Raw genomic sequence first — 262,013 nt, 5'->3', positions numbered from 1 at the left:
GTCGGTTATTACTCGGAATAAATTTTTTTCATTATAATGAATTATAACACAATTCATATACTCGTTTTATGTTTAGTAATTCGGATGAAAAAACCCGCAATTTCCATTTCTTTGAATGAACTCAGTAGTGGTCATGTAGTTAACAAAGCCATCCAAAGAGTTGAGAAAGTTCTTGGATGTTCCCTATGAGAGAGATGGGAGTAAGATCGATGTAGTTTTGTAGAAAGTTCTTGAAACTAGGGTTAACCTTTCATGCATCAAGAGACTAAAATTGGTCTGAAGAACGATTTATTCCATTAAGAATTCTTAATTATTTAAATGGGTTATTTGAGAGAGAATAAACTTAAATAAAAAATATATAATAAAACTTCAAGTTTATAATTAATAATTCAAATATTGAGTTTTAAGTTATAATAAAAATATATTAATTATATATCCATTAGACAGAAACTTGATTAAAAAATTTAATATTTTTGGTATCTACTGTATTATACAACTTACAAGGGAAGAAACGCGTTTACTTGAGTTATTGAGAGTATTTTTTTATTTTTTTAAAACGGGTAATTAATTTGAGTGTAATTGACACTAACTGAATATTCTTCAGATATAAATGGGCTATAACATAATTGGGCCTCTCAATCATATTAGAATATATTTTCTTGTTTAATTATAATAATCCATCTTCTTTTCCATGATTATCAACATTTAAAAATATTTTATTTAAATTAGATTATAAAGATAAAAATATATTTAGCAATAAATATTTATCAAATTCTTTCAATTAAAATAATTATTTATTCAACTGCTCAATTTTATTTACAAGAAGATGAAGAAAATGCAAAATTTTACACAGAAATTGAATGGGATCAATAATTATAGTTATATGTTGTTTGTTCAAGAATCTAATTAAAATAAGTAATTATATTAACAATTGGAATTTGTATGGATAATTAAAACAAGTCTATGCATAGAGTCTTAATTAAGAGGGTAAAGTTTTCAACTTTCATTCTATTTAACAACACCCTAACCCTAAGTTGGAATACGAGATCATACTTTAATTTTTAAAGTTAAAAAAAAAATTATATATATATATTTAATTTGAATCCAATCAAATTAAGTAAGAATAAATAAAATCAAACAAATCTCTCAATTATTATTATTTTTTTGTTTAAAACATATAAATTGAATTATATTATAATTCAATATAACAAATTCTTAATATCAATGGTACATATTTTATAGTATATAACCTAAGAGATTAGGTAGGTGTTGATTATAATTTCTCTTTGCCACATAATTACTATATCTACATCTCTTGTTTATCTGCTCCACTAATTTTAATTGACTTTTAGTGTATGGACACATCACTTTAATTAATTGTCATTAGCAATTAGTTAAACCATCAATTTCACATTATATGTAATTTGTAATTTTTATTTGTTAGAATAATCGGGAATGACAGACATAAATTATTACGCAGTTAGGTTAACGAGTCTTCATAATTTATAATTTTCATTATTTATAACTTTTAATATTATTTTGTGTCGCTGCTTTTGGGAGCAAGACAATGGCTAACATCCATACACCGCATCGCCTGCGACCATAACAATCATGATGCATTATGACAAAAGAAAATCGAACAAACTATAAGGCGAAGGGCCCTCTTTACTTTCGTCAACCGGAATGGGAACATATATACAATGTATTTGTATTATTTATATCTTCAAACTTGCTTATAATGTAACAGATAGATATTGCATATAATGTTTGTATATATATACAATCCATGATCAAGTACTATGAACTTATACACTGTGACAAATGCCAATGATTTATCTTGTCTACAAAAAAAACAAAATATGAAATCTGGCTGGGATCTTGTTGTGGTCAGAGATGTATATATATCCACCAGTAACCCAAGAAAATAAAATAAAATAAAATATATATAAAAACGAAAAAAGAAAGAGAGAACATTTCTTCACCAATATTATTAATTGATAAGAAAATATTGCCCAAAAGCTAGCATATGACTTCCTCTCACATGATTCCTGAATATAATAACACAAATATCTCACTTTTTCCCCAAGTTTTCCTATATATATTAATTAATGTGACGAATATGATATAGTTGTGATTGTGACAGTCTTATTCTATTTTTTATTTTCTTTGAATTTTAAAAATTGTTACTACACATAGAGATACTCCAATATTTTAAATTTGGGTGTTTTATTGGAAATTTTGAAACATTTACTTTATTAAACAATTTTATTTTTTTCGTTTGGGATATGATATATGTATTGGATGTTGTGTGATTTTTAGTGGACGTCTATTGAATTTGAGTGCAACTATATTTGAGGGCAGCGGTATAATCTTTAAGAACAAATCATGTTTAACTCATTTAGTATTTATTCAATCCTAAAGGGCTTGTCCCAAATTGGTAGATTTTTATGATTTTTTAAAATTTCATCTTAAAAAACTTTGTTCGATGAAAAAGTAAGTTATTTAAGTTTTTAATTTGTTAAATTACTATAATTCTTTCTTGTATTTAAAATTTAAATTTTTTAAAGATAAAATAAGAATATTTTAGTTGATGAAACAAGTGATTTGGTAGTTATAATAATAATAATAATAATAATAATAATAATAATATGATAGAGAGAATTTTTAAAAAACTGAATAAAATCGAAAAAAAAAATCTTTAAAAAACAACATCAAACTTCTGTTGGCGAAAATTCGATCCGATATATCTTCCCAACTTCTAAATTCTTTTTGGTAAGACATAAAAGAAATCTAAAAAAAAAATATATTATGATTGTGTATAATCTTTGTGTTTATATGGATTAATTGAAATTATCTACTTAAAAAAAGATTTATAAAAGAGATTTATGTAATTTATAAAATAAATTAAAAATTAAGTCACAATTAACAAATATTAATCAAATGAATGATGCTGTTAATAATTAAAATAATATTAAAAAAAAACTATGATCAGTAAACAAATTTTCTTATAATTTTGTACTACAATTTTTTTTTCATCTTGTCTTTATAAAATTTGGAATATGTAAACTTCATTTGTATCAAAATTTTTTAAACTAAATATTTTTTTGCAAAGAGATTAAAAATGTACAATTATTAAATTAAAACTTGAAACAAACTACTAATTTGTTGAATATTTAGATTAAATTGGGTATCAATTATTCAAAAATATTATATGACTAACTTTAATTTAGTTTAGTTTTTAGTAACTTTTTCAGTTTTATATGAAAAATATAATTAGTTTTTCTTTTTAATTTTAGTAAGATGGTAAAACAAACAGTTTAATCTTTGTCCTCTAATATAAGTCTTTTGTTACCTGACCTATTTCAATGTGTTAATACTAGTTTTGATTTATAATGTTTATAATATTTATTTATTTTTAATAAAATGTTATTATTTAAATAAAAAAACTAAACACTAAACTTTAAAATAATAATAATGAAGATTGAAATTTTCTTAGCATGCATGAGTGGGCGGCGGTCTCCTTTAGACCCACTTTCAAGATCTCCAAGCAAATTCACTTTTCATATATATAATTATTATTGCTTTTTGACCCATTTCTTTAATTTGTCGACTTTTAAATATTAATTAATTAATTAATTGAGAAACTTAGAATCAGGATAAAAATACAGCTCTAATTTATTTATTTATTTATTTTCTGTGAAGAGTGGAAAATAGAGGTCTAATTCAACTTTCCATTTATTAGATCAGCCATGCCCCTCCCTTGACCAACCCTCAATACTATTGGCCCTCCTTCAATTTTGTTTTTCCTTTAAAAATATAAAAGAAAACATTGTGGATGAAAATATTTTAGAAACTATATATATATATATACAAATTTTCATTTTTGGGTCTTTCAACATTTATATTTGGTTAAGCTTCTATTAATTTAAATTTGACATACTTAATAAAATTATGTGAGCTTATTTATAAATCCATGCACTATCACAATTACATACATTTGTAAATAAATATTTAGTTTATAAATTAAGAATATTAAAAATATGATAAATAGGTGGATTTTCCTATTTTCAAATGATGCATTATTAGATATGTCTTGGCCCACATTCTTTGCTGTCATATTTGTGAATAGCAATAGTCAATGTTGAATAGTCTAAGGCTCCCACCAAAACTGCATGGCCTCTTGTTTGAAATACAATTTTGGTCGGAATACCATTAAATTCTAATTTCATTTTTATTTTTAATTTTTATTAAACCCCATTTTTATCCTAGTTTGGTAGAAACAATTGAAATCGCACTCTTTGATTATAAACATATATTTACAAGAATATGAAAGACTTTCTCTTCGTAATATTGTTACCTAGCACCATAAAAACGACAAAACGAAATTACCAGCAACATATAGATTTCCAAGAACAAAAACAAGAAAATCAACAATAAAACACTAACATTATCGGTTAACTTTCTCCTTTTTTTTAATTAAGGAGAATTGACTCCGCTTCAACTCAAAGCACTTTCAGATGTAATTGAACCTTTGACTTTTTTATCTCTTAAACTGACTCTTACCATGCACATATCGTAGTACACAAATCGTGAATATAGGCATAATCCATGCTAACAAAAATAACATAAAATATGATGATAAAACAAGCACACATTGACCACAAAGATACTCTTGATCATATGTTTGCCCGATGGTTAACATACAACCATAAATTGCGCGAAACAAAAAGAAGACGTTATTTTGGACTTAAGGGCGTACCAAATACACACCAAACATACATCTCCTTGTACACTAAATCGTAACTAAAATAATTAATGTCACTCAAAGCATAGTATATATATGATGATCAGACATCAACCAAACTATAAGTTTATAATGGATAATTTGGTTCCATGAGCATGAATCAATGCTAGCCACAATAAAATTGAATGGAGTGTCAATAATGAAAGAGGGTGCAAAAAGACATCTTTTTTTCTCACATGCAATGGTTGTGCAATCAAGGATTGTTGGTACTTCTTTTTAAGGGCAGTTTATTTAGCATCCTTCACATGGGGTTGTCATCTTCTTCTTCTTTTTTTATGAGTTAAACGGACCCTACCTCCCAAGGTGGGCATCCATTCTTTCCCTCTTCATACTAGTACCGTCTCAAATTAAAATATAAACAAATCACCTTTTTTACCCTATTCAAACTTAATTAATCTTCTTCTTCGATCAGTCAGTCCTCAATTGATGATCCAATTGTAATGACCCCTATTTTTAAGGGTTCTTTTGTTTTTGTCGGATTTTTTTGTGCATTTATTTTGTTTGAAAGAAATTAACATGATTGACTTGTAGTCATTTAAATTTAAAAATAGATTAATTTATTTTTATGGTTGGAAGCTAGCATGATTCCACAAAATTCGGTAACATGAAGTTTTTAATATTTTTGTGAATTAACTACTTAATCAATTAATAAATCTAATTTGATCAACTATTTAAAATGTTATTAATAAAAACTAATAGTAATTTTAGTTAAGTGGTTGACAGGGACGGATCTAAAAATTCGAGTTGTGGTGGACTTAAAAAAATTGAGATGATTAAAAAATATATCGAGAAAATTATTAATAATCTGAGAATGGATAAAGTTAAATTGTTTTTTTTTTTTTTTTAAAAGATTAAAAAATAGTGTATTAATTTTTTTTTAAAAAAATTAGAGAGGAAGGTTACATTTGTACGATAAAAAATATATATACATAAAAAAATTTTCGAGGTAGATTTCAGCACACCCGAGCTCTTAAATAGATCTGTCATTGTGGTTGAGGAGTTAATTGTATTTGTCGAGAATTTACGATAATTTGTTGTAGGACATTTTTGTATTTTTGTTCTTATTTTTATATTTTTCAACTTTATTTTTGTTTGGTTTTCTATCCCCTATCATGCGTAGATGTATTTTTAACTATTATTATCATTTTTCATTATATGTATCATTTTAACAAAATTAAAATATTATAAAATAAAATTGAATTTTATTATTTTGAAAAAGTTAGTATTACTTAAATCATAGTGTTTTTATTAAAGAAAATACTTATATAATAGGCAATTTCACTGTTAAAGACAAGTTACTAATAACTAAATAAGAAAGAATCGAATCATAAATAAAAAATTGAATTTGGTTAAAAAAAGCATTGAGTAATGATCAAATATTAAAGGCTATAATTATTTTTATTATCTATTGCCTTTAACCCACGTGACCTTTATTTTAAATCAAAATTATATTCAAACTTATACTTTCAATAATAATAATACTATATTTAAAATTTGTCAGTTCTATTTCAATATATATAAGAGTATGATCTAAACATAAGAATCGGTTTGTATTAATGAATGCTTAAGATTAAGACAGGTTATGAAATATGATTTTTTTTTTAAGACCCTTTATTACTAACAAGTTCAATTTGGTTAACTTATTATATACTTAATATTTATAAATAAATAAAAAATTAATATAGAAAGAGGTAACCATCATGAATGAACAAATCAACATCTTCCCCCACGGAGTTCCACGGAGTGATTTTAACTTCCGAATTTTAACTAAGTATAAGTTTTGGGTTGAAATTCGACAGTTAAATTAGTGATATAAATATTTTATTTATTAATTAATAAATTGTTAAATTAAGATTCTAATTAATGAATTGTTAAATTAAGTTTCGTTATTTATGACTAATTGAAATTTCGAATCTAATGTTTAAAATTTTAATTTGAGTCTCCTTATTTTTTAAATTATAAAAAACAAGATTTTATGTTACAGTCATTATAATTAAATAACCGAAAATTTCAGCTAATAAAATTTATTTCATTTGCTTAGAGAATTAATGCCGGAAATTGTATGTTAGCTGTCAAATTCTGGTACATAATAAAGCGTCCTATTTCATCATCTTCTTCAACGATCCAATCTCAAATTAAACCTCCATTCTTAAGCTTTACCCATCCTGCAATTAATTAGCCACGCACTAATTACTCTCCCTCTCTCCATCTTCCTTTCTCTCTCCCTCTCTTCATCTCTCTTTCTCTCTCTCTCTCTTTCCATCTAATTTCCAGAGGAGAGATTCTGAAGCTGGAAGAAGAAGAAGAAGAAAGCAACGGTGAAAAGGGCGGGGATCACATTCCATTCGGAAGGGGGAGACAAAATTCATTTATTACTCTCTTCTCCTCTGTCTCTCTAATAATATCCATTACAGACGGGGGAGATAGAGATAGAGAGAGAAATTCTGGAATTCAGAGAAACATTCCATCTCTGCTGCCTTCTTCAAGGTATTATTATTATTATTATTATTATTATTTAACCTATTTGCTTTCATTTTTCATCAATGGAGAAAAAAGAAATGAAAACAATTCATTTTCCTTTGTCCTCCTCTGAATCATGTGTTTGACAGTCTGTTCAATGGGACCAACGCCATTAAAAACTATAGACAAAAACGTCAACAAATCTTAATTATTATTGTTAAGGCTTATTAACTCATGATTAAAACTTGATTATTGCAGACCATGATTGAGGATTCAGAGTATGGTTGGTTGGACCTGTTTTCTTTATATAAAACATGAACAAATGCCACATAAAGATGTTGTAACAGAGGAGGAAGAAGATAACTCATCTGTCTTCTCTCTATGATTGCCTGATTGATTTCTTCACATTATTTCCCACCCTCTCCCGACGACCACGACTAAATGGGGGTCAGCGAGGCAGGGGAACAACAACTGCCGCGGGTGGTGGTTACCGGCACAGGCGGTGGTGGTGGTGATGAAGAGAGGATCCTTGTATCTGTCAGACTTAGGCCTTTGAACGACAATGAGATTGCAGCAAGAGATGTTTCAGATTGGGAATGTATTAATGACAACACTGTCATTTACAAGAATGGAAACCTTCCATTGCCTGAGCGATCAATGTACCCCACCTCCTACACTTTTGGTATGAATTTTGGCTTCTCCATTCCATTTTTTACATCTTACAGTTGATGATCTTATCTTGTAAATTGTCTTTTTTCATCCCTAGACAGGGTATTTCGGAGTGATTGTTCTACTAAGCAGGTCTATCAATCAGGAGCTAAAGAAGTTGCTCTCTCTGTTATTAATGGCATTAACTGTGAGTGAAAACTCTTCTTCATCTTCTTCCCCGTTCAGTATTATCGTGTTTAATAACTGATATGAGAGATTGCTATAGCTACGGTCTTTGCGTATGGGCAAACAAGCAGTGGAAAGACACACACCATGAGTGGTATTACCGAGTACACAATAGCAGATATTTACAATTACATTGAAAAGGTACCCGAGATTCTAATATATATGTATATTTTCATGTTATACAATCAATAAACGGCTCATATTGTTTATAGCATATGGAAAGGGAGTTCATCTTGAAGTTCTCTGCCATGGAGATTTACAATGAATCTGTTAAGGACCTTCTCACCACGGATAACACTCCACTTAGACTTCTTGATGATCCAGAGGTCAATTTTTTTACTTTTGTTGGCGAATCTACCGAAAAAAACAATTCATTTGATTTTCTATTCGTATGGATTCAATTTGCAGAGAGGAACTGTTGTGGAGAAACTCACAGAGGAGCCTTTGAGGGATTGGAATCATGTAATGGAGCTTCTTTCGATTTGCGAAGGTAAAGAAATACATATTCTGTGGTTGGAGTAGCAGCCTTATAGTTTCTTTAACTAAATTTTATAAAGCCCTTCCTGCATTTCTTTTGCAGCTCAGAGACAAGTGGGGGAGACCTTATTGAATGAAGTCAGTTCTAGATCTCATCAAATCATCAGGCTTGTAAGATTCTTTATAGTTGTATCCAAGTGTTTCATCAATCTGATCAGAATATTAATGCATCTACATTCTTCTGTTTTTTTTCTTTTTGTAGACAATTGATAGTTGCCCTCGTGAATTCGTAGGGAGGGAAAACTCCAATGCCTTCTCAGCTGCAGTGGTTTGTATCTTCCTGTTAACTGGAGTTAATAGTGATGTAACTTTGAACATTTTCCTTATCTTTCCTTCTTCTTTTTCTGGTAGAATTTTGTTGATCTAGCTGGAAGTGAGCGAGCATCTGCAACATTGTCTGCTGGCACAAGATTAAAGGAAGGTTCTCACATCAATCGTAGTTTGCTGTCCCTAGGAACTGTGATTCGGAAGCTAAGGTATGTCAAATTTGTTGTAATTTGTAACGTACATAGTTCAATATTCATTTGATGTAATTTGTGGTTGTTAACACAGCAAAGGGAGAAATGGACATATTCCTTTTAGAGATTCCAAGTTAACCCGAATACTGCAATCTTCATTGGGAGGCAATGCCAGGACTGCCATTATCTGCACTATGAGTCCAGCAAGATGCCATGTCGAGCAATCGAGAAACACCCTTTTGTTCGCGAGTTGTGCTAAAGAAGTAGCCACGAATGCCCACATAAATGTAGTTATGTCAGATAAAGCACTGGTGAAACAACTGCAAAGAGAGTTGGCTAGATTGGAGACTGAATTAAGAAGTCCTAGATCAACAACAACCACTGTTCTTACACCAAACTTTTCAGCATTAGTGCACGAGAAGGACTTTCAGATTGAAAGGGTAATGACTAATGAATCAAATTAGCTGTTTGATGTTTCCAACTTTTGAAAACTAATATATTGTTAATCTTGTTCAGCTGGAAAAGGAAGTGATAAATCTGACATTACAAAGAGATGTTGCTCGATCTCAAGTCCATGAGTTGCTACAGCAGCTACGTGAAGAAAGAGATTCAAGGGTATATTTATAGTACTGCATGCTTTTGTATTAACTGAACTATAATTTTATTTACATGATATCTGTTTCTTCATACAGGCAGAGATGAACACCTACCCTCATATTCGCGTGCGAAGATCACCCGAATACGATGGAATCCCTGTACTGAATGCTTCTGTTTTAGCTTCCGTGCCATCATATGGAATTCGCACCAGAATGTCTGAGACATCACAAGATTACGATGGAAACAGCGATAGCGATTCAGAACTTAACTATGAACAGTCTGAACACGACGGTATATCTTCAAAGCTGTTCGTCAATACATCAAATTTGGAGCAGTGCAATTACAGTCAGGACTGGGAAGATATTGACGGACAAAGTGATGGAATATCAGAAGAATTATGCAAGGAGGTTCGATGCATTGAGACAGAGAACGCCAGTTTATACATGTATTCCGAGATGAGCGCATCATCTCCTGATAGACAAGAGGAGGAGATCTCTGAGCTGAAAATGTTCGAAAATGAAAACGAAAACAATGGAGGGTTGGAATTTGTCTCATCACCAACCATTGGTCCAACCTCCACAGCACACGGTTCTCCCTTTAACGTTCCTTCGCAGGAACAGTCTCCATGGACTATGACAAGAGATGTGTCTTTTCGTGGAAAGCTGCAGTTAAATAAAAGTAGAAGTTGCAAAGCGAGTTTCGTGACAGATCCACAATCAAATTTCTTCGAGGAACTACATGGTAATGAAAGTACACCTCCAAATGGGTTTGAGAAAGAATTCTCTGGAAGACCCGAGGGAATCCAGAGAAAGCATTGGGTACTAAACTATGAATCTGATGCTAAAGAGGCGTCCGAGCCAATTGTTGATATTAATGACCGTGAAGAAGAATGTGATGAAACTCCATGCGATATGAACATGAAGGATGTCACAACATGTTTCGAACCAAAGGAGGAAATGACGGCTGAGCTACGAGATGAGAAGCAAATTACCGATGCTCATGTAAGTTTCATTGCTCGACTCAAACTAAGGATGTGTTGGATAAAACTGAAAAAACAAGTGTTTAATGATCACTACTGTTTTTTTTAAGTGTTACCAACAGTTTGTATTTTTTGTTATGTGTTATCTGATAGGTTGATAAGCCTGAAGCAATGAAGAATGTGAGAAACATCGGTTTGGACCCAATGGAAGATGATGATGATGACGATAATTCAAGTAGCTTTATAAAAGGTATGAGTTCAGAAGAAGTGAAGAAGGAAGTAAAGGATGTTGGTTTGGATCCAATATTAGAAGATGATTCAAAAAGCATTTCAAACTGGGACTCTGAATTCAAAAGGCTGCAAAGAGAAATTATTGAACTTTGGCATATATGCAACGCTTCACTTGTGCATAGAGCCTACTTCTTCTTGTTATTTAAGGGTGATCCATCAGACTCCATATATATGGAGGTCGAGCTCAGAAGGCTCTCCTTCCTTAAGGAGACATTTGCAAATGGTGGGAAGATTGATGAAAATGGCAACACCCTCTCAAACCAATCAAGGTAAAGCTATTAAATTTGTAAAGATTTCATAAAGCAGATTTGAATTGTAATTCATTCACTGAATGGACAGCAGCTTAAAAGCCCTTCGACGCGAGAGGGAGATGCTGACGAAGCAAATGGAGAGGCGGTTGTCAGTTGAAGAAAGGGAGTGTCTGTTCCTGAAATGGGGTATAAAGCTCAATTCCAAGTACAGGAGGCTGCAGCTGGCGTCCATGTTGTGGAGCAAAACGGATGACATGGAACACATTTCTGAATGTGCTTATATTATAACAAAGCTAGTGGGTTCTTCCGAACCAAAGCAGGCCGCCAAGGAGATGTTTGCTCTCAATTTTGCACCCCACACTCCACAAAGGAGATCCTACTCCATAAAGCGTAGCGTCATATCCATCTTGTGAGTTGCGAATGTAAAAAATTATGTTCATATCCATCCATCCCCTCCTTTTCCCAACTAATTTCCACTTTAAGTTATCTTCATGCTGATTGTAGTAAGACATGTAAAAATGGAAAAACAATGATGTGTACATGAAAACTTTGTCATTCATAATGTCTTGATGTTGTGTCAGGCTTATTATTAATGTAATTTGTGGCAGATATGACCATGATTTACCGAACATAGGAGGGCGAATGTATTATTAAGGCTATAAGTCAATTCGCTCGTGAGTTGCTCGCGAGCCGCTCGGTCAAAGCTCGATTTGAGCTTGACTTTGATAGAGTTCGAGCCGACTCGTTTACATAAGAGGGCGAATGTATTGTTAAGGCTATAAATGAGTCAATCCGCTCGTGAGTTGCTCGCGAGCCGCTTGGTCAAAGCTCGATTTGAGCTTGACTTTGATAGAGTTCGAGCCGACTCGTTTAATATTCGAGTCGAGCTCAAAGCTATAATGATAGATTTGTCGAGTTTTTTCGAGCCTTATAATATATAATATTTTATTTATTTATTTAATATTAATACTTAAAATTAAAACAATATTTTTTTTTTCTCTTATTAAAGCTCATATAAAAGTCCCACACGATCTATATTTTTATATTATATTATCCTAAATCAAATTCTAATTTCTATTCTATCAGTTTTATGTCTCTTTATCTCCTTTTCATTTCTTCTTTCTTCACCATTCTTCTTCTTCCGTCTTCACCATTCTTTACTATTTTTTTCCTTAATTCATAACATCATTTCTTTTACTCATTTATAATAGGTTGATTCATTTTTTATGTTATCTCTCATATACATTATTTCTCTCATTCATTCACAAGAGACTTACGGATAAATTAAAATCTTTTTCATTTCTACTATAATTATTGCTTAGATAACTTTAACTTCTTTTTGTATGATGAGAAATTTATACTTATATAGATAGTTTTATATAGATAGTTCATTGACGAATATAGAAAAAAAACTATTATATATATTCATTAACTAGCCAAGAACAAAATAGCGTCAAGATAATTATATAAAAACAATATTATATATAATGATTTTTAATTTATATTAGAGTTGGATTGATAATAGAAAAAAAAAAAAGCTTAAACAATATTATGGATATAATAATTAATATATTATATTATATATTAAAAGACATAAAAAAAAATTAATATATTACCTATAATAAAAATATATTATATATAATATGGAAAGAAATAAAAAAAAGTAAATATATTGTATATAATAAAAGACATAGACAAATATTAGTATATATTTTATATGAGAAATGATTAGGTGAGGGAATTTGGTGAGGGAATTTGATGAGGGAATGACGTGGCATAATCTTATTCGCTGAAAAAATCAAATAATTTCTCTCTTTTCTCTCTTTCCTCTCACTTTTACATTTTCCAACCAATGACAATGAATGTGATGCCACGTCATTCCCTCACCAAATTCCCTCACTAAATTCCCTCACTCTATCACTCCTCATTTTATATATAATATGAAGAGATAAAAAAAAGTTAGTATATATATATATATTATATATAATATGTTGAGAGAAAAAATGAATTTACAAGATTAATAATATATTATAATATATAAAAAAATTAATAAATTTTTGCTATAAATAAGTTAATAGATTCTGGTTAATTCAAATATATATAATAATATTTAATAGAAAATAGGTTGAATTTTTTTTGTCAATATCTAGCTCTCTTAAATTAAGTTAAATTTTAGTTATTTGTTTTAACATTTATTTTTATATTAATTATTTTTAAGCTTAAATATTTTATATTATTGAATGCAGGTAGTTGTATGTGTGCTATGCTTGAAGAACCTGACTTAAAAAAGATTAATATATTTAATGTTCAAAAAATTTATATAATTTTGTACTTTGATTTTAGAATTTTATGTTTTAGAATTTTAATTAGTAATGGTGGTTTAATATTTTTAAACTATCATGTTTGTAAAATTTTATATTTTATTTTGAAATATCATGTTTTAAATGTTGAATATGTATGAAAGATTGATATTTTCATTTTGAAAATAGATTTTCGTTTGAGTTTGAAAATTTAATTTTAGTTCAAACTTTTCGAGTCGTGCCGAGGTTATAGATAAATAGTCGAGTTGAGTTCGAGCTCAAATTTATAAACTCGTTCGAGCTCGAGTTCAAGTTGAACTAATAAAAATTAAATCGAGTCGAGCTCGAGCTCAAGCTGGTTCGAACTCGACTCGACTCATTTGCAGCCCTAGTATTATTATATCATTGAGTTTGTTTGTATGTTCTTAGAATTGAATGAAATTTTGAGAAGTTAAAATAAATGGATAAAATCAATATGTTTTAACTCTTATTGATTCATATTAATATTCAAATAATTATATTAATTAATACGAATTAGATTGTATTTTTCTTTAAATGCACGTCAATCTTAATGGTTAAAACCCATTATATAAATAAATAAAGTCAAACATTGACTAAGGAAGAAAATACAGCCAATAAGATTTAGAGGGCACATGGCAAGCAAAGCAGCTAAGTTAGACTTAATTGTTTGGATACCTTTTTCTCTAGAGGCTGATTTTACAATTTATTTGTCAAAGGAAGGACCACTCTATTGCTTAGCCTTTTTATTTTGGGGGTTCACCAACACCAAAATAAATTTCTCATGTCAATAATGTTAATATTAATGAAGACTCATTTAAGAGAGGGGTCTTTTATTACACTTTTTTTATAACTATTTAAAAGATAATAATGTTAAGTTTATGAGTAAAACTAAAATTAAAATTAGAAATTTCACTAGTAAAAAGTTAATGTCTCATGATAGATTCCCAATAAGTATGTTTTAATTTGGTTTCACAAATCACAACTATAATGTCCGGTTTGGATAAGGATTTTTTTTAAAAAACTCGGGTTATTTAAAAAATAATAACTGACAATGATTTTGAGGAGGTGAGATATTTTTAGGTAAAAAGATTTAAAAAATATTTATATATAATAATAAAAAAATAAAATTTAAAATATATAATATTTTAATGAATAAAATAAGTGATATAATATAAGGCAGGAGAGCAAAATTTTATTTTGAATTTGGGTTATTTTTGTCATGTTAGTTATCTCCACATATTAAATTCTAGTCACAAAAAAAAATCTAACTAAAGTAAAAAAAAGGAGTTTATCACAATAATTTGTTGTTAACATCACTTTTCAAACCAAACAAGTACTTATGAGTTATTGGGTTGTTGAAAAAAGGTACAGCTAGCAGAGATTCCATTTAACTAATAAAACAAAAAAGTATAAATATTCCAAAAGCCATGTAACTATTTCTACTTCAAACTAAACCCACAAAGTTATAATTGTGCTTTCTATCTTTCCCCATCCAGAATTTGACAATTTGTTTGATTTTGGATTTCATTAAAAAAAGAAGAAAAAAAAAAAGTTATTTAAATTTTAATTAGTTTAATTATTCAAAGATCTTTTAGTATTTAAAATTTAAATTAATAAAAATAAAGTAAATATATAGAATGATTTGATAATTAAAATTATAGTAATATGGCATCTAACTTTTAACCAAAACAAATCGCACATGGCCTGTTTTATTTACCATACATTTATGTAGATTCAAACTCTCGTAACTTATTTTGAAAAATAAAACAAAATAAAATACCTCTTAATTTGGCTTGCAAAATTGAATTCAAATGTGTCATCAATCCACATGCTTCCAACGGCTAGTCACTATCCAATCATCACTCCCAAGCATCCTCATTTATTTTAAAAGTTGATATTAATTTAATTTCCTTTCATACAACTTTATTTTAATATATATATTTTTTTTTGTTAAAATTTATTCTACCGATAATGTTACGACGATTATCTATTTAACTTAAATTATTTTAAGTAAGTATTGAATATAAAATATTTAATTTTTGAAACAAAATTCTTCTTACTTAAATTAAAATAATTATTTTTAAATTTTTTTTTTTATTTCAAAGTAAATCCTAATCATTATTTAATATTATTCTGGGTCTTATTTTTTTTTAAATAAATTCTTTTTATCAATCCATATTTGTGTAAAGCGAATCAATTATGGTAGAAATCCAAGTAAAAATAGGACATTACAAGCTATAATGATATAAAATAATGATATAAAAGAGTGTTGATTTTTGAAATGATAAAACATATATATTAATAGAACTGTGGTTAAAGGCTACTTTTAATAATTATGGATATATTCACCTTTCTTTTTATTTTACTTTAACCGATTTTCATGCAAAAATATAAAAATATAAAGAAAATATGTTCACAAATCATTTGGTTTATTTTCTCTTAGATACTGGGTTTGATATTGAATCAATTTCAAAAGTATATTGTTTTTTTAATTTATTAGAATATTTTAAATGATAAAAATAGTGTCTAAAAAACAAAAATTATTAGTTTAATTCTAATTTAAAATATTTTAAATTAAAGTCCGTAACTAGCCATAATTTGATGTGTGCTACATTCCTAAATTAAATAAATGTACGATTTTATGTACATCCATCATTCAAATATAACTTTATTGTACCATTGTCACTATAAAAAATTATAACTTATTTGGACGTGACGTGACATGACAAGAGTTGAAGTCTACCTCGAAAAAAAATGAAATTACTCTATATATATTTTTTTAATTCAATATAATTTACTGTTTTGTTTATCTAATTATTAAAAAAATTATAAAATTTACATTTATTCACTTATTTTATCTAAAATTTTATCGTTATTTATTTAAGCTCACCTTAATTATTTTCAAAACTAACCCCTCTTCTAAATTCTGGTACCGTCTCTAATTCCATCCCAGCTTTATTTGAGGTTTGAAGGTTTTTAAAATTACATAAAACATATATGCTTGTGATCTGAATAACTCTAGACAACACTTTAAAAAGAGTTTTTTCAAACCCCAAATCCCAAATATATATATATATAACTGATTTCAGTCATTTTCATTTTATCAAGTGGTCCATATTGCTTGTCAATTTTCTCTCTATTTTTTCTTCATTTTTTTCTTATATATATATATATATATATATATATATATTTGTAAAATATATTGATCATATATAAAAAAAAGTTTTAGTGAAATTATGGTCATGCTAGTCACAGAACAAACAAATCAATTCAAATATTTAAAATATATATTATCTTCTTCTTACTAATTACTTTAGTTTAATGATATAATCTTGGTACATAAAATAAAAAAAAAATAAAAATAAAAAAGAAGAAGAAAGTGATTTTCACTTTTTCTAGTTATGATTAGTCACCCCACTTAAGACTCATACCACATAATTGAGTTATTTTAGTATGCTTTCTACCCTTTTATTTAAGTTTGTTGCGCTCATTCAATGTTTCTCAACTATTTAAAAACTATCATTAACTTAATACTCTTGGTAGTGATTCTTAAAAATAGGATAAAATGTTTTGATTGTGGACTATTTATGTTAAATTGTAAATAATAAAAGGGTATCAGTTTATTTAAATTAAATTTAAAGTTGATTAATGAAGATTTCAAGTATTTATTTATATATATATATATATATATATATATATATATATATATATATATATATATTTAGGATAAATGATTTACGTGGTACTCTAATTATTCTATTTTAACCTTCCAAATATTTTTTTAAAATAAATCACCGTTCAAACTTTTAGAATTGATCACCAATTATTATTTTGTCAAAAAAATCCGCTAAGCATGTAAATCCTATTTTTTTTTTTTTAAGTTGATATTTTAGTACTTTTAGGGTGATAAAATTACCGATATTATAGGTATATCGAAAATACCTTACCGTAATGTATCGAAAATATTGATTTTTAAGGTATACCAAAAAAATGTAAGATATGGTACCGTATCGAAATTATTGTAATGAGATTTTCAAAATTTTAGTGTATCGCGATATACCAAAATAGTATTTATAAATTAATATATATATATATATATATAATATAATATAATATAATATAATATAATATAATATAATAACGAAGAAAATAAATAAATTTAATATTAATATAATTATAAAAACATAATTTTAAAAAATTAAAATATAATCATACGTTTATATTTTATTGAATATTGATAAGACCATACAATTAAAAAAAATACCAAATATTTAATCTCTTATAGAGGTAAAAATGAGTACCCAAATTTTCAATTATTTTTAAAGATATTTTTGTAATCTCATATTTAACTGTTGTTAATAGGTCTGCTTTTAGTTTAAGTAAAAGGAAAGTTGGTTTTTTTATGAGCATTTTGAGTCTTAAAATAGTGTAGGCATTAATGTGTACAAATAATTGGCTAAAAAGAGATAAATTCAACTTAGAAAAAGATCCTACATATGATGAACTTGAATTATGGAATAAGATGAACATATTAAAAAGAGAGATATTTTTATTAATTAAGTCTAAATTAAGTAATATTTATTATTATTATTAATTTATAATAAAAATAGCTGATACAATTGTGATATGACCGTTTTGAATCTTCCATCTCGTATTCACTTTAATTTAACTTAAAAACTATTTATGTTTATTCTTATATTTGAGTAACTGTATTAAAATTTTAATTTTTTTCAAGTTATTATATTTTTAAGTATGAAATGTATAACACAAATATCGTACCGAAATTAAATTTTATCAAGATTAAGGTAAGATAAATGTATGAATTTTTCTATACTAAAATTTTCGGTAAGGTATAAGATATAGATAAAAAAAAATTAAGATATACCGTGTCGAGTGTCGACTCATTAGGGATGACAATGAGGCGGTTTGGGGCGGAGAATGCATTTACCATTCCCGCCCCGTTTTAATTTCGGGAATTTTTTTAGTATCATCCCCGCCCTGTTCGTTTTTTTTGGATTTCGGAGAATCCTGCGGGGCACCGGGAATATTTTTTTAAAAAAATAAATAAAAACTATACAATAAAATTATATAAACGATTTTTTTTAATATAATATATATTGCAATGTATTAAAATTTTATACTATTATAAAAAATAACTTTACTACTTTTATAAAATATAATGGATAAATAAATATATTAGTGATTTAATATATTTAATTATATTTATGGTGTTCGGGGCAGAATCGGGGTGGATTGGGGCGAGGGACACAAATATCATCCCGTTTCATCCATATTCGGTTTCGGGAAAAAACCGTCCCAAACGGGATAATTCGGTTCGGTTTTCGCGGGACGGTTTCAAATTGTCATCTAATTACTCATCTCTAAATATTAATTGAATTATATAATTGAATAAAATAATGTTAATTTAGGATTGGATAAAAAAATACAACCGAACAAGCTCTTAACACTTTCGATAATATCCATAAATATTACAGTGGTCTGGGTCTGGGCTTACTTCAATGATTCATTAACCTATTTTCCTTCTTTTTCAGTGACCATCATCAGGGTTTAGGAAACTAAACTCACTACTCTATCCATGGCGGCCGGAATCGCTCTTCTCTCTCTTCTTATTGTTTTGACAAACCCTTTACTAAAGTGGGTTGCTGCCGCGGACGGACCCAATGCCGAGATTGAAGCCTTATTGGCCTTCAAGTTAAATCTTTATGATCCACTAGGAGCCCTCAGCGGTTGGGATTCGTCTACGGCCACCGCACCTTGCGACTGGCGAGGCGTCAGTTGCTCTTACGGTCGTGTCAGCGAGTTACGCTTACCCGGCCTCTATCTTTCCGGGCCCCTCACCGATCAAATTGCTAACTTACGTATGCTGCGGAAGTTTAGTATTCGTTCTAATTCATTCAATGGTACTATTCCTTCTGCCCTCTCTCAGTGCACTTTATTACAGTCTCTTTTGTTACAAGACAACTTGTTTTCCGGTCCCCTTCCGCCGGAGATCTTCAATCTCACAAATCTCGAGATACTCAGTTTGGCTGGCAACCAGTTTTCCGGTGAAGTACCAGATGATCTCCCTCGAAATCTCCGCTACATTGACATTTCATCTAATTCATTCTCTGGAGAAATACCCAGAAATATTTATGGGTTATCTCAGCTTCAGGTTATTAATTTCTCTAGCAATCAGTTTTCCGGCGGGATACCGGCGAGATTTGGGCAGCTTCAACTGCTTCAGTATCTATTGCTTGACAACAATCTTCTTGAAGGAACACTACCATCTGCACTTGCTAACTGTACATCGCTTATCCACTTGAGTGCAGACCGGAATCATCTCGGCGGCGTGATTCCGGCTGCAATTGGAGCACTCCCATATTTACAAGTGGTTTCGTTATCTCAAAACAATCTCTCTGGTTTGGTTCCTTCTTCAATGTTCTGCAGCGTGTCTTCATCTCCTCCATCATTGCGGATCGTGCAGCTGGGATCGAATGAGTTGACGGATATTGTCTCGCCTGAGACGACGAAGTGCTTAAGTGTTCTTCAAGTACTGGATCTCCATAATAATCAGATTCACGGCACGTTTCCTCTTTGGTTGTTTTCAAATGTATCGAATTTAACCAGTTTGGATGTATCCGGCAATTATCTTTCGGGTTCAATTCCTGGAGTGATCGGAAACTTGCTGAAATTGGAAGAGCTAAAGATGGCGAACAACTCACTTGACGGAGTTGTTCCTGCTGAGATTACAAAATGTCATTCTCTTCGAGTTCTTGATCTTGAAGGAAATCGATTTACGGGGGAGTTTCCTGAATTCTTAGGACATATCACTGGTTTAAAGTTTCTCTCTTTAGGAGGAAATCAGTTCACAGGGTCGATTCCAACCAGTTTCAACAACCTCACTCAGCTCGAATCCTTGAATTTAAGAGACAACAGATTGGAAGGATCATTCCCGGAGGAACTCATAATCTTAACCAATTTGACAGAATTGAATATCGGTGGAAACAAGTTCATCGGCGAGATTCCAGCCAACATCGGGAACTTGAAACAACTGTCGACTCTTAATATTAGTTCCAATGCCTTTTCCGGCACAATCCCGACTACTATTGGAAGGCTCTACAAGCTAACAACGCTCGACTTCAGCAAGCAAAACCTCTCCGGCGAGCTGCCATTTGATCTCACCGGATTACCCAATCTTCAAATGATTTTCCTTCAAGAGAACATGTTCTCCGGCGATGTACCGGAAGGTTTCAGTAGCTTGATGGGTCTCCGATATTTAAACCTCTCATCAAACTCGTTTTCAGGTCAGATTCCTTCTACATTTGGCTTCCTTAAATCATTAATCTCTCTTTCACTCTCAAACAACCACATCTCCGGCTCAATTCCTCCGGAACTGGGGAACTGCTCTGCTCTTGAAATATTGAATCTCCGGTCAAATTCTCTATCCAGCCAAATCCCGCCTGATCTATCTCGTCTCTCCCGTTTAAAAGAGCTTGATTTAGGTAAAAACAATTTAACAGGTGAAATACCACAAGATATCTCCAAATCCCAATCTCTAAATTCGCTCTTTCTAGACTCCAATCTTCTTTCCGGCACCATCCCATATGCCCTCTCTACCTTATCAAACCTCACAGCTCTCGATATCTCAGCAAACAACATAACCGGAGAAATCCCAACAAACTTCACACAAATCCCCAGCCTAGTTTACTTTAATGTTTCCTACAACAACCTTAACGGGAAAATCCCAGCAAAACTCGGTTCAAGATTCAACGACCCATCTGAATTTTCCGGTAACGGAAATCTCTGTGGCCGGCCGTTGGAAGCCAAATGCAATGATATCGATTCAGGCGGCAGTAGAAAAAGGCTGATTTTTTTGATTGTAGTGGTTGTCATCGGAGCTTGCTTGTTATTCTCCTGCTGCTGTTTCTACATATATAGCCTGTTAAAATGGAGAAAGAAGCTAAAAGAAAAAGCAAACGGAGAGAAGAAACCTAGCCCGGGCAGGACAAGCGGCAGCCGGACCAGCAGCGAGAACGGAGTGCCGAAACTGATCATGTTCAACAACAAGATTACCTTAGCCGAAACAATCGAAGCCACGAGACAATTCGACGAGGAAAACGTACTAAGCCGATCCAAATACGGGTTAGTCTTCAAATCGATTTACAACGACGGAATGGTGCTCGCTATCCGTCGCTTACCGAATGGATTACCCGACGAGAACATGTTCAGGAAAGAAACAGAGTCTCTCGGGAATGTCCGTCACCGGAATTTAACTGTTCTCCGAGGTTACTATGTAGGACCGCCCGACGTTCGTTTACTGATCTACGACTACATGCCAAACGGAAACCTAGCCACGCTTCTCCAAGAAGCTTCTCATCAAGATGGGCATGTTTTAAATTGGCCGATGAGACATTTAATCGCTCTAGGGATCGCTAGAGGATTATCGTTTCTCCATTCATCTGGGATTGTTCACTGCGACGTGAAACCGCAGAATGTTCTCTTTGACGCCGATTTCGAAGCCCATTTGTCTGATTTCGGTCTCGACAAGCTCACCGTCGCCACAGCGGACGAGCCGTCGAGTTCGAAGGCGACGGTGGGTACTGTCGGGTACGTTTCGCCGGAGGCGGTGATGGAGGGATTGTCGACGAAAGAATCCGACGTCTATAGCTTTGGAATTGTAATGTTGGAATTGCTGACGGGAAAAAGGCCGGCTATGTTTACTGAAGATGAGGATATTGTGAAATGGGTCAAGAAGCAATTGCAAAGAGGGCAGATTTCGGAGCTTTTGGAACCGGGTTTGTTGGAACTTGACCCGGAGTCTTCTGAATGGGAGGAGTTTTTGCTTGGAGTGAAGGTGGGATTGTTGTGTACTGCTCCGGATCCGATGGATCGACCCACTATGCCTGATATTGTGTTTATGCTTGAGGGATGTCGGGTTGGACCCGAGATTCCTTCGTCTGCGGATCCAACTTGTGAGGCTTCGCCCGTGTGAGAGCTCCTATTCAGTTTGTATTGGGTCAAGTAATTTTTAGTTTTTTTATTGAATGGATTTTGGTTGGTTATTTCTTATTTTGCTTAGAGCAGACAAAACTAATTAGTTTTCTCATTTCCTTTTCTTTCTTTTTTTCGGTTTTAATTTTGGGATATTAGCAAGATTATCTTAATTATTCTTTCTGATAATCAAATTTAAGACATTTTATCTTCATTATTTGCCTTATTTAGTGATTTGATTATTTGAATTAATATGAATGTTGTTTCTAATATGTACTAGTAATTAATTTTAATTGCATATTAAAAATGAGTTTTAATACTAATAGTGTCCACATAAATATTTATGTTAAAGAAGAGTTTGAAACAAAATTACTAACTAAAATATAAATATAAAAAATGTATTATAAGTCAATTTTTTACGTTTAATTATTAATTTATATTTTATAATACAAAATTAATATAAAAATAATATTTAAAATTATTTTATAAAAAATATCAAATCAATTAAAGTAATAATAATATTTATATGATTGAATAAAGTTCTAAATTCCATTTTATATTTTAAATATTTTGACGTAAAAAAAAATAGACATTCAAATCGGATAACGGGGTAATGGGTGAGTTCATCGAAGGAATGGGGTAGTCAAAGATGCTGAACTGACAGGCTCAGTAGGTAGCCAGTAATTAATTAGTCAGAGTGTGGGGTCCACTCATCTTTTCCTTCACTCACGTGAACACAATCTAAACGTATGAGCCGTTGATGCTTTGCTGGCATTCATACTTTAATAAATCTTTATTTTATACACCAAACTAAATATTAATATAGTCCTTTAATTCTCCAATAAAATAGATTCAATGTTACACTCTATAATAAATTATAAAATATATGTAATCTAGAACTTGTTTGATGGTCAAGTTTTTTTTTTTTTTGGGTTTTAATGAATAACAAATTATTACAAATTTAATTTATTTTTTGAAAAAGGTACATGTATAGTAAAAATGATGAAAATCGTTTAAGCACCAAAACAAAAACACGATATTAAGAGAGAAAAAAACCGTTACTAAATAGATTATCGAGCTCGTAAATTATCGAGAAGAACTATTAACTTCCCGACGGACTCTACCGGCTTTCCAAAATGAATCTTAAAAATCATTAGAATAATAGCATTATAAATAACACGCATCGGACGACTACGATCAGTGAAAGTTTAACGATTTCTCTTTAACCAGATAGTTCACCAAAAAATAATTGGGATGTTAACCCAATTGTGTAGGTATGTCATATTAGCCACATCAATCCAAATTTTCTAACAATTACCCAAAGACTCATGCATCACTCAATGAATTCTAGTGATACTTCGCAAAAAACTTCAGATATTAGTCATCCCTCGACAATACAAAAGTAAGTGAGTTGTCGATTGAACATCCTCGTTACACATACGACTAACAATAATACAACTTTTTTCATGCACATATCATCTGTAAGAATTCCATTGTGAATAACGCTCTATCTAAATAACGAGATTTTGGATGAAATCTTTGACTTCCAAAGTTTCTCTCATAAAAAATTACATGAACTCATCTTAAAGAACAACTTGTAGCAATGATGCCCCCACATGGAAACTATTTGTCTTGCCAACACATAATGTCTTGTTCAAATGAGATCATTTGTTTGCGTTTTACTAATTAAAATAACTCTATTATAGGCAAATTGTCCATAATGTTTAATCTTCTTCTATATCTATTTCGGTTAGCAAAACCAATAAGTCGAGTATAAAAAATGTCATTAACTTTGATATTTTTATATATAATAATGTAAGCAACTTCATAATATGTTGTAAGTAGAATTTTGATAATACACCAAATGTCGTGCAAAAAATTTATCGAAGAATAATTTCACAATGAATCTAGATTGTTCACGAAAACTTTTCCACATAGAATAATTTTTTTTCTCTAAATATTAGACTCTCCTTAATAATTAGACATTTTTGTAAAACAACGAGACCAATTCTAAAAATATTAAATTACTATAAAATATATTTTTTAATATTAAACATGTAAATTCGAAGTTATTATTGATATAAAAAAAAAAAATTGAGACCGATTATAAATAAATATAAAGAAGACCCATCAAAATATATTTCAGTCTCATCTTTTTTGAATTTTTAGGGGTAGGGGAGAGATTTGTGATGCAACTTCTTTTTTATTGTCATCTCCCTAAACAGTGGGTCCATGAGGAAACTGCTTCTTTTGTCGTCTCATTCAGCACTTAATTTTACTGTTGTGTCACTATCATCTTTTCTCCAGCATTTTTTTTTATTTGTCTGATTAAATATTAAAAGAAAAATAAATATGTATATTTTGAATGACAATTTAGATAAATAAAATGATTAATAATAAACCATTCTAAAGTTTTGGAACAAATCAAAAATATTTGAAACAAACCATGATATAGTTAAAATGTGAAAAGGAGAAACAAGTTAAACTTAGATATAAGATTCTGTGAAGCATACAATGATATTTTATTTTGCTTAATATTTTGTGAGAAATGATAAGGGACAAGAATGATGGTTCCTTTAATGGATTGATTTTTTTTTTGAAAAAATCTCTCATGTTAGATTTTTAATTCAATCAAGGTTTAAACTGATTTCTTGTCAAACTATTTGCGGAGTTTGTTCTGTATCACTAGAAAAATGGTGAAATTTAAGTTATTTTAGAGGAGAAATCTAATATATATATATATTCCAACTTTTAAAAATTAAAAATTATATTAATTGTCTAGGTGGTCAATTTGACAAATTTATATAAAAAAAATTGTAAACACACTCCAAATTATGTTTTGGAGCTCACTATATCTCTAATTATTGGATTCTTCCTATTTTTTTTTTTCAAAAATTTCATTTTTTAAATGAAGTGTCCTACACTGAGAGATCTTGACGGATAATAGATAAATGAAAAAATAGTATAGTATGGTTAGCCGCTACAAAATGTATTTCGAGAAAGTGGAGACGACATCTCACTTGTTTTTAGGAGCCTATTTGGGAACATGATTGGTATTGAGCGAGACATGCCGGAGTCCATCGTTAGTGGATAAAAATTGCGAGTTCGGTTGGATTGAGTCGATTACTCTCCAGAACCGGTCCCGAGATTTGGGTTGCCCCAGTCCCACATAGAAAAAATAATGATTTTTTTTGTTGCCTTAGGTCTAGTTTAAAAATTGATAATTTAAAAAAAAAAAAATTTGACATTTGAACCCATATCTAGTTCATATCTTAAACTATTGGGATACAACATATTAGGTATAAAAAAAAAGTTATAAAGTTTAACTAAATATTTTATATATTTAGCAAATGGGCTGCCTTAGTCCGAAGGATTACCGGGCTTATCCCAGGGCCGGACCTGTGTCTCTATCCTAGTTATTTTATGATGGATCATTTGGTTCAAAAGGAACCTTATAACATTCAATAATCATGTTCGATTGATGTGTGTCTCTATCCTAGTTATTTTCTGATGGATCATTTGGTTCAAAAGGAATCTTATAACATTCAATAATCATGTTCGATTGATTGATGTGTTTATTCTACCATAATAAAGTAGAATTTCTCAATATAACTAGTAGAGTCAGTTGGTTAGTGAAAGTGTTAAATTTTTTTTAGATTTCTAAATTTTTTAACACTAGTACTTTTATATGTTTTTTTAAAAAAATTAATTTTATATTTTCATTGTTATTTTTCAATTGATTAAATCTAGTTGTGTGTGTTTGGTGACATAATTGTTTTATAAGTTATGCTTTAAGTGACACTAGTTAATATTGTTTGACTTTATTTTAAAATAAACAATCCGTCTTAAATTGAATTGGATTAATGATGGTAGGGTTAAACAAACTAAAAACTTAAATATCAGAATAATTAAAAAGGAGCTTAGCCAACTGGATCAATTTGTTTTATTGCTAGACAACGTGGAGTATATTGTGCTAATTAATAATGTACTGGTCAAATCTGAAATAGTGACCGTTGTAAGAATCCTTTATTAAATAATGAGGACAAAATTCTCCATTGAATATTTTAAACTAATAATGTTTATTATATGTTTTCAATGAAAAAATAACCTTATCCTTTTAAAAAAAAATGTTCAAGTGTTTTCTATACAACACTGACCACACATGTTGTCTACAGGAATGATTTTGTCTTCTTAATTTAATTTCACCTGAAAATGGATATACGGATGGGGTCACAATAATAATTGAATATTCAATCACTACATTTCATGAGATATGTTTTTAATAGCAAATTATTGAACGAAATTAATAAAATAGAGATCCCCAAATATCAATGTTTAATTAAATTATGAAACTCAAATACGGTTACATATGAAAAGTGAGCAGCATTACAAAGCTTTATTATATTAGTTCGATCTCTAAGCTAATTAAGACAGTTTTTAGAACATTACAATCTCAGTAGTAATAGAGGAACACAAAAAATATCTCCTTATTCTGCTCTTGATTGTCCAGCTCGTGAAGATAGAATGATCCCGACAATGAGCCCATAAAGAGCCAATGCCTCCGCAAATATGAGAATCAAAATCATTCCAACAAAAAGTTTCGGCTGTTGTGCGTTCGCCCTGTAAATAATTTCAAATCAAAATTGTTTAAAAAAAAACACAGATTTAACGTAGTTCGTCAAGATAAAATTTGATTACGTCTATCCTTTAGATGAGAATATCAGAATATAGATAATCACAAAATAAACTAGAATTATAACACAAATTTATATAACACCCGGTTTCTGAAATCCTACCCCATAAAAAAACACTCAAATATACAATTCTATAACACAATTTTATATAACACCCAATTTCTGAAATCACAACCCATAAAAAAAACTCAAATATACCAGTCTATAACGTATAACACCCGAATTCTGAAATTCTATCCTATAAAAAAACACTCAAATATACAAGTCTATTCAAAACATACATGAAGAAGTGTATATATAATAGCATGCATGCACCAACTTAATTTCGACTCGAACTCATTATTGCATATTTATCCGAGAATGTTTTCGCAAATATAATTTATCTCGATTTATCGACATAAATAATTAGAATTGGAGAATATAAAAATAAATATTTTTACTTAAAAGCATTGAAGGTATATACATACCTAACGCCAGAATCGCCGACTATGCCTATAGCCATTCCAGCCGCAAGTCCGGCAAGACCACAAGCTAGACCGGAGGAGAGATGAGCATAACCGTCAAAAAGATAGTAGGACTTAGCCTTAGGGTTAATTCCTGTACTGATAATGACAGCTATGATCAAGCCGTAAATTCCCAAAACACCGGCCATGACCACCGGCACTATCGACTTCATCACCAGCTCCGGTCTCATCACTCCCATTGACGCCACCCCGACCCCACTCTTGGCTGTTCCATAAGCAGCTCCCATACCTGCAATCAATCAGTCAAACAGAAATGGATGGCTGAAGAAGAATCTCGAATATGGGTTAATCGATCAGGATCGAGATTTCTCTTACAGGAGAAAATAAGGGCGGATGCGGCTCCCAGAAAGCCGAAGAATGGAGCGAGCTCATCCCCGGCAAAAGTGGACGACGACGACATTTCTTAACTAGTTGCAGGTTTGTTTATGAGTGTTGGTTTAGTTCTAGACAACTCTGAGAGACGTGATCAATTTGATCATAACAGCTAGCCAGAGGAGGGGGAAAGAGAGAAAAATCTCAGGAACCTTCGTTTGAATTCACCGTACATGATCATCTTTGTTCGATAGCAAGTTCTATACTTTTTTTGTTTTTTTATCTTAATTATTCATCATCTACTGAAGCACAATATAGACAGACTCCCATTAGGGCCAAGCAATTATAAGCACAGAAAGCTTTGAAATTAATGTTGTGTTCCAAGCAAGAAGATTGATTCGACAGAGATTAATCTTTTTGCAAACATATGCAGAGAAACATCACAAAACATCAGATGTGAAAGTGAAACAAAAACAAAATAGACTTCAATATTTGGTTTTTTTATTGGGCCGATCCAATTTTATATTGGTTTGAATTTTGTATGTGTTGAAAATTATTTAAAAGGGCAAAATTCTATTAGCATATTATCAATTAGGGTTTCAGGTGATTCAATTTTATATAAACTCATTTCATAACTCTAAACTCTTATGTTATCGTTATATATGTTATGATTTTGTCAATAATATAATTTTTTTTTGGACATAGTCAAATTTTATTTTAGTGAAGTATCAAGCACGTTAAATATGTGTTTTATTTTATTGTTTACGCCATCTTTCGGAATTTGTTGTAACAAGATGAATGAAAACTCCACGTGAGGTTAAACTAAAACAAAATAAATATATATATTTTTCTTTAGGAGATTGAACTTTTTATTAAACATGCTACTAAGAAATCTCCACTTTGTGAAACAAAGTAAATTAAATGTTCAAAATCAAATGGTTGAATAAACATAAATATTTGGACTTTACCAACTTTTTTACATATTAGTTATAATTTCAGGGTACTTAATATAATAATCTCGTGTCATAACTCTATAACTCTAAAATATTATGGTATAATCTATGTTATTATCTACTTAATAATAATAATAATCTCTTTACAATACCAAAATAACAAGTTTATTTCTTTTGCGAATCGAGAAAAAATTATGTCTTTTTTTATTATTTTTTTATTATCATTTTTCACAATCAGATATGGCACTGATGTTAAAGTTACTTGGATTAACCTAAAGTTATACTATTTAAAAAAATGATGAACTTCTCAACTATGGTCTTGTTATGATGCCTTGTTTGTATTTATTTCCACTTTTTATGTTTTGACATTCTATGTTCTTTTTTTGCCTTGTTAGTATATTTAATTTATGATATTAATTTAATGTCACCTTGAATTGTTGGAATAACAATAAAAAAATTGTCACAAATAAAAAATAATTTTTTTTTTGATTTGTGAATGTATTTCTGGCCTTATAATTGTCCTCATCACAACTAATTTGTGGGTGTATAACATCAATATGGACAATAAGCGAGTGGAAGAAGAAAAAGAGGTCCGTCAGACATGCCGTCAAAATATAAGACAGTCACACTTTGTTCATTCTATATATCAAAATTATATATAAATAAATATATGCATTGATTAATTATAAAAAAATATTGTTACTAATTAATTTAAAGCTTCCTTTTTTCCCCGCCCACTTATTCTTTTTCTATTTGAAGAAACGCGTGCAAGTTCTACCTTTTTCTGACCATTCAATTCCTCTTGTCTTGATGACTCTCCTTTTCAAGTTTCAACCCATATGTATAAATATGTATATATATGCTTTCTAATTTTTATTTAAAATATGAAAAAAGAATGTGATATGTATAAATATGTTGAAGCATTCATTTTCACCATTCCCCATCACAAGACAACATCATTATAAACACCTTTACTTGTCTCCCTTTCGTACATGTTGTTTCAGAGAGAGAAACACTTTAGGGTACCCTAGAGACCTAGTGGTTCCTCCACAACTTTTTTTAAAATCATTTATAATAAATATTTTTTTATTAATCATATCACTTAAAATATTAAAATAGATGGGTTTAAAAAAAATTAGGATAAAATTAAAAAAATAATGACAAAATTATGGATAAAGCGAGAATAAATAAATGTAAGTTTTTTTTTTTAATTAGATAAAAAATGTAGTGTATTGAATTAAAAAATTTAAGAAATTATGGGGTAATATCAAATTTGTACCGTAAAATAATAATAAAAAATTCGAGGTGAGTTTCAGCCTATCCGAACCCCTACATAGATCCACCTCTGATTATAAGTTGGACTTTTAGTGTTTGCGTAATAATCTCTTACAATAGTTTTATGTAACAAATTAACGCAAAAAATTATAATCAAACACATTTTGCGTTTAAACGTAATTTTCTTTTTACCACCCTCTAACTGAATAAACTGTAGGGAATAATGTGAGTATATAAGTTGGATCCTATCAAACATATATAAGAAAAATAATAATACCTTCTCAAAATTAAAACCGTTCAATATTATTCAAATAAATCGAGTTTATTATAATAAATTCAAACCAAACAAGCTCCAAAGTGGGCTTATCATTACATTTGCAAAGATGATCTAAATAAAAAATGGGATTATTCATTTTTCTCCTTTGTCTTGTTAATTCATCTAAAACACCCATTCCTTTTTTTTCTTTTTAATATTCACCAAGTTTTCAAATCACAATATGCAAAACAAGTAATTTAATTCCCTTTTTGTAATTCTTTAAAAAAACAACAATTTTTTTCTATTAATTTGGCATGACATCAAGAAACCTTTTTCCTATTTAAACCTTTTTTTAGCCCATTCCTTTCTCCCCAAGCCAGTCCCCCCCTTCTCTCCTTTTTGTATTATTTGCAATTCATATATATGATATATGGTTATGATTTAAAGATGATGATAAGGGTTAATAAGAAGGCGATGACTTTGATGCAGTTGTAGCAGCAACAAGAAATTAACAGTAGAGAGAGAAAATAAAGATCATCAAAAAAAAAAAATATTGAACATGAATTCTGATGCATGCATTCCACCAGGATTCAGATTCCATCCAACAGATGAAGAACTCGTTGGATACTATCTAAAGAAGAAGATCGAATCTCAAAAGATACATCTTGATGTTATTCGCGACATTGATCTTTATAGGATCGAACCTTGGGATCTTCAAGGTAATACATGATTTGATCAACCTTAATTATAATCAATTGGTGATTCACTTATAATTAATGTATTTATATATGTTTGGTTTGCAGATAGATGTTGGATTGGGTACGAGGAACAGAATGAATGGTATTTCTTTAGCCATAAAGATAAGAAATATCCTACGGGAACCAGGACGAATAGAGCTACAATGGCAGGGTTTTGGAAGGCGACAGGAAGAGACAAGGCGGTGTATGATAAGTCTAGGATTGTAATTATTGGTATGAGAAAAACCCTAGTCTTCTACAAAGGTCGAGCTCCCAACGGTCAGAAAACTGACTGGATCATGCACGAGTACTACAGACTCGAGGATTCCCATGATCAAAATATTGCTACTCTTACACAGGCAAATTATATATCTTCCTTTCCTTTTTAAATTACTTATTTTCAAGAACTATTTTTTTTAATTGTTGTGGAGACCATTTTTCAAATAGTGCTCATTGGGTTTTACAATTTTCATGCATGCATGAAAAACATCATCACTTTGTGGCTCTTGATGTCGTCAAATTTAGTTATGTATCGAAAATATCTTGTTTATGCATACAAATTTGAGAAAATGTGTCAAATTTATTAAGTTAATCGAAAAATAATAATATGGGTAAATTTTGGATAAACAGCAGCAGACAGAAAGCAAGTTCAGGTTTCAAGCCACTAAACGAATTACACAATCTTGTTATAACTTAATTATTTTACTATTTTTTACATAAATTTGACACATTTTTTAAGTTTGTATACATAAACAAAATAGTTCTTGTATATAAGTGAATTTAACGAAATGAACTAAATTTGTAGATAAATATGATATTTTCCAAACAAAAATTATTATTATTAAAAATTTCCTCTAGATTTGATCACTTGCAGAAAAGAGAGCTGATCAGGTTCTTTCCTCCGTCCTTTTTTCTTTCTTTACCAAATTGTGTACTGCCATTAGTGAACTCAACTCATGTATTTTATATATTATCATGACCTAGCCTTTTTTAAGGTAGGATTTTGAACCTTCCTTAAATATATTATGTTGTCAGCTTCAATATTTATGTCTTTAGCCTGTAGAACAAGAGAATGTGCAATAGTACTAGTACTGCTTTTTGCAGACGCAACCTCCATCCCCTTTCATCAATGAACTCATTTGATAATAATGTGTTTGCTAGCTAACATGAAGAAACTTACTCTTGTAGGAAGAAGGATGGGTGGTTTGTCGAGCATTCAAGAAAAGAACAAATGGGCTAGCCAAGACAAGTGTTGATCGTTGGGACTCGCCCTACTTCTATGATGAATTACCTAGTGGCATGAGGAGGCAATCCTCTTCGAGTAATATCTTACCCTATAACAAGAATCTCTTGTGCAAGGAAGAAATAGAAGTTGTTAAACTCCCTCAACTTGAGAGCCCCTCCCTTCCATTACCAAAGAGTCTAGCAACCGCATCGATAATTCATAATTATGAGGAAGATAATCAAAGCAAAGGATTCATCAATGTCGACAACTATGTGAATGTGAAGAATAAAGTAACAGATTGGAGGGCACTCGACAAGTTTGTTGCTTCCCAACTAAGCCAGGAAGATAAACATGACTCGAGATTGAGGGAAAATAATCTTGATGATAATAGCTACAACAACAATATTGGTTGCGATGATTCAGATATTACATCATTGCTTTTGTTGCAGAGTGGAAGACGAGAAGAAGTTAAGAGATTTAGTGGCTTTCTTAACTCGGGCGCATATGGTGATATTGGAATTTGTATATTTGATCCTACACATTAATAATATGGAGATAGACTTCACAATTGGTGTCAAAACCAACTTGTAATTACTAATATTTCCATAATGTGTAGTACTACTCTAAGATTGCATACATCTTTTGATGAGTAATGTTGTGTAAAATAATGTTCTATGCCTAATTCTATGAGTGCAAATATCTTTCTCTTCTTATTTCTTTCATTGAAAGATAAGAGGATTGACAATATGTTTGATTATATATAATGCAGTTACTAACTCACTATATCTAGTAGGAAAAACCAATAACAATGGGATAGACCAGATCGTCAATATTGATCAAATACCATGCGAACTCACCTTAATTTATCAATTGCGCGTTATAATATATAGTCAACTTATGATACAAGTATTTGGTTCGTAATTAGTTCGTATTTTGTTTTGTTTTCATTATAATTTTGATCTTTATAAAAGACTCACTTTTTCAAAAATATACAATAGCCTTTGTATTTGTTTTCTTGTTAAACTAAAGTGATTTTATTTATGTATTTAATTTTTAATTGATAGCTAGAGACTCATAGCTCTGTAGTAAAGTGTAAAAAGTTGTGTTTTTAAGATATTGAGTTCAAAAAAGTTTTAATAAATATGCACATTTTGATAAAGATATGGATCAAATAAATATCTTCTTTTTAATAATAACTCACCAAAAGAAACATTCTAATAAAAGTACTAAAGCTAGAAAAGCATTGTGGGGTCAATAATGGAGTAAGTAGGAAAACTAACTCTTTCACACACACAAAAAAAATCTAAACTAAAACATCTTAAATTAACAAGGTTTATGTTACTTTGATATTCAGCCGATTTTGTTCATGTTTTATTGGATGTCCATGATAGTTAATTACCTGGTTTATGTTCTTTTCTTTCCTTTATGAGTAAATTGGTTGTTCAAGTAATTCATTAGCCCATTTATTGGTAGTTGATTTGTTCTTCGTTTTGGAGATTGTTTCTTTAATTTATGGATAACGTCGTGGATTTGACCTTTTTTTTTTAGAATTAGATAAACAATAATAAATTAAATTGAAAAAATTAGGAAATGAGAGAGTATATCACATTTTTAGCATAAAAAACAAAAAAAATACCTCAATCCTACAAGTTCTTTTGTGATTTTGGACCAATGATTTATTTTTACAAATAACCTCATGGGTATGATTTGTAAAGACCGAAAAACGAAATAACAAACAAATTCAAAATATCGCTTTTCAAGGTATAAATTATTGTAAAACCTCTAGTTGATTTGAAGCTTAAACTTGTGATCAGTAGATGTGCGTATCCATATATCATGTCATAATTTTTATTTATAAATATTGTGTATATATGATCAGCCAAGAATTTGACAAACTCAATTAATAACAAAACGAACAAGGCCTTAGAGGGGTCCAGCCAGTGGACCAATGGTTTGTCTAGCATGCGTTGTGCAACGTGGCTCCTCTTAGCATGCTTGTCTCTTGGGGCACCAAATTTCCCTTTTTTATTATCTCTATGTCTCTCTTTCAACCTTATAAGTGCATAGTATAATTCGCAATTTGCTAAATTAATTTGTGCAATAAGTAGAAACAAACATGTCTCATTAACCCCTTTTTTTTTTCTCAATTTATACTATTAAGAGTAATGAACGAAAAAGTTACAATAAATTTAATCAAAATTGATCTTTTATCGATAATGATAATCGTTTAACTTATAGTAGGTAGTACTAAAACGCAAAGTTGTTGTTAACATTTAAAATGAAAAAGACATTAATAATCAGATGATCTAATAATAAGAATTGAAAACCAAAAAGGATGGTATGGTTTTGAATATGGCTTTTGAGTGAGTGACAGACAGAAGACAGAGTACAGTTAAACAAACAAACAAGCAATAGCAGCTAGCAGACAAAACTACCAATTAAAGGCTTTTTGGACCATTTTTTTATATATATTTATCTTTTATTGGGACTTAATAACCCACTTAATTAAACTCTTTTTGGAATGTGAAAAGAATCGATAATGAAGCTGACAGCAGGCCCCCGCATGAAAGACATCAGATTTATATATATATATATATATATATATATATATATATATATTGAATGAGAGCTGTAAAACTAAAAAGTGATAATCTTTTGAATACTTAATTTGAAAATCTATCTTCATGCAACTCTTAGGGTTAGTTTTATTCTTAAACTAATTATATGTATAATTAAGTGCTTAAAACAGTTTAAGATTCAACTTATAAACTATTTTTCTTCTTTCATGTTTTTTTGAAGGAAGGTGATACTAAATAGAGGAAGATGCATAAAAATGCTATTAAATCCTATATAATATTTGTCTATATATATGGTTTTTAATTTTCCAAGAAACTCTATCAATCTTTCATTTCTCAAGAACACTCTCAATCTCCCATTTTCTCTTTAAGAATAAAAAAAACTCAATTAGGATTTGTATCATTGGTAATCAAAGCTTCTTCTCTGATCAAGAAGATATTCAGAGATATTAAAAAAAGTCCAAATTCTCCTAGATCAAGTTCCACAAATTTGATGGTGAAGCATTAAAGAAAGAAGATAGTTTGCATCTTAAGTAGAAACACACACAAAAGTACCCAAATTGAGAAACATAGAACATTTATAAGAAATCTTTATAGGCCCAAGTTTGTTTTTAAGTGAAAACATGTCATCTCAATTTTGATAAAAGGGTTCGCAACTGTATTTGAATCAATAGTAACTTTTTTTTTTTTATATGAAGAGTACTATAAAATGATTAAGTTGAATTCTCATTTCATGGAGGAGATATGTTACAAATTCAATGATTTAAAGTCTTAGTAGCTACTAATGAACATATATATATATATATATATATATATATATATATTCTGACAAGTGGTTTTTAAAGTGATTATATGACAATATTAGTTGCTAGTATAATTAACAGCTTGTTTGATTTTGGATTTTTGAATTATTTTAAGAAATTTTACATAAAATCTAACACCACTTCATCAATTTAATCACTAATTTACTTTATTAAAATATCAAAATTACTCTTTATTAACCTAAAAAGAAGAAAGAGAAAATATAAGGATATTTTGATATTTTAACCCTAAAAAATTACTTTTTTTTTTTATTTATCAAAAAATGTTTTTTCTTAAAAAAAAACTTCCTCAACCAAGCTCTAGTGTCAATAATAGTAACTTTATTTTTTATATGATGAGTCAATTGTTGTTATATGAGATTTTACAGAAATAAAATTAGATTCTAATACAATTTTAAGTATTGTTATTAGTGGTCTTATTCTATATTATAATAAGATTGACAAAACTATGAATGTTATTTATCTCACAAATGGACCAAATATTTGGAAAGTTGATATAAATGTAAGAATTTAAAAATCTAAAATTATAATAATGCACCTGGATATATATTAATAATTAAGTTGTTAATTTCTTCAAATTATAGAGAAAAATTATTCAACTTAAACTATTTTTTATTGACAATATATTTCAATTTTATGGTTCTTAAAGGGAGTTTTTTTAAGGCAAAGAATATCTCTATGATTTGTGTTTGAAAAAACATTAACAAACTATAACACTTGAGTCGAGTCTTTGTATAAAAAAAATTAAAAAAATATATAGTACTTTAAAATAAAATATTAACACTTTAAAAATGTTAATTAACTAGTTTTGTTTATATTTAAGGATTGTGACGGCCGATAATATCTGGCCAAGCACGTTGTGCCAATTGAGATCTTGTGTCGTGATCAAATAATCTAAGCCTTACTAATTATATCGCTTGACACTAAATTATGACCTATAAATAGAAACACTACCTAAACAAATTTTGAAAATTCATATAATTTTATCTGAAATTTTAACTTTTTTTCACTTGAAATATGTCACTTTTGCATTGACTATTTTTTGCTTGTCTTTATAAATGATCTCCTCTGGTTTAAGGTTAATTAATAGCTTTTTTGTGTTTCCAAATCAAATATGTTCTCAATTTTTATTAATATATTTTTTTTAAAATCAGCTTCAGTTTCATGTACCACAATTGATACAAATTCGGCCAGTTTTGGAAATAGATTCTATGAATAGTAGTGACAATACAGGAATCAATCCTAAATTCTAATGGCAATCGGTTATATTGGTTATATTGGGTTGGTTGATCTTCTATGCCTCTGGTTATATCATTATGTATTTAAATATCAAATATTAATAATATGTATAAAAAAAAAATCAAAATTATGATTTATGTATAAAAATAATGTTAACATCTAATTTTGTTTACATACTAAAATTCTAATTTCTCTTATAAATTTAACTTTATTTTATATTTTATCGTATAATTATATACAGTGCGTTGTGTCGTGTTTTGTGCTAGATAATATATCTTACCACCAAACTCTAATTTTGTTGAATTAATTGAGTTTCTTATGTTTTTATTTATTTGATAAATATTGCATCGTGTGTGTTGAGATCGTACAGACCCAGAATCTAATTTTGTTGAATTAGTTTAGTTTATAATGTTTTTATTTATTTGATAAATGTTGCATCGTGTCTGTGTTGAGATAGTAAAGACACATACTCTAATTTTGTTGAATTAATTTAGTTTATAATGTTTTTATTTATTTGATAAATGTAATTATTTATATTTATTTAAATATATATTTTATTAATAAAAAATTTATTTACTTATAAAAAATTTATTATTACATCCCAAATTTTTCAAAAATATTTTGGAAAGAGTCAAATGGTCAAATTCTAAAGCCCAAGTGAGTGTAATATAAATTGAAATCAAGAAAAACATAGAGACCGAAGCTTTTGCCCTGCTACAGTAAAGTGGATAGGGGCTTCATTTCATAAACCGGCAGACGGAACAGTTCAATTCCATTGCACCTTTTCGATTGACGCCTCCTCTTCTGAATATATACCCTAGTGGGCATATCGAACTCTCTATTCTTCGATCCCATCGTTCCCGCAAATGTGAAAAGGAAAAGGTTTTCTTCTCTACGTTTCGACAGCTGACCTGAGAAGATACATCGGGAGGTAAAAAAAGTATATTCTTTACAGTAAGAATCGATAATTATACAAATCTGTTTTTGGGTTTTTCTTAGTAAGCATTTTTCTTCTCTTTGGAAGCCAATTCTCAATGAGATTTGTTCATGTGCCCCATATTTTGGTTTCACGTCTTTAGTTCAAATTTGTGATCGATTGCAGTATTTCATTTATATAAAACCTATCTTTTGATTTTGGATGTCTACACTGTAAACTTGCGTATCCGTGTAGTTAATAAGGTGTTGATTCTTTGGATTTTGTTTCCATTAAATTAAATTCAAGATTTCCTTTCAACCAAGGTAAATTTGTGGACTTGCATAATCTTCTCTATCATTTATGTTAGAAATTTGTTGGATCCTGATAATGTATTTTAAAGACACCTTGTCATGGTTGATGAATGTCATTTTTGTTCGATATCACTTTGTTGACCTAAACATATCTTTGGAAAGAAGATGCAGAGCTGCTTAAGCAAATTGGCAAAGCAATTACTGCCCTATAACGTATGTTTTTTATTTCAGACTTTCTAGTATATTAAGTTTTTCTTAGGAATCCCCTTACCAATCAATTTCTTATTAGATGTTTGTGCACTTGAAAGTAGGGTTTTTACAGTTAATATGTCATTTCTGCCATGATCACCTGCAGTGTAAACTTCAACTATCTCTAAAAGATTCAAAACTCAATTGAACCTTTTAGCATGCCCATCTTAGTTTGCAATGAGCCGTTTAAGACTTACTTATTGGGCACCCGCCTGAAATCTAATTGTTTCCTTATTCTCAAACAAGTTTAGGGATTTTTTATTGCTATTTTTGGAAGGGGAACGGGTTCTTGCATAAACTGGCTTGTCACTAAATTGCAAGTTAACAGTGTTCTAAATTAGGCTTTCTCTTTTTAGCTAAGATTGCTACATATGGACTTGATAAGCTTGCGTGGTTAAAGATATTTCTCTAAAATTTCAGTTCTCTGTTGCGACACATCCCTGATTATAGTGTCTTCATCTTAAAAAGAGTTAGTGTGTTGTGCTTTTAGGGTTTAATCTTTGTCTTTATTCTGCTTTCATTGAACAAATGGACTCTGCTATCTGGATGGGATTCTATGGTGTTCCATTCCCACTCCGAATCCCACTATATAAGACTATCTTTATTGCATTCTTTTCTGTAGCTGTTTCCAGATGAGAAATCTTCAATATTTTTTCTAATACAGACTAGATTCAGTTTCCCAATGTGATTTCATCTGGATCCACATCTGGATGAGAAATGTGAAAGATTAGGTGTTTCCAAATAAAACTATTTCTATGATTGAATCAACATTAAAGATGATTTTGATTAAGCATTTGGAAGTTATTTCATAAATAACTCTTGATATTTTCTGTGGCAACAGTTTAAAGGCCTCATCATTGTGGAAGCAGGCTTGATCCAATTTACATGGCAATGGTATTGAACCTCTTACTAAGTTGAAACAATGTTTAGCAATTGTAGCATGATGTAAAGCTTTATTTATCTGTCTCATTTTTTTTATACGTATTTGAAGGAACAAAACTTGACATTGAAAACCTACATGGCTATCATGGCTGAGAGGGACGCTGCTATTAGAGAAAAGAATATGGCACTTGACGAAAGGAGAAAGCTATTTGCTGAGAGAGACATGGCAATGCTGCAGAGAGACGCAGCTATCTCCGAAAAAGATTCTGCCATAGAAGAACGGGACAAAGCTATTTCTGCCCTTCAAATTCGCGAGAGTTCCATGAATGAGAAAAATCTTTCTGGAGAAGGAACAAATGACATTTACCACTACCCACAACAGATGCAGGACGTACCATGGCTAGCTGAAGCTGCATATCATCCAATCCAAGACGAGCCCATCCATATGTCTTCTGATAATAATAGTGCCAAACCAAAGAAAGGTAAGCAAAACAAAGAAGCTGGTGCAGGTTCATCAAGAAGGCTGCCTAATACTAAACTTTTTGAAAAGGGTAACATGGAAAACACCGAGGAAGGATCGCACGACTGGGAAAATGAGCTGGACTTTGGTAGTGAAGAAGATCATGATAATAATGATAATGATAATGATGAGGATGAGGATGAGCTTGAAGAGCGTCATGCTCTGTGGAGGGAGAATTCGGGGCTGAACCAGATTATGTTTGATGAGACAGTAATGCCATCTCCGATTTGCACTTGCACTGGCGTGCCACAAGCTTGCTACAAGTGGGGGGACGGAGGATGGCAATCTATCTGCTGCTGTGACATTTCTCAATCGCAGACTCCTGGCAAGCGTCAGGCCAGAATGGAAGGAAGGAAGATGAATGGAAGTGTCTTTACACAAGTGCTGAATCAATTAGCCTCAGAAGGCCATGACCTGTCTACTCCAGTTGATCTCGCCAACTATTGGGAGAATTAGCATACAAACAATCAAAAAAGGCAATTGAGAATCAATTTGCAGAACAAAGAAGGGTAATATGATGTATGTATACCAGCAGACAGATAGTCGAAGGACTAACAAAAAATTACTTCTTTTTTTTAAAAAAAAATGGTCGTGAAATCTCGAACCCAAGACTCTTCCAGTTGAATTCTGCTTTTTTTCAAAGACCTTTCTATAGTGATTTGGGTCTTTTCAAATATTGACTGCATTGCTCTGGGGTCTCCTTTTGTTTCTCTCATGAAATTTCTCTCTTTGGTTATCCTCCTGATCAGGCATCTTTTCTTTTTCTTGGGTATAATATTTTAAACTATCTTCATCATGTTATTGCAATAACTGTCGGTTAATGAAATGAAATGTATTTAATAATTCAAATACTCATAAATCCAAAAATATTTCCATTTTCCATGATGGCCCTCAATTAAAGCACATTTACATTATGGTTTGTTCTCAACTATTCATCAAGTGTGATATCTTAGTAAGGCTGCTAACATATCTCAACTGAGGAATTTGATTATAGTGTTCTCTTTGGACTATGTTGATTCACTTTCAAAATGATAATAGATTTGCCAATAAAATCGCTTTCTTTTGTTAAAACAGACTGCCTTAATAGTTGTGTAACCTCAAAGTGGAAATTTGATGAAATGGCCTTAAATATGGCTTTATTTGATTTTTTACTAACGCATAAAATTAAATGCGTTGGTGACACCTTTATATTTTTTTGACGAAATTGTCCCTATCGCGAGATGCAACTACCGATTGCGTCTGGCATGTGAAAAGTCGACAATGCCTTGCAATTTTTTAAAAAAATATATAAAAAATTAAAAAATATATAAAAAATAAATGTCGGTTGCGCTCGCGATTATAAACTTTTCGCAACGGGAACATTTTCGTCCAAAAAAAAAAATTTGTCACCAACATATTTAATCTTTGAGGAATCAAAGGACATGGCTGATTAGACTATTCATGAATTATATGTTTTCTTGAAAATAAAAGCTCACTCTCCATTGGAAAAAAGAAAGTGATAATTCTTTGTAAGAAAAGACTGAGGGGTTCTTATATCTTCAGCCCTACACAAACTTCTAATTATAAATCAATTATCTCATTTTATTTATCATATAATTATACATGTAACATCAATCTATATATTATTTTTTCTTCTTTTTTTAAAATAAAAAGATTTAGTAGTGTCGGGCATTTCCATTGAAAATTGAATTTGAAAACTTAAATTGTTACATTTATTAATTGAATAAATCATAATTTGATGAGTCATTAAATTGTTACATAGATACATTATTTGAATAATTTATAAACAATTACTTTTAGCATCCAACAACCAGATAAAGTTTAGAACTTAATTCTAGAGTATTGGAATAATCAATGGGGGCAATAAGAGTATGATTGAGTTTTTCGGGTTATAATACTTGTTTTATAATGTTGCAGTTTTGTAAAACAATCTCAACATGTTCTTAACAATAATGTTGAAGAATTCCATAAACTGATATATCAACAACACTTCAAGCTGTCGGCCAAAGCTGTTGACACTGCAAGCTTCTCTCCTGGGACTAGTTTGGAAGGAAAACAATACATGCATTTGTCTTTTATCCACACATAAATACAATCTTATCCAAATGTACAAATCTATATATAATCTGATGCATGAGATTGACCCTTTATTTTCACAGGTTAGCAGCATTTGAGGGCATGAAACTACCGTAAATATTCTTAAAACACCTACCCACAACTCAAGTATTGTAGATTTTGTATCACAAGGATAACAAATCAAATCAATAAATGACTAATAAATTAAAACTCGCAGAATTCCATTCTTTTCTCAATGAACAATGACAGCATTCAAGCATCCTAATGGCTGGCTCATGCATATATGTATTCTAGAAAAACCTACCAGCATAAACCTTACTGACTCTTACAGATAGTAATCAACTCATTAATAACATTGAATTGCCACTTATACAACAATATATGTAGTAACCAACTCAAATATGTCAATTTTAAAATAAGAGCCAAACATTGTTTTGTCATCCTAAACCTTGAAAAATAATAACCAACATCTGTAGTCCAATCCCAAAACCACAAGCAACAGGGAGATTTCTAATAGCCTGTCATGGCTACTTAACTTAAAAAACCTAATATAGTTATCCTCAAAGTTATTCTTATCTATATGAACTTTGGGTATTGCCTAACCCCCGAATCTTTGGGTATTACCTAACCCCAGAATCTTTTGGAACTTGATGTCTTAGGAAGATTGGGCGGCAACATATGTAATAAGGGATGGAGTAAGACAAACGAGTAGGAAGGGTTTGAAGCATGATATTGAAATATGTAAATGAAAAAGGTGCAAGTAAATGAAGATTAGAAAATTTCAGCTTTCCCTTCTCAGCAATACATGGTTCATAATATAAGTCATCTCGCAAATCAACCTGAACGAGAATAATACAGTAAATGTCAAGCACTAACAACAAAACTAAGTTGAACCATATATTGTAAGTCAAGAACTTGCAATCAATTACCGGTTCCTCTGAGCACTAATAGTAATAATTTCTGCCTCCATATGGTCGACCCCCTTCTCCAAAAGGAGGCCGAGGATTAACATAAGGTGGCCGAAAGTCCCCACGTTGTGGCCGAACCTCTCCTCCATAAGGCGGTTGGACCTCTCCTCCATAAGGCGGTTGGACCTCTCCTCCATAAGGTGGCCGGACCTCTCCTCCATAAGGTTGCCGGACCTCTCCACCATAAGGTGGTCGGTATGCACCTTGACCATACTGCAACATATACCAACCAAGTAAAACTCCAAAACAAAAAATATCTAGATTCGACAAAGAAAAAGATTACTAGTCTAATGGAGCTTACATTAGAATTATTATAATAATCCTGTGAAGAGCGACTGCCACTGGCCCCAAAAGTATCTAAGCCCAAAAATATCAATAGAGTAAGGTGTGTTGTCAACATCATCTTGAAGATATTAAATGAAAATGTGGTCAAACCAACAAAGTATTAAAAAAGGCATACCTCTCTGATTAGTCCCTTGAAATGGAACTACTGACGGAGCTGAATAATCAAATCTAGGACGGATTCTGTTAGGTTCCATATAATCAGGCTCCTGGTCCCCAAAATCGTAATTAGAAAGTTTGTCATGTTTTCATATTTCATTAAGTAGATGAACTACGAAAGAATTTTAAAAAGTCAAGCTTACTGTCATGAAATGAGGCCTTTTCATCCCATGTGCATTGTCTTCATAAAAGCGGGGTTCTTCAAAAGGTCTTCTATAGGGTGTAGGATACCCGCCTTCTGAAGAAAATGGTGGTCGCCTATCTAAAGTATGTTCGCGACCTCTATTAGTGGCATTGTGTGTCAACCCTTCAAAGCTAGGGCGTATAGTACCACCTCCACCAGAGATGTGGGAAGGAGCCCTCCATCCACCACCTGTTACATGACATAAATTATTTAGCGCTGAGAATTTTTGAGAATCTGGGAAAGTGGTCAAGAAATTAGCCTTAAAATAATAGAAACCGGTTACATGACCAGAAACAGGGTCACTTTTATCATCCACACCAGTTACCAAATATTTACTTCAGATTGGGGTAAAGCTTTAATTCACCAATTCACAATTCTTCTTTTCTCCATCTAAGAGCAAGTATTTGTTAATTATTTTACTAGATCACTCATGTAACTTCATTTGGAAACACTGTTTCTGTCAGATTTCTATTCCAGGTGTGGATCTAGATGCAACAACATTTGGAAACAAGACGTAAATAAACTTAGTCAGACCCAAATTCATTTGTGGTTTCTCTGCTAGATCCGGATCCAAATTCAGAAACAAAATGTTTCCAAATAGGCAAAGGAAATGGTTTCATTAATAGCATTGAAAAAGGAAATAGATACAAAAAAACACAAAATTAATGGTGAATAATTAATGTTTGAACAACTGTATGTAAATGCAAACAGAAAAGAACGTGACAAGATGATTCATGATGGAATTTCACAATCACAAAATGAAATAAATCATTTATACCAGGTAGTTGAAAATCCATTTATACCTAACTTCCTCTTATTATACCCGTCATTTATTGACAAACAAAACAACTCTTGAAGAAGTGTAATGGCTATATGCATCCTTCTGTTTAACTATTTATATATACTTAATTATTTACCTCGGCCAAACATTTGCCTTCCATGGAAAGGAGGACGCTGGCCACCAATGCCATGTTGTTGAGCAGCAAAACCTGTTCTCCCGAACTGTCCTCTGCCACGTGGATTGAATCCCCTCCCACGTTGGAAACTTGATCTATTGGACGATCCGCCTCGTCCAAATCCTCTTCCTATACGCAAGACATTCAAGAATCAATAACCTAAATTAATCTAGGAAACCTATGGTAGGCCTAACCAAGGGAGTTTGATAGATTACCACCAGCCTTGGAAGAACTTCCGGTACCAGGACGATCAATTTTGAACCCTCCACTCATTCCACCCTTCACAGCCTGAGTTTTTGGCATGGGATTTGAAAGGCTAACCTTGACTTTGGTCTAGCATCATATTATAATAGAAAAGACTGGGTGTTATAGAAATTAAGCAATTGTATAGAAATAATAACTATATAATTAAGCAAGCTTGCAATTCTTAGAGGGGCTTGTATAGGATGAGAAATTTCCGATCTTATTGGCATTTAAAATTCTTACATTATTTTCTTATTTATTGTTTTGTATTTTTCCTTCCTTTTTGTAACGTTTGAACGCATCTTTTTAATAAAAGTTGACCTCTTTAAAAAAAAAATTAAGCAAGCTTGCAGGTCGCAGCAATTCTTAGAAAATAGCAATCATCATAATACTGCATTACAGGTAGTTGACTTTCTTTTTTATACCACAAACTCAAAAGTCTAAACATTACTGGAAGATATACCTTCATATCACCCAATTCCTTGTTATTGATGTCATCAACACAAGCAACTGCAGCCTCGTGAGAACTGTAATCAACAAATCCAAAATCTTTCCTTTTGGCAGTGGAGATATTCTTTGATAGTGTAATGCGAATAACTTCTCCGTAGCTTTTAAAATGCTCACGCACCTTTTCCTCATCCCAATCTGGCGGAACCCCATCCAAGAAAACTGATTTAACCTGGGCCAATACCTCTGGGTCAGGCTCACGTAAAGGCTCTGCAAAAGCTACTTTCGCAGTCCTCTCAGCATGACCAAACACAACATCCGATTTTTGAAGTCTTTTATATGCTAATAAAGCTTCAGCATGGCAAGGAAACTCGAGGAAAGCAAAACCACGACTAAGACCTTCACGTCGAGGATCAGATACAAGTGTTATGTTCATAACACTTTCAATTCCGTACTCTTTCATCTTTAGAATAATCTGTAAAACCATCACAAATTACAATATATAAAAATGTTTGCAATAATATCAGAACAATATCTACTGGAGATAGAAAATCTTACAGCTTCCTTGGTCCATGTGTTGCAAATATTTCCCAAGAACAGAGTGTCATTGTCTTTGCATGGTGCAGTCTCGCACTTTTTCCCACATATCTGAGATAAAACAAAATTTTAGATGATTCCCACTTATCTGAGAAATAATAAAATTTTAAGGAACACTGCATACGCCAAATGAAGAAACCAAGAAACATATATGCATAAATGTAATCAGAAGAGAGGATTCATACAAGAGGGTTTTTCAGTTCTGATAAAGCTCGACTAGCTTGTTCCTTGGTGGCAAACCTAACAAATGCATAACCCCTACTCTTATCGGTTGAAGTGTCTTTTTTATGCAATCGTACATCAACTACCTCTCCTAACTGCTCAAAAACTTTTTTCACATCATCCTCATGTGCTTCACAGTCCAAACCACCCACAAATATCTCCAGTTCTTTCCTAATTTTTCTCTCTTCAGCCACGGCGGTTAACTGCATACACTCCTCAGCTTCTTCAGCATGGTCTGTCAAATCATCTCCTGCTGGTGTATCTATATTTTTTGCATCAGGATCCTCTTGATTCTTTCCTAACATATCCTCACCAGGACAATCCTTTGCAAGATCTTCAACATAGTCACCTTCCATCTCCTTGGAATCGTCCACCATACTGATTGATTCATTTTTGTTGAATATTTTATTTTCACTAGTTTGTTCTTCCTCTAACTTTTCCTTTTCTTCCACTTCCTGCATATGAGAATCAGGTTCTTCATCTTTGGATGAGTTTAGAGGATCTAACTCAACTGTCGATTTCTCCTCACCTGCCATCACCTGATCATTGCAACTTTGGTCAACGTCCATTGCGTCGTGATGTTCACCTTCTGCAAGTTCAGGGTTTCCTATAGCAGCTTCTTCATTTATGTTGACATTTTTAACAAAGATTTCCTTCTCTTCAATAGATTCATGGACATTTTCAGCAACAACTTCCTCCTCTTCAATAGATTCATGAACATTTTCAACAACAAATTCCTCCTCTGTAATAGATTCATGGATGTTTTCCACAACTACCTCCTTTTCAATAGATTCATGGACATTTTCAAAAACTTCCTCCTCTTCAACAGATTCATGGACATTTTTAGGAACATCTTCCTGCTCATCAGTAGATTCATGAATATTTTCATTTTCAGCAACAACTTCCTCCTCTTCAATAGATACGTGGACATTTTCAGCAACAACTTCCTCCCCTTCAATAGACTCGTGAACATTTTCAGCAACAATATTCTCCTCTTCAATAGTTTCATGGACATTTCCAGCAACAACTTCCTCCACTTCAATAGATTCATGGACATTTTCAACAACAACTTCTTCCACTTCAATAGATACATGGACATTTTCAACAACAACTTCCTGCACTTCAATAGATTCATAGACATTTTCAACAACAACTTCCTGCACTTCAATAGATTCTTGGACATTTTCAGCAACAACTTCTTCCACTACAATAGATTCATGGACATTTACATCAGATGTTTCACCCTTGTTTGGAGATATCACATCTTTTGGACACTCTTCAATCTCTTTATCCACAATTTTTTCCTCAAGTGATCTGTCTACAGTTTCTGTAGTTTCAACCCTAACATCCCCTATCTTCATCTCCTCAGCCGGTATCTCCAAAGCGTCAATGTCATTCTTTTGACATTCTACAGTCTTAGTATCTTCTATTTCCGTCTCTGGTGAGAATTTTGCAGTTTCTACCACTTCAAGAATCATTGCATCTTTCGGTTCCACGGCTTCCTCTTTCTCTTCCATCTCCACATTTTCATCCTCCTGCTGCTCTATAAGTTCTTCATCTTCAACCTTAGACACCTCTGGCTCTGCTACCTTTTGGCCCCTCTTTCCTCCCCTTGAAGCAGGAGTCTTCCTCGCCGATGCTCTCTTTGCCACGGTTTTGGTTGTTTTACCTCCAGTGGAAACTTTTGCTTCAGGTGTTTCTAGGACAGCTGGAGAAATGAACAATAATTGTGACCATGTTTAGAAAAGAGGCGTACATATATTTCTAAAATTCTAAAGACAAATAGCATGTGCTTCTGAACATATATTCATAAATATGTAGAAGAGAGTGTGAGATCTCATATCATTAAACACAGTGTTTTGTTAGTATTGTTGCTGGGCAGTTCTAGACCAGCCTTGCAAACTTACACTTTTGTTAGCATTATGCAATACATTGCACATATCCTTGAAGATTTATATATGCATATGAAAATAAGTAACCTATATCCTTTCAACACATTAAAACAAGGGGAAAACATCTTGAGCAAAGGGCATAAATTCATTGTGAACAATCGAATTCATACTAAATTTGACAGTAGACAAACTTATTAAGAAAGACAAAAAATCAAAGCTTTCCTTGCTTAACGAGCATTTGACATTCAACTAGAATAGTGTTTTACCTGGGGTGTTGGGGGCAGGAGTAGGTGTAGTCTCCTCAGTCTTCTTTTGCTTCCCTCTGGAGGTTGAGCCACGCTTGGTCTCAGCAGGTGATTCAACCACCGTTGATGGCGCAGGAGGCGGAGTTTGATTCTTAGCGGCGGATTTCCTAGTCGGGGGAGTCTTCTTCGCCGGCGCCGGTTTTGGGGTGCCGCCATTCCGGGTCCTCATGGTTTGATGCTCTAAAGAAACAAACTTTCCTTATAATCAAAGAGAGAGATACATCCAAACCCTAAATTAAGCTCTCTTTCTCCTTCCCTACCTGCGCCTTGTTGTGTATTTAGGAGTAAAATTTCAATCCTCAGACCTGAAGAGAATAGGGTTCAGTAAATTTTGCAGATTGAATTCGTGTATGCAAATTGAAAATCTCCTTCCAATTTATACGACCGAAACGGACGAAGAAGGATTAGATGCTATTAAACATCGTTGTACTGCTGCTACGTATTGGGGAAAATACCTATCTAAAATTGTATTTAGAAATTATAACTTTCTATGAATAAAATTTATATATATATTTTTTAAATGTTACTAAACAAATCAAACATTGTACCAACTATGTTTTTTTGGAGTAAATGTTTTTTTTAAAATGAATTTTTTTGTTAGAAGAATATAAAAGAACTATGAATATTCTCGTGGTGCGGTGCGATGTTTACGAATAAAAATATAAACAAAATAAATTATTAAAAAATTTATAATAATATATATTTCAATATTTAAAATTCTTAATAAATCACGAATCATATATTAAAATAAAACACTCTCATTTACCTACCCACCAATTTCATCGTAAATTTGAACCAATATCATTTACATAATATAACCCGACATTTTTTATCCTAAATTCGGCTAATAATCCATCTAATTCCACATTTATCCACCCAATAATTGACCTTTCATATTTGACCTTACACTTTCATTTCGGTCAAATTAACCATCTTCAATATCACCAATCTCTTTTACTCTTCAACAATATATAACCTGATTTTTTTATCCTCATTTCGGATAACTAACCATCTCATTCCACATTTATCCATAGTCCGTAATTAACATCTCATATTATGTGACCTTACACAATTTCATTTCGATCAAATCAACCACATCTTTAACGTTACCAATCTATTTTACCATCACTTTCACCATAAATCCCCAAATTGACCTCTCATAATGTGACCTTACTTAATTCGATTAACCAAAACAATCTCATTCCACATTTTTATCCGACTAATCTAAATCGACCTCTCATCTCGAGACTTTACTTTCATTTCGGTCAAACAAATTTACTTATCTTCACTTTGACTAACATCCCATCTCACAATCTCATTCCACATTTTTATCCGACTAATCTAAATCGACCTCTCATCTCGAGACTTTACTTTCATTTCGGTCAAACAAATTTACTTATCTTCACTTTGACTAACATCCCATCTCACAATCTCATTCCACATTTTTATCCCACTAATCTCAATCGACCTCTCATCTCAAGACTTTACTTTCATTTCGGTCAAACAAACTTACTTATTCACCCTAAACTTTCACTTTAGTATAACTTTTACCCTCACTTTGACCCATCAATCCTCAATCGACCTTTTATCAATTTCATCGCAAATTTTAACCAATATCATTTGTATCCAACTATCTCCTCATTTCGATAAACCAACATTTTTATTTCACATATTAATCATCAATGGTTTTTTAATAGTTTAAAAAATGTGTCTAATAGGATTTGAACCATGGTCTCTATTATGTAACATTGACACTTCAACCAGATCCCTTAAGATTAAGATTATTAATTTATAATTATAATTTTGTTTATGCATATATAATTTATATGACTAACAATTAAAAAATACTTAAATATATATATAATATTTGTATTTTTGTAAATATTTAATAAATATTTATTATTTTAATATTTTTAAATTAAATTTTTATTTTTAAAATTTATTAAGGTTTATTATATATAAATATTTATATATATGAATGAATTATTATTATAATATTAATGTTGATTTTTTATTATTATTTTAAATAAATTTTGAATTTTGAATTTTATTTGTTTAAATTTATTATGAAAAAAAAAATAGTGAAATGTGTTAGTTTTTTTCATAGTTAACTAAACTATATATATATATGTGAATGAATTAAAGAGTTTGTTAAAAAGTTGTATTTGTTTTTGTTTTGTTGCAAGTTCGAAACATATCTATAACATATTTAACCGTTTTAAGTTTATGGGCGGGTCAACTCACAATCCGACATAAGTATTCATTTATTCTCACGTATATATTCAAATTAACCACAACTCTCGACCCGATAATCATAACACTTTGAAATAATGTATTATTAGATATATAGATTAATTAGTTAAAAAGTTAAACTTATATTGTTAAGAGTGTTTCACGTTCATAAAATTTTGAGTTAAAATTAAAATATAAAGTCTTATTAGCCTAGTTGGTTAAATGATTGTACTTGTTTACCTATAGCATTTTTTATTTTATTTTTAACCATTTAAAGTTTATGGGCGGGTGAACCCACAATCCGACCCAAATATCCATATAATCTCATATATATCCAAATTAACCGCAGTCTTCAACCCGACAATCCAGACACTTTTAAATTAAGCATTAATATATATATATATATATATATAAAGTTGAACTTATATTATTAAGAATGTGTCGCGTTATCAAATTTGGTGTTAAATTTAAAATATGGTTTTATTAGTCTAATTGGTTAAATGGTTGTACTTATTTTGATAGGTTGCAAGTTTGAAAATGTATATAACATTTTTAATTTTATTTTTAACCGTTTTAAGTTTATGAACGGGTGAACCCGCAATCCAACCCAAATATTCATTTACTTTTACATATGTATCAAAATTAACCGCAACTCTCGATCTTATAATCCGAACACTTTGAAATTAAACATTATTAATATATAATATAGATAAGGGAATATATATATATATATATATATATATATATATATATATAACAACTCACCTATGTAATTAATGAGACTTTTGCACATTGGATAAATGAAAAACTTCACTTTTGCACATCGGCTAAATGAAAAACTTATATCTTTAAATAAACGAAACAATAATAAAACAAAAAAGTACACTTTAAGATTTATTAATTTAACAATTAAATATATAGACTTTATTATATATATAAACTCGATGACATTAATAAACAACATTTTAGAATATTTTATTTAATATAGAATGAGAATCATCCCATATTAGAAAAGGTAAATGCATGCTGAAATAGTAATATTTGTGACCATTATAAGGTAGTGATAATAGTTGATAAAAATGGGTAACAAAAGGTTTGCTAGTTACTTGCCATCGACATACCCTGCATCAACCAAAACTTTCTCTCTTTTAGCAAGTGTCAAGTCATTGTCCACCATCATTGCCACCAACTCCTTGAATCCAACCCTAGGTGTCCAGCTCAGCAACTTCTTGGTCTTGCTGGCATCCCCTTTCAAATTGTCCACCTCAGCTGGCCTGAAATATCTCGGGTCGATCTCCACGTGGTCCTCCCAATTCAACCCCACGTAACCGAAAGCAGCCTCCAAGAACTCCTCCACGGTATGAGACTCCTCCGTGGCAACCACATAGTCATCTGGTGTCTCCTGTTGAAGCATCATCCACATGGCCTCCACGTAATCTCCAGCAAAGCCCCAATCTCGAGATGCCTTCAGATTCCCCAGGAATAACTTTTCCTGGAGCCCCATCTTGATACGACCCACTGCTCGGGTTATCTTTCGGGTCACAAAATTCTCGCCCCTACGAGGAGACTCGTGGTTGAAGAGAATCCCGTTGCACGCGAACATCCCATAGGCTTCCCGATAGTTCACCGTGTACCTATATACATTATTAAATTAAGTCCGGATTAATTAATTAACCCACTTAAAATTAACATGAAAATACGATAGAACTGAATACGAAAAAATTAAGTTAATAATGTAATTTTGAATTCTGGTCGTTTAACCTCATTAATAAACATGTTAAAATCAGAAAGACTTAAAATAACCCCAACAAGCACATGGTGTAAGAAAAACCAACATGACTACAACCCATTCATCCAAAACATAATGAGTAAACTTAATAGGCAAAGTCAACCCAATTAGTAAAAACAATTTTTTTAAATTTATTATTTATAAGAATTCAATCATTTATAAATACAAAAGTGTAATTTATATTATTAAGGGCTACCACTTTCCAAAATAGATTATGCCTATGATGTTAGGGTTAATGATTTTTTTTTGTAAGAATTTTGTAAATGGTTTATGATTTAACTTTATTATTTTGATGTCATTTTAAGACTCATATAAAGAAATATAATATTAATTACATCATGTTAAATCGAGTTGAGTCAGTTCAATTAGTTAATTCTAACTCAATTGGACACTACTTAAAATGAAATTAAGATGTACTTAATTAATTACCAATGGGCTGCGCATTTGGATGCAGCATAGGGAGATCTAGGATGGAATGGAGTATCCTCAGATTGTGGGGGCGGAGTGGATCCATACATTTCCGAGGAACCAGCCTGATAGTAGCGAATAACTCGGCCAGTGTCGTCAATATGGGACCGGACAGCCTCCAGCAAACGGAGTGCCCCAGAGGCAACAACATCAGCCGTATAGTCCGGGATCTCATAGGAGACAGCAACATGGGACTGAGCAGCCAGATTGTAAACCTCGTCAGGCAGGATAGTGTCAATCCAACGACGAAGAGAAGAGGCATCAGTTAGGTCACCATAATGGAGCTTCATTTGAGCCTTGTTGGTGTTATGGGGATCGACATAGATGTGATTGATCCGTTGGGTGTTGAAATTGGAAGAGCGACGGATGAGACCGTGGACTTCATAACCCTTAGTGAGGAGTAATTCAGTTAGATAAGATCCATCCTGACCCGTAATTCCGGTTATAAGAGCCACTTTGCGCTTGTCGGAGTTGTCCACATTTTTTGTGCAAGCCATTTCAAATAAATTGATGGGTCTAGTGTTGTTGTGTGGTGTGGTGTGGCTCCTGTTTAATGTGTACATTTATATTTATATTGTTGTGTAAATAATTAATTAATATATAATTTGCTTAATTGTGGGACAAGGGACTGTCTGACTTTTGGATACATATTTAAATGAACAAAATGGATCAAGTTTCATAAAGCATGCAATTGAGCTTCTTCTTACGAAATAGGAGTTACTTTTTTAGTTTCACAAGTTATTCATTTGACTAAATTCATTACCTAGTTAGCCAACACATGTTTTCTTGCATAACACTTATATTTATATTCTTTTTCAATATATACAATAAATACATATATTATTAAATAAAAATATCAAAATTAAAATGTTGAATGAAAAAAGTATTTAAAAAAAAATAAAATAATAAATATTTAATTAAATGTGTAAATGTTTTAATAAGAGATTGTTTAAGAGTTATTTATTAATAGAAAAAGTAGAACTAGACATTATATTAGATCTTAAAAGAATGCAAAAGAAAATAAAATGAAAATCTAATTCTACCAAGTCTTTAAAATTTTGCCTTCTGCCAAACTTATTTAATTGAGAGACCACCTAGATCATTCATAGATCCATTAGTAGCGGCTAAGAAGAAGGTTTGGTACTATGTTATAATTTTATTTAATCATTTCTTGTATTTTTATTAGAAAGAAAATTAGACATATAAATAATAAAATTATTCAAAATTTAGTATTTTATCATTATAATCATTACACTCGTATTTAAAAATTATCAAAAATTAAAAAAATATATTAGTTTTATTTTTTTTAATATACACAATCAATTTGAATTTTTGACAAAATTAAAATTAAAAATTTATAATTAGTCTAATTAATTAAAAAAAAATTATTCATAATTGGTTCTACTTTATCTATCGAATCACCAAATTCATTAATAAAAATAATAATAATCTTTTATTTTTTAATAGTTATATATTAATACATTTTAAATAATTTAAAAAAAAAAACACATCTCAAAATTATTCATCATCAACATTTTTTAAATAATTTAAAACAAACTCTTGTTTAGGTGATTAAATTCAAACTTAAAAAAATATATTTTATTTTAAATTTATATATTATTATATATATAATTATTCATTATCTCCTAAGATTGTTTTTATCTATATATTATTTCCTAATGGTAAAACTATATTATTTTTAAGAGAAATTTTACAATAAATTTTATTATTATTTAAAAAATATTATAATTAATTTAAATAAAGGTCACATATGAAAAAATAATTATAATTATAAAATAATGTAATTCGACAAATTTAAATAAAAAAAGATTTAAGTCCTAAATTTTATTTGATCATAATATTAGTGACACTTAAAATAGATATATAACATTATTATTTACAAAATCAAAAGGTTATAATAGATCAGCAAGATGATCGAACTTAAAGAGCTTAATATTTATTTTGAATATTACACATAAGTTTGAGTATCAAATTGAATTTACGAAGGGGCAAATCAGTAAAAGTGGATGAATTTGAAATCAGAGAGTGACGTGTCATCACTTTTTTCCGACGAGTGACCCCACCAGTGTGACCAGGCCGAGTCCCCGCTCCTCTCGGCCCCACCACCAGAAAACGCTCCTCCATATTCCAGTTGTTTCTTCTCCGGCGAATTAACAGAGTATTTAGTATCATCTTTTCCCCTATCTATTCGTCATCGCCATTCCGAAATCTCCATTTCTCTCTCTCTCTCTCTCTCTCTCCGACGACCGACGACGACTGGAGCTCTGGACATCTGTTCATCTGTTCATTGTTATCTGTTAAGTTTGTTTTAACTCAATCTCACGTAATATGATGTATATCTGTTTGCATTTTGTCATACACGTCCATTAGTTGGAAGGAAATGACATTGATTATTGTGTTTATTCTATAGCTGGATTTGAAGTGTTGGAATGTATATGAAAGTGTTTCTCCGTTAACGTTTAGGCTATACATTTGAATTTCTGTCATCATGCTTTCCATTTCTAGATATATATAATCTTCTTCTGAAATTTATCATGTTGTTATACCAGGTCCATAGCTTGAGATGGATAAACGTAACTGGCCGTGGAAGAAAAAGTCATCAAGTAATAGTATCACTGAGAAGTTACCAGATGCAGCAGATACAACAGATCATTTGATTTTTCATGATAATTCTCTACAAGATCAGGTATGTTTAAGTGTAATGATTAGTTTTCAATGTTACTGTTCTTGAGATCATTCCTTCTTGAAATTGGCAGTTATGGAAACATATATTCCAAAAATTTCATAATTATTCAATGGCTTTCTGTTTCTAGACATTGTACGTTAATGGACATTATAAACTCAATGAATATGTTTCATTTTGCTGATCTTCTAATTCTTTCTCCTTGAGGCATTAAAACTCATTTCTGTACCTTGTTCTATATCTATAGGGAAAACACAAAAATGTCACTTATATTCAAGTATCTGTTGATTCATATAAACATCTGACTGGCCTTGAGGAACAAGTTTGCACATTGAAAAATGAAGTCAAAGAATTGCAGAATCAGTTGAAGGATTCTCATGAGAAACTGTATGCAGCTAACCTAGAGTTGGTTGCCAAAGAAGACTTGGCGAACAAGCATGCAAAAGTTGCTGAAGAAGCTGTTTCTGGTAGGAGAAATATATTGGTATTCATGCAAATGTAGAATTTATTTTTTCATTTTCTCCTTCTTTCTTGGCTAACATTGTATCATTCACTTGTTTCAATTCTAGGATGGGAGAAGGCTGATGCTGAAGCCACTGAACTGAAATGCCAGCTTGAATCAATCACACTAATGAAGCTAACTGCTGAAGAACAAGCATCTCGTTTGGAGGATGCCTTAAAAGAGTGCATGAAGCAATTGAGAACGGTAAAGGAAGATGAAGAGAGCATTCGGGAGATGTTTGTTATGAAAACCAAGCAGTGGGATTCATTGAGGCTTGAGCTTGAAGCAAATGTGTCTATTTTGGACCAAAGGCTTCTCAGGTCAGCTGCTGAAAATGCATCAATCTCCAGATCATTACAAGTAAAATCTAGCATGCTTGCGAATATCAATGAAGTAAAAACCGAAGCAGAGTTACAGAATGAACTTCTCAAGCAGAGCATCCAATCATGTGAAAAGGAGAATAGTTCTTTGAAGTATGAGCTTAATGTTCTCTCCAAAGAGCTTGATATTAGAAACGAGGAAAATAATATGAGTATAAGATCAGCTGATGCTGCAAACAAGCAACGTCTAGAGGATGTGAAAAAGATTGCGAAGCTGGAAGCAGAGTGCCAGAGATTACGTGGCCTCATTCGGAAGAAGTTGCCAGGACCTGCTGCAATGGCACAAATGAAACAAGAAGCTGAGAGCTGGGATAGTGATTCAGGAGAATCTAGAAAAGGTCCACACAGATCCATTGTCAAGAACAATAAACAAGAAATTTCTATTGCCAACTCAAAGGCTGATAACAAAGAGATAGAGCTTCTTACTAACCGTTTGTCAACAATGGAAGAAGATACAAAGATATTGAAAGAAGCTTTGGCAGCTCGAAACAGTGAGCTGCAATCTTTAAGGGACAATAATGCTAAAATGAAAGCACGTTTACAGTTTATGAAAGCAGACTCTGATAATGATTCCACCAGCCTGAAAATTGATAAAAGCCGTGAAAAAATTATACATCCTACCAATGCTGATCCTTCTGAGCTAATGGATGACTTCTTGGAGATGGAGAAGATGGCATACATGGAAAAGAATGAGATCTTTTGGAATCCAAAAGGGGAAGAAGATGACAGCATGCAGAAGATTAACAATCAACAAATAATGACTGCTGTTTCTCATATTCACCAATTTGTTCTAGCCCTGAAGAAAAAAGGTGCACAAATCCTTGGATCATCTGCATTTGCGAACGCACTGATTAAAGATTGCGAAAGCTTCTCTGAGACTGTGGATAAGGTTCTAACGAATAAGATTGACCTACATTTATTTATGTTTGATCTTTCTAACATTTTGATCCAAGCAAATGATCTGGTTTTTAGTGTTTCTAACTATGGGGCCTATGAAGGGGAAAACACTAATTCTGATTACATAGACAAGGTCCTGTTAGTTGAGAATGAGGCAGTGAAACAGTTTTCTGATGAAATAAATGGAGACTCAGAGAAAGTCTTTTCCCCGAATTTTCCATCGTGTACCTTTGTACTTGAATTGGAGCAGACTAAAGCTTTAGAGTCGACGAAGATGCAGCTGGAGGAAGCACAACTGCTATTATCAGATCTCAAATCAGAACTAGCTTCCTGCAAAAAGTTAAACAGCTTGGCAGATACACAGGTGAAATGCATGGCGGAGTCTTACAAGTCGCTTGAAGTGCGTCTACAAGAATCACAAGCGAACGTGACAAAATTTCAAGCAAAATCTGAGGATTTGGATAATTTACTTCAGCAAGAAAAGCGCCATCACCAAGATGCTTTGGTCAAATGCAAGGACCTTGAGCAGAAACTGAACAGGTACTTGTTAGAATGTTTTCTTATCTCTGATATCATTATCTTAAGCACATTCATCTTCATAAGGATTCCTACTGAATCCCAAATATTGATGGAACCAGTTTCTCATTGTTCTAGTAATCTGGTGCTACAATTTCAATAGGCAAATAATTTTAACTATATTCAATTTCCTTACTTGCATATCCTCATATTGGACTTATTATAAGCTTCAAAAATAAATTAAATTAATTTCTTCCACAAGTCTATTGGGCTTGAGGAAAATGTTAAGTGGCATTTTCCCTCCCTATCTGGGAATTTCATCTCAATCTGGAATGTTTTTTTTTGGGATTGGTATATTTAATAAGATAGAAGATTTTATCTTGAGTAAAATGTTTTCATAGAGAAATATAAGTAACTTCAATAATATTCTTTGCATATGTCAATAGGAGGTGGAGCTGCCCCATGTGTTCATTGTCTCCAAATACAGATGAAATGAAGAACAAACAGGTGAAAGTCACTTCTGAAATTTTTTTATGAACTTTTTTCTTCCTTGTTTTGATAACTTAATCTCTATCTTGATAGTGTATTAAATGAGAAACTGTTGAGAGAAGTTGTAAGTAACTGATAGATCTGGATTGTTTTCCTTAAATGTTGATGATAGGAAAGGGAGATAGCTGCAAAACTGGACGAGTGTCAGGAGACTATCAATCTCCTTGGCAAGCAATTGAAATCATTACAGCCGCCTCAGTCAATTAACACGAGACAGAACGAAAGCCCTGACAAACATAATCCTCCAAATCAGTAAATCCAATCAGGCCACGACGAGAAAGATCGATCGATCTTCATCCCACTTTCCGGGTGAGTCCAAAGCCAGTCATCTGTAGATAGACTACTTTCAACATGCATTATTTTGTTACCTTAGAATTGCATGCCTTCTCGGCAAAAACAATTTGTAGCCATGTTTTCAAGTGGATGCTCCAGTTTATGTTTCTGCTTCCACTGATGAGAAACAAACAAGTCTAAGATGTCATTGTGTTTAGCTTAGCCAAAAGAATAGGTGTTGTAATGGTTATTAGGATATTCAATGGAAATATTTGAGCTATAAATGAAGGCTATATTTTGTGAATTATACTTGATTTTAGAACTCTAACTATATACATATCTAATTAAATTTAAATTAGAATAATTTATGAATTTATTAGATATCTTAATCCCTAGTCATATAATATTTTTTGAAACAACAAGAAAACTTTGTATAAAATACAAATTATTGATTCAAACATGAGTTATTGTGCTCTATCAGTGAAGTATTTGTTTCAGTTGTTATTTGAATAGAACAATATATAAGCCTCCAAAATGCATTATTGTTAATGATACAAATTGAATTCATAATCTCTGGAGACAAAAGATTTCTAGCTAATTAACTAGCTAGCTGTTCTAGTTAACAATTGATCTATCCGATGATAGAATTAATGAGTGACTGAAAATGTACAACTTCACAAGGAATGATAAGACAGTTATGATCATGGCTAAAACCAAACTCTTCTTCAGCTCTTTGGAGTAGGCTTTGAAAGTGTGGATGATCCAAACATGATATAGGGACTATGTATCTGATTCTGGTTTTCTCCCCCACATAGACTGCGAAATGACCTTTGGGCACGTCGTCTGGAAGCCCGTTGTTATTAATCTTCTTCCCAAAACTCGAGCATTTCTTGATTATTTTCTTGAGAGCCATTAATAGAGAGATAGAGAGGCCACCAAATTGCTGTGGGAATTATGATTTATTGATATGGGAAGTAATTAGGAAGGAGATGAAGGTGTTTTTATAATATACATATGGTTATGGGGATCAGAAATTAACGTATAATTAGATGTGTTTTGTATATATGTGGGGAAAGAGACATAGACAGAAACAGAGACAAGAGCATGTGATTGGTGAGAATTTTTTGGGGGCTGCCTTAATTTGCATGTTTTTCGTCACTAGACAAAATATATGGACACACTTGATCATCACTTCTCTTCTTCAATAGATATTATGGTTATGGACCCTCTTGTCTTGTTCTTCTAATGAAGAACAATTTAAGTTCATTTATATTAAAGATTGCATATTTTACAATAGGCAAAGGTTTAATTTCATGGAGGGTTTATACTTTATATTTCCAATCACAATATCCTTATCGAGCCAATATGGGAGTGTGGTTCCAAGTCAAGATGCAAAATGTTAGAATCCATAGGTTCTAGATTAAATTTTGTTTAGTTGTAAATTGGTATTACAAAAATAAGGTGGAATTGTCAAAATAGACTTCTTATTGGGTCAATTGAAATTTTAGACTCTTTCTTTCAAATTTCATAATTTGAGACTCAATATTAAAGTTATACAAAAACGAGTTTAATAGTTTCAAACGCCGTTACATTATTATCTACGTGTCATGTCACTAATTTAACTACCAAATTTTAAATAATTGAGATTTTAACTACGGATTTCTCAATTGGCCTCAATAATCAAAATGAAACCTAATAACACTGTTTCGTTATCAATACATTAAAACAAAAATAAAACCGACGTGCATCCGAAAACAACTCGTCGTCTTGAACATAAAAGACATGTCAAGGACAAACAACTAGAAAACATCAAGGACCACATCCCTCACCACCGAAAATTATCCATCACAACATTATTTCCATATGCAATTAATTAAATCAACCTCGAGATGGATCAGTATGGCATCCTCATGATGAGAAGAAATCTTGTCCCTATGTGGTCCATCTTCAACATTTTTATTTTTTTTAGCAAAAATAAATAAAAAAGAGTTAATCAATCAAAATAAAGACATCAAAGAAAAGCTTTAAGAAAGATCTTATACTCATATATAGTTTCTTGCCCACGAGCGATGGATATCAAAATCATCGATCGATCATTGGGATTCTCCACATCGAGCCACCCTTTTCAAAGACATGAATATATGTAGTCAAGATGCTGATGAGGGTAAGGTGATTTATCAGGTACCTAATGAGTTTGTTTTTGAGGTATCCTAGTCCAAAGATGGTGTTGTCCTTTGGTTAGCATCCCATAGACGTGTGTATGCATGGCATCACCCTCTATGCCATAATAACTTCTATCAAAAACCAAACATTCCAACTTTGTCTCTTTGTTTGAACATTGAATATAATAATAAGTTGTCTCTTTCAATATTAATAATATATTCTAAATAAAAAAATAATAATAATTTATTGTCTATAAATGAGCGATGCAAGTGCCACCACCGTAGGGACGTGTGGTACAAGACTAGTACACAATACTACAATAATTCGGGTTGATCATGTATATATTGAGTTCCCACTATTTATTTATATTAATAATTGAGTTGATATTATTATTATTATTAGGTTGAATGTATACCATGAGTTTGATTACACAATGGCCAGAAAATCTAAACCCTAACCACAAGTATGTCGGAATCCAACATAAGAATTAATAATATATATATATCCAATTGACACATAACTATCTATCTATCTGAAAGTGACAATTATAATATCCAATATAATATGGCTGCTGAACAATCAAAGGAGATGGCTAAGTTAGCCTAGCTAGCTACATCCTCCTAGCTAGCTAGCTAGCCAGCACAACACGGCTAAGGACCACTGTACAGACCGGATCTTGACGTTAGCCCACTTTATGTACATTGCATGGGACTGTGGACTGGAACACAAACCCACTTGACAGAGACCCACCCTTTCCCTTGTCCAAGAATAACCCACCACTCATTTCCTATAATAATTATTTTTCGAATGTGCCAGAAATAGATATTCAATGAATTAGTCACTCACAATGTCATATAGGCAGGCACTCATCATTTGTTAGCATTGGCAAATGTTAAATATTTGCAGCAACTTCTTGTCAGTATATCTAATTAATGATTTTGATTTGAATCTAAACATATTGAAGTTATATAGTTAGGTCTTCTGATCTTGATTAAAATCTGAATATATATGTGATGAAGAGAACCCACTAATGACTGTCTAAATTATGAACTTTACTAAGTTTAAATGCTACTACTCATTTTAAAGGTTAGTCCATCCATCTAAATGAAAATTTCGACAAGGTCAAAAGTGTTACTTACAAGAAATTTGACAAAATTAGATGGACTGTAGAGATGATGATGACGACGACGACGACACAAACCAACAATCCCAGAATAATGAGGCAACAGTCTAACATAATCATAGTATACCACAAAATATTAGTAATCACCCATGTTCTAAGGCCAATAAACTCTTCATGCTATGATATTTCCCATTTCCCCCTTTCTACTTTTATCTAGACATCAAGGCCCCACTTTGACCAAGCTTTACATGACATGATCATCATATACTAATCCAAATCTTATCATCACACACAAAGTTGGTTGATCTTCTCGGCTTTTAACTATATACGACTTCTTGAATTGATGATGTCTAGATCAATATCTTTGTTTACTAATAAAAGTTTAACCTTTTAAAAATAGCTTTACCTCAAATTCAAATCTAAAGTCAGTAACAAAAGCACAATTTGATTGCTTCTGAATATATAATGGTCATCCTGTTAGACATGTGAGGCCATGTTACCTTAATTTGCCTTCAACCCACCATCACCATGTTCATCTTACAGTTATCTGTTTTGGTCATTTTTACTGTTCATGAAGAATATCTTCATCCCAATCTATCTGGTAAAGAGGGTCATGACAATATTAACATGACATACCAGACTTTACTGTTCTTCAAAACAAATGAGCCAAACAACAGTACCATTACAGGATAAAGGACAAAGGACAAAGGACAAAGGGCTCAAATGAAATATAGAAGTAGAATATTTCTTTCGAATTTGGACAAAGTTGCCTTTCAGAATATGATACAAAGAAGAAGAAGCCTGCAAGTAATCTTCACACTTATAAATACAATTTTAGAGCTTCCTATAAAAAAAAGGTTCAAATTTGAAGATACGATCGATCAGTAATATTTGTGCAAGACGAGAAGAACACAAACAATTGGGTCGTAACAAATCAGATGCCTGATGAGTTCAACGCCATCACCTTGCACTGTTCATTCATGGCTAGAAGTTGGGCCTCTTTCTTGTCGAGCAATGCACTCAACCTAACATTCTCTTCCATCAATTTCTGAACTTCCACTTCTTTCTGCTTTTTTTCATTTTCTAATTGAGCGGTCTTGACAACTAACCTGCTCCAAACAAAACAACAAAAACATAAGCTTAAGTCATTGTGTGTCTCCTAAAACTGAAAATTAAGTGCTTAATGTTGAATATTGAACTGTAAGTGTCCAAGAAATAAATGTTAGAACAAACCAAAATGTGGAACTAATTCGGGAAAGTATTTAAAAACTATTTTATCCTTATAGTGGCGTAATTTGATTAGTTTTCAAGGGTTAAAGTTGACTTTTGAACGCTATTCCAAAATTTACCCAATTAAGTCATTTATCCATAACTTACCGAATTAAGTCAGATATTTTAGCTTAATCTATTTAGCTTAGCTGAATCTAAATAATTAAATAATTTTAAATAACTACTATCAAATAAACATAATTTAACAAATACCTAATCATAAGATTAATAAGTTGTGTTATCAAATATTGCGTAATACATTTGGTAGCTCTGAAGTTTTCCGAGAAAATTTCAAAATATGACCTATAGGCTTCTCATGAATTTCTATTTCTACTCTCATTTTGATTCCTTGGTCTTCTTGTTTCTAAAGATGAAAATAAAATCTTCATATGCATAAAACAAATGTAAAATTATAGAAACAAGCCTAGCATACTTTTCTACTAAATCATATATGCTTGAACAATAAATCAACATCTAGTACTACTACTTGTAAGAAGAAGCTTAAATAGTCTAATGAATTTGCACAAAATTTCATATTGACTCTCACAGCTATCACGTCTCCCTCTAAAAGAACTTTCAATTCCAATCTCAGCTATCTACATATTTGCAAGACCTGTCCATCTCCACCTAATTTCTCCCTCTCTCTGAAATCTGTAGTTTGTAACATCAACCTTTTCTCCATTGACACTAAAACACTTCGGAGAAGATACAATCATGTAACATGACAATTCCTCCACCAAGCACAAAGTACTGAGCCAAGAGGTCTGGTCCAGAAATCTGAACTAGACCTGATCCAATATCTCATCTACAACTACATTTCCTTACCCTTTCAATACCACTGGAAACCTGCTACTAGTACAATTTTTAGACTTCTTAGGGGAAGGCAATTGGAGAGGAAGATGGCAATGATGAGAGGCTAAGGGTTGAAGACAAATTTGTAGTTCAATGTGGTAGGTATGCGTTAGGAGTTCATGCCTAAGGGGATGACTGGTCTAATGATTGTCAAGTCAAGGAATGTGAAGGGAAGAAGTTAGAGAATTTAACACTGTTGAAAATTTTAAATAGTCACAGTGGTGACCCATAAAAGGAATTTAGAGGGCAAATTTTTATCTAATTTAAGATCAGTGAACAATTGCAAGTTTGGTGGGCTTTTGAGCTTTATTCTAATTACCTATATTAGAAACATGATAGTTAGTCCAAGGTGATTAGCATACTATGTTCTTGTTTGTCATATTCAGTACTACCACACCCTAGATCAATGAAGTAAATTTCATCATTTTCTTAAACTTCTCCGGTTGAAGGTCTATTTGAGAAAAGAAAAGAAGAAGGCCTAGGATTCTAGCAGGAGATACACCAATCCTTCCAAAATCAATCACTTAATTGTCATTACAAGATTATATTCAATTTCTCCAAATCATCATTGTATGCCTAAATTAGATATCAGAACAAAAATAAAAAAGAGAAATTGTAGTCCAATTCGCTCGTCACACTATACAAAGTAACGAATATTTTTTTTAAGATAAACAAAGGCATGGAGGAAGATACATAAACGCAATAACTAATGCCAATATACCCCTGATTTTTTCTTTAGATTGAAATTTTCCCCCCTAAATTTAAATTGTGAGTTTCTCCCTCCAACTATTTGATTTTAGAAAAGATAATACCCCACATCAATTTCAAATAAAAATGGAGTTCTTTATGATGTGGCCTAAAATACCATGATGTGAAAATCCAAGTCACATGAACTTGAAACTTGTCTCTGAACTCTTATCAAAAACATAGTTTTATCTTTCAACTCAAAGCTACATGAACTCTATCTATTTTATTCATTTATTTTTGGAATGAATTATTGTAATTTTAGTTGAAGGTAAGATACTGATTGTTATAAAATTCAAGGGAATTGTTCAAATAAGCAAATAATGATATTTATAAAAGTGTGAGCCAATTATTGTTTTTTTACACCATTTAAATTAGAAGTTTACAATTGACTTATTTCCAAACATAAAAGAGGTCAAGGATGGAATTAAGACAATTTAAAGTTGAGGACCATCGCTCTAATTCAGAAAAAGTTCAGGGACATATTTGAAAATTATCCCTAAAATCAATCTACTCTTGGAGATAATGACAACAAGATTATGAAATATGACAATAAATAGGGAATAATCTAAGCAGATTCTCTTAAGCAACCAAAAACAGATAAACCAGATTTTCATACTCAGCAAGGATAAGTAAAAGACAGACTGACCTCTCAAAGAGCTTCTCTATTGTTTGGAATTGCTTCTCAGATGATACAAGTGTTTCTCGCACATTGATAAGAGTGCTAACATAGGATTTCAAGGATTCAAAATCTTGTTTCACTCGACAAAGCTCTTGTTCATTGTCTGCTGCTCTCTGCCTCTGTGTAGAGGTTTCATTAATCAGGTCTTCAACTTTCTGTTTCATGTCATTTAATATACAATTTGTGCCCAGCGCAAATTTTTCCATTTCCTCTAGTTTCACAGACATGTCATCAATTTGCATCACTTTCTTTCTGATCTCTTCCTGTCCTAGTGTTACCTTCTCTTTCTCAATGAAAGTTTCAGATTCTGCCATAATGATCCTTTTTACTAGCATTTCCATTACACCAGTGACCATTTCTACAATTTTTAGAACTTCACCAATAAAAGTTCCATGTTTATCAATAGACCCGTGTTGACTACTAATTCTAATCCATGCATCATCATCTAGATTATCAAAGAAAGAGAGATCAACAACACCTGACCAGTTAGATTGTGGCACTCCATTTTTGTCAACAAGCCCCACACCATCTAATTGTTTGATTCCACAAGACGTGTGGGCTAAACGGGGAATAGCCATCATTCTAGCCTTTGTTTTTAAGTAAGTCAACATTGTTCCTGTAGTTTTAATTATCCGCCAGAGAACCTCCAACTCCTTTCTTGTGTCCTCCCCCTCTTCAGACCCTTGTACACATGCATTTACCTCCATCAGATTTGATTGTAACGCCTCCACTTGAGAGTTATTTTCTTCTGCATCGTGTTTCGAAATCGCCTGCCTTTCGCTTAGTTGAGACTTCAAACTTGACACGTCAATATCTTCCTTAGAAGCCATCACCTTGAGGCCAAAGAGAATAAGTGCAAAAATTTATAGATTCTTGTCCTACACCATACATAAATTGTTCAGTTGTATGCTCCCTTTGTTGTATAAATTCATAATAGCTTCTTAGCACTAATGACTGGATAAATAAAATGTGATTCTCGCTGCTTGAGTAAGCCAAATTACATGTTTCTTATATGCTTAGTTTGTTGAAATGCTTCAAGTCTCCACATTATTGAAATGTCTTAGTTTTATATTACATTGATTCATCCCTTGTTTTACTCTAGATGCTCCCTAAAACCTTAACACTTTGATACCAACAATAAAAGGATATGTAAATCTTAGTACTATTATGAAAGGTCAAAGGTCAAAAGGAGACATGACAATCATAGTACAGCATGATCTTTCAAACTGAAGCTTCCAAAAGACGAACCAATCTGACGCTAACCACAAAGACTAAAAACTAAGCTAGATGATATGTGGGTTCAACCCAAAATAGAACAGACAAATAAGAAATCTAAAAGAAATCAGTAACTTTTAAGCAAGGTTCCGACTTTAGATACCTGTGACAATATTATGAACCAAACAAAATCAATGCAGAATGGTTGAAAATTGAAATCAAAGATTAGCCCAATTGAATAGACCAAGTCAAATTCGGACTAGATAATCGATCTAATTAGCATATTGTGGTAATACCTAACCTAGGTTAGTCTCAGATCATGAATAGACTAATTTATTTAATATCGAAAGACAATAAACACGTGAAATCAATTATCCGTCATCGAATTGCAACAGGAAATAAAGATCGGGAAGAACAGTCGAGAAATATACAACAGATCGAGACAATCACATAACAGAGGTCACCTTCTGAATCGATGAATCTTCAGAAGCTTCCAAACAAGGATTTGAATCTCCGAGATAGAGATCGTATGTGTTGGATTGGAAGATCAATCAATTCGAATGTTCCCCAAACCAACACGATTTCAAGATTTCCCTGTTCTTTTTTTCTTATATCCCAAATTATTATTATTATTATTATTATTATTTTAAACTATGTTTTATTATTACTAGATTTACATCTTTATATGAGTTATTTAAAAAGAATTTTTTTATAAAATGAACGTATTTTGATAAATAACTCAGGCCTAATAATATTTGTAAAAATAACTTTTTGGTACGTACAAAATCCAAAATATCTTTCGCATGATGCCCAGAGATAGTCGTATAATGTTTACAAAAAGGACTTCGCGGTTATGTTGCGTAACGCGAAAGGTACTGTCGTGAAACGTGAGGGATTTTGCGTAACTTGAAGGGGCTTCGTAATGCAAAGAGTATTTTCGTCCAAAAGAGTTATTTTTGCAAATTTTATCAGATATGAGTTGTTTCGTCAAATTTCTCTTTAAAACTACTATCTTTTAACTGATTTTTTTAAAAAATAGATAAATAAAATAAAAAATAAATTGACAAACATACTCCAATTGAAAATTAAATATTTAGATAGAAATTACAAATTTAAAGTTCTGTATGAATAATTAAAGTCTTTAATTTTCATATCTTATTGCCAAACATATTCCTCCTTATCCAATTTCCTTAACAAGGCCCGTTGATCCTTGGATTGTGCGAAAAGCTGCAATTCAAATGAAAAAATATTTAATTAATTAATTTTCTTTCACGAAAACAAATGGACAAAAAAATTGATTATTAATATTATTTAATGCTCAAAGTTGAAGAATCATACTCTACTGATGTCTTATCGGAATTAAAAGGAGGAACTTGACCACAAAGGTCATTAGTACTTGCATTACTGCAATAAATTAAGCACAATTATTAATTTCTTAGTCATCATATGCAAAAATACTCAAATTGATCACTTACAAAACTGCTAGAGTTGGAATAAGAGCAAGCTGGTTCGGAATTGATCCTTGTAATTCGTTATCGTTGAGATACCTTTAACACGTTAATAAAATAGAAACGTCGTTACATTATCACCGTGGTTTCGAAAAGTTTAATAAATAAAATTTGTGTACATACATGAATATTAGATTAGATAAGTTCCCTAGAGAAGGAGGAATGGCCCCATCAATGAAATTGCCGGATAAATCCAAGCTCTTCAGGTTCCCAAATTTACCAAGCTCTTGGGGAATTGTACCAGTAAACTGGTTATTTCTAAGCTCTCTATTATGAACAAATAAAATTATATACAATTAATTCTACAATATAAAACAATTTTTTTCTATATTTATAAAAGATAATATACTCACAAGTATTGCAAGCTATCAATATTCCCAAGTTCAGGAGCAAGAGAACCTGATAAGTTATAGTTTGATGCATCTCTAGACATAGTTATGAAAGTTAGTAACAACAATTGAAATATTATCTTAAGATTACCAAAATTATTTAAAAGAAAAGAGAGTTTTTAGTACATGCGCATGACACGGTTACTATCGTCACATGTGATGTGTAACCATGTACAAGGATTAACTAGACTTGTATCCCAACTACTAAATGCATTTTGTGGATCAGTTATTCTTTGTCGAAAGGCTGATAACGCATCTATATCACTAGCTTCCACTGTGATAGAAAATATCACGATAATAGAAACCAAAAACAAAGTAAAGTTGGAAATGGTACCCATAAATAAGATTAAGATTAGAAACTCAAAAAATGGTATGATATGAAATTAAAATCTTATAAGTTGAATCTTGTATATATATGGGTAGGATTTAGGAGGATCCTAATTTATCAGATATTTTTCTTATCTCTATCTGAATGGATAACAATCTATTCATAACAATTGATAAATTTTATATGAAGATTGTTCCTCATTAATGAGTAGATATACATAAATTATTATTTTTTAAATAAATAAGAAAATATTTTAGATTAATATTTAAATAGATCAAAAGATAATAATTATTTTATTTTCAATTATAAAATAATTGACTCCAAAATTAAAAAATATATATATATATAGATTGACTTAATAAATAATTACCATTTGGTCATAATATATATTATTTTAGCAACCACTAAAATAAGTAAACAATAGACTATACAGTCAAGCAAATCTAAACCAGATTGAAGAATATAGCCAAAGAAATTCAAATATAATAATATGATTTAATTAGAAAATCTTACAAAATCTCAAATTTATTCACAAAATCTGAGTCTTATTATTTAAAATCAAACACATAGGATCAAATGCATTTTTTAAATATTAAAATAAATCTTGAAAATAGTTAAATTTATAATATATTAAATTGTGTAAAGTGTTAAAGTTGAAATCTTAATTCCAATTTATTCCCAATATTCTTTTATATATATTAACTGAAATACTATAATATTATTCATTTACTTTTTTTTTTTTAACTAATAATCCAACTTGTCAATATAGTTGAATGAATGAATATCTTTGATTGGTTCCTAAAAAATGCAATGCTAACAATTTTGTAACAAAATGTAAATGAGGATTATCACATTAGTTGGATGAATCAAATGCACCATTTCACAGAAATCAAAGTTCTTATATGTTTCTTGATTCCAATTTCGATTCGCCCAATATACAGACAGACAGAGATCGAGAGACAGAGTTTGGCAAAATATATGTAAGATCGATCAATCAATCAAATTTATCCTTGGTACATAAATTTGATTCTTTCTTCTTGTTCTTGTTCATGTTCTTGGTACATATTAAAGAAATGAAAAACGAAACAACGATTGATTATCAAACAAACTATTCATCTTCTTCATCCTCCAGTGGGAATCGAACATGTTTCCCTTGTGGAGTAGGCAGACCCTTCAACTTCAGTATACCTTCTTCTTCTTCATCCTCCACTTGTTCTTCCTTCACCAGTTCATCTTCACTATCGTACACAAATCTGGTGTGCTTTCCCACAACATTCATCTTCTTCATCACTTCACAAAGCTCATCAACTTCTCCTTCTTCAATTTCTTCTTCTTCTTCTTCTTCCTCTTTCTCATCCCTGCTGCTTGCGTTCACTTGAATTGACCAAACAGAAGAATTGTCATCCTCCTCTGTCGATACTGACGACGAATTCTCACTCTTGCCTCCTCCTAATTTACCCGACAGTTCAGAAAGCAAAGACCTGCTAATCATTACATCAGAACCCTCCTGCAATACAAAAACAGACATCAATAATTGAATAAGGAGACAAAGAAATAATCAAGAAACTGTCTTTCTTAAGAACCCAGATCAGACCTGAGAGATCTTGACATTTTCTTGAACTACAGAATCATTAAAGCAAACATATTCAAATGATTCCTGGTTGAAAAGGCATGGAGTTTGAAGGGTATAAGTAATATCTGCATTCTTGGTAATTTCTGCTTCTTCTTCCACTTTCTGTAGAAGGTTCTTGACTTGACCTCTCAATATAGACTCCCCTGACCCGAGAGTTTTCATTTTAGAAATCCCAGAAGAAGGAGTTTTCAAGCTTCCGGTTTCAAGACCAACGATGGGAGAATCATTTGATATGTCAATAAGGGCAGATCGATCTTGTGGGATTATATAAGAAAAGAAGAGGAATAGAGTTAGTGGAGATCAAAGGGAAAACAAGAACCGATTCAAGAATTTCAAATGTAATCATTACTTACTTGAATTAGTCAATAGGTTGGTGTTGCTTGCTGTAGATGATGGGACGGTTGATGATGGAGTATCCATGGCAACTGTTGAAAGGAAATTGCTAGAAGAAAGGAATTACAAAAACTGCACAGTAAGAAAGAATGATCGGAAGATTAGAGAAATGGATTGATTTATTGACAAAGTACAAATGCCAAGGATTAATTTATAGGGGGGCGAGAGGAGAATTCAAATTATAATTTTACCGTTTTAGAGTTCTCGAACGGCGGTGAAAAACTAGCCGTTGCTAGTTTAAAAGTTTAAACTTTAAACACCATCAGGGTTAACTTGTGGCATCATCTTGGTAAGTTGGCCCAAGATCTATCTATCGGCCCATTATAGCCCAAAAAACTGATACCGAAAGGCCCCCAAACCCATACATATTATAATATATATATATAAGCAATTTTCAATAGAATTTACTATTTAGGGTATTTTGTGAAATATAAGAGCATATTTCTATTGATCCTAAAGACAATATTTATTGATAGGATAATAATATATAAAAATATTTGTAAATAATACTCAGAATTTAGAGGTCATTTGTTCGAATTTATACACAATTAGGAACCATTCTAACTGTTTTGGACCTCAACTGATTCGACTCGTAATCGGTTCGATTAACTACAGTTCGGTTTGATTTGATACGACCGAACAGTTTGCTTACCGGCCCAGTTTTAATGCTCTATCACTACGACGAGTCTCCATTGTAATAATATTTAAATTCATTTTACAAAATAAAGATAGCAAAAATAATTAGAAGTTTCAATCTATATTAAATAAATAAAAAAATCATGAAATAACATTCTATAATATATATTTTCTTTTATTAATATATATTAAATATTAAAATTTATATTAATAGAGTTATTATGAATATCAAATATATTTTTACTTCAATTCAATTGAACACGTTTTTAATAAAAGCATATTATAAACTCTAAACTACATTTTTCCTTTTTCTTTGTATAATAATGGATTAATTTATAAACATCATAAAATAAAATTAATTTTACATTTTAATCTCTCTCCCCGCCCTTCACAATTGGATGACTAATATTAGTTAGTTAATGTGAGAAAAATGAAAAAGTTAATTAAGGCGGATATTACAACCATCTTAATTTACTAGTTTTAGCTCTATATAACATTTTGTCATATAATTAACGGATGAGATCAACTTTAAAATCTTTAGTTTTCGGTTTCTTCCTTTTTCACCCTTATATCTTATTTGTCAATAATTAATTTACATAATCTTCTTTTTTCTAATGACACAATACATATATACTTCTTAGTGATGTGAAATAACAAAATAAAAATGTCTTGAGCCAAATGAACTTTATTCAATTTAGAGAATATTTATTCAAACCAACTTTTATTCAATTTGAGAAATGAGTTGTTGATTCAACTTAAACTCATAATATTTAAGTATGGCAATAGAGCGGAAGTAACCAGAATGAAAACGGTGATATGGTAATTTATATCGATGAATTAAGGGCACTTTCGAGCTCCGCCATGAGTGGTCATGTTGAAATAGCAAGGGCAGAATTCATAGTTGCCGGAAGTACCCGGAGGAACGCAATTGCACCGCGCGCAACAAGTTCCGCATATCCTTCTGCATAGATTCGGCCTCGATGACATTTGACATCTCACACCACAAGCCGATCCGCAATCTAAACCATTTTCATTATTCATAACAGTCCAATTTAAATTATGTATAATGTTTTTATTTATTTAATTAATTACCTATGTCCATGGATGAAGAAGTTTGAGGAGCAAAAACAGGGCTACTAGCAGGTTCTTCCAAATCTTCAATCTGCTTAAACACACATGATCATGATCATGATAAATATATATGTTTATAATTAAGTTAATTAATTACCTGCATTATTATATTGGCTTGGCTTTGATGATCGTGGATAAGCACAAGATAGAGAAACACATATATGATAATATTCATGAATACATAAGTTGATGATGATGAAGCCATGGAGATAATTCTTACTATGGGTTTTCCACACAAAGATCATATATATATATATATATATATATATATATAAAGGGCATTAAATAATTAATGTAGATCATTAATTTCTTTTTATGATTTTGGAAATCAGCTAACTAATCAACCAACCACATTTTAAATTTTAAATGGGTAAAAAGTGGAGAAATGTAATCTGATCATCCAGATTTTTAAGTGTTGCCAACACCACCAGTTTTAAATTAAAGTATATATTTATATATTATGGATTTTGAAACAAGTGTCACTTTTATTTATAAAAATATATTTTTTTAATTTAAAAAAATCAATAAAATATAATATTAACGAGAGTTGTTTAAATTTACCGAAAAAAATATAAATGTTTAAAGTGGAACAAAACACACTCTAAATATATATAACAGAATTAATCATATTAGGGATTTAATAATAAAATATAAGAAAAAATGTTCACTACCAAATAACAAAATTAATTTATTTTATATTAAAATTGAAAAGGGCAAGTTTTGAGTAATTTTAGAGGAGTGTTGTACACAAGTAACAACAACATTGTTAATTAGCTGGACTCTAATTATATATGTACCATTAATTATAAATATTGTGGTTGTTAAATTATTAATGTTATCAGTTTTATTTATTTTGAATTGTTTGTTACAAGATATATAATTACAAGTTTACAATGCTACAAAATTCTTCTTCTTTTTGCATTTTTTTATTATATATATTATTATTTATTTATTTTTTTTAGAAAGGAAAGAGAGGAATAGGAAGCTTTTCAATATATAACACAATTTTTAATATTTTTTATTTTTTTAGAAAAAAATTACTCTACTTACACTAAAAATGTTTAAAAAAAATATATGATAGTTAGGAAAATCAAATATTATCACAATATAATTGAAATTTTCAAACAATATTAAATATAGTTAGGAAAGATTCGTTTAGCTCAACAATGATGGAGCATAAAAACTCATGTCCCAAAATTATGATTCAAATTTTCATGATCAAACTATTTAAATTATATTTTTTATATCATCAAACAAACCAAGAGAATGAAAAACAAATATTTAATCTCTAACTGAATTGGTGGCATTAATCTTCCAATATTAATTTTCAGTTACAAAATAAGTTGTTGAAGCTTTTAAATATACAACCACCCATTATAGTTATGATGACAAGAATTTAAACAAAAATATGGAGAATACAATGGGGCCATATTTGCTTATAAGATTCAAATATATATCTATTTGCACAATTAGACATGCCTAATGATATTTGACATTAGAAAAACTAGCATGAATTCCGTACATTTGCACGAGTAATAATATAAAAAAACCGTGAAAAAAATATTACGGTAAAATTTTTATGGACGGGTCAACCCAAAATTCGACCCCAAGTATCCATTTACTCTCACATATATCCAAATTAACCACATCTCTCGACCCGGCAATCTGGATACTTTAAAAATTAAGCATCATTATATATATATATATATATATATATATATTAGTTAGTTAAAAAATTGAACTTATATGGTTAAAATGTCACGCGTTTATCAAATTTTAGGTTGAATTTAAAATATAAAGTGTTATTAGCCTATGTGGTTAAAAAGTTGTATTTGTTTTGTTATGTTGCAAGTTCGAACCATACCTATAGCATTTTTAAATTTATTTTTAACCGTTTTAAGTTTATGGGCGGGTCAACCCACAATCCGACCTAAGTATCCATTTACTCTCACATATATATCCAAATTAACTACAGCTCTCGACCCGACAATCCGGACACTTTAAAAATTAAGCATCATTTTATATATATATATATATATATAGATATTATACAAATTTGACCAAAGTTTGGGATATAAAAACACCCATGTAAGTTAAAGTTGACCTCGTTTGGACAAAATAAAATTTATGAATTTATTTGAAACTTTTATTTTATTTTTATATTTTAAGTTTTGAAAAAATGTAAAAATTTATATTATAAATTAATTAACAAAAGTTACATAATTTGTAAACTATTATAATATTAACCAGCAATGCATTTGCACGGATGAGAATATATATATATATAATATTATTTATTTATAAATATTTTAGATAAAATTAAGTTTCATTTTAAACTTAACATTAACTTATATTTTATCCTTTCGACACCCACTTAACCCCTCAATTAACCTTCATCTTGTGACTCATATTTTTTTATATGTAATTTTTATTCTTTCGGCAAATAACCCACCAATATTAGTCAACCTCAATCGTTGACACACCTCTTATATATTGTCAAACTCAACCACTAACCATCCAATTGACCTTCATCTTGTGACTCACACTTTTTCATATGACTCTTTATTCCTTCGACAAACCATCCATTGACCCTAATCTTGTGACTCACACTTTTTTATATGACTCTATCACTCGACAAACCACTCACCAATCTTAGTCAACATTTTTTTACTTCCACTTCAACAAATCAACAACCAATCCCCCAATTGATCACAGACTTCTTATTCAACATCAAACCAACCACTATCTAACATTCATCTCGTGACCTCACACTTTCAAATGCTCGTCAAACCAACCATTAATTTCAACCTCACACTCGACAAACCACCCACCACCCGATCTCTACCTCGTGACCTCACACTTTCAAATGCTCGTCAAACTCAACCACTAACCCTCCAATTGACCCTCATCTTGTGACTCACACTTTTTAATATACTTCTTTATCTCTCGGCAAATCACCCACTAAACATAATCTTGTGACTCACACTTTTTCATATGCCTCTATACCTCAACAAACCATTCACCAATCTTAGTCAGCCTCTCTTTTACTCTCACTTCAACAAATCAACAACCAATCCCCAAATTGATCACAAACCTCTTATCCAACGTCAAACCAACCATTAACCACCATCTGACATTCATCTCGTGACCTCACACTTTCAAATGTTCATCAAACCAATCATTAATTCCAACCTCACACTCGACAAACTATCCACCACCCGACCTCTATCTCGTGACCTCACACATTCAAATGCTCACCACACCAACCACTAATTCCGACCTCACACTCGACAAACCACCCACCACCCGACCTCCATCTCGTGACCTCAAACTTTCAAATGCTCGCCAAACCAACCACTAATTCCGACCTCACACTCGATAAACCACCCACCACCCGACCTCCATCTCGTGACTTCACACTTTCAAATGCTCGTCAAACCAACCACTAATTCCAATCTCACGCTCGACAAACCAGTCAAGAATACATCGTTAAAAATATAAATTTGCATGTTTTGGGATTCGAATCATGGCCTTCCACATGAAATGTGAATACTTAAACCGCTAGATTACTTATGATTATTGAAATAATTTTATTATTTTGTGTATGCATATATATTTTGTATTTAATATTTATTAACAATTAGTTAACCACCACCCGACCTCCATCTCGTGATCTCACACTTTCAAATGCTCTCGACAAACCACCCACCACCCGACCTTCATCTCGTGACCTCACACTTTCAAATGCTCGCCAACCCAACCACTAATTTCGACATCACACTCGACAAACCACCCATCACCCGACCTCTATCTTGTGACCTCACACTTTCAAATTCTCTTCAAACTAACCATTAATTCCAACCTCACACTCGACAAACCACTCACCACCCGACCTCCATCTCGTGACCTCACACTTTCAAATGTTTTCCAAACCAGCCATTAATTCCAACCTCTCACTCGACAAGCCACCCACCACCCGACCTCCATTTCGTGACCTCACAATTTCAAATGCTCGTCATACCAACCACTAATTCCGATATAATACTCGACAAACCACCGACCACCCAACCTCCATCTCGTGACCTCAAACATTTAAATGCTCGTCAAACCAACCACTAATTCAAACATCACACTTTTAAATGCCTATGATTTGTTTAAAATTTTACATGTTTTGGAATTTCTGGTCTTCCGCATGAAATGTAAACACTTAAACCGCTGGACAACTTATGATTGTTGAAATAATTTTATTATTTTGTGTATGCATATATATTTTGTATTTAATATTTCTTATCAATTAGTTAGTTTTTATATTAACATAAAAATTATTTATACTCATAAAAAAAATATTATATATATATATATATATATAATGAGTGAAAAAATGTATGATAAAAGATAAAATGTATTTATATAAAATTAATGATGAAAACTAATATAATATATATATATAAGGTAACCAATAAATATAAAATTATGAAGGTAAGTGCATTTATAAAAATAGAAAAAGTTTGTTTATATTTATATATAAATAAAATAAATATAAAAATTATGAAGTTTAGAGTTCTTGAACGGCGGTGAAAAACTAGCAACGGCTAGTTTAAAAGTTTAAACTTTAAACACCATTTGGGTTAACTTGTGGCATCATCTTGGTAAGTTGGCCCAAGATCTATCTATCGGCCCATTATAGCCCAAAATACTGATGCATCAGTCAACACTCTTGCTATTGATCGGATTAACTATTTCGTATAAGCATTCTTCTTATACGAAATAGTTAATAGAAGCAGTTTTCGATAGAATTTAGGGTATTTTGTGAAATATAAAAGGAGCAGATTTCTATTGATCCTAAAGACAATATTTATTGATAGGATAATAATAATAATATATAAAAATATTTGTAAATAATACTCAGAATTTATTGGTTATTTTTTTGAATTTATACACAATTAGGAACCATTTTAGCTGTTTTGGACCTCAACCGATTCGACTCGTAATCGGTTCGGTAAACTACAGTTCGGTTTGATTTGATACGACTGAACAGTTTGCTTACCGGCCCAGTTTTAATGGTCTATCACTACGACGACTCTCCATTATAATAATATTTAAATTCATTTTACAAAATAAAGATAGCAAAAATAATTAGAAGTTTCAATATACATTAAATAAATAAATAAATCATGAAATAACATTCTATAATATATATTAAATATTAAAATTTATATTAATAGAGTTATTATGAATATGAAATATATTTTTACTTCAATTCAATTGAACACGTTTTTAATAAAAACATATTATAAACTTTAAACTACATTTTTTCCTTTTTCTTTGTATAATAATGGATTAATTTATAATCATCATAAAATAAAATTGATTTTACATTTTAATCTCTCTCCCGCCCATTTACAATTGGATGACTAATATTAGTTAGTTAATGTGGAAAAATGAAAAAGTTAAGGCGGATATTACAAACATCTTAATTTACTAGTTTTAGCTCTATATAACCTTTTGTCATATAATTAACGGATGCAATCAAGTTTAAAATCTTTAATTTTTGTTTTCTTCTTTTTCCACTCTTATATCTTATTTGTCAATAATTAATTTACATGATCTTTTTTTTCTAATGACACATTATACATATATACTTCTTAGTGACGTGAGATAAGAAAAGAAAAATGTCTAGAGCCAAATGAACTTTATTCAATTTGAGAGAATATTTATTCAAACTAACTTTTATTCAATTTGAGAAATGACTTGTTGATTCAACTTAAACTCATAATATTTATTTATGGCAATAGAGCGGAAGTAACCAGAATGAAGGTGATATGTTAATTTATATTGATGAATTAAGGGCACTTTCGAGCTCCTCCATGAGTGGTCATGTTGAAATAGCAAGGGCAGAATTCATAGTTGCCGGAAGTGCCCGGAGGAACGCAATTGCACCGCGCACAACAAGTCCCGCATATCCTTGTGCATAGATTCGGCCTTGATGACATTTGACATCTCACAACACAAGCCGATCCACAATCTAAACCATTTTCATTATTCATAATGCAGTCCAATTTAAATTATGTATAATGTTTTTATTTATTTAATTAATTACCTATGTCCATGGATGAAGAAGTTGGAGGAGCAAAAACAGGGCTACTAGCAGATTCTCCCAAATCTTCAATCTGCTTAAACACACATGATCATGATCATGATAAATATAGATATATGTTTATAATTAAGTTAATTAATTACCTGCATTATTATATTGGCTTGGCTTTGATGATCATGGATAAGCACAAGATAGAGAAACACATATATGATAATATTCATGAATACATAAGCTGATGATGATGAAGCCATGGAGATAATTCTTACTATGGGTTTTCCACACAAAGATCATATATATATATATATATATAAAGGGCATTAATTAATTAATGTAGATCATTAATTTCTTTTTATGATTTTAGAAATCAGCTAACTAACCAACCAACCACATTTTAAATTTTAAATGGGTCAAAAGTGGAGAAATGTAATCTGATCATTCAGATTTTTAAGTGTTGCTCCCCAACACCATCAGTTTTAAATTAAAGTATATATTTATATATTATGGATTTTGAAACAAGTCACTTTTATTTATAAAAAAATATTTTTTTAATTTAAAAAAATCAATAAAATATAATATTAATGAGAATTGTTTAAATTTAAGGGAAAAAAATATAAGTGTTTAAAGTGGAATAAAACACACTCGATCTAAATATATATATAACATAATTAATCAAATTACATATATTAAAATTGAAAAGGGCAAGTTTTGAGTAATTTTAGAGGAGTGTTGTACACAAGTAACAACAACATTGTTAATTAGCTGGACTCTAATTATATTTGTACCATTAATTATAAATAGTGTGGTTGTTAAATTATTAATGTTATCAGTTTTATTTAATTTGAATTGTTTGTTACAAGATATATAATTACAAGTTTACAACTGCTACAAAATTCTTCTTCTTTTTGCATTTTTTTATTATATTTTTCTTTTGAGAGAGGAATAGGAAGCTTGTCAATATATAACACAATTTGTAATATTTTTTATTTATTTAGAAAAAAAATTACTCTACTTTCACTAAAAATATTTTTAAAACAATGATGATAGTTAGAAAAATCAAATATTATCTCAATATAATGAAAATTTTCAAACAAAATTAAATATCATTAGAAAGACTCGTTTAGCTCAACATTGAATGAGCTTAAAAACTCATGTCCCAAAATTATAATTCAAATTGTCATGATCGAACTATTTAAATTGTATTTTTATATTTTTTTTATATCATCAAACAAACAAAGAGAATGAAAAACAAATATTTAATCTCTAACTGAATTGGTGGCATTAATCTTCAAATATTAATTTTCAGTTACAAATTAATAAGTTGTTGAAGCTTTTAAATATACCACCACCCATTAATTATGATGACAAGAATTTAAACAAAAATATTGAGAATACAATGGGCCATATCTGCTTATAAGATTCAAACATATATCTATTTGCCAATTAAACAGGCCTAATGATATTTGACTTTAGAAAAATATTATACAAAGTTGACAAAAGTTTGGGATATGAAAATACCCATGTAAGTTAGAGTTGACCTCGTTTGGACAAAATAAATTTTTATGAATTTATTAGGAACTTTTATTTTATTTTTATATTTTAAGTTTCGAACAAATATAATAATTCATATTATAAATTAATTAAAAGTTACATAATTTGTAAACTATTATATTAATGTGTTTTGTGGTCCTAATTAAATATCATATATATATTTTTAATGATTAGTGGTGGGAATTTGAAAGATAAAAATAGGAAAGAAAATGACTAACGAAATCTGATTAGTTGAAAAAATTTTAAAAATTAATTCTTTTATCTTATCTCACATTTTTTTCAGTTAATAACTTAATGTCACATTATTCTTTCTCTAATTTAAAAGTATCTTAGTTCGATTTTACCTTTAAGGACACTAAGTTTATCCATCTAACCCCAACTAAATATATATATATATATATATATATATATATAATTCAACAAATAAAAAGGACAACGCTTCATTATATAAGTGTAATAGTGGAATACAAATAGTATGAACGGGCATGATCAAATAACCGAAGTGGGACCGTCATCCCATCAGTTGGGTGAAGGTTATTTGAATCCAAAAAATTATATAGCATTTGTTTATTATTTATTCAATCAATTAATTATTTTATTCATTAAATTATTTTTTAAATAAATATTAATACTATATAAATTTGTTGTATAATGTAATTTTTTATAACTTTTTACCAAATAATATTATTTAAATAACTCAGTTTCGAACAACTTTATACCTACATAACTTTATAAGAAAAAAAAAAAGGGGATGAATTCAAGATTTGAAGCTTTATAAAATTTGAGTGGTCTTAATTTTGTATGGAAAATTTATGAATGTAATGGATATATTATGTTAGGGTCTTTTATCTATTTTTGAGAATTAGAAAAATAAATTATCTAAATTAAAATATAATAATAAAAAAGTTGGGAGTTATGTCGCGTTTTGAAGGTAAATAAAAGAAATTTTGGGGCGGGCTTGAACCCACCTTCAGCCTAACATAAACCCGAAGACAAATAGTTCTTTTCATCTTCTAAGTTGTTGTCACCCACCTTACAATTGGTTCTTGAGGGGAGTTTGTGAAGAGCAAAGAAAAACAGTAATCATAACATGTTCAAGATGAATGAAATGCATGCATAATTAACATGCAATTCAATTTAAATGAATGTAAATTAATTAATTAAAAAGGATGCTTGGAATAAGATACATGCAAGAGTTAGCTAGTAGTTACATTTGTTAATTCCAATCTTGATATATATGATGGATGACATTAAACATTAACCTGTTTTGAGTCCCACCATAGCTAGAAGAAAAAAAGCCCTTTTGCACCTCTGGAGTAGAGGCAGGGTTGGGGAGCTCTTGGAGAGGAGACCTCATGCCTAACCGTTAGGGCCCATCCTAATATAGTCCTTCGTTATGTATCTTTCTTATTCCCCACTGTCTTTGCTTGTCTAGAAAGAGTGAAGTATTTTTCCTTCAGATCGTAAATCTTATACGTCGGATATGTCTCTTCTCTTTAGGTTCCGATCGAGTTGTTTTTGGAGCTTTTAAGTTTAAAATTACTAAGCTAGGCAATCAACTGTATAGCTGCTTTACTTTAATATGGATCCATCCAGGGGCGGAGCCACACAGGGGTTAGGGTGGGCTCCAGCCCCACCTAAATTAAAAAATTAAAAAACAATATGTTATATAAATGTTTAACATGTAACTGATAGCTCAGTTGGCAATTGGCAATCTAATTAATCTTTGAACTTCAGGTGATCAAACCCTGGCCTCATCTTTTTTTATGTGTTTTATATTTCTTAATTTTAAACTATTTCAAAATTTTATAAAAAATATAAATTAATATTAATAAACAAGTTAAAATAGTTACATTGATTTGGTTCGGTATTTAAATAAAAAAATTAATATCCCTGCTCAAGAACTTAACAAATCTCCTAAATTTGATGTTGATGTAAGTTCTCTTAAATTGATCCAGCGTTATGTATTCCGATATGGAAATATCATTTTAATCAAATGGATGAAATTAGACGAGCTTATATCAAGATGAGATCATATCAACCTATTAAGGATGAGTACCCGCCGACCAAATTTGGAAATCAAAATCGACGGTTCCAAAGTCATTGGCTTAAGAAATTTACTTGGTTAGAATACTCTCCTTTGAAAGATGCTGTTTTTTGTTTCTCATGTTTCTTGTTTGAACATAAGCAACCCCAAAAACCTACATTTACAATAGATGAATTCAAATATTGAAAACGAGTTAATGATGAGGATAAATGCTCTTTTGTTATGCATATAGGATGTAATATTTCACCACATAATAGGGCAGTTGAATATCTTGATAATTTAATGAATATTATTGTCATATTGTCAAATTACTAAATGCACAGTCTTCAGATGAAAAATAAAATAACAGATTCCGCTTACAACAACTATTAAAAGTACTCGATGGCTCACTTTGCAAGCGTGTGCATTGAGAGGGCATGATGAGTCTCCATCTTCTATTAATCGTGAAAATTTTATTGAAAAAAAAACGAAGCATAGAAAGTTAAATCTGAGATGCAAGTTGGAGTCAGCCCCAGATAATTTTTCATCCTGGCTCCGCCCCTGGATCCATCAAAACATTAAACAAACAAAATTAGGGTGTCGGCCTTAAGTTTGGGCTGGCTTAGACCTATTTTTTGTCTTCTTCGGAACAAAGCAACAAACCAATTCTCTTTTAAACAATTCTCTTTATTTTCTACTTAATAGATTTAAATAAGACAATAGAATATGAATTAAAAAGATAACAGTCTAAAAATAACAGATTGTGCAACTTCTTGAATAAGAAAACTGAGAGAATGAACAAAAAAGAGAATAACTTTTATGTAGATTTCACTAAAAATTGAGAACTATAATATTAAACTAGTCAATTGATTTGTTGGACTTATCCTAGGAATTAAATCTAAGATAGACTATGTATATAATGGTATATATGGTTTATAAAATTTTATGTCTCACTATCAAACATGTTAAGCGGAAATAGTCGATTTAAGAAACTACAAAATATTACGGGTTCAATTCATCGAAAATATTTTAAATGAAAGCGGGTGGGTCATAACCGTGATATGTATCTCTATTATTATTCTTGTTGTAGACGGGAAAGATTGCAACTTGACAACATGCATGGGGTGGGGACAAAGATAAACAATGACCTTATTGGGTGGCGCTGAGAGGACTTAATCGGGCGTCTGTGTTTTCATGTGCATGAATCAAACAATTAAACATTAATTATTAATTATTATTATTGACGAGGACAGCCAATAATTCCCCCACCTTATTTATTTTCTCAAAATATATACCAAACCATCAAAACCACAATATATAATTGAATTTTAAACTAATTAATCTTGACCTATTATTATTATTATTATTATTTACTGTGATTTTAATTTATTGAATTAACACCACAATTTTAAAATAACTAAATACTTTACTTATTCTGAAAAGGAATAAATAGCTAGAAAACAGACAGATCCATTGACCATTTTAAATTAATATATATTTATGAAGAGGGGTCGTTTTCAAGTCTGACCCTTTCTATAAATTATAATTTTTTCTTAATTTATTTTTTTCATAATTAATCATATGAAACCATTTGCATTATTCCGGTTTTTTGGGTAGGACAACTTATGTGGCTTTTGGAAAGAGTAAAAAGCTTATCCAACTGCATGACACCAATTTTTCTAATCAACTTATAACTTTATTCTATAAATTATATTATTTTAGTCTTCAATTTAATTTATTATAAAATTCATTAGTATTACTATCTAATTACTACTTCCTAATAATTTATAAATTATAGAATATTTTTATCAGACAAAGACAATTGAGTACTATCATTTTAAGAAATAGACACTTTATTTTTTGTGTTCAAAAAATTACATGTGTCTATCTTGTACCTTCTGTCAAACTTTTGGTAGTTGCTGAAAATATTTTCAAGTTAGCGCATCTCTCAACAATATTGAACAAACAAATTCGTCAAATCAAAGAAAAATCTATGTTAATTAGGATAGATAGGGATATATACTAATTGTCGGAATGAGTCTCATCGATTCGAATGATTATGAAAGGATAACTGGGCTCTAACTTGTGAAGATCGAAATCGTTGCCAACTCAAAAAGGAAGTGACTTTATTGAAGCGGCGATGACGATGGTTGTCTGCCTCTCGGTTTCTAAGGCGGGGAGAAAAATATTAACGGTTGTCATTGGTGAGAGATGCGCTGATTTACAATTGGGCTAAATGTCTCCCCGAAGTCAAGGCCTGGGATGATAGCCTTTGGCAATAAGGCGAGCTTTGTGAGAAAGTATGAGCAACTAATGACCAAGTGTCATTAAGAAAAAAGGCAGCAGTGCGCCAACGTGGGTCTTTGTTGACCTGAGTGAAGCAAGTGAGATGAAAATATTTTCAGCGCCGGAAATAAACAAAAATATTTTTTAAACACAAAATAAAATATATATTTCATAAAAACATATACTAATTTATGTACATTAATAATATTCTAATATTATAAAATAGATTAATATTTTAATATCTCTAAAATGTTGTTATTGAGTGTAAATGATACTGTTGGAACTTTTCAAAATTAATAATATTATAATTAAATAGATTAATAATTTAATTAGTTCTATCTAATTTAATGAGACAATTTTATTTTATATGACCTATATCTTATCTAATTTAATTTAATCTAATCCAATCTAATTTGAAACGAGGAACACTAAACAGGATAAGCACGTGAAACGGTTTAATTAGAGATAAACCTTAAAAATTAGCATTTAATTATTTAATATTTTTTCCATTAATTGAGATCCCCGTCCGTAATTTAACCTAACCATGGTTAAGTTAAATCCCCTCATCTATATATAAAATGATCTCCTCTAGTCAAATTACAGTACTACATACACATTCAATTATGGTATCCACTTCGTCTTCTTCATTCCTTGGATCATCATCATCTTCTTCAACTGCTCACTTACGGATCTCCGTGAAGAAACTATCTCCTCCTCCTCGGCCTTCATCCGTCAGATTCCGGTCGTCGTCATACGAGTCGACTTGCCTTAGCCATCCGAAATTGGCATCGAATCGCACATCGTTCTACGAGGTTTTAAGGATCCCTGTCGGCGCCACAGGTACGGAGATCAAGGCGGCGTATAGGAAACTGGCGAGGATCTTTCATCCTGACGTTGTTTCGGATGTTGATCGGAGGGATTCATGTGCCAATGAGTTTATTAAGATTCATAACGCTTACTCGATTCTGTCGGATCCAGATAAAAGAGCTGATTATGACAACAGGAATATTCATGTTTTCCCTAACTCTAATATAATTAATCCATCTATAATTAGGTCTTACAATTCTCCTCCTCCTCCGGTGAGATCGAGTTATTCTGGATATAATCCACGGCGTAATTGGGATAAGGATCAGTGCTGGTGAATCGATTGATTGATTGATTGGAGAATAGAGAAGCATATATATTATGGATAGTTTTTAGTAAAAGTGTAGGTTGTATATATAAATTGGCAATTTTAAGTTTTAGTAAGCTAGGGTTCTTCTATGGTTAGCAAAAAGATCAAATATATGAAATGATTAATAATGATAAGAAGAACAAGAAGATACCCTATATATTATATTGTGATTTTAAGTATAATATGATTTAGAAAATAATTGTATATGATGAAAAAAAGAGGTACTATTTTTCAATTTTAACTTTAGTAAGCTTAAATGAGCTTGTGATAAAGTTTGAAAGATATTGTTAATTAAATATTTGAAGTATAAATTTACATAGACCAATACAAAATGACTCATATGTAAAAAGTTATTTGTTTTTCGGAAATTTTGAGACAATCTTATAGTGTTATTATTTATTTTATAGAGTTTATTATGAAATATGATTGAGATTCATTATGTGATATTCGAATTCTTGGATAGTTGCTGAAAATTTTGGATTAAGACCGCTCAAATGACATACATATATATTTGGGTTATCATTCCGAATTTGGGTACAAACTTTTTTTTATTAGAAATCGTTGAACATACCATGTAATTGTGGCGTATCATTTATAACACTATTCTTATAACGTTTATTAAAAACAAAATTAGCAGAGTTTTTCTAAAAAATTTACCAACTCGATAATATATTGGAAAATGAGTTTATATTCATTTCATATTTATTTTTATTTTATTTCTTATGTTATGTAATTGTGATTCTTATATTTTTAATATGATTTTTTTTAGAAAATAGAATAGAGGAAAAGTTAGTCCATATGTGAAATCCATTCAAGAACTGATTCAAAAACAAGTATTGTCACTTGCGAGGCCCAATAGGTTGTCCATTTTTTTTTAGTTTTCTTTAGTGCTAGTCTTCTACTTAATAACTTAAATGGTTAGTAATGATAATTAAAATTAACATTTTTTTTTTATGTAATACTTTTTACAGTTGATTTGAAATTAATGTATAAATACTCAAAATAAGTAAATGGTATATAATGATATACTATAAGAATTTAGAAAGATAATGAACAATGACTGTTTTTTTTTGAAAAATAAGAACATTCAATAGAAAATACATCACTTGTAACAACAATATAAATATTTTCACGCAAGCTTTATCCTGGTCATGGATAAATCACCCAGGTTCGGGTCCATAAGCAGTAAGAGGCTCGAACAAAGTGTTAAGAACCTTTTCTTTCGAGTGAAGAACGAAACGACTAAAATATGAAGGTACTGAATAGAGGAGTCTCTCAGAAAAGATCATCCTTAAAAAACAATCTCATTTGCCGGAGCTTGTTGAATCATTACCAAATAACCATTGTATTTAGATTCAATACATTCTTGTATCCTGCTGTAACTTTCTAATCACAAAATGACTAATACTCCTATTTTGATTACCGTAAAATAATTTAAAATAGCTGAAACAAAACAAACCTTTAAAACAAACAACAAAGGCTATAGGGATGAAGTATTAAGCCTACACTTAAAACATAAGTAATTAAACTAGAGAAGGATAGAGATTGAGGAGTTTATAAGGACATCATCATGATCAATGAATGGAAAAGGGAGGTACAAATTACAAAAACGATGTTTCTTCGAAAATGATTTTTCTTAACCAACGGACAATATTTGTCTTCACCCCTACCCCGTCCGTACCTATCACTTTCTTATTATCAATTATATTTTCTTTCTTTCTTTATATAATTCACCTCTTATCAATTCTTTATTTAAATTATGTCACACTATTCATTTTATATTTGCTATTCAAACATTAATTAAAATTATACAATTTTAAATAAACCATTTGGTCTAAAGTAAACATAGTTGGAAGGTTTCCTAACTACTGAGTTTGAAACTTAAAACACGAACTAATTAAAATTAATTACTTGCAAGTGTGTACAACATCTTAATACACAAGTCAACCATAAAACCCCTTAAACTTAAAAATATTTTATTAAAGAAATAATATATATACTAGCGTCAGTAAGACCACCCAAAAAAATCATATAAATATATGTGGAATGTCGGTCTTTTTTTTTTTACCGTTTCTTTGTAAATTTGTGGTTACATGTTAATTTTTATAACTTTCTTAATATTTTTGAACATATATCTAATGTGACATGTGACCTAGGAGAAAAAAAAAAAAAGTTTGTGTGTGTTTCTCGGTCGTAAAAAGTTGGAATCCGTAAAAGTCAGATCAGGTCTTCTTATTTGTGTGGACTCTTCCAATTCCAAACAAGACTGTTTCTTTCCTTTTCTCTCTCTCTATATACGAACCAAATGTACAGTAAAGACTAGAAACTAAACTGAAGGACCCAAATCAGTTCGATCGAGTCTTCACCTTTTCTTTCCTTTCTCCCTCCCTCCCTCCCTCTTCCACCATCTCTTTTGGGTGGATTTGCTTCTCTTCCACCCAAATCCGATCTTGACTAGGGACCAAGATTTGCAGCCGCGGCCATGGGGGATGTAGTCAAACAGATCCTAGTCAAGCCGATCCAGATGGCGGATATGGTCGTCAAGGCCACGGACGAAGCAACCTCCTTCAAGACCGAGTGTGCCGAGCTCAAGTCCAAGGCTGAAAAACTTGTAGCCCTTCTTCGACAAGCCGCCAGGGCAAGCAACGACCTTTACGAGCGACCCACTCGCCGGATTATCGAAGACACCGACCAGGTACTCGAAAAGGCACTGCTTCTCGTTCAGAAATGTCGTTCCAATGGATTAGTCAAGAGGGTTTTCACCATGAAGTTGACGGCTGCCTTCCGCAAAATGACGTCTCAGCTCGAGAATTCAATCGGAGATGTTTCTTGGTTACTCCGCGTATCTGCCCCTGCTGAGGATCGAGATGATGGATACCTTGGTCTTCCTCCGATTGCGGCTAATGAACCCATCCTTTGTTTAATTTGGGAACAGATCGCGATTCTACACACCGGATCCCTAGAGAATCGATCGGACGCTGCTAACTCTCTCGTTTCTCTTGCCCGCGATAACGATCGGTACGGGAAACTCATCATCGAGGAGGGTGGTATCGTACCGTTGCTTCGATTGGTTAAGGAAGGCAAACCAGAAGGTCAAGAGAATGCCGCAAGGGCGATTGGGCTTCTAGGTCGTGACGAGGAAAGCGTCCAACGTATGATTCAGGCAAGTGTGGTTACAGTTTTCGCTAAAGTTCTGAAAGAAGGACCCATGAAAGTTCAGTCCGTCGTCGCCTGGGCGGTATCGGAGCTCGCCGATCACTACCCAGAGTGCCAAGATCTCTTCGCCCAGAACAACGTTGTAATTCGCCTCCTCGTCAGCCATCTAGCGTTCGAGACAGTACAAGAACACAGCAAGTACACCATTTCCAACAACAAGTCCCTCCTCGCTGTTGTGGTCGCCAGTAACAATCCCGACACAGTTCACAAGTCCAGTTTAATCGACGTAGACGATCTCCACAATACCACCAGCAAAATCCAGTTCCCTGCAGGTAATAATAAGCAAGATACAAGCCGAATGCATCAAATTGTAACCAATACAATGGCTATGAAAGCTCAATCCCAACCCCAATCACAATCCCAACCCCAAAGACCGTCAGGTAGCGGTGGTGGTGCAGCAGCAATTCAAACTAATCAAGCCACCCATCATATCCAAAACCATTCCCTCTCCGGGTTATCTCATTCCAAAGGAAGAGAACTAGAAGACCCTGCTACAAAAAACTACATGAAAGCAATGGCCGCCAGAGCCCTCTGGAAGCTCTCTAAAGGTAACTCAACCGTCTGTCGCAGCATAACCGAGTCAATAGCTCTCCTCTGCTTCGCAGTCTTACTGGAGAAAGGAACAGAAGAGGTTAGACACCACTCGGCCATGGCTCTAATGGAAATCACATCCGTAGCAGAAATAGACCCCGAGTTGAGAAGATCAGCATTCAAACCCAGCTCCCCTGCTTGCAAATCAGTAGTGGATCAAATGCTGAAAATCATTGAGAAGGCTGATCCGGAGCTCCTAATCCCGTGCATTAGAGCAATTGGGAACCTGGCAAGAACATTCCGAGCCACAGAGACAAGAATGATAAGCCCGCTGGTGAAGCTACTTGACGATACAGAAGTGGACGTGATGAAGGAAGCGGCGGAATCCCTAGCCAAATTTGCCAGCAGTGACAATTACCTGCACGTGGATCACTCGAAGGCCATTATAAATGCTGGTGGCGCAAAACATCTAATCCAACTGGCTTATTTTGGGGAACAGATCGTTCAGAGCCCAGCTGTTGTTCTATTGTGTTACATAGCTATGCACGTACCAGATAGCGAGGAGCTAGCAAAGGCGAAGGTGTTGAATGTTCTTGAATGGGCATCAAAACAAGGACAATTGGTGCAGGGTGAGACATTGGAGAGGTTGTTAGTTGAAGCAAGAAGCAAGCTGGAGCTGTACCAGAGCAGAGGATCAAGAGCATTCCATTGAAGTTCTGTTGGTTGGTTGGTTGTTTCTTCACTCCTTGTTATTGGATTCTTATGGTGATGATGTCTTGAGTGTAGATAGAAAGAAAGAAAGAAATAATGCTCTTTTCTTTTCTCTTCTCTTCTCTTCTCTTCTGTTCATTGTTTGATGATGATTATTAATCAAGTTAGTCAGTCAGGTCTCCTCATGTGTTGTCTGCCTTTTTTTTCTCAATTGAAATGATCTACTTTTGCATATCCCATTATTGTTGTTTGTTATATATACTAGGATGATGAATTTTGTAGCAACACATGAATCTCAATAAAATATCATTGTTCATTGCTTGTTGTGTCTGTCTTGTTTCTCTGTGTGTGTGCTGTGATCAAGAATATTCAAATGGGTTGTAATCTACCCGGTCTGGCCCCGGTCCATCTTCTTATTACTCCTTTTGGATGGTTTGGTGTACCCTTATTTTCTCAACCACAGGTACTTTCGATCAAAGAAGAAGCCAATTATTGTATTTGTCTTTTACCCCCAAAATACACAACTTTATGGATTAATTAGAAAGTGATCCAACTATGTAAATGTTAAGGCTGTGCTGCCCCTAATTGAAGTTGAAATTGAGATACTTTCTTCTTTTATCTTAATATTTATCATAGAGCCAGCCTACTATTATGGAAATCAACAATCACTTGTGTTTGTTTGGTTGTTCATATGTTGGAGGGTGACTCAAAATATGAAATCATGTGGGATGACAAAAAGCAAATAACAAACAGATGCAACTGATGAAAAGGAGGGGAAAGTGGTGGTTGAAAGTGTGTTTTTTGCTTTCATTGAAATCTTCAATGGTGAATAAGATGACAAGATTTACACAATCACTCAATATGATGAAGTAGTAGTAATGGTAGTTAAGATTTGGCTCAAACTTAATATATGAAAAATAATTTAAATCAGAATTAGGGTTTGAACTTAGTATAAGAAAAGATTTTTAAAAAATAATATATATTTGGTAGAATTAAACAGATGGCAAAGTAAATAGTTTGTCATATTAACAAGTATACCATTAATAACATGCTATTATTATTATTTTGAATAGATTGGGATAAATACAGATTTGATAAATAAAGAAAATTTAATCCTAAGTAGATCCAGCTCACATTTTGTTTGAAGGGTTTGTGCAAATGGGTATGACAGCTATTTCTGGTGACCAATCAAACTGTCCACAGAAAAAAAGTGAAGAAATTTTCTTAATCATAGCTCATGAGTTGGCCAAATTTGTCCACTAATATTTGGAGTTTTAGGTTCATAACTAAATGGGCTTAATATAAATGGGTTATTATGTTTTAGGCTTTAGAATTAGACATTAGGATATAATAAGCATAGGTTTAGGTTTGGCCTTAATTAAAAAAAAATGGCCTGCTATTAAAGATAATAATAGAAAAAGAGATGGTATGAAAAATTTATTAGTACATTATCTTTTTCAAGTTTTATGAACGGGTTAATCCATAAATTAATAACTTCATCAGTTTATTTAAACAAAATAAAAATAAAATTAGTACATTGTTGTGCGAGAACTTAATTATTTGAGAAAATTGTATTTTATTTATTTATTAATATATATATATATATATATATATAATTCACTTAAATTTAAAGTATTTTTACTAAAAAAAAACAAATATTTTGTATTTTAATCACTTAAATTATTATACTGATTACTATGAAATTATTATTATCCCTATTGATTAATTAAATATATTAAGATGGAGACAATAAAAAAAATAACTTTTTAAGGCAAAAATATATTATTATGGAATTACTTAGATAGATTGTATATTTAGTTTTTTTTTAGTTTGTTCATTGTAAGGACACTTTTAAAAAATAAATAAATTAATACACAACTGATTAACCAAAAAGGTGACAATTGAAACAAACAAAAGATGACTCAAATTAATATGATAATAATAAAATTAAATATGGGTTTTGGATGCTTTAGAGGATAATATTCACTTGTTTAAATGGAAACTGAGTCACTCACATTTGTCACCAGACTTACACATCTGATTGTGAACAACATCCCATTATCAACATATATATATATGGATGATGATTAAGCTTCCTAACCTAATATTTAAAAAAAAAATTAATCTTTTCTAATAAACTACTAAACTATTTCATAGTTTTTATATATGACCCCTTAATTTTGAAAATCACCCTTAGTTTTTAATCATTCATCCATCAACTATTTAACAACAATACTTTCATTCCATAAATGAGGGTGATTTTATAAAAAAATCAAAGCTTTAAGGGCCAAAATAATAATAGAAATGTTTAGGGACATAGCATATGGGTTTATAATTTAGAAATTTTCTTTATTTAGAAGTACAAATGAACAAACATATAAGATCATTTTTGGGTTATAATTACTATGTTAATATAATTGGAATATTGGCATTTGTTTGTGAGTTAATATTCATAACACTTACTTTTTAAAGTAATATATATAATAATAAAAAAGTATGTACCTAACTGAGTCAATAACAACCATGGAAACCAATTACATTATTGAGACAAGAAAGTAAGGTCATTTACATAAATGCACTTATGTCCAAATATTAAACCAGTCCTTATTTTTATATTGTTGTCCCACCCAACACTTCTCATGACCTACAACTTCTAATCAACTAATTTTACTGCAATGTTTATTTATTTTGTTTAAAATTGAACTTTTATCTTAAAAAGGGATGAGAATCGTTTAAACATAACGAGGAAACGTGATGATATTTTTTTAAAAACATACCATAATATTATCCAATAGGTTATCGAGTTCGTAAGAAATAACAATTAACTTTTCGAAACAAATTTAAAAAAAACTCATAAAAATAACACTATAAATTATAGGATGTAGATGATTAAACGTGATTAAATATTTGACTACTTTTATAATATTTTTATTGTTACATTTTAGGTTATATAATTTAATAAAAAAATATTAGTTGATCAAGATTACCATAATAACTACAATTATGTAATTTGATAAATTATTAAAAATGTTATTTTAATAATAACATAATGATTATGATAATGTTCTAATACATTTAAAATATCTTTAATGGTTACTTTTTTAGGTTATATAACTTAAATATTAATTTAATTTTTTTTAAATATTATATTATCAAAATTACCATCATAACTATAACTAGCATATATCCCGTGCATTTGCACGAGTAATAATATAAAAAATCGTGAAAAATATAGTATGGTAAAAATGTGACAACATTTTTAATTTTATTTTTAACCGTTCTAAATTTATAGGCGGGTCAACCCATAATTCGACTCAAATATCCATTTACTCTCACATTGCAGAACGATCTCTAAAATAATTGATACAGGTTGATTCATCAACTCAATTAGTTTGACCTCTAAAGTCACTTTTTCCCTATACTACGAGTGAAATGGAAAATGTAAAGACTACCATTAAAGTAGCTCATGCGACACTTACTATATCCATATGAATTATGTCCCCTATCTCTATAAATATGACGGAATTCTTCCATTATTGCTCACTAATAATAGTGAAATTTATAGCGCATAGTCAAAAGAGAATTATAACCGATTAAGAACTATTAATGAACTACAGCGTTCATCAAATTTGATGTTGAATTTAAAATATAAAGTTTTATTAACTTAGTTGGTTAAAGGGTTGTACTTGTTTTATTAGGTTGCAAGTTCGAACCATACATATAACCATACATATAGTATTTTTAATTTCATTTTTAACCGTTTTAAGTTTATGAGCGGGTCAACCCACAATCCGACTCATATTCATTTACTCTCACATATATCAAAATTAACCACAGCTCTCGACCCGGCAATCCGGACACTTAAAAAATTAAGCATCATTATATATATATATATATATATATATATATATATATATATATATATATATATATATAGATTACCTTTTATAAATTATTAAAAATGATTTATTTTTTTACATTTAATACAGCAGGTGTAATTGATATGAGATGCATGCAATTTTTTAAGTAAAAAGTAAATACAAAAAGTAATTTTTATAAATTTATAGATCATGCCTCACCAAATGAATTCAATATTTTTTTTTATTTTTTTTATTTTTTGTCATTTTGATAAAAATAAGAGCAAATGATATTAAAATGATCTTGTAAAAGTTGAGGTACTTATTTAATCTTCAATTACAAGTTCAAGGGTCTATTTGATCTTCTTCTCAAAAAAGGTAAAATGTCTCTAATAGTTCAGATATTATTTATTTATACACTCTGCCTCTCATTTCATCCATTCCATTTTACAATCCCAACTAATATTTCTCTCTTTCCCATCTTCATGGAATCAAAATCAAAGTATGTTTATATAATTATCATCTTCATTATGAATCAACCCTTTTAGTTTTTCATCACAATTAATTAACCAGTAACCATGATTTTGCAGCTCAGGTGTAGAAATAGTGACAGTTGATGTTCATGAAGCCAAAGCACTTGTAGACTCCGGCTACCGTTATCTTGATGTCAGGTGGATAAAGGGTGTTCTTAATTTAACCTAAAATTGACTATTTGAAGAAAAAGATTTGAACTTTAATTGATTTTTTTATATGTTATAATAATAATAGGACAGAAGAAGAGTTCATGATAGGCCGTGTTGATCTAGAAGATTCTCTGAATATTCCTTACATGTTCGTCACTCCTGAAGGTTCCATTGTCCTTCAAGTTTAATTTCTTATTCTTAAAGTTGCCACTGTTATTTGTTATTGACTTTAATTTGTTAATTAGGGCGTGTGAAGAACCCTAATTTCTTGGAGCAGGTTTTGGCAGCTTACAGCAAAGATGATCGTATAGTTGTGGTAATTAACTTATAATAAGTTCATGGGTTGTTTTATGTTATGAATGATTAAATTTAATTAATTGATTGATAAATTAAGGGGTGTCAAAGTGGAGTGAGATCAGCTTATGCAACATCTGATCTTGTTAAGGCTGTAAGTGAAGTAATTAAGAATTGTGATTAATGGGTAATTAATTATGAAGATTATGAAATAATTGAAGTTTTTATGAAGCAGGGATTGAAGGAGGTTTATAATATGGGAGGGGGATATGCTTCATGGGTTAACAAGGGTTTAGCTGTGAAGATATCTGCTGATTAATTTGGTTAATTAAGTGATTAATTAAGAAGAATGAATGTATTAACATTTCATTTCTATCTATCTTATCATTGATATGAATAATTTATGTACTTTCATTATCTATATTAATAAAAGTAAACTTATATGAAATTTGTGTTATTAAATAGGAACTTAATTATGCTGTAAACAAATTGAAAGTCTTGGTTTTTAAGTAAGAAGTAAAAGTGAGGAACTTATAATATTAAAATATCAAATTTATTAGTTATAAGAATTAGTCAATGTGAACAAAATTGAGATAATAGACATGGACCTTTATAATAAAGATAGTCACAATCACATTTAATTTTGATAATCACTTAAATAAAAAATATTATTTTTTATTTATATTTAATCTATTTTTTTTTTAAAAAATAAATTAAAAAAAGTTAACAGTTAAGTGAGATTTGATAAGAAATATTTAATTGAAATAGATAAAACTATTTAGATAAGAAGGAGATTAAAAAAAATTACAAAAATTTGTAGATAATAGTAAAATATATCTGTTAAATATTTTTCTACCAAAAAATAAATTGCCCTATTAGAAATGATCAGATATGGGTTTGAGAAAAAAGAAATATTAAAAAATAATTAATATTTTTTTTATATATTATTGTGATATTAATTTAAATAAAATAATGTCATGAAATATATTTTAATTAGGTATATATTAACAAATTTATTCAAATTTAATTCTACTTTATTTTTTTTTTTTACTTATTTTAACATTTTTTTAAAATTAAAAGATTCATATTAGAATAATAATACATTTACATGTAAAAAAATATAATCTCAAAGGCAATGCTTTCAAAACAACCTTTGGGAGTTGGATGTTAATTATTTAAATAACTTAATTAAACAAAATTGACTCAACTTAATTAAACAAAATTTAATCGTTACATTATATTAGGTTATTTAATTTATTAATTAAAATATTAAAAAATATATTTATTTTAAATTATAATTTTTTATTTTATCATTCTATTATTTTTATAATAAAAATTATGTGAAATTAATTAAATTATTTTAAAAAATCATATCAGAAATATAATAGATATTGTATAAATTAATAAATATAATATATTATAACAAATATTTGAATTTAAATAATAAAATAAAATAATAATTAAATATAAAATATATCACTATAATTTCTATTCAATCAACATAATTTAATTAAATAAAAATATTAAAAAATATTTTTTTATGAGAAACATAAAATTTATCTTACAATTACATGATTCAATTTTAATATTTTCTTATGCACAAAATAGATTGCATTTTGTACCTAACCATCATAAATTATAATTCTCTCACTCTCTAAATTCCCGACATTTTATACCAAAAGACTGTTTACCACACAAAAAACCTTTAACTATTAAATCATAATATGATTAATTTATAATTATAATTAACTAATATAATTATGTCCCCTTAAATATTATATTATTTATATATATGCCAAAAAAATTAAATTTACTATTAAATTTTTTTAATATCATATTAATTTAGATGAAATAATATTGTGAAATAGAATTTAATTATGTATATATTAATAAATTAAATAATATTTTTTATTTTAACTTATTCCAATTCTAACTGTTAGAAAGAAACATGCCCATTATATATATATAAATAATTTTAAAAACTTACTTTATTATTTTATTTTACTAAATTAGGAAAAAGTGGAAGAAATTATAAGTCATGTGTGGATTGTGTTAGCTAGTGAACACTACTATTGCATTTGGGTCCCTATTAATCATCAAAGAGGCCGTAATTTTCAAGTTTAATCTCAAAAGATATTTGTAGGCCACAAAGGAGAAAGTGGAAGAAAAACAAATAAAGAAATTAATAACATCCACTAAACTAATAATGACCAAATATTTGAAGAAGATATCATAAGTCTATTTCATACATTATTAATCAATTTTGTATGCTATAATTATACAATGGCCAATAAGTGTTATCTATATATATATATATATAATGTGCCTGTTACTGTCTACTATCTTACATGTGTACCACATTTTTATTAACATGTTAATTATATATATATGTAAGTGGTCCGGACCTATTTGAATTTATGAAACTAGCATAATTTTCTAATGTAACTCCACTTTTAGATCAATCAAACCCAATAAAGTGATTTAAATAAAAAAGATAGATGGGTGGATTTTTAAATAGGATTGTTAGGTTTATGTACAATAGAATCCATTGTCTGACGTGATATATATATAAAAGTGGAGAAGACAAAAAACAGGCGTCACTAAATCTGGATAAAATATAATTCCATACTTATCTAAATCAATACCTTTAATTGTAATTCTAGAACCCAAATCTGTAAATTGAATTTTAACCAATTATAAGTAGATTATATGTCTCAATTTATAATTATATTATTTGTAGTTTTGTACCTCCCTCTTTCAACAACCCGTTCCATTAGGAGAAAGTGTCTAGTTGAGGTGGAATCACTCATCTTCTTTTTAGACCTTTAATAATAAACTAAACCATGTCCTAACTTTTTTTCCGATATAAACTATAGGATCGAAAATGATCGCATTGAAAAAACACATGAATTGAATTGAACCGATAGAGTTATGTTCGAGCAAAAATCGCGGGCATAAGAACATTGTGTTAAGAAAGTAAATGGTTTAGGGTTCATGGAAGAAAGAATTTAGAGGAAGTGTGATCTCCATGGGAATCACAATCTTGTTGTCTTGTCTGAGTGGTCACAAGGAAGCAGATTATGATTCTTATTTGGTTACTTTTTTAGCACAACTGGTTGTTAATTAATTATCAATAGTAAATTAGAATCATCCTATTTATTATTATATTAATCTGACCTTTTTGTGGTGGCCTGATGGGTTGGTGACACAGCTTCATAATAATCTGAATAAATAGATTGATGGATTATTCAGTGTTCAAATAAGATTCATGCAGTTGGAAAGTAATAAGAAAGCTGAATGAAGAAGAAGAAGATAACTGAACACCACTGTAAATTGCAAGAATAAAATGAGCTTTCAATCCTTTCCATCAATCCCAACAATGGGATCTTCTTCGTTCATCAAAAGTCTCTACAGCAAAGTTTCCGGGTTTGCGAATTCCAGAGAAATAAACAGAGTCCCTTGTGGCAGTATAAGAAGAAGAAGAAGGCCCTTCCATGGTGATGTCGAACAAGACGAGTTCCAATGTGCCACCAGCCATTGTCTCACGTCTTATTACAGTGTTTTTGTCGTTCGTCTGGCTATCATGGTTTGTCTGTCTCAGAATTAATGAACAGCCCATTTCAACACTTGATTATATTATCAATTTCAATTGATTCACTAATGCAGGCGATGCTGGCGATTTTGATTGGATTGTTGACTCTCCTTACTTGGCATTTCACTCGAGTCTACACAACGAGATCATTGGAGAGTTTGGCTTATGGGCTTCGTTTTGAGCTTCTTCAACGACCCATTTTACGTATGTGGAACATCTTCAACTCGACAGTCGAGATAGCCACAGCTCAGGTTAAGCTCTCAGAGTATGTCATCAGGCGATACAGTAAGCCCGCCAATCAAGCCGAGCAAGTTGAGGTTAGTTATTCTGTACTTACTTCCAAAAATGAAAGACACTGGTTCATGTTTTCTTCTTTCTTCTATACCAGCTTTATGAAGTAATGAGAGACGTAACATGGGCTATGTTCGCCAGTCAAAAGGCGCTCAATTCTATCACCATCAGCTACAGAAACGGTTTCGTCCAGGCTTTCCACAGGGATCATCGAAGCAACAACACTTTCTACATATACTCTGATCTCGTCAACTATTCCATCACCACCGGATCATACAAGACCGAGAAGAATCTCTCCTCGTCGTGCCAAGGCTGGAACGATCAGTCGATACAAGGCAACGTTTCGGCTATTTGGTATCGAGAGCCCTTGGATCCAATAACCGGCGTCAAGATTGGAAAGCAGAGACCCATTCCTCCAGACGACTTGATAAACATAGCCGGTCTATCTCAAGTACCCGACAGAACAGCTTCATGGCACGTGGTGGTTAGCAAATACAACGATTCTCCTCTACTTTCGGCTGCTCTTCCGGTTTGGGACCCTTCGAATGAAAGCATAGTGGCTGTCGTCGGAGTTACTACGCCACTTTACAGCGTCGGACAGTTGATGAAAGAGCTAGTCGAGTTCCACAGTGGACATATATATTTGACTTCACAAGAGGGCTGGCTGCTCGCTACTTCCGCAAACGAACCCCTCTTGAAGAACACCACAAACGGGCCCAAACTTATGATGGCGGTTGATTCCAAGGATCGTGCCATAAGGATGGGAGCGTTGTGGTTGCAGAGAACCTATGGAAACAAGTTCCCTCCAACTCACGGTCATGAAATTCACGTGAAAAATGCAAAGCTTGACGACGAACTATATTACATTGATTCGTTTTTCCTAAACTTAAAGAGGCTTCCCATGGTAGTAACAAATTCAAATAATCCGACAGAATTTCCTTTCCGAGGATGATCTCTATTTTTTATTGTTTCAGGTTGGCGTCATCATAATCCCAAGGAAGTACATAATGGGAAAAGTGGATGGAAGGGCTTTCAAAACATTGATTATATTGATATTAGCATCAGTTTGCATATTGTTCATTGGGTGCATTTGCATCTTCATATTGACAAATGGAGTTTCAAAGGAGATGAATCTAAGGGCAGAGTTAATAAGCCATTTGGATGCAAGAAGAAAGGCAGAAGCATCAAGCAACTACAAGAGCCAGTTTTTAGCAAATATGAGGTATACAGAAAAAAATTGATTTAAGAGATTTTCTTTACCTGTCGGTTAATGTTGATTTGTTGTTGGTGTGGCAGCCATGAATTACGAACACCGATGGCTGCAGTGATTGGATTACTCGATATTCTTATCAGTGACGTCGATTCACTCAATAATGAGCAATTTGCAAACATTACCCAGATTCGTAAATGTTCAACTGCTTTACTCCGGCTTCTGAACAACATTCTGGACCTCAGTAAGGTGAAAATCACATGAGAATCGTCTTAATAGCTTTGAAAGGTAAAATAAAAGTGGACTGCGTACTAACTAACATAACCGTCGTTGAAAATATTGATAGGTTGAATCAGGTAAATTGGTCCTGGAAGAAGCAGAGTTTGATCTGGGAAGAGAACTTGAAGGTCTTGTTGATATGTTCTCAGTCCAGTGCATCAATCACAATGTTGAAACTGTCCTTGATCTATCTGGTATGATGAATAACCGTCATTTCTGTTCAAAAATTTTTATTTTATTTTTCTGGTAAGAATCCCTTCATATTTCTCTTCTGACAGATGACATGCCAAGATATGTTCAAGGTGACTCTGCCAGAGTGGTCCAAATATTCGCAAACTTGATCAGCAATTCAATCAAGTTTACATCATGTAAGTGTGCATGTCCTGTCAATTTGAAGCAAAACGAAAGAATTAGGAATTTGATTTATGAGTGGCTTTTACACAGCCGGCTATATTATTCTCCGAGGATGGTGCGAGGATCCAAACGACACTTCAAGAAACAGTTGGAAGTTCGACTCGATTCCTAAATCCAAGCTGAGGCAGCATATTAACCACAAAAATAGCAGGTCCACTAAAAATGATAATAAAGTGGTTCTTTGGTTTGAAGTTGACGACACAGGCTGTGGTATGAACGCTGCATCTGGTTTTAACCAAACACATGCCAATCAATAAACTCATAAAATCTATCATCTTTCAGGAATAGATTCAAGCAAATGGGAATCTGTTTTCGAAAGCTTTGAACAAGCTGATCCTTCAACAACTCGTCTGTAAGCAGATTACATTTGAATTTTATTAATACAGTCTCCTATAATCATTCAATTGCAAAATGACAATAGTCTTTCCAAATTCTCAGGCATGGTGGCACTGGTCTTGGGCTATGCATTGTGAGAACATTGGTGAGCATATTTTTGTTCAGCTCGACTAACTACATCATGCAATATACACAAAGTTTAAGAAAACTAATGTGAAAACAGGTAAACAAAATGGGCGGTGAAATCGAAGTTGTAAAGAAGGAAGGGCCAGGAACAGTAATGAGGTTATGTTTACGCCTTAACACACCAGTGGATGGCAATGGAGAAGTTTTCCAAGTCAATAACTTCAAGGAACATAAAATTATGGTTTGTCTCTTTTCAGTATCTTAATCATCTATCGGTATCATTCAATTACTGACCTTGAAGTTTGATTGCAGGTCTTGCTTGCACTTAGCGGAAGAATGGGTAGGTCGATTATGTTACATTGGTTACAGAAAAATGGAGTGCTAACATGGGAAGCATCTGAGTGGAATGGCTTGACACAAGTTCTTCATGAAAACTTTCCAACTGAGACCTGCGATGGAGAACCACATATACAAGGATCGAAGAGTTCAATCTTCGTCATAATTGTCGACATTGGCCTACTTGACTTAATAAACACAAATATATGGAGAGAACAGCTAAATTTCCTGGATAAATACTGTAAGTCAGCAAAATTCGCGTGGATACTAAACCACGACACCTCAAACAGTGTTAAGATGGAGCTTCGCAGCAAAGGGCATCTGATAATGGTCAACAAACCGTTATACAAGGCAAAAATGACCCAAATATTGGAGGCTGCAATAAAGGAGAGAATTACAGAGGTGGAAAAGGAGACAACTGATAAAACCAAAGAGAATGGCTTGCATGAATGTCTCGAAACTGATCAAATTCAGTATTATGGAGCAGCTACCTCTGATGATTCTGATAGGTCTAGAATCGGAAGTCCAGGACAAGGTGAGTATGGGATCGTTCAGGACTGCTTGATCGATATTAACCAAGTGAACTCAGAAGAACAAGAAGAATTTGGCAATATTGGGGAGAATAGAGCAAGTAATGAAAACTTTGAAGACTTATTAAGTAAAACAGCAAGTCCAACGAAATCTCTCGAAGGATTACACATATTACTAGCAGAAGATACGCCTGTACTCCAACGAGTAGCGACGATAATGCTGGAGAAAATAGGTGCTTCTGTCATGGCAGTTGGTGATGGAGTTCAGGCAGTGCATGCATTGAGAGCTACACTCACTGAAGAAGTATGTCGTAGTGATATGGAATCTTCCTTGGAAGAAGATCAAAAGAAAAGCAGCAAGAATAATCAGCCTTTCGACTTGATTCTAATGGATTGCCAGGTAAATAAATATTAAGGTCATGTTTAACTTCTACCAAGTAAAATCATGAAATAATTTTTGCATTTTCTATGTTACATGTACAAATTAGATGCCAAAGATGGATGGGTATGAAGCAACGAAGGCTATAAGACAATCAGAAACAGGAACAAATTCTCACATTCCCATTGTTGCCTTAACAGCACATGCAATGTCATCAGATGAAGCAAAGTGTCTGGAAGTGGGTATGGATGCTTACCTAACAAAACCTATTAATTGTAAGCTCATGGTTGCAACCATCCTTGAATTGACTAAGAGACACACCTGATCAGTTCCACAAAAGCAAAATAACGGAGTTTTAGATTCAATCAATCGAAAATAACATAAATTGTAAGAATCTAATTATGACGGCTCATTTCTGCTGATCGTTTGAACCCTAACGAAGAATACGGAAGTGAGTAATTATAAGAGATGGAAAGAAATCACCTTTTGTTAGGCATTACATCGAGCAGCTGGTGTGCAATGTTTATTACAGTACTCCCTCTTTTCTAATTTCTCTGATATGAATGATGAGAAACTGCATATTAAGGTCTAATCTTAAATCTTAATGTAACAAATTAATTAACAAATAAATATATGTTAAAAGTTTTAATTGGTATTAATATTTAATATAAATTATATTTTTTATAAAATAAAATACAGTATATTTTAATTAATAAATTAATTCATTTGATTTAATTAAAAATAGTGTTTTTTTTATTAATTTAAATAGTGAGTATATATTATATTAATTTGTAAATATACAAAATAACATTAAAAAAATAAAAACAATTAAATTCGAATATATATTAAATAATATGACAAAATTTGTAAAAAAATCAAAATTCAACGAAAAAGATCTAACAAATTTAAAATTTCTTGAGTGTGAATACGGACTCTGAATTTCATACCGATGAGTGAAAAAATAGAAAGCGAACAAATGTGGTATAAAAAAAAGCTCTATCAAATATTATGAGCGACAATGAATTTGTATTTACCCGTAAATAAGTTGAAAAAGTTCTGCCAAATAATAACGGAACATTTACGTATCAAAATAAAAAATTAAAAAAAAATCATACAAAAAGCTCTAGGATAGTTGAGCTAGAAATTTCAAACTCATTAGCTTACTTTCAATAAGGCACAAGATCATTACCAAATGTTTGGCTTAGATCACAAAAATGTTATTGATAGTCATCTCTGAAAATCAAATGAGACAAATTTATGATCCAACTCTTATCGCAAACAAGTGTTTGAACTCGACCATTAGGAACAAGGATAATAACAGATTCATTAAACTTTACATTGAAAAGACATATAATCGTGTCAATTGAATTTTCTTCTTGACGTAATGTCTCAAATAAGCATGGCATTAGGTGGATTACGTGGATTAAGTTTTGTATTTTAACGGCTAAGTTATTGTTGAGTTATGAAGCATATACTTATATTAAACTCTACAATAATTAATTTGAGTGTATTGAGTTTGTATTTGAGTTTTGACTTGAGTTTGATCAAGAATTATTTAGGTTTTATTACCGGAATGTTTACCTTATAGATATGTTATTATTAAGAGTTTACATTGGTAAGAAAAACAGAATTCTATAGAGATAAAGTGTTAGGAAAATACTTTGTATTCCTTCTTTTACATAGTGAAATCTGATGGTGGCTGAGTGAATCACTATAAATCGGTGTTTCTTATACTCTTCTTTTTTTGCGTTTTTATAGATCGTTTCAAGCAGGTCAGATTTGGGATATCCAAAATCCTAACAACTGATATTAGAGTTGTTAGGCTAGATTAGAGCATTGAAAACGATGACAAACAAAAGCAATACATGTAATGAGATTAGAAGATTTGATTGGACCAATTTATGAATTCTGAAAGATGCAGATTGATGATTATCTCTATAGAAAAAAAAATAATGTTCTTTTGAGTGAGAAACTATAGAAGATGGATGAAGTTGAATGGAAAATCCAAGATATATAGATTTTGAGAGTTGTCCGATTGACGCTAGTCAAGACTAACAAATGAGAAGACCACCATTAATCTGATGAAAACTTTTTCTTATATGTATGAGAAATCATATGCTAACAACAATGTACATTTAATGAAAATGCTCTTCAATTTAATAATGGTTGATGATAACTTTGTTACTATTTATTTGAACGAATTTAATACAATTGTAATCAATTGAGATTGATTTTGGGGACAAGTTTTAGTACCCGTATTTTGTTAGAATCTTTACCAAATAGTTGGGAACCTGTGAGGACATCAATTAGTAACTCTGTTGGAAATTATGAATTGAAATTTATTGAAATTAAAGATCGAATTCTTACTGAAGAGTTTCGTAAAATTAATTCTGGTGAAACGTTCATAAGTTCTGCTCTGAATGTTGAAAACATGGGCAGAGATAACGATAAAAATTTCAACCGAGGTAAGAGTAGATTTATGTCGAGGAACAAGAGAAGTCAGTTCAAGTCTAGGCGGACATTTGTTTGCTTAAATTTTGGTAAGGTCACATTAAACAAAACACCCAAAAGAAATAGTGATGATAAAAATAATTCAGTCAACGTAGTTATAGAAAATGACACTAATGTGTTGTTTCTGTCAGTTGATAGCCCGATAGATTCATGAGTTTTGAACTTAGAAGCATTTTTCACACCACTGCCCACAAAACTTAATGGAGAATTATGTGACTGAAAACTGTGGGAAAATTTATCTCGCAAATAGTGAGCCACTGAATATTATAGACATGGGGGACATCAAATTGAATATGTCAAACTGTTCTGTTTGAAGATTAATAAGGTAATACACATTCCAGGTTTATTGCGCAATCTGATTTTTGTTACGCAACTTGATGATGAAGGTTACAGTTTCAATTGTGGAAACGGTGCGTGAAAAGTGACTAAATGAGCAATAGTTGTTGCTCGAGGTCACTAAACTAGAATATTATACACGACTTCAACATATAGAGACACATTTGTTGTTATTGTTGATGACTTAAAAACAGTCAACTATGACATTGCACGTTAGGTCATATGAGCGAAAAATAAATGATTTTTTTTTGAAGAATTGTCCGATTCCATAAATGAAGTATGTTGAGCATCAATTATGTAAAAATTGCATTTTTGATAAACAGAAACGTGTGAGTTTCTTAAAATTGAGAAATAACTCAAAAAGAAATGCTAGAGTTGGCACACAGTAATGTGTGAGGACTTGCACATGTTTATTCTATTGGCGAATCACACTACTACATGACGTTTATAGATGATTTGACAAGAAAGTATGAGTTTATTTTATGAAGCACAAGTCTGAAGTATTTGTTATTTTCAAGAAGTGAGAGATTTTGATTGAAAATGAAACAAATCAGAAAATGAAATGTTTGAGATCCAACAACGAAGATGAATACATCAGTTCAGATCAGAGAGTATTATGATGTGAATGAGATCGGTATGGTGAAGACTGTTCACCGAACGCCTCAAAAATTGGAGTAGCTGAACGGATGAATTAAACATTGAACGAGCGTGTTAAAATCATGAGATTGCATAATGAGCTGCCTAAAACCTTCAAGGAAAATTTTATCAATATTGTTGCCTAATTGATAAATAGAGGACTCTTTGTTCCTCTTGAATTCAGAATGTGAAAAATTGTTGAGTTATTAAGACTACATTTATAATAAACTCAACAATAATTAATTAGAGTTTATCGTGTTTATATTTGGGTTTGAGTTTGTGTCTGACCAATAGGTATTTAAGTTTTATTACCTGGATGTTTACCTTATAAATATATTATTATTAAAAATTTACATTGATAAAAAACATAATTCTATAGAGAGAAATTGTGAGGCAATTGCTTTGTAATCTTTTTCTTCATAGTGAAATCTAGTGTCGACTGAAGTGAGCAACAAATTTGTGTCTTCTTTTGTTTTTTTTATATCATTATAGATCAATTCAAATAAGTCAGATTTGGGAGATTCAATTCCTAAATTTCTAACAATTCTCAGTCATTATTAATGAGAATCTACTAGATTTTTTGGAAACTCAAGAGGTTTAAGGCGGAGAGATCCATTACCTCTTTCCTCTTTGTCATTGTGATGGATGCACTTTCGAGAGATGGTCAAATTAAGGGATTTAGATGTGGAAGGTCAGAGGTTGTAACTACTCATCTTTTGTTTTCTAATGATACCCTTAAATCTTGAAGGCTACTAAAGAAAATTTCCAAAACCTGAAAAATTATTTTGAACAAATTTGAAGTTTGCTCTTGAAAATGATAAGTCTGAAATTATGTTCACTAGTCATAATGCGCAAGTTTTCTTAGTTAATATTTTGGGCTTCATGATTGAATCAATATCGACAACCTACATTGAATTACCTTTGGGGGCTCATGCTAAAACCCAATAAATTTGGATCTCTTATCAATAAAATTGAAATCAGGTTAAAAATGTGAAAAGGAAAAATTCTCTCTAAAGGAGGGAAGTTGGTTTTATAAAAAAATGTCTCGTCTCTCCCAATGTGTATGATGTTTATCTTCCCATGGGGATCGATCGATTCTAACACCACCCATTTAGTTAGATTCCCACCGAAAATGGGTGTCTTGGAATTAGGGACATGTTTTATTTTAACAAATCTTTGATGTTTAGGTGGCGTTGAAGGTATGCAGGTGAAAAAAAGAGACTTTAGGTGAAGTTTATCCAAAGTAAATACAGAGATGATTGGTCTGGTTGGTTCACTAAGAAGGTTAACGCTACAAATGGACGTGGGTTGTGAAAAATGATTAACAATAAATAGAGAAAATTTGAAATTGTGAAAAATGATTAACAATAAATAGAGAAAATTTGAAATTTGTTATAGGCAAAGGTAATTCTATCAGTGTTTGGCATGATAACTAGTGCGGGAATATGAGTATGGCAAAAGAGTATGGGCAACAATTTGCATTCAAAATAATGTCAAAGACATGTTTGTTCAGGATGTCAACAGTTATAATGTTAATATTAAATCAAAGGGACGAGATTAAACCATACCTTTGATGATAAAATGGTGTAGAAAATTTCAGATATTTTAGCGTGAGTAAATATTATGAATCATCAAACTAATTAGAGGTGAATAATTACCCATAGAAGATGGTTTGACACAATAATACACCCTCCAAAATTTATTTTTTGGATGGTGCGTCCTTTGTGGTATCCTTACGGACAATAAACTTCAGTCTAAAGCGACGTGAGTATGTGTCAATTATTTAGGGAGGTGGAAGAGACTACTTCACACATTTCTTTTGTATTGTTCTTATGTTGAACCCCTTTTAGAGTTTATTGTGGAGCATTCACAAAGTTAATTGGGTTATGCAATGGACCATCAACGATTTTTGGTCCAAACGGGTGGATCAATGCAAAATCGCTGGGTTTGAAAAGAAGTGAATTCATATTCCACTAATCATTTGGTGGACTATATGGCTAAAAAGAAATAAGAAGATCTTTGACAACATAAGTAAACCCAACATAATTTTTAAAAGCCTTCTTTTGACCACTCTCGCGGAGATCAAGATGAACACCGTCGTTTCTGCTGAATGCATCGTGGATCTTCTAAACGAGATTATAAGGAAGTAAAATTTTGAGGTTACATTTGGCTGCCCTTTTGAGGTTGCATATTGAACTGGTTTGTTCAGTTCACTAGATAACTTGTTGTTTGGCCTCCTTTATATTTTGTTTTTTTGACATCATTGAGGATTGACTGATCAATCAAGTCTTTTTGGCGCTTTTTGAAATTGTGTCTCAATTGACACGACGACCGACAAACAGTTCTTTGACCGACACTATGTTCTCATTTCCTCGATTTCGTGGGACAACGTTGATTTTGTCTTTACTATTGCCGATTTGTTTTGAAATATCATTCTTTTGGTGGACATCAATTTAGTTGGGTGTGAGACTTGAGTCACTTGACCATAATTTTTTTATATTATTCTTTATTCTTTTTATAAAATGAATTTTATTAAAAATAAAATAATTATGACATAAGAGAAAAAAAAATAAAAACACAAACATATTGTCTAACAAATCTTCTCGAATATGTATAGCTCATTTTATAATTTTAGCCCTAAAAGGACTTTGGTTGGTCTATTGGGTTGGCTATCTTGTCATCCAAGAATACGAAAGAAACCAAGTTTAGAAGTCATTAGTAGGTGTAAAAGTATCAAACAAACAGACCGCGAAGAGAGAGAGAGCAAATCCCAATCAACCCTGAATTCACATAACCCACAGTCGCAGAAGCACCCAGCAGCAGCTAGAGGAGAGAAATGGCGAGATACGACAGAGCCATCACGGTGTTTTCCCCCGATGGACATCTTTTCCAGGTCGAATACGCCCTTGAAGCTGTTCGCAAGGGAAACGCCGCCGTCGGCGTTAGGGGAACCGACATCGTCGTCCTTGGCGTGGAGAAGAAGTCCACGGCCAAGCTACAAGATTCCAGGTCCTCTCTCTCTTTCCTTTTCTTAGGGTTTCGATTACCCGATTCTTATTACCTTAGAATGTTATGGAAATTAGGTTTTACTGTATTGATCTGCACTCGAAGCTGTTGAAATGTGTAACGGGATCATGTTTTTATCACATGGATTTGCATGATTCAATCTTTTTCCATCCGATCCATTTCCTCGATTAAATCAATTTTTAGCTTCTTTGAGCTATTGATTACTCTTACATCCGTTTATTTATATTGGTTCACAAAGGTAGCATCTGTGATTGATTGCTTGTCGTGTTAGATAACTATTAGTATACTGGTCTTTTATCCAAGTATCTTTGAGGTTCAATTATGCAGGAATGATCCAGCAAAATCTCATTGAATCCAATAATAAACTTGATCTTTGCCAGTCCCAAATCATGTTTACTGTGATTTAAACATGGATGCAATTCAAAGCCATCTTATCTGAAGATCATAAACAAACAGTTACACACTTCTTCTTTTGTTGTTTCATTTTTGCATTTTTGTGCTGCAGATCAGTAAGGAAGATTGTAAACCTGGATAACCACATTGCATTAGCCTGTGCTGGGCTTAAAGCAGATGCCCGTGTCCTTATTAACAGGGCTCGGATTGAGTGTCAAAGCCATAGGCTTACTGTTGAGGATCCTGTAACTGTTGAGTACATTACTCGTTACATAGCTGGTCTCCAGCAGAAGTATACACAAAGTGGTGGTGTGAGGCCATTTGGACTTTCAACTTTGATTGTGGGATTTGACCCTTATACGAATATACCATCACTGTATCAAACAGACCCATCTGGCACATTCTCTGCCTGGAAGGCAAATGCAACTGGAAGAAACTCAAACTCAATGAGAGAGTTTTTGGAAAAGAACTATAAGGAAACATCTGGACAAGAAACTGTCAAACTTACAATTCGTGCTTTGCTTGAGGTTAGTCTTATTATTTTGCCATTAGTTTTTCTTTCTTTGATTTCATTGTAGAACTTCATTGAGACCATGGTTGTTGTATTTGGAAACCTATACGCATTAGGTTGTTGAGAGTGGAGGAAAGAATATTGAAGTTGCTGTGATGACAAAGGAGGGGTTGCGTCAACTTGAAGAAGCTGAAATTGATGCTGTTGTTGCTGAAATTGAGAAGGAGAAAGCTGATGCTGAAGCTGCAAAGAAAGGTCCTCCCAAGGAAACATAATTTGACTTATTTTATCATCCTTTCCTTATCTTTCTGTTCTTGCTTAGGACATCTGGATTTCAGTGTGCTTGTTATCTGAGAAGTTGTTTCTATTTGTCTTGATTGGAAATGGTGTTAAAGGACATATTGCAGTAATAGTTTTATGCTTTTTTTTCTTACTGAAAGTTCACAGCCAAGTTTCATTTTCGCTCTTTTTGGAGAACTGTTATATGAATCCAATTGTCATGTATCCAGGAAGATGGCTAAGCGTTCACAAACAGATTCATTCTAATCAATAATACCAACAAAACAAGAATGATTGTTGTTTTTCTTAAATGGTCGTGAAACACAATTCTAACTTTGTAGTTATGAGCTATGTGTTCTAACAAACTTAAAATGCCGCCCTATCATGATTCGAAACTACTACATAAGATGACTAAGTTTTCACAAACAGGTTCATTTTAATCAATAATACCCAACAAAACAAGAATGATTGTTGTTTTTGTCTTTGTTTTTTCTTAAATGGTGGTGAAACTTGTATCTAACTTTGTAGTTATGAGCTATGTGTTCTAATAACCAATTTAAATGAATCCTCTTTGTCATGTATCCAGGAAGATGGCTAAGCATTCACAAACAGATTCAATTCTAATCAATAGTACCAACTAAACAAGAACGGTTGTTTTTCTTAAATGACCGTGAAACTTGAATCTAACTTTGTAGTTATGAGCTATGTGTTCTAACATCGACTTAAATGTCCTATCATGATCCGAATCTACAACATAAGATGACTAAGCTTTCACAAACAGATTCATTCTAATCAATAATACCAACAAAACAAGAATGATTGTTGTTTTTGTCTTTTGTTTTTCTTAAATGCTTGTATCTAACTTTGTAGTTATGAGCTATGTGTACTGACAATCGAATGAAATGTCCTATAACAATCTAAATCTACTACTATTTAGTTATTAATAATGTGTTATACCAACTGACCTACATGTTTTGTACCCGCATCTAAGACTTCATAGTTATGAGCCATCCAAGTCTAACTATTTGAAAAAATATGTTAAATGGTGGTGAAACTTGTATCTAACTTTATAGTTATAAGCTGTGTTCTAACAACCGACTTACATGTCCTATCACGAACCGAATCTACTGCTTTCAAAAGCTAGCTGGCTAACCCTTTGAAAGACCCGATCAGAAATAACTCAAGAGGAACCCGAATTTAGGAAAAAATAAATAAAAAAGATGGCCTATGCAGGTCTCGAACCTGCGACCTTCGCGTTATTAGCACGACGCTCTAACCAACTGAGCTAATAGGCCATTTGTTTATCAAATTAATAAATATTAAAGTTATCATTTGTTATACTAATAATTACATACAAAGAAACCTTCTTTTTGAGTGTGATTCTTTCCTTTTATTTTGGGTCGTGGGTTTGTAAGAAGAAGAAGATGGAAGATTACGAGGTAAACCTCAATTTCTTCCTTTACGCCGCCACCTCAAATTTACGAATTAGTGTTTTGTTTTGTAACGCCCGCCCGTTGTCTGATCCGTTAACTCACTCGTCTTAATATAGTCGTCAGATTTTGAAACCTAATTTCTTCAATTTCCAGGCACATGAATACTTTTTATTTGTCTCTCTCTATCTATCTATGGTTAGTAGTAAACGCATAAATCTTTATTCTTGGAGATGAACTTGCACTTTTAGATTGATATGGTTTTGATGAACACCAGCAGTTTGTCCTTCCCCTTCACCATAAACCCTTGTTTTTTGTTATTGTTGTCTTGAGACTTGAAACCACAGATTTGAAGTACAACCCTAAGAAATACTTGTTCAAAGGATTGATGTAAAATCAGTAAAATCTTGATTTGTTGCTTTGATTTTTCTGTCTTTTTCATGTAACCCTGAAGAAATTAGATGCATCTGATTATAAACATACATGTTCCTTGTTGTTGGTGTTCTTGTTTGAAAAGCATTCATTTTGTTCCTACCAAATGCAGACTGAAGAAAAGAAACAAGCTGCTGCTGATGTTCTGTTCAACTATTCTAAATTTGTACTGGCATGTATAGGGAATAAGGTTCGACCATGTGACATGCGGTATCATCTAATGAAGGTTAATTATAATAATACATTGTCTTCTTACTTAGTGACTCTTTTTCATGTCTATTGAAAAAACATGACATAATTGGTCTTTCAGGAGGTTTCTGGACATCCAACATCATTGAAAAGGGGGGAACCGCAGGTTGCTATTTCATCTGATGTAATGGGATCATCCAGTTCTAGCACTGCCAAACTCGACAAATCAGATAGTTTTCAAGCCTCATGATCATCATCATCACTTTTATAAACTTCGTTTTTGACAATCTTTATATTTGAATCTTGATTTTATTATATAAATGTTTATTATGTATGTCATCAACTAAACTCTGTTATGTGTGATCAAAATGTGTAATCCATCAAAAATGAAAATATAAGATATATGGAAACAGCACATTTAATTGATATAATAATTTATTACTGGTGCTAGTAGAGTAGATATTAAAAAAAAATTAATGGGCATACAGAACCCAAGATCCGATTCTAAGCCCATAAAAAAAAATACCTAAAAGAGTTTTCAACGGCTAGTTTGTATAACGGTCGGATTTCAAAACTCCGTTTATATATTGGACTTTTCATGCCCTTTCTTGTTCTCTCTCTCTCTCGCTCTCTCTAAAACTCCATAGTTCCTTCGTCTGTTTCCCGTTTCGACATTTTTTCACTTCTTTCTCTAGGCATCATTCCACATATCACTGAAACGATCAAATCCCAAACAATTGAATCGAAGATGATGCAAGATATGTGGAATGCTCCTCAGGGCTTCAGATTCACGAAATCAGCCCCTTCTTCTCCGGCGAAGGCTCATGGAGTCTCGGAGTCCTTTCACGTCACCCACAAAGTTCCTGTTGGGGACACTCCTTATGTTAGAGCAAAGCACGTTCAGGTATAATAATAATAAGAAACCTTACAATTTCCAAAAAGATGTGTTCTTGATTCTTGGGTTGTTTTCTGATTGTCTTATTATTATTATTATTAGTGTAATTGCTTTGTAGCTGTTTGATTTACATGCTTTGTTTTCTGGGTTTGATCAGTTAGTGGAAAAAGATCCAGAAAGATCAATTCCCCTTTTCTGGGCGGCTATTAATTCGGGAGACAGAGTTGATAGTGCTCTTAAAGACATGGCAATCGTGATGAAGCAACTGAATCGAGCAGAGGAAGCCATAGAAGCGATCAAATCGTTGAGAAATCGATGCTCTGATCAAGCCCAAGAGGCTCTTGATAACATCTTATTGGATCTTTACAAAAGATGTGGGAGGTTGGATGATCAGACTAGATTGTTGAAACACAAATTGTTCATGATTGAACGAGGTATGGCTTTCAATGGAAAACGAACCAAGACCGCCCGTTCACAGGGAAAGAAATTCCAAGTCTCCGTTCAACAAGAAGCAACCCGATTACTGGTAAGTTGTTGTTACCATTTTCATTTTTATACAAAAAAAAAAAAATTGTAGAATTATTCTGAAAATGTGTTTTTCATTGTTGGTTGGATTCAGGGGAATCTAGGATGGGCACTTATGCAACAGAATAATTACATTGAAGCAGAAGATGCTTACCGTAAGGCATTACTGATATCACTTGACAACAACAAGATGTGCAATTTGGGTATCTGTTTGATGAAACAAGGAAGAATTAGGGAGGCTAAGGATACTTTAAAAAGGGTGAATCCAGCAGTTTCAGACGGGCCAAGAGGAATAGAATCTCATTTAAAAGCATACGAAAGAGCCCAACAAATGCTGAGAGATCTTGAATCAGATTCTATGAACAAGACCATGGATCGAGTAGAACAGAGCAAGCTGTTTGATTCCTTCTTCGGTTCTTCCTCCCTTTGGCAGCCACAGCCTTGCTGCAATTCATCCAAAAACAGAGATATTGAATCATTTGGTGGTGACGAAAACATCAGTTCCTCCATTAACATAATCAAGCAGCAGCCAATGAATAATTCGTTGAACATTGATGCACAGCCTTTCCATTATGATGATCCATTTGGTTGCCAGATTCCTCCTCATCCTCTTAAGAGGACAAGATCAGCCTCTGAAGTGGAGAAAAAGTGGGAAAATCTTCTTCCCGATAATAAGGACTTTGAAGATGCCATTGTTGCAGCAATGCTAGGAACTGAGAAGACGAAGAAGAGGCTCAAAGTTTTTCAAGACATAACATTGTGCCTGAGTCCAAGGAGCAGCAAGGCCTAATCTTATTATTAATTTGACTAATTACTTAATTAATTAATGATGATTGTTTTAGTCAATAATCATTTGAATAATTCTTTCTTTATCTTTACTAATTGCTAGCTAGCTTAAGGAGGAGGATGATGGAGATTAACTTTTTCTCCAGTAGAGAGGAGATTAGAGAAGAGAAATTGTAATTTTCTAATTCTATCAGATTATGTAATTTTCTTATTTTTTGAAGTAATCTTATTAAATTGAATGGTATATTTATTTTGGAAACAATGTCAAATTAGTGTAGGTATATTAGTGGAAAATGAAAAAGTATGTTATTTTAGTTATTAAAAAGGCTTATTGGGAAATGAAAAAGTATTTTATTTATTATAATATATTTTGTATTTAAAAAGTATGATATCACCAAAATATATATTATTAAATTATAACAAAACTCTTTTTATAAAAATAAAATTATAATTTCAACCAATTAAATAAATAAATTAACAAGGTTTGAAATATTTATTTAATTAACAAAAACTTAATTTAACATGTTCACACTTCTTATATCTTGTTTGTATTATTAATAATAGCAATAAAAAACTATTTTAGTAATAAAAAGTTATTAATTTGGTATTTTGTTAATCAATTAAATGTATCTATTCACACAATTTGTTTATTTTGGATTAATTTTTTTAAGATTTAATCAATCGTGGATGGACCAAAATAGGATGATGATAATATTTGTGTTATTATTAGTCACTCTAAATATTGATAAAAATGTAAATAAATATATAATCATCAAAATATTTATCTATATATTATATTTTATATTTTAATAATATTCTAATCCTCAATCCAAATCTAAATCTGAATCCAAATCCAATGTCATCCCGAATTAAACTCATTTATTAACAATTTCCCAATAATTCAATACATAATTATCCCTAAACTCCCTCATCCCACTAATTAATGTTATTAAGTGGTACTCATATTTTTAGAAATAAAAAATTTTGACTTTCAAATGTTAAATTTTTTTCTTCCAACTAAATTTATTATTTGATTACACTTTACAATCTTTACACTATATTTTTAAATATTTTAAATAGAAAAATGACCAAATTCATTTAGTCAAATTTAACAAAATTGGACTTAAAAATAGAAAAAAAAAAATCTGATGACAGATTTCAACAATGTAGCAAATTTGTTAGTTAGATTTAGCCATTGAAAAGATGTGGGTAATATTTTAGGTTTTTCAAAAACTTTCTATAGACAAATTAGGCATGAAATCTTTTAAATTACCAGAAAAATTAAAATCCATTTTTTTTAAGAAAATAACCGATATACATTAACAGCTTGATCATTAATTGAATAAAAAGTTACCGTTGTGCCTATTCTATTACCAATTGCAATAATGTAGAGTAAGTATTTACATATTTACATGAATATATTTACATGAATCTGGTTAATTCAAAATTCAAAATTCAAAATTACACAATAAGATCAGAATTAATGAATTATTTTTAGGGTAAGTTAGATTCAACTTATTTTTTATAATTTATTTAGTTAGAAGAAGTAGAGAAAAAATTGAGTTTAAACACACAATTAATATAAAGAAAACCAAACAGGACTTAATATAGATTGATGGAATGAAACATTCTAATGCTGACAAAGGGTAGTACAAGTGTCTCTCTTTAAATTGTTTAAACCATGAAAGCAATTTTTGCATGGCCGTTAAATTATTAAATCCCCAAATTACCCCGCCGGACTTCCGGTGCTACTTTCTCCGTACGACTTTCAATAACCCCTTCGTGTTGTTTGACTCAGAGTCAAAAGAACTCACCTTTATTGCAATTTTAGATACAATGAGGGGTATTTTAGTCATCTCAGTTCCATTATAAAAGTTCTGTCTCTCTGCCCAACGTTGGTCTCCACTGTCCCAAAGCGTGCTCTGTCGTTCGTCTTCTTCACTCCGCTACTACAGTGAAATAATATAGAGAGAGAAACAGAGAGATTTGTCATTCTGAGAAACCAAGAAGTGTTATTTTATTTTATTTGTCTCTCTGTCTGTCCTCCATTGATGATTGAAGCTTGAGAAATCAAGGAAAGTGAAAAAAACCCATTTTGGTTTGATCTGATCTGTGATTGATTTTGTGAAATGGGGAGCTGTAATTCAAGAATAAGGAGAGAGGAAATGGTGTCGAGATGCAAAGCAAGAAAAAGGTATATGAAACAGCTAGTGGAAGCAAGACAAGCTTTTTCTGCTTCTCATTCAATCTACATTCGTTCTCTCCGAAATACAGGTTCTGCCTTGCTTCAATTTGCCACCACCGAAATCAACCATATTGAAACAAACCACCACCACCATCTTCCGCCTCTTCCCCCACCCACTCCCCCGCCAAATCTTCATCCTCCTCCGCCGCCGCCGCCGCCGCCGCAGCCGATGAGTCCAACTCCAACTACAACAACATGGACAACTTCCACCACCGCTTCCACCGCTCTCCCACCGCCTCCACCTCCGCCAGCAGTTTCTGGATGGGATTTCTGGGACCCATTTATACCTTCATCATCTAGGTCGGGTACTGAAGAAGAATGGGAGGGAGCGTCGACAACGATAACTGGGTCAGAGGTTGCCGTTAACCACGCCGTCGCTGCGCCTCCTTCGGTTGTAACCACTACGACGACGAGCGAGCTGGCCATGGTTGTGTCGTGTAAATCGAAGGACCTGTTTGAAATAATCAAAGAGTTGGATGAGTATTTCATCAATGCTGCCAATGCTGGGGGATCTCTTTCGTCTCTGTTGGAAATACCCTCTTGTTCATTCCAGGATCCATCTTCATCAGGTATTCGAATTCGATGTATGAAACTTAAATGTATGATTTTTTCTTATTAAATTTTGTTGCAGGTAAGATTTATGGGTATGGAAAAGGTTTGAGTCCAATGTTATGGTCATGGGGATCTTGTAGAAAAACAGATTCTTTTAAAGTGGGCGAGTTTTTGACAGAAAGAAATCAAGGTGATACCTTGGTTGGTAGTCACTCATCCACGGTGGAGAAGCTGTATGCTTGGGAGAAGAAATTGTACTCAGAAGTCAAGAATGCTGAGACATTGAAATTGGAGCATGAGAAGAGAAGTTCACAGCTTAGGAAACTGGAGATAAAGAGAGCTGATTACATGAAAACAGAGAAAATGAAGAAGGAGGTTGAGAAATTGGAGTCAAGAATGATGGTTTCTTCCCAGACCATTCAAACTACATCTTCTGAAATCATCAAACTGAGGGAATCTGATCTCTACCCACAGCTCGTGGAGCTTGTTAAAAGGTCGGTTACCTTCTTCATACGTTTTGAATTCTAATAGGATTATGAATTTTTTGTTTTTGTGGAACAGATTGACGGGGATGTGGAGAAGTATGTACGAGTGTCATCAAGTTCAGACACACATAGTTAAACAGCTAAAGTATCTGAATGTGACTCCATCAACAGACCCAACCACTGAAATCCACAGACAATCGACTCTCCAGCTTGAACTCCAACTCCAACAATGGCATCTTGGATTCTGCAACTTGGTGAAGGCCCAACGTGACTACATTCAAGCTCTAGCCGGTTGGCTTAGGCTCAGCCTGTTCCAATTTGGGGAAAACCCTTTGTCAAAAACATGTCAAGACTCAGCAATCTACTTACTTTGCGAGGAATGGCTTCTCGCAATCAACAGGGTCCCGGATAAAGTGGCTTCAGAAGGGATCAAGAGCTTGTTAACTGTAATCCATGTTATTGTTGTTCAACAGGGAGAAGAGCAGAAGCAAAAGAAGAGATCTGAATTGGCGTTTAAACATTTGGAGAAGAAAGTGTCACAGCTTAGGGCATTGGAGGGAAAGTATGGACCTTCGTTTTCAATGCAGCCGGAATCGTCGAGTGGTAGAATTAGGACAGACCCGATATCGATAAAACGGGCAAAGGCAGGATCTTTGAGGGGGAAAGCAGAAGAGGAGAAAATTAGACATGAGAAGTCAGTTGGGATGACTAGGGCAATGACCTTGAATAACCTACAGATGGGTTTGCCTCAGGTGTTTGAGGCAATCACAGGTTTCTCCAATGTATGCATCCATGCTTATGAATCAGTATGTAATAGGGCAACATCCATTTCTCAAGATGCCCATGAAGTAAAGAGGTTACTCACTTGAAAGAAACACAGATGAAGATTGTTCATCATTATTTTCACTAATCAACTAAGTTTAGGATCATGTAAGTAGTAGTAGTTTGTTTGACTGTCCTAATTTAAGTGGGAAGCTTCAAATTTTCTTTAATTATTGTATGAAGCAAACTTCATTTCATCCAAAGCAGAGTGATTTCTTCAAAACGAAAATTAATTTGTCATAAAAGTTGATATGTTTAAAAGAATCGTCCAATTATATAGAAATGTTGGTGGAGATAGATGATAATGGATTTCCCACTAAAACTATATTTTACAGGATTTACAAATACAAAAAAGGCTTGCTATTTTATTGAACAGTTAAAATATAAACTACCAATCTTCAATTTCATCTTCTGAGCTAGAACTATTCTCCTTTAATCTTGAGCTGTTGTTTGGCTTCTCGTCTTCTGATGTGTCGGATTCTATATAAGAAGCATTTGAATCTCTAGATTGAAGCCATTTAAGGGCAGGTCTCCACTCGGTTGCAAGAACAGACATATTACATGACCTCCACCCATTATAGGCCATATGATGCCTCTGGCTCGCTATCTCCAACTGAGAGAAGACCAAATTGTATAATGAAGGAAACAAACCTTACTCTCAAAATAACCCCACATCAAACAATGACAAGAAAATCAAACCTTGTTACGCGAGCAAGATTGATCCACCTGCCAAGACTTTGGACGTCGAATGGCATGCCACCTAATAGTTTCAGAGTAATTAAAATTCTGATAGATAATCCAGGTCAGAATGAATGTGTAAATAAATGAACCTGGAACTCAATGGATGAGAATTTCCAAACAGCACCCCTCGAACAGCAACAGATGCTGCTGCAGACTCTACAATGTTCTCAATCTTATAGTTTTGTCTTGTTAGCATGCCACCACCATTCTGTGCAACAAGGATATCAGCATCACTCAAATACGAGGATATAACCCATGCATCATCTATTGCTTCCTCACCTAGAAAATCCAGAACTGCAATCAAATAGTTCCCCACATTAATTTTAGTCTCGGTAAACTTTTGATTGAAGAGAAATGTTTGTGATCCATAGTGGCGTTCAATTAGTAAAAAACAAGCTGAAAGAGAAAGAGTACATAATCAGAGAAGAAAAAACACAAAGAACAGAGATTGTTAGATTCCAATAAGATCGATTAGAGTAGCTCCGCAAAATGGTCATCATTAGCTGATGCCCACCCATTAGAGATTCTAGTCCTTGAAGTCGCCCATCTTTTTGTATCTCGCATGAGGTTTTTGAGTTCAAAACACTAAGAGACTAGCATCTAAGATGCTGAAATGATTGGTTCTCGGTTTTCTTGATCCTTTCTCAGTGCAGGAGATGGCGCCTAGTCTTGTGTGGCCTTTGAGTACAATCATCTTGGTTCTGTAGAGGCAGGGATGCCTCCGTAGTCCTGTTGGAGAATCTGTCAGAAGTTCAGAACGTCCCTATATGAGCTGTGGTTGAGGGGTGGCGAGGGGGTCAAGGGATTTAAGAGGTAAGTAGTGGTGGGGGTGATCGAAGCTAAGGGTTGCATTCTGTCTCATTTTTTATCATCTGCTAAAATTTAGTCCCTGTTTTATCTAGCTGAACAAATGGAGAAAAAGCAAGCAATACCAGTTTATGTTTCACCTTTATCTTATCACAATTCTTATTTATGGGGTTAACTGGATCAACTGTTAAATGCACCTTACAACAACTAATAAGTAAGACTTGAAAGGACATTACGATAATATATTACCATTTTCATGTAGGAAATCAGCAACGGGCCTTGCTTGTCCATGCGCTTGGCAAAGGATTGTTTCTGGAGCATCCATTTTGAGTGGAAGTCTTGCTAGTTTGTCCTTCACCCTGAATGCATTTGATTCTGCAAAGATAAAAAAAAAATTATATGAGTTTGTAAAGTCTCAAAAGCAAGGCCATAAAGATATCAAACATTCATAAAACTCAATGATTTGATAAAGCTCTTATTTAATTGATAACGTCCCACCACCTGGTGTAAATAAAAGCTTATACTGACCAAAAAAGAGGTTATTCTTCATTATCAATTCCTTAGCACCAAAAACCTATGTAAGGGAGTATCCTATTGACCAGCATAATCAATTATTGTTAATTATGTTATGAATTTTCTTCTCAATCACAAATAGGTTTGTTTAGACAGTAAGGATTTACATACCCATACACGCAACAGCTCCTGTCTCTCTTTTGTTGTGCAGAAATTTTCCCAACGCATGGAAAAGAAAGAGAGTTTCATCTTTGCCAAGTGGTACAACAAATCCTTCTTCAAGCGAATTATTCGCATTGGATCCCTTATCAGGGAAAGTTTTAGCAATTCCTGCACGTGGTTTCAAGCAGAAGTATTGCAATGATGTGACCGCATTTCTGATATCACCTCCACTGGATTTTGCTAGAAAATCAATCTGCTCAGCACTCAACAAGCGGTGCTCTTCTTTGCATATCTTATTAAGGGTCTTCTTGATGGAATTTACTGTAATGGGATTGAAAGCTACCTGTGAATCAGAATAGTCTCAAATGAGCACAAGTTAAATAAACTGACCAGCACAAAGTAAACAAACAGAACTTTTATTCTTTTTGAGATAACTCCTTTTATTTTTTTTAACAAACAGAACTTCACATTGAGAACATGGAATATGCTACCTTACAAGCTCCAGCATTTTGAAGTGACAATTGAAGCTCGTCCATATTCTGTCGGTTGTTGTCAGAAGAGTCTGATTTATCATACTCAGTGATCAATATGATGGTTGGGGTGCGAGCAAATTGCACTAGAAGATGCAAGCACCTGAGAAGCCTTGCATATGCACTTCTTCCATTTGTCATCGGAAGATCATCAATTACAAGTATGGTTGAGGACCGTGCTTCTCCAGAAGTTGAATGGGACGTGGAGATCACTCCATATTTCCTTATTTTCTCCACAAAAGTTTCAAACTCCTCCAGTTTTGATGTGTAGCATACACCTAAAATGTCAATGTCAGGACATTCTATGAATATGTTTTATCAATGACCACAAATTATAACATGGACCATTTCAATCTTGATTCTAATTTGAACCTTAAAAATATGTTGCATGTATCTCTTACTTCAATTGAATAAGTCAAATTCTACAATAGCCTTAACATCTAACCAAGAATGAAAACGATTTCTCCAAAATGTTTCATACGGAAAAAAAATTATACATAAAAAGGAATGAGAGAGTGGATACACATTGGAAGAGATAGAGGAAGTTTGAAGGAGTGAGAAAAATATCCAAACCCAATAAATCATAACACATCTAGATAAACATTATGTTTCATTATATATCAGCAAAAATGAATTGAACACCCATCCTTAGTTCCTCTTTGAATTGCTCAGAAAAAAACTGGAACAAGTAAGCTTGTTATTCATCACAAGAGACATGCCTCTACAATCACATGGAGAAGAGAAATAAGTGTTTAGAGGACCTGAACTAGAAGTATGGACATATTCTTGCCAGTTTGTAGGAGTTGGTGCATTCCACTCACACAAAGTAGCTCCAAGGTGAGATGCAACCACATGGACAGTTGCCTGCAACCATTGGTCATACAAACAACTAAACTTAATGCAGTGAATAACAAAATAAAAAAAATCAAGGTTCATCAGCATATGGTACATATTATGGAGGCAAAAAAAAACATCACCATACAGATTTTCCGACTCCAGCAGCACCAGTGATGATAAGGACATTATGAGAAGTTTCCCCCTGCAATTAGAGAATTAAAAGGTTACAAGTTTACAGAGTGTACCAAATATCAGGCAATGGCAGTTAACAGTATCGGCTATTTCATTCATAGGTACACTCTACATTTCAAGCCATCATAAAACAGTTTTGAATCAGTGTTACAGCATGTTATGAATTCCAGTGATGGACCACAAATAATAAATAAAAATGAATTTTATGGAGCAAGAGTTTTCAGATTTCACTCAGTTCATGAGCTCACATCATTACTTTATTTGACTAAGACTACTACAATTTTAGGAGTATTCTAATGGAAACAGAAACATGAAACTGGAAAAGGAAAAGGAAAAATCAATCAGGACAAGTTGTCCAGTGGTATTAGGGGTGAGTATCTCTATTACCTGCTGATTTCTCAATCGCTCAGAAAACCAGGTCTTGACTTCATCAACCTTCAAATAGGAAAACCAGAGGTGTCATCAAAAGTTTAGAATAACTAAATCTAAGCACTAGATTCACCTTCTTTTTATGAACAGCAAGCTCGTCCAAGGAACAAGGTTTGTACTTCTCAACCCATAGATTCTTCTTGAAGCTTCTGCAGTACTCTAATTATCATTGAATACGTGTCAGACTTTAAGCAGGAATATGTGGGTCAAAAAATATAAACTATAAGAATTTTCATTTCAAAAACTAGGCCAAAATAACACATTAAAAATTAAAATTTTGCAATATATTCAAATTGAAACTTTAGGTTTAAGTTGTACAGTAAATTCCCTTAAAGTTGAACGAGATATTGTGTTGATATAATCATATTAGGTTAAAATTAATGATAATTAAGTGTTCAAATACTTAAATAGTGCAACTATGAATTTATTGTTAAAAGGCTAAAGTTTTGAAAATAAACATTCAAATTCAAGACAGTAAAGCTTATTTGTATCCAAATGAGGATCAAGCTTTTAGCAAAAATAAATAAAAAAAAGTGGGATCAAGAAAGATTATTGAAATATTAAAATAATCTCAAATTGATTAATACTTCAACTCGAAGTCCAAATATGAATATCTTACTAAACTTAAAAGTCTCAATTTGGATTTCATCTTTTCATTTCAACCTAGTTAGAATTTTCGTGAAAAATTACTTGATTATTATTCAAATCTCATTTTACAATTGAAGTGCATAACTCCAACATATATCCCCTAAAAAGAAAAAGAGAATTAACATCTTGTCAATATCTTGAATAAAATGATATGCAGGTACTTGAACAAGTATAAACCACATTTTTAGAAATTGCATAAGATAAGAGCAACAAAGATGACGAATAATATGAATTGAAGGCAAAAGACCAAAGATTAGCACAAAGAATTTTGTGAAAGATGTATGCACATCAAAAGACATTTTTTTATAGCAGCATACCAGTAGATTCCCTGAATCCTTCGTCAAAATCTTGACACAATAGCTTAATCTGCATGAAGCAAAACAATTTTCCATTATCTTAATCACTCAAAAACAAGAACATCAAGGTACATATATACATAATCGAGTTAAAGACTTCAGCAAAAAGCAAGTTTTCTCGAGACTCCAATAGTTTGAAACTGACTTTGCAGGAGAATTTCAGACTAGATAAAGTGTGCCAATCTTTGATTACATAACCTGTCTATCTATGAAACTAATTGTTTAACATGCTAAATTCCTAAAGTTTCAAAATGAACCTTAATAAGAAGTTGGCACTGAACAATGAAAAAACACATTTTAGATGTTAATTTACTAACTCAAGTGAAAAAACATTGACAACAACAATAGCATCAAGCTAGAACTAACGCAACCATGACAAAGAAAATAAAACATGAACAGTAACAATGTATGTTACTAACTCTCCTAAAACATTAGGAGATAAGGCCAACAATATAATCAACCTAAAACTGGAGATATACAATTGGAGAGCATAAACTGATAGCATACCTCGTTGAACCCTGCCGAAGAGCATACGGGAGAAGAATCCGAGATGCGAGTTTTCTTAGCTCTTCTTCTGGTATTTAGACGAGGAACTGTAGCATGTACAGAACCAGACTTTGAACCGACTGTATAGTATTTCTCTTCTTCTTCGTCTGATGACAAGAGAACAACCGTATTCCTTTTCCCCATTACAATAATAAAAAGTAAACTATCTCCAGAGGTTTAGAGTAGTCGATGTCTCCTCCTCCATTGTTGAGATAAAACGAAACGAAGGATTACGCTGCCCTAGAAAACTACTCGCATCGAAGACGATGGAAACAAGGAAAGCGAGACCAAGGGCATAAACTAGTGATTGAGAGGTTTGAGAAAAGGCGCGTATCGTTGGAAAACTCGAATGGCGTACCCGAGAAGATGAAAAGAGAGGACCTTCCCCCGCGCGCTCTAGCCAACATTTATTTCTTGGGCCATAAATCAATAATTATTTTTCATTATTTATGCAAGGAAATATAATAAATAAATATCATTGAGTTAGCTAATTAGTAAATAAATTATGAAATAATTGACTTACCAAATCTATATAAACTATTATATAAATAAATTCTACATACAATGATTTTTTTTTTTTTTCAAATACATGCAATAAAGTTCACTAACTCATCTTTTTCAACAATTTTTTTTTTAAAAGATAAGATTAATAATTAAAATGTATATAGTTTGTTAATATTTAATTAAATGGTTCAGTAATTATCCCAAACATAATAAGTTACATGTGCATTACAATAATACCTAAAATGGAATACCCTCCTCCATCTAGGAGAATCTGCTAACCTTTTTTTTACAACAATAAACATAATTGAATGATGACATTAAAAAAATCCAAAACTCAAAACAAAGAAAAACAGAATACAATGTTTGCCACCATTACAGAATTCATACCCTAATTGCTTCATATCTATCGCCTATAGTGCCTCCCTTTTGCTTCTGGAATTGAATGTAGCTTAATGTGCTGGTAAAGAAAGCATCGGCAGCCGGATCTGGGTTGAAGTTCTCACTTTGCATCTCCGTCTTAATCGCCTCAACAAGCCCTTGAATTGCATCTACTGTGATAGAAGAGTTTCCCTTCTCAAAGAAATAGAGATATCTAGCACAAAGAGAACATATATAAATTGATAGTTTTGTATAGGGACTAGGGGAGAGGACAATAATATTAGTTCGAAATCCAATAATGGTGAGATACAATACTTATTCAATATTTCAATGTAAAGAGCGATGAATCCACTGCTATCACGTGTCTGTTGAACTGCATTAGCAATTCTCTGAGCTCGCTTCAAACATAGCAATACCCTGGACCGTACCATAAAAGATTAGGTCCATAATCCCAAATCATTAACTAAAATACCCAAATAATCCACATTTTCAAAAAACTAATGCACCTTTCTCCATCCTTGAGGCTGACTTGATCATCAACCCAGAAAAGATGAGAGCATGCATAAATAGCTCTGCATTGATCTGGCTTCTTCAGAAGCTTTGCCGAGTACTGAGTCAACAGGAGGAATGGAACGGAAATTTAATGAAATTACAAGGAAAATATAATATTGATAATATTAAATCATTATGTAATTTACCCCAGTGGCCTTATGGGTTAAGGTATCCCTGTTCTCAACACCAAAGACATGCATCCTCTGCAGAGTACCTATAATTAGATGTAGAGCAGTCACCTGTGCTCTAGAATCCTATCACGACAAACATTATCCAATAAAAATCAAGAAAATAAGAAAAAATGTCAACTATCCCCAGCAAAATTAGCACAAACAAATAATCTATTACCGAAATCTCTTCTTCGTAGAGGATGTATGCTTGTGTGAAAAATTCATAAGCAACAGGTTCTAAATCACAGTCATTTGCAGCCTGAGTGAGAAGAAGGATAAGACAACTTTAGATATTAATAAACTTTAGTCACCCAGCATTGGGGTTGATTGAGGAAATCAATAGTTTCACATACCTCAGCACATTGTAAATATAACCTCAATGCCATTTCAGGTGCTGGAACGACTGACAAAGTCTCAATCACCTGGAATCAAACAACAAATTGGTAATACAAATCTTTAGATGAGACGGAAGTTTCTGATAAGACTGGCAGTGCATAACTAGTTGATGATATGCACACAAAATGAAAGGCAAGCCAATGAAAATCCTGACAACCTCAAGTAGGAAAGGAAAACAAACCTATTTCAAAACTGTTATTTTGTCTCAATCTTTGTAACAGTTACGATCCCATTGAAAAATCATTAAAGTTTAAACTAAAAGTGTTTTTCTTTTAAGATTTTTTCTCTATCATTATCTAGATTATAGTGTGTTTTTAACTTTGTTGATATAAAGATTACTTTTTGGATCATGATCCAGATTTTCTTTGACATTGTGATTTTTGGAAACATAACCAATATCGATATTTTCGGATCACACAAATGTCCTATTTTTACAAGGTAAAAATTCTAAGTGGTATTTTAGACATAAAATGACAATTATTATTGATTACTTCAGTGACGAGTTAGCAATAACCATGCAAACCTGTTTTGGCAAGGCATAATACAACTCCAACATGATTTACCTGATTCAAAAGTTGAAAGATTTTCTCGGGAGTTGCAGATGCTTCTTCTCCAGATACACTTTCCTCATTTCCTTGCAATTTTCTGACCAACTGCTCAAGGAGAAATGATTTCAGGTTTTTTGCTGATGCTAATTACACTTTTAAGAAATGTGATGCACAAGAAGACAGAGCCAAACCTTAAGAGAACTAAAAATCAGAGGTGGGAGAGTAAATGGTAGTCGTTTTGGACCTCCAGTTTGTATATGCTTCCTCACAGTGTTTATGATCTGGTAAAGAGGAATATTTCATGGTAAAGTATCAATAATCACGCAGCAGTTGTAAGCCCACTGAAAAGTAGTTATTAATGGTTCTTAAAAGAAGAAGATATAAGGATAGTTGCCAGTACTAAAATAAAATTAATGAGATGGTTTTCCTTTAGTGGATCGTTTTCAATTTAACAGGAATTAGCCTGAAATGTTATATATCCCTTCAGCCGCAAGATAAAAGACATGAATCAAATAAATCAATTTCCTCTTTGTATTTAAGAAATGTAAATTCCTCCATACTTGAAAAAAAAATAAACTGGACCTCATTTCCAAATATCAAATACCAGACAGGCATCTGTGCATTTCCAAAGTAAGTAAACATATATTGTAGTAGATGCATTATTACCTTAAACATCTCTTCTGGGTCTTCGTTGTACAGCATTTGAATTAAACGTGAAACTGAATTCTGCTCCTCATTGAAGTCCTCCTCATCAAGCTGAAAAGGAAACACATAAATGAAAGCCACTGAAGTTATTTAAATGAGAAGTTTTTGTAGACAAGACAACTACTATAATAGATTTAAAATCCAAGAAAAACTTAGCCAACATTTAGCAAACATATTAAATTCTGACACAACTCTTTGCACCATATTTGTAACCACAAATGTGACATAAGAATTGAAAATCACCTCATCATGAAGATTGTCAGCTGAATCGCTGATTAGCCCTTTTATCAATTGAAACAGAGCCTCCACCTACATATGTCAGAACAGTAATCCATCATTCAAAAAGAATATTCTGCAAGAAATATATATATTTTTTAGAGATTATACCTTGTCAGCTGTAGATATACATGTCCTGTTCTTCATTATACTCTGGATGATAACACCAGCCATTACTTTAGTCTTTGCATCATCAAGATGCTCCATCACTCGAGGATAGTTAGAAAGTTTTAGTGCAGTCTCAATACTATTGTATTTCTCAAGAGGGCCACTAAGAAGTGCAACAATCTGTTCTGTTGCCTTGCTATCATCAAGCTTGCCTTTTCCAGAAAACTTCTTAACACATGCTCCCTGAAGCAGACCGAAAAAGTCATTTTCCATAATTTACAGCCCTTGATAACTTAGAGTTAAAATAAATATGATCTTTTTTACTAAAGGATTAGAAAATTAATTTTCAATTGATTCTGATAATGAGATCAAAAAAATAAATATATCAAAAGGCATCTCCCATACAAACTGTACTAACATTAATTGTGAGCCTCCATATGAAGAGATCTTATCACTCACCGGATTTGCACATTGTTACTCTAAATTCAGTAGGGAATTACGAATGCCAGAAGCCATTGATCAAATTTAATAACATTCTTTTCCATAAGTTATCAGATAACACGGGAAAGGAGTTGGGACAATTTGAGATGACGCACCAGTATTTGATCCACATAATCAAGTCGATCAGGATGCACATGCAAAGTGAATGTTAGAAGAGATGAGTATAAAGCCACAACTCCAGCATCGGGCATGTCAACCTGTGCTTCAATCACCTATATTAAAACAACATTTTCAGTTAACAGAAAGAGTTGGATGAATGTCATAATCGCCCAAAAGAACTGACTGAATCAGAACCTCTAGTTTCAAAGAGAGGTAAACAGGTTATTATGTTTACGAAGAAACAGAAGTTGAGCAATGGTAATTCAAAATATTCCATGAGGGATTCTTTGGTTATTCCAATCAGTCTATAATATGGATATTTTATAGAAAGGGATAACCTGCATCTACTACCACTAACAAATAAACTTTGCAAAGCTTTCTACTAGACACCCGTAGAGAGAAAAAATAAAGGAAGAAACAGATAATACAAGCCAAGAAATTGATAAGATCTAAAACCAGATATTACAACATATCATTCTCAACATAATTGGCATCTGAGCTGAAAGCATTCCAGTTTCCACCCTAAAACTTTGGATGTACAGAAGAAAAGAAACTGAAAAACATATTTATGTAACCCACAAGATGTATCAGTTCGAAAGACCAAGATCTTATATGCTAAGGAATATTACAAACTAATGATGCAAGATTTACCTTTCCAATAGCATTGCTCAGTTTTTTAAAAGCTTCCACTTGCAAGAATTCAGGTAAAACCTGTCATACAGGAAAAAGAAAGAATTTATAATTATACCTGGAACAAGATCAAGGAAGTAATAGGAATTACTCACTTCTGTGCTTGATGCAGCATAGTTTGACAGCCTTTCCATTAGACGTGAAAGCACCGTTTTAATGTCAACTAATGGCTGTGATGTATGAGGGACAATAAACACGTAAGAAAGAGAATTTGTGTAATTCAAAATACACTGTGTTTCATGTAAGAGAAAAGAAAACATCAGTAAACCATGTATTGGGAACTGGAGGGTTATAACATGACGCTACTTTGACATAATGATGCCAGTGTCAGTTGACTATATATACAAAAAATACTTGCCAGTAAAAATAGAAAAGGTCAGTACATGAAGGTTTTGGAGTATTTATTGCGAAAAATGTTTCAGTGATACAAAGTAGCTCGAGTTTATAGTGAAACATAGATGATATGATGTAAATCTGTGTTCTAATAACATCAAATGTAGCTGATCAATGTCCCTTTCATACATGAAAACAAAACTTAACTTTAATATTTTCACCAGCATCCCATATATATATATATATTGTAAAAGGTTGTCTAAAATAAATTACACGTCATCAATGAAGTGCTTAAAGAGCACATAGAACTACAAACAACAAGACTCCTAAAAGGTAAGAAGTATGACATATAATGTGAGACAGAGGAAGTGCTCCTAGAGGTTCATCTCATGGTTTTAGTATAAGAAGATCGCTGAGTATGACACAATATAAACTTCTAGATTCTTTTCAGACAAATTGAGGGGTGAACATGATAGTGTGAATACACAGAATCCTGGTTCAGAGAATGGTCTCACAAGGACACATGTAAAAATAGCAACATATCAAACAAAGAAATCAAACAAAGAACCCTGAAAGAAGTGCACATCAATCATGCCATGGGATAAATGTGTAATGTTTAAGGAACATAATGAACAACGGAACCACCTGAAGTTGAGGACATGCACCCAAGAGTGTCTCAAGAGTCTGTAAGTGATACTCATCGGGAAATACTTGAATTATACAATCCATCAAATAGTACTGTGCAAGATCATCTTTACAATTAACAACCTGCAAAGACATGTCGAGAATTTATAAACATTAATCATTTTGGACAAAAAGGAAATAATACTTCGCCAATCAAATAAACTATAACTAAAACAAGTCAGACCTGCTCCAAGACTTTGGGAAGCACAATATCTCTGTACATCTCAAGATCGATGCCTTCAATCTGACTTAAAACATGTAGATTCTTCCCAACCTATCAAACAGGTATAATGAAGCATAACACTCAGCAGTGAAGTTACAGCTACTACATGGCTTATTTAGAAATTCAGTAAAATTATATTACAAGGTCACGAAGCTCGCTTCTTTCTTTCTCTCGTTTCTCCTTTTCCCGAGCAGGTCCCTGCAGAGCAGAAAGCCCCAGTGCAATCCTCAACTCAAGATCAGCAAATAGTATGAATGATGCACAACCACTATGAAACCTGCATGACCAAAATCATGCCCTTACGATTTTTACTTTTATTGTTTTTTACCTTTGCTGCACACCTGCCTAATCACTATTTCCCCCCCTCCTTTCTAGTTTCTACACTGATGACTAAGCACAAGCATACTGATTACTGCAAAAATTAAAATTTAGCACCAAACTGACCTGATGCTGCATCCGCACCCAAAGTTTATTCATTTCTGTAAAGTTTTGGAGAACAAAATCAACCGCATCTGTGACAGTGTCAGCATCCCTGGACAAGCAAAAAAATGCTCTTATAATTAAATAGTTGTTCAGGTTGACTACCAACAGTGGTTAAACCGCTTGAATCGATGAAAGCACTAGGAAAGTACAACTTGAGAAATGCTAGCAACTTATCAAGAACAATTAATAAAGCCAGAAATGATCATTATTCAAGACTTTTTCACTTTCTCCAATAAGCAAATTGAAGATAGTTATAATATATAGTATTAATACTAGTCAATGAAGGTCCTTACTTATGGACGAGGTTTGTGATATTTTGAGATTCACTTTTAATGGAAGCCTAGGTCAAGGTAAGAGTTATGCAAAATTGGAATTCTGAGGAACCATAATGTGAAAGCCTCAAATAAGAAAAGTAAATATAAGTCATAGAACACCCTCAAAAGACTAATGTGACAATAACCTAAGATAATCAAGGGAAAATTTGTGATCTCTTCCATGGCATAGTTTGGATTAGATGAGTTATTCTGCTTAGTGAAATTATTGGGGCTCAAATGGAAGGTGCATTTCAGTTGGGGCATTGAGGTAGTATCTTTACTCTGTTTATGGGATCACTATGAGATTTTTTATAGAATTTGCGGAACTTTGTGTTAATTTTTCATTCATATTCCAATAGTTGTTGGTTTTCTTTGTGCCTAATTGTATCACACTCTTCATCCTTGAAGGTCATTTGGTTGTTTGAGGTCTTTCTCTTTTTTTACCCTAATCTTTTTCCCATTTATCCCTTTTCTATACTTTGGAGAGTTGTTTTTATGTCTGTATTTTGGGACAATCTTCTATATGGAAGCTTTAGCTTAAAAAAGTAGCAGTATAAGTTGAATCTTGGGACTAGCAATTATTCAATTTACTATGCTTAATCATGGGATTCTGCAAACTGAGGCTTGTTTCCTTACCCTTCATACTCAGAACCAATATCTGGCAACTTATTTCTACTAACTTGGCAAAGATAGCTCCTCAAGAAGAGCCCACGGACAGGATGCTGTATGCCACGGCACATTTCAACTAGATCTTTGAGTATATCTTTCGCAGGTGCTTCTTTTGACTCGATATAGACAGATCCAACTGTGCAAAGAAGATACCTGATAAAGCAAAAAAAAAAAAACAGGAAGAGGGATTACAGTAAGTCAGGGGAATGAAGGAGTTATCCCTAATAGAAACAGAAATTACCCAAACTACGATAGGAACCATTGGAAAATTGAAACTTTTTAATTCCAGAAACATGTTTAGTGTTTTTTTTTTTGTGAAAAGGAATATCCTAGTATTAATAATGAGAAAGATTTACAGATTAGTCATGTTTAGCTTTAAGTCTATCTCATAACTGTATCTCATAAAAAGGCTTTAGCCGCCTTCTTAAGTAATTCCAAAGAATATTGTATTCCCGTGTGTCATATCTTCTCGCGTCTTCAGTCCTCTGATTTCAGAATGTCTTGGATTCAGATCTTGTCATCTAATAGTTTTGCCAGCTTTCAGTATGCTTTTCTGCTTAATGGTTAAATCATTTTCTCTCTAAGAAAAAACTCCTTTTATATTTTTTCAGTTTTCTTATAATTCTTTGTTGTTGATTTTATGTTTCCTAAATTTCCGGACTGCCAAATGTAAGATGATGACTAAGAATCTTAACAGTCTTGGCAAATGTCACTTCATTTTTTTACATAGTCCTCATTATGGTCCTACCTTACTCCTAACTCTAGAAAAATTTTTACTAACAATTGTGATTCCTTTCTTATCTTATGTACGTCAACTAGGAACAAGATGATAGACCTTTCCCAAGTTCATGAAATCCATTTGTAATCTTGATGCTTACCAGTATCTATAACTACTGCTACACTCAAAATCCTTCCACTATAAACCAACTTGATATACTCCTAATTTACATTTCTCATTATACCCAATCATAGAAATTTCATAGTGTAAATAACAACAGTAGTCTTTTGCTTAGAGCCCTTTTGGAATGGCTATCGAGAATAAATATTAGGTTGTGAACTAATTTTAGCTGCATTGCTTCTTATTTTTCTCTAAATGTCTAAAAAACTTGCAACCAGCTCTAAACCTACACTTGATATCAAATCTCCAAAATAGAAAGAAAACTAGTACATTCACAATCTTTCTAGAGGATGCAATAACATTATAAAGATGATACGATCAGAATTAAACAAATACTATACTAGAAAAATCTCACTTACAGCCTGGGCAATATGTTGCCAGCATGCTGCACAAGTTCATAAAGATCAATGATAGAGCAGCCACGTCTAGTCTCCTCCTTAAAAAACATCTCCAGCTTCCTCAATTCATCAAAGGCTCGCATGTCTTGAGGAATCAGAATCAGAATCAGCCATAGAACAAAGAATTAAACAACTGATCTCAACGTCTAAGTGACCAATAGCGAGATCAAGTCTAATGTAGAACAGTAGTAGATGAAAACTAACATAGTTCATAGTATTTGTGAGGCGGTAACCGTGAAGTCCGTAACTCGGACAACATCTGCGCAGAGTACTTCAGAGCGTCTCTTAGATTGTTCGAGTCCTGAAGAGAATCAACACGAATTAGGTTATAAAAATGAATCGATGATCCAGCTACAGATGAAATACACTAAAGAATTAGTTAGTACCAGAGAACGATGCATGAGCGAGGCATTCTGCTGAAGGCCGGTGATACCTGAAGCCAGCCATTTCTCTTCGTCTCCAACTCCTCCGCCGCCCTGGATCATTCTCTCTAAACTTGCCCTGCACTCTCCCTCTTCTCTACAGAGTTGCGTTTGACTTGTGACCTTCTCTCTCTTCCTTTCCAACCCCAACTGCCTGTCAATCTTTCCGCGGAATAAAATCGGGGCGGTTCGAACGGAGGAGATCTGGTTCAATTCAAGTTCTTCGAATTAAAATAATTAAATATATATTCGAAATCATTCCGAATAAATATCAGATTAACTCTTAGAATTGTGTAATATATTCAAAAATAATCCAAAACTTTACCCTATGTATTCTTATTTAAATTTGAGTAAGACGTATACCTTATTTTTTTTTATTCATACTTTATTTCCTATCGAAATTTTCGATACCAAAAATTCATCCATTCAATCTTAATTTCGATATACTTTAATTTCGGTACGGTATCAATATTATATGATACCTTTAATACCTAAAAAAATGAAATATTTTATAATAAAATAAAATAAATGTCTAGAAATTAAATGTATAGAGATTATATATATTATATAATATAATTAAATTTTTATTTATTTTTAAAAATTATATTTTTATAATTAAATTTATTTTTATAAAAAACGGTTAAATTTAGAAAAACAAAATAGATACCTTAAAAAGTTAAGCTTCAAATATGTTAAAAAAATAAATTTATTAAAATTGGTTTATTAATGAGAGTTTGATATTGCTGTGTAATGTGAATTTATTTTCTGAAATGAAAATTAAAACATAAATATTTACAATTTCATTCGTCATTATTTATTTTTTTATAATTATTAAATATATATATATATATTTAATTTATAAATATTATTTTGGTATTTCGGTATATATCGACCGGAATTTTAAAAATATCATAATACATTGATTGTACAAGTATTTTGGTATCGGTACCACCTTGTCTTATTTTGAGTATACCCAAAAATCAATATTTTTGATATTTTGCGATACGTTCGATATACCGATAATATCGGTAGTTTTCTCACCCTTATTCTTATTTGTTTATGAGAATTATATTTTGATTGAAAGTATTTGACTTTATGTATTGAATCATGCATTAACATGTTGAGATTTTAATAACAAATGTGAAGCTTTTGGTATAAATTGAAATGTTATGAGTTTGGAGGATCAATATAGATTTTCATGAGTATGATTATTTGGTTTGGTTAATTGATAACATATCGTAATGTGTACTGTAAAATAATGGATGAATATGGATGAAGCCACATTATTTGGTCATGGGAAAGAGGAGGATCAATAATTTAACTATTTAATATCATTGTTAGTAAGGGATTTTATTATTATTAATATTTAACTTTGCATGAGACTAAATAACTTAACAATATTAATTATCAATCTAATTTAATTTTATTTAGTATGATAATAGAAAACTATCATATTAATTTAATTATTTAATAACAATGTTTTTGAAAAAAAAAATTAAAATGAGTTTTTTTTTTAATATAAATAAGCTATATTACGGTGTGATTAGTAAACTTGAAATTGAAATTAATCGGTGTAATTCCAATTTGTTTGAATTGTTATATTATTATTGAAAATTAAGAAATGAAATTGAAATTAATTTTGTAATTTTCAATTTCACTATTTTTAGCTTGTAATTGTAGTTTCAATGTTTGTTTTTTTAAATCGATATTTTTTTTTCTTAATTTAGAAGGTTAACATGTCAAATCATTATTGTTTATTATGGATGAAAATTGAATTATAGACAAAAAAAAAACTCTTATCACTTGAACTACTAATATTAGGTTACGTCAAGATTTTATAAAAGATAAAATTGAATTATAATTTTATAATTTTTGTCATATACAGATAACAAGAATTAAATTAAAATTAAATATTAATTCTTATAAAATTAAATTTAAAATTCAAACGTCTATTATAATTCTCGTCATCCTAACGCCATTATCCAACGATTTTACGGGATCCTTCTGTTCTTCTCAAATGGAGCGACAAAACAGTCAAAAACATTTATTTTAAATGACTGTTTTGCCGCTCCCAAATAACAGTCGAAAATCGAGTATCTTTGTGATCAAAAGTCTACCAAAATCTTATCTCGACTCTCAAATAGGGGCGGACCTAGCAAGCCAAAAGATAGGGCATGGGCAACCCAAAGATATTTAATTAAATAAAAATATGTATTATCCCTCTCCCTTTCTTAATAGTTAAAATAACAAATAATAATTTATTTATTTTTTTGACTGGGCATCCCAATCTTCCGGCCGACACCCCCAAAATCTTAAAAAAAAAAGAAAAAACTCTAGCAAGAACCTGTGCTCGAAACATATTAAAAAAACAATTCAACTATGTATCTCTAGAATTGTAAGTGTATAAGTGAGTGCAGTTTCTTTAAATTAATTTATTTGTATTTAATATGTTAGATCATATATAATTATATTAAGAAATTTATAATTAATTTTTATATTAATATAGGGGATAAATAATGACATAAGCCAAATTAATATCCTCAATTAACTCGAATATCAAAATTGTTTTTACAAAATAATAACAATATTAATTTTCTCTTTTAAGTTATACTATAAAAGTAACTATAGGACAATTGATTGTTGCTTCTTATTTGGCGTATACGTACAACTTAAGCTTATTAAATAATTTATTGAAAACTAGCTTAATTATTTGCTATCCATAACAGGAGAAATATCATTTTAGAGTGCACAAGTAACTTATAAGTTGGTACCTTAATTAATTTTCTCTTTATATATCTTGGACACCACTTCCCACCTTCATGACTCATGAGACATCTTCTTCTCTCTTATTGTTACGTTTGACAAATGTTAAAAACGGACATTGTGACAACTCACAATATAAGGGTCGGTAATTAATTTAAATGGATAACTTCTACTACAATATATATCATCTTTATCGTATACCATAATATTAAAAGAAAAATATATAGTTAATTCAATTAAAGTATAAATTAAAAAAAAAATCATTTAACGTATATATATTATAAAAAATTACTCTATATATTTATTAATTAAATATTCATTTTTTTTTTTATTCATTAATTAATCAATTTCTCTTTCTACTTTTTATTTTATTAATTAATTAATTTACTCTATCTATCTATTTTATTTATTTTTTCATTCGTTCATATGTTAGTATTTATTTTAATTTTATTTTTTTTTTACTAATTTTGTGTTATTCCTATATCAATATAGATTATTTTAAAATTACTTGATCTCTTTAAAGAATTATTACATAAATGTTATAATGACCGGTTCATTTAACAATAAAATGCCATTGAATTTGAATAATAATATATATTAATTCCTCCAAAACTAAAAGAGTAATAATTAAGATTATAAAAAAATTAAAAAATAAATAATAATAATAATGTGAATTTGACCCACATGGAGAAAGTTTTCTTTGTATACTAAAAAAGAGTTCTAGAATATTCATATAGAATGAAGTGCTATTTATAAAAATAAAATAGTAACTCAATAATTTAGTTTATTATTATTATAAACTTAAATAGAAAAATTGTTAATTTTATTTTTATTATATTAAAGAAAAAAATTATAAAATATTACAAAGAAAAAGAGATAAAAGGAAATATATTAATTAATAAATAAATAAGTAAACAATAAAGAAAGATTGAATAATTAATTAATAAAATAAAAGAAAGAGAACATAAATATTTAATTAATAAATATATAGATTTAAAAAAATTACTATGTTTACTAATATATATAGGTTAAATTATAATTTTTTTAATTTATAATACATACATTTAAATGAATTTTATTAATTTATACACTTAATTGAGCTAGTTGTACAATATAAATCTAAATAAGTTTTTTTTCTTCTTATTATAAAATGTGTTTTAAGTCTTATACAAAGAAAACAAAAATAAGAGCGTCTATTTCAAATATGAATATAGAATACTAAGTTTATTTATACTTTTAATCTCATTAAAATAGTTCAAGTTGCTAAAGTAGTTCATAAATAATCAAAAGTCACTTATTTAATTTCACCTATAAAACCTTAAATGAAAATGAAAGTTAGAAGGGTGAAATATCATTTTAATTTTCTATATTCAAACCAAACAAAAATCTTAGTTACACATATTAAGTAATTGAAAATCTAATATGAACAATGTTTTAATTCACTTAAAACATGACATATCATTAGTTCATTATAATTTGTTTTAAATAAATTAAGCTTTACTATATATACTTTTTTAATAATAGTTTATGTATATTGAAAATTAATTAGTCTTTTTAAAATTTAAAAAGCCATAAAATATTAAAATAAAAACACATCGTCCGAAAATTTATCGAATTCAAAAATCCTAAAAATTAGGATTAACTCACACACTAATTCATTAATTTTTTCAAAAGAATATAAAAAATATCATAATAATAATACTGTAAACTATATAAGATGCAAATTTTATTTTCAGGTAAATAGTAAAAATAAAAAAAATAATAATAATAATTATAATTGATGACTTGTTAATCTTAATTTGTATTTTTATCTCATATAACTCTAGTAGGAAGAAAAATTGTATCACAAACATATTTGGCTTAACTAGATACTAATTAATACAATCAAATGATCATCTTTTGCTTCAATTCTAAATAAACAAATTAATGATTGGTGTTATTGAATAAATGATCATGGTAACATGAACAAAACACTTTAACCATGATTACATGACATTTGACATTTATTACTTAACTCAGTAAAAATAGTTAAACCCTAATTTCGTTAATTAACCCTGAAATAAAATAATGAATAAAATATTAGCACCATTAAAGGCTTTAAAGCCCGTGAAGGGGTGTTTTGGTCATAAGAAAGGAAATCAAAGGGCCCATCGGTCAGCTAAATTTCCTCCTTCTTCTTTGTCTTGGTATGGTAATAATCTGAAGCGGCAGGAGAGAGGACATTAGGCACAAAACGGAGGCAAAATTACAGCGAAGCTGAGAAAGAGAGAGAGAGAGAAATGGAACTGTGTTTTTGATTCCCAAAGCAAAAATCCAAAATCTGATCAGAGGTATTATAAGGCATTTCGCGCAAAGCAATGTTGCTGATTCCAGGATTCTATGCAATCTCGTGATATAACGGACATACAGGAACTTGCCGCCGGAGATCGTTGTTTTCGTCTTCTTCAACTGTACGATTTTTATATATTCATTCACATGCACCTTTACCAAAACTCTTATTTAGTTTACAGTTGGAATTACGGCAAAGGACGGCGATCGAGCTGACGGTTACAGTCATTTTCAGGTAATAGTTCTGTCGAATTTTGTCTTATTTTGTGTCGGAACTCGGAAGAGTTCAAGCTTCTCGTTCAAGTGTGAAGAAAACATTACCTTTTGCTTTATTTTCTTTTTACCACCATGGAGAGTGGATTTGATTGATAAAGATGATTGCTTGTTTCATAATCAATGCAGCTGGTCATGAATTAAGTATCTAAAAGATTCGATCCGGCATTCCTTTTGACCAGCTGCTTTAAACAGGGAATGATCAATGAATTTGCTCATTTTTTCCGACAGAACTTGATTTGATAGGGTTAATAGAAGGGTGGAAGATGGGATCTACTTGGGATCATTTCGGTGAGATAGCTACAGTTGCTCAGCTGACAGGACTCGATGCAGTGAAGCTAATTGGACTGATAGTGAAAGCTGCAAGTACGGCTCGAATGCACAAGAAGAACTGCACGCAATTCGCATTGCATTTGAAACTGATTGGGAATCTGCTTGAGCAGCTCAAGATCTCAGAGCTGAAGAAGTATCCAGAAACACGGGAGCCTTTGGAGGAGCTGGAAAATGCACTTAGACGGTCTTACATCTTGGTTAACAGTTGTCAGGATAGAAGCTATTTCTACTTGCTAGCAATGGGATGGAACATAGTTTATCAGTTCAGAAAGGCACAGAATGAGATTGATAGATATCTGAAGATTATACCTCTCATTACTCTTGTCGATAATGCTCGAGTCAGGGTACTCTTTTCTTTTTGTTTTTTGTTCTCTTTAGATCTTCAAAACCTAGTTAGTTAGTTAGTTAGTTAGTTCACACTTTTCTTACATTTGCAGGAGAGATTGGAATATATTGAAAGAGATCAACGTGAGTACACATTGGATGATGATGACAGAAGGGTGCAAGATGTGATTATGAAGCCTGATCCTTGTGGTTATGATACTATGGTTTTAAAGAAATCGCTCTCGTGTTCCTACCCAAACTTGCCTCTCAATAAAGCGATACAGAAAGAGAACGAGAAGCTTCAGTTGGAAATGCAAAGATCACAAGCTAATTATGACATAACTCAATGCCAAATGATTCAGCATCTTCTGGATGTTACGGAAGTTGTTAGTTCAAATTGCGTTCCAGAAAAAGGTTCACCAAAAAAGTCAAACTCCAAAGATTCAGCAACCAAGTCCGTTAAAGAGCATACTCATGATGAAAGCTATATCCAGAAGACCGAGACTACACAAAAAACTTCAAGGTTCATCTCGCTAGCTGATTCTTTTCATTCCAATTTAACATTGCCATTTCCTTGATGACTGTTGTATGTTGTCCTTATGCGTGCAGTAGAACCATATCTTCGGTTTCATCAGGACATGATCTGATCTCTACCAAACATTCTTATCATCAGCATGGTGATGAATGGAGTTCAGATTTGCTTGGTTGTTGTTCAGAACCTCTTTTGTGTACGCCTCCTCCCTATTGGGTTAATTTTTTGAAGCTGATTGACATTTCCAGATTGTGGGTTTGTGAGTAACCCACTTGTTATAATTGATTATCAGGTATGAAAACTATCTTTTGTCCTTGTGCTACATTTTCAAGGATTGCGGGTGTGGCCACAAACAGGCCTGTTTGTAAGTGACATTCTTCGAGAGTTCTTATTATTAGCTACAACACAATTAGTTTTCATCTCTAACTGTATGTTTCTTCCGTGCCTGTGATTGGCCGGCAGCTGCTGCAGAGGCGTGCAATGATTTAGTAGCTTATTCGTTGATTCTATCGTGCTGTTGCTATACTTGTTGCATTAGAAGGAAACTGAGAAAGATGCTGAATATCAGGGTCAGTATTTTCCATCTAGATGTTTCATTCTTTCTTGTTGGAGGATGAATGAATGAGTTTAATAATATTATGTATTCTTCTTCTTCTCCCAATGGGCAGGGAGGGTTAGTGGACGATTTCCTCTCCCATTTCATGTGTTGCTGTTGTGCTCTCGTGCAAGAATGGCGAGAGGTGGAGATACGAGGTGTTTATGGTACGAGACTGCCCCCTTGTTCATAATCCTCTTGTTATTAGTGAAGTGTGATTTTGATATGATCTCTTTTGGCAGGACCTGAGAAGACGGAAACAAGTGCACCAAAGTCGCAGTACATGGAGTCATGAAGTGGAGAGAAAAGAGTGAAAAAAATGTATGAAATTCATGAAAAAATGTCATTGGATTGAGTGAGATCATAAGGTACATAATTATCTCAATACATACTAAATCCTGAAACCCATGTTTAGACTTGGTTGGATATGATGATGCATGTACATGTAAAGAAGAAGAAGAAGAAACTCAAGACTTATGTTATCTTCTCCTTTTCTTATTTTCTTTCTTTCTTTCCAGAATGAGTTTGGCTTTCTACTTGGAAAGAAATGACATCTTTGTTAATGTATTTTGCTTAGAAGAGGTTTTCAATCTATATTAATAGGGACCTTGTCTTATATTTTACTCACAAGACTAAAATTCGCGAAAAAGTATCATATTTGATTATCATTAAAAGTGGGGAAATTAAAATATGTAATCAAAATAGTTGGGGACTAGGGAGAGGTTTAAAATAAATTATTCTATATAACTTTTGTCAATGTGTTAAATTTATTTGAAAATATTATCTATTAGCCTCTTAACTCAAAAATCTTGTTTTAGAAATTAAATAATCCAAATTTTAAATGAAACAAAAAGAAATGATATTTTAATTTTGAAGAATAAAATTGATTAGGACTTACTAATAAACAATATTAAAAAAGAAAGAAAGAGAGAAAGTCGTACTATAAAAAGGTAAAAAATTAGGATCGCGAAGCAGGCTCGGGCGTAGATTTAGGTTTGGAGTAGTCGTCAAGTTCTAGGTCAAAGCAGAAATTGAAAGGAGATACGAAATAGTGATAGTAATGGTGAGATTGAGCAAAGTACTGTTGAAAGATGGAGGAAGAGTTATCGGAATCAGCAAGACGCTTTCAGAGATGCTCGTCTGTCCAATTTCTAAGCAATCCTTGAGGTTATCAGACTTTATTTCCCCAATCTCTCTTCGTGATGATGATAACCTAACCTAATCTAATCTAATCTCCAGTATTGGCTTCTCCTCATTTGCAGATACTGTGAGGAATCGAATTCTCTCATCAGCGACACCATAGGCGTTTCTTTCCCTGTATGTTTCCTGCTTCCTTAGGCAAGCAACATCATAGATCTATCTAGTTACTGATTCTCTTCTCTTTGACAGATAATGGATGGCATACCTTGCCTTGTTCCCATGGATGCCAAGATCATCCAAGTTGGTGATTCACCAGACACCACGATGAAGAAGAAGATAGAAAATTAGTGAGATTTTGAATAATAATTGTCTTTCATTCTTCTCTTATTTAGAGATTCTTGTGTATTTCAAATAAATAACTGTTTTAGGTGCAACTCTACTGACTGTGGTTGAGCAATCTCCCTCAATCCAACTAACCAAAAAGATTCGATAGTAAACAAACAAGTCTTAATCTTGCTGATTGGTGGTTTGGTTTGGTAATCCATTGTAACTTATACTTTAGCCTAGCTAGGTAGCTGATCTCTATCTATGCTCAGATCAGATTATATATATCTTCAATGAATGAAAATTGCAGAGAAGAATAAGAATGATTATAAAAAAGTTGGTGTCTGTCATCTACAACTTCAAGATCAATGATATTCCATCGCCTTGGGAATTATTGGGTAAAGGGTCCAACAACGGTGGTGGCGTCGGAGAGATGTGTTGTGTTTGCTTGTGTGGTATGGAGGAAGGAGAAGAGAGACGGGTGCTGACATGCAGACATGAGTTTCACGGGCAATGCATCGGCAGATGGTTCGATGGCCGAAGAATTACGTGCCCCATCTGCCGTCGAGGCGATCATCATACAGAGATGATGATGATGAATGACAAACAGTTCTTGACCGAGGAAATGCTTGTCTGGTTTTCTTCTTTTCATGTTGCTGGCTTTTGATCTCAACATACACAATACTATTTTACACATTTTCATCCAAATCTTAATGGTGTTGGGTTCTTGCCCAACACTTGAATGCTTGCATTTGGAAAGGTAAAAGGAGCATATGATGTTGTTATAAGTCATTTTAAAACGACAAACAACTAAGTGCAAATTTATCATAATCTCAAAATCTTAGCTACCAATAGTAATAATAATAATAAAACTAAAACTAAATTTAATTACGATATTAATAAAACTTAAGTAGGCATTATCTGTTTATGAAATAAGTACTCATCACCAACTCCATCATAATTGAAAACTTAAAAAGCTAAATCTAAAATAAAAATATTGATCCCAAAATTAAAATTAATTTATTTGTTAGACATTGCCATTGCTATCACATCACCATAGGTCATTTTTATAATAGTCGGGTTCTCATCGAGGTCCAACACTTCAACGCCAGCTGATTTGTAATATGTGAAATAAAGAATCAATTGCATGACACCAAACAAAGTTCCCAAACCATTTGGAATCTGTAACAACAAAATCAAATGTTTAATATTTATAATATTAATATATATAAAAAAGAAATTTCACTTCTTAAAAAAAATATGTTTACCGTAACATATAGATCAAATTTAAGGAGAGCATACGCCAACCAAATGACCGCGTTAATGGAACTCACGAATGAAACCCAGAAGGGCATATATTTCACGCTCTTGGTCCTTATCACTTGTTTCTATATAAATATTAATATTATTAGATTAATAAAAATTAACCATTATTATTATTAAAAAAAATATTAATATGCTTACCATGACGGTTAATGGAGATGCATACATGATAGCGTTCAATACAACGCACACAATTCCAACCAGCATGGACCTACCCTTGGTGGTTTCAAATGCGTACATGGTTACCGCGACTATGATGCCAACAAAAATGCATCCAACTCCAAACATTACTAATATCTTCTTCTGATAAATTGCAAGAGAAATACAAATTAATGGTTGTTATAAATTTTATAAGTATAACAAATAATTAACTATGGTACAATGGAAACATATAACATACACGCTTTTTTTGATCGGAGAAGAAGAAATAAAAGAAAACGTAGATGAGTTCGATGAACAATCCTATGCCATTGATGGTGCCAACTAGAGTGCTGCCCGGATGAACCATGGGCAACGCGTAGAATACCCACATGACGCAATTGAGTAGAGTTGCAAGATAAGGATCCGGCCTAAACTCTTCAACTGATCTCGCCTTCCATATATTCAAGAATGTCGGTCTACAATAATAATAATAATTAAACTTATATGTACAAAGTGTTACAAGAACATAAAATTAATATCTAGATTCATATGTAAAAATGTCAAAATAAAAAGAGAGATTACTTACAATGGAGACAGAAAAAGGAAGAAAGATATAACATTCCCTATATGAAGATTGAAAAAACAATAGTAATTAAGAAGAAATTAAATTAAAGTTTGTATCTAGAAGAAATTCATTAATGAATTAAAGAAGATGATTACCAATTATTCCTATAATGTTGCGGATGGCTTCTCTACTCATGACCATCTACAATTGTAATAGTAAAAAATATGAGATAAAGATCACATTAATCATCATCCTCCTCCTCATGAGTAAAATCAATAGAGAATTATGATATTGAGCATTGAGGTTTAGAGAAATTATCTTACCTTGTTGCAATCTTTAGTAAAATATTTGTTTTGTGAGAAAATATAAAGTATGATTTGAAAGCTTTTTAGAGGATTCTCTAGAGAATGTGGAAAATATTGAATAGGATGTGAAGAGTTTTTATAGAGGATGATTAGGGTTTTTGAGAATTAAGGTTGACTAGAATCTAACCCTAATTTGAATTAAGATTCAATTTTAGTTTTACAAAAATACTTTACAAAGAGGTTTGTTACGAATGTGTTGGAGAAAAAAAAGGGAAATTGGATTATAAATTAAATATATTTTTTTGAATATATATAATAATAATAATTCATTTTTAAAAGATTTCATTTTATTACTAATAAATAATATATATATAATAAATTAATAATTTGTAAAAAAATATAACAGAAAATTTATGTATAGAGACATAAATGTGGACATAAAGGAAATTTCATTTTTTTAATTATGTTATATATTTTTAATATTTAAAATTGAAAATTATTTGAATTTATCATTATTTAAATAAAAGATATCATCGTAGAAATCAACCATAACTATTTTTGGTTATTATTTTTAATGTTATATATTTTTAAAAATTGAAAAAAAAATAGAATGGATATTATCATATAATCAACAATAACTATTACTTGCTGTTATTTGGAGATTATTATTAATATTAAATATTGAAAATTATTTGAATTATTATTATTTTTAAAAAAAGTTATTGTCAACCATAACTATTGCGGCTGTTATTTAGGATTATGTAATGTTATATATTTTTTTATATTAAAAATTGAAAATTAATTTTATCACTATTTAAAAAAAAATATAAAGTATGTATTAATTTCTTTTAAAGGTTGAAAAAAAAGTAAATTGATTTACAGATTATTTTTAATATTAAATATTGAAAATTATTTGAATTTGTTATTATTGAAAAAGAAGGTATTATAAACAATAACCGTTGCTTATTTTAGGATTATGTTTAATGTTATAAATATTTTATATCAAAATAAATTTTTAATCATTATTTTTTAAAATTTAAGTATATATATATTTTTTTAAATCATGAAAAAATGGTAGATATTTTTGATAGAAATCAACAATATTATTTATTTGCTGTTATTTTCAGATTATTTTTAATATTAAAAATTATTTGAATTTATTATTATTATTTAAAATTAAAATATCTCCATCTCCCATTAAAATATGGAATCCACCAATTCCTCGTATGATACATGGTGAATGAAAACTCACATTTGACCAACATTCTTTTTTTACCTAATCAATAGTTTTTGTTCGGACAACAATTTCGAAAAAAAATAAAGGTTGATGCCTTCAACTTTTGATAATCTATCATCTGCTCGCACTCTCCTTTTTCGACATTCAGTGTGGCATCAAAACTCAAGGGTTATAAAGATGGGTACTTGATCTCAGCCTAAAAAAATATGTTGACTCATTTAATCTCCTCAATCTGCACAACATACCTTCCCATATTAAATCTTTCTAAATTTGTCATATCAACAAATAGACTTTCATTATCCGCAAAGCTAGTCATACGAATCCGATCAACATAAAATGAGATTATCATTAACTCTCTAGTTTTCTGAAACAAAATCAATGACTCCAACATAGGTGAATTCGATGTGTTTGTTCCCGATGAAGGAAACATGTCAATAAGACGTTGATCACATGCTATCACCTTATACATATGTGTTCCGTTATCAAAATAGATGGATTTCGGGTAACGAATATGTGAATAGGAGTGATTCACTCTAACCCAATCGGTCTCCTACAATAATTAAGTGTTCTCATCGAGTTCAATAAATCCTCCAAGATCATTATCGACTCGACTAAGAAGATCATGATTCTATGTATACATTGGCATTCAAAAAAATTGAATCCAAGTAGTACCCTCCATATCTACGCGAAGTCTTATGATGTGTTCAGACACAACAACTTGTGGATTCTCAATATTAACTGACCGACCATTAATGAGTTTTCAGATTCTTTCCTCGACTAACAGTCCAATACACTTATCGATTGACATTAATAAATGTTGTTTTAAATTCGTTCTATAGAGAAACATATATTCTCAAGAATTGAAGACATATCAAAAGACACCATAATTAGGTCCGGCCCGAGACGCCTTTGATTCTAAGTTGACGTCTAAATAGTCTGGCGTAATAGCTTTAATTGGATCAAGTTTGTCTCAATCACTTTTGTTTTCGTTCTTTATTTATGAGATAACTACAACTCCGAGATGCGCCTCCAACGTTTGAAATTCAAAAATTTGAGTCCAACATGATCCTCTTTCGTTTAGTCTACCTAAATAGTTTGCCTCTAGATGCCTACCACTATTGCAATAGTCTGAGCTTTCTCCACACAAAGTTTTGGTTGCACCACTTTGGGTCGTGTTTGTTGCCTAAGTTGTGTGTCAATGGGAGACCTCTCCTTCCTTTGGTTGTGGAAACAAAGTCTAATTGAGAACCAACCCCTTTCTCGAGCCCTCCTCTACCACAAATAAACTTTAGAGTCCCCGAACCTGGACTTATGAGGCACCCTTAGACGGTGTTGAGAAAGTCGACTAAAGACCAATGACCAATGTGACATTTCGATTCCTCTCGTCTCTCTCACGATGTTATGCATTGTTTTACCCCAAAACTCACATGAGGTTGTCCACCAATCAGACTATATGACCCCATCTACCCAAAAAAACTAGCATTCCCAAGAGTATTAGACGCATCAGATATATGTCTCTAAATAACTATTTTGAGGATGTGACCTTATAACGCACATCCTCACACTTATCTCTATGTGCAAATTTTTTAATTTTAGAAGAAAATCCAAGTCTTAGTTAGTTAAATTATTATTATGTTTTTTTTTGCTATATTGTAAAAATAGTTATGATATTTAAATTAATTAATTCAAAGGTTAAAAACTAATAAATATAGTAATAATTTTTTTAATAAAAAAAAATAAGTTGAGAGAATAGGAAATAATATCACTAGAGCTTGTTTAGAGTCATTTGATCTTTCAAGTTTTTTATAAAAAAATAGAAAATTTAATTGGATAAAAAATAAATTATTTTAGATTTGTTTAGAATGAATTATTAAAAATATTTATATTAAAAATTTAATAAAAATAATATTATTTTAATATTTAATTGATAAATTAATAATTTAATACTTATAATATATAGACATAGACATGATCGAAGAATTTTAGCGTTATTCACGGTGAAATTCTTACGGATGATATGTACATAAAAAAAAGTTGTATTATGCCTAATCATATGTGTCACGAAAATGTTAAATTGTCGATGAGCGACTAGTAGGTGGAGTATTGCCGAGATTCATTGGATAATGTTCGAATCTTTGGGTAGTTGCTAGAGAATTTGGATTGATACAACTCATATGACAGACTTACATATTTTGGTAGTCATTCCAATTATTTTTTAGTGAACTATCTAATTTGAAAGAAATCGTCGAAAGATATTTAAATATAAAACTAGAAAACAAATAATAATACAAATATTTAAATATATACTTGTATTAATTTCTAAAGATATTAAAAAAATTATTATCTACCTTAAAAAAAGCAACATTAAATTTAAAATATATATATATATATATATTCCTTTTAAAAACTTTAATATCAAACTAGCTAGGACAAAGAAATGAGAATAAATCAGAATAGAAAAATATCAACGGTGTCATATTATTACTCAAGTAGAAAAAAGAAACTTTATTTTATTATTTGATAACATTATTGATAAGATTTTATTGGTGAAATCTTATAAATCTTAATTAATACATAAAGGTGGTGTGATAAGTTGAATTATGATACATCATCATCATCACCTTTAGAAGAAGACTATTTTTCTTCTTTCTAATAGCTAACATAACATAGAATCTCCTCCTTGTTCTCAAGTTATTAGTTACTAATGAATTTTTTTCAAATCGGTTGGTTTGTATATCGAAATGTAAAATTAAACGAAGATTTCATCCCAAAACTATTTAATTTAAACCAATTAAACCCAAATTAGAAGGCATATATATATATATATATATTTGGGTAATGATAAAATAATTGTTTTTGTTTTATCCAACACCATGTAAAGGAGAGTTGTTTTTTTGTCCGAACAAATAAAGATACATAGGTGATGTTAAATCGATAACAGAGAATATAGTTTCAATAAAATTGGGGGACCCAACCAACCAAAGGTGAATGTGCTGTCACCAGCCTGGCCTGGCCTGGTGAAAGCAACATTTACAATTCTATCAAAATTATTCATTCATTTTCTTTATTTAATTATAAGCACATATATTAATTAGTTTTTATTTTTTCAAATAAATCATAAAAATACCATTATTTCTACATTATTATTATTATTATTATTATAATAATACAAAAACAAATTAGGATAGTGTATATCAGGGGTAAAAAAATAACAAGCAAATTAATCAATTATGTGTTTGATTTGAATTATTTGAATAACTAAAATTTTAAAAAAAAATTATTTTATTTCTTTCTTTATTACATTCAATTTATTAATCAAAATACTAAAATACCTTATATTTAAATTATTATTTTTTATTTTATTTTTATATATTAATACACTTTAAATATTTTTATCAAAAAAAATTCAATCCATAAAATTAACAACAATCCTCGAATTTTTTATAATTTTTTCAATATTCAATCATGTATATCTAATAATTTACATTCCATATACATTTATAAATTAAGTTTAATCAACTTTCTTATTAATAAAACAAGATTAACTAAAACATATCAACATCAAGGTTAAAATCAGTTCATAAATCCACCGACAAGGGGTTCCATATTCTTAAGAAAGCACAAAAAGAAATATAATTAGATATATATAGATAAAGAGAAAGAAAAAGCAGTACATCTTTTAATTTCACGATCCCTTATCTTCATCTTTCTTTCCAATCGAATCATCATCATCATCATCATGATAACGTGGGGTGGTCTCACAAACATTCCACAAAACATTTGATCTCTAAATTTAAGTTCAAAATGGTGCTGTTGACGTTCGTTGAAGAGTGTTCTTTTTCGGTGCTTCAGCGCCCGCTAATTCTATACATAACTACGACCCAACAAAAACATACATAATGTTTAAACGATTTTTATCATTTTTAAACAATTAAATAAATTAGTTACCTGTAATTTGAGCATGGCGTTTTCTTTGGTGAGATTGGCTATTTCCTGCTCAAGCTCATTCGTGTAAGCCTGCATGCATATTAATTATAAGATTCATGAAATTATTAAATGAAACAAACAAAATTGTTAAAAAGACATTCCTGTTTTCTGGCCCTGGATCTGGCTGCTGATTCTCTGTTCTTGATCATTCTCTTATGCCGACGATCATCGGTTGGATTACCATCATTTTGATCCGGGAATCTCTTCTTCCCCATTAGCGTGGCCGCCGCCGACGGCGGCGGCCGGGGCAAAGTGGTGGAAGAAGGCAATAAGTGATCGTCGTCGAGGGAAGAAACGACATGATTGAGGGTAGTCGGCGGACAGAAGGGGCGGCCGAGGAAGTCTTGGAAGGTAAAGGAGTTGGCGGCGACGTGAGATTCTTCTTTAGAAGAAGAAGAGAGAGTGGTCATGTCTTTCCAGACTTCCTCCATGGTGTTTAATTTAATTTGGTTGGAGAAGATGTCAAAGAAAACAAACAAGAGGAGGTGATGATCAAGACGGACCAGGACACTTCTTTTTGGGACCCAAGTGGAACTAGACTGTTTTTATATACAATATGTTTCCTTTCCTTTGACCCATAATTAACAACTAAACCTTAAACCCTAACTTGGTCCCTGTTGGGTGTTGAGTGTCGGGTTATATGTCCAAGTCCCCAAAGGTTGGATATTTATGGACTATGTAACTTTTATTTCTTTTAAATATATATAGTCTTTGTTTTTATGACTCTCTTGAAAAATAAAAGAATCAAACAATAAAAAATAAATTAAGAGAGAAGTGATGAGAATAGTCATAAGTCTGAAAATAGATGATTGATTATTAATTTTTTTTTGGGTATGTTAGGGCAGATAATTGAATTTTAAATTATTGATTTTATTATATAAGTTGAAAAAGAACATAGCATTCGTCGTATTTGGGTCCACCTATGTTGGAATAGATAGATATGCTTGCCACAAATAATTTCTTATAAATCTTTACCCACTAATTATTGTTGGATACTTTTTTGTATGTTGAAAATGTCTTTATATTAAATTGTAATTTAAGCTTGTAACATTTTATAAAAAATTTGTAAACAAAAACTTAAAATTATATTATTAAATTAAAATAAAATGATTTTCATAACAATTTTTTTCACATTTTTTTTTCCTTTATAGACAACCTTAACAATTATATCCCCACATAAACTTAAAATACTACTAAAATAAATGGGATTATTCAAAATTTTAATATTCACTCACATCACAAAATAGAATTCAAAATCAAAAATACTATGATAAAATCCCCCAAATGAAGATTTAAGAAGAGTTTCGAAACAGTATCATAAACAAAAACAAAACAAAACAAAACAAAAATAGAAAGAATCCATCACACAACCATCATCATCTATCAAAAACCAATAACAAACTCATCAAAAACTCTCTTTGTTTATCTTTTTCTCTAGCGGTTCCTCTTCCAACATGAAAAACAAAAGCGAAAACAAAATGGGACCTGTTGTTGTTTTCGACCAGCAGCAATAGAAGAACATGATACTAGAATCCCCTGTTGAGGACAGACGTCCTGACATTCATGAGTTCAGCCATTGATTCAGTCATCTTCTTCTCCTCCTGTCGAAAATTATGCATATTATCATGACTAAAACCTCCAGCAGGTAACTGAACTGATGCTTGTTGCATAGTCCATTTCCACCAATCATCACGCTTTCTTACTTTATCGCCCTACAATGAATTTCATCAATGAAACAATTAGGGTTATCCAAAAACAACAACGATTACAGGGTTTCAAACTAATTCATAAATCTGAAGGCAGACAGACAAACAGACAGACTACACTAAAACATGTTGTACTAAAATTTCATTACTGCAATTGAAATTAAACCTGCACTTCCACCACACTTGATGAACGCAAAACACTCAATATCAATTGGATATTGTAATTGATATTGATATTGATATTGATATTGATACTTTCCATCAAAATCCTGACCTGTTAAACAAGTAAAGAATATGATTGTCACAATATCAAGGGGACAAAAGAATTCATTAACATTGATATTAGAAATTGAATACTTTTAAAATAAAACATACCTTTTTGAAGTTTGCAATTAAATTAATAGGAACCCAACCTTGTTCATCCATGTTCTGTCGCAAGAACGTATCCTTAACTAAGTTATCAGAACTGCATCAAAACAGAAAGAGATAAAAACACCATTTAGTTCTAGTCAATGAAACAGGGAGTTAAATCTGAATTGCAGTTCCAAATTGCATAAATAATTAACCTGAAATAATAATCTATCTGGTTTACAATCTTCGAGTGCAGCATTGGATCGGGGGCAGGGAAAAACATTAGAGGAGGTCCCATGGGGTAAACAACAGGAGCTGGAACATAAATTAATAAAATTACAGGCCAAAGGGAAAACAAATATTATCAAAACAATAAGCAATAACAAAAAAAATGATATATTTTACCTTGATAAACCATAGGGTGGTTACCGTAGGGTGGTCTTAAAGGCCCTTGGGGAGGTGGAATAAAAGGAGCATCATGTGGTGGTGGTGGTGGTGGTGGTGCTCTTACATAACCCCGGGAATCTCTACCATTGAAACTCCTATTACGATTCCAATCGCGATTTCCACGCTCCTGATCTCGCCTTCCAGCATGATTATGATGGTAAGAACCACCATCACTACGATGATGATGATGATGATTCAACCCACCGTTGCTCCTCCTAAATGAACCACGGTGTTGCTGTTGTTGTTCACCATGAGATTGCGATCCAACCCCTACCCTTTGTCCACTACTCTCCTTCTGAGTGCTTTCCTTTGAAAATGAAGCCTCAACAACAGGTGATCCAAGTTTTCCAGCATTTGGAGATACTTCAACAACCAATCCCTGTTGTGGCTGGACAAAGCTATCATTATCGATAACTGGACTTGAAATAGCATTAGCATTGTCTGTCACAATCTGCTTTTGCAAAGGGGAAGATGTAGTTCCAGTTACCTGTAAACAATGATTCAGCATTCCCGCAAACATCAAATCAAATGCATAGAATGGAAACAAATAAGGATTCATACCTGAAACTTAGGAACAAGTCCATCAGAAACTGCTTTCAATGAATCAGAAGAACCAGATTTTGACAGAGTCTTAGTAGACTCAGAAAGAGCAGGCCAAGATACAGCATCCATAACAGGTCCATCCTCAACAGCACCACTAGAAAGAGGCTTGTTCCATGCAGGCTTCTTATCGGCTTTGTTACCGCCGCTACGAATGTCAGACGACCTATCTGACAGAGCCTCCATTGAATGAGACGAATCAGAAGAGAGAGGGCATAATGGGTCGGATTCAGATCCCCGAACCATCTGTGTCCATGGAGACGAAACGATTCGAGCGGCGGCTGTCGAATCTTTCGATTGATCACCGGTAAGAAAAAACCCGTCGCTTGAAATCTGAGGCAAGTGGCTGATTGTGGCGGACTTAGTAGCCGTCTCCATAAAAAGATTAGGTTTTCAGAAAGAAAGAAAGAAAAAAACTTAAGATCAGGGTTTAGAGAAGAGCACTTCAAATTAGCCCCTCAAATCCCTAAAACTATGTATATTCCTGATTTCTCGATCGATATAAGTATTCCGATTACTCGATCGATCGACTAATGAAATGAAAGTTGAAAGAAAGAAGAAAAAGATAAAAGAAGTAAAGCTTAGCGATCAGTCGGAAACTGAAAACTGTGTTCCAAATATTACTTGAAGGATCATCGGAGTTTATCTGATCGCCGGCGAGATCTCTCTCTCTTCCTTCTTTACTTCTTCTCCTCTCCCTCTCCTTCTTCTCACTTTCCCTCTTTCCTTCTCTCTCTTCTCTTTCTATATACCTTCTTCGAAAATAAACTTATTTAATTCCCACATTAAACCTAATATATTTTATAAATATATTCTATTAATAACAAAATAATCTACCATTTAAACAATTAATTATATCATAGAAAATGGGAAAATGGGGGAGGTAGATTTTTTTTTTAATTAAAAAAATTATCTTTTAATTTTATTTTGAAAAGTAACACGAAACTTTTTAACCCGTTTATAAATTAGGATAAAATTGTATTTAATTGAAAAAGATAATTAATTTTTTTAATTAAATATTAAATTTATTTCAGATGATTTTGAATTTTATATAAATTATAAAAAAAAAAATCACGTCTATACAAATTATAATTTTAAAATAATTAATTTATATAAATTATTAAATAATATATTTAATATTTTAAAAAAAATATAATTAAATTATTACCGGTTTATATCGAAGTTATCGATTTTTCGATTTTTTTCCTCATGATGACAATTATATTCCGCTTCGCTCTATTCTTTTCAAATTGTCTGGTTTGGACGATTTTTTTTGGGTTTCACTTATAGTTCACTAATTTTATCATGATTATAACCTAACATAATTAAATATGTTATATTTATTTATTATTAGATATATATAAGAATTCTAAGTTTATTTCTTTATAATAATAATATAAATTTTCAATTATATATATATTATTATTATTATTTTTAGATTATAGTATAAACTGTGCCCGCAAGATTCTCATAACGGTAATGGTAATTAAAAAAATCTTTGTAGTAGAACGTCCGAATACCCGAAAATCTATTCTCAAATAATATTTTTATATTTATCACAAAGTTTAAGCTTTATCATCTCTAACACATTCACTCAAACTTGAGACAAATGAAATATATATATATAATAATGTTTAATTTCAAAAGTGTTCGAATTGTCGGGTCGAGAGATGTTGTTAATTTGGATATATATGTGAGAGTAAATTGATACTTGGGTCGGATTGTGGGTTGACCCGCCCATAAACTTAAAACGGTTAAAAATGCTATAAGTATATTTCGAATTTAAAACCTAACAAAACAAGTACAACTCATTAATCAACTATATATATATATATATATATATATAATGATGTTTAATTTAAAAAATATTCGGATTGCCGGGTCGAGATGTGTGGTTAATTTGGATATATATGTGAGAGTAAATATATACTTGGATCGAATTGTGGTTGACCCGTCCATAAACTTAAAACGGTTAAAAATAAAATAAAAAATGCTATAAGTATGTTTCGAATTTACAACATAATAAAACAAGTACAACCTTTAACCAACTAAGGCTAATAAGACATTATATTTTAAAATTAAATCAAATTTGATAAACGTGTGACATTTTAACAATATAAATTTAACTTTTTAATAAAATAATATATATATAATAATGCTTAATTTCAAAAGTATCAAGATTATCAAGTCGAGAATATAATAATAAGTAATATTAAACATTTTATTCAAAATCTAACTTACAAAATATATATATACACAAAATTTTAAAATTATTTCAATAATAATAAGTGGTCTAGCGGTTAAAGTGTTAAAGAATTTATTTTAGCTTGAGTAATGCAAACATTCGTGAAAAAACTTTTGTTTATGCCTAAATGTGTAATCGAATGTTTAAAAATAGATTCTCGAATTAATTAGTTAGATAATTTTTTTAATATTCTTAATTTTTTTTCAAAGAAGTATATAATAATAATAATAATAATAATAATAAGTAATGTTAAACAATAAAATTTTATATTTGATTGATAATTTTATACAAAATTGCATGTTTGAAGATTTTTGTTTTTATCGAAATTACTTTTATTTTCACGTAAAGAAAATTTTCAATTTATATAATTTTAGGTAAGTTTAAAAAATAACAAAATAATTTTAAATAAAACAAGTGAATAAAAGTAAATTTTGTTATATTTTTTAATAATTAGATAACAGAATATTAAATTAAATTATAAAGTTATATTTTTAATTTTTTTTTTTTTGTTTTATATCATTACTTGTGCATTGCATAGAAGAGGACTACTAGTTAAATTTGTAACATTCATTATTAACTTAAATTATCTTCAAATAACATAATAAAAATATTCAAATTCTTATGGAGATATGTTCATTATTATTTTTGACAAATTTGTTCATAAATTTATATTGATCATGCTTTATTTGTTTTTATTGTATATATATTTTTTAATTTATAATTATTGCAAATTTATATTATCTCGCATTAATTTAAGAGAACTAATTTTTATTTTATTTTTATTTTTTGTCATAATTCAACTATTGTACAAAATTGTCTAAAATATTATATATCTCCAGTTAAATTATTACTAAGAGAAATTAGTTCTTATAGTAATTTAAATTGTAATTGATATTTATTTCTCATGTTTTTCTGTCATATGTTTCTTGGTGAATGAAAAATAAATTCATCATTCTTAAATAAAAAAAACAATCATTTTCAGGCATTTCATAAGTTTCATTAGAATAATTAATCACTTTAATTATAAAAACATGAATAAAGATGTTCCACGGCTTGTCTACCTTAATGCGGCAAGTCATTTTGGTTGTATGCTCCTTGTTATCTTTTTAGTTGTAACCTTTGCTTTAAACAATTATTTTAGTAAATATGTATATGTTAAATTGTATTTTACTAGAGAAACATAAATTTATATTGGAATGTTTAATTAAAATAATTCCATTATTTTTCAACATATTTGAATAAAAATTAGGACTTATAAATTAAAATATTCTAAATGCATATTTAAATCTAAATTTAAAAAACACATTTAATTTTTAGATGAAGAAGCATTCATCTAATTTTTGTGAACAATCATAGCTTAGTTGGAGAGTTCAAAAATTCAATTATTTTGGGTATTTATATAAAATAAGTCATTTAATTTTAATTTTCATTTAAGACTGAAATTGAATATTTTTTTTTATAAAATAACATTCAAACTATAATAATTTTAATTATTTTTTTTTTTCAATTACAAATTTATGTCTTCTCACTATATTTTTTTTTCTAATTAATCTTTTATCACAATAATAATAAAAATAAAGATAGTTTCTTTCTTTTATTTTTTTAATTACTCTCGTACATTACATAATTTTTAACATTCTAATAGCATCCAACAATTTTGAACACATACATTTCAACAAAATACTCAATTTTAAACACAATTATGTCTAAATTTGTAAATCGTACTCAAAATTATATCGTTTCGAAGTGATGTGAAAAATAAATACAAAATCTACCTCTTTAAGAATTGTTTTTTATTATAATAAAAACGAATATGGAGACAACATAAGTTGAGATATCTAGATTGTAGTCTTTGTTTATTTTAATCTGTGTTTTGTAATGTGATTTGACTGTCATCATTCAAAAACTTTTGAGTCTTTTGTTTGTCATCTTACAATCAAAATTAGAGTTTGTCTAGTTTTGATTATTGACCCCTCCCACGTTTGAGTTTTTTAATGAAATGATTTTAAACCGTTTTTCTAAAAAAAAAAAGAATTACTTTTAAATTTATCATCAAATTACACATTTTTTACAAACCCAAACTAACCTTCGAAAAAAGATATTACATAAATTTCAAAAAAAATATTCACTTTTTAAAAAATACATAAAAAATGTATGTAAATATCATTTTATTTATAAAATTTTGATAGTTTAATCTAAACTTAACACAATTCATAATTAGAGCTCTATTGGATGAAAAATAAATCCAAATTCAAATTTTTGTTATTATAATTAGATTTCAGTGGGATTTTTGTTATCCAGTCAAATTGGGATCATATCTATATGGCGTGGATAAATGTTTCTATTAAACTATTCTCTAACTATTGAAAAACAAGATATTTTTATTATTTCTTTCATAAAATAAAATATCACAGAGTGACTTATATTTATTTTTTATCACTCAGATTTGAGTTGGTGTTACATTTTGTTTAATTCGGCACTCTATTTAGTCGGATCAAAATTTTCGTCCCAAATTTTTATAATTCAAATAATACTCTTAACTTTTGGTGATTCGTTTGCTATCGGATCAAATTTTTCGTCCCAAATTTTTATAATTCAAATAATACTCTTAACTTTTGGTGATTCTCGTTAATTGTCTGGATGATATTTATTTTAGTATGTAAACCTCTGTTCTTTTTTTATAGCATTAACAAAAAAAAAATTATTTATTTTTTATAAAGAGTTATTGAAATTAATATTTTATTCGTTTTTAGAGTAATTTTAAAAAAATTAATTTTCTACACTCAAATTTTAATTTTCATAAATTTGTATTAATATTTATTATTTAAATTCTCTTTTAGTTGTTTTAATTTTTAAATATTATTTATAAATTAAAATAAATCTTTATTTAAATTAATGAGAATTAATTATTTATAAAAAATTAGAAAAATTACAAGCATTACTTTTCTCTCTTTTTTTAAGTATGTGTTTAGGAGGAAACCAAACCCCTATACAATTCAATCAAAGCTGATCAGATTTCTTTAGTCAAAGACTCTTTCCGAAACCCATTTACACTTCAATCAAAAGCTGAGAGCTTTAAGTCAAAGACTCTTTACACTCCAGCAAGTAATGAACTGAATGTCAAGACCTTTTCAAATCACCCCAAATATAAAGATAATCTAGCCCAAACTCAAAGCTGATATTGGGTAGTTTGGAAAGAAATGTAAATATTGTTTAGAACAAAAGAGGTCCTTCTACAATGGCAAAAGTAGAACAGGGCAAGGAATAAACTCAGCCAGAAGATTGGCATCAACATGCTTCGAATGGATCGCTTCCATGCTTAATACAACCAAGTCCAAGTTCAGATCATCCGCCACCTCTCCAATGATAGCCGTAGGCTTACTTCCTTCCCCAAGTTTCTCGAGTACCTTGAATTCTTGATACCCACCTGTCAATTCCAATTACAACTCCAATTCAATTTCAAAGATCAAGTCCAGATTGATTACATATATACATACCTTCAGAAAGATGCCAGCGAATGCTAGAAAGTTGAGTATCATGTCCAGGCAATAACTCTTTCAGCTTCTCATCAATAACTACACCCATAATTATAAACATCTATATCATAATACTACATTCCCATCTTTCCAAATTCAAAATCAAACAAGGGACTGTTATATACCCACAACAGTGATGTCAGCTCCATATTTTTTTGCCAAAGCAGCTGTAGTTGCTGCTGCCTGTTGTTATTTGTTTACCAAACAAAAGAGTCCGTTTCAAATTGACAACTTTTAACCAAAAAAACACACTAAAACATCATCATGCAACAGTAATAAATCATAGTTCTTCAAATCCCACAGAAAACTAAACAAACAATAAAGCAAAGAATGACAGTAATCGATGAAAACAGAGAACAAACCAAAGAGATAATACATATATATACCTGTCTTGTTCCCTCAGAAAGATAAGGATTCCTGTCTGTAATTGGCAAAAGAAGATGCTTGAAATGGGTAAACGCATCAACAGCCGAAGTGGACTCTAAATCTTGTGGATTAACCTTAACTGTATATGTGTATCACAGAGGATGAATGAAACCCATTAGAACAAAATTCATTAACTAAATTACACATAAATCAGAGGATCAAATTATATATGATCATATGGGCTATATACTTTAAAGCAGATAGTTTTCTTTTGGCAAAATAACAAAGAAAACAGAATTGGGTTCTTCTACCTCTGTCTCCATTACTGCGGAGCTTGGATTTGGGGGAGTGAGGGTCTAATATACAAGATTTTGTCGTGGTCGACTTGACAGTATTAGGAAGAAAAGAACCGGCAGAGGAATTAGAAAACGAAGTTAAGACAGAACATCTGGAATGGTCCAGATTATGATTATTTAGAGGAATAGGTAATAGGGAGCGAATGGAAGCCATTGTTGCAACTTAGAGATCGATAAACGCTTCACACAGTATCGGCGAACACTGATTGAAATTGAAAGGGGGATTCTAGAAGAGGCAAGAAAGTGATTTTCATCCGTCCGATGAGTTTGATGATTCATCATGATTTGATCTGGGAGACTGGGACCCATCTCATCCATCTTTATCTTGTTTTGTTTTTTGGGGATGCTCAATTAATTATCATAATACAATATTATTAAGTTCCTTTAATCTTTATTTATAAATTGGCACCACTAATTAAATTAGTAAATAGGTTGAAAATAAAACTTTAATAGATCCAGACAAGACAATGAGAATGCTTTGTAAGGTTTTTCATTTTTAATTTGTAACTAAGTCTAAGTCAAGTCTAAAGAAACAAAATTAGTCATGAGGAGGATGATTTTAAAATATAAACTATCTTAATATTATAATTAATAAGTTGAGTGATGTGATTAAGGATGATAATTATAAACCGTATGTGGTTTTGCAATTCAAATTGTTCTGTTTGGAATAATTTTTTCTTAATTTTAAGGGTAGTAGATAAAAGAAAGACGAGAATTAGAATGAGATGAAATAATAATATTTTAATCTAAGTTAAGAAAGTTAATATTTATTTTTCTTAATAGTTAAATTGATTTGAGAATTAAACAATGAGAAATATTTGAAAAATTAAATAATAATAGTAAAACTAAATCAGTCATTTTTCATTTTATAAATGAAATATGTCCTAAAAATACAAAGTATTATATGCACTATTTTTATCATTATTATGGTTATTATTTTGTAAGACAGATTTATGGTATTATTATATTATTTAGTAATGATTCTGGATAAACAAATACAATTAATTGAATTGATTTTTGAAATAATCAAATCGAATTGATTAATTAACAGAAATCGACTCTTTGATATTTTTAAAATTTACAGTCAATAGTTTAGTTATATCTCAATATACAAATTTATCGAAATGAACCGTTTGTAATTTTAAGTCAAACTTATACTATTTCTATTTTGATTCAGCTTATTCAAATTAAGTTTATTTCCTTAACGATAGCTTAAGCATGATTTACATTCTGACTTATGAGTGTGTTTAATATAATTAATTATTTCAAAATTTTAAGTTAATTTATTTTACTTTACTTTAATTATTATTTCGAGTGTGTTCATGTATATTTGATTTTATTTATTAGCAAACATTATTTTATTTGTTTAAACTACTATAACAGTTTACTAAGCAACTTATTTGATCTTGTAATTTTGTGAAACTTTATAAAATTTTAAAATATATATATTTAATAAAAAAAAATTATCAATTATTAAAATGTTTGTTTTTTTATTCAAAATTTAATAAAAATAAAATAAAATATTTCATTTGATTAATTTAATAATATGGGATAAATATGATTCATAAATAAAAAAGACTTTGACAAGTCACACAGCCATCACGAATCATGATCATTAATAACAACAACAACTACTCACCAGCTAGCGCCGGCGGTTATTTACATATATAATCACATTGAAAGTGGTTGTTCGGATGGGACGACTTTTCGGGTAAGGGCGGAACTAGGATTTAGAATTTATCCGACTAAAATGATAATAATATTAAGCAAACAAATCAAACAAACACGATAAAACATTTTGGGCTACCGGTCTACTGTCCGAAGAGGATGGTACATAGATCCGCCCTGCGGCGGGCGGGGCTTACAAGTTCCAATAATAATAAAAATAGTGGCCCAGGTGGCGGCGGCGATGGTCTCCCTCAGGCTCTCAAAGATCATAGCTTTAATCTGCCCCTTCCTCATCCTCATTGATCGATAGAGAAAATTAAAGAAAGAGAATTAACTTGAAAAAAAATATGATGAATGTTAAATTGATTGAGAAGAATTAACCCTTTATGGCTTATATAAGAAAAAGTTAAGGCCTTGTTTGGGATATGAAAATGGGTTGGTTTCAGAATTAGAAGTTTCCATCAGTTATATTAATCCTCATGTTCTAAACCAAACAGGTCAGTGTGAAAAGGATTAACTAAATAGACAGCCGAGACTTCCAGGTAATTTACATCCACTACTACTTGTGTACACTTGTACTTGCATTCTTATTACAGGCTAGTTTGATTCAATAATTTATATTCAGCTTATTCGTTACAAATTCGTTAAATATTATAGTATTCACCTTATTTGTATCGTTAAAGTTGGATATGTTTGATATCGTTGTAACTTTTGTGTATGTACGTATGTTTGCTTTATTTTATATGCATTAACTTATTTACAAAAACTAGGCTCAAACAAACTAACCCATAATTAATTAGTTTAATATTTTATTTGACTTGTTTCAAATAATTATTGACAAATTGGCTTGTTTCTAGATTCCGTTTATTATCTCGTTCTATCTATCTTGAGTCTTTAGTCCTCGGACATAGTCAATTCACAAACAAAATAAAAATGCACGTGATATAGATTACAAGTGGACGACCTCATGTCGGCAGATACAAATTTGTTTTAAAAATACAACATTTTAACATGAATTGTCATAAATTTTTATTATAAATTATAATTAATGAATGTAATATAATTCTGGGGAGTGAAATGATATTTTTTGGATTCGGATTATTGAAATAACTATAGGTTTTGAAGTTATTTTCGACCATAATAGACTCTCATAGTATTCATTTTAGTATAATTAGGCCATTTTACTTTTAAGAATATCTAACTAACCATTAATTTTCAATCATATATATAATATTTTATTTCTAGAGTCTTGACCACGTAAACAAACACCCGATCCCGTTTCCAAATTCATTGTGAAGCCCCAATCTGGGGCCACTTAAATGTGTACTCTAAATTCAATAATTGACATTGCCAAAAACAGAGAACATAAAAATATATGAAGTGTACTTTTCAAAGAATTTCATTTCATGAGTAATTTACCCAAGAAACCACAAAAACAAAACTAATTGTAAAAAAATTTAAACAACATACAATATTATAATTGACATCGCCGAAAGAAAAAAAAACTTTTTGAGTTTACCATAATGATGAAACCATAATGTTACATTGCCGATATATATTTTGGCGAACTTTCATCGGGTCTTGATCTGTTATCGAAATTCTTTTGTTCTTATAGAGCCAAATCATCCTACAATAAACAAGAATATCTCAACATTTTAATTTGTTGAATATTACAACGAGTTCTTGGATCAGATATGAAACAACAACCAACAAAGTTAGCCCCTGCAATAAGTAGTTATTCCAAGGCTCGAACCACAACCAAGTCAAGATTGTATGCAGAATGAAATATTGTGATGCTTTCGAGCTTGATGATAAACGATGAATCCCTGCAAATAACAACAAAAATATCCAACAAATGGATAGAAGGAGGTCTCTGTCCTCCATTGAAACCACCTCACCAAAATATGAAGAGAAATGACCAAATATGAGGAATAAAAATAGGAAAAAAAGAAGATAAAACAGTCTTAAAAGGAGAAGTTCATACAAAACCTATCTACTTCATGCGAGTGACTACGCTCAATGAGAGAAAACTTTTTCTCGAAAGATAAAGAGTACATTTACTAATCAAACTTTTAACTTCTTCACAAACAAGATGATATTGGATCCATTTAGCATGAATCCCACACGTTCTGTTACCCGGATAAAGACAATTTTTTAACATTGTCGCATCTGACTAGGAAATCAATCTTACAAATTTGACTGTATATCCAATCAAATGTATTTCTTTTCTTCCTTTATTAGTACGAACTATGAAGTTTAATAAATATATGACAAATTATCTAGTTGCATACACAAGGAGGATTAGGTTAAAACAACAAGTGTAAATGCACATACCTGAAATTTCAATATGATATTCAAGTTACAATCTACACGGGCAACCAACAATACAATCACAAGTTAAAGGTATCCCATTCAAACATAGGCTTCGACAGAATCTCATAATCGATAGGCCCATCTATAACATTATCAATACTTTGTAAGCCTTGCAATAACGCAGGCTGATTCATATCATCATTTGAAGGCATCAGCTTATACATTACCAACAATCCCAGTGTGAATATAGCTTGCAGCTTAGTGGAATCTCCTCTCACTGAAAAGAACAAAAGCATTGAAAGTAGAAACAGATCCACACAGAACCTCATTATACACAATACAGTGTCCATCAGCCTTCCATCATTCCCTGCTGGAAACCCTCGAACTCTATATACAAATAGGAAATTATACTTATCAACAACGTATCTGTATCCAAAGTAAACAGCACCAACTGGAACCACGAGTGGCGCAAACAATGAATAAATCATGGTCAAGGCAAATATAGTCAGATTGAAAGCGTAATACTGTGCAAAATCAAATGCCTGCTTTGGCATTGGTGATGTTTTGCTCATAGGATAATCTGAAAGATTTTGTCCTGAAATCAGAGGTCTACTTAAACTATCATCATCCTGATTCTCCAATGGATAGTCTTCATTTCGTTCTGGAACAAGTTGAAGCATGTCATTCTTCCGGAACCTTTGTATTTTTCTTTTAATCCAAGGTATCGGAGCCAACAGATCAAAAGATATTCCAAGGAATGTGCTTGTGATTAGAAATGCAAGCGATGAAAGGCACGACCTTGACAGAAAAGATGCACTCATGTACTGCTCGATCTTTTTGCAGTCTTCTCCATCAAGATAGCACCTACCCATTTTTAAAAGCACACCCTCCAGTGAGGATTCGACAATTGCCCTTAGAAGAATGAGATTCACTAGAAAAAAGCAAACCATCTTCAGCAGTGCAGCTCTTTGCTCTCCTGAAACAGTTAGATGTCTCTCGAACTTTGACAGATGAGAAAGTGTAGATGGAATGACTATATACATGCTCACAAAGATGAGGACGTTTGGAAGAAACTGAAAAAATAAAGTGGCTAGCCAGCTTGAGCTTTGAACCCAGGCTAACCACATTTCTGCATTGTCCATTGCTTCTGCATTGATGATTCGCCCCGCATTCTTGATGGCACTTATGACTGCGAGAGGAGAACTGAAGAACAGAAGAAGTAAAAGTAGGCACGTGTTCACAAATAGCCTACGTAGTTTCATTGAAAGCTTAGTGGAACCTAAATGATTCCAGTATATATCAGTTGCTAAGGGAGCACGTTCAACTTTCCAATGGTTCCTCTGTAATTGCAGCTCAATAAGAGAGAAGAACTTGCCAACCCTCCTCTTCTTCTCATTCCTCAGATCCTGGACAGCTTTGTTGGCAGTGTACACATCTTTAAATACCACAAACGCAACCCCAGCACCTTTTGCTCGGCCTTCCTTGAATGCTGCCATTTCAGTCTCCAAATCAGCTCTTCGTTCTTGCAATTTTCTCAACCTTTCTTCCTCTGTGAAACCCAACTCGCTTATAATCTGGTAAAACCAATCCTGTGATCTTTTCCACAATAAACATGCCTTGTTCCATAATCCTACAGGATGATTCCCTTCAATATCAACATCCTCGCCCCCATTCATTCGAAGTCTTGACTGGATTCTCACCACAAGTTTTGATATGTCATCTCTAACAGTAACCAATTCAGTAACTAAATCATCTAAAGCACACAAGTCCATCGGCACGATGACTTTGAATATTTTACCCACATATTTATGCTGGAAATAATCAAGTAGAGGAGTTTTATTGAACCCTAAGGTTTTGGGTACTCCCTGGACCATTATAGTGAAAATGGCTGTTGAATTCTCAATAGATACACTAGGATTCCCATTGCCATCCCTAAACCTAGTAATCCTCAATCTCCCTTCAATTCCGTTTATTCCATAATGTGCCAAAACGACAATGATCACAACAAAAAAGAAATGCACCCAGAGAATTGGCGAACCTGATGTAACGTGGTTGACGGTAGTCATTGAGAACTGGTCATTCATTGGGGCATCACCACCGTACAGATTCAATGGCAGAACGGCGCACAAAGAGAGCAACGTAATGCAGAGAAGAACAGCGCAAGTTCCGCCTTCTATGTGAAGAAATTGAGCTGCATCGGCGCCACAGTGACGTGCAATTTCGTTGCAGGTAGCGTGCCATACGGCGAGAAGCTTAGAGGCGATGGCAGTCGGACCAGGCATGCTACGATGGTCGCTACGGAGCTTGACGAGTATGAAAACGAGAACGCATGTGATGGCGCCGATCGCCGAGATGTTTAGCAGATACTGCATGTTTCCATACCAAGTCTGTTCGAAATCGCTGGACGGTGACGGAGGAGGAGAGAATTGTTGATTCATGATGAGTGATGGAGAATACGTTGGGATTTGAGAAAATTGAAGTGGCTCCATAAAAAGGATTGTTTTGGAGACCTAGGGCTACTGTTGAATTTCTATCGGCGAGAAATTAGAGAGGAATAAATCTCTATCATCTTCATCTAGGGTTTCCTGGTAAAGCCTGAAACTTTTCGCTTTGTATAGAGAGGAGATGGCGATTTTGAATCGATGTCGTCGTCGGCGATGGAGGAATTTCTTCGACTTCCTTTCCTCTGCTTTTTTCATGAACCGTCGAGAAGAAATCTTTCTTTCTTTTTTCTTTTTTCTTTTTTCTTTTTCCTTTTTCTTTTGCCTTTGCTGCTAAGGCTGAATCTAGGGTTCTTTTCTTATTTCCTCTTATATAAAAGTTGTTTTTAATTGCTTTTTATAGGAATATTATTAATATGAGATCTAAAATATAGTTTTAGTATTCAAAATATGACCAATACTTCATTTACATGTAAATTATATTTTATTTTTAAATATTTCAATCAAGTTAATATCACAAATTTTATCAATTAACTTAAGTATGTTTGAATTGGAATTAGAATCTCAATTCCGCATTGAATTACAATTCAATTCCACAATGAATTACAATTCAATTTCGCATTGAAGTACAATTCAATTCATATTTTTTGAAAAATTATAGAATTATAATTCAATCACAATTCTTATGTTTGAGAAATTATAGAATTGTAATTACATCTCAATTCTTATGTTTGTAAATAATTATTTTTATCACGTTTATGTCACGTTTAACATGTTTTAATACATTTTCACACGTTTTAACATGTTTTCACGTTTTTGACACGTTTAACATGTTTTTTTTACAAGTTTAACATGTTTTTTTTTACAAGTTTAACACGTTTTTGACAAGCTTAACATATTTTTTATGTTTTGGCATGTTTTTCACGTTTTGGCATATTAACACGTTTTTGACATATTACACATGTTTTTACACGTTTAAAACGTTTTTCACGTTTTTAGCACGTTTAAACACATTTTTAATATGTTTAATATGTTTTCATTCTTAAAACACATTTCACACGTTTAACAAATTTTTTCACGTTTTTTGCACGTTTAACAAGTTTTTCACATTTCTACTACGTTTAACAAAATTTTGACATTCTTAATACGTTTAACATGTTTTTCACATGTTTTGACAAGTTTAACACGTTTCCACGTTTTGACACATTTAACACGTTTTTGACATTTTTAATACGTTTAACATTTTTTCACACGTTTTGACAGGTTTAATACGTTTTTGGCACGTTTAACACATTTTTGACATGTTTAACATGTTTTTCACATGTTTAACATATTTTCATACGTTTAACATGTTTTTCACGTTTTTGGGACGTTTAACACGTTTTTGATATGTTTAACACGTTTTGACAAGTTTAACAAATTTTTGACACGTTTAACATATTTTTAGCACATTAAACACATTTTGGCACATTTAACAAAATTTTCACGTTTTTGGCACGTTTAATACGTTTTTGACATTTTAACACGTTCAACACATTTTTGCACATTTAATACGTTTTTGGTACATTTAACACATTTGACAAGTTTTAACATGTTTTTGGCACGTTTAATACATTTTGGCATATCTAACACATTTTGGCACGTTTAACATATTTTGATATGTCAAAACGTTAAAAACATGTGGAACATGTCAAAAACGTATTAAACGTGTCAAAACGTGAAAAACGTGTTAAGCGTGTCAAAAACGTGTTAAAATGTCAAAAATATAAAAATGTGTTAATTATGTAAAAAAAACGTGTTAAACGTGTCAAAAACATGTTAAACATGTAAAAAAACGTGCCAAAAACGTGAAAATATGTTAAACGTGTGAAAAACGTGTTAAAAAATGTTAAATGTGACATAAACATGATAATCGTGTTTAATTGTGAAAACGTGATAAACATGTTAAAAACGTGTTAAACATGTCAAAAACGTGAAAAATTTATTAAACGTATCAAAAACGTGACAAAAACGTGAAAATGGGTTAAATGTGCCAAAACATGAAAAATGTGTCAAAAACGTGAAAAACATGTTAAACGTGTCAAAAACGTACCAAAAATGTGTTAATCGTGTTAAACATGTAAAAAACGTACCAAAAACGTGAAACATGTTAAACATGTAAAAACATTTTAAACTTGATATAAACGCGATAAACGTGTTTAATGTGTGAAAAACGTGTTAAACATGTCAAAAACGTGTTAAACATGAAAAATGTGTTAAACGTGCCAAAAACGTGAAAATGTGTCAAAAACGTGAAAAACATGTTAAACGTGTTAAAAATGTGTTAAATGTGGCAAAAACGTGAAAAACGTGTTAAACGTGTAAAAACGTGAAAACATGTTAAACATGCCAAAAACGTGATAAACGTGTGAAAAACATGTCAAAAATGTGACTAGACGTGCCTAAACGTGTTAAAACGTATTAAACATGTCAAAAACGTGAGAAATTAATTAAAACGAGCTATATATTTATTAAAACAAAAAACGTATTAAGCGAATAAAAAATGTTAAATGAATAAAATATTTGTTAAATGAGTTTAAAACGTGTTGAATAAGTAAAAAAGTTGGAATTACAATTTCAACCTGAAAAGATTGGAATCGAGAACTATAAAATTACACTATATTGAATTTCATTAGAATTGTAAATTCTGATAAACATAAGAATTGGAATTGGACCCTCCAAATCCAATTCTAATTCCAATTCTAATGTCAATTCCAGAGTTATCAAACACACCCTAATTTTTTTTTAATTCATAAGAAAAAACTCAATTATCACCTTAATTCTCTCACACTTTATGTTTACAAACATATTCTAGCTATCACAATTTTAGAAGGATTTAATTCAAATATATTACAAATTCTGTATTTTATATATTTTAATCTTTATCGTATTATTTACATTTTAACTATATGACTATCAGATAACTTCTTATTTTAAAATCAATATTTTTTATTCCTTAAATATGGTTTTAATGACATAACACAAACACAATATTTAAATATGTAGAGGTCTAACGAGTAACAACCTCATAGTCGTTTTAGTATGCAACATCGTTGTCTGAAATGAAACAGAATAGATGCGTCTTCGTTTGAAAATGAAGTTGAATAAGTCATCTCACGGTGAATGAGAAAGATTTTCCCGCAATAGTATTTAGAAAGTAAAAATAGATATACCACGTATAAGAGAAATTTGTGTGTATATTTTTAATATAAATTGACGATTTTATAACATTTTAAATGAATTTAGATATGTATAGGATAAATTTAAAGAAAAATAAATGTATAATGACTTTACACTTTCATTTTTGTCAAATCAAAAATCTCAAACATTACCAATCTCATTTTTACCCTCACTTTAGCCAATCAATGATCAATCGACCTCTCATCTCGTGACCTTAAAGCACTCAGACTAACCAATCATCTCATTCCATATTTATCTACAAATTCAAATCAGAATTCTCATCTCGTGACCTTAACTTTCACTTCGGTCAAACAACTAATATTCTCAATATTTTAACCACCAATACCAATTTATTTTCCAATCGAACTCTATCTCTTTACCTTACTTTCACTTTGACTAATAAAAAATCAACTCATTCCATATTTATCCACCAATCACAACCGACCTCTATTCTCTCGAAGACTTTACTTTCACTTCATCAAATAACTCATCTTCTCATTCCACATTTATCCACCCCATTGATTTCTCGTGTAGTTACCTTAATTTCACTTTGACTAATTAACCATCTCATTTTACATTTATCCACCAATTCATAATCGACCTCTCATCTCGAGATATTGTTTTCACTTTGTCAAACAACTCATCTCCTAACATATTTACAATATACAATCCGACCTTCTTTATCCTTAATTCGGCTAACCATCCATCTCATTCCACATTTATCCACACCAATAATTGACATATCATATGTGACCTTACACTTTCACTTTGGTCAAATCAACCATCTCCAACATCACTAATCTCTTTTATTCTTCACTTTGGTCACTAATTCTCAAGTGACTTCTTATCTCGTGACCCATCTCCTAACATATTTTATAATATACAACCTGACTTTTTTATCCTCACTTCGGATAACTAACCATCTCATTCCACATTTATCCACACCCTAATCAACCTCTCATATTTTTTTGACCTTACACAATTTCATTTCAGTCAAATCAATCATCTCCAACGTTACTAATCTCTTTTACCCTCACTTTGATCAATCAAGCATAACCTTACTTACTTCGATTAATCAAAACAATCTCATTCCACATTTTTATCTCACTAATCTCAATCGACCTCTCATCTCGAGACTTATTTTGATTAACCAAAGCAATCTCATTCCACATTTTTATTTCATTAATCTCAATCGACCTCTCATCTCGAGACTTACTTTTATTTTGGTCAAACAATTAATCTCCTCACATATTTTATAATAAACCACCCGACTTACTTATCCTCATTTCGACTGACCAACCCATCTCATTTCATAATTATCAACCCTTACACTCACTTCGACTAACCAACCATCTCATTCCATATTTTTATCCACCAAATTGTCCTCTAATCTTGTGACCTTACACTTTTCACTTCGGTCAAATCAACAAACAACAAATCATTTTCTACCAAAGTTTGAAACATACATATAACATTTTTTATTTTAATTTTAACTGTCTTAAGTTTATATGCGGGTCAACCCACAATTCTAACAAAGTATCTATTTACTCTCACATATATATTCAAATTAATCACAACTTTCAACTCGGTAATCCGGACACTTTAAAATTAAGCATTATTATATATATATATATATGAGTAATGATAAAGAGTGAAAATTTAGTGTCATGAATGGTGTCGAGAATAATGTGTCAACACGTGATTGGATTTAAATCTAATAGGAGATAAATTTAATTTTTCAAGTCCAGTCACGAGTTGTCACATAATTCCGACACCATTCATGATATCAAATTTCCGCTCTCTATCATTACTCATTAAAATATATATATATATATTATTTAGTTCCTTGTCCTTTGGTTAACACTTTAATGAAGTTTTTAAATGAATGACAAAATATATTTTATTTCAATTAGATAATAAAGATATAATGTATGCTTTCATTCATAAAAGATCTATCTAATTTATATATATATATATATAATGATGCTTAATTTTTAAAGTGTCCGGACTGTCGGGTCGAGAGCTGTGATTAATTTGGATATTTATGTGAGAGTAAATGGATACTTGGGTCGGATTGTCGGTTGACCCGCCCATAAACTTAAAACGGTTAAAAATAAATTTAAAAATGTTATTTGTAAGTTTCGAACTTGCAACCTAACAAAACAAATACAACCCTTTAACCAACTAGGCTAACAACACTTTATATTTAAGATTTAACACCAAATTTGATGAACGCAAGACATTTTAACAATAAAAATTCAAATTTTTAAATAACTAATCTATATATATATATATAATGATGCTTAATTTTTAAAGTGTCCGGATTGTCGGGTCGAAAGTTGTGGTTAATTTGGATATTTATGTGAGAGTAAATAGATATTTGGGTCGGATTGTGGGTTGACCCGCCTATAAACTTAAAACGGTTAAAAATAAATTTAAAAATGTTATTTGTAGGTTTCGAACTTGCAACCTAACAAAACAAGTACAATCTTTTAACCAACTAGGCTAACAACACTTTATATTTAAGATTCAACACCAAATTTGATGAACGCGAAACATTTAATCAATAAAAGTTCAAATTTTTAACTAACTAATCTATATATATATATATAATGATGCTTAATTTTTAAAGTGTCCGGATTGCCGAGTCGAGAGCTGTGGTTAATTTGGATATTTATGTGAGAGTAAATGGATACTTGAGTCGGATTGTGGGTTGACCCACCCATAAACTTAAAACGGTTAAAAATAAATTTAAAAATGTTATTTGTAGGTTTCAAACTTGCAACATAACATAACAAATACAACATTTAACAAAATGTGATTGAGATGTGGTTTTTCGAGAGATAATAGACCGGTATCATTTGAAAGTGGTTAAAGAAATATGAATCAAATATTTAATTGACCAAAGTGTGAGGTCACAATGCTAATTATTAAAAAATATGAATCAAATATTTGATTGACAAAGTGAAAGTGTAAAGTCACGAAATGAGAGATTATTCGGAAAAAATAGGTGATGAAACATGTGAGAAAATAAGTTGTTTTATCGAAGTGAATAAAATTTTGAATGAGAGCGTTATATTTTTTATTTTAATAATTTTAAACATTGAATAAATATTATTATAATTTTTTTAATTTATTTTATTTTTATCATTATCTGTGTGCATAGTACAGAAATTTTCCTAACTGTATATAACTGTAATAATTTTTATTTTTTTATATAATTCAAGGACGACTAATGAGAGAATAGAAGGTTGAACAATTATTATGCTATTAATTAATCAAGATTCAAAATATGCTATTAATTAATCAAGATTCAAAATTCAGCACAATTTTTTAAAGGCTAGTTTATTTAATTGTGATAACATGTAAGACTCATAATCAATTATATTTTTATAGTGTATACTAAAAAGTCTAATAACAAATTTTTTTATATTAATTTATGTAATAACTTATTTATTTACTTATTTACGAAGTTAATACGATCTAATATTAATTTAAGACGTTTTAAATGAAAATTAAATTTATAACAGTAAATATGAAAATTTGACACACTCTAATTTATAAATAATATTACTATAATATTTTGAATTTCAAAATAATCTAAAATAGATTAGACTAAATTAAGGTTAATTATTGTGATAATTAAACTCTAATTAGAATAATTAAATAATTATTCAAGAATAATTAAATAATTATTCAAAAATAATTTGAGGTTGAAATATTATATTTATTTTACCAAAGTAAACCAAAAAAGGATTGAAATTGTTTAATTATGATTTAAACATAAATTATGTATAATTTATGACTTAAAATAATTAAATAAATACCCCAAAGTATCTAAAAATAAAATAAATAAACATAATTTTTATTATGCTGTTAAAAATATTTTTGTGTATTAATTTGGTGGAAAAAAATGCAAGAAAGGGTTAAAAATTCGATTTTGAATAATCCTTTTATAAAAAATATAAGCCGATAATTATGTGTGTCCGAAATTATGTTTAATTGTTACAATAAGGATTTCAGCCATCGGATCAGCGTTGAATTTTATCTAGCGCACAGGAACGCGTCATTTATCTGGTTGTAACCAAAGAAGCGCGAGCCCAAGTCTACCCGGGACCAGCTAACGAGATGCTAACCCCGTTAGCTCGATCGCCCAAACGCTGACGAATCTCCAACAGAACGCCAATGGAGCGTTTAATTAAACAAAACGATTCTGTTTCGTTCTTCTTCTTCGCAAACTCTAGAGGCCCGCGACGGAAGCCGACGACCTTCTAGAAGGCCTATCTTCCTCATTTCTCAACCTTATCCCTCCATTTTCATCTCGTGCACGTCTCTACCTCACCTTCAATTCCCCTAGCCTTTAAAGTCAAAACCTACACTCTAACTAGGCTACTGAAGACAAAAAATAATTCAAAGGATAAGATTTCATAAGCAAAATTGAAGTCGAATTCGACTTCAATAACCGACCTAGTTGAGTATAAATACTCCCTAGGTGTTAAGCTTCTAATCCATCAAACAATCACCAAACAGTACAGCCTAATTCGAAGAATTGAAGAACTCCGCCGAACTGGTTTTTTGTAAAAACCTCTCCGACGAGCTGGTTTAGGGTTTAGGGTTCTTGAGCAAGGACCGATGAATCTGACTAAAGATTCTAACCTAGGACCAAGAGGTCTGACCTAGGACTGAGACTCCCAGGTCCACGACCGAGGAAGCTAGATCTGGGACCGAGACTCCCAGACCTATGACTGAACAACCTGAGTTCAGGATCGAACCCTCCTATCCCTTGACCGAACATCTTGAGCCCCGACTCAGACCACCCCGGCCTAGATCAAGCCCGTTCGAGCCTAGATCGGTAAAAACGGACCCAAGCCCTAGGACTCTAGTCATAAGGCCTATTTGGTTTCACTTTTCAAAACCCAAAATTATTTTTGTAATTTTGGAACCCTAATTCATTTTCAAATAATTCTGAAAGGTCAAAAATGATATTTAAATATTTTTAGGATATTTCCCAAACAAATATTTTGGCTAAAGCCCCATTTGGAATTTATTTTTAAATTTTAATATTATTTTGATATTTTTCAGCTATTATACTTAATCTTATATTAACGCAATCGCAGCTACGCCATTTTAAATAATTTTGTACAATTATTTACGTAATCTAAACTTATTATTGTTTAGGACCCTAGGTTACTAATTAAAAGAAATAAATGTTATAAATAAAACTTTTACTTTAAAAATAAAACTGTCATTTGACGGGCGCGGAGGACATAACACGAAAGTCATTTCCCGAACATAACCAAAAAACGAACCCCTTATAGAAACTCTGGTATAAATACGTTTATACACGTACATTTTACAAATTTTTAAAAATCATTTGGCGACTTTAATTTTAAATAAATAATCTTTTAAATTAATTATGTTTATTTAAATTAATTATGTTTGATTAATTTAAATCAAGTTTTAATGAAATTATCATTTGATCTTTAGATTATTAAAATTTAAATAAATTTAATTATTTTTATATGATTACAGTTAAGTACTATCAAAATCTTTTAAAATAATATTTCATTTTAAAAAGATGTTTGACACGTAAATCAAGATTGAAAAACATTGAACCTCGAGCATTTTTACGATTCCCCCGTAATGTCATGTGTCATCCAAACACGTGTTAAGTTACGAGGGGACCATCCTCGCTCGGGGTCACAATAACTTTTAATTATGTATATTTATTTGAGACTTTATATTAAGTATATTATGTAATAACATAACATATAAAAACAATGAAGACAAAAGAAAAACATGTACAAAAGGATAGATATTGGTACATAATCTTCTTTGCATTGCCGGTTAGATAAGAGTATACCAACTTACTATTTAAATTATCATTTAATGAAATATTTTGAAAGAAAATATAATTTGTTCATTCTATGTTTAAATAAAAACATTTATTAAACAAAAACAATGGTTATTAAATGTTAACGGAAGTAACATGTCATCTTTATTAGTTTAATAAATTTATAAATTTTGACACAATTTAAACTTCATTGAAGGTCATAATTAACTAAATTAAGTAATTGATAACTTCAATGTAGGTTTAGCTAAAATTGATAACCGGATTTTTGTAAGGAATTTTGTATTGAATCAAAATTTAATAGGAGATAGTTTTTAAATTTCCATTCTACTCTTATTAAATTAATTAATATACAACACTTAGAAGAGAAAATAAAATAAAATAAATTTAAATTAGGACTAAAATAATAATAAGTTATAACATGATAACTAAAACAAAGCTGGAAACCATGTACAAGTACAAATAATAAAAAAGAAAATTCAATCAAGGTCATTTATCTATTTTGGAGACTTCTCGTTTTATAATATAAACTTTTTCATTTTTATAATTTCGGTTATGTGTAGTTATTGACGGTGTTACGAGTCTATAATTTTTCTTTAAGTGTTCGAAGATCTTCGTATAACGTCTCAAAAATTATATCGTTACCGCACTTTCTCCCTGTATTACATTATTTCAGCGATTATATTAAAGAATGGTTGAGTTCTTAATCTTGTTCATAATTGTTTGAACAATATATGCATTTATCAACAACCAATTACTAAACTAAATCTTTGTGAAACTAATGTCAGAGATTTTATAGTTGATATAGAATTCTGTGATGAAAATATAGACTATCAAATTTCTTACATCAATACTAATAATATTATTATTATTATTTAAGGGGTTATATAAATTTTAGGTTTTACCCTACTTATATACCTAACTTTATCTATTTATTATTTTTGTTTGTGGTTATATAAATTTTAGTACCCACAATCAAAATGAGATATAATTATATACCTAACTTTATCTACTTAATTTTATCAATTTATATTTCATATTTGTCCTTATTTATATCTAAATTTAATTTAATATATTAAAATTTTAAACCATATTATAATCAACAAAAACACACGAAATTAAAACGTCATTCTAGAACAGATTGTGAAAGATGACAAAAAAAAATAATAAAAAATAAAAGTTTACCCAAATAAAACTTAGATTCGGCCACACTATAGAGAATATTATTTAGCCGGTCATAACATAAATTATATCATTATAATTTATATTATGACACGAAACTCTAACTATATAGAAATGGAACAAAGACAGAAAAAATTGTGATGAAGTTTGACTTACTAAGGAAACATACTCACCCTTTACCATATATATTTTATTTAATTCTTAGATAAACCATTTATAGAATTTTAAGTTTATAAATAGACGCGAGTTATATGATATTAGTGGTTGAATTTTTAAGTCGTATAATCGAAATCATTTCTTCTCATCTTATTATCGATAAATATTTTCCTATGTGTCTTATTTTTTTTTATAAATCTTTCAATTACAAAGAATTATTTAAAAACCAACTAGGTTTTGACTGCTTACACCTTAGATCCATAAGAATAAAGTTAGTTATTGGCAAACAGTAGTTGAGGTTGAGATAGTGTGTCAATGGGGATCATATAAATTAGTCAAATTGAAATTCCACTCATTTAAGCAAAAAGAAAAAAAAGTCCATCCATCCACTCAAAATATGTCACACAAGTACCTAATTATGTCACTTTTACAATAGTCTCAAAGATATTTCATTATTCCCACTCTTCTAGTTTCTCCACTCATAACTCATAGCTCGTTTGATCCATGGGGATTTTTAGGTTGTATCCTCAAACTCAAATATCTTATTAACTTTCAAATTAAATATCAAAATTATCATATAATTTTATCATCTTTCTAAATCATCATTCTCTCACCTACACTATATCCTCTAAAGTCAAATGGTAAATTAGTCTTCAAATTTTAAAAACCAATTTTTTCCTAATTTTTACCAAACGAGGGTTTTTAGGATAAAACGTAAAACCCAAAAACTCTTTCCTCAAACAAACCCTTAGAGATATTGTGTTTTTTCTTTTAATTAATTGAAAACTCATTATATCTTTTTTTATTTCTTTTTAACAATAAAAATACTTAATATTTTTATTTTATTTTAAATTTTAAATATAAAACATATTACAATACTAAAATCCAATAAAAAATTAAATAAATATCAAATAATTTTTTCTAAAAACTCTAATAAAATCTCAAATAACCAAACATCAAATAAGCCCAATCATAATAGAACCAGGAAAAAAAATGAATGGGAGAATTAATGAGGAGAGTATTCTTTAGTTATATTATAGTCCCACAATCATCAATTTCAAAAAAAAAAATAAAAAAAATATCATTCCTATATAATAGTATATATAGAATTATAAGTGTAAAAGCCAAACATGATTTATTAAGCCAAACATAATTTATTAGTTATTCTAACCATTAAGTTATCCTAAGTTAACTGTGTATAAATAAAATCAAATATATTTAAATAGAAAATAAATAAATGTTAAGAATTAAACATATCATTCAATATAAAACTAATCAGAGGCGAATATTCTCATTCTTTTGAGAGATTTTTAAGTTTTAGACAAATTGAACTTTAAATTCTGCGCATTGTGGTTATATTGTTGGATCTTTAAGTTTTAGACAAATTGAACTTCAAATTCTGCGCATTGTGATTACATTGTTGGATCTTTAAGTTTTAGACAAATTGAACTTCAAATCTGCGCATTGTGGTTACATTGTTGGATAGTATAAAATTTATATAAGCTAACTTATAATTTTTTACATGACTTTAATTAACTTTTTATTTTAGAATTTAAACTTAGCAACAAAAGTGAATGTCAACCTTCTTATAACCAGAGATGAATATTCTAACCTATTTGAGGTTCTGATTTCGAGCCGGTTAGAAACAATTTCTGTTTGTTGTCTGATTAAATTGATTGAATAATTTTAAAGACTATTTGTTTAATCCGCGAGATTAGTCGAACTCCGAAATAAAAATCGAATAAAGGGTGTATCTTCAAAATCATGAATTTCTACTTATACATAGGGTTTGCTTTTATCCCCTGCACCGTGTGAGTGACTGTGTATGCTTAAGAGAGAGAGAGAGAGGAGAGAGAGAGTAACAAAACATATACACACTTGTTTTTGCACATGCCGATTGCAGAAACCCTTCTCTTCTTCTTCTTCTCCCTCGAATCGAAATCCTGATGCTGTTTTAATTGAATAATCTGGAAAGAAGTAGAGGCAGCTAAGCTAAGCTTACCTAAATTCCTATAAAGAGTTCGATTTGACGGATCTCAAGATCTAGCGCGTCTCGCAATCTCCGAAAGATCGATCTCTGTCGTTTTCGTCTACTGTGCGACTTGTTGGGCGGATCCGACGCGGGAAGGCCGTAATTTCACTGTAAGTGCCAACTATGCAGAGAACAGTTCAATTTTGTTTACACGCTGATTTTAGTTTTTACTCGTGTCCCTCACTATTGACAAGTCTCCTCCTGCTGCTGCTGCTGCTGTTGCCAATTTTGTTTACGCTTCTTCTTATCTAGAAAGAAAGAAATAAAGGGAAGCAATCAGACAGATTGACAAAACTATATCCTCTCTTTGACGGATCTACAGATCTACCGCCGGATCTCCGTCCTCAACCCACCACTGTAAGTACACTACCAGCATCTTTTAATGGGTTCTTTTTATTAGATAGTTTTCATCTTCTCCATGTGATCGATCGGTGATGATGATGTTCCCTTTCATTTCTAGGTATATTATTATTATTATAAAGAGATAGGTTCACTCTGTCTGTGCCTGGTTTGGATGTCAAGGCAATAAGGTAAAGCCGTGGTGAAATGAGGGATGTTATCAAGGTTGATGAACTTTTTCAAGGCCTGTTGGCAGCCATCAGGGAAGAATCAAGCGCAATCTGGGTCAAATATAGCTGGCAAGAAAGATGGGCTCCTCTGGTACAAAGACAGCGGCCAACATCTATTTGGTGATTTCTCCATGGCTGTAGTACAGGCTAACAATCTGCTCGAAGATCAGAGTCAGATTGAGTCAGGTAGCCTGAGCTTGCTCGATTCTTCTCCATATGGAACCTTTGTAGGAGTATACGATGGCCATGGCGGGCCTGAAACATCACGTTATGTTAACGAACACCTCTTCCAGAATCTCAAAAGTAAGGAATAGATATAGCTCTTCAGGATTTAACAATGATTCTTATATGATATTGGTCTGATCTTTCATTTTTTGGTATATAGGGTTTGCATCTGAGCAAGGGTCAATGTCTGCTGAAGTCATTCGGAAAGCATTTGAAGCTACAGAAGAAGGATGGTTGGTTTCAGTTGTTGCTAAACAATGGCCTATAAAACCTCAGATAGCTGCTGTTGGTACTTGCTGTCTCGTTGGTGTAATCTGCGATGGAACGTTATATATTGCCAACCTTGGCGATTCCCGTGCTGTTTTGGCTAGACTGGTTAAGGCTACAGGTGAGGCTCTCGCCATTCAGCTTTCGGCAGAGCATAATGCAAGCATCGAGTCTGTTAGACAAGAACTGCATTCCATGCACCCTGATGATTCACATATCGTAGTCTTAAAGCATAACGTTTGGCGTGTAAAGGGCCTGATTCAGGTAAAACCGCAATAGCTCTATCAATGCTACTTCAATATCATCATCTTAGTCCTTGTTCGATCTTGGGTTATTTCAAAACAATCTTGTTTGATGTAGATTCCTGAAAATCAAGGTTATTTGAAGAATTGTTAAAAAAACCTTGTCTGAATCTTGTTTGTTTCTGAAGATCTCTAGATCCATTGGTGATGTATACTTGAAGAAGGCTGAATATAACCGCGAGCCACTGTATCAAAAGTTTAGACTTCGAGAGCCCATTAAAAAGCCAATACTGAGCTCAGATCCAGCTATTACAGTGCAAGAAATTCTACCAGACGACCAGTTTCTGATATTTGCATCGGATGGGCTGTGGGAGCACTTTAGTAATCAAGAAGCAGTAGACATTGTGCAAAACCATCCTCACAATGTAAGTAGTGGATGTCTCAAAATCGAAAGCCCCAACATCTTTTAAGTTGACCCGTTTCTGGATTTGATTTTTGCAGGGAAGTGCTAGGAGGCTGGTGAAGGCTGCTCTTCAAGAAGCAGCAAAGAAAAGAGAGATGAGGTATTCTGACCTAAAGAAGATTGATCAAGGGGTGAGGCGTCATTTTCACGACGATATTACTGTTGTGATTGTATTTCTTGATTCTAATCTCGTGAGCAAAGCCAGCAGCAGCACCACCAACAGAGGCCAAACCATCACAAACCTGTCCTTGAGAGGGGGTGGAATCATCGGTTTCCCCCCTGCCAAAATTTGAAGTCAAATCGAACCCTAAAAACCTTCTAATCATCGGTTTTCCCACGAATTCTCAATTTCCAAATGTTGTGCAAACCTACCTTCTTCGGAACTTCTTGTTGATGAGATTAATTCTTTATTTGTATTAATATGTGTAGTAGTAACAATTTAACGTTTTGCTACTGATGATGTTGCTTTTATCATAATAGATGTTATTTTACTGGTTTTTTTTTTTTTTTTTTTGCTAAACTCACGATTGTATTATAATATAAAATTGAATTTAATAACAGTAAGAAAGCAAGGAAAACATTATTATATTAAAGTGAGCAAATGTGTAAAATTGTTAGATTTATCCCATCCCAAGTTCAAACCATTTTCATCTCATTGCTTTACTTGTATTTTTTTGTTATAATTTATTTTTTATCTATAATAATTTTAATGCAGCAAATAAGTCAATTTAGTAGCTCTAATTTTTTTTAAAATAACCCTTTTAGTTGAACTCTTTAATTGACTAAATTTACAAATGTTTTGAAATAAAATTTTCATTTTTAACTACGATATAAGAACAGACAGAAATGTATTTTTGATGTACAATGTAGTGAAAAAAAAATCTGAGTATATTTTTGTTTAGGTCAATTTCAAAAAGAAATAGCTAATTCAAATTAGTATTTGAGAAATGACCTTATTACCTAATTTACCTTTGTAATGTCAGTTTATCAAGGTATGAAGTAATAAAAAAACACTATATATATTGTTGTTTTACAAGTATTGGTCTAATTTGAAAGCAACCAACTTAGGCTTTAGCCATCCATTTCCATCCAAAAGTTTTACAAAACATGACAATGACCAAGAACACATATATATATATATGTAATGTAGAAATGAGGCAAAGAAACAAAGACAAAATTTTCCTTTATACAGAAACAAAGCACTAGTCTCATGATCTAATACATAATATTAGAGAAACTAAAGTGATGATTTACATAAGACTGAAAAATGGCACTGCCCTCAAGAGAGGAGTGGGTGTGGTTGTGTTAATAGTAATAATAATAAACACAAATAGTAGTAAAGATGTAATTTACATGGTAGAAAACAGTTGAGATTATTACATATCCCTTCTGCATAAGGGACAAGAAGCATGTCGAATGAGCCAGTTATCAATGCATGGAAGATGAAACATATGATGACAATGAGGCAAACATCTTACTGTTTCTCCAACCTGAAAATCCTGAAGGCAAACTGAACAAGACGTTCTTTCTCCAGATGCATCCATGGCAATGTTACAATTTGCTATTGTGATTTTCGGGATCTTTTCAACTAAATCTCCTGCCAATCCTTTTGCACCGCCTCCAGTGTCGAATATGTTTGGGATTTCTTCATAGCTTGGCTCAACAGCTCCCATTTGACTTTGAACTGCACTTAACATGGCTGGACCAATTCGTTCTCGAACAAGTCTTCCACTTAGAAGGCTTACAATTACATCAATCTGATAACCAAACAAAACTAAATTTAGAACATCATTCATTAATTCATTCATGATCATATTGAAACCTGAAAAATATATACCAGGTAGAGCAAACACCCAATTCCAGATTCATCTGATTGCCAAAGAACAAGTGAAGATTCGAAAACCTCGATCGAGAAAACAGCTCCGGAGATGGCTCCGACAGCTGCCCCTCTTACAAACCCGCTCTCTGTTTCTTGCCCTATTAAAGCTCCAGTCATGGCTCCTAATAAAGTACCCACTATAAACAAAACAAAACCAAATGTCAATATTTCAGGCAAAGAATTGAAAACTAGCAAACAAACCCTAGAAATCCTTAATTACAATGTGTCAAAAGACAGAATTTGAAAGAAACCCTTTAATGGTTATCAGATCCCTAATTGGTTCCATGAAATCCAAAAGGGTTAGGGTATTGAAATGAAGATGAATAAGAAAAACACCGACCTAATGCGAAGAAGAATGTGAAGATCGCGGAGAAGACATTCCCAAGAATAGCGGAAACAGCGAATTTGAAGGATGCTTTAGCTCTATCAACCAAATCACATAAGGAAAAGGAAGAATCTGAAGACGAATTAGATGGGCGTGGACGAGATGGGTATCCATAAACCTCCATCGATCGATCGATCGATCAATCAATCAATCTATAACCTCAATTCCACCGACCTTTTAATCAATCAAAAGGGTAATAAACAACCTAAAAACGAATCACGCGCATGCGAGAGAGAGAAAAGGGTCCTGGGTTGTTGTTCTTGTTGTTGTTTAAGAGAGAAGAAAGATGAAATGGAAACCACAAAAAGCATTTCGCATTTATAGCTGATTGTTTTTCATAACAATAATAATAATAATATTTGTCAAGGGGAGCGGTATCTTCTCTGATCCCTGTAAAAACCATAAATTTCTTCTTTTTGGACCGAAAATTAATTAAACCGATTTTGCTGACCAATTTCGACGTGTAGATTAAGTAATGGGTGAGGACGATCAGCCTCACAAATCATCATCTGGGTAAAGATAAAAAGGTCATCTTTTTCCAATCACTCGTTTTCTCTCTCTAGAATATACTTATCACTCTCTCTCTAGAATATACTTAATTTCAGACAATTTTGTACTATGGTTAGTTAATTAGTTTAATGTTTTGTCCCATTTTCAAAGTACTAATATTTTTTAATTCATTATTATTTATTAATCAGTTCACAAATATTACAACCATATTCATTATCTAAAAATGAAATTAGTTTCGAAAATTCAATAAAATGGACATTATCTAAAAATGAAATTAGTTTTGAAAATTCAATAAAATAGATAGAAGAGTTCATCGTTATTCTTGATTATATATAAGCTCGATAACATATTACAAACGTAATTGTACTTTAATTCTTCATTTATGTTTATTTATATACTTAACAATTCTCGTAAAATACTTATTTTTAAGTTGCTCCGTCAAAGAGAAGAATGAGTTCTACGGTTAAGAGGGAGGAAGAATTGAACAAGTGTCAAGGAAAAAATATAGAATCTAGTGTCTCTTATATTATAAGATAAAAAAAAAAGAGACGTGCCCAAAAATGAATAACCATATAAAAACATAAAAAATAAATGAGTGCTTTGATAAAAAAAAATTGTTGATTTCATGTTCATTATTTTTTTAAATAAATATATATTAAATTAAATTATATTCAAACAAAACAATAGTTTATATATATATATATATATATATATATATATATATATATATATATATATATATAATTAATTGGATGATTGGTGGATACCATTAATAACTTAACATGACAAATATAATTGATTATGTCACTATATTTTATTTAAAAAATGATTCAACATTTTTCTATTGTAAAGAAAGTGAGAATTAAAAATTGGAATGAGACAAAATAAAAAATTAATAAAAAACTAACAACAAAGAAAATTGAGATTTTTTTAGACAGGCCTCATAATTACAAGTGAACAAAGAAGCCAATTTGGAATACTTACATCTTCATTATATAATTTACTTTAGCCAAGATGGGATAAAATAATATATAACTTTCATGTGATACATTAATTGTAGGTCTTTTTAAGGAAATTTGGATTAAATATTTGAATAATCACGATAATTAAGTTATTTTCATTGCTCTCTTAATTAATGAAAAATTGTTATGAATACTTATTAACTGAGTTTTTATGACCTTTTTTCTTATGTCATGTATTGTTTTTGACAATGGTCTTTAAATATATTGTAATTTATATATAAAAATAAATAAATTAGTATGATTTAATTAAGTAATGTAATTCTGAAATGATTTATACATCTATATTATAAATTAATAAGGAAAATGACGATGTAATCAATCAGTGAGTTTTTATTTTATAGAATGTGATTGATGGTTTCGTCATTAACCATGACTTACTATAATTAACAATGATATCTATAATTAGACAAGATTAATTCAGGATATTTTGTTTTTAAAATATTATCTTAAAATAATATTGTATATATATAGACTAGAGGTTAATTAATTAATATGATGACCACCAAAATTTCTGACAACATTTAATTTGCATTACGACCCTAATTCAATATTTAATTAATTTTCAACATTTCTTATATTTCTTTCAAAGACGTGTTATCTCTAGGCGGTCAATTAATCATTTATTTATTTATTTATATATACTGTATATAATACTTTTCTTTTCTAAATTCATAATACAATTTAAGATTTATTAAATTATAAATCATTCTACAACTTTTGTTATAATTGTTAAATTATCGTGCCTATAAATTATATATGAATTCTTGTCAATAAAACAAATTAACGATACCTCAAAATAATAAATAATAAATCTTTCAGTTTGCTTCACATGAAGCTACGACTAGCTAGATTAAGGCATACCTATCCCTCAACATTTATTTAACAAAATTGTGGGTATGATAATTTGTATTAACGATACCTCAAAATAATAAATCTTTCGGTTTGCTTCACATGAAGCGACGACTATATAGGTTAATTAGGGCATACTTATACATCAACATTTATTTAACAAAATGGTGGGTTATGATAATTTGTACTAACGATACCTCAAAATAATAAATCTTTCGGTTTGCTTCACATGAAGCTACGACGACTAGCTAAATTAGGGCATACCTATCCCTCAACATTTATTTAACAAAATTGTGGGTATGATAATTTGTACTAACGATACCTCAAAATAATAAATTTTCCGGTTTGCTTCACATGAAGCTACAACGACTAGCTAGATTAGGTCATACCTATCCCTCAACATTTATTTAACAAAATTGTGGGTATGATAATTTGTATTAACGATACCTCAAAATAATAAATATTTCGGTTTGCTTCACATGAGGCTACAACGACTAGCTAGATTAGGTCATATCTATCCCTCAACATTTATTTAACAAAATTGTGGATATGATAATTTGTACTAACGATACCTCAAAATAATAAATCTTTCGTTTGGCTTCACATGAAGCTACAACGACTAGCTAAATTAGGTCATACCTATCCCTCAACATTTATTTAATAAAATTGTGGGTATGATAATTTGTATTAACGATACCTCAAAATAATAAATCTTTCGGTTTACAAGCGACGACTAGATAGGTTAATTAGGGCATACATATCCCTCAACATTTATTTAACAAAATTGTGGGTATGATAATTTGTACTAACGATACCTCAAAATAATAAATCTTTCGGTTTGCTTCACATGAAGCTACAACGACTAGCTAGATTAGGTCATACCTATCCCTCAACATTTATTTAACAAAATTGTGGGTATGATAATTTGTATTAACGATACCTCAAAATAATAAATCTTTCGGTTTGCTTCACATGAAGCGACGACTAGATAGGTTAATTAGGGCATACTTATACATCAACATTTATTTAACAAAATGGTGGGTTATGATAATTTGTACTAAAGATATCTCAAAATAATAAATCTTTCGGTTTGCTTCACATGGAGCTATGACGACTAGCTAGATTAGGACATACTTATCCCTCAACATTTATTTAACAAAATTGTGGGTATGATAATTTGTATTAACGATACCTCAAAATAATAAATCTTTCGGTTTGCTTCATATGAAGCGACGACTAGATAGGTTAATTAGGGCATACTTATACATCAACATTTATTTAACAAAATGGTGGGTTATGATAATTTGTACTAACGATACCTCAAAATAATAAATCTTTCGGTTTGCTTCACATGAAGCTACGACTAGCTAGGTTAGGGCATACGTACCAGGCTATCCCAAAACATTTATTTAACAAAATTGTGGAATGACAATTAATTTGTATTAATTAATGATACAAAAATAGTCATTATCATGCTTCATGCACATCACATGTACTATATAATTTGTATCATTATGGCAACTAGAGGGTAACCAAAACTTCTCAATCATATATGAGTGAAAATTTCAAGAAGTTTGGTTCCCTTGAAAATTGCTCAAGATCTATTAAATTATAAGTCAATGAATGGATTTTTCTTGTATTTTCTTTCAAGTGAAGATAAATACAAATTTATTAACTCTAATACCATTTCATTAATAAATCTTTTGATGTTAATGTTATATAAAAATAAATAACATTTTGTACTTTTTTCCACTCAACAAAGTTTTGTGTGATATTTTTGGACATATATAAAGAAGAGAATTTCGAATAGATAAAACAGATCTTAAAATGGGGTACAACTCTTATGTTGATATGCAAAGAGTTAGTAATTTAATTAGTAAGAGTCACTTAAAAACGTGTTATGTCTCAATGTTGTATAAATAAAATGGTTGCATGTCTTGTTTGAGCTAAAAAACTGGTGAAAACAAATTATGGGTATAAGTAGACAATTAGTTGAAAGTTGAAGGACAAAATTAGGGTTGATTAAGTAATTAATTGTCATCAAGCATGCCGAAAGGACAAAGAAGACCAATAATAATTAATGCATGTACTACGTATGAGAAACCGAAGATGCCCTTTTGTTTGGCTGATCATGTCTTTTCAAAAAGTTTAATGAATAAATAATTTCATTTATAAGGATAGAAAATTAGGATTTCGATTTTATCGATAAACGTTTTGAGTTAAAACGGAATTATGCCTAATATTTGTCATTCTAGTTATCTCTTAATTTAAAAGTAAAATTATTTATTCTCTTAATTAATACGATCCTTATAATATGATCTTTATAGGTGAAAATCGAACTAATGACATTTGTTTTTGTTAGAGATCACCTTTGCGTTAAATTTTAGTTTTAAGAGTAAATAATATTCTATCATTGTAGTCCAATGATACGAGTCGACTTATGAGACCAGAAAATTCCGGGTTCAATTTCATCTGAAAATGCTTTGAGATAATGGTCGTTGGGTGTCATTGATAGTTTTTCTTAATTAAAATAGTAAATAAGAATATATTTTAATTTTTATGAATTTGAAATGGTTGAAAACTTATTGTGTCAGGGTTTGGGATCCTAATTGAACATAGGACACAAGTTGAAATTGCAATACATATGGGTCTTCACGTGAATGTGATGGTGATCGTTATTTTTTAAATGCATGAATATCATAAATATATAAACAAATAAATAAATATACATGAATAAGAAATAAAAGCTTTTGCATGCCCATATCTTTGGATAAGGCATACCTTACTATAAATTAATGTTCTATTTTTTTTATATATTTATATATTAAATTTGAAAATTTATTATCTAAAATAAGTGAACACAAATTAATTCTACAATTATACTATGACATGATTCACTTCAATTAATGAGTTTATATATATATATATATATATATATATATATATATATATATATATATATATATATATATATATATATATATATATATATATATGAATTAATTAACTTGCAAAAAGTACTTCAAGTAATATATATAAATTACTATATATTTTTTTTAATAAAAATGGAACTTTTTAAGTGAGAATAATTAATATGATTAAGGTTTGGAGGAGTGTCCTTAAATGCAAATTAAGGACATGTTAGGCAGATTAGACACATTAATGGTACATCCAACATTGCATTGAGTAATAATTTAATAATTATTATTATTTACACCACAATTAGCACACCATTCTATTTTTGGAACACTGAGTAATGGTTTTCTTAACATTGCATGTAATCATTGAATCATTAGGTGTGGTGCATTAATACTTTCATAGAGATATCTATGAAAAAATAAATCTTTAATAAAGGAAGATATTTATGTGACATGAGATTCAATATTGGTGTGCTATTTCTTCTGTTTATTTGGTAGTTAAGCTACCCCGTGACATAGCTATAATAATAATAATTATTATTATTATTGAATCAATATTTTCTTTCAAGATATTGTTGTTTAAACTTTGACTATGTGTTTATGATATTGCTCTTTATAAATTTTGTAAGAGTTAAAAAAAATTAACTTTTATCTATAAAAATTAACATGGTTAAATTTATTAAATAATTATGTGATTGATTATTTGAATTTTGTTTAGAAAATGATAGGAAAAGAATTTAGAAGGGGAATGAGAAAATGAATGGCATCGCAATTTGATTGACTGAAAAAATAAAAATAAATTAGGTCTTTTTTCTTATCACACTTTTTCCTTTGTCTAGTCAATGATTTATGACAGTCATTTCCTCCTTCAATTTCTCCCTTATCACTCATTTTTTATTTATTCTTGAAATAAAATTAAAATTAGACTTTGAAAATTTTATAAATAAATAAAATGGAACACCCCCAATCACAAGAACCATATGCTCCCTAACCATTCACTTTCACATCCTTCTTCATCACATATGGTCAAACGATCCTTATACTTCATCGTTGTTCTCATTTACCTTTCTATCGTTAACCAAAGCCTTGTTCGGATTGAGTTTTTAAAAACATAGAAGGAGAAAAAATAATAATTGTTGATGATTTTGAGAAGGTGATGATTATTTTTAGTAAAAAGACTTAAAAAGTATTAATATATATAAATAAAATAAAAAATAATAATTTAATATAAAGGGTATTTTAATATTTTAATTTATGAAATAAGTAATGTAATTGTTAAGAAGTGATTGTTGGAAATTAATTTTGTTTAGATTATTTTAAAACTCAAACCGAACCAGGCCCAAATTTTAAAACTAATTATTATTTTCAATTTGTTTCATTCTTACTCGTATTTCTGGGCTAATTTGATTCGGTTTGTTTGTTAAACGCTGAAGTATTGATAATATTCACTTTATTCAAATCGACAATGTGTAGTGTATTTTTGATACGTTTAGTCGTTTTCATTTTGCTCATTCACAATAGTTTATTCGTTCAAACTTCAACTTAGTACATAATCACGATTTATATGTCGTTAAGACTAACTCTGTATAGCATGTTCTTGATATCTTCAGCTTTTTTTTAGATATTCATGGAGGGCGAGCAACGTGGGCAAATCAGTGGTCGGAACTCGGAATTGTCTGTCCATGTGGTCTCTTCTTCTTTCTCTATTTTGTTTGTATGTTAGAAAAAAAACTATAAATTATATTTGAATTTTTATAAAACCAATCTCAAATAAAATATTTAGGATAGGTGGTTTTAAATTTATTAAATTTTAGTCACTGCGGAGTTTATTGCGAAGATGAGAGATTGTACACATTGCAAAAGAGTGATTGTGTTTTGGAGTAGAACACAATTGACATTGAGTGAGTGATGCATAAATCAATTGTCGGTTGTTGAGATGTTTGGACAGAAATCGCAAGTTCGGTTGAATTGAGTCGATGAATTTATATCCCGATTATTTTTTGGTGAACTATTTGGCTTGAAAGGAACCGTAAGACTTTCAGTGACCGTGCTCAATCAATTCGTTTACTCTACACGTTATTATTATCATAAAATATTTCTTTTGAAAGATCGTATTGAAGATCTAAATTCGTTAATTTTATTTATATTTTTATTATTGTTCACAAATGGTTAATTTCCTTATATTTCGGATGTATTTAATAATAAGGTGAACATTTTGTTTTTTCGTTAGAATTAAATAACTATTATTTATATCTTTTAACTTTACAAAAATAAAAAATAAAAATCAAACTATATTGCTTTCAGAGAAAAAGTGCATACTACTTAATATAATAAAAATAATAATTATTTGCCACGAGCTGTCTTACTATTCATGACTAAAGCTAGTTAGGCCAAAGGACGTTGGGAGTGAGATTTTTTCCTCGAAAAAATCTTAATCCATATTTTTTGTTTTTATTTTCTTAATTAAGGATAAATATAGTATACTTTATTTTAATTTAAAGCGTTTTCAAATAAAATTGAACAGTGATATTTTAATCTATTAAGTCGATTTTTATCACTTAACTACCTTGGTGGGTTAAAAAGAAAAAAAATTCACACATAAGTCATCTAGTTAAGAGCTTGTTCATATTGGATTATTTGAAAATTTAGAGTGAATTTTATTTTTAAAGATATTGATATATATAAATAAATAATAATAATTTAAAATATAAAGTATTTTACTATTTTGATGAATGAATGGAGTGATAGGATGAAAGAAAAGATAAGATAGGAAAATGATGTTTGAGTTACCCAAATCAAACATGACCTAAGATTGCAATATTTAATATAATGTTAATCTTAAACTCAATAAAATAACTCAAGTAGAAATGTGATTTATAAGACGTTAAAGTTCATGAGTTTATTGGAGTGAGTTTCATGCTGTACATATTTTCATTAAAAATAAATAAAAATATAATCCTAAACTTAATTTATGCAAGTATATAATTATGCTTAGTGTGTTACTGTTATATTGGATCTTTTTAAAATAAATTAAGTAAACAGTTAAATAGATAAATTTTATGATTTTAAATTTACGATTATAAAATTTTACGAGTTTATACTATTTTATATTAAAAAAATAATAATTTATATTTATAAATTAAAAAAAGAGTTATTATTTATTCAAATAAATAAATTATAATAATATTTACTCATTATTATTTTTTAATTAATTTATATTTAAATATATAAAAAATTAAAATTAAATAGGTATATAATACTTAAGTATATATATAATAATAATATTTAACTAATATTGTTTTTAAATAAATTTTTACAATTTCAAGTAAATTATAGATTTTACAAGTTTACAACTAAACTAACAATTTTACGTAAATTCTAGATTTTGATCATCAAAATTCAACTCACATATGTATTGTACATGTTATTCACCCTAACACATCTTTTTATTTTCAATTCAATTTAATGTGTTTAAAGTGAAATATGATATCTCTTATAAAATACTTTTATTATTTGAAGTATCTTAGGAAAATATTAAAAAATTATTATACATATTAATATTTTTAACACCAAAATATCATTTATTATTTTACATTTTTATTTCATTTTGAAATATATTTATAAGTCCTACCCTCAAAGTTTTATATAGTATTAATCTTTTTTAACCATCTTTGATCATTCAAAATCTTCAAATAATTAATTAAAATTAATATAAATTACAATAAATGTATAAAATTAACTTTTACTTTTTTCTATAATCCTAACTTGGTTTATTTTATTTAAATAACAATAATTTTTTTTTAAAAAAAATTATCCATGAAATATAAAAAATTAGAATCGTTAGAAAAATAAAAATTGAAAGACAACAATAAGAGAAAAAAATTGTAGACAAAGACACATCAGAAAATTAACGTGCTCGAAAATCTTGAAAAAGAGAAATGAGCTCCCTAACCGACTACATCGGGTAGAGCGTATCTTAAATAATGTTATAATAATGACATTATGAATTATACGCATTGAACGAATACAATTACTGAAAATACGACGATTTCTTTCAAGTCAAATAGTTTACCAAAAGATAATAGGATAATAACCCAAAGATTTAGACCTGTCATATTTGTTGCATCGATCTAAACTTTCCAACAACTACCGAGAGACTTCTATTGAATTTAAGTCATGCTCAAAAAAATACTCCAAATATCTTTCACTCACCATGATACAGAAGAATGTGAGATGCTGATTCAAGCTCCATGAGTCAAACCCGACAATGACTAATTATAATACAACAATTTTCATACATATGTTGTCCATCAAAATCCCACCATAAATAACACTTCAGCCAAAAAACGAGATTTTAGAAAGAATCTTAGATTCTCACAACTTCTCCCAACAGTAATCGTTATTAGAAAACTCAATATACAAGGTATAATAATGCGTCACATGAAAACAATCAATTACTTGTCACTGCATAACATCATATATGGTTTGCTTAATCTCCTCCAACTCACCATGATCAAAACCCTTACATTAAAAGAGTTCTCTATAATGTTCAACCTCTTTTTATATCTGTTTCAACGAGCAAAACCGCTAGTCCGATAATTGAACATATCATCAACTAGCAAATGGCAATGGAGTCAAGCTCGGTAAATGTCACAGTGAGACACTTAACCCCACACTAGACATCATCTAGTCTCCCAAAAGCTAATCGAGGCCTCATCCCCCACAGTGAATCTGGATTGTTCGCGATATCTCTTCCATAAAAATATATATATATATTCTACTCAAATGCTTAAACCCACAGGACGATTAGACTTGTTGATACCCAGACCAATAATGACCATATTTTACTTCTGATCAAAGACTAAATTTATAAAGGTTTCTTAAGTTCACGAGCTTAGTTGTTGGGGAACCCGTCGGCATTTGGTTCACCCATCAAGATTGCAATACGAAAAACTCTAACTTCTGATTTAATTGTCTCACTTACAAGATAATCGGAATCAAACTGAATATATATAAACATGACATTTTTAATTATTTATTTATCCGAGACATGGAAACAAACAAACTACTGCAAATTTATCACACACAAATGTCAATCTGACATTGACCATAGCATTTCAATATCACTGTTGTATTGAAATATACTAAAACCCCATCATCCTCAAGAAGCTGAAGAGTTCACAAATGAAATACAATCTCAAATGGAATAAGCTTTATCCTCATTTTCTGCTAGAAAATGCCTAATGTCTTTAGGCATAGCGAAGAGGCGACACCATTATCTTTGCATGAGTTGGGTATATAAGAGGAGGCCCGACTTCTGAGTTTTGGGTTGTCGTTGATTAGCTGATCTTGATCAATGGCTGGTTGGTTTAAGTAGGCGTACTTACTCTTTGTCCACCTGCAAATATGTTTAGGACAGAACAGTCATTAGATCCCAGTTGGAAACACTTAACTGTTTATGTTTTTGGATACTAAATTCAGTTTTTTCTACAGAAACCTAATCTCGATAAGTAGTGTTTCCAAATGAAGTCAAGATCAAGACATTTGTGTTAATGGAACATCCATCAAGAATTTAAGATATTGACTAACCAGTCCTTTACACCAGGGTCTCTCTCTGTGACGATCAAAACATCTTTGTTTTCCTTGCTGGATCCCTCGTCATTATCATCATCCTTCTTCAGAGATTCTTCAAAGTACCTGTAGTCCTCCTCCTGTAAATTCTATTTGGTATCATGAATAACAAGTTGGAACAGAATGAAGCTTCTAGATTAAGTGTTATGCACTTTGCCTATATGCAACCAGTCAATTGAAACCAAGTTTGACTGGTAGCTGGCATCAGACATCTAGGATTATTAGAATCTTTGTTATTTCATTTGAGAACAAAAACAATTTGTCCTTGTTTTGGAAATTAAGATAAGATAATAAGTAACTGTAACGAAAGAAATCTTTAAGGTGTACAACTTACAGTCATTTTTCGTGCCCTGACACGAGCAGCAGCTTTAATGGCTGCAAGAAGATGGTCTTCCTTAATCAAACGCTTCTGTTTCCAGAACATGGCAATTTCTTGATTTGTAATGCTACTACTAGCACTGATCATTGTCGCGGATGTTCGTTTCATTAGTGTTGGTCTTGGTGGTGGTGGAGGAGGAGACAACTTTCCTTTAGCGCTGGAACCACCTTTAGTTTCCATCCAGACCATTTCTTTCAGCCAATTTCTGCTTTGTTTGTTTGTTTCCCCTGTGATGTGCTTAGAAATTATAAAGGTGATGGTGGAACTGAAGAAAATTCATGAAAAGTTCATGAAACTAACCCCTCCCACAGTCACACCTAACTTTAAGAATGACTGATAGGTGTAGTAGCATAATGCAAATGCAATTCTTGAGAAGAGATAAATTTGACTGGTAGTTTATCATAACAATAATTCATGTTAAACCACTAATCATCATTGTTCATGGGAGAAAGCAAATAGAAAATTCATCAGGAGTTGGTAGTTGTACCAAACTATTGCCAGAAGAAACTAGTATACATTCCACTCCAAAATATAAAAATGGTTATCACAATGAAATCATAGTCCAGGCCAGACTGAACAATTTCTCAATTTAACTAACCATCATAATCATATTCATATTATCACAACGAGAATATCTTGTTCTAATTAAGAAATCACACTGAAGAGAACTTGATATTTCAAATCAAACAATAATATTGTACACCGAAATTACTCAAGTTTCAGAAGAAATCCTAATAGACAGACCTGACCTTCAATCGATATCTCGGAGACCTAGGAATGACCTGGTCGGGCAGAATCCATGCTGGCCGATTCCTCCGGTAAGAGGTGGGCCGTCGTCGTAGATGTAGCACTTGATCTTCATCCTCTTCCTCTGGATGTCCCTGTAATTGACGGATTCGAAGAACGGAACGAACTTATCCTTCCTTCGATGAATCAATGGCAGAAAAAGATAGCGCGTCTTCGTTGCCAGCCTTGAAGTAGAAGTCGGTCGGGAAATGGTGACTGGTATGGAAGTTGAGATTGGATCCACATTCCTTTCAACTGTAAATTGACGCCATGTGGACGGGAGAGACGTAGTGAAGGGAATCAACGGCTAAAGCGTGACCGACATGTCTAACAAAGGCTTGAAAATTTCTTGATTAAGGTATTGTTTTATTCATTCAGCAACTCATTTGATTTAACTTATTTCAATAGGAACAAATTTTATTTTATTTTTATAGTATTCAATTTACTAAATTGACATGTTTAATTGTACAAATTGTATAGCTATGTCGTCAAACAAGTCAAACTCGAGTTCGACTCGATTAAGTATTTATTAGCTCGACTTTAACTAGTTTATAAATTAGAGTTTGACTCGAATATTTGCTGACTCTAAAACTTGAACTAAAATTAAATTTTTAAATATTAGTAAAGAAAAAAAATATTTATATTAAATTTTAATATTAAAATAAATAATATATTATTTATTACCAGACTCGAAATACTCGACAAGTCATCGAGCAAGTATTATATGAACTCGAGCTCGACTCGAATTTTAAACGAGTAGGCTCGACTCGTACTTGGTCAAAGTCAATGTCAAACTCAAATTCGAACTTTAACCGAACGTTCGTTCACGAGTAGGGATGGCAACGGGTACCCTACCCGACGGGTAGTGAAGTACCCATCTCCGAACCCGATTTTCATTTCACTACCCGACCCCGACCCCGAACCCGACGGGTATCTCTACTTCTATACCCATCCCCGATTCGTCGGGTACCCGATCCCCGACGGGTACCCCATTACCCGATTAAATTACTTATAAGATTATAAAGTTTGAAAAAAAAGAAACACAATTTTAATAAACAATTTTAACATTAGTAATATCAAAATATTAAAAATAAAAATAAAACCATTACTTACATACCTCATAATTTTTGTAAATCTTGAAGAAGATAAACTAGAGTCGAAAAAAAGTAGAATGAACAAACTAGAGATGGAATATGAAGAATTATGAGAGAGAGGGTAATATTTTGTTATTAAAATAAAAATTGAAGTTATGTATGAGAAATATTATTTTGGGAATATAAAATAATTAAAGTTGAAGTGTAGTGTATTTATGACTATGTTATTGGTTGGAGTGAAGTGTGGATAAGATCAAATTAAATGATGCATATTTATAATACATTTGCAATGATGAAGCATTTTTGAAAAGTCACACATTAAAATTTAATAAAAAAAATCAATAATATTAATATAACCGGGTATCGGGTTTGGGTTTCGCACACTCCCCATCCCCGACCCTGTACCCGACCGGGTACCTTCTCCCTCTCCGCATGCCCGACCCCGAACCCGATTTAAAATATCCGAACCCGACTATCAGGTACCCACAAGTATCAGGCATACGAGTACCCATTGCCATCTCTACTCACGAGTGGCCGAGGGAAACTCTCCTCTTACATCGTTCCTCGCCCATTTGACCTCCTATTGATAAAAAGTATTCGCTTGTATCCAAACCGCCTAGAGGAAACCTCCTATAAAACTCTAACTGGTGCAACTCCAGAGGCTTATGCAACAAGCCCGACGAACATCTTAACTCAATTGCCGTCGGCCCAATGTCATTAGAAAATATTTTCTTCCCTCTTCTTTATTTTTAACTTATTTTTAATTTATCTACATATCTATAATTATATAAAAGATATTTTTAAATTTATTTGTTTTACAAAAAAAAAAAAAAAATTGTATTCTGCGTTTTGAAAGATTTTTTAGTTATAATGAAAATGTGTTTTTATAGTAAATTTTTTTTATTAATTATTGACCATACAATTTTAAAAATATTTTTCAAAACTTCAGTCAACTAAATTACCTTTGTTGTTTTCTAAAACTATATACACAATAAAATAAATATTATCTTTTTGTGACTAAAACTTTTGCTATAACCAAACACTACCGTTTCTATCCAAAATTGAATTACATATACAAATAATGGTAAACTTTAACTTTTTCATTATTAATTAGTGCTTCTTTTGAATTTGGATTTGTCTTTATCAATCGTGACATCCATATTCCATATTTCCATTAATAAAATAAAATGATTAGATACAACTAAATCACTTGTTGCCATATATCCAGTAACTCTTAAAATTTGGCTTAATAATGCAATTATATACTAATATTTATTAAATATAAAATACAATTTTTAAAAAATCCAATAATATATACTGATATAATTCTGTACAACATTCTCTTATATTATTATAACATGTAAACTAATTTATTATTCACAAAAGATTTAAATAATCAGATATCATAACCAAATTCCAAAGTGAAGTGGATGGTTTAATAATAGTTCCGGATCTTCTAATACATGATTAGTTGGATCAAATTATATTATTTAAATGTAATCTATTATTACAGTTAGTTAAAGACAAACACATAAAATATCTAAATATGAATAAATTAATTTATATTATTATATATAAACATAGTCGATGAACAAACGTGTTTACGGCCTGTTTGATTTGCAGATATTCACCTTTTCTTCCCTCCCGCAACAACTTTCATTTTCTCTCTCCTCGCCGAGAAGAAGATGAAGATGAAGATCAGTCGAAAATGACAAATTTGTGTATCTGATTTGATGTTTTTGATATATTAATGTATGACTACTTTCTAGTGTCTGGATACACGACAATGGATGGAATGTTTGGTTGAGGTCGAAGATCTTGGCGGCAAGTAAGCTTTTCGAAGGAGACAAGTTCGAAGCCTCCATTACCTTCTTGGAATCTCTTTCTCTTTATATATATATACTTTGCGTTTCTGTTTTATTTCACGATTTGAGGGTTTGTAATGGCGGAAAATGCGTCGGAGAAGGTGATTTATCTCCATGGAGATCTGGAGTTGAGAATTTTTAAAGCTCAGAATCTACCAAACATGGATATGATCGTTAAACACTTTAATCAATGTTATAGAGCATGTAATGTCTGTGTTACTCCCTCTAGCAAAGATGACGGTGGAAGGGACGGACAGAAACTTTCTAGTCGTCGCACAGGCATCACAAGTGATCCTTACGTAACCGTCTCGGTTCCTCAAGCTACGGTTGCTAGGACGCGGGTTATTCGCAATTCCAAACATCCTGTGTAAGATCTAGTTTTCGAATACTCCATTCCGTTAGTTAGATTTGGTATTCAATTTGGTTGTCTTCTCATTTCAGGTGGAACGAGCATTTCTATATACCGCTGGCTCATCCGGTTGCTAATTTGGAGTTTCAGGTGAAGGATAATGATATGTTTGGTGCTGATCTGATAGGAACAGTTAGAATTTCGGCTGAGAAGATAGCCACCGGAGTGGTTATCAATGAAGGTTATACTTTGATTGGGCCATCAGGAAAAGTGGCTAAGCCAAATTGCAAACTCTTTGTGGAGATTAAGTTCACCCCTTGTGCGAAGAACCCATTGTATGATCACGGAATTGCAGGAGATCCAGACCATAGGGGTGTGAGGCACACCTACTTTCCACTTCGAAAGGGCAGTTCAATGAGGTTATATCAGGATGCTCATTGTGGTAACGATGAATCGAAGCTTCCTAAAATTGAATTGGATGGAGGGAAGAGTTTTGACCATAACTCATGCTGGGAAGACATTTGTTTTGCTATATCAGAGGCTCATCACATGATCTATCTAGTTGGTTGGTCAATTTTTCAAAAGATCAAGCTTATTAGGGAGCCAACAAAACCACTTCCTAGAGGTGGCAATTTGACTCTTGGTGAATTGCTCAAGTATAAGTCTGAAGAAGGCGTGAGAGTTTTGATACTTGTTTGGGATGATAAAACCTCGCATGACAAATTATTCATTAATACTGTGAGTAGTTTAGACTTTGATTCCTATAGTTTTCTAACATCAAAATATGAAATTCAGAACCCTTTCATTTTCCATTGGCGTGTAGGCAGGGGTCATGCAAACACATGATGAAGAGACTAAGAAATTTTTCAAGCATTCATCTGTTATATGCGTTCTGTCACCTCGTTATGCAAGCAGCAAGCTTGGCATCATCAAACAACAGGTACACTGGATTTTCTTTCTCGAGTCATGCTCATTAAGCTGGTTTGAGATTAATAAAAAGAAAAAGCTTAATAAAGTATTGAAGTTTCTCTTCATTGTTTATTGTGGCAGGTGGTTGGTACTGTCTTTACCCATCACCAGAAATGTGTGCTTGTAGACACGCAAGCATTTGGCAATAATCGAAAGATCACTGCATTCTTGGGTGGCCTTGATCTTTGTGATGGCCGCTATGATACACCAGATCATAGGTTATTTAAGGATCTTGATACCGTATTTAAAGATGACTTTCATAATCCTACAATTCCTGTGAGTAGTTTCTTCATTTTATTTAAACCAATTTTCTTTTGTCATGCTAGTTTTGTCTAATATATTAAACCTTGTGATTTTTTTTTGGTTCTAGGCAGGAAGGAAGGCTCCTCGACAACCATGGCATGACCTGCATTGTAGAATAGATGGGCCTGCTGCATATGATGTTCTTATTAACTTTGAACAGCGGTGGAGAAGAGCCACAAGATGGAGAGAATTCGGACTGCGCAAAAACATGTCTCAATGGCACGATGATGCTATGCTAAAAATAGAACGTATCTCGTGGATATTAAGTCCTTCATATACTATTTCATCAGATGGGACATATAGTATTCCAGAAGATGATCCTTCTTTGTGGGTTTGCAATGAAGATCATCCAGAAAATTGGCATGTTCAGGTTGCTTTTCTTTTTTGCTTGTTTTATCATCTCGGTTTAAAAACTTAATTATTGCTTGACTTGCATCATCTGTTTTATCTCGACAGATTTTCCGGTCAATTGATTCAGGATCTGTCAAGGGATTTCCTAGAACGTATGATGTTGCACAGAATCAGGTTGGTTAACTATTAATGTACGTTTTGCTTTACTTAAACCCTAGCTGGTATGTGGAGAGAAATGATAAAACTGAGTTTTAACTTTCATTTATCTTATCCTGCTATTAAATTACTATTCTAATTCTTCTAGACAATGTTGTGAAACAGCATCTTATTTGTTCGAAAAGTTTGGTGATTGACAAGAGCATTCAGACAGCGTACATTCAAGCAATCAGATCTGCAAAGAACTTTATATACATTGAAAATCAGTATTTTATTGGATCATCATATGCATGGCCTTCTTACAAAGATGCAGGTTGGTTCATTTCTATTGTTATTTATCTTAAAATGCTTTCCTCCTGATTAAAATCATAAAGAAGTAACTATTGACTCTTGAAGTTTATAATATTTCTAAATACTCTCTCTCAAATGGACCGATCAGGAGCTGAAAATCTTATTCCAGTCGAATTGGCACTTAAAATCGCCAGTAAAATTAAAGCAGGGGAGAGGTTTTCTGTATATGTTATCATACCAATGTGGCCTGAAGGCGATCCTAATTCTGGTCCTATGCAAGAAATTCTTTTCTGGCAGGTATATTTGAATCTTAGACTAGATGGATTAATCATTAAAGCCTATTTGAAAACTAGTATTTTGTCACAATCATATCTCATTAATTTTTTTTTTTGTTCGATATAAGATTGATATTTGGATCAAATCCAGATTACAAATAGATCCGAATCAGGATAAGGCTAAGTTATATTTCTAAACGTAATGAGATATCTAACAGAAAACGAGGGCTTCCCAAATGGGCCCATTAGTGATAACAAAACGTTTGCTTATGTGTTGAAAGATTCGACCATTTAAGATGAAGTCGTTCTTTTTCCTGTTTCTTACAGAATCAAACAATGCAAACGATGTTTGGAATTGTGGCACAAGAGCTTGAGTCGATGCAGCTGACTTGTGCACATCCTCGGGACTATCTGAACTTCTACTGCCTTGGAAAGAGAGAAGAAAATCATGAAGTAGTAATATCTGATGCTAATAGTACTACCAACGGAAACAAGGTATTATATCTGTATTCAACTGTTTAATCACTCAAAATATATGGAATCAATTTAAATAAAATTCTGTTCTCAGATCTGTGATTCAGAAAAATTCCAAAGGTTCATGATTTATGTCCATGCTAAAGGGATGGTAGTGGATGATGAGTATGTGATAATAGGATCTGCAAATATTAATCAAAGATCTTTGGCCGGCACAAAGGACACAGAGATAGCCATGGGCTCGTATCAACCCCATCATACTTGGGCTAAGAAGAAGAAACATCCCCGTGGCCAGGTTTGTTTTTTTCTATTGAGAAAACAGAGGATCATTCTATTAATAATCCAAAAACAGTTTACAATTGAACTAAAGAAAAGGTGGAACACAAACATGTGCTGGTTTGAGAAGACTAATTAATATGAGTGGATACTTTGACAGGTTTATGGGTACAGGACTTCACTGTGGTCAGAACATCTTGGTGGGGTACAGGAATGGTTCAAGAGACCCGAGAGTTTGGAGTGTATGAGAAATGTTAATCAGGTGGCAGAGGAGAACTGGAAGAAATATACAGACGATAATTTTAAGGTGTTGCAAGGACATCTGCTTCAGTATCCTATCGAGGTTAGTGTTGATGGAAAAGTAAGTCCATTAACAGGTTTCGAAACATTCCCAGATGCTGGTGGTAAAGTAGTTGGAGCTCATTCACAAACTATTCCTGATGTGCTGACAACATAATGAATGAATCCTTTCTCTTATTCTTTTTTGTTGATGTTTGTCAATGATTCCAATTCATTTCTCAGCATCCTTCACGTGTGTATTATGTTGAATCTTCCGGTATTGTGTTGGTTGTTGCCGATCTTCCTCATCTTCTTATGTCTTTTATGGATTCGGGTTGTTTGTGCACACCATTTGTGAGTGAAAGCTGTGTTCCATTGTGTTACTTGTGTAAACAACCAAAAAATAGGTGTTTTTTGGTTTATGTAGAATGGATGGACTTGTGTACACCATTTCTTGTTTAATCGTGAGTGGAAAAGGTGTTTGTTTTACTGGTGTACACCATTTCTTTTCTTGTTGTGGTTGATTATTTATATTGAAATGAAAAAGTATTAATGGCAGTTCTATTTCTTTTAGCAAAACACCTCAAAATCTACTTTCAAAATTCTTTGACAAACTTTATCCCGGTTTCCTTGTAATTTTTGAGAAATTTTTTATCAAAATTAAAATTTTTTAGTTGGGAAGCTATGAATGGAGTAGACCTCATGTAAATGTTAGAACTTCTTCAATGGGTACACCATTCAAAGTGGATTGAATTGAGTTCCAGTTCTAGCAATAAAATTGTGAATGATTGAAAAATAATTTCTCTCCTCATGTGGTAAATAATTTGGAAATAAATAAATAAAAGAGTTTTTGAAGTAAAAATTATGAATACAAGCATCTTAAATAATTTATGTTACACGTTTTCGTCTCAATTCAAAAAAGAAGGGATTGTATAAGATGATAATTTTTCGATCTTATTGTCATTTAAAATTCTTACGTTATTTTCTTATTTATTATTTTGTTTTTCTCATCTCTTTCAACTAAATAAAATAGGTTTGAGACTTGACTGCGGATGTATTAGGTTAGTTCTTCTTATTTAAAATATATATTTTTTATTTTTTACAAAAATATATATATTAAAAATGATAAAAATCGTTAAAAAAAAATATATAACAGAAAAAAACGTTATTCAATAAGTTAATTAAACTAGTAAGCCTTCGAAAAAATTACAACTCTATGACATATTGGACTTTCGAAACGAACATCTTTATATATTGAATAATTTATATTTGATTAGTATTTTAAATTAATTAATTAAATTAAGTACAAAAATATCAAAATAAAATTATATTATTAGAAAAATATAAAACTCAAGTTAATCTGTATAATGAAATATTTTGTTTTCGGTAGATATACAAATTTGACAGTTCGAAATAAATAATATAAAAGTTTTTCAGATTTATTAGATAATTAATTCTTGAAAAAGGTAAAAAAAAAAAAAAAAAAAAAGTAAAATAATCTGATTATGTTAATTTTGAAGATAATTATTTCACTAAGAAAAATGAAAACAGTCGTAGAAACTTACTACCTTCCCGTCTAGTACAGAGTTTGGAGGCGATGCCGTCGACCGGAGTAACTGCTATGGCGAGCTTCTTCGTCAATATCTCGCCTGCTCAACCGTTTGTTCGAACGCCTTTTCTATCTCTTTCTCCGAATTATCCTGCTCTGAAGATACTCAAGGTACTTTTAGAATAGCGAAAACAGTGTTTCTACATGTATAAAACTTCATCATCGTCGTATGTAGCAATCGATTCATCTATTTCAGTTTGATATTTTATAGACTAGCGGCTGGTCTCGGCGAGTTCTGATGCTTCGAGTGAATTGCTCCACAGAGCCTGATGCATCCGAATCTGATTCATCTTCTGATCCGTCTGAATCATCGTCTTCATTGTTTCCGTCGTCTTCTTCTTCACCTTCATCAATGAACACGTCGGCGTACAGTTGGATTTCGGCAATTGGAGGAATTGGTTTGTTGAATACTGGTTACTTGTCCTACCTAAAGCTCACGGACTCGGATGCTTTTTGTCCGATTGGCGGTGGTTCTTGTGGTGATATTCTTAACAGTGCATATGCTGCTATTTTCGGTAAAACAAATTACGCTGATTCTGCTTTATTGATCCTTTAGGTTTATTCTTGGTTTTATTTCAAGATGTGATGACAGAATACACTCCTATTCATGATCACCTAATGTAGTATGGAAATGAATGCTGAACCTTGAGACTATTTCTAAACTTTTGGTGGAAAATTCTGTGATTTTATATGTAGTGAACTTGAAATCTAATTGAAACTGGTGAATCAAAGAAATTTCCAAGTCTCTTAAGTTTTATATTGTCATTTTTCTTCTTTGATTCATGCTTCCAGTTCACTTAAAATGACGTTTATTTTCACTTTTGACCAGGTGTTCCCCTTTCGTTAATTGGGATGGCTGCTTACGCGTTAGTGGCAATAATGGGCTTAGAGTTGGTTGGCACTGGTTTCCTCTTTAAAATGGATAAACCTGATGCTCGGATAGTATTGCTTGTACTCACCACTGCCATGGCTAGTGCCAGCACATACTTCTTATACATACTAGGCACAGAATTTGCAGGAGTGTCTTGTCCATATTGTTTATTATCAGCTTTTTTGTCAATCAGTTTGCTTGTGATCACCTTAAAGGTATCATTTACACAAGTTATTAGATGAATACATTTTCATTTTTCTTCTTAAACAATCAAGGTATCTCCTTTGCTTTTTAGGATTTGGGACTGCAAGAAATACAAAAAGTAGTTGGTTTACAAGTGTGCCTTGCTGCATTGGTTATTGGCATTTTAAGCACCTCACATAGTGCACAGACTTCTTTAATAAGGTATTTCATTACATCTGAACTTTTCATATGATTTGTTTCTTAGTAATATGTACTATTTTTTGGGTCTCACAGTAACATATGAGATCTTGCACTTTATTTGTTGTACTCATTCCTGTGGACGACGCAATTTTTCCATGTTGATGTGTAGGATAATAATTTGCTTAGAAAAGGAGTATCAGGTTTATGTATTTAAAATGAACTTGATGATTAGTATGACTGATGTGTTGGTATAACATGGAAAAAAGTTGCTTCTTTTAAAGATATAGCATCTAATCCATCATTGTATCACAGTTCACATTCTGGATTCTCTGATACTTTCTTTATTTGGTCTTTGGGTATCTTTACAAGAAATATTTGGTGTGATCTAAGGAACCACTTTCCTTGTCATTTGACTCATTTCATGTTTGTTGAACAGCTCTGCTGAAATTAACCTGGAACCATTTACAACTGAGGTTACAACAGAATCCAGCCCCCTATCTATTGCTCTAGCAAAGCATCTGCATAATATTGGAGCTAAAGTATACGGGGCTTTCTGGTGTTCACATTGCTTGGAGCAAAAAGAGGTAGTAAGAGATCTATTTCTCATCAAATTTTCAATTTAGACATGAAATGTTCTTAAAACAAACGTGCTTAATGAGAAAACCTAAATGTAATGTCATATCAGAAAGTAAAATAGCTCACTAGTGATCTGTTATACTTGAAGTAGAATTAGGTATAAATCTTGAACATAAAAGATAAAAGAATTATATTGAGATGAGTAGTGAAGAATTAATGGAGGGAGATAGAACCCTAATTATTAGGTGAATATAATGGAGATGAGAGAGAACAAGAATTAACCGAAGAGTTTAACAAATTGATCAATAGTTTTCCTTCCTGTTTGGCTGATATTTGAGTGCTTAGCCTTAACTGATATTTGAGTTCTTCAATTCGTCAAAATAGTTCCGATGTTTTTTCTCTAAAACATTCATTGATTGTTGAAGTGTTTCGCCCTTAACATTTTCCTCTAATAGCATAATCACCTTCTGCATTGCGGTCAACATTTCTTCCATTCGGTCGAGTCGTTTATCAATTCGATCTAATCTTTTATCATTTTCTTTGAACTTCAAACATATCTCTTTTAGCTCGTTTTTCGTTTCGAGTTCCGTCATTTCCGACTAATTGAGTTCTTGGGCAGCTTGCACTTAAAAAAAGACTATATGCTATCCACCTTCCTTTCCTCAGACGAGCGCCAACTCTTTGGTGTCTGTGACAATTGGGACGAAATAAAAAAAAACAGAAACGATGAAAAACAGAAACGTCGCTAGGTTTAACAAAGGCTGATTACAATCACATAAGTGATCGCAATCGTGTGAATATCGCGAACTCAGATTCGCGATCGCGCCAAAAGAATATACAGTTCTGCGACGATCTTCATCCTCTGCAGCACTTCTTCTTCTTGAGTGATTCGATTAGGATTCTTGTGAACTGTTTCTAAGCAGCGGCACTTCTTCTTCTTCTTGAGTGATTCAATTAGGATTCTTGTGAAGTGTTTCTAAGCAGCGACAACGGAGGTAATTTCAGACGGTGCTTCAGCTATAAACCTCAATTTGTACATACTATTTTGCCAAGAACTGTTATACCTTGAAGTAGAATTATACATAAATCTTGAACATAAAGGATAAAAAAATTATATTGAGATGAGTAGTGAAGAATTAATGGAGGGAGATAGAACCCTAAATGTTAGGTGAATACAGTGAGGACAAGAGAGAACAAGAATTAACCGAAGAGTTTAACAAATTGCTCAATAGTTTTCCTCCTTGTTTGGCTGATATTTGAGTGATTAGCCTTAACTGTTTTTCCCGCCAAAATCAGTTCCTGTCAGGCCCAACTGTTTTTGCCGTACTTTCCGTCTTTATTCAATTAACTACTACTAATAACTGTAACATCCACCTTAGTGAATTAGCCTTAATACCCTTTCCCGTCTATCATCATCCTTAATATTTAAAAGTTTATTGTTTAATTTGACTAGTCTAATTATATGGCAAAGATCCATGTCCATTTGACCTAATGTCTATTAGCTACAGTAATGTTGGAGTTCTGATATAAACAACAGATAGAAGTTGCAGCCTTCAATGGTTAAAAAAGTTCAAGCTATATTTAAATTAATGCGAAGAATCTTGATTTGAGATGAACTCCGGCCTAATTTCTAGCCCATGTCGTGTAATTGTGAATTTTAGTTTTGTTCTTTGTCTGATAACCTATTGTTCTTGTTTGTGTCATGATTCATGAGCATAGTATTTTCTACACACAGATGTTTGGACGAGAAGCCTCAAAGCTGTTAGACTTTGTAGAATGCTTTCCTAATGGTTATAAGAAAGGAACGAAAATAGAGAAGGCCTGTTCAGAGGCTGGAATTGAAGGATTTCCCACATGGGTGATTAATGGCGAGGTGAGTTAAGCATGTTATGTCTTATCTAACCTACTAATCAATAGGGGTGTTAATTATAATTTTCCACATGCTGCCGTTTCTGCTTAATGTATATCAATATGACTACTTAAGCTAACTTTTTCTTCTATACCCTTTACAGAGTGCAATAATAATAGCATGCAGATAAGTTTTCCAATCCAAATTGTCTTATTTGGAGCGGTTTTTCTCCGGTTTGACCGGGATGATATTTGTGTCCTCCATCATGATTCCGCCTATAATTAAATATATAACATCAACAATATATTTATTTATATTTCATATTTAGAGTTTTAAATTTATTTCTTTATAATAATATAAATTTTCAATATATTACAATATATTATATAAAAACATCATTTTATATAGTTTTATCATATAATATTTTTAGAATATGGTATAAACTGTGCGAGATGGTAATAATAAATCCCCGAAGTAGAACGGGGCGGGACGGTAAATGCACTTCCCGCTCTGCCCCCTTGCCTTCTCTACTTGAATATGATGACAAATTAATTAAGTTAACTTCTTTTATGTACCTAACCCATTACCATTAGGTAGTTCAAATTGAAGTGGCAAGGTGTTACCTAGAGATCGAGATCAAAGGTCTCAGGTTCAATTTTCAGATAAAAGATTTCAGATTCAATTCCAATATGAATACCTGATTTAAATAGGTGATTTATGACTATCGGGTTATGCTAAAAAGAAACTTGAATATGATGGGCTTCATAGACTTATGATTTGTTTTAGTTTCTGAAAAAACGATCTCCTAAAGCATGTCCCATCTCAACTTAAGGTGTTGTTATGGAGATTTATTTTCATTTCAACTTAGGGTATTCTAAGTGAATTTATTCACGGGTTTCTTATGGGGAGTCATGTTTTCCTTATACATGCAGGTCTTGAGCGGGGAGCAACAACTGTCAGAGCTTGCTAGATTATCTGGTTTTACTTATGATGATTCAAAAAGTAGCCCCCAATTAGGTCAATGATCTTATGCTCTGTAAGTATTTCTCCTATGATCAAACTATTATGAAGAGCCTCCAACAAAGTATTCTATTCCTTCCAATGACCCTTTATCATATAAAAACTGAATAATATAAAATTAGTCCATCCACAGTTAAGGACGAGAAGTATCTTGACTGATGGCTTTGCTAATTTTTTTGACCAAAGAATATCTTCTTTTATGTTAACTTTTCCTTAAATTAAGCTTCACATGGTCTGGGGGGGCCCAGATCTGTATATATTTAAATGTCTTCGATTATCCATTTCCTGCTTTATATGGATAGATATATTCAAAAGAGATGAGAATGAGACATTGAGAACAAATCTCCCCTCATTAAAATAACACCGCTGAACAGATAAGAAAGTATGTAGATTTGGGAAGATAATCTTATAATAAACATCCCACTTGTTCTTCTCCACGTTTATTATATATGGACAAAAAATTGTTAAAAAAATTAATAATAAATTGGATATGGTCCTTATCTTTTGATTATTTTCAATAATAATCTTTCTATACATGTTTCTTTATTATATAGATTTGGTTGGCTTGGTTGACTGTTCATGATTGAGTCACAAATATGCCCCTAGTAGACTCCGGAAGACATCTATGGTTGATTATTTCTTTAATCAAATATGAGTGTTATTAAAATATTACAAGTTACAAATTCAATTTTCATTTAAATATCTTCAAAGTTAAAATCAGACTTTTTATAAAAAGGAAGTATTAGTTAAATTATATATAATAAGATATTGAGATTTATTACAATGCAGAATTATTATTAGTTTAGTTTGTCTAAGTCCGTTTCTGTTTGGCTGTGCCTTTTAAAACTGATGATTGACTTGTAATAATATTTTATATTTTTATTTAAAAAGTTAGCATCATCAGAAAAATAGATTTATCAGTTAATAAATTGATCACACATTTCATTGCCTATTTTATGATCATTTAAAAATAAAAATACTTAATAATTATAATTACATATAATTCAACATTTATCTTTACGTGATAAAGATCAAGTAAAAAAGGGGATTTTTTTTTTCCTTTTTTTATTCAAAAGATAAGAACATAGGATTAAGGATAATAGAGAAATAAAAAAAAAAAAAAAAGGTAATGAGCGATTGAATGGATCGGACTGAACCGGGTTTTGGAAAAAGGAAGATGCCTTGGAATATTCCGGAAATTATTATCCCTTGTAAGTTCTTTCTCTCACATTTCCCAAAGCCCTAATAAATATTATTGTCTTTTTCTTCGTCAATTCCTTTACAAAACCGCGCCTTTCTTCTCATTCCATTCAACCCATAAATCAATTATAATTTTATAACTCTTATTATTACAATTTACAATGATGTCGGAATCTGATCAAGAGATTCTTCTCCAGAAATCGGATGTGTTTAGGATCCATGGAAGAGACAAGAGAGGTCGCAAGATCCTCCGCATCGTAGGAAAATCCTTTCCAGGTATATATATTTTTGACAATTTTTGTTTTATCAGATTTTGATGATTTAGATCTGTGTTTGAGTGAGAAAATGTTATTTGGATTTGAACAGGTCGAACGGTGACTATTGATGTTGTGAAAAAGTATTTGGATGAGATGATCTTTCCAAAGTTAGAGAATCGTCCTTTCTGCGTTGTGTATTTTCATAGTGGAGTTCAAAGGAGCGAGAATTTTCCAGGGATTTCCGCTTTACGATCGATATACGAGGCGATTCCGTTAGATGTTAGAGAGAATCTGGAGGATGTTTATTTCGTTCATCCTGGTTTGCAATCCAAACTCTTCTTAGCCACCTTTGGCCGTTTCCTTTTCACTGGAGGGTATGTATGAATCAAGATTTTCTTGTTGTGTTGTTTGTTTGATTAATTGAATGAAATGTATGATGATGATGATGATGATTTTGGCAGGTTGTATGAGAAATTGAAGTATGTGAGTAGGTTAGGGTATTTATGGGAGCAAGTAAGGAGGAAGGAGATTGAAGTTCCTGAATTTGTTCAGGATCATGATGATGATCTTGAATACCGTCCGATGATGGATTATGGACAGGAGAGTGATCATCCTAGGGTTTATGGTGCACCTGTTGTTGATTCCTCTGTCCCAATGTACTCCACCAGGTGCATCTCTTAAGAAATCATGATAATGGCCATGGATCATCTTTGATAAATAGATAGATTGATAGAGAAACATATGAAGAAGAAGAAGAATGGAGTTTTTGTTTATGGGTTGTTTCTATGATGATGTATATATTTTGCAAAGCTGTTTTTTTTTTTTTTTTTTTTTTTTTATCTCTGTAATGTTATCATCTTCAACAATGGAAGAAGATCCATGTTTTCTTCTTTTACCCTTTCATAGTTTGATGATGGTGTATAAAGTTTTTGAGTTTCTTCAATTCTCTCTCTTTAATCAACTGTTAAATGATGAAAAAAAAACATATTAAAATTAGAATGAGTTTATAAATTATTTTAATTTTATTTAAATAAAATAAACTTATATTTAATCAATTTAAAGTAACTTGCTTGTAAGATCTCTTTTGCTTTTCTATATTGGTGATTATATTTATAATGTTTATTAATTGTGAGATTTCATTGTTTTGGATTCAGATCTTTTATGTTTTCCATAAATGGTGAGATTTCTTTCTTTTGGGGTGAGATTTAAATGCTTTACAAATTGGTGGGTTTTCATTTCTTTCTCATAACTAGGTTATGTGGACCATACAAGTGTCATTCTGGTTTGTTCAAAGGACAATGAATATAATATGATATCACAATTTGATTTGATATGATTTGATATTTTTTCTCAAATTATTGCTATCACAAAAGTCACAAAAATATTATTAAAGAGAATTTTGAATAAAAGCTAAAATGATTGTGCTATAGAAACATTTTTAGATGATAAAATTATTATTATTATTTGATAAAAAAATATATAACAAAGAAACTAGGCACTAAATTATACAATAAATTAAATATATTTTCAGTATTATCTATATGTATTTTAATAAGGAGTGAAAAATAAATAAAGATGGTATAGTATAATATATATACATACCATGTATTTTCTTAGAAAAATTTAGTGATTGATCGATGATTTTGAGTAGGTGATGATTATTTTTGATAAAAAATACTTAAAAGTATTGATATATATATAAAATATAATTTAAAATAGAGAATATTTTTGTTAATAAAATGAGTGATTTGATTGTTGAGGAGTGATGAATTGAAAAATTGATTTTTTTTTAATTTTTTTAAAATCTGAAAGAGAACGAAGTCCAAGACATTGATTCATATAGTAGGTTATTTAAGTCAAAATGAGGTTGGACATAAGAATATATAATAAATTATTATTATTTTTTAAAATATACAGATTTTAATATCTTACAAGATGTATGTAATTAATCCGTTAAAATATAAGATAAAATAAAGAGGGTATCATTTTTGAATTTGTGTCTCCTAAAAACTTTTTTGGCTATCATTTTTCTGTCAATAGGATATACTCTAAGAAGGGTATCTTTTAGAAGGTTGGTGCTCTTTTTCAGACTTTCTTATTAGAAGCTCTTTTGGCTCCTCTTAATGATGTTACTCCACTGTTCAGCAGCATCATAAACAATCTCATCATCATTATTATCATTAATGTTAGAGGTTTCTTCATTGGATTCTTCATTATGTTCATCTTCATTTGTTACTGTTGACTGTACATGTGAAGGAATTGGTATGAGTTTTATGGACTCACCAACTCTCTCTAACTTCTCGTTGATTTCCGGATTTATCCAATTCTGACCTCGAAGAACACAACATCTCTACACCTGACAATTCTCTTCTTTTCTGGGTCCCATAATCTGTACCCAAATTCCTCATTTTCATATTCAAGGAAAATACATGAAATTGTTTTATCATCCAACTTGGATCTTTGTTCCTTTGAAATATGCACATATGTTTTGCATCTAAATATCCTTAGATGCGAGTATGGAATATTTTTCTTAGACCATACTCTTCCTGGTATTTCAAACTTTAAAGGAACAAATGATGACATGTTTATGAGATAACAAGCTATGTGAATTGTTTCTCCCCAAAACTGTTTTGACAACTTTGTCATCTTCAGCATGCATCTCACATTTTTTATAATGGTGCGATCCATTCTTTCAGCCACACCATTGTGCTGTAGAGTTTCAGGCACGATCTTCTCATGTCGAATTTCATATTTAACACAATATGTTATAAACTATTTTGAGGTATAGTCTCCTCCGTTATTAGAGCGAAGACATTTCAGTTTATTGTTTGTTTCTCTTTCTATCATGACATGGAAACTCTTAAAAATAATTAAATACCTAGTCTTTCGTTCTCATAAAATAAATTCACACATTTCTAGATACATCATCAATAAATGTTAGAAAAAATTGATTGTCACCCAATGAATCTTCCTAAGAAAACACACATCTCAGAATAAACCAAGTCTAACACATTATATTTCATTTCTATTGTTTCATTAAAAGAGACTCTATGTTGATTACCAAATGATGAGTAGTGGCATAGATCAAAAACCTCGTCTTGGTTGAGGGGATGTAAAGCTTCCTCACCAGAATTCGCAGCCCTTTCTCACTCATGTGGCCGAGACGTTGATGCCACACATTTAGAGAGATTTTAGCTTTTACTGCATTCAATCCATTTTTGAGTATCTTCACATGAGTTCGGTATAGAGAGTGCCACGACTTCCCTTTTGCTACAATCATTGATTCTTTATTGAGTTTTCATTCTTCACCACCAAGGTAATACTTGAATCCATCTTTGTCCAATGCATCATATGATATCAAGTTTAGACGCAAATCAGAGATATGTCGCACATTTTTTAATGTTAACTGATGTTCCAACTCTGTCTACAAACAAATATCACCAATACCCACAATGCTTGAGTGACTAGTATTACCAATCTTTATTGTACCAAGATCTTCAGCCTTGTAAGTTTTAAAAAACTCTCTATTCGGTGTAGCATGATAGCAAACACATGTATCAACTATCCACTCACATGTAGATATTGTTTCTTTTTACAAGAAAGAATACTACATCATCTATAGTTACCGTGGCTGTGTTGTTTCTATTCTCATCATTTTTCTTCTGATTTTTGCCTTTATTCTGTAGTCTTTTATAGGCTCTACAAATTTTCTTCATGTGACCTTCTTTACCACATTGATAACACTGTTTTCTCTTATATTTTTATCTGCCTCTGGACTTGTTATGACCTCTTGATTATTGTCGGTATTCAGATCTTCTCATATTCTTTGTGACTAGGGCTTGTGCATTATTTGTATTAGTTGACTTCTTTCTTGTCGCCTCATTGAACAAACTGCTAGTAACTATACTCATAATAAACACATCATTCAGAGTTGCATTACTAATTGTCACAACCAAGGTCTCCCTAATTGTCGGGCAATGATCCCAAGAGAAATAAAGTTTGTAGCTCATCTTCTAAGATCATCTCCATCATTAACAATTAATTAATCAAGCTCTGAAACTCATTTAAATGCTCAGCAACACCTGTACCTTCTCTGAATTTTAAATCTACTAACTTTCGAATTAGAAATGCTTTGTTACCTGCTATTTTTTCTCATACAATGACTCTACCTTCTTCCACAATCCATGGGCACTCTCCTCTCTTGCTACATGGTTGTATACACTATCATCAAGCCATTGTTTGATTGTGCCAACTACTTTTCGGTTCAATTTGTCTAATCAGCGGCATACATGTCTTTTGGCTTTGCACTATCTCCTTCAACCGACTCATACAAATCTTTATAGTAATGGATATCCTCCATTTTGGATTTCCAAATCTGCCAGTTATTATTTGTCAACCTAATCATTGTGTAGCACTCTTAAAAAAATAAACCTAACTGTTCTGATACCACTTGTTGAGAATTTTGAAACGAATAATATTTTTATATTGTAATCAATCACATTGGGTAATTGCACATGTTATCCAAATCTAAAATAGGAGATCAAACACAATAAAACAACACTAACTTTACGTGAAAAACCCTCTCAATCTGGAGGTTAAAAAACTACAGGATCAACCGACAAATTTTACTATAAACAAGAAACGGATAAAAATATTATTCTCAACTTTAAACTCAAAGTTCTGGTATACAAACAGATAAAACTAATTTCATTCAAACTCAAGGTAGTCTAGATATAAGTCAATAAGAAATTGGAACATGAATGTGATAAATATAAGAAGATCTCTACTGCCTCCTCCTCTTCTTCTTCCCCTGTTTTTTCTTCTTCGTTTCTTCTCTTTTTAGTTGAATGTTATCTCTCTCTAGCAGTGATAAAATGAATAATATTCTTAGGGTTTATTGTTTAATTAAAGTGCCTAATTGGGTTGGACTCACAAGGCCCAACAAAAACAACATATAAAAAAATTCTGAAGTAACTCGTAAGTCTTGTAATTAATCAAACGATGGGATTACAGTGTGTTGCCTAAAAAGAAAACCAATAAAAAATAAAATCTAATGGGAATAGAATGTTGGGATGAAACAACGACTGAAATAAACCATTACAAAAGTAGAATCATAATAGAATGTTATTGTGAAATGACACCTAAAAAATCAATTATAACAACATGATGAAAATGTGCTGACTAAATAATAAAAAAAATGTAAAATCTCATAAGAATATAATATTAAGGTGAAACAACAACTAAAAATAAACTCCGAGATTATAATAGCGGTAAAAAAATGATGAAAATTTATTATTAAAAATAAAACATAATAATAAATTTATGAGAGCCTTAATTAATGACTAGAGTAATCATTGATGAAGACAACGGAAATTATGACTTTGTGTGCTCAAAAACGAAAACATAGTTGTGATATTTTTTAATTAAATGAGAATTAGCATAACAGCCCACGACTATATTCCCGTTTAAACTAAAAACACTTTCAAATGAAATACATTTTAGTCTCAAGCCGACTCTTACCATTGGATTACTTTAATAGGGTTAAAGTTGTAATACCATGTTAGAATAAATAGAAAAATTGTATTGAATATTATATTGGATTATATATGTTATGTCTAATATATTAGAATAAATAAAAGAATTGTATGAAATGTTATATTGGATTAATAACGTCATCATTCACAAATTAAAAAATAAAAATAATTTGTATTCATTTAAACTTTTTGTATTATACTCAAATAAAAAGAAAAAATGATTGAATGTGCGTAACAAATAAGGTAATTTCAAACAACCTATTATTGAATGTTGTTCTTTAAATATCAAAATACGAAAATATACTTCATTTATCCCCACCATAGCAAATTGATTGAAATTTTCATGTACAAAGTGTTCCAAATTCCAAATGATAAATTAGTCTAGAAAAAACAGAAGAGAGTGATACAAAATGGATAATAAGATTTGTGAAACAGTTGGTACATGAAAATTAGTATAGAAGATTTCATCCAAATTTTTCTCACTAATATTGTTTTATCTTAAATTTTTTAAAGTAATTTATTTTGTTCTTTTCAAGTTGATTTGTTCAAATTCAGGTAATCTAGTTTCTATTATTATATATTTTATTAATATTATAATTTATTATTAAATATATTATAAATGTAATTGTTTATATTTATATATATATATATATTTAAATATTTAAACAATTATTTTTATATAATATAATATAATAAAGATCCTTTAATTATTTTTATAAATCCTTATTTTATTTATTTATTTATAAATTCTTATTTAATATATAATTAATTAAAAATATCTTAACAATTCCAATATAACAACTTAATAATTAATAAAAATTATTAAAATTTTATTTTAAAATTATTATGATATTTATGGTTCTTTTACTTTTGTTCCATAATTTGTGAAAGAGGTTTAACAAAAAAAAAACAGAGAAAAAATATAAAAAAAAAAGAAAAAAATATCATATTATTAGATGCAGTCAATGATTCTATAATAATAAAAATAGCCAATAATTTAAGAATAAGATAATTCTAATAATTTTTATAATTATTAAATTGTTTTATTGTAATTGTTTAAAATATTTTAAATTAATTATATATTAAATAAATATAAATGAATAAGAGGAGATAATATTTATTATATTATATAAAAATAAAAATTTAAATATATATTTAATAATAAGTTCTAATATTAATAATAAAAAAAATAATAGAGTAATTTGGAAAAGAATGAATTTAAAATTTAAAGTTTAAAGAAGATTAATTAGGTAAACTTTTCTTGATAAAAGGATAAGGATCGATCACTCTTTAATATAAGTAAAAATATATTCCCAAACAAGGTTCTAGGTTGACTTATGAGTAAATAATTATCAATGAAGGTAAATAATTCATTTAAAAGTTTTATTATTATTATTATCTAGAGAGAGAAAGAGAGAGATGTGCACGTTAGAGAAACGGGGAAGCTTGTTCATCCTAACCCTGATCGGCAACGATGAACACAGACTAAACCCTACCCTGATCGATTCCATTAGAGATGCCTTGGCCAGAGTCAGATCTCAATCTTCATCTTCCTCGTCCGCCCTCATCACAACTGCAGTTGGCAAATTCTTCTCCAATGGCTACGACCTTAATTGGGCGACCAACCACTCCGGTTCCATCGACACTACAGTAGACCGTCTCAACCTCATGTCCTTCAACCTCCGATCCCTCTTTCGCGACTTAATCTCCCTTCCCATGCCCACCATCGCCGCCGTCAACGGTCACGCCTCAGCCGGCGGATTCATTCTAGCTCTCTCTCACGACTACATCCTCATGCGGAAAGATCGAGGTTATCTATACATGAGTGAACTCGACATCTCCTTGAAAATCCCTGCTTGGTTCGTTAAATTACTCAAGAACAGAATTGCCTCTCCAGCTGTTCATCGAGAGATTGTCCTGAAAGCTGCCAAGTTCACTGCCACCGCTGCGCTTGAGAAGGGTATCATTGAATCGTCCCACGACGGCGTTGAGGAGACGGTTGCTGCGGCTGTGAAATTGGGTGATTCGCTTGTGAAGAGAGGTTGGGATGGTAATGTGTATTGTGAGATTAGAAAGGTTATGATGTCTGATGTGTTAGCTGCTTCTGAATATGATGAGACTCTTGAAGATGCTGTTAAAATTGCATCCAAAATCTGAGCTTTTTTCATTTCAGGTCAAACATATTCATAGATCCTTGTATTGGGTTTCCTTTATTTTCCTTTGTTATGAATTATGATTATGTATGTTTCAAAATGTTTGGAATTAGAATAAACAATCAACAAACCTTCATCATACTGTAACAGTACTATGTAAATCATCATGTCTTTATTACAGAAAGAAACAATTCATAGTATATTCATTCAATCATACCTTTTTTCATTAGACACTCCTCCTTAGCCAGCCTGGAGGAGGCCAAAATAGAGGAGCGTATTCGCGAAACAATGACAATGGTCCGAGTTTTCCACTTTCCAAGTCGAAAACTCCAATGTTATGACCCAATAGAACTTCAACCAATTCATCATCAGACCCAACATCCTTGAAATAATGTCTGTCTGTAAAGTATACACAGTTGTCCTTGAACCCTGAAACTTTCACATTTGAGATCATATATGAACAATCCTCACCAGCAAAAACTACCCGATCATCCAAGTTTTTCACCTCTTCCCATTCATGTTTCTCCTCATTCAACTTGTAAATCTTTATCTCGATTGCAGTATGGTAATAGGGACTCTGTGCAGGCTCATGAGGACCATTATATCCACCGGTTTGGCTCCTTATATTCCTTCTCCTATCTATATCGAGGATAATATCAATCAAGAATAACTCTCCCGTCTCCGATGAATTCACCAAGTGTTTCCTACAACCGTCACTCTCAATTGAAGATGAAACCATTGCTTCTTTGAATGTGGAATCATACATAACAGTCTTCCCCTTCTTTTCAGTAACATAGAAACCATCCATATGGTTGAGAAGGTCGACAAAACTGGAATTCCCTTTGGATAATTGAGTCCAGGTTTTGTCACCTGATTTCGCATGCCACAATTGGCCATAAATATCAATTGCCACCGCTTCACCCAATGATGAAGAACAAGGCGAAGGCAAAACCACCACTTTCTTAGCATAATTTTGAATGAAATACGGACAAAAACGTATTGAAGGATTGACGAGTTGGAGATTATAGGCTTTGCATACTTGGGTAGTACGAATTTCAAGTAGATTAATTACCTTAGGAGATCTTTTTCGATGAACTCGTCGCTCAGATAAGGGATTCAGGATTTTCAAAGTCCCTTTGCTGGATTCTTCAACTTTAACCAACCAGTGGTTTCTCGCAGATGATGAAGAATCTAGGTTTTCATCGGATGGTTCGAGGCAGAAGACGGTGCTTTCAGTGAGCTCGAAGTAAGACGCCCCCGTTATAGTTGGCCCGTTATCTGCGAGATTGACTGGAAAAGGCAAGATATAAGACTGAAAATTCTGTTTCTGAGATGGAGGAATGGAAGATCGCCATGAAGTGCAGACTGCACGCACTCGGAGATTGTCGATGCCGACGAAACTTGTGAATAGTGTTTCAAGCAGTTCCTTCGGAAGATCAGCCCATCGCTCCTCCGTCTCATCCATCTTTTCTCTTTCTCTCTTTCTCTCACACAAACAGTCGCTACCCCATTAGAGAGACTAATGGTGTCTTTTAAATGCTAATCCACGAAGAAGATCATTTTAACCCTCGAAGTAATACAAAGTATCGAAATTACTATCATACTTTATTCCAACTATATATCACTTTTACGAGTAATGTAATTCGCGAATATGGAATCGAATTACCTTGTTTGGGAAGATGTTTTCTCGAAACCGAGCAAGAATGAGGGCGAGAATGGTATGTCCCGAACATCATAAACAAAATTAAATATATTAAATTATTAATATATTTATTTATTCAATATATTTTATAAGAGTAATAAGATTATTTTTATATAATAATATAAATTTTTAATATATTACAATATATATTATATTAAAAAAATTATTTATATAATTTTATTATACAATTTTTGTTTATTTTTTTAAAAAAATTACTAATTATTAAAGGTGTCCCGCGGGATTTCACAAAACCGAAAAAAATTGAACGGGACGGGAATGGTTTTAAAAAAATCTCCGAAATTAAAACGAAAAAAATGATAAATGCATTTCCCGCCTCGAACCGCCTCATTGTCATCCTGCTTGTAGTCCATCTTCATAAACAAACTTTCAATAAGAAAATCTTGTTTTTTTTTTTAATTTATCTTTTCTACTTTCTTTAATTGGTATATTTTTTTTCTTGAATCAAATCAACTCTAGTTTAAAATAAATAATAAAATGTTTGGCTCAATTTTTATTACTGTGGACTATATTTTTTTCTTTTTAATTAGAGTAGAATTAACATCAACAACTATCCTCTCGTTTAAACTCAAAATAAGAAATTTTAAATGAAATCGAAGTCCAACTTTTTTTATTTATTTTTGGAACTATGAGGCTCAATTATTACAATTTTAACTATTTAAAGTTTTTTTTTTATGTTCAAATTTAAACTTGTATGTTATAATTGTTTAAAGATTTACAAGTTGAAATATAAATTACTTGTATGTTATAATTGTTTAAAGCATGCACGTTATATGTGATAGTTAGATGCTCTTATACAGAATTAAGTCATGATTTCAATTTGAAAAAATCCGTTCATAGTGAGAATAAAGCATCTAATTTGCCCACTAGTAATTTATAATTCATAGTTTATGCACTTTCATTATCTATGTATTAAATTAGTATAGAATGTGTCATAAGTGAAATATATATATATATATAATGCTCAACTTGTTAAAATAAAATCCCCAGCACCAATTTACTAATTATTATTATTATTTTTTTTAAATACTTTATTGTTATTGCACCATCACTAACAATATGTTTGGATTAGAGGAAATATTACCTTGTAAGTGAAGAATGCAAAATTATCCAAGTCAAATATCATACCAAATTGTTAATTGTATTAATTTAGTTTAAATGGGGTATTGCCGTATTGGAGATCCAAATAGTATTTAAGATTTTCATTTTTACTTTTTTATATATATATATATATATATATATATATATATATATATATATATTAATGTAGTATATTGATGTCAATTCATAATTTTCTAATTTTTTAATTTAATTATCGATAAAATGTTTATTTAGATTCTTATTTTTATTTTCTTCAAGCCAACCTTAAATTTATTTTCAAATATACGATTAGTTAACTCTAATTTTTGTATCATTATTTGTATGAGGTTGCATATGTGATTTTTATTTTCACAATTCATTAGTTTAGGGATAAGCTTGATGATTGATGATCATATGAATCAAAGTTTATTCAACTTTTTGGATAAATTTAAAATTTTGGTTCAATCAAAATTTTATATCTACCTAATTGGATTTATTAGATTGATAATTGTTGACTTTTATTTCGAATTTTGAGTTGTGGTCATGAGTAGGTGAGAGAAAAAAAATGATTAATAATATTGTTTATACAAACGAGAATATGATCTAAATCATATATATTTAATAATTCATATTCAATCTATATTTTAAAATAATTAATTAAACAAAATCAAGTATACAAAAATAATATAATAACAATTTCAAATAAATTTTCTTATAAAAAAATATAAATTAGTTTAATATATTATAAAAAAAAAATTAATCATGAATGCACGTGTTTATTTGTCACTTTTTAAGTTAATAAACTATGTTGGTTAATTATTCTTTTGCTGTCTTAGTCATTGCAAAACACAATAGATTAATACAATGACTTTTTAATATAAGAAATAATTTTTTTTTTATCTTTTAAAGAAAGACTTTACTCGTTGGTGGTCTATGGATTTGAGAATTAAGAAACACAAAAATTACAAGTTGAAATATTAGGTATCAATTTTGTAAACATGAATTAATTATTATTTTGAGAATAGGATGCACAAGTAATTTCTCTCCATTAGCTTCTTCACGATGAACCAACTCATTCTTACCAAATTTAAACCGATTCAACCTAATAGGACAGTCAACTATATATTGTACTTATTCCATTTGAATATAAAATATATATATTATATTAGTACTATATGGTAGCGTTTGATAGGTGGTACAAATTATATAGGGTATAAGTTGTATAGAGGTATAAATTGTAACGAGGTATAAATAATATAGGGTAGTATAAGTTGTATAGGTTATTGATGTTTGGTAAGAATTATAAAAAATGGTATAAGTTGTATATGGTTTATAATTTTGTGTTTGGTATAAGAATGTAGTATAAGTTGTATAAATAATAAATAATAATTTAAAACTATTATTAATATTATTATTTTATTTAATTATTTATATTATAAATAATATTGTTTATTATTATAAATTATTGTTTTGTGATTATTTAATAATTATGTAATTTATTTAAAATATAAACAATTAATTATAATATAAACAATAAATTATATTTATTTAATTTAAATATTATTAATAATTTTAATAAAATAAACTAAAATAAAAATATTATTTATAATATAAGTAAATATAGAAAATAATAATTAATAAAATTATCGTTATAAAAATAAATAAATATTTTTTAATTAAAATATTGATTATTTAAAAAAATATATATATTAAAAATGATTATATGTAATAATAATAATATTAAAACTAAATAAAATATTTAATATATTATACAATAATAGGTTATATATAATATTAATAAAAGATATAATAAAAAATTAAAAATTAAACTATATAAAAATAATGTTGTACCTAAGGGAACTAGTTACTATTTTATACCAGATATGAGGTATAAATTATATAGGGGTATAATTTATACCAACAGTAAAAAGGTAAAAGAACACCATATTAAAACACTATTGGTATAATTTATACTATACCAATAGTGTAGTACCCCTCTATAGATATAAAATCAAAATTGCTAATTTTGGACCAACTTTTTACGGCAAGGTTCATGTGGTTTGGATATAAAACTTTGATACTAGTTATTCACATTTAAAATATATTAATTAAAATTATCTTATAAATTTGTACAGATATACCAAACGCTATCTTTCTGTTTTGGTTTAATAAAGAAATTATTAATTAAAATTATCTTATAAATTTGTAGATATACCAAACATTATCTGTTTTGGCTTAAAAAAAAATTGTTTGAATTTATTATTTTGTTAGAAAATTAAGGATAGAATTTAAAAAAAATGAAAAATATGATATTAAATAATATATATAATTACATATTTAATTTATGCATAATAAATTATATATATAATTAATATAATAATAACAATATTATCACAAAATTTTGTATTCTTAATAATCTTATAATTTATATATATAAGCACTAAAATTTCATCTAAATAATTTAAAAATTTTAAAATAAAAATTTTAAATAAATAAATTCAAAATAATTAAAATTAAGATCAAATCATGATTAAATAATTAATTGAAACAATTATTGTATTAGTTAAATCTAAATTAATTAAAATAAAGACCGAAAAAAATAAAATAAAATAATTTGAGATAAATATTATACTTATTTTATCCCAAATTAATTTTATGGACTAAAAAAATAAAAACAATTAATTTGAAAAAATATTGTAACCATTTTATTTCAATTCAATTATATATAAAACCCAAATAAATAAATATAAATGATAAATAGACAAAATAAATAATATGTTTATTAAATATTTTTTTTTTATATTTTGTAGATTAAAAATTGAGCCAAAAGAAATTGCAAAATTTCAAACAAGTTCCAAGGCTGGAAAATAAACGGGGTCCAGTGTAGCTGAATATAAAGAAAACGGCTGCAGTAGACCACACAATCATTAGATGAGCATTTTAATCTCATCCAATGCGCAACAATCAACCGCGTCGCCCGCTGCAACGAAAGAAATATGTTTTCGCGAAGCAGCGGATCAACTAACATGCGCCTCAACGTCGTTAGCCCAAACGGGACACCTAACGTAGATGGAACGCGGACGAAACGCCCATAAGTCCGCACTTTGGCCAAAAGCGACGTTGTTTCAAGACTCCTTCAACGCTCAAACGCGGAAGAAGCAAACAATATTGTTTTCGACCCTGGTTTGTCTTCTTCCTCACAGCGAACTAGATCAACATAGGCTGTAATCTTTGATTTTTCAAAGATGGAACTTGATTGATACTCCACCATATGACTTGATTCAAAAGTTGAAATGATCGTCCTAACTTGGTGATCATTTCACCTACGATCATATGATCAATCATTACCTGAACAAGCAAGTTGGATGAAAAATAGACAAAAATCATTAATGACATTTTTCTAAAATTCAATCCACTTGATCGATATACCGACTTTGACTATCTATAAATAGCTTCCCTCAGCCAAAATGAAACCAATGATCAGAATCATCAACCCTCAACCCACTTCATACAAAATCCGCCATTATGATCCCCTCCTCTAGCCCAGCGGCAACAAGAGGTGGATATTCCCCAGGTCTCCATGAGGTCCTAAGTTCGAGCCCGTTAGATGACAAGTTTTGCGCCTAGTTAAATGGTTAAGTGTGTTTTCGAGCTATGTACTTAACTCGCGGAGATTAATCGCACTCTATAGAAGTAGCGGAACTTAGCGTTCTAAAAAACAACCGCCATTATGATTTGAATATTTTAAATCTAAAAGATTATTTAAAATTGATCATAAAAACTAATTATTGTTGTAATTAATTATAAAAAATAAAAATATATTTTTGTATAAATCTTTTAAATGATATTTTATTAAAAAGATTTTTAAAACGCAAACAGAAGTTGAAATTTCTCAAACCTCGAGCTTTATCTGGACAGGGGATTTTTGAGGGTTGCAACTTTCTGGCGACTCAATTAAATTGTATAACTCAAAAACATAAAACTTGGCTATTAAAAACGTTTTTATTACGTTTTCAAATTAATATGCACATCTTAAAAGGTATATCACCTGACAAATGCATATGTTTTTATCCTAATAAATGTCCGAATCTATAAAAGGTATACAACCCTAATTACTTTCAAAGTACACAATAAGATGTTAGTACTTCTACAAATTAAATGAAAAGATTGTCGATGAGGAACAACAACATATTACAAACCGAGCGATGTAGCGAGAGTTTGACCTAAAATACCCATAGCCTTGAAACCCGACCCGATCATCAACCCGATGAAGGACTGGGTCATTGGATTACTGGTTCAATCGTAGGTCAACTAGTTCAACCAGTGTGTTTCATATAATAATAAAATAATACAAAATAACAAAAATCCATCAAATGTTTATACAATATTAGTTAAATTTTGACAAGAAAATGATGATAATAACTTAAAAGAAGTTGAAATAAAAGAGACATGACTAGATTATGCGAGAGACAAAGCTTCAAATCAAACTACAACCTCCAATTTTTGGATAACTATGTTTTTATCTAGAAAAGAAACTAGGTTTAATTTATGACTTACAATGCCACCTTAAATCGTTTTTTAGTTCGGTAAAAGCATAATTAACTGGTTCAGGTAAGAGGTGGGCTTAAGGTGAATGAAAGAGTTTGTCATTCTCAGTGTCTAGAATTATAAATCGATAATCTATCCACATGAAACTAGAAATAGGTAAACCCAATGGCAATCAAAAAACAAGGGGAGGGGAACTGAGAGAGTGATAAATGAGAATGAAAAAAAGTAATTTTTAAAAAAAAATATGATAAACATGTTGGGTTAACCCGGGTTGCCGAATTTTTGGTCCAACTTGCGGGTTGTCTATGTTTAACTAGGTTGATTGCATTTCCAATTTTTTCATCAACCCAGACTGATTTGACAATCGGTTCACCTAGTTTACCGGTTTGACTGGCGGGCCAGGTCGGGTTTCAAAACTATGAGAATACATGTGATCGACCATTCTCTTTGGCAATGAGTTGTTCAATAGGACGTAGGCATTATGGAGATGAGGAAAAATTATCAATTGAGTTGATACTTTCCGGTTTATGACGGTGTTAACCCCCTCCACTCTCAGTGAGTGATACTCTGTTAGTATTCACCAAAGCACAAAAGTCCTAGATATTTTATTCAAGTCGATTGTTTGACGTTCTCAAACAACTAAATCTCATCACTGAACCATTACGCGACTACTATATATGTATTATTTGTATGCATCTATAGACAAATGAACATTTGTGAGTATGATTCATTTTCAAAATAAAAATATGTTAGAATTTATCTTAATTAGATCTTAATTTAATGTGTGAGAAATTAAAATCTGAATGCGGCGGAAGCGTACCTTAATTTGATGAATCATGGATCTTCTTTTCTTAGACTTTGCATGGATTGAATGATTATTTAATCTATTTCCTCGAACTTTCCTTATATGGAATCTTATATGGAATGGTTCTTCCATTTGATGAGGACGCAACGAATAATTGACCGTACTTTAAATGGGGACCATTACCGTTACATATAACTAACATTAAGTTAGTTATTATAGTTAGGTTATTTCTAATTCAGTCCCTTCATAAAATTAGAAATGTCACTTAAGTATCATCACTTTATATCCATGATAAATACACCCATAAGTCATAAACTTAATCACATTAGATCACATTATTTTAGCTTATATTAAATATGACATTTGCACAATTATTTATTATACTAGTGACCCTAAAAATTCCAAAAAAAATATTTTTGTAAATTGTTTTATACGTTAAATCGTATACAATGTTTATGTTGGATGATGCCCGGCCTTTAATCCCTTTGATCGACAACTTCCATGAAAATGGATGGAATCATAGGATTTACGAGCTAAGCGCTATCATGAGGTTCATCAATTTCAAAATAAATAAGAACTCATGATGAAAATGCAAAAAAGATGGAGTCCAGTCTTCAGAACCTTCTTCATGTGAGACAGGCAAATGTGCCCGACCATAGAAGAAGTCAGTGCTATCTTAATTATCGACAAAAAAAATATTATACATTTCAAACCATTTGTAGAATCAATGTCATCAAGAAAGCTACTACAATAAGAGTTCGGATATACTAAAACAACATCTGAAAAGCATCCTGAGGAAAGCTACCATTGACTTCCGCAAATGGACCAAAATGAAAGTCAAAATGGAGAAATCCCTCTAACCCTAGGATCTTCAATGATGACAAGTTACTAATGAGTAATGGCTCATTTCTTTCTCGCTCTATCACCAAACCATCCTTCTTAGAGGTAGCCTATCATCTACGTATAGGAAACAAAGACTCATTCGGTCTCATCCTAGCATAAACACGTATGAGATTAAATGAATCATTTTTATCCCCACAATGAACAAAAGAGGCCCACTTATAATACTTTATATTTGACTTTTTGATAAACTCGAGCGCCTCCCACCCACCGACGATTCCGGTGGCTCCATGTGTCATGCTCTCCAATATGAAGATATTGTTTTTCATGAATCAAACCAACGGTGATTTTTTTTTTAAGAAAAAAAATTTACAAGTTGAAATATAATTAATTACCTATAAGTTATAATTGTGTAAAGCATGCACGTTATATTATATGCGATAGCTGGATGCTCTTACAGAATTAAGTCATGATTTCAATTGGAAAAAATCCATTCATATTGAGAATAAAGCATCTAATTTGCCCACTAGTAATTTATAATTCATTTTTCATGCACTTTCATTATCTATGTATTAAATTAGTATAGAATATGTCATAATTAAGTGAAATATGTCATGTTCAACTTGTTAAAATAATAGATTAATACAATGACTTTATAATATAAAAAAAGAAAAGAAACGTTTTACCTTATAAAGAAAGACTTTACTTGTTGGTGGTGTATGGACTTGAGAATGAAGAAACACCAAATTAAGTTGAAATTAATTAATTAAGAAACACCAAATTAATTATGGGTCTCAACTCTCAAGACTAGGTATCAATTTTTTAAACATTAATTAATTATTTTGATAATAGGATGCAAAAAATATTCTCTCTCCGGCTTCTTCACACAAGAATGATCAACCAACTTATTGTTACCAAATTTAAAATGATTCAACCTAACAGATCATTATCTGTTATACTTATTCAATTTAAATAACAAAATATTATATGCACTATATAGAGTTTGGAAATAAATTTTTGATACTATAAAAATTGATATATCATGATTAGATAGAAAGTATATTCAAATATCATAATTAATTATCCACACTTAAAATATATTAATTATAGTTATTTAATTATTTTTTGGATTTACCAAACATTATCTTTCTATTTTTGTTTAATAAAAATTTTAGTTTGAATTTATTATTTGTTAAAAAAAATACAGACACAATAATTTACCCTTATTTGTAATTAAAATTTGGACTTATTTTTATAAAACAAATTAAATTGATTTAAAAATGATCTTTATATCTATTTAATTATTTTAGTGTTTATCTTTTATTTTGCAAGTGAAAAAAAAAATGTTTGTCAAACAGGCCAAGCCCACATCTAGACCCCAAAAGAAACTCAAACAAACAGGCCAGCGTCAACAGAGCAACCATAACCTTATGAGCCTCAATAAAATTTTATAAAAGAAAAAATATGATATTAAATAATATATAAAATTACATATTTAATTTTTACATAATAAATTATATATTTATCATTAATATAATAATAATATTTTCACAAAATTTAATATTTTTAATAGAGAGGGGTAATTTGGTGAGGGAATGACGTGGCATCACATTCATTTCATTGGTTGTAAAATGTAAAAGTGGGAGAAAAGAGAGAAATTATTTGATTTTTTCAACGAATAAAATTATGCCAAGTCATTCCCTCACCTAATTATTTTTCTTCTTAATAATCTTATAATTTATATATATTCTTTATCTTAACTATTAATATTAAAGTTTGTTATCATTATTATAAATTATTTTTAAAATAACTTATAAAATAATTAATTTCTTTCATTGAAAATATCCTAAATATTATAATGATATAATAATTTTAGTGCCACAAAACAAACTTTTAACTCTATGTCCTTTTAAAATTACTTTAAAAACTTATTAATAAGAATTATTAAATTATATGATAAAATATTAAAAAATTATAAACTCACCTAATATCTGGTCATTCAATTATATGATGTAACAAGGCTAAATTTAAAATTATAAAAAAAATCTAATCCAATCTCAATCAACCTAATTATAACCTACGTGACGAAATCTGATTATATTTTATAAGTTATTTTTTCTTTTGTTCAGAAATGATGTGATATATTCTATAGCAATTATTTATTCTTTTATTTTTTTTAAAACGTTGAAGTATATTAAAAATGAAAAAAAATTATTTAAACCTAACAACAAAGCATTACATGAAAAAAAAAAAAAAAAAAACAATACTTAATTAGTTACCGAGTTTATAAATCATCGAGAACAATGATTAATTTCTCGTTAGACTCTACTGACTAACGAATCTAAAAAATTATCATAATAATAATATTATAAATGACACGCATCAAACGACAACGTTCATTGAAAGTTCGACGATTTATCTTAAATTAAATAGTTTACTAAAGAATAATTGGGATGATAACCTAAATATGTAAGTCTGCCATATCAGGCGCATCAATTCAAACTTCTCAGTAACTACATAAAGACTCCGGCATCACCCAATGAATTATAATAATACTTTACAAAAGACTTCAAATATTAGTCATCCTTCGACAATACGAAAGTAAGTGAGTCGTAAATTTAACATCTTCTTGACACATACGACTAGCCATAATATAATATTTTTTCATTCACATATCATCTTGTAGAATTCCACCATGAATAACGCTCTATCCAAAGAACGAAAACTTTGACTCCCAAAGTTTTTCTCAATAAAAATTATATGAAATAATCTTAGCGAACAACTTATAACAATACTCACATGGAAACAATTCATATTTTGCCAACGCATAATGCCTTCTTAGCGAACAACTTATAACAATACCCCACATGAAAATAATTCATATATTGTCAACGCATAATGTCTTGTTCAGACGGTGACACTTATTTGTGTCATACCAAAAGTAAAACTCTATTATGGGACAAAGTCTTCATAATGTTTAGTATCATTCTATATCTATTCCGGCTAGCGAAACCACTAGACCAATGATCAAACATGTCCTTAACGGTGACATTTCTACATATAACAATAACAATAGAAGCAAACTCATAATACGTAGTAGTTAGATTTTTGACACTACACCAAATGTCGTCATAAAATCTAATATAATAACCATCCACCACAATAAATATAGACTACTCATAAAATTTTTTCTACATAGAATAAATTATCTCCAAATGCTACACCCCGCTGAATAATTAGACATTTTGGTGAAGTAACCAGACCAATAATTATCATACTTAAATCGGATTAACAATGCTAAAAAACTATTTGGCTCCGCTACAAATCTACTGCACCCCATTTTGATAGAAGAATTTTATTATAAATTTTATTTGTGTAAATGATAGACTCACTTGAAATTATTTATTGCTCACTTCAATCTAATAACAATGAAAAGTTATTTATTTAATCTAATAAGAGATTAGGATCTTAAGTTATATTAAAATAAAAGATGAAATATTAAAATATTGAATCTCCGTGAATTATTGGATGTAGCCTCGTGGCAACAGATGCGAGCCATCTCCGGGGAGCCAATTCTCGACGACGAGGGTTTGGCGGTTCTTCTTCACAGCGTATTTCTCTCTCTAACTTTCTTTGATATTTGACCTCCTCCTAGCTAGCTTGTAGTTGAAGTTGATAGATAGATAGATACGATAAAAATTAAATTACAGATTTCTTCCAGATGTGAGGAGCATTCTGCTAAATGCGACTGTGCACTGCGTCTCACCTTGGACGACGACGATGATCGGTTTTCGTCAAACATTCTATTACACTTCTGATCGCTGCTTCCGTTTCTTTCCATGTCTCTCCGATCCAGGTAACCTCCTCATCTTCTTCTCCGATGCCTTTTCACGTTTCTCGATCATATAATATTGACACTACTCTGACGTTTAGGTCGGAGGTCCGCGCTGCTCTTGCAATCAGCTCTCGTTTTATTGCATCTAGTCTACGCTGGCATTCTATTTTTGTTCGATAAGGATTTGATAGAGAAGACTATACGAGAACCTTGGTATGCACATTTCCTTCCGATTGCTTTCTGGATTTCTATTCTAAGGCCTTGTTAAGTATGCGATATGTATAACTTATTTCTGATTGAACCTTGCAAACTGATATCAGCTGTTCTACTGTTGCTCTTAACTCTATCAGCCATTCAATATAAGCACCGAATTTGCTAGATATGTTATTGATTGGGAAAGAATATCAAGTTATGTTATATGAAGTTTAAGAGCGGTCAACTTATGTTAGTATGAAGATTCATTAGATAGATCTGATCTAGTTGCTTTATCACATTAACATAGAACATTCCATTTGCCTTGATATTCAAATTCTCCGTAGATCCACAAGTTGCCGAATGATTATACATCTTCGCCTCCTCACAGGTACACGACATTATACATATTGTTGTTTGTTGCTACACTTGCTCAGTATTTTCTCACTGCATACACTTCCCCCAGGTAAATGTCTTAGTCAATCATTTTGTACATATTTCTTCGTTTTACAAGTGCTTATCAGCAGTATTTCTAACATTGCTTTATTTAGCTATGTTATTGATGCCATGAGGGAAGCTAATCAGGCAGATTCTTTATTGAGAAAGTCTATTATGTCCTCTAAGTAAGAACCATCATCCATTTTAAATTTTATTGTCCATATTTTATGATAACAAAATTCTAGAAAACAAATGATTATTTCTCAAAATTGGAAAAGAAAGAGCACTTGATTTTTCCTTTGTTGTTGCAATGTTCATAAGAACTATATGCAAGTGTTTGAGAGTTGTTTAATTGTATTTCTTCTTTTTATCATGGTTTCGCAACCATCAAGTAAAGACAATCCCTCTTCAAGCAAAAACAAAAGCGTAGTTATTACTGTGGAAGGAAACAAATCAGTCAAAAATGCAGTGGAGACAAATGCAAGTTCTTGGACAAAGCTAGTGATGGACCTGTACCCTCCTGGAACATCTGCTAGGTATGAAATCTTGATGGCTATTGCATTTCCAATTTTTTCTCACCATTGGTCCAATTAATTTTGCTCATTTAACACCATACTTACAGGCTCAACTAGGATTCAGTATAGCATATCACCCATAGGCGTCTCAAATAGTATAACAGTTTGCTTTCAGAACTGAATAGACCTACAAGTCATTCACTTTGGACATGATATACACAAGTTGTTTGACCAATAAATAAGGATTCACACTTAATAAATGAAAATATTTGTTAGTCACAAATAAGGACTTGTTGCATGAGGAGATGAGAAACCAAAACAAGCAGTTCATTTGATATTGTAGGTTCTTTTAGACAATTCAGTTCAGTATCCCTAAGTTTTTGGATTCCTTTTAAAAATAAATGTATAGTTTTTGGAGATGCCTCTATGCATTTATAGTATTTTTGCTCACAGTTTTCTGCGAGATTTTAGATTCCTTTTGGGTGGAATTGGTGTGCGAGTTCACTAGGATATACACACTTCATCCATCCTTTGAAATCTATTGGGTATTAATTAGCAATTGCGAGGAAGGTTTTAGTTTAGTTGCTTGTTTTTTCAACACCCCTACTGGCTTTATCTTTAGGTATTCTTGCCTTTTAGAATGCAGATTATTTTCAAATCTTCTAGGCACGAGATCCGCTCTTCCATTTCAGTCAGAAATGTTGTAGATTTTCCAATTGTATTCATTTTTCTGTGTAGCCAAATGCAGGCCTATTTCCTTTATACATTTACACCTTCTTAGCATTGCAAGTCTTCATGGGTTATAATCTTCAAATTGAAGATAAATTACAATACCATATTTGGTAATGCAATTTGCAAATAACCTAGAAAATATATGCCAGATAAGAGCAAGTTTTATCAACTGAGCTTTATCCCACATAAACAGGAACTGAATGCTTTCTCATGCATATCATTGCAGAACTTTGACCTGCAGCTACTGTAATATTTTACAGGTAATATCATCACACTTCTATTGCTCCTTGATCATACAATTTCCAATAATGATTGTCATTATAAGTGTCTGCTTCTGATTATCGTCTGCGGTGATTACAGCCTCCACGATCAAAGCATTGTCATGATTGTGATAAATGTGTCCTTCAATTTGATCATCATTGTGTTTGGCTTGGGACCTGCATAGGCCAGGGAAATCATTGCCGATTCTGGTGAGTTGGAACTTTTGTAGTACACTTAAATTGATGAGATAATACTGTAATTTACAGTTGCTTGCGTCTAATAGTGACATAGCAGGTTATATTTATAAGGTGACAAGCCTACAGGTTATATTTATAAGGTGGCAAGCCTGATTTATAAATACTGGAAAGTACCATTATATCTCATGTACTGTAGATCATGATGCCGTTGTAATGAGATTGGAACATACACTACTAATATTACCTAAGATATTGTAAATGTTCTTGTGTTGTTCAATTATCTCACACTTTTTTCTTCTAGGTGGTACATTTTTGAAGAAACAACGTTGTGCATTTGGACGAGTATTTTGTACATCACATTTCTAAAGGAGAATATATCGAAGGCCTGGTATGATTTTTAAACTTTTTACACATCAGAGTTTGTCTGGGTGAGGATGAAAACCGGGGAAAAATTTGTATATATTTTTTACAATTTCAAAATAATATATTTGCTTTCCCCAATGCTTTATGCTCTGTAGTTTGAGCTGAACTCAAAATTTGTCATAAATGGGGCTCCTTTCAGGTGGACTTCTGTCATATTGATCGCGTTGCTGATTATTCTCGCGTTTTTCCTCATCTTCCTGCTGCTGCTGCTCTTTTTTCACAGGTGATTTTATGTTTTTTTCCCTATATCTTCTTATTCACTGTTATGGGACATTCTTATTTAGGTTTGTATTATAGTCCATCCCTTCTATTCATTCAGAAGTTTAATGGAATAATCTTAAGAGTACCCACATTTTAAATTGTCTAATCTTGGTTTTATTTTTTCCGGTTGAAGCTATATGGTTATGACAAATCAGACTACATATGAGCTGGTAAAAAGACGGCGTATCCCATATTTAAGGTAAGTTTTTATTTAGATCTGACAAGTTTTGTTGTATTGACATTATTTTGATGATCAACAACAAAACAGGGGAATTCCTGGAAGGGTATACCTGTTCAGTAAAGGAGTGTGCAGAAATGTGCACAATTTCTGTTGCGTTAGAAACAGTAGATACAGATTGGAGGCTCTGCCATCATCGGAGGAAATTGAAGAGAAATCCAAACCTTATACATGCATGCATGTTTTGTCTTGTCGATGTTGCTTCAGATGATTTTTAACTTTGTTATTTTTTTTCTTTCTTTCTTTCTGAAATATGAACTTCTTTGGTTTGAGCCGCAATTTAGAGGTTTCGTTGTTCTTATTTAGTTTGCACGGTGGTGATGTAGACAGACATATTTGTAATGTTGTTCGACTAACTTGTTATCGTCATTTATTGGAGCATAATTCCGGCATTCTCAAAATGTGTAGTCACAATTGCGAAACCCATTATTAAGCAAAATAATCCTGTAAAACATGGATGTTTGCCTATATCAATTGGATTTCTAGTGACTATCTATCAATATATATACAATTATTTATTTATTCATTGAGAAAGTATATTAAGAAGAGAAGCCCTTGTCCTTATCAGCTGCCTAAACAATCCATCCAACCCATTCTCCATTTCTTGAATCCCATCTTCCAAGCATTTCAAACTAGCCATGATCTCTCCTTGGAAAACCCCTTTGCACAATCCTCGTAAAGCCTCGTCTACTCTCTCCAGCTCGTTCAAGCTCTCGTCTTTGCATCCGTCTTTCTGCAGCCATTTAGGCACCATTGACCGCAATTTAGTCTTCGACGACGAAGCCAGGAATTCAAGTAGCGATTCAAAAACTGTGAAGCTAACCGAGTTCACTTCACTTATGATTTTTACTATATACCCTGTTCCTTTATCATCTTGATCATTATCATCATCCGCCTTTGCCTTCAACTTAATCAAAGCCAGTTTCTTTGCGTTTTTCTTGACCACCTTTCTCAATGAAATATACTTGGCTATACTTGTTTGTACGCCTAATTTTCTCCCCCTAGTCCTGAGACCAGACTGAAGATCTCGCAAATTTTCCCTGGTTTCTACCACGAGATCTCTTGTGATTCCACATATGTCGAGTATTTGGATAGATACGTCGAGTAGAGACCCGACTCGACTCGAGTTTTGTGGACGAGCAATGGCTTGTCGTGCCATGGGAGAAGAATTGAGAAGATGGTGGAGAGATTTGTAAAGCTCCTGGAGTCCAAATAAGCCATGACAAATATTGGGTTCCTGATCATGTTCCTTTCTGTTGTTGATCAATCGGGTCAGCTCTTCCCCGATCCGGGTAGCAGTCGTATGTAATCTGCAAGGCAAACTGATTGATCTGATTTGGTAATTTTTGCTTGCTGCCATTTCAATTGAATTGTGAATGAAAGAGTTGTAATTCAGTTTATATATATAGTCCAACTAATGGGAACACATAACATAAGTTTTGGTTTGTCCAATAATATGGGACAGGCAGCCATAAATTTAATGATTTTAATAATAAGCATGGTATGATGATGATGATGAGTTGTCACGTATGGCGCCAAGTGGTCTTCCTTATGGATAGACACGAGGAGGAAAAGGTCGGGTTTAAGTTTCCTAACAAATTTGGACCACTTTATAGAGACAGAGAGACAGGTTCACTTTAAGAAAGAACAAGATTAAAAAACAACATTATTGATGAGTGTGCAAGTATGACCACCGTTGATCTTATAGTTATCGGGATCCGGATTTGATGGGTTAGTTAATCACCGTTGATTTTGGAACAATAATATGAACATAATTTCCCACGTATCACCCCCGCTCTAGCTACTTTACATTTATGTGTGCAATTATTGGTGCACCAAACCTAACCAAATATTTTACCCAAATCATAGATCACAGATCTCTCTACATGTTTTTATTTTGCAAAATTAAGCATAAAGAATTCCATACTTTTATTTATTTATTTTTATATATATATATAATAATAATAATAATAATAATAATAATAATAATTGTACACTATATATTCTTATAATGTTTATTTTTCTTCATTTTAAATGTAATTCACATTGCTCCGATGACTTTTCAAACATTAGGACGTGTCTCGTTTTTGTTTTCTATCATTCATATTTGAATTATTGTGTTTAGCAGCATATGAGTTAATGTTGTTGGATATTGATTTTTTTTTTTTAACAAGATGGTTTTGTAATTGATCTTTTTAATGGACAGGGTAACAGATGAGTAAATGGGTAAACTCAACCAACATTTATTATCTAATTTATATTTAACTCAAATTAAATTTATTTAATCCATATTCACTAAGATGGATTGAGTATGTATGAATTGAGTAACTCAAACTATTTTTATTTTTTATTTTTTTTGTTCCGTCTAACACATATTTGATTCATTTATCATGTTTTTACCGATTTAACACATTTTTGTTTCGATTAACCCATTTTAAACACGTTTAACAAATATTTGACCTACTTATTTTGTTTAACACGTATTTGACCAATTTAACATATTTTTGTCTTGATTAACACGTTTTTAACAAATATTTGACTTGTTATATTCTGTTAAACATGTTTTTGATCAACTTAACATGTTGTCTCGTTTAACACATTTTTTTACTCGTTTAATACATTTTTATTTTCAAAAAAAATATGTTTTTAAAGATCGAAAAAAACAAAACACTCGAGGGCCAATGCTCGAATCGCTCCAGTACGATGGATCGAGGGGGTGCTGCTAGGCCACCAGAGGAAATGCAAAACTCAATAAGAGTTCGCTCCGCAGCTCCAGATCCTCGAACCTACCACGACTACCATTCGCAGTCCATTTTCGTTCTCTTCCCTGCCCGGGAACTCATTTAACAAAACGTCCTGTCCATGTTTAATATGTCTTTTAGTTGTATACCACATTTTTATAATTGGACCATCTTCATTATAATTTTAGTCTTTACAATTTTTTACTATTTAACATCTAGGTTTCTTTTTTAATTTTAGATGTTATTTTATATTATTTATAAATTAATGTTATATATATGTAAGTCATTATTTAATTTAATTAGAATTAATTACTTATAAAAAAATAATATATTCTATGTAACAAGTACTGAAGACTTAAATCCATAATTTTGAGGACATAAATATACATTTTTTATAATAATATAATTAATTGAATATCCAATAATACATGGATACTAAGAATATGGATAGTGTTCAATTTATAATTAATTTCATTCAAAATGTGTATATTTTCTTCTTTTATTGTTCATCCTTTTATTTTTATATTTTATATATATAATTATTTAAAAAAAAATAAACTTCTCTAATCAACATATTTAGTGTATGATCACGAGACAAATGTGGGGGTGTAGTTGAACAAATTAAACAATAAGTTGCTCCAAAATGTTGGAAACAAACATGCTCTAAAAGTGTTACTATGATTCATGAATTTGTAAGGAGTATTGTTTCATGCATCAACTAATATCCATTTGACAACACATATGTCCTTTCAAATATAAACAATAAATACAATGAACTTATTATGTATAGTCACCTATTGTGCTTTGACTATAAAATAATAATTATATGTATTAATCATTTTGGGGGCTAAAGGTTGTTAAAATATTTAAATATTAGACATAACAAACTGTATGTTACAAATATTCTAATACTAACAAGTATCTAAATGTCCACATGACTACTAATTAGATAGTATGCATTGATCCATCATTATAAAGGGTATTCAACTCCAAAAAAAAAGTTTATTAGCATAGTATGCATTCATCACAATTCACAAGACACTTTTATAACATAAGTTTATCCTTGAACCAACGTTGTTCTAGTTAAAAGCAAATAATTACTTAAATATATAGTGTTTTTCTTTTTGATTTTTCATTATTTTGGATTAATTAAGGAGGCGACAAATAAGATGACATTTTCTTTAACAAAATTTATTTAGAGGTGGCACGGTTTGGGTTTATTACAAAAATTCAACCAACAATCAACATATTTTATCCACTCAATTCATTAATTAAAATACGAATATATTTTCTATTATAAAAATAAAATTATTTTATCAATATATATTAATACTTTTTAATTATTTAATTAAAAAAAATATACACCTTCTCAAAATTACTACCCATCAAAAATTCTTTAAATAAACCAATATTTATTAAAAAAAATGAATTATATTTTTGTTCTTGGCCTTAGGAGAGAGATTTGATGAAATGACCTTAATAATTGACTTAAATGTGGCCGCGCCTAATAAAAATTGAGTAAATTATCACTTTCTATTTTTCGGACAAAAATACTCTCGTCGCCCGTCGCGTAACGCAACGCTGCGTCGCATTACGCGACGGAGTATTTTTGTCCGAAAAATAAAAAGTGATTATTTGCGCAATTTTTATTAAGCGCTAGTTATTTGTGCAATTAAAGCAATTATTAGGGATTATTTCATCAATTTTTTCCCTTAGGATTAATTGAACAAGTGAATAAAAAAACTGTTAAACTAGTTCAATAATTTCTTTTATCATAAACCTTTATTCAAAGTTGTTTACCCTGACCTCGACATGGACCAGGACCAAAGACCAAAATTAGACCTAAAATTCTTAATTTATTGTACCTTGATTGTTAATATATATTGTATTAATATAATGTATGATCTCCGTAATATAAACTATATTTTTGTATATTTTGGACTTACTTTGTGCTGCCCCATTTTCTTACCTAATATGACCTATATTTTCACTTGTTCATCGACCGTAAATGTTGGCATGTGATATAACATAAATTTTCTCGAGGCTTATTGGGCAGAAGTGTTGAGAAATAGTATAAAATGAGATATGAATAGAAGTGAGAAAAACTATTTCTTTCAAATACAAGAATGAAAATATAATCCAAAATCTTTCAATGAAAAATCAAACAATCGTCCATATATACATCTAATTTGAGAAAGAAATATATAGTCATACTCTAATATACATTTGCTTGACTACTATGGTTATTTTATATATAATTTGTCTAACATGTTTTTGAAAACACTTAAACACCTGGAGCTGGAGGGAGATTTTGAATGAAAAATATCGATACATTTATTTAGATTTTTTTAAAGTATCTCATCGGGATGCTGATGTAGATTGAATAATATTTTGCATAACTTAATTATATATATATTCGAACATTTAATAATTTTTTTATTGATTTTAAATCATTCCTCCAGATCTAGGTACTGTTTCCTTACTAATTAAGTTTCCTGGTTGTTGATAGTTAGCCTTAAAACAATGTTTTCTGTGGTTAATTAACTACATTAAATTTAAGGTTGTTGAATGTTTTTATGTTGAAGATTTGAATTTTTGGATGGAAGATCTCGATCGATCAAAACCTTTTTATTTATAAGTGGTGAGTTTAATTTTATGTCTTTCTTGCAGGATTTTACAAGGCAAAGAAATCAGTTATATATATTCCCCTTATCCTTGTTTCTTCATGATCAAGGAATTAAACTTATTTGATAATAATAATAATAATAATAAAACAGAATGATGTAGGAGTGGAGACATTGATCAAAGTTCAAAGTCATGAAATTGGCACATATGAAGACATAATTGAAAAAAAGGAAATTAGTGGTGGAAAAAGAAGAAGAAGAAGTCAAGAGAAGAGACTTTGTATTAATTAAGGGTTGACCTCAAGTCAACTCCCCCATAATTAGGAATAATTATTTACTTATATTTAAAACATAATAAATGTACATATAATTTATATATATATTTAAGAGAACAAGTTTCTTGAAATTTTTTCACACTTACAACCATCTAATTTGTTTTAGATTCTTACTAAAAAAACTTATTAAATTAAAAAATAAAGTTATAATACTTACTTAATATTGTGATGGTAACAATAACTTTTTTAATTATATATATATATATATATATATAACATAATATTTAAACATTTTAAACTTGAATAAGTTTAATTATCGGTTAGATGTTCACATTTTTAACTCTTAATATGCTATTTTTAAATGTTAATTAAATGTGTATCTAAATCAATCACTTTCTACTCCTCAAAAAGGCAATATTTCCAAATAATCATGTACCATTTTCTAAGTAGGCCTGTATAAATTTTAAAAATATTTTTTGTTCGTAAAATAATTTAACAAGTAGTGATATATAATAATAATACAATAAATTTACAAAAACGAAAAGTATTTTATTATTTTGGTTAATTAATTTAGTAAACTGAATTTATTTTTTAATAATATTGGATTAAATTGAAATTATTTAAAAATATAACCCAAAAAATGGCTAGTATGTTATTATATATATTTTTTATTTTTTATTATTCATTAATTATACAAAATAAAACCTACAAACATGAATGATATTGATAATAATTTTAATAACAATTTACAAAATTAAAAATTTCAATCGACAAGATCCATCAATCATACAATTTGTTAATGGTTAACTCCAAGAACGAACTTATTTGAGTTCATAAACGATGATAGTTGAAGTAGAACAAGCTGAATAAACCAATTAAACGGTATCAAAAAAATCTCTACAAATTATTTTGATCGGCAATTGAAATTATCCTTAACCGAGGGTGGATAAGTAACACCGGAAAAGATTATTTTAAATGATAATTAATCATCTACATATATATGATCGAAATAATAAGAAACTCGTACAACTTATGGGAGGATAATTGTAAGAATGTCTACAAATTAAAGATTAAATCAAATAACTCATTACTAAAAACATGAAAAACAATTCCAAATTTGATAATTTCGTCTCATTTGCTGTTAAAAAGGAGACGTTCACGAACTCGAGAAAGCATCACCAACACATCATATAATATAGACAACAAACGATCCACCAAAAATTGAGAGAATTATTCGAATCACAAAAATTCGAGAAAAAAAATAAACCCGACTAAATAAAATGTTACATCAAATAAAATACAACACCAACTAAATTTTAAGTGATGAAAAAAAGAATATTACACTATAGTACTGCAATTTGTGTTATATATAATAATAATAATTAATCATAGACCATAGACCACATATATAAATATATATATATAAATCATTGAGTGAGAGAAAATACATAATTGAGTAAATAATGATGAAGAAACAACTTTAGAAAATTTATTAATTTATATTTGTTTTTACTTTGGTGTAGGATAAATTTATGTAGAACTTTCTATATATATATATATTTTTTTTTTTTACATTAGAAACTAGACATATGATATTATCTTTATTTTTTTTTAAATTGTAATATAACTTATTGTAATTGAGTAAATAATGATGAAGAAACAACTTTAGAAAATTTATTAATTTATATTTGTTTTTACTTTGGAGTAGAGATAAATTTATGTAGAGTTCGGGTGGGCTAAAGTCTACCCAAAATATATATATATATATATATATATATATATATATATTTTTTTTTTTTACGGTAGAAACTAGACATGACATTATCTTTAATTTTTTTTAAAATTGTAATATAACTTATTATTTTTTATCTAATTATTACAAAAATGATAACATTTATCTTTTATATACTTATTATTTTCAAAATTTTATTAGTATTATTTTAAATCAACCATAATTTTTTTTCAAATCCAACCAGTTAAAAATTTTAGGTTTCTCATTGATTTGGAGGCTAATCGATTACATTCATAAATGTTCCTTACCTCAATCTACATAGGCTCCATTAATTTTGTATTATTTTATTTTGTTAATTTTTATAGGGTTCATGTTATGAATTTTTATACAGTGATCATTATTAAAAAAATAAAATTAGATATTTTGTTTAACATACATGCGTCTTCGGCGTGACATCACTGTGGAAATTACCCACTCTTTTAAGACTAAAAAACAGAATGTTGTCTTGAATTTGGTATAATATTGAAAGGGTCTAAGTTTCTTATTGACCCAATTCCGGGGACCATTTAGGAAAATTCTCAACATTGATTCTTGACAAACTATTAAAGGAACAAATGCATAAATGCCCCCTAATTTTGTTACCTATGTAGATTTTGGTCCCTGAATTAATGAAAGTTATTTTTTTAGAAAAAGAAAAGGATGAAACATTTTTATTAAATAGAGAGAAAAGAATTTGTTATCAACAACATAAATATTAAAACTATTCTCATAATCAAAGAAATAATAACGATGAAAGGGAAGAAAGACAACTTCTATGCAAATTTATTGAAATATTTTGATGAAGCACAACTATACAATGTATGGTGGGAAAGAAATGTAAAAACTTATGGTACAATGTGCAAATCACTGGAAAAAGTCTGGGTAAATGTAGTTACATACGGCAATGCACTAATTCATATTTAGAGAAGAATTAAGAAAATTGGAGCTTAAACCAAAAATAGAATATCTCTCCTATAATAATTATTAAATCGTTTTTTTGTTTGTTATAATTCCGGTTTGTTGTTTGTTTTTTTGTCAAATCTAGAGTTTGTCTAGGTTTGATTTAACTCTCAAACTATTCTCTTATTTATTTTTGAGTTTTGTAATGAAATTAAACTAAGATTTTTAAAAAAAATATATATATATATATATATATTATCAATATAGTTTTCAATAAAATTAAATTAATTTGTGACATCTGGCCATTTGTGAATTGATTCCTTAATTGTCGCTCCACTTCATTGTACCCAATTGCTTAGTACAAGTAGCTGTTTAGAAATTCTATGTCGTGACAACTTTCTTTCAAATCATTGTGTTTTTTTTTTTTAATGTGCAAGGAGAATTGGTCAAAAGTAACAATTTACAGGTTAGTTTGATTCAACTTATATTTTAAATATTCATGAATGTTTAATAGTATAAATTAGTTGGATGTGTTTATATGTTTATTTGTAATAATATATATATATATATATATTTATAAATAATTTATTATTCAATTATACATTATTTCATCAATAATATAATTTAAATTATTCACAAAAAAATAGTAAAATATTATATATATATATATATATATATATATATATATATATATATATATATATATATATATATATATATATATATATATATATATATATATATATATATATATATATATATAAAACTTATTAGACATCCCAAATAAAATTTATATATTTTTATTTAAATCCTAATTAATTTTAAGTGATTTAATATTAATTTTAAATAATTTATAATTTTATCTTATATTTCTCATCAATTACATCATTTAAAATTTTAAGTAAAAAATATATTTTTAAATATTAGATATATATATATAATATTTTTTATTTATATTAAAATAAAATATATGATATTATAATAATTAATTAATTTAATAAATATATATAATTAAAATAAAAGATTACGAAGAAAAAAAAGAAAATAGAAAGAAGAAAAAATAAACAAGAGAACATAAAGAAGAGAATAAAAATAAAAAGTGAAATAAGCTTATAAACACTCATAAAACTATCCCATAAAATAATTTTCTCAAGTTTAACAGTTTTTATAACCATGAATAATGGCCACTTTGTTTTTTTAGATCTTTAAATAAATATTGTTTGATTTAAAGTGAATTATTTGAATAAATCAAAATATTTATTTATTTTACTAGGGTTATAAAAATAAGAAAAAAAATATTCTATTTAATAAATAATTGATAGTAGGTTATTTGATATTTTATTTAGATTTAATATTTCTTTTTTTCAATTTTATTTATTTAATTATTTGTTTTATCAATTAAAATATTATTTATTTAATATCTTTTCCTTCATATTTCAATCTTATCTATTACTAAAATTATAAAACTAGTTTAAAATTTTTTTTAAATCAAACAAAGATTTTATTTAAAATTCAGATAAAACTAAAAACAAGTTCAAACAAGCTCCTGATTCGTCTTGGTCAGTGAACCGTGTGAACCCCACCCCATCTGCTATGACTAATAGGATTTTTTTTTTTTTTGACAAGGAAATAGACTAGACATTCTAGTCTTGTAAATGTATGACTGAAAATAGTTTATTTTTATTATTTTTTTTTCATTCTTTTCTTATTCCAGTCTTTTTTTAAGTCATGGGCCATGGCCATGGATTCTTTATAAATGAGTTGGTTGGTTTATTAAAGAGGTAAAGAAAGAAAGAAAGAAAGAAAGAAAAAAGAGAGTAAAAAATGGAGAACATTGAAAATAGCATGGTTACAATAAATGAAAAAAAGCTAGAACTACCAGGGTTTAGGTTCCACCCAACTGAAGAAGAACTTCTTAATCATTACCTCAGAAAAGTTGTCTCCGGCAAGAAAAGCTTCAACATAATCGCCTTCCTCAACATTTATCATCACGAACCCTGGGATTTGCCAGGTATGTACAATCCATCATAATCATATATTCATAATCATGTGTTAATTAGTTAACTGATCAAACAATGGTGGTTGCAGGTTTGGCAAGGATTGGGGAAAGAGAATGGTACTTTTTTGTGGCAAGAGATAAGAAACATGGGCACGGTGGAAGGCCAAACAGGACAACCGAGAAGGGTTTCTGGAAAGCAACAGGATCCGACCGGCAAATTCGATGTCCTTCTGATCCCAAAACTGTATTTGGTCTAAGAAAGACATTGGTTTTCTACAGAGGAAGAGCTCCAAGAGGAACCAAGACAGATTGGGTCATGAATGAGTATCGTCTTCCTCCACATCATTACTCTTCCCCTGTTGAGGTAGGTTTATTATTCATTATTAATTCCCAATAATTCATTTCTGAATTCTGATACAAATTAGTAATTGCAGGAAGACATAGTTCTATGCAAAATATACAGAAAAGCCACATCCATGAAGATTCTTGAGCAAAGGGCAGCGATGACCACAACCACAACCATGCATGTTCCACAACCACAACCACAACCACGACCTCAGCCACCACCACCACAACAAGATCAAGACTTTTTGGTAACTGCTACGGGCACCGTGGTCGGTGATGCTTTGTTTCTGAAAACAGAGGATATCATGATGAGTAATAGTGTATGTTCTTGTAATTCACCATCATCGAGAAGAACAGAGGGGTTGATTGTGGATGAGTTAGTAATTCCAGAGCTGGAAGTGCCACAGTATAACATGGATCTTATGATGGACCCATTTTGGAACCAATTGAGAAGCCCCTGGTTGGGAAATTGGAGTCCTTATGCTAATATCATCAACTTCTGAACAACCAAACCTTAATTTTGAATCATAGTCATCATCGGGATTATATATATTTAACTCCCAATTTTTCTTTTGCTGTTATGTAATATAGTATATCATAATTGTATTTTATTTTGTTACATCTATCAAAAGTTTGTATGCTTCATTTAGATTTGTAAGTTTGTATGCTTCATTTAGACTTGTTCTCTTGGGATTCTTTTAAATAATTAAATAATCACAGTCTAATCAATTATTATCATTTCACTTTTTCTTTTCTTTTTATCTAATATTACATTATTTAATTCATTAATTAAATTACCCTCTATTTAAAAATAAATATTTTATCATTATAGATTAATATCCAAATACCCATCATGATTTTTTTTAATTATCTAAAAAAAATCACTATCGAACTATAGCCTACAGTATGTTTGCTTTTTTAATTTAAGTGACAAATAACATAGCTACTCCTCTCCTAATGGGCACCACAAAATAATACTATAATAAAGCTTTCTTCTCTTCAAGTTTTTAATTTAATTTTTATTAAATCATTTTTTCAATCAATCACTTCATCCATTTTTTTCTCTCTCTTAGTTTTTAAAAAAACCTATAACCGAACAAGGCTTAAGTATCCAAATTTTAAACTTGAGCTTGTTTGATTGGGTTATTAAAAAAATTATAATAAAAATTTATTTCATTCACCATCTAATCTAGGGGTGAAAAAATTACCGAAATTATCATTATATCGAAAATATCATACCGTAAAATATTAAAATATTGATTTTTTAAGTATATCAAAAAAGTAGAGTAATTATTGTTTATGTAAATGTATGTATCGACATATACCGAAATAATAATTAATTTTGAGGAGTAAAAAAAAATTATATAATTTAAAATAAATGTTGTATTCATTTTATCCCAAATAAATTATTTATAAAACTCTAAAAAATATAAAAAATTAAATAAAATAAATAGGCAAAATAAATATTATGTCTATTTAATTGTAGATTGAAAACAAAGTAAAATGGATGAAATAAAGAATTAATTTCAAACACGTCTAAGCTGAAAAATGATTGTGATATGTTGTAGTCAGAATTAAAAAAACCTGTGCAATAGACCCCACAATCATCGGATGAGTGTTGTAATCTTCCAACGCCCAATAAGTAGTCGGGTCGCCCACTACAATGAAAGAATGACGCATCCGCGAAGCAGCGAATCAACTAATGTGCGTCTCAACGCCGTTAGTCAAAACGCACATGGAGCACGCATCGTTGATGGAATGCGAACGAAACCCCATGCATACGTGCTTTGGCTAGAAATAACGCCGTTTCAAGACTCCCTCAGCGCTAAAACGCGGAAGAGGCAAATGACGTCGTTTCCGCTCTGGTTTATCTTCTTCTTCGCGACGAACAACAATGATGATCGGCCAAAACTTTTGATTATTCAAAAGTGGAACTCGATCGATACTCAACCAAATCGACTGATTCAAAGACTAAAATGATCACCCTAACATGATAATCATTTCACCTATGATCATATGCTTCATCATCGCCCGGACAATCAAGTTGGATGAAGAACATACAAAAACAATTAATTATGTTTTGTCTGAAATTCGATCCACTTGATCGATCAACCGACCTTGGAGACTATAAATAGCTCATTTTACACAAACTGAAGGCAATGATTAGAATCTCAAGCCCTCAATTATACAAAATTCGCCATTAAAATTTTCAAGTTTTTCTTGAAATTTTTGAAATTTGTACAAGGCTTTAAGGCTCGATTCTGTGTAATCACAAAGCTGCTAAAATAGTTCAAGAGTGTTCTCCAACTCACTGTAACCTTCTCGATAATTATCGACATCAATCGTAGGTACTAACATTTAAATATTATTTATCAATTTTAAATTCAAGAAAAACATGTGCATGTTTAGACTTGAAAAATAATTGGTTAAATACGTAATAAAACCAATTTTTCAAAAGTCAAGCTTTTATAAAGTAGAGACCGTTTTTAACGGGTCCGGAGATGTAGTGCGAAACGTTTTCCCGAATATCACCAAATACCGAACTTAAAAGTAATATCTATAGTCAAATATATATACATTTATTAAATATTTTATTGATTTTAAATTGGAAAACAATTGACAAATTTTCATCAAATAGATAACCTTTTAAATTATATTTTAATTAATTTAAAATATATATTTATTAATTGATTTTTTTAATATAAAGGATTATTTAAATTTATCATAAAAAATAATAATAATTATAACTAATTTCTCACCAAGTATTCTCCTCTTTGATTTTTTTTAAATAATATAAATTACTCAAATATATTTTACTCATTTTTTTATCAGATAATTTATTAATCAAAATATTACTATATTTTTTATTTTAAATTATTATTTTTTATTTTATTATTATATATTAATATAATTGAAATAAATAAAATTATTTTTCTAACCCATCAAAAACCTAAAAAACTTGAATCCCACGGAGTCCTAAATATAGAAATGTTGCAAGTAACTGTGCTTGTTGTCATTTATGTGTATAGGTAAATAAGGCAGGTTCGGATCGGAGTTTTTGAAATAATGATTGGTATGATTTTGAGGAGGTGATAATTATTTTTGGTAAAAAGACTTAAATGATATTGATATATGAATAAAATAAAAAATAATAATTTAAAATAAAATATATTTAGTATTTTGGTTAATAAAATGAATTATCTGATTGTTAAGAAGTAATTGATTAAAAAATTAATTTTGAATTAATTTTTAAAAAAATCCAAAAAGAACAAGCCCTAAGTGTATTTAAGAGTATGTATCATTTGATTCAGCGTTTAATCTGAACGTTTAACGATTATATAATATTATTTTATAATAAATTTACTTAATAAATTAACGCAAAAAATATAATTAAACACATTTTGCGTTTAAAGATAACTTTCTTTCGACTTCTATCCTCTATAAAATAAACTAAATATCTATTGAAGGTATACGAGAATTAGGTCAAACAAATAAACTTATAAACTGAATCGAACTTACATTAAATTATAATAAAATATTCACATTTGGTGAAATAAATGTAATTCTAAAATCTGAATAATATAACATTATTTTATTATTTTATTAGAAGATTCACAAGTTTGATCTATGGCTCAATTTTTTTAAAAAACTTTATGTTTTTTTTTTTTAAAACAACAATTACAAAATAAGTTTATATTCAACTTATCTTTTTTTTCAAAATAATGTGACGGTTTATGTTATGGGATAATAGATATTTTCAAATAACTCAAAGCTAATTTTAAAATTGACTTGTTTTTTTAATTATTTAAAAGAATAAATTAATGTCACCTATAATTCATGTCATAATTAATCTTTTTTTATATAAAAAACCAGATTTTAAACCATTTTTTAAAATTATTTTCAGGTTTATTTTTTATTTAGTTACTTATTAATATATAAAGTAAAATTTTAAGAAAGAGTTTAGAAAAAAAAATTACCACTAAACCTTTTGTTATTATGTAAAAGTAGAAGGGAGAAGATATGTATAATCTAATTAGTTAACATATATTTTGGTTTGTTAATGCAGCTCTCCTTTTATTTTATTTTCGGTGTCCATTTGATTTATCAATGGATTGTTTAGTTTATTCTTTATCACCAAAATTATATTTTGGTGAGATATAAATTCAATTAAAATTAATAAATAATTTTTTTTTTGTTTATTCATTTTTTAAGTAATAATATATTATGACTATTGATGACTTGGTGATTTAATCATTATTTGGAGATGTTTTTGTAAATATTTAATAATTCAAATTCAATACATTTTAAAAAAAAGTCATTAAAAAAATTTATTAAAAAAACTCAATATAATAAAAAATCAAACAAGTATATTTTATCAATCAATCAGATTATTCATTTATTTGAATATATTTGGTAATAATAAATCAGTCTAAAACAAAATCTTTTAAAGGCAGACCTAAGTTGGGTCGGTATGTTAGATGTTTTAAATTGCTAATAATAGTATTCTTATCATCTTATCTCAAGTATAAGTATGGCTGATTAGTTTACAAAGAAAAACAGAAAACAATAACTACTATGGGCACGCGGAAAGAGCAACCAATGCAATTGTATATATCTATTTCAGACCTAAATTTTAAAATTTTAATATATAATATTATTCATTACTGTATAATATTATATCTCTATATAATTATTTTTATTTTTTTTCTCAATATTATATAATAATATATATTATTTATCTCTTAATATTATATCTAATATAATAATATATTATTTTTTTCTATTTCCATTTTATATCTAATATAATAATATATATGAACCATTTTATATCATTAACCATAATTATATTGAATTCATCTTTTATCTACAATATTTTAATTTTTTTTTTATCATAAATTCAATCATAATCAAATTATGAAAATCATGAGGTTACATTTTAATGCTCTTAGATTAATTTTTTTTATTTTTATGTTTATTTTGTTGGGTCAGCTCATTTGGCAGCTGAGCCTAACAAATTAATAAAGCCCATTAGGGCATATTTAATTAAGGAAAAAAAAACACAGCAGTTTTAGATTGGTTTTTCTCTCTCTCTTCCAGCAGTTCTTCCTCCATTGAAGCAGCAATTCCTCCATTGAAGCAGCAGATTCTTCTTCTGATTTCCTTTATCTCTTCTCCATTTGGTTAGCCATCTTTAATGATGATGATAATGTATGTGAATGACAAGTTAGGATGATGTCAATTGATAACTTTTGTTAGATTACCTCTAGGCTTGTATTGAACTACATTGTATACCCATTTGATATAGTGGATGATTTAAGTGGCCGAAGTGTCCCGTGGTTTTTACCTAATTTGGGTTTTCCACGTAAAATCTTGGTGTCATGCTCTCTGTTTTTTGATTGTTTGATGCTCAATTGTTTTGGCTGCCTATTTGATTACACAAAAGGGAAAAAGAATTGTTAGGCCTTGTTGTAGCTTGTTTATTTCTGAATTGTTAAACAGGTGCTATTATTCGATTTCTCCAACAAGTGGTATCAGAGCTGAGTTCGTTTGGTGGTGATTCTTGTAAAATTCAAATGGAAGAATCGTTGAGCAGTAATGGAACGATGATCAAACTCACAGCTACCAATTACACAATCTGGAAGTCACGGATGGAGGACTTATTGTGTAATTATGATTATGAAGACACTATTTTGGGTGATAAAGGCAAACCAGAGGCTATGACAGATGGAGATTGGAAGAAGCTGAACAGAAAGGCAGTTGGTAAAACCAGGCAATGGGTTGACAACAGTGTGTATCAGCATGTGGCTACTGAAGTTAATGCTTATAAGGTGTGGACTATTTTGAGTGAGCTGTATGAGAAGAACAACACTCAAAACAGAGCATTTCTATTTAGGAAGCTTTGCTCGTTGAAATATCAAGATGGGTCTTCTATGTCTGAGCATCTAAATGCTTTTCGGGGGATTCTAAATGAGTTGGCTGCGATAGGAATGAAATTTGATGATGAGCTTCATGCTATGTGTTTGATTAATTCTCTGTCTGATAGTTGGGAAACACTTGTGGTTTCAATTACCAATTCTGTTCCACAAGGTAAGCTCACTTTGAAAATGATGAAAGAGAGCGTGCTGAATGAAGAGGCTAGAAGAAAAGAACAGGGCTTCTCGACTCCAAGTCAGGTGTTCGTGACTGAGAAAAGGGGTAGAAGTAAAAGTAAAACTCCAAAGAATCGCAGTGGTAGTTCAGACAGGTCACGGGGAACATCCAGCTCGAGAAAAGAGATTACATGTTATCATTGTGGCAAGCCAGGACACAAGAAGTATCAGTGCAGATCTTTGAAGCGGGAACAAAAGGAGAATAAGGAAGATGGAAGTAGTAAGGTTGCAGATGTGGGTGGTAACGACATCGATATTGTTTACGACAATGATAGTATCAACCTTGTTTCTCAAGATACACAATGGGTGGTAGACTCAGGTGCTTCTTATCATGTCACCAATCGTTGTGATATACACAATGACCTGCCCTTTTCTACGTTGTCCGACGCGGGCACAAATCATGCGTTGGAGATGCTCTAATAACCTGTAAATTGGCCTTTGCAAATTCCTAGGCTCTTTTCTTTCAACTATCCATTCAAACTCAAGACAAAAATTCCACCCTTCCCAAGTGATAATATAATTAATTACTTATACCTCTTTTAATTATCCCAATATCACAATGTGACCTAGATTAACAAAGAACCATAGATTGAGAAGGAAAAATTAAAATATTACATTGTGCATGTATATAAAAATTAAAATTGAAATTGAAATAATGAACTAGTTAAATTTTAATTTTATGAAGAATTAATTTTCGTTAAGTCAAATAAGTAGCTACAAATATAACATTAATTTGTAAACAATAAAAAATAACAAAGGTTAAATAATACATATTTTTAAATATTAAAATCTAATGGAAATCATCTAATAATTAATCACTATTCATTCAATAACTTAAGGAATCATAGTCCTTATGCTACTTAATTTTGAATCATAGTCATCATCGGGCTTATATATATTAACTCTCAAATTTTCTTTTGCTGTTATATAATATAATATATCATAATTGTATTTTATTTTGTTACATCTTTCAAAAACTTGTATGCTTGAGACATTGTTCTGTTATTTTTTTAAAAATAATTACATATTAATTAAACATTATTTTATTCTCTTATAATTAAATATCTTGTATATTTTTTTTAAATATTTTATCATTATATGTATTAATAACTATAACCTATCATAAGTTTTTAAATATTCCATATATTATTTAAAAATTTCACTACCGATGTTTGTTTTTTTAATTTAAGTGACAAATAACATAGCCAGCTAGGCCGCCTCGTGCACCAGCTTGTTTGTTTGAATTTATTAAAAAGTTCAATAATAATTAAATATAATTTTATTTATTTTCTTATCAAATTACACGTTATTTAATTTATTATCAGAAATATTAAAATATTCTCTATTTCTTTTAAATATATATATATATATATATTTATTTATCATTATATATTAATATAATTTAAATATTTTTACTAAAAAAAACTCATTTTTTTTATAATCACTGCCTATTAACATTTTCACTGCCTATTAACATTTTATAAATAAATCTAAATTTATTTAAATAAACACTTACTTATATGAGAATATGTATTAACATAAAGATACATGGATTTTATTAGAATACCTGAAAGTCATTATTTTGAAATTATTTTAATTTTATACATAAAAATAAATTTTAAAATACACCATATTTATTAAAAATTTATTACCATATTTTAGGCCTGGTTCCAATTCAAGTTTAAAGAAGTAATGATATGTATAATTTTGTTAGGATGTGGTGATTTTGTTTTAATAAAAAAAATTAAAATGTATTAATATATAATAAAATATTTTATTATAAAGCCTATCTTTTTCTCTTCCTCCAATTTTATATCGTGCAAATCAAACTTTTAATATTTTAGATTGTTAATGAATTGAGTGGGGTAATAAATAATAGAGTTAGTGAAATAATATTTTTTATTTTAGTTATTTAAATAATTCAAACCAAACAAAAAAAACTTAATATGAAAAACTATAAGAAGAGAAAGAAAAAGAATAATATTGTGTATGTTTATTTAATATGATAGACACATTTATACATGAGTTACATTATAAAAAGAATATAATAAATATAATAAATATAATAAATATAATATAAATAATATATTATATACATTAACACCCTCCCTCAAGCTCAAGGTGAAAGAGTATTAAACAACTTGAGATTGAAGACTAAATCTTGAAAACGTTGAAGAGAATAAGATTTGATAAAAATGTCAGCAATATGAGATTGCGAAGAAATGAGAATCAGTTGTATGATACCATTAACGACATGATGTCGTGTTAGATGACAATCCATTTCTATGTATTTGGTACGTTCGATAAATATATCATTATGAGCAATCTACATTGCACTATTATTATAACAGAAAAGAGGATGAAGGAACACCCATATGTTGAGGTAATCATTATAGTTAGAAAAGTTCAAAGATAGTATCCATAAGAACACGATATTAAAATTCTCTACTAGAGTGAGAAACAATAATTTGTTTCTTACTTATTCATAAAATGAGAGATGTTCCAAAAAGAAAATAACAGCCAGTAGTGGATCGACGATCAGTTGGATCACTTGCCCAATCAACATCAGAGTATGCTCGTGACTCTAAAGGAGAAGTGAGCAAAATTTAGTCTATGAAATAAAGTTTCTCTAATGTATCGTAATATGCGAAGAACGACATAGAAGTGAGTAGTACGAGGAGATGACATAAATTGTCTCACGATATTGACAACATATACAATATATAGTCGAGTGATAATAAGATATATAAGACTACAACTAGCTGTCAATAAAGTGTTTCATCACTTAGTGGAGTACCATCACTAACAGACAAATGCTCAATGAAGTCAAATGGCGTGCTAACAACTTTTGTGTCAGTAATACCGCCAAGGTTATGAGATTAACTGCGTACTTAGCTTGTGATAAATAGTAACTGGATTTATTGGAAGATACTTCAATTCCCAAGAAGTAACTTAAATTTTCAAGATCTTTCATTTCAAAATGTTGATGTAGAAAATTCTTGAGATCGTGAATGTCATGTTTGTCATCACCAATAATTATCATACATTCATACCATCCACATAAAGTAAAATTAAGGTGCAACCTTGATTTGTTTTACACACAAATAATGCATGATAATAAAAGCTAGATTTAAAACCAAAATTGTCAATGGTGTAGCTATATTTGACGAACCATTCCTTAAGAGCTTGTTTGAGACCATAAAGAGCTTTGCAAAGTCTACAAATTTTATTTAGAGGATGATCATACCTAGAGGAGGTTGCATATACACTTCTTCTATTAGTTCACCATTAAGGAATTCATTCTTGAAATCCATTTGAAATAGTTACCATTTTTTCTAGCAGCTATTGCAATGAGGCTACGTACAACCGAGGTCAATCGAGCGACATGAGCAAATGTTTTCTCATAATTAATACCATATTCTTGAGTGTATCCCTTAGAAACAAGACAAGATTTATATCGTTCAACTGAACCATCTTCTTGTGTCTTAATTTTAAAAGTCCATTTGTAACCAACAACATACTTATGTGAAAGTAAATCAACTAAGTCCCAAGTTTTTGTCTTGGTAAATGTTTGCAATTCTTCTAACATTGTTTACTGTCTCAAAAGTTTAAAGTTGGTCTCATGAAAAGTTTGAGGTTCAGAGAGAGAGACAATAACTGAGTATATATGAAAATTACGGAGACGAATAAAAGGTTGACTTACACGATCGGTTCGACGAAGGGGTAGTGATGGCGCTGGTGGCGATGATAGTGGTGATGGTGGTGGTGGTGAATGAGGAGATTATTTGATGATAAGATCAGATTATGTATGTGTCGGATCCTAAGATGGAGAATATGTCGAGGTAGGAGACGCATGTGTAGTTGAGTTGCATGACTTGTTAAATGATCATACACAAAAAAATGTTAAGAAATAACGGTACGGTAGATTCATAATAAATTGAGTAGGAGGCTCATTAACTCTAAATTTAAAGAGTTGAAAACATCTTATATTCCTAGAATGTTACATGCCGAGAGATACGAAGACATTGAGACAATGAACTCAACACCTATATCCTTGTTCAATTCATTAACCTAAAAAACAACATAATCAAATACTCATTAGGTTGTAATAAAACAAAACAGACACATCCAAAACTTTGAGAGTTTGATAATTAGGAGAAATGTTACATATGATAAGAGAAGGAATGTAATTAATAGTATAAATATAAGTGAAAGTTGCTTCTCCCCAAAAGTTATCAAGACAAAATGATGAGATGAGAAGGCACCGAACAACATTAAGAATTTGTCTATGTTTTCATTATGCTCGATCATTTTGTTGAAAGGTTCTAAGAAAATATCTTTGAATAATTGTAACATGTTGTGCTCAAAATTGTGTGAATTTTGTGTCTTTTATTCCATAACATTATAGTGCGCAAAATTGTAATTTTGAATGAAAACTAAGTTTCAATCATATTAAAAAAATGAATGTAAATTGAGGGAAATTCAGATTTATTACTTATCAAATAAATTCATGTGTAATGAGAAAAATTGTCAATAAATATGACATAATATTTCAAATCATCTATATTATTATGTGGTGCATGACCCAAATATCAGTGTGAATCATTTTAGAAGGTAATAAAAAATTATAATCATTAGGCAAAAAAAATATAAGGCATGTCCTTTACAAAGTTGATAAGAAATACAATCAAAATTTCCGTCTTAACATAGCCTAAATAACCACTTAAAATTAAAAGAATTTTCAAATGATCTATTTTTTTTTTCTCCAAAATAATGTGACAGTTTATATTAAGGAATAATTTATATTTTCAAAATAAACCACCTACTAATTTTAAAACTGGCAATTTTTTTTAGTTATTTACAAACATAAATTAATGTCATTTATAATTCAGGTCATATTTTAACTATTTTATTTATATAAAAAACAAAATTTTAACTATTTCTTATTTTCAGCATTTCTTTAATTTTATTTATTTATATATTATATTTATTTATTAATATATAAAGAAAAATCTTGAGAAAAAGTTTAGAAACAAATTATGAAGCTGTTATTTTTCAATACTAGGAAAATTTTCTTACGATACACACTGATAAGGATAAAAATAAAATAAATTAAAAAAATTATAATAATATATATATATATCTAATGACGCTTAATTTAAAATGTTGGAGGTGTACATTACACTCCCTCCAAAATAATTCATATCATCATATAATCATATAGTATTTTCTCTTTTTTAGATATATATTTATATTTCTCTCTCTTCATTTATCTTTATTAATTAATTATTTTCTATCCATTACCATATATATATATATATTCACACTAATAATATATAAAATATATATTTTTTCATCAATTCTATTAACTAATTTTCATCATTAATTATTCTATGTCGGTTACTTTTATATATATATATATATATATATATATATTAATATTTTTTATAAAATATTTTAAAAATAAACCTAATGAATTCTCTTCTAAAATATTATATATATTAATCTTGCTCTCTATTTTCTCTTTCTTCGATGTATATTTATATTTATCTCTCTTCATTTATCTTTATTAATTAATTGTTTTTCTATCCCTTACTATATATATATATATATATATATATATATATATATATATATATATATATATATATATATATATATATATATATATATATATATATATATATATATATATATATATTCACACTAATAATATATAAAATATATATTTTTTCATCAATTCTATTAACTAATTTTCATCATTAATTATTCTATGTTGGTTATATATATATATATATTAATATTTTTTATAAATTATTTTAAAAATAAACCTAATGAATTCTCTTCTAAAATATTATATATATTAATCTTGCTCTCTCCAAAATTATTCACATCATTATCATAGGTATTTTCTCTTAGATATATATATATATTTCTCTCTCTTCTTTCATTCTCAGCATGAAATAAAAATCGTCTCCCCTTAGATCTTTATTTGTTATAGAGAGTTGTTGATTATACATATTCTGAAAGGCATTTATTTGTTATTGATGCAATGGATATTTTTTTCTTGAGTTTTTATTGACGTAATGTTGTCATTTTCATAGGGAGAACGAGACTTTCAACTATTTCAAAGAAGATCTATATTTGTGTAATGTGGTATGAACTCTTGAGCTCAAGTCTAAACTTCTTATCATATATGTTTATTAGTTCTTGAAATATAACTTTTATTCTCTATTATGTTTCGTCTCTCCTTATGTCTTACTTTGTTATTTAGAGATAGATGAGAGCAAAGTAATTATCTGGAGACTATATATATATATATATATATATATATAATAATTCCCAATTTATTTGATTGGTTTTAAGTACTTTTAGTCATCACTTTAATAGGTTGATTTTTAATATTTCAATTGATGTTTGGATGGAGATGATGGATTCATTGGATTCAAGATTAAATAACTTTGATTTTTTTATTAGGTTTTGGCGATAATGGTTCTATCATGGTTATGCAAAGTTGTTTTTGGTGATAATCGTGTTATCATGCTTGGAGGTGTGAGCATTGGTAAGTCAGTGAAATTTAGATCATTTTATCATAAAATTCATTTGTAAAAAGATTTTTTAATTTTTCTATTACTTACATTAATTCCTGATTTTGTTTGGTTTATTTTAGGTACTTTCGGCCATTGTAAGACATTATACTTCTTGATGCAAGCTATTATACTTCTGAATGTTTATTTACTTAAAATATTTTAATTTTAAAATAATTGTGTTTAACTCTAGATTTGTATCTTCATGTGTATACACTAACTAGAATAATTGAAGATCAAGTATTTTGTTTAATACTCCTAATTTTAATGAAATAATAATGTGGTTTATGAATTTAATTTTTTTGTGCAACTTTTATTTTTATGGTATATTTTAGTTTTTGATACTCTTATTTTTTTTTTAAAATAAATGTTAGTAAAAATAAACTCAATAAATATAACCTATCATCTATATATATTAATATTTTTTATTAAATATTTCATCTAAATAATTTGATTATTTATAAATAAATTCAACTAAAATAAACCTTTCTCATCTAAAAAGTCATCTATAATTATTGAGATTTACATTAAATATTAATATTAATTATGAAAACTATTTAGGTTTACTTACATTGAATTAAATATTATTATAACCTTCCATCCATAAAATAAATCATTCAGTTTAATTCTAATTTATAACTAATCAATAGAAATTAAGGGATAATAAATATTATTACAACTTTAATTCATATATATTAATAATTTATCGGAGATTTAAATTGTAAAAAAATATACTCACATTGAATATATTTACTAACGATAATAAATATTATTATAACCTCCCATCTATAAAATAAATCATTCAGTTTCATTCTAATTTATAACTAATTAATGGAAATAAAATTAACGGATATTAAATATTATTACAACCTTAAATTCATATATATTAATAATTTATCCAAATAATTAACATAAAAAAAATGAGTTTCATTTTACAAAATTTTAGACAATTTGTTAGGTGGTACAAGTAAATTCATAAACAATGGATACTTTGTTTTTATTATTATTATTATTATTATTATTATTATTATTATTATTATTATTATTATTATTTTTTGACATATTTTAACTTTAATGTTACATTGCTGGTTGTTCAATATCTACATTATTTTGGTATTTATATATGGATTTGTTTTTTATTTGATAATAAACTTATTTATTTTTCTTGTCACTATTCTATATTTTGGTGATTTGAAATTGAAATAATAAGATATTTATTGAGAATGTTACCAAACTCTTAGCCTTTTGATATTATACTTTTTATTCTCTATTACTTTTTCATTTATTCCATTTAAAATGAAAAAATTATCTGTAAGAACATAAAAAGAGAAATTTCGAACAATAATTTTATTGTTTGAATGTGTAGAACCACTAAATCCTTATCGGATGATGATTTCAATCGTATTTATTTATCTCTGTAATTTAATTTGGATAAGTTTTGATTGAATATTTATAGTCTCAAATTGGTAAGACTTTTAAATGATATTTATAGTCATAAATTTTGAGAAATTAGAACTTATGATTCTTTGTGTTGTGTCCAATTACGATCCTTACAACCTTAAAAAAATGTAGTAAAAATATTGTTCAATTATCGATATTCATTTTACTTATTATTTCATCTTATATTTTTTTTATGTTTACAACTTAGACTAACTATTATAATATCTATTTATATTAGAATCTCAAAAAATAACACAAAGAAATCTATTTAAATGGTAGATTTAAGTAGCAACTACAAGCATTTAGTGGCGAACTGGCTGTTCGCCGAACGAAGATTTATTAAGACGAAAAAAATAGATTTTTTTTTTGTTTGATTTTTAAATTTTTTATGTTTTTTTAGTTAATATAAGTGTTAACTTACATTCGTGCAAACGCACGAACTTTTTGCTAGTTTATTTAATGTTTAAAATTATTAGAATAAAAAATATAACGCTTTCATTCCACATTTTATTCATTTCCATAAAACAACTTATTTTCTCACATGTTTCATCACATATTTTTTTTGAATAATCTCTCATTTCGTGACTTTACACTTTCACTTTGTCAATCAAATATTTGATTAATATTTTTTAATAATTAGCATCGTGACCTCACACATTGGTAAATTAAATATTTGATTCATATTTCTTTAACCACTTTCAAATGATACCGGTCTATTATCCCTCGAAAAATCACATCTCAATCACATTTGATTAAAGGTTGTATTTGTTATGTTAGGTTGCATGTTCGAAACCTACAAATAACATTTTTAAATTTATTTTTAACCGTTTTAAGTTTATGGGCGGGTCAACCCACAATTCGACCAAAGTATCCATTACTTTAACATAAATATCCAAATTAACATAGCTCTCGATCCGACAATCCGGACACTTTAAAAATTAAGCATCATTATATATATATATATACCTAAGTTTTTAGGGTTAAAATATTTCTAGGGTTAAAATATTAATTAAAAATGTTATTATATTTAATAAATAATTGATAAATTTAAAAACGCCAATATTTAATTATTATATTATTATGGTTAAAATATTTTAAATTTATTAGTATCCAACAATTATTTATTAGAATTATATAATATTTATTACACTATATAAATAATAATTGAAATGTAAATATATATATATATATATATATATATTAAAATACAAATAATCAAATTTATAAAAAATAATTATATTTAAATTATATATCAAAATATAAATAATCTAATTTATAAAAATAATTTTAAAATATATATCAAAATATAAATAATTTAGTTTATATAAATAATAATTTAAAATATATATCAAAATATAAACTTTATATATAATAAATTTTAAATATAAAATAAATAAATAAATAAATAAAACTGAGTTTGAATACTAAACTAGGTAGTTTGGGAATAAATGATAAACTAGGTTAGTTTGAAAAGTGAACGTTAAACAATGCCGCTTTGTAAAACCGCTTTGTAAAACCGTCTGTCTTTGGTATTCTAAATGAAACAAATAAATAATTTTTTTTTTATTTTTTTTTGTCACATATATATTTTATGTTAGTTTAATAAATATAATAGTTTTACAGTATTTTATAAAAATAAACTGGTTAGATATTTTAAGAAAAAAAAAGAAAAGTGTAGGATAGTTGATGATCTTGAAGATGTAATGTTTTTATTTTTATTTTTAAAAGACTTCAAATGTATTAATATATAGAGAAATGATTTGGGAGAGAATTTTGAAAAGGAAATGATGTGACGCAATTTGATTCACTGAACAAATAAATAATAATTTTTTTCTCAATCACTATTTATCATTTTCAAATCCCTTCCCCTTTAATAATTTAAAATAATATTTTAAAAGTCTGTCTTTTTTATTTCTCTTATCTATTTGTAAAAAAGAATTATTTGGAATTTGTTAGTGTATTTTTCTTGTTCTCTTAAACCATCCACAACTAGGTGTCAAATAGGGTATCAAATGAGTGTTAAAATAATATCAAATGGTGCAACAGAGTATCAAAATTAAGTGTTAAAATATGGGTATCAAATTTTGATACGGGACCAAATTTGATGTGGCCCAATCAAAGCGTGCCAAGGGGCAGCGCTGGTGGTTACTTTTTTGTTTTTGTTTTCTTTTTTAAATACACTTTTGTATAATAATTGATCAAAAAAAAAATATATATATATATATATATTATTATTTTTTATTTTTCAAGATCTATAAATAGAGACTTGGTTTGTGTCATTTAGACACCAAAAAATTTCTGAAATTTTCCACCATATTATCATCCTTATTTGTATCACATTTCTTTTGAAATCTTCAAACTCTTTCATGGATTCTTCACAAAACTACAATTTCTTTCCAAATTATTTTCCAAATCAAACTCAAAACCTAAATATACAACCTTCAAACCAAAACATTGAACATCCGGAAGATCCGGTGAATACCAGAAAATATCGACTTCGAACGTTCGAATAATTCTGGGTTTAGTTCCTCAGTTAATGTCCAAAGAGAAGTGCTACCTCAATTTCAAGTGCATGTTCAAGGCCGATCTGAATCAAATATTCATACTAGGGTCGATTTACGTGACAAATCACAACATATTCAATTGAAGAAAGATCTTGTCATGCACATTTGGAATAAATTTGGAACAACTCTCGATTAGAGTTTTAAAAACACTACTTAACAAATTAACAATGTTTAAAGTGTTTGTTTTCTTCTTCGTTTTAAATAATATTTGTATATTTGATTTACCAAGTGATGAATAATATTGTTTGTGGTTAAAAAAAATGAAATTATGTATAAATGATGTGGAAGTGAGAGAAAGTGAAAAAGTAATTTTGATACATTGAATAACACTATGTAAGATATGCTAAAAAGTGAGTGTTAAAATATGTGTTAAGCTGACGTGGCAAAGTATTAAATGAAAAAAAAATTGATACCCTGCTGTGGATAGTCTTATGTGTATTTTGTGTACATATAATTATTTGGATATTCAATTGTAAATATTTAAAATAAATTAAATTAATTAAAAACACCTTAATTTAATAAAAATTCAAACAAATATATTTCAATGAATCAGATTATTCATTTATAATATTTGGTCATATCAAATTTATTATTTTAAAACAAGATCTTAAAAGAAGGCAGATCTAGGTTGAGTTAGTATGTCATGTACTTTTAAATGCTAATAATAGAATTTACAAATAATTTTCAGTTAAAAGTGGATTATTTAACTAAAAAAAATTATTTTGGTAATGAAAATATAATAAAATTAGGTATATATATATATAATGATGCTTAATTTTTAAAGTGTCCGGATTGTCGGGTCGAGAGAACTGTGGTTAATTTGGATATATATGTGAGAGTAATTGAATATTTGGGTCGAATTGTGGGTTGACCCGCCCATAAATTTAAAACGGTTAACAATAAAATTAAAATGCTATAGGTATGTTTCGAACTTTCAACCTAACAAAATAAGTACAACCATTTAACCAACTACACTAAAAAAACTTTATATTTTAAATTTTACACCAAATTTGATGAACGCGAAACGTTTTAACAATATAAGTTTAACTTTTTAACTAACTAATATATATATATATATATATAATGATACATAATTTTCAAAGTGTCCGGATTGTCGGGTCAAGAGCTGTGATTAATTTGGATATATATGTGAGAGTAAATGAATATTTGGATCGAATTTTGGGTTGACCCGCCCATAAATTTAAAACGGTTAAAAATAAAATTAAAAATGGTATAGGTATGTTTCGAACTTTCAACCTAACAAAAACAAGTATTACATTTTAACCAACTAAACTAAAAAGACTTTATATTTTAAATTTTATACCAAATTTGATGAATGCATGGCGTTTTTACAATATAAGTTCAACTTTTTAACTAATTAATCTATATAGATATAATAATGTTTAATTTTTCAAAATGTCTGGATTGTGGGGTCGAGAGTTGTGGTTAATTTGAATATATATATATATATATGAATAAATGTATATTTAGATTTAATTGTGGTTGACTCGTTCATAAATTTAAAACAGTTAAAAATAAAATTAAAAATATTATAGATATATTTTGAAAATAAATTAAAAATATTATCCCATTATAACTGTAATTTTTTTTTTCTATTTTTATATTATTTGAATGGATTAAATTCTAGTATATATAATATGAATGAGAGAAATAAAAAAAAAATACGATAGTTTGTCTTCAATTTCCGTGGG

At 30.6% G+C, this 262,013-nt stretch overlaps 41 protein-coding genes, 1 long non-coding RNA gene, 1 other non-coding gene and 1 pseudogene across 55 annotated transcripts; 23 read left to right on the top strand and 21 right to left on the bottom strand.

Annotated features, from left to right (window-relative positions):
- The first annotated feature begins 6,945 nt into the window (after positions 1 to 6,945).
- Positions 6,946 to 11,896, top strand: LOC124913890 (kinesin-like protein KIN-7F). The gene is made up of 14 exons (XM_047454323.1): positions 6,946 to 7,291; positions 7,523 to 7,946; positions 8,031 to 8,120; positions 8,199 to 8,299; positions 8,371 to 8,484; positions 8,567 to 8,648; positions 8,739 to 8,806; positions 8,898 to 8,963; positions 9,047 to 9,171; positions 9,248 to 9,593; positions 9,670 to 9,768; positions 9,846 to 10,751; positions 10,883 to 11,289; positions 11,363 to 11,896. The coding sequence occupies exons 2-14, from the start codon at positions 7,706 to 7,708 to the stop codon at positions 11,682 to 11,684; spliced, it is 2,967 nt and encodes a 988-aa protein (XP_047310279.1). The 5' UTR covers positions 6,946 to 7,291; positions 7,523 to 7,705; the 3' UTR covers positions 11,685 to 11,896.
- Positions 11,897 to 19,124: 7,228 nt separating this feature from the next.
- On the top strand, positions 19,125 to 22,795 carry LOC124914277 (probable LRR receptor-like serine/threonine-protein kinase At4g36180). The gene has a single exon (XM_047454790.1). It carries the CDS (start codon positions 19,189 to 19,191, stop codon positions 22,582 to 22,584), a length of 3,396 nt encoding a protein of 1,131 aa, XP_047310746.1. The 5' UTR covers positions 19,125 to 19,188; the 3' UTR covers positions 22,585 to 22,795.
- A 4,156-nt stretch (positions 22,796 to 26,951) lies between these two features.
- Positions 26,952 to 28,275, bottom strand: LOC124914800 (V-type proton ATPase 16 kDa proteolipid subunit-like). The gene is made up of 3 exons (XM_047455408.1): positions 28,117 to 28,275; positions 27,745 to 28,030; positions 26,952 to 27,203 (listed from the first exon to the last, which is right to left on the bottom strand). The coding sequence occupies exons 1-3, from the start codon at positions 28,199 to 28,201 to the stop codon at positions 27,071 to 27,073; spliced, it is 504 nt and encodes a 167-aa protein (XP_047311364.1). The 5' UTR covers positions 28,202 to 28,275; the 3' UTR covers positions 26,952 to 27,070.
- Positions 28,276 to 31,011: 2,736 nt separating this feature from the next.
- LOC124914799 (NAC domain-containing protein 37-like) lies at positions 31,012 to 33,339 on the top strand. The gene is made up of 3 exons (XM_047455407.1): positions 31,012 to 31,316; positions 31,401 to 31,693; positions 32,523 to 33,339. Exons 1-3 carry the CDS (start codon positions 31,157 to 31,159, stop codon positions 33,102 to 33,104), a joined length of 1,035 nt encoding a protein of 344 aa, XP_047311363.1. The 5' UTR covers positions 31,012 to 31,156; the 3' UTR covers positions 33,105 to 33,339.
- A 4,560-nt stretch (positions 33,340 to 37,899) lies between these two features.
- Positions 37,900 to 40,745, top strand: LOC124916709 (protein BASIC PENTACYSTEINE6-like). 2 transcript variants are annotated; one of them, XM_047457462.1, is made up of 3 exons: positions 37,900 to 38,126; positions 39,513 to 39,565; positions 39,663 to 40,745. In XM_047457462.1, exons 2-3 carry the CDS (start codon positions 39,557 to 39,559, stop codon positions 40,527 to 40,529), a joined length of 876 nt encoding a protein of 291 aa, XP_047313418.1. In that variant the 5' UTR covers positions 37,900 to 38,126; positions 39,513 to 39,556; the 3' UTR covers positions 40,530 to 40,745. The 2 variants fall into 2 exon arrangements, with proteins under 2 accessions (XP_047313418.1, XP_047313419.1); XM_047457463.1 differs by having other exon boundaries at positions 37,900 to 38,135.
- A 1,788-nt stretch (positions 40,746 to 42,533) lies between these two features.
- On the bottom strand, positions 42,534 to 48,877 carry LOC124913712 (nucleolin-like). The gene is made up of 11 exons (XM_047454128.1): positions 48,426 to 48,877; positions 46,231 to 47,975; positions 46,007 to 46,096; positions 45,465 to 45,923; positions 44,974 to 45,091; positions 44,720 to 44,887; positions 43,762 to 43,991; positions 43,578 to 43,668; positions 43,419 to 43,474; positions 43,079 to 43,330; positions 42,534 to 42,988 (listed from the first exon to the last, which is right to left on the bottom strand). The coding sequence occupies exons 1-10, from the start codon at positions 48,631 to 48,633 to the stop codon at positions 43,094 to 43,096; spliced, it is 3,402 nt and encodes a 1,133-aa protein (XP_047310084.1). The 5' UTR covers positions 48,634 to 48,877; the 3' UTR covers positions 42,534 to 42,988; positions 43,079 to 43,093.
- Positions 48,878 to 51,702: 2,825 nt separating this feature from the next.
- On the bottom strand, positions 51,703 to 53,473 carry LOC124916468 (GDP-mannose 4,6 dehydratase 2-like). The gene is made up of 2 exons (XM_047457181.1): positions 52,915 to 53,473; positions 51,703 to 52,330 (listed from the first exon to the last, which is right to left on the bottom strand). Exons 1-2 carry the CDS (start codon positions 53,448 to 53,450, stop codon positions 51,799 to 51,801), a joined length of 1,068 nt encoding a protein of 355 aa, XP_047313137.1. The 5' UTR covers positions 53,451 to 53,473; the 3' UTR covers positions 51,703 to 51,798.
- Positions 53,474 to 55,134: 1,661 nt separating this feature from the next.
- LOC124914957 (filament-like plant protein 4) lies at positions 55,135 to 59,078 on the top strand. Its single transcript, XM_047455589.1, has 6 exons — positions 55,135 to 55,270; positions 55,524 to 55,660; positions 55,905 to 56,124; positions 56,227 to 57,976; positions 58,399 to 58,459; positions 58,614 to 59,078. The coding sequence occupies exons 2-6, from the start codon at positions 55,538 to 55,540 to the stop codon at positions 58,755 to 58,757; spliced, it is 2,298 nt and encodes a 765-aa protein (XP_047311545.1). The 5' UTR covers positions 55,135 to 55,270; positions 55,524 to 55,537; the 3' UTR covers positions 58,758 to 59,078.
- A 3,701-nt stretch (positions 59,079 to 62,779) lies between these two features.
- Positions 62,780 to 67,433, bottom strand: LOC124915294. Its single transcript, XM_047455989.1, has 3 exons — positions 67,287 to 67,433; positions 65,575 to 66,485; positions 62,780 to 63,169 (listed from the first exon to the last, which is right to left on the bottom strand). Exons 2-3 carry the CDS (start codon positions 66,435 to 66,437, stop codon positions 62,995 to 62,997), a joined length of 1,038 nt encoding a protein of 345 aa, XP_047311945.1. The 5' UTR covers positions 66,438 to 66,485; positions 67,287 to 67,433; the 3' UTR covers positions 62,780 to 62,994.
- Positions 67,434 to 67,977: 544 nt separating this feature from the next.
- Positions 67,978 to 68,763, bottom strand: LOC124916125 (leucine-rich repeat protein 1-like). Its single transcript, XM_047456860.1, has 5 exons — positions 68,684 to 68,763; positions 68,454 to 68,597; positions 68,298 to 68,369; positions 68,166 to 68,226; positions 67,978 to 68,049 (listed from the first exon to the last, which is right to left on the bottom strand). The coding sequence occupies exons 1-5, from the start codon at positions 68,761 to 68,763 to the stop codon at positions 67,978 to 67,980; spliced, it is 429 nt and encodes a 142-aa protein (XP_047312816.1).
- A 1,261-nt stretch (positions 68,764 to 70,024) lies between these two features.
- LOC124916609 lies at positions 70,025 to 71,199 on the bottom strand. The gene is made up of 3 exons (XM_047457348.1): positions 71,034 to 71,199; positions 70,642 to 70,934; positions 70,025 to 70,554 (listed from the first exon to the last, which is right to left on the bottom strand). Exons 1-3 carry the CDS (start codon positions 71,098 to 71,100, stop codon positions 70,156 to 70,158), a joined length of 759 nt encoding a protein of 252 aa, XP_047313304.1. The 5' UTR covers positions 71,101 to 71,199; the 3' UTR covers positions 70,025 to 70,155.
- Positions 71,200 to 72,504: 1,305 nt separating this feature from the next.
- Positions 72,505 to 79,196, bottom strand: LOC124913842 (gibberellin-regulated protein 11-like). Its single transcript, XM_047454271.1, has 3 exons — positions 79,081 to 79,196; positions 78,941 to 79,010; positions 72,505 to 72,728 (listed from the first exon to the last, which is right to left on the bottom strand). The coding sequence occupies exons 1-3, from the start codon at positions 79,186 to 79,188 to the stop codon at positions 72,547 to 72,549; spliced, it is 360 nt and encodes a 119-aa protein (XP_047310227.1). The 5' UTR covers positions 79,189 to 79,196; the 3' UTR covers positions 72,505 to 72,546.
- LOC124914237 (snakin-2) lies at positions 78,520 to 78,887 on the bottom strand. Its single transcript, XM_047454746.1, has one exon. The coding sequence runs from the start codon at positions 78,885 to 78,887 to the stop codon at positions 78,684 to 78,686; it is 204 nt and encodes a 67-aa protein (XP_047310702.1). The 3' UTR covers positions 78,520 to 78,683.
- Positions 79,197 to 85,420: 6,224 nt separating the features above from the next.
- On the top strand, positions 85,421 to 85,939 carry LOC124916124 (chaperone protein dnaJ 11, chloroplastic-like). The gene has a single exon (XM_047456858.1). It carries the CDS (start codon positions 85,421 to 85,423, stop codon positions 85,937 to 85,939), a length of 519 nt encoding a protein of 172 aa, XP_047312814.1.
- Positions 85,940 to 88,252: 2,313 nt separating this feature from the next.
- LOC124913841 lies at positions 88,253 to 90,750 on the top strand. The gene has a single exon (XM_047454270.1). The coding sequence runs from the start codon at positions 88,454 to 88,456 to the stop codon at positions 90,428 to 90,430; it is 1,977 nt and encodes a 658-aa protein (XP_047310226.1). The 5' UTR covers positions 88,253 to 88,453; the 3' UTR covers positions 90,431 to 90,750.
- Positions 90,751 to 94,711: 3,961 nt separating this feature from the next.
- Positions 94,712 to 95,707, top strand: LOC124915652 (thiosulfate sulfurtransferase 18). The gene is made up of 6 exons (XM_047456408.1): positions 94,712 to 94,788; positions 94,877 to 94,957; positions 95,055 to 95,134; positions 95,215 to 95,285; positions 95,364 to 95,417; positions 95,499 to 95,707. Exons 1-6 carry the CDS (start codon positions 94,772 to 94,774, stop codon positions 95,580 to 95,582), a joined length of 387 nt encoding a protein of 128 aa, XP_047312364.1. The 5' UTR covers positions 94,712 to 94,771; the 3' UTR covers positions 95,583 to 95,707.
- Positions 95,708 to 98,493: 2,786 nt separating this feature from the next.
- LOC124914248 (histidine kinase 1-like) lies at positions 98,494 to 103,216 on the top strand. Its single transcript, XM_047454757.1, has 13 exons — positions 98,494 to 98,849; positions 98,930 to 99,172; positions 99,244 to 100,050; positions 100,121 to 100,368; positions 100,443 to 100,605; positions 100,703 to 100,829; positions 100,914 to 101,003; positions 101,080 to 101,259; positions 101,332 to 101,401; positions 101,488 to 101,530; positions 101,609 to 101,752; positions 101,824 to 102,777; positions 102,866 to 103,216. Exons 1-13 carry the CDS (start codon positions 98,610 to 98,612, stop codon positions 103,079 to 103,081), a joined length of 3,525 nt encoding a protein of 1,174 aa, XP_047310713.1. The 5' UTR covers positions 98,494 to 98,609; the 3' UTR covers positions 103,082 to 103,216.
- LOC124914249 lies at positions 100,240 to 103,342 on the bottom strand. Of its 4 annotated transcripts, XR_007096809.1 has the most exons (5): positions 103,240 to 103,342; positions 101,806 to 103,077; positions 100,669 to 101,559; positions 100,407 to 100,590; positions 100,240 to 100,338 (listed from the first exon to the last, which is right to left on the bottom strand). It is a non-coding gene; the product is annotated as an uncharacterized LOC124914249 (long non-coding RNA). The 4 variants fall into 4 exon arrangements; XR_007096806.1 differs by having other exon boundaries at positions 100,669 to 103,077; XR_007096807.1 differs by having other exon boundaries at positions 100,673 to 103,077.
- A 5,605-nt stretch (positions 103,343 to 108,947) lies between these two features.
- On the top strand, positions 108,948 to 110,600 carry LOC124915452 (proteasome subunit alpha type-7). Its single transcript, XM_047456166.1, has 3 exons — positions 108,948 to 109,248; positions 109,772 to 110,186; positions 110,287 to 110,600. Exons 1-3 carry the CDS (start codon positions 109,076 to 109,078, stop codon positions 110,443 to 110,445), a joined length of 747 nt encoding a protein of 248 aa, XP_047312122.1. The 5' UTR covers positions 108,948 to 109,075; the 3' UTR covers positions 110,446 to 110,600.
- Positions 110,601 to 111,670: 1,070 nt separating this feature from the next.
- TRNAI-AAU lies at positions 111,671 to 111,744 on the bottom strand. The gene has a single exon. It is a non-coding gene; the product is annotated as a tRNA-Ile (tRNA).
- A 99-nt stretch (positions 111,745 to 111,843) lies between these two features.
- Positions 111,844 to 112,863, top strand: LOC124915248. Its single transcript, XM_047455930.1, has 3 exons — positions 111,844 to 111,888; positions 112,424 to 112,537; positions 112,622 to 112,863. Exons 1-3 carry the CDS (start codon positions 111,874 to 111,876, stop codon positions 112,748 to 112,750), a joined length of 258 nt encoding a protein of 85 aa, XP_047311886.1. The 5' UTR covers positions 111,844 to 111,873; the 3' UTR covers positions 112,751 to 112,863.
- A 131-nt stretch (positions 112,864 to 112,994) lies between these two features.
- Positions 112,995 to 114,940, top strand: LOC124915246 (protein POLLENLESS 3-LIKE 2-like). The gene is made up of 3 exons (XM_047455929.1): positions 112,995 to 113,404; positions 113,553 to 113,921; positions 114,015 to 114,940. Exons 1-3 carry the CDS (start codon positions 113,249 to 113,251, stop codon positions 114,708 to 114,710), a joined length of 1,221 nt encoding a protein of 406 aa, XP_047311885.1. The 5' UTR covers positions 112,995 to 113,248; the 3' UTR covers positions 114,711 to 114,940.
- A 1,726-nt stretch (positions 114,941 to 116,666) lies between these two features.
- Positions 116,667 to 119,028, top strand: LOC124914695 (protein ALTERED PHOSPHATE STARVATION RESPONSE 1-like). Its single transcript, XM_047455291.1, has 3 exons — positions 116,667 to 117,520; positions 117,583 to 117,997; positions 118,065 to 119,028. Exons 1-3 carry the CDS (start codon positions 116,836 to 116,838, stop codon positions 118,855 to 118,857), a joined length of 1,893 nt encoding a protein of 630 aa, XP_047311247.1. The 5' UTR covers positions 116,667 to 116,835; the 3' UTR covers positions 118,858 to 119,028.
- A 15-nt stretch (positions 119,029 to 119,043) lies between these two features.
- LOC124914696 (cell cycle checkpoint protein RAD17) lies at positions 119,044 to 124,975 on the bottom strand. Of its 2 annotated transcripts, none has more exons than XM_047455292.1 (12): positions 124,533 to 124,975; positions 123,987 to 124,035; positions 123,095 to 123,180; positions 122,980 to 123,027; positions 122,541 to 122,602; positions 122,325 to 122,452; positions 121,525 to 121,841; positions 121,043 to 121,376; positions 120,608 to 120,733; positions 119,641 to 119,845; positions 119,510 to 119,570; positions 119,044 to 119,423 (listed from the first exon to the last, which is right to left on the bottom strand). In XM_047455292.1, the coding sequence occupies exons 1-12, from the start codon at positions 124,713 to 124,715 to the stop codon at positions 119,199 to 119,201; spliced, it is 1,824 nt and encodes a 607-aa protein (XP_047311248.1). In that variant the 5' UTR covers positions 124,716 to 124,975; the 3' UTR covers positions 119,044 to 119,198. The 2 variants fall into 2 exon arrangements, with proteins under 2 accessions (XP_047311248.1, XP_047311250.1); XM_047455294.1 differs by having other exon boundaries at positions 122,325 to 122,427; positions 122,546 to 122,602.
- Positions 124,976 to 125,221: 246 nt separating this feature from the next.
- LOC124914036 (vacuolar protein sorting-associated protein 35A-like) lies at positions 125,222 to 134,147 on the bottom strand. Its single transcript, XM_047454498.1, has 22 exons — positions 133,887 to 134,147; positions 133,705 to 133,801; positions 133,462 to 133,585; positions 132,172 to 132,357; positions 131,183 to 131,270; positions 130,880 to 130,936; positions 130,700 to 130,789; positions 130,477 to 130,599; positions 129,594 to 129,668; positions 129,460 to 129,519; positions 128,805 to 128,921; positions 128,212 to 128,451; positions 128,068 to 128,133; positions 127,786 to 127,875; positions 127,311 to 127,400; positions 127,135 to 127,224; positions 126,529 to 126,597; positions 126,354 to 126,434; positions 126,152 to 126,259; positions 125,960 to 126,063; positions 125,769 to 125,870; positions 125,222 to 125,667 (listed from the first exon to the last, which is right to left on the bottom strand). The coding sequence occupies exons 1-22, from the start codon at positions 133,983 to 133,985 to the stop codon at positions 125,457 to 125,459; spliced, it is 2,367 nt and encodes a 788-aa protein (XP_047310454.1). The 5' UTR covers positions 133,986 to 134,147; the 3' UTR covers positions 125,222 to 125,456.
- Positions 134,148 to 138,892: 4,745 nt separating this feature from the next.
- On the top strand, positions 138,893 to 141,685 carry LOC124915335 (protein MID1-COMPLEMENTING ACTIVITY 1). 4 transcript variants are annotated; one of them, XM_047456033.1, is made up of 8 exons: positions 138,893 to 139,248; positions 139,416 to 139,963; positions 140,057 to 140,466; positions 140,556 to 140,671; positions 140,768 to 140,839; positions 140,938 to 141,044; positions 141,144 to 141,237; positions 141,313 to 141,685. In XM_047456033.1, the coding sequence occupies exons 2-8, from the start codon at positions 139,553 to 139,555 to the stop codon at positions 141,363 to 141,365; spliced, it is 1,263 nt and encodes a 420-aa protein (XP_047311989.1). In that variant the 5' UTR covers positions 138,893 to 139,248; positions 139,416 to 139,552; the 3' UTR covers positions 141,366 to 141,685. The 4 variants fall into 4 exon arrangements, with proteins under 4 accessions (XP_047311989.1, XP_047311988.1, XP_047311986.1 ...); XM_047456032.1 differs by having other exon boundaries at positions 138,894 to 139,248; positions 139,533 to 139,963; positions 140,553 to 140,671; XM_047456030.1 differs by having other exon boundaries at positions 138,894 to 139,248; positions 139,518 to 139,963; positions 140,553 to 140,671.
- Positions 141,686 to 142,029: 344 nt separating this feature from the next.
- On the top strand, positions 142,030 to 142,863 carry LOC124915710 (protein preY, mitochondrial). Of its 2 annotated transcripts, XM_047456476.1 has the most exons (4): positions 142,030 to 142,237; positions 142,333 to 142,387; positions 142,460 to 142,557; positions 142,845 to 142,863. In XM_047456476.1, coding segments are annotated over exons 1-4 (261 nt in total). In that variant the 5' UTR covers positions 142,030 to 142,130; the 3' UTR covers positions 142,846 to 142,863. The 2 variants fall into 2 exon arrangements, with proteins under 2 accessions (XP_047312432.1, XP_047312431.1); XM_047456475.1 differs by lacking the exon at positions 142,845 to 142,863 and having other exon boundaries at positions 142,031 to 142,237; positions 142,460 to 142,614.
- LOC124916123 (E3 ubiquitin-protein ligase RNF13-like) lies at positions 142,857 to 143,201 on the top strand. The gene has a single exon (XM_047456857.1). It carries the CDS (start codon positions 142,857 to 142,859, stop codon positions 143,199 to 143,201), a length of 345 nt encoding a protein of 114 aa, XP_047312813.1.
- Positions 143,202 to 143,554: 353 nt separating this feature from the next.
- LOC124916122 (bidirectional sugar transporter SWEET5-like) lies at positions 143,555 to 144,764 on the bottom strand. Its single transcript, XM_047456856.1, has 6 exons — positions 144,719 to 144,764; positions 144,585 to 144,621; positions 144,258 to 144,474; positions 143,999 to 144,160; positions 143,803 to 143,922; positions 143,555 to 143,716 (listed from the first exon to the last, which is right to left on the bottom strand). The coding sequence occupies exons 1-6, from the start codon at positions 144,762 to 144,764 to the stop codon at positions 143,555 to 143,557; spliced, it is 744 nt and encodes a 247-aa protein (XP_047312812.1).
- A 4,921-nt stretch (positions 144,765 to 149,685) lies between these two features.
- On the bottom strand, positions 149,686 to 150,626 carry LOC124916685 (bZIP transcription factor 27-like). The gene is made up of 3 exons (XM_047457436.1): positions 150,194 to 150,626; positions 150,054 to 150,122; positions 149,686 to 149,979 (listed from the first exon to the last, which is right to left on the bottom strand). Exons 1-3 carry the CDS (start codon positions 150,521 to 150,523, stop codon positions 149,905 to 149,907), a joined length of 474 nt encoding a protein of 157 aa, XP_047313392.1. The 5' UTR covers positions 150,524 to 150,626; the 3' UTR covers positions 149,686 to 149,904.
- A 710-nt stretch (positions 150,627 to 151,336) lies between these two features.
- LOC124916640 (la-related protein 1C-like) lies at positions 151,337 to 153,946 on the bottom strand. 2 transcript variants are annotated; one of them, XM_047457385.1, is made up of 6 exons: positions 153,158 to 153,946; positions 152,555 to 153,047; positions 152,365 to 152,464; positions 152,174 to 152,264; positions 151,965 to 152,072; positions 151,337 to 151,804 (listed from the first exon to the last, which is right to left on the bottom strand). In XM_047457385.1, exons 1-6 carry the CDS (start codon positions 153,572 to 153,574, stop codon positions 151,619 to 151,621), a joined length of 1,395 nt encoding a protein of 464 aa, XP_047313341.1. In that variant the 5' UTR covers positions 153,575 to 153,946; the 3' UTR covers positions 151,337 to 151,618. The 2 variants fall into 2 exon arrangements, with proteins under 2 accessions (XP_047313341.1, XP_047313340.1); XM_047457384.1 differs by having other exon boundaries at positions 152,555 to 153,083; positions 153,158 to 153,945.
- A 4,601-nt stretch (positions 153,947 to 158,547) lies between these two features.
- On the bottom strand, positions 158,548 to 159,926 carry LOC124914950. Its single transcript, XM_047455582.1, has 5 exons — positions 159,655 to 159,926; positions 159,364 to 159,482; positions 159,103 to 159,160; positions 158,939 to 159,016; positions 158,548 to 158,868 (listed from the first exon to the last, which is right to left on the bottom strand). The coding sequence occupies exons 1-5, from the start codon at positions 159,851 to 159,853 to the stop codon at positions 158,675 to 158,677; spliced, it is 648 nt and encodes a 215-aa protein (XP_047311538.1). The 5' UTR covers positions 159,854 to 159,926; the 3' UTR covers positions 158,548 to 158,674.
- A 3,745-nt stretch (positions 159,927 to 163,671) lies between these two features.
- Positions 163,672 to 166,427, bottom strand: LOC124914135 (CSC1-like protein At4g35870). Its single transcript, XM_047454619.1, has one exon. The coding sequence runs from the start codon at positions 166,167 to 166,169 to the stop codon at positions 163,758 to 163,760; it is 2,412 nt and encodes an 803-aa protein (XP_047310575.1). The 5' UTR covers positions 166,170 to 166,427; the 3' UTR covers positions 163,672 to 163,757.
- An 11,906-nt stretch (positions 166,428 to 178,333) lies between these two features.
- LOC124914218 (probable protein phosphatase 2C 46) lies at positions 178,334 to 180,831 on the top strand. Its single transcript, XM_047454723.1, has 6 exons — positions 178,334 to 178,671; positions 178,814 to 178,918; positions 179,022 to 179,433; positions 179,516 to 179,886; positions 180,053 to 180,289; positions 180,366 to 180,831. Exons 3-6 carry the CDS (start codon positions 179,115 to 179,117, stop codon positions 180,618 to 180,620), a joined length of 1,182 nt encoding a protein of 393 aa, XP_047310679.1. The 5' UTR covers positions 178,334 to 178,671; positions 178,814 to 178,918; positions 179,022 to 179,114; the 3' UTR covers positions 180,621 to 180,831.
- Positions 180,832 to 181,494: 663 nt separating this feature from the next.
- On the bottom strand, positions 181,495 to 182,880 carry LOC124914462 (NEP1-interacting protein-like 1). Its single transcript, XM_047455017.1, has 3 exons — positions 182,547 to 182,880; positions 182,165 to 182,343; positions 181,495 to 182,084 (listed from the first exon to the last, which is right to left on the bottom strand). The coding sequence occupies exons 1-3, from the start codon at positions 182,713 to 182,715 to the stop codon at positions 181,704 to 181,706; spliced, it is 729 nt and encodes a 242-aa protein (XP_047310973.1). The 5' UTR covers positions 182,716 to 182,880; the 3' UTR covers positions 181,495 to 181,703.
- Positions 182,881 to 192,899: 10,019 nt separating this feature from the next.
- Positions 192,900 to 194,958, bottom strand: LOC124915058 (annotated as a pseudogene).
- A 2,432-nt stretch (positions 194,959 to 197,390) lies between these two features.
- LOC124913944 (phospholipase D delta) lies at positions 197,391 to 201,857 on the top strand. The gene is made up of 11 exons (XM_047454389.1): positions 197,391 to 198,012; positions 198,087 to 198,732; positions 198,818 to 198,934; positions 199,045 to 199,239; positions 199,334 to 199,636; positions 199,723 to 199,791; positions 199,939 to 200,086; positions 200,213 to 200,361; positions 200,667 to 200,834; positions 200,908 to 201,108; positions 201,250 to 201,857. Exons 1-11 carry the CDS (start codon positions 197,723 to 197,725, stop codon positions 201,544 to 201,546), a joined length of 2,583 nt encoding a protein of 860 aa, XP_047310345.1. The 5' UTR covers positions 197,391 to 197,722; the 3' UTR covers positions 201,547 to 201,857.
- Positions 201,858 to 202,912: 1,055 nt separating this feature from the next.
- On the top strand, positions 202,913 to 207,873 carry LOC124914718 (thiol-disulfide oxidoreductase LTO1). Its single transcript, XM_047455318.1, has 7 exons — positions 202,913 to 203,088; positions 203,189 to 203,492; positions 203,807 to 204,063; positions 204,144 to 204,253; positions 204,669 to 204,816; positions 206,544 to 206,681; positions 207,590 to 207,873. Exons 1-7 carry the CDS (start codon positions 202,966 to 202,968, stop codon positions 207,680 to 207,682), a joined length of 1,173 nt encoding a protein of 390 aa, XP_047311274.1. The 5' UTR covers positions 202,913 to 202,965; the 3' UTR covers positions 207,683 to 207,873.
- A 1,118-nt stretch (positions 207,874 to 208,991) lies between these two features.
- Positions 208,992 to 209,924, top strand: LOC124914719 (ganglioside-induced differentiation-associated protein 2-like). Its single transcript, XM_047455319.1, has 3 exons — positions 208,992 to 209,153; positions 209,244 to 209,508; positions 209,596 to 209,924. The coding sequence occupies exons 1-3, from the start codon at positions 209,039 to 209,041 to the stop codon at positions 209,813 to 209,815; spliced, it is 600 nt and encodes a 199-aa protein (XP_047311275.1). The 5' UTR covers positions 208,992 to 209,038; the 3' UTR covers positions 209,816 to 209,924.
- A 6,126-nt stretch (positions 209,925 to 216,050) lies between these two features.
- LOC124914709 (enoyl-CoA delta isomerase 1, peroxisomal) lies at positions 216,051 to 216,962 on the top strand. The gene has a single exon (XM_047455309.1). It carries the CDS (start codon positions 216,088 to 216,090, stop codon positions 216,823 to 216,825), a length of 738 nt encoding a protein of 245 aa, XP_047311265.1. The 5' UTR covers positions 216,051 to 216,087; the 3' UTR covers positions 216,826 to 216,962.
- Positions 216,931 to 218,318, bottom strand: LOC124914708 (F-box protein SKIP23-like). The gene has a single exon (XM_047455308.1). The coding sequence runs from the start codon at positions 218,284 to 218,286 to the stop codon at positions 217,048 to 217,050; it is 1,239 nt and encodes a 412-aa protein (XP_047311264.1). The 5' UTR covers positions 218,287 to 218,318; the 3' UTR covers positions 216,931 to 217,047.
- Positions 218,319 to 229,329: 11,011 nt separating this feature from the next.
- On the top strand, positions 229,330 to 233,309 carry LOC124915672 (protein S-acyltransferase 10). 3 transcript variants are annotated; one of them, XM_047456434.1, is made up of 12 exons: positions 229,330 to 229,425; positions 229,536 to 229,670; positions 229,748 to 229,862; positions 230,233 to 230,307; positions 230,393 to 230,464; positions 230,654 to 230,815; positions 231,753 to 231,786; positions 231,887 to 231,996; positions 232,286 to 232,372; positions 232,547 to 232,630; positions 232,802 to 232,867; positions 232,937 to 233,309. In XM_047456434.1, the coding sequence occupies exons 2-12, from the start codon at positions 229,595 to 229,597 to the stop codon at positions 233,115 to 233,117; spliced, it is 1,062 nt and encodes a 353-aa protein (XP_047312390.1). In that variant the 5' UTR covers positions 229,330 to 229,425; positions 229,536 to 229,594; the 3' UTR covers positions 233,118 to 233,309. The 3 variants fall into 3 exon arrangements, with proteins under 3 accessions (XP_047312390.1, XP_047312389.1, XP_047312391.1); XM_047456433.1 differs by having other exon boundaries at positions 229,525 to 229,670; XM_047456435.1 differs by having other exon boundaries at positions 229,331 to 229,425; positions 229,525 to 229,670; positions 230,672 to 230,815.
- Positions 233,310 to 233,312: 3 nt separating this feature from the next.
- Positions 233,313 to 234,300, bottom strand: LOC124915674. Its single transcript, XM_047456436.1, has one exon. It carries the CDS (start codon positions 234,264 to 234,266, stop codon positions 233,430 to 233,432), a length of 837 nt encoding a protein of 278 aa, XP_047312392.1. The 5' UTR covers positions 234,267 to 234,300; the 3' UTR covers positions 233,313 to 233,429.
- Positions 234,301 to 243,006: 8,706 nt separating this feature from the next.
- Positions 243,007 to 244,184, top strand: LOC124915356 (NAC domain-containing protein 6-like). The gene is made up of 3 exons (XM_047456056.1): positions 243,007 to 243,228; positions 243,306 to 243,580; positions 243,651 to 244,184. Exons 1-3 carry the CDS (start codon positions 243,042 to 243,044, stop codon positions 244,062 to 244,064), a joined length of 876 nt encoding a protein of 291 aa, XP_047312012.1. The 5' UTR covers positions 243,007 to 243,041; the 3' UTR covers positions 244,065 to 244,184.
- Positions 244,185 to 262,013: the final 17,829 nt, after the last annotated feature.

This window comes from Impatiens glandulifera, chromosome 9 (assembly GCF_907164915.1).
Source record: "Impatiens glandulifera chromosome 9, dImpGla2.1, whole genome shotgun sequence".
NCBI classification, from domain to species: Eukaryota; Viridiplantae; Streptophyta; class Magnoliopsida; order Ericales; family Balsaminaceae; genus Impatiens; species Impatiens glandulifera.
The sequence above is the reverse complement of the archived record's forward strand: the minus strand, read 5'-3'. Positions and strand labels throughout refer to the sequence as shown.

Coding starts and splice junctions, on each gene's coding strand:
- LOC124913890 (XM_047454323.1), top strand. CDS start 7,706: ATGGGGGTCAGCGAGGCAGGGGAACAACAACTGCCGCGGGTGGTGGTT. Junction 7,947..8,030: donor CCCCACCTCCTACACTTTTG/GTATGAATTTTG, acceptor TTTCATCCCTAG/ACAGGGTATTTCGGAGTGAT. Junction 9,769..9,845: donor GTGAAGAAAGAGATTCAAGG/GTATATTTATAG, acceptor TTCTTCATACAG/GCAGAGATGAACACCTACCC.
- LOC124914277 (XM_047454790.1), top strand. CDS start 19,189: ATGGCGGCCGGAATCGCTCTTCTCTCTCTTCTTATTGTTTTGACAAAC.
- LOC124914800 (XM_047455408.1), bottom strand. CDS start 28,201: ATGTCGTCGTCGTCCACTTTTGCCGGGGATGAGCTCGCTCCATTCTTC. Junction 28,031..28,116: donor ATCCGCCCTTATTTTCTCCT/GTAAGAGAAATC, acceptor GATTGATTGCAG/GTATGGGAGCTGCTTATGGA. Junction 27,204..27,744: donor GTCGGCGATTCTGGCGTTAG/GTATGTATATAC, acceptor AATTATTTACAG/GGCGAACGCACAACAGCCGA.
- LOC124914799 (XM_047455407.1), top strand. CDS start 31,157: ATGAATTCTGATGCATGCATTCCACCAGGATTCAGATTCCATCCAACA. Junction 31,317..31,400: donor CGAACCTTGGGATCTTCAAG/GTAATACATGAT, acceptor TTTGGTTTGCAG/ATAGATGTTGGATTGGGTAC. Junction 31,694..32,522: donor ATATTGCTACTCTTACACAG/GCAAATTATATA, acceptor TTACTCTTGTAG/GAAGAAGGATGGGTGGTTTG.
- LOC124913712 (XM_047454128.1), bottom strand. CDS start 48,633: ATGAGGACCCGGAATGGCGGCACCCCAAAACCGGCGCCGGCGAAGAAG. Junction 47,976..48,425: donor TCCTGCCCCCAACACCCCAG/GTAAAACACTAT, acceptor TCATTTCTCCAG/CTGTCCTAGAAACACCTGAA. Junction 43,475..43,577: donor TCAAGGGACTAATCAGAGAG/GTATGCCTTTTT, acceptor TTTTGGGCTTAG/ATACTTTTGGGGCCAGTGGC.
- LOC124916468 (XM_047457181.1), bottom strand. CDS start 53,450: ATGGCTTGCACAAAAAATGTGGACAACTCCGACAAGCGCAAAGTGGCT. Junction 52,331..52,914: donor TCCAAATGCGCAGCCCATTG/GTAATTAATTAA, acceptor TAATGTATATAG/GTACACGGTGAACTATCGGG.
- LOC124914957 (XM_047455589.1), top strand. CDS start 55,538: ATGGATAAACGTAACTGGCCGTGGAAGAAAAAGTCATCAAGTAATAGT. Junction 55,661..55,904: donor ATAATTCTCTACAAGATCAG/GTATGTTTAAGT, acceptor CTATATCTATAG/GGAAAACACAAAAATGTCAC. Junction 57,977..58,398: donor CTTGAGCAGAAACTGAACAG/GTACTTGTTAGA, acceptor ATATGTCAATAG/GAGGTGGAGCTGCCCCATGT.
- LOC124915294 (XM_047455989.1), bottom strand. CDS start 66,437: ATGGCTTCTAAGGAAGATATTGACGTGTCAAGTTTGAAGTCTCAACTA. Junction 63,170..65,574: donor ATAGAGAAGCTCTTTGAGAG/GTCAGTCTGTCT, acceptor TGTTTGGAGCAG/GTTAGTTGTCAAGACCGCTC.
- LOC124916125 (XM_047456860.1), bottom strand. CDS start 68,763: ATGTCTAGAGATGCATCAAACTATAACTTATCAGGTTCTCTTGCTCCT. Junction 68,227..68,297: donor ATTCCAACTCTAGCAGTTTT/GTAAGTGATCAA, acceptor AATTTATTGCAG/TAATGCAAGTACTAATGACC. Junction 68,050..68,165: donor TTAATTCCGATAAGACATCA/GTAGAGTATGAT, acceptor TTTGAATTGCAG/CTTTTCGCACAATCCAAGGA.
- LOC124916609 (XM_047457348.1), bottom strand. CDS start 71,100: ATGGATACTCCATCATCAACCGTCCCATCATCTACAGCAAGCAACACC. Junction 70,935..71,033: donor CAACCTATTGACTAATTCAA/GTAAGTAATGAT, acceptor TAATCCCACAAG/ATCGATCTGCCCTTATTGAC. Junction 70,555..70,641: donor AAAATGTCAAGATCTCTCAG/GTCTGATCTGGG, acceptor TTTGTATTGCAG/GAGGGTTCTGATGTAATGAT.
- LOC124914237 (XM_047454746.1), bottom strand. CDS start 78,887: ATGAATAATGAAAATGGTTTAGATTGTGGATCGGCTTGTGTTGTGAGA.
- LOC124913842 (XM_047454271.1), bottom strand. CDS start 79,188: ATGGCTTCATCATCATCAGCTTATGTATTCATGAATATTATCATATAT. Junction 79,011..79,080: donor AAGCCAATATAATAATGCAG/GTAATTAATTAA, acceptor GTGTTTAAGCAG/ATTGAAGATTTGGGAGAATC. Junction 72,729..78,940: donor TTCTTCATCCATGGACATAG/GTAATTAATTAA, acceptor AAAATGGTTTAG/ATTGCGGATCGGCTTGTGGT.
- LOC124916124 (XM_047456858.1), top strand. CDS start 85,421: ATGGTATCCACTTCGTCTTCTTCATTCCTTGGATCATCATCATCTTCT.
- LOC124913841 (XM_047454270.1), top strand. CDS start 88,454: ATGGGGGATGTAGTCAAACAGATCCTAGTCAAGCCGATCCAGATGGCG.
- LOC124915652 (XM_047456408.1), top strand. Junction 95,286..95,363: donor AAGATGATCGTATAGTTGTG/GTAATTAACTTA, acceptor TGATAAATTAAG/GGGTGTCAAAGTGGAGTGAG. Junction 95,418..95,498: donor CATCTGATCTTGTTAAGGCT/GTAAGTGAAGTA, acceptor TTTATGAAGCAG/GGATTGAAGGAGGTTTATAA.
- LOC124914248 (XM_047454757.1), top strand. CDS start 98,610: ATGAGCTTTCAATCCTTTCCATCAATCCCAACAATGGGATCTTCTTCG. Junction 101,402..101,487: donor GATCCTTCAACAACTCGTCT/GTAAGCAGATTA, acceptor CCAAATTCTCAG/GCATGGTGGCACTGGTCTTG. Junction 101,753..101,823: donor TCAAGGAACATAAAATTATG/GTTTGTCTCTTT, acceptor GTTTGATTGCAG/GTCTTGCTTGCACTTAGCGG.
- LOC124915452 (XM_047456166.1), top strand. CDS start 109,076: ATGGCGAGATACGACAGAGCCATCACGGTGTTTTCCCCCGATGGACAT. Junction 109,249..109,771: donor GCCAAGCTACAAGATTCCAG/GTCCTCTCTCTC, acceptor TTTGTGCTGCAG/ATCAGTAAGGAAGATTGTAA. Junction 110,187..110,286: donor CAATTCGTGCTTTGCTTGAG/GTTAGTCTTATT, acceptor TATACGCATTAG/GTTGTTGAGAGTGGAGGAAA.
- LOC124915248 (XM_047455930.1), top strand. Junction 112,538..112,621: donor TGCGGTATCATCTAATGAAG/GTTAATTATAAT, acceptor TTGGTCTTTCAG/GAGGTTTCTGGACATCCAAC.
- LOC124915246 (XM_047455929.1), top strand. CDS start 113,249: ATGATGCAAGATATGTGGAATGCTCCTCAGGGCTTCAGATTCACGAAA. Junction 113,405..113,552: donor TTAGAGCAAAGCACGTTCAG/GTATAATAATAA, acceptor GGGTTTGATCAG/TTAGTGGAAAAAGATCCAGA. Junction 113,922..114,014: donor AAGAAGCAACCCGATTACTG/GTAAGTTGTTGT, acceptor GGTTGGATTCAG/GGGAATCTAGGATGGGCACT.
- LOC124914695 (XM_047455291.1), top strand. CDS start 116,836: ATGGGGAGCTGTAATTCAAGAATAAGGAGAGAGGAAATGGTGTCGAGA. Junction 117,521..117,582: donor CCAGGATCCATCTTCATCAG/GTATTCGAATTC, acceptor ATTTTGTTGCAG/GTAAGATTTATGGGTATGGA. Junction 117,998..118,064: donor CTCGTGGAGCTTGTTAAAAG/GTCGGTTACCTT, acceptor TTTGTGGAACAG/ATTGACGGGGATGTGGAGAA.
- LOC124914696 (XM_047455292.1), bottom strand. CDS start 124,715: ATGGGGAAAAGGAATACGGTTGTTCTCTTGTCATCAGACGAAGAAGAA. Junction 122,603..122,979: donor AGCGATTGAGAAATCAGCAG/GTAATAGAGATA, acceptor CTCTAATTGCAG/GGGGAAACTTCTCATAATGT. Junction 119,424..119,509: donor AATCTTGCTCGCGTAACAAG/GTTTGATTTTCT, acceptor GTCTTCTCTCAG/TTGGAGATAGCGAGCCAGAG.
- LOC124914036 (XM_047454498.1), bottom strand. CDS start 133,985: ATGATCCAGGGCGGCGGAGGAGTTGGAGACGAAGAGAAATGGCTGGCT. Junction 129,669..130,476: donor GTGCATGTCCTCAACTTCAG/GTGGTTCCGTTG, acceptor CATACATCACAG/CCATTAGTTGACATTAAAAC. Junction 126,435..126,528: donor TATATTTACAATGTGCTGAG/GTATGTGAAACT, acceptor CTTCTCACTCAG/GCTGCAAATGACTGTGATTT.
- LOC124915335 (XM_047456032.1), top strand. CDS start 139,553: ATGGGATCTACTTGGGATCATTTCGGTGAGATAGCTACAGTTGCTCAG. Junction 139,964..140,056: donor TCGATAATGCTCGAGTCAGG/GTACTCTTTTCT, acceptor TTACATTTGCAG/GAGAGATTGGAATATATTGA. Junction 141,045..141,143: donor GAAAGATGCTGAATATCAGG/GTCAGTATTTTC, acceptor CCCAATGGGCAG/GGAGGGTTAGTGGACGATTT.
- LOC124915710 (XM_047456476.1), top strand. CDS start 142,131: ATGGTGAGATTGAGCAAAGTACTGTTGAAAGATGGAGGAAGAGTTATC. Junction 142,238..142,332: donor ATTTCTAAGCAATCCTTGAG/GTTATCAGACTT, acceptor CCTCATTTGCAG/ATACTGTGAGGAATCGAATT. Junction 142,388..142,459: donor CCATAGGCGTTTCTTTCCCT/GTATGTTTCCTG, acceptor TCTCTTTGACAG/ATAATGGATGGCATACCTTG.
- LOC124916123 (XM_047456857.1), top strand. CDS start 142,857: ATGATTATAAAAAAGTTGGTGTCTGTCATCTACAACTTCAAGATCAAT.
- LOC124916122 (XM_047456856.1), bottom strand. CDS start 144,764: ATGGTCATGAGTAGAGAAGCCATCCGCAACATTATAGGAATAATTG. Junction 144,622..144,718: donor CAACATTATAGGAATAATTG/GTAATCATCTTC, acceptor ATCTTCATATAG/GGAATGTTATATCTTTCTTC. Junction 144,475..144,584: donor TTCCTTTTTCTGTCTCCATT/GTAAGTAATCTC, acceptor TTATTATTGTAG/ACCGACATTCTTGAATATAT.
- LOC124916685 (XM_047457436.1), bottom strand. CDS start 150,523: ATGGAGGAAGTCTGGAAAGACATGACCACTCTCTCTTCTTCTTCTAAA. Junction 150,123..150,193: donor GATCCAGGGCCAGAAAACAG/GAATGTCTTTTT, acceptor ATATGCATGCAG/GCTTACACGAATGAGCTTGA. Junction 149,980..150,053: donor ACGCCATGCTCAAATTACAG/GTAACTAATTTA, acceptor GTTGGGTCGTAG/TTATGTATAGAATTAGCGGG.
- LOC124916640 (XM_047457384.1), bottom strand. CDS start 153,574: ATGGAGACGGCTACTAAGTCCGCCACAATCAGCCACTTGCCTCAGATT. Junction 153,084..153,157: donor GACTTGTTCCTAAGTTTCAG/GTATGAATCCTT, acceptor CATTGTTTACAG/GTAACTGGAACTACATCTTC. Junction 152,073..152,173: donor TAATTGCAAACTTCAAAAAG/GTATGTTTTATT, acceptor CTTGTTTAACAG/GTCAGGATTTTGATGGAAAG.
- LOC124914950 (XM_047455582.1), bottom strand. CDS start 159,853: ATGGCTTCCATTCGCTCCCTATTACCTATTCCTCTAAATAATCATAAT. Junction 159,161..159,363: donor TTTCTGAGGGAACAAGACAG/GTATATATATGT, acceptor AAATAACAACAG/GCAGCAGCAACTACAGCTGC. Junction 158,869..158,938: donor TCGCTGGCATCTTTCTGAAG/GTATGTATATAT, acceptor TGGAATTGACAG/GTGGGTATCAAGAATTCAAG.
- LOC124914135 (XM_047454619.1), bottom strand. CDS start 166,169: ATGGAGCCACTTCAATTTTCTCAAATCCCAACGTATTCTCCATCACTC.
- LOC124914218 (XM_047454723.1), top strand. CDS start 179,115: ATGTTATCAAGGTTGATGAACTTTTTCAAGGCCTGTTGGCAGCCATCA. Junction 179,434..179,515: donor CCTCTTCCAGAATCTCAAAA/GTAAGGAATAGA, acceptor TTTGGTATATAG/GGTTTGCATCTGAGCAAGGG. Junction 180,290..180,365: donor TGCAAAACCATCCTCACAAT/GTAAGTAGTGGA, acceptor TGATTTTTGCAG/GGAAGTGCTAGGAGGCTGGT.
- LOC124914462 (XM_047455017.1), bottom strand. CDS start 182,715: ATGGAGGTTTATGGATACCCATCTCGTCCACGCCCATCTAATTCGTCT. Junction 182,344..182,546: donor CACATTCTTCTTCGCATTAG/GTCGGTGTTTTT, acceptor TTTTGTTTATAG/TGGGTACTTTATTAGGAGCC. Junction 182,085..182,164: donor TTGGGTGTTTGCTCTACCTG/GTATATATTTTT, acceptor TTTGGTTATCAG/ATTGATGTAATTGTAAGCCT.
- LOC124913944 (XM_047454389.1), top strand. CDS start 197,723: ATGGCGGAAAATGCGTCGGAGAAGGTGATTTATCTCCATGGAGATCTG. Junction 199,240..199,333: donor TTCATAATCCTACAATTCCT/GTGAGTAGTTTC, acceptor TTTTGGTTCTAG/GCAGGAAGGAAGGCTCCTCG. Junction 200,087..200,212: donor GCCTTCTTACAAAGATGCAG/GTTGGTTCATTT, acceptor TGGACCGATCAG/GAGCTGAAAATCTTATTCCA.
- LOC124914718 (XM_047455318.1), top strand. CDS start 202,966: ATGCCGTCGACCGGAGTAACTGCTATGGCGAGCTTCTTCGTCAATATC. Junction 203,089..203,188: donor CTGCTCTGAAGATACTCAAG/GTACTTTTAGAA, acceptor GATATTTTATAG/ACTAGCGGCTGGTCTCGGCG. Junction 206,682..207,589: donor CATGGGTGATTAATGGCGAG/GTGAGTTAAGCA, acceptor TTATACATGCAG/GTCTTGAGCGGGGAGCAACA.
- LOC124914719 (XM_047455319.1), top strand. CDS start 209,039: ATGATGTCGGAATCTGATCAAGAGATTCTTCTCCAGAAATCGGATGTG. Junction 209,154..209,243: donor CGTAGGAAAATCCTTTCCAG/GTATATATATTT, acceptor GGATTTGAACAG/GTCGAACGGTGACTATTGAT. Junction 209,509..209,595: donor CGTTTCCTTTTCACTGGAGG/GTATGTATGAAT, acceptor TGATTTTGGCAG/GTTGTATGAGAAATTGAAGT.
- LOC124914709 (XM_047455309.1), top strand. CDS start 216,088: ATGTGCACGTTAGAGAAACGGGGAAGCTTGTTCATCCTAACCCTGATC.
- LOC124914708 (XM_047455308.1), bottom strand. CDS start 218,286: ATGGATGAGACGGAGGAGCGATGGGCTGATCTTCCGAAGGAACTGCTT.
- LOC124915672 (XM_047456434.1), top strand. CDS start 229,595: ATGATCGGTTTTCGTCAAACATTCTATTACACTTCTGATCGCTGCTTC. Junction 231,787..231,886: donor GCTACTGTAATATTTTACAG/GTAATATCATCA, acceptor CGGTGATTACAG/CCTCCACGATCAAAGCATTG. Junction 232,631..232,801: donor CTGCTGCTCTTTTTTCACAG/GTGATTTTATGT, acceptor TTCCGGTTGAAG/CTATATGGTTATGACAAATC.
- LOC124915674 (XM_047456436.1), bottom strand. CDS start 234,266: ATGGCAGCAAGCAAAAATTACCAAATCAGATCAATCAGTTTGCCTTGC.
- LOC124915356 (XM_047456056.1), top strand. CDS start 243,042: ATGGAGAACATTGAAAATAGCATGGTTACAATAAATGAAAAAAAGCTA. Junction 243,229..243,305: donor CGAACCCTGGGATTTGCCAG/GTATGTACAATC, acceptor TGGTGGTTGCAG/GTTTGGCAAGGATTGGGGAA. Junction 243,581..243,650: donor ATTACTCTTCCCCTGTTGAG/GTAGGTTTATTA, acceptor TAGTAATTGCAG/GAAGACATAGTTCTATGCAA.